General features: G+C 46.0%; 4 protein-coding genes across 5 annotated transcripts; 3 read left to right on the forward strand and 1 right to left on the reverse strand.

The window, feature by feature from the left end:
* The first annotated feature begins 20,797 nt into the window (after positions 1-20,797).
* snx9a (sorting nexin 9a) lies at positions 20,798-52,694 on the forward strand. The gene is made up of 18 exons (XM_055865524.1): positions 20,798-22,509; positions 23,098-23,184; positions 23,766-23,840; positions 31,694-31,780; positions 32,745-32,847; positions 32,941-33,079; positions 33,409-33,493; positions 35,066-35,191; positions 36,454-36,571; positions 45,112-45,242; positions 45,726-45,829; positions 46,059-46,162; positions 47,078-47,155; positions 47,419-47,495; positions 47,961-48,050; positions 48,328-48,442; positions 48,520-48,611; positions 49,972-52,694. The coding sequence occupies exons 1-18, from the start codon at positions 22,498-22,500 to the stop codon at positions 50,017-50,019; spliced, it is 1,671 nt and encodes a 556-aa protein (XP_055721499.1). The 5' UTR covers positions 20,798-22,497; the 3' UTR covers positions 50,020-52,694.
* A 20,974-nt stretch (positions 52,695-73,668) lies between these two features.
* Positions 73,669-117,648, reverse strand: LOC129813235 (angiopoietin-related protein 7). Its single transcript, XM_055865525.1, has 7 exons — positions 116,808-117,648; positions 92,525-92,759; positions 82,956-83,093; positions 82,554-82,647; positions 79,229-79,351; positions 78,950-79,145; positions 73,669-75,271 (listed from the first exon to the last, which is right to left on the reverse strand). The coding sequence occupies exons 1-7, from the start codon at positions 117,342-117,344 to the stop codon at positions 75,125-75,127; spliced, it is 1,470 nt and encodes a 489-aa protein (XP_055721500.1). The 5' UTR covers positions 117,345-117,648; the 3' UTR covers positions 73,669-75,124.
* A 13,827-nt stretch (positions 117,649-131,475) lies between these two features.
* pomca (proopiomelanocortin a) lies at positions 131,476-134,862 on the forward strand. The gene is made up of 3 exons (XM_055865526.1): positions 131,476-131,624; positions 132,895-133,018; positions 133,780-134,862. Exons 2-3 carry the CDS (start codon positions 132,902-132,904, stop codon positions 134,359-134,361), a joined length of 699 nt encoding a protein of 232 aa, XP_055721501.1. The 5' UTR covers positions 131,476-131,624; positions 132,895-132,901; the 3' UTR covers positions 134,362-134,862.
* A 3,294-nt stretch (positions 134,863-138,156) lies between these two features.
* On the forward strand, positions 138,157-191,946 carry dnajc27 (DnaJ (Hsp40) homolog, subfamily C, member 27). 2 transcript variants are annotated; one of them, XM_055865529.1, is made up of 7 exons: positions 138,158-138,607; positions 142,706-142,788; positions 147,774-147,843; positions 151,545-151,709; positions 151,949-152,071; positions 184,441-184,601; positions 188,525-191,946. In XM_055865529.1, exons 1-7 carry the CDS (start codon positions 138,521-138,523, stop codon positions 188,655-188,657), a joined length of 822 nt encoding a protein of 273 aa, XP_055721504.1. In that variant the 5' UTR covers positions 138,158-138,520; the 3' UTR covers positions 188,658-191,946. The 2 variants fall into 2 exon arrangements, with proteins under 2 accessions (XP_055721505.1, XP_055721504.1); XM_055865530.1 differs by lacking the exon at positions 142,706-142,788 and having other exon boundaries at positions 138,157-138,607.
* Positions 191,947-248,031: the final 56,085 nt, after the last annotated feature.

Below are 248,031 nucleotides of genomic sequence, written 5' to 3' on the forward strand. Positions count from 1 at the left end.
GAATGTAAAACCTCTTCTCTTTCTAGCTAAGTTCAGACAACAAAAAAAAAATGAATTTGATTTCCCGCCACTGTAACAGTATTATATTAGACAGAAATACACAATATGGGTTTAAGTGGCTTGCAGAAAAATGTAGCTAGGCACCGTATTTTCCTCTGCCCTCTTGGTGCCGTCATCGGCTGTAGCTGAGCTTCTAATGTTAGCTTAATCCAACTCTTTGTTTTGAATCCTCTTTGCTATATTCTGGTTGAAACATGTCATCATGTAGCTAATAGATGCTTCATCGTAAAATGTGTGTTGTTGAGAGGAATCACTTAAATTGCGTCAGGTCAGTTCTTTCAGTTTTACCCAAAGGATTGTTGTTATTGTCCTCCTCCTTGGGGGAGGGATGGGAGCCAGAGCTCGAACCACCGCCCAACACAAGTTTTAGTCTTCCAGAGACAGGAAACAAATGTGTCTGCTTGAATATTTACCAATGAATCTGACGACAGGTATCGCTGAAATGAATCCGATGACTCTAATCAAACAAAGACAACCATATCTAAACCCACAGAAACATCTAGTGCGATCAGTATAACGTAGAGTATTCACAAAATGCCACAAAGCAGGATTAAATGTATTTTTAGATCTCGCCCTGCCCCATTAATACACCAGAATGTATTTTTATTTAACTAGGCAAGTCAGTTAAGAACAAATTCTTAAATTCTGACGGCCTACCAGGGGAACAGTGGGTTAACTGCCTTGTTCAGGGGCAGAACGACAGATTTTTTACCTTGTCAGCTCAGGGATTCAATCTAGCAACTTTTCGGTTACTGGCCCAACGTTCTAACCACTAGGCAACCTGCCGCCCCACATATGTCAGGAAGCCGTCATAGGGTGTATCATCCAGCGAATCCCTGACCTGCCTTTCTCCTGGGCAATTATGTGTAAAATACAACTCGTTGTCCTAGAAATACCTCAGACATGATGAAAACAAGCCCAGAATCCCCCAGGTTTAAATTCCCCCTTTAAATGTTACATTATATGGCCAGAAAAAATCCAAGATGGCGTAGCAGTCAGATGTCCATTGTCCTCGTCTTGTCCCGTGTATATATATTTTTCTTCGCATATCTTTTTTATATATATTATTATTTTCTTCTTAAAAACTCAACTTCAAAACACTCTCCTGCAACCCACCTCACCAAATGTGGTGCGGATCTGTTTTTTTTCTTCCTCAAAAGTATTATTCACCTCGTATCCGAAATCTACAACAGAAGCTAACAAGCTAACCAGAAGTTAGCCAGCTCACAAGCTAACGTTAGTAGCTAACGTTAATAGTTCAGCTAACCACAGCTAGCGCTCATCAGCTATCCTTTAGCTCGGAAAATTATTGCCAGTTTTGTACAACGCGACTCAGACCAGAGCATACCAGACCTATTTTTCTCTCCATATCCCCGGATTTTTACCTCAAGCTCTGGACATTTACACCTGGATCTTGCAGCTAACTAGCTGCTATCCGAGTGACTATCGGCTAACACCAATTCCGGAGCAAACACCAATTATCCCGGAGCTAGCCAGCTGAAGAGTGCCATCAGCCACTCCTGGGCTACAATCACCTATCCGGACCCGTTTTACTGCCGATGCGGAGCCCCACCGGGCCTTCACGACTGGGATACCGACGTTATCTGCCCGAGGGAGTATTTCAACCGGCCCCTCCATCGCGACGTAACCTGAACGTCCATATACTAACTGCGGCCCGCTAATCGTTAGCTGTCTTGAGCATATCGGCTGCTATCTGAACAGGTCTATCGAACAATCTTCTTAGGCCACTATAACTATTTTGACAACTGGATTGGTCCCCTCTACCACACGGAACCCCACTAATCTACCGACGGAATTGCACGGCGTGGCTAAATACAGACTTCAGACATCAGACATCTTCTGCTAGCTTGCTACCCATGACTAGCTGTCTGAATCACGAAGCTAGCACCAGTTAGCAAACACAATTCTACAACTCACAACCTCTCTTTCGCCACCGCCATCCGGCTTGGATTCTCTGTCGACACGACCACGTCTGGTCTGCAGACAAATACCCCATCCGCTGTGCCCTCAACCGGCCTCCGTCTGAGCAGACCCCCTCCGTCTGAGCAGACCACCCCCCCGGGCTACTAACTTTAAACGCCGCGGGCTAGCTTAGTGGAGGCCTCACTACTTCATCTACGGCTGGCCCCTGGACACTATGATCACGTGGCTACATAGCTTATGCCTGCTTGACTGTCCATTAATTCACGGTACTCCATTCTGTTTATTTGTGTTTTATCTGTCAGCTCTGTGCCTTAACTCAGGATCTGTGTGTAGTTAATCCGACCCTCTCTGCCCAGTCGTCGCCATTTTTACCTTCTGTTGCTGTGTTAGCCGACTAGCTGCTGTTATCTGACCTGCTGTTTTAGCTAGCTCTCCCAATCATGACCTGCAATCACTTTATGCCTTATTGTATGTCTCTCTCAAATATCAATATGCCTTGCATACTGTTGTTCAGGCTAGTTATCATTGTTTTGGTTTGCAATGGACCCCGTAGTTCCACTCTCCGTACCTCTGATACCTCCTTTGTCCCACCCCCCACACATGCGGTGACCTCACCCATTGAGACCAGCATGTCCAGAAATACAACCTCTCTTATCATCACCCAGTGCCTGGGCTTGCCTCCGCTGTACCCGTGCCCCACCATACCCTGGTCTGCACATTATGCCCAGAATCTATTCTACCACGCCCATAAATCTGCTCCTTTTATTCCTTGTCCCCAACGCTCTAGGCGACCAGTTTTGATAGCCTTTAGCCGCACCCTCATCCTACTGCTCCTCTGTTCCTCGGGTGATGTGGAGGTAAACCCAGGCCCTGCATGTCCCCAGTCACCCTCATTTGTTGACTTCTGTGATCGAAAAAGCCTTGGCCTCATGCATGTCAACATCAGAAGCCTCCTGCCTAAGTTTGCCTTACTCACCGCTTTAGCACACTCTGCCAACCCTGATGTCCTTGCCGTGTCTGAATCCTGGCTTAGGAAGGCCACCAAAAACTCTGAGATTTCCATACCCAACTATAACACTTTCCGTCAAGATAGAACTGCCAAAGGGGGAGGAGTTGCAATCTACTGCAGAGATAGCCTGCAAAGTTCTGTCATACTTTCCAAGTCTATGCCCAAACAGTTTGAACTTCTAATTTTAAAAATTAATCTCTCCAGAAATAAGTCTCTCACTGTTGCCGCCTGCTACCGACCCCCCTCAGCTCCCAGCTGTGCCCTGGACACCATCTGTGAATTGATCGCTCCCCATCTAGCTTCATAGTTTGTTCTGTTAGGTGACCTAAACTGGGATATGCTTAACACCCCGGCAGTCCTACAATCTAAGCTTGATGCCCTCAATCTCACACAAATCATCAAGGAACCCACCAGGTACAACCCCAAATCCGTAAACATGGGCACCCTAATAGACATTATCCTGACCAACTTGCCCTCCAAATACACCTCTGCTGTCTTCAATCAAGATCTCAGCGATCACTGCCTCATTGCCTGTATCCGCCACGGGTCCACGGTCAAACGACCACCCCTCATCACTGTCAAACGCTCCCTGAAACACTTCTGCGAGCAGGCCTTTCTAATCGACCTGGCCCGGGTACCCTGGAAGGATATTGACCTCATCCCGTCAGTTGAGGATGCCTGATCATTCTTTAAAAGTTACTTCCTCACCATATTAGACAAGCATGCTCCGTTCAAAAAATGCAGAACCAAGAACAGATATAGCCCTTGGATCACTCCAGACCTGACTGCCCTCGACCAGCACAAAAACATCCTGTGGCGAACTGCGATAGCATCGAAGAGCCCCCGTGATATGCAACTGTTCAGGGAAGTCAGGAAACAATACACGCAGTCAGTCAGGAAAGCAAAGGTCAGCTTTTTCAAGCAGAAATTTGCATCCTGTAGCTCTAACTCCAAAAAGTTCTGGGATACTGTAAAGTCCATGGAAAACAAGAGCACCTCCTCCCAGCTGCCCACTGCACTGAGGCTAGATAACACGGTCACCACTGATAAGTCCGCGATAATCGAAAACTTCAACAAACATTTCTCAATGGCTGGCCATGCCTTCCACCTGGCGACTCCAACCTTGGCCAGCAGCCCCGCCCGGCCCGCTGCTACTCGCCCAAGCGTCCCCAGCTTCTCCTTTACCCATATCCAGATAGCAGATGTTCTGAAAGAGCTGGAAAACCTGGACCCATACAAATCAGCTGGGCTTGACAATCTGGACCCCCTATTTCTGAAACTGTCCGCCGCCACTGTCGCACCCCCTATTACCAGCCTGTTCAACCTCTCCTTCGTATCATCTGAGATCCCCAAGGATTGGAAAGCTGCCGCTGTCATTCCCCTCTTCAAAGGGGGAGACACCCTGGACCCAAACTGTTACAGACCTATATCCATCCTGCCCTGCCTAGCTAAGGTCTTCGAAAGCCAAGTCAACAAACAGATCACTGACCATCTCGAATCCCACCGTACCTTCTCCGCTGTGCAATCCGGTTTCCGAGCCGGTCACGGGTGCACCTCAGCCACGCTCAAGGTACTAAACGATATCATAACCGCCATCGATAAAAGACATTACTGTGCAGCCGTCTTCATCGACCTGGCCAAGGCTTTCGACTCTGTCAATCACCATATTCTTATCGGCAGACTCAATAGCCTCGGTTTTTCTAATGACTGCCTTGCCTGGTTCACCAACTACTTTGCAGACAGAGTTCAGTGTGTCAAATCGGAGGGCATGTTGTCCGGTCCTCTGGCAGTCTCTATGGGGGTACCACAGGGTTCAATTCTCGGGCCGACTCTTTTCTCTGTATACATCAATGATGTTGCTCTTGCTGCGGGCGATTCCCTGATCCACCTCTACGCAGACGACACCATTCTGTATACTTCCGGCCCTTCCCTGGACACTGTGCTATCTAACCTCCAAATGAGCTTCAATGCCATACAACACTCCTTCCGTGGCCTCCAACTGCTCTTAAATGCTAGTAAAACCAAATGCATGCTTTTCAACCGTTCGCTGCCTGCACCCGCACGCCCGACTAGCATCACCACCCTGGACGGTTCCGACCTAGAATATGTGGACATCTATAAGTACCTAGGTGTCTGGCTAGACTGCAAACTCTCCTTCCAGACTCATATCAAACATCTCCAATCCAAAATCAAATCTAGAGTCGGCTTTCTATTCCGGAACAAAGCCTCCTTCACTCACGCCGCCAAACTTACCCTTGTAAAACTGACTATCCTACCGATCCTCGACTACAAAATAGCTTCCAATACTCTACTTAGCAAACTGGATGCAGTTTATCACAGTGCCATCCGTTTTGTTACTAAAGCACCTTATACGACCCACCACTGCGACCTGTATGCCCTAGTCGGCTGGCCCTCGCTACATGTTCGTCGTCAGACCCACTGGCTCCAGGTCATCTACAAGGCTATGCTAGGTAAAGTGCCGCCTTATCTCAGTTCACTGGTCACGATGGCTACACCCACCCGTAGCACGCGCTCCAGCAGGTGTATCTCACTGATCATCCCTAAAGCCAAAACCTCATTTGGACGCCTTTCCTTCCAGTTCTCTGCTGCCTGCGACTGGAACGAATTGCAAAAATCTCTGAAGTTGGAGACTTTTATCTCCCTCAACAACTTTAAAAATCTGCTATCCGAGCAGCTAACCGATCGCTGCAGCTGTACATAGTCCATCTGTAAACTACCCACCCAATTTACCTACCTCACCCCCATACTGCTTTTATTTATTTACTTTTCTGCTCTTTTGCACACCAGTATCTCTTCTTGCACATGATCATCTGATGATTTATCACTCCAGTGTTAATCTGCTAAATTGTAATTATTCGATTTATTGCCTACCTCATGCCTTTTGCACATTGTATATAGATTCTCTTTTTTCTACCATGTTATTGACTTGTTTATTGTTTATTCGATGTGTAACTCTGTGTTGTTGTCTGTTCACACTGCTATGCTTTATCTTGGCCAGGTCGCAGTTGCAAATGAGAACTTGTTCTCAACTAGCCTACCTGGTTAAATAAAGGTGAAATAAAAAAAATAAAAAAAAGAGACAGCAGCAGCCCCATCTGCTGGCTGCTTCTGGTACTGACGCTACACCATTACAGTGTTGGAACTACTGAGAATAGACACATTTTCACAAATGTATTTGGCTGAGGTATGGATGCCTCAAAAGGACATTCTTACACTGGGTTAAAATTAGCACACACACCAAACGCACGCACGCACGAACACACACACACACACACACACACACACACACACACACACACACACACACACACACACACCCTATCCAATGTGTGTGGACAGCCAGTCTGCAGCGCAGACTTTTTCAACAGACTAACACACACAAAGCCCTTAATGCACACCCACAGGGAAGATATCCCTGTCATTCCCAGTACGTGTGCAACGCAGCTGTCTGAGGCACTGCATCTCAGTGCTAGAGGCGTCACTACAGACACCCTGGTTCGAATCCAGGCTGTATCACAACCGGCTGTGATTGGGAGTCCCATAGGCCAGGATAGGCCATCATTTTAAATAAGAATTAAAGGTGTGACATTTAAAAAGAAGAAAAAGACTTACGCCGGGGAGCAGCACAGACTCCCTAACTACTCCCTACATATACAGTTCCATACATATACAGTATGTAAGGAATCTCCCTCTATCATTACTGACACACACACACCAGCCTGGAAATAAACATGGAATGTGGTGGTCAGGCTGATTAAATCACTGACCGTTGGTCCTCTACAATCAGAGTCACCTGACTGATGATTGGTCACTAAGAGAGAAACAACATCACGGTACGCCTGGCCTTAGTCATTACCACACACACACACACACACACACACACACACACACACACACACACACACACACACACACACACACACACACACACACACACACACACACACACACACACACACACACACACACACACACACACACACACACACACACACACACACACACACTCCTGTCTGTATTCTGTCTCTAAATGTTGTCTATCACTAGCAGCACCATATCACCAAGTAACATTCTCCAAATGTACTTGGAGAAACAAGGTGTTTATGATACACACACATGTATTTAATCAAGGATCTCTGTAACATCCCTACGGCATGATGCTGCCACCACCATGCTTCATCGTAGGGATGGTATTGGCCTAGTGATGAGGGGTGCCTGGTTTCCTCCAGACGTGATGCTTGGCATTCAGGCCAAAGAGTTCAATCGTGAGTTTCATCAGACCAGAGAATCTTGTTTCTCGTGGTCTGAGAGTCCTTTAGGTGCCATTTAGCAAACTCCAAGCGGGCTGTCGTGTGCCTCTTACTGAGTGGCTTCCATCTGGCCACTCTACCATAAAGGCCTGATTGGTAGAGTGCTACAGAGATGGTTGTTCTGGAAGGTTCTCGCATCGCCACAAAGGAACTCTGGACCTCTGTCAGAGTAACCATCGGGTTCTTGGTCACCTCCCTGAGCAAGGCCCTTTTCCCCCGATTGCTAAGTTTGGCCGGGCGGTCGGCTCTAGGAAGAGTCTTGGTGGTTCCAAACTTCTTCCATTTAAGAACGATGGAGGCCACTGTGTTCTTGGGAACCTTCAATGTTGCAGAAATGTTTTGGTACCCTTCCTCAAATCTGTGCCTCGACACAATCCTGAACTCTACGGACAATTCCTTTGACCTCATGGCTTGGTTTTTGCTCTGACATGCACTGTCAACTGTGGGACCTTATATAGACAGGTGTGTGCCTTTCCATATCATGTCCAATCAATTGAATTTACCGCAGGTGGACTCCAATCAAGTTGTAGAAACATCTCAAGGATGATCAATGGAAACAGGAAGCACCTGAGTTCAATTTCTAGTGTCATAGCAACGGGTCTGAAAACGTTATGTAAATAAAAAGATACACAGAGTCAAAACAGGAGCAGTGACCTCACAGTCAAACACCTGGTTCATCTCCTAACTGGTTGGATTGTGTGTGTGTGTGTGTGTGTGTGTGTGTGTGTGTGTGTGTGTGTGTGTGTGTGTGTGTGTGTGTGTGTGTGTGTGTGTGTGTGTGTGTGTGTGTGTGTGTGTGTGTGTGTGTGTGTGTGTGTGTGTGTGTGTGTGTGTGTGTGTGTGTGTGTGTGGTTGGATAGTCGGATAGTGTGTGTGTGTGGTTGGATAGTGTGTGTGTGTTGGTTAAGGGTTTGTAAGTAAGCATTTCACTGTAAAGTCTACACCTGTTGTATTCAATGCACGTGACAAATAAACTTTGATTTGATTATTACTTTGATGGAAAAACGAGTTTTGCTTCTTAGCGCACGTCGTTAAAATTTACATAGATATTCCTTAATTCGCTCGATAACGTTATGGAAAAAGGGTTTCATGGAGAAACGTGGCAATCTTGCTATGAAAAAATGTTTGGGGGCTAGTTTTCAGGCCTTGTGTGGGCAGGTTTTCAGGCCTTGTGTGGGCAGGTTTTCAGGCCTTGTGTGGGCAGGTTTTCAGGCCTTGTGTGGGCAGGTTTTCAGGCCTTGTGTGCATGTTTTCAGAGGTAATTGGGCTAGAAATGTTAGCTGTACCTGGCAACACTGAGCATGACAGTAAACCCAGGGAGTTCTTTCAGAACAGAGCAGAATGCTTCAGGAAACAGTGCTTTGACAGTGGAAAAGTTAGTCAGCTAGCAAGGCATTGTTGTCATTTTATAACATGTGATGATCAGCAGAAATAAGCGATAACTATCCCTCATAGTAGTAGATGTGTTTCGCATTCAAACAATCCCCCTTGTACACAGCTAATAGCTAGCTAGCTAAAGTTAGCCAAAGCAAGCTAGCTAACTACTGATAGTGCAACCCTTAGTAACAGTACATGATCAGCTCTACTGTACATCTTACTGTAGAAATGATTGGAGAATACAAGTATATAGGTTGGAACTATTGCAGGTTAAAATACAATTTAAAAATGTTATTCTGAACTGGGATAAACTGATTGAAGCCAGATGCTTTTGAGGTAAACACACACACACACACACACACACACACACACACACACACACACACACACACACACACACACACACACACACACACACACACACACACACACACACACACAGTTCTGGGTTGTTCATCTACAACAGGAAGTGGTCTCCTGCCTGACTGAGAAAGCCAGTAGATGTTCTGGTCCAGTTTGACACCACATACCTATGAGTCAGGGTTCTCAACTCTGACATACTTTCTTCTTTTTTTAACAAGTACAGGGTTGCACTGTCAAAAACGGAGCCCAGAATAGACCTGCTTGTTGAAGCTTCAACCAGCCACACACCTCTCATATGAGCTTTGTGTTTCTTTTCTGCTCTACATCTGTGTGATGTGATCAATCCGTTTATTCCAGTTCCGAATGAAAAATTATTTATTATATTTTAACAGCAACAGTTCCAACCTAGACAGTGTTTTTAATAGGGGAAAAAATAAACATGAATGGCTATTTATATTTAATTGAATTGTTATTTGTCTTTATTGCATTTGTTTTAGGCTGGCATAAGGGCAATGAAATGTACCGATATGTACGTATAGTTGCATGTTTTCATAAGTTTGGGTCCCAGGAAAATACCGGTCTCAGGCTGAAAAAGTTCTGGCGATCTACTGGGAATGCAGGCAAGCTTGAGGCTTCACATTCAGCCCCGTTACACCTCTTTTACATTAACATCATAAGGGTCGGTAATGTTCTCAGAATTCCCTGTATTTCCGGAAATTCCAGTTAGAATATTCCCAGAATCAGGAGGGAATATGCAAGAAATCTTTGATTTCTAGAAAAAAACAGGGAATTTTGGAAAAGCTAATTTTGCAACCCTACAAACTCTCCATTTCTAAGCTGTCGACCGTCTCGATACTGTAGTGACTGACAGCTGAAAGTTTGTTTTGGAAGAGGAGCGATCGTAATGCTAATGCTAATGCTAATGCCTGCTACTATACAACACACACACACACACAACTCTAACACCCTTTCTCTCTTTCTCCTTTTCACTTCTTCTCTGTCACTCTCTTTCCGGGCTGCTACACCTTATACCTCACAAATGAAAGAACAGAGAGGAGATTAAAGAAAGACGAGGGGAAAACAGTAGAGTTTACCATGCAGCATCTCTCTCTCTTTCTCCCTATGACCCCCCCCCTCTCTCTCTCTCCTTTTGTGTCTGTCAAATCATCAAAGACGATTCTTACCTTTCAAGCAGAGCATGCTGGCATCCTTCTCAGCAGGAGAGAGTGTGAGTCTATCTTAACTATCCCCAACAAAGAACAAGTCTTCACTCACTGCACAGGTTTAAACACTGACACACCCACTCTCTCTCGAAACACTCCCACTCTCTCTCAAAACACTCCCACTCTCTCTCGAAACACTCCCACTCTCTCTCTCAAAACACTCCCACTCTCTCTCGAAACACTCCCTCCACTCTCTCAAAACACTCCCACTCTCTCTCTCAAAACACTCCCACTCTCTCTCAAAACACTCCCACTCTCTCAAAACACTCCCACTCTCTCTCAAAACACTCCCACTCTCTCTCAAAACACGCCCACTCTCTCTCTCAAAACACTCCCACTCTCTCGCTCTCAAAACACTCCCACTCTCTCTCTCAAAACACTCCCACTCTCTCTCTCTCAAAACACTCCCACTCTCTCTCTCAAAACACTCCCACTCTCTCTCTCTCAAAACACTCCCACTCTCTCTCTCAAAACACTCCCACTCTCTCTCTCAAAACACTCCCACTCTCTCTCTCTCAAAACACTCCCACTCTCTCTCTCTCAAAACACTCCCACTCTCTCTCTCTCAAAACACTCCCACTCTCTCTCTCAAAACACTCCCACTCTCTCTCTCAAAACACTCCCACTCTCTCTCTAAAAACACTCCCACTCTCTCTCTCGAAACACTCCCTCCACTCTCTCGAAACACTCCCTACACTCTCTCGAAACACTCCCAATCTCTCTCTCTCGAAACACTCCCACTCTCTCTCTCAAAACACTCCCACTCTCTCTCTCAAAACACTCCCAATCTCTCTCTCAAAACACTCCCACTCTCTCTCAAAACACTCCAACTCTCTCAAAACACACTCCCACACTCCAACCTTTTCTCTCTCTTCCTCACTCTCTCCCACTCCCACTCATACACCCTCTCTCTCTCCCTGTTGTCCTTTAATCCTAACTCCTCTCTAAAGCTCTAGGGGCTAGATTCTATCAGATGCTCTCTAGCCTACACTCACGTAGTGGTTGTTTTAGTGGATGTGGAAATGCCTTAGAGCTGTCAAATCCGTAAGCGGCTCCCGGCATTACGCCTAAAGCGGATATTGGCTGCACGGAGTCCCATTAGACGCCTAAGGTTGATGTCCGCGTCCCCCACTGAAATCGAAATGGCGTAATACAAAAATCCCCATAGAAAACCGTTCTGTTTAAAGCTAGAAATATCTGTGTTTTTTTGTTTGTTGTTGCATTGGATGCGTCTCAATCCACAGCATCTGCTGATGTCGCACTTCCTCATCTGTGGTGAAAGGTGACAGAGCCAGAGCGATGTTAGTCAGACCATGAGACGTCCCCGAAAATCGCTCTTCAAACCAAATCGTCTGTAGGGTCCGCAAGGTGATGGCCTACAAACTAGTATGACCCCCTCTATGGCCAACAAACTAGTATGACCCCCTCTATGGTTTACAAACTAATATGACCCCCTCTATGGCCAACAAACTAGTATGACCCCCTCTATGGTTTACAAACTAATATGACCCCCTCTATGGTTTATAAACTAGTATGACCCCCTCTATGGTTTACAAACTATTATGACCCCCTCTATGGCCAACAAACTAGTATGACCCCCTCTATGGCCAACAAACTAGTATGACCCCCTCTATGGTTTACAAACTATTATGACCCCCTCTATGGTTTACAAACTAGTATGACCCCCTCTATGGCCACAAACTAGTATGACCCCCTCTATGGTTTACAAACTATTATGACCCCCTCTATGGTTTACAAACTAATATGACCCCCTCTATGGCCACAAACTAGTATGACCCCCTCTATGGTTTACAAACTAGTATGACCCCCTCTATGGCCACAAACTAGTATGACCCCCTCTATGGTTTACAAACTAGTATGACCCCCTCTATGGCCACAAACTAGTATGACCCCCTCTATGGTTTACAAACTATTATGACCCCCTCTATGGCCACAAACTATTATAACCCCCTCTATGGTTTACAAACTAGTATGACCCCCTCTATGGCCACAAACTATTATAACCCCCTCTATGGTTTACAAACTAGTATGACCCCCTCTATGGCCACAAACTAGTATGACCCCCTCTATGGTTTACAAACTATTATGACCCCCTCTATGGCCACAAACTAGTATGACCCCCTCTATAGCCACAAACTATTATGACCCCCTCTATGGTTTACAAACTATTATGACCCCCTCTATGGTTTACAAACTAGTATGACCCCCTCTATGGCCACAAACTAGTATGACCCCCTCTATGGCCACAAACTATTATGACCCCCTCTATGGTTTACAAACTAGTATGACCCCCTCTATGGTTTACAAACTATTATGACCCCCTCTATGGTTTACAAACTAGTATGACCCCCTCTATGGATTATAAACTATTATGACCCCCTCTATGGTTTACAAACTAGTATGACCCCCTCTATGGCCACAAACTAGTATGACCCCCTCTATGGCCACAAACTATTATGACCCCCTCTATGGTTTACAAACTAATATGACCCCCTCTATGGCCACAAACTATTATGACCCCCTCTATGGTTTACAAACTATTATGACCCCCTCTATGGCCACAAACTATTATGACCCCCTCTATGGTTTATAAACTAATATGACCCCCTCTATGGTTTACAAACTATTATGACCCCCTCTATGGTTTACAAACTAGTATGACCCCCTCTATGGCCACAAACTATTATGACCCCCTCTATGGTTTACAAACTATTATAACCCCCTCTATGGTTTACAAACTAGTATGACCCCCTCTATGGTTTACAAACTATTATGACCCCCTTTATGGTTTACAAACTAGTATGACCCCCTCTATGGTTTACAAACTATTATGACCCCCTCTATGGTTTACAAACTAGTATGACCCCCTCTATGGTTTACAAACTAGTATGACCCCCTCTATGGCCACAAACTAGTATGACCCCCTCTATGGTTTACAAACTAGTATGACCCCCTCTATGGCCACAAACTAGTATGACCCCCTCTATGGTTTACAAACTAGTATGACCCCCTCTATGGCCACAAACTATTATGACCCCCTCTATGGTTTACAAACTAGTATGACCCCCTCTATGGTTTACAAACTATTATGACCCCCTCTATGGTTTATAAACTATTATGACCCCCTCTATGGCCACAAACTATTATGACCCCCTCTATGGTTTACAAACTAGTATGACCCCCTCTATGGTTTACAAACTAGTATTTCCCCCTCTATGGTTTACAAACTAGTATGACCCCCTCTATGGTTTACAAACTATTATGACCCCCTCTATGGTTTACAAACTATTATGACCCCCTCTATGGTTTACAAACTAATATGACCCCCTCTATGGTTTACAAACTATTATGAACCCCTCTATGATTTACAAACTAATATGACCCCCTCTATGGTTTACAAACTAGTATGACCCCCTTTATGGTTTACAAACTAGTATGACCCCCTCTATGGCCACAAACTAGTATGACCCCCTCTATGGTTTACAAACTAGTATGACCCCCTCTATGGCCACAAACTATTATGACCCCCTCTATGGTTTACAAACTAGTATGACCCCCTCTATGGCCACAAACTAGTATGACCCCCTCTATGGTTTACAAACTAGTATGACCCCCTCTATGGCCACAAACTAGTATGACCCCCTCTATGGTTTACAAACTAGTATGACCCCCTCTATGGTTTGCAAACTATTATGAACCCCTCTATGGTTTACAAACTAATATGACCCCCTCTATGGCCATAAACTATTATCACCCCCTCTATGGCCACAAACTAATATGACCCCCTCTATGGTTTACAAACTATTATGACCCCCCTCTATGGTTTACAAACTAATATGACCCCCTCTATGGCCACAAACTATTATTACCCCCTCTATGGTTTACAAACTAATATGACCCCCTCTTTGGCCACAAACTATTATCACCCCCTCTATGGCCACAAACTAATATGCCCCCCTCTATGGTTTACAAACTATTATGACCCCCTCTATGGTTTACAAACTAATATGACCCCCTCTATGGCCACAAACTAGTATGACCCCCTCTATGGTTTACAAACTATTATGACCCCCTCTATGGCAACAAACTAGTATGACCCCCTCTATGGTTTACAAACTATTATGACCCCCTCTATGGTTTACAAACTAGTATGACCCCCTCTATGGTTTACAAACTAGTATGACCCCCTCTATGGTTTACAAACTAGTATGACCCCCTCTATGGTTTACAAACTAGTATGACCCCCTCTATGGTTTACAAACCAGTATGACCCCCTCTATGGTTTACAAACTATTATGACCCCCTATATGGTTTACAAACTATTATGACCCCCTGTATGAAGTGATGAGACTCTCCCTAACATGTCAGTAGGACACCAGCAGGCTTCAGAGACTGAAGAGTCTGAAGTGGTCAGTCTCTTATGGGTTAAGAGAAATCCCATGTAGCCTTTTCTACAAATTTGAAAACACTGAAATGTGAGATGTAATCTACACCTCGAATTAGGCTGATCCAAATCCTCATTATGTCCTTTAGTATTTTTCCATTTGAGTGTCTTTTCTATATAACCTAAACTTCCTCATTCTGAACTTGTAACGCGAGTGGGACTGGTGTGGCTTTGTGGCTTCGTGACAACGACCACATGAGCAGCCATACCTATTTGACAGCTCTAACGCAGTTAGACCTCCAACACCGCCAAAACACCAGCTATGTGGGTGTCAGTTATCGCAGGTTAACGCTTGATCTGATTGAATCTTAACCCTACACATATGTACACACACATATAAACTGTGAGTGTAGAAAATACGTTACCACTGGGAGAAAATCTAATATTTTTATTGTAACAAATAATAAGAAGCCATCATATCACAACCGAGAGTACAAACACACAGGTTGGCTACACCTCTGGGGGTGTATTCATTAGTACACACTGTAGCAAACCGTTTTGCAATGGAGTGAATATGTGTGTTTCCTATTGTACAAGTTCGGGTAGTCCTTCCCCGTTTCTTCCGTTTGCTTCTGTTTGGTTCCGTTTGATTCCATTTGGTTCTGTTTGGTTCCGTTTGGTTCCTTTTGGTTCTGTTTGATTCCGTTTGGTTCCATTTGGTTCCATTTGGTTCTGTTTGATTCCGTTTGGTTCCATTTGGTTCTGTTTGATTCCGTTTGGTTCTGTTTGATTCCAGTTGGTTCTGTTTGAATCCGTTTGGTTCCGTTTAATTCCATTTGGTTCTGTTTGATTCCGTTTGGTTCCATTTGGTTCTGTTTGATTCTGTTTGGTTCTGTTTGATTCCATTTGGTTCTGTTTGATTCCGTTTGGTTCCGTTTGATTCCATTTGGTTCTGTTTGATTCCGTTTGGTTCCGTTTGGTTCCATTTGGTTCTGTTTGATTCCGTTTGGTTCCGTTTGATTCCATTTGGTTCTGTTTGATTCCGTTTGGTTCCATTTGGTTCCATTTGATTCCGTTTGGCTCCTAGTGAATACTAGGGGGGCCTCATTTATCAATCATTTGTAGGCACAAATATGTGCGTAAACCACGCAGTGTGAGATTTATCAACATGAGCATATTTTTTTACGCACAGCCATGACCCTGCTTACGTACAGTGCCAAGTGGTTGAATAAGGGAACTGTTTGTCAAGTGTAGCGCTGTGAATAGGGAAAATATGTTGAAAATGTGTGAAATTGTGAGAGTAACGATTTAATTGTTTTTTAATTTCATTGTATTTCCATTGTGAATTAATGCCACATATCTTGACAGGCTAAATCATATAATTGGATCACACCAGAGCCTTTGTTACAATAATCATCCATGTCAAGTACAGGCATTTGATAAATGAGAGGTACGTGTGAAAGTGAAACCATTCTGTAAATAAAAGACTGAGATAATGGGAAATGGAATGAGAGATAGATAGATGCCATTGCTCTGTTTGAAGATTTGACGCACTGCATTTTGCAGAGAAGGGCGTTTTTTTTTTAGAAAGGTGGGAATGTTTTGGCAGAATGTACAGATTGACTCATCAGATATTTTTTCCCAAAAACCGATCTTATAGGATGTTTTTTGCAAGCATTTAATAAGACATACTTTAGATAGGAAAACATGCCATTCTTGTGTATCCACATCGCCATAAAAGCACCATCCCAAAAAACGAGTCCAACTATGTGAACTGCTGAATGTAGTAGCAAGGTGGCCAGGTGGAATGCGCCACTCCTTCATTCTGCACCTGTTTCTATAAAAAAACGTCCTCACAGCAGAAATGCAGCGTGTGCCAAATCTTCCAACAGAACAAGATCAGCCATCTCTCATTCATATGTCCCATTATCTCAGTCTGTTTCACACGTGTCTCTACTTTAATAAATGGTTGTACTCTATATGGATTATTGTCTTAACAAATGACTGATATAGCCTGTTAAAGATATGTGGTATTAATTCACAATGGAAACACAATAACATCAAAAACCCATATAATTTTGCTCACACAATTTCGCATTTTCAACATATATTCAGTGGTATGAAGTACTTAAGTAAAAAAAAGACTTAAAAGTACTTGAAAGTACAGTAAGTACAAATGACAGACACATCTTGTTGAATAGTTTTTACCCTAACTGTCACGCCCTGACCATAGTTTGCTTTGTATGTTTTATGTTTTGGTTGGTCAGGGTGTGATCTGAGTGGGCATTCTATGTTGTATGTCTGGTTTGTCTATTTCTATGTGTTTGGCCTGATATGGTTCTCAATCCAAGACAGGTGTTTTGCGTTGTCTCTGATTGGGAACCATATTTAGGTAGCCTGTTTTATGTATTGTGGGTTGTGGGTTATTGTCTATGTTATGTTGCATGTTTGCACAGTGTTTATATAGCGGTCACGTTCGTCTTATTCGTTTTTGTATAAGTGTTCTTCATTAAACTTAGAAGAATGTATTCAAACCACGCTGCGCTTTGGTCCGCTTCTTACGACGATCGTGACACTAACAGACCCACTCTGCTTAGAGAATATTTTACATTTGTCATTTAGCAGACTCTCTTATCCAGAGTGACTTACAGTTAGTGCATCTTAACCCTTATCTAGTCTTAACATTTTCTATACACCCATTGTCCTAAGGGTCAAAAAATGACCCGCCTTCACAAAACCCCTCAAATAAAGCAGCTTAATTTAATTTTAAGCACTAAATCTATTTTGCATGAAGAAACAACCTGTCATGTATCACAAACATAGCACTTGTATAGCCTAAAGTAGCAGAAATGTGCAGAAAGAAGATTTGAATGCATTTTATTGAAGGGAAACAATAACATAACTTTGTTGGCAACATAGTGATATATTCTTATATATACTGTACAATGAGGAATTCAACTACAAAATACTAGTCTTCTCCCATTTTGTTTTTTACCATTTCCCCCCACCAACAAGGTGTATAAACAACAACAATAAGATAATAGATACAAAACAAAAACGTGAAGAACATAAATCAATCAACCATAATTTGTCACACCCTGATCTGTTTCACATGTCCTTGTGCTTGTCTTCACCCCCCTCCAGGTGTCACCTATCTTCCCCATTATCCCCTGGGTATTTATACCTGTGTTTTCTATCTGTCTGTTGCCAGGTCGTCTTGTTTGCCAAGTAAACCAGCATTTTTCTCTCAGCTCCTGTTTTTTCCCAGTCTCTCCTTTTCTCATCCTCCTGGTTTTAACCCTTGCCTGTCCTGACTCTGAGCCTACCTGCCGCCCTGTACCGTTTTGGACTCTGCCCTGGCTATGAACTATTGCCTGTCCCCAACTTGCCTTTTCTCTATCGGGAGTACCAGGTAATAGTATCCACTGTGATTATTATTATTTGACCCTGCTGGTCATCTATGAACATTTGAACATCTTGGCCAGAGGAACTATGGCCCAGTGCCCATCGTGTATGGGGAACTCTCATACCCTGTGGGCCCTGGGCCTTCAGATAGCTGCTTTATGAGGAACTCTGACCCATGGCCCGTCAGGTATGAGGCACTCTGGGCCCAGGGCCCGTCAGATATGAGGAACTCTGGGCCCATGGCCCGTCAGGTATGAGGAACTCTGGGCCATGGCCCGTCAGGTGTGAGGAACTCTGGGCCCATGGCCCGTCAGGTGTGAGGAACTATGGCCCATGGCCCATCAGATGTGAGGAACTCTGGGCCCATGGCCCGTCAGGTATGAGGAACTCTGGCCCAGGGCCCGTCAGGTATGAGGAACTCTGGGCCCATGGCCCGTCAGGTATGAGGAACTCTGGGCCATGGCCCGTCAGGTGTGAGAAACTCTGGGCCCATGGCCCGTCAGGTGTGAGGAACTATGGCCCATGGCCCATCAGATGTGAGGAACTCTGGCCCAGTGCACATTGTATATGGGGTACTCTGGCCCAGTGCCTGTCGTGTATGGGGAACTCTAGCCCATGGCCCATCAGGTATAAGGAACTCTTGCCCATGGCCCATCAGGTATGGGGAACTCTGCCCCATCAGGCATGAGGAACTCTGGTCCATGGCCCGTCAAGTATGGGGAACTCTGGCCCAGGGCCCGTCAGGTATGAGGAACTCTGGCCCATGGCCCGTCAGGTATGAGGAACTCTGGCCCATGGCCCGTCAGGTATGAGGAACTCTGGCCCAGGGCCCGTCAGGTATGAGGAACTCTGGCCCAGGGCCCGTCAGGTATGAGGAACTCTGGCCCAGGGCCCGTCAGGTATGAGGAACTCTGGCCCAGGGCCCGTCAGGTATGGGGAACTCTGACTCAGGGTATGGGGAACTCTGATGCTTCAAAGCTAGAGCGGGAGGTGATCTGGGAACAAAGTGTCACAACAAACAGAATAGAATTTAAATAATGATAGTAAATAATAGTGCTTTGAAGGCAGCAATATTTTGTAACGTTCAGATAGTAGATTCAAATATGCCTCTGACAAAATAATAAGGAACCACATGCGTCTCTAGTCTATCTGTTACTGAACGTGGCCCTGTGACTTTGTGACCGGCTTTGTTTTGGAGGCTCAGCACTCTCCTACCACAGTTAGCAGTTACTGTATTATTAAACACGGACCCAGTGAGCATCGAGTACAACACCAGGTATTTCAAGTATTATTATGTGGATAATGCATTTTGAAACTTTTTAGAAGCATAGTTAAAAAAAAAAAAACGTTTTCCTGTTGTTTAGACTTGAGTAGAAATACATGTTATAGCAGTCAGGACATGAAGGTTCATAGCTACATGACATAGCCACACGACCCTCCCCAAAACAAAAGTTGTAATAACCCTCTCCCTCTTTTGAAACCCCACACCTTAGTACAGTAATTATTGACTTGACCCTTACAACAAATCTACTTGTTATAATGGAACTTTTACAATATGAATGTACAGTGCCTTTGGAAAAAATATTCAGACCCCTTGACTTTTTCCACATTTTGTTACGTTACAGCCTTATTCTAAAATGGATTTAAATAGATTTTTTTCTCTCAGCAACCTACACACAATACCCCAAAATGACATCACACTACACCATAATGACATCACAATACCCCATAATGACACCACAATACCCCATATTGACAAAGTGAAAACAGGTGTATATAAGGTTCCACAGTTGACAGTTCATGTCAGAGTAAAAACCAAGCCATGAGGTCGAAAGAATTGGCCGGCCGCAGTGCTCCGAGACAGGATTGTGTCGAGGCACAGATCTGGGGAATGATAACAAAAATGTATATATTCATATATTTTAATTTAAATTTAAATGGTTTTGTGCAGACAACAGAACCCATCATATCACAACCTGGAGTACAAACAAACAGTTTGGCTACAAACCAGACAAGTTCAGGTTAATCCCCTGTTTCTGCCATTTATTTCAGTTTGTTTTTCTAGAGGAAAGGAGGGAAAGGGAGAGGAGAAGAGGAGAGGGGAGGGGGAGAAAGGGAGAGGAGAGAGGGAGGAGAGGGGGGAGAAAGGGAGAGGAGAACATAGAAGAGGAGAGAGGGAGAGGAGAGGGGGGAGAAAGGGAGAGGAGAACATAGAAGAGGAGAGAGGGAGAGGAGAGGGGGGAGAAAGGGAGAGGAGAACAGAGAAGAGAAAGGGGAGGAGAGGTAAAGGGGGAGAAAGGGAGAGGAGAACAGAGAAGAGAAAGGGGAGGAGAGGTAAAGGGGGAGAAAGGGAGAGGAGAAGAGGGCAGTTAATTATCTTTCTCTGGTGTGGTTGAGTGCATGTTAGCATTACCTGGTTCAAGTAGTACAGAAGTGGCGTAGGAGAGGTGAGAATGAGAGGGGAGGAGATGGAGAGAGAGAAAAAGAGAAAGAATATTATTTAATCATCCACCACTTGAGGGCGCACTTCGCCCATTCAATCCTGCACAGACCGACAGGTTCAGCTGTTAACAACAGAGTCGCTTTGTTCGGAGGCGGTGCCCTTCACAGCCCTGTGGCATTGTAGCGCCGCCCATGACACCAGTTACAGTATCAAATACAGACCAGGACTGATTGGAACAGCCATCTCGGAAACACCCTTTAATTTGCGGTTCTTCTGTAAAACAGCATTTGACAGATTGATACATAGAAAAAATCGACATAACACAGCCTATTAATAAGACATGAAGATTCATACATGCTTATAACAAGTAGGCCTAATAGACCTACTAGGACTAGCCTACCTGTTAGCCTGGCATACCTCTTGGCCTAGCCTACCTGCTTGTTAGCCTACCTCTTGGCCTAGCCTACCTGCTTGTTAGCCTACCTGCTTGTTAGCCTACCTTTTGGCCTAACCTACCTGTTGGCCTAACCTACCTGCATGTTGGCCAAGTCTACCTGCTTGTTAGCCTAGCCTGCCTGTTAGCCTAGCCTACCTGCTTGTTAGCCTACTAGCTTGTTAGCCTAGCCTGCCTGTTAGCCTTGTCTACCTGCTTGTTAGCCTACCTGTTGGCCTAGTCTACCTGCTTGTTAGCCTAGCCAACAGCCTACCTGTTGGCCTAACATACCTGCTTGTTAGCCTAGCCAACAGCCTACCTGTTGGCCTAACATACCTGCTTGTTAGCCTAGCCAACAGCCTACCTGTTGGCCTAACATACCTGCTTGTTAGCCTAGCCAACAGCCTACCTGTTGGCCTAACATACCTGCTTGTTAGCCTAGCCAACAGCCTACCTGTTGGCCTAACCTACCTGCTTGTTAGCCTAGCCAACAGCCTACCTGTTACCCTAACCTACCTGCACGTTGGCCAAGTCTACCTGCTTGTTAGCCTACCTGTTGACCCTAACCTACCTGCACGTTGGCCAAGTCTACCTGCTTGTTAGCCTACCTGTTGACCCTAACCTACCTGCACGTTGGCCAAGTCTACCTGCTTGTTAGCCTAGCCTACCTGTTGGCTCAGACAGTGGCCGGATGGAGAATATCCACACATGGTCTTTAGTTTAAACCATTAACGTTAGTTTATTGCATTTTAGAGGTCTCATCAGATTCCATGATTATTGCCTATAATGGCCTTATAATATTGACTATCACTCAGGCAATATGGATTCTCTCTCTAAACAGTGTCACAAAGAATTTGCAGTTGACAATTGCATCAATTCATTTAGGCTCATATGTCCCCTTTTGCTTGTTGACATAGTTTCCATCTCTTACTAAGAAGTTGAGAGTTCCTGATCTGTGAATGCTTGTCTTTACTCGGTGTATTTACTCAGTCAAACCTATGACCGAGCAGCTGAAGGAAAATCAACAGAATTGTCTGTCACGTTCATGTGCTAGTCGAAAATAGAAAACTAGGAAATGTCCGACTTGTTAATAGGTTGAACGCGGCACGTGTATATGTACAACAGGTTAGCAGGTTGGACATTTCCGAGTTTCGTAGTTCCGACGAGGACGTGAACACGGCACGTATCCACACCCCTGTTACTTGATCTAATTTTCTGCTTGGAGGAAGTGGCCCCTTTCGCTCTTTACCGCGGGGATACAAAATAACTAACTAACTATTCTGTTGTGGGGAAATTTAGGCAACTGTCGTCCCAGAAGATTGAGAAATCGTTTCTGCGGAATAGCACGTTGTAACAACATAGTTGTAAGAAGATACGCCAGAGTGGCTCGTTTTGAGACGGAGTAGCCTAGCCTCGTCTGCTTTGTTTACACGGGGATTGTTTTGATGCGGGGTGTTTTCACGGGGACGTTTTTGCGTGGAAAACGACTATAAATCCTGCAACGATGGCAATGCAGGTAGGAGAGTTTCTTCAGCATGTCATGGTGCGCTTTATCGAATGGTAGACAACGCTAATATAGCTTTTTTTTTGTCATACAGAATATGCGCTATTGGGGGTTTTATTGAAGTGTAGTGTAGATTGCAGAGTAATACCTTTTATAACTAACAGAGAACATGTTTATAAACTGAACCAATGTCATACAAGAAATGGATTGATGCCATGTCCATAGACAGATTAAACAACACGTATGTATGTATGTATTTACGTGTTTATCTTTCAGTCTCTACTGTGAACTGCTTTTTGTAGGTTGTAGTCAACTGTTTTAGTGGGAGGCAGTGTGTGGGTGTTTGTGTTTGACACGACTCTCAGTGCCCTCAGGGATAACAACACTCAGACAGGATGTGTGTGTGTGTGTGTGTGTGTGTGTGTGTGTGTGTGTGTGTGTGTGGTGTGTGTGTGTGTGTGTGTGTGTGTGTGTGTGTGTGTGTGTGTGTACAGTACCATTCAGAGTGGTCCTGAGGTCATCACTGTGTCCTATGACTACGTCCTACAGTACCATTCAGAGTGGTCCTGAGGTCATCACTGTGTGTTTGCTCTGTTTCAGGCCCAGGTGATATATGACTTCAGTGCTGAACCAGGAAATAACGAGTTGACAGTCAGAGAAGGAGAGACCGTCACCGTCCTCAACCAGGTACACACAGGATCTGACTGGCTGGCCATAGTCACCTGAAGTACTACAGTGTTACATTTCAAGCTTTTCTGTCCAGGCTCTGATGAATAACTCTCATACCTCTTCACTCTCTTCCTCTCCCTCTCTCTCCCCCTTCTCTCTCTTTCTCTCCCTCTCTCTTCTCTCTCTTTCTCTCCCTCTCTCTCCCCCTTCTCTCTCCCCCTTCTCTCTCTACCTCTCCCTCTCTCCCTCTTCTCTCTCTCTCTCTTCCTCTCTCTCTCGCCCTTCCTCTCCCTCTCTCTTCTCTCTCTTCCTCTCTCTTCCTCTCCCTCTCTCCCCCTTCTCTCTCTCTCTTCCTCTCCCTCTCTCCCCCTTCTCTCTCTCTCTTCCTCTCCCTCTCTCCCCCTTCTCTCGCTCTCTTCCTCTCTCTCCCCCTTCTCTCTCTTCCTCTCTCCCTCTTCTCTCTCTCTCCTCCTCTTCTTTCTCTCTCTCCCTCTTCTCTCTCTCTCTCCCTCTTCTCTCTCTTCCTCTCCCTCTCTCTCCCCCTTCTCTTTTCTTCTCTCTCTTTCTCTCCCTCTCTCTGCCCTCCTCTCTCTTTGTAGAATGTTGGTGGAGGATGGATAGAGGCTCAGAACTCCAGAGGACAAAGTGGGCTGGTGCCGGAAGACTACTTACAGGTGAGTGTGTGTCTGTGTTCATTACGGATTACACACCATAACAGAATAATTCACTATGTATCTGTAAAGTAAATCAAATCAAATGTTATTTATCACATGCGCCGAAAACAACATGTGTAGAACTTACAGTGAAATGCTTACTTACAAGCCCTTAACCAACAATGCAGTTTAAAAAAAAAGCATAACAAAATAAAAATAAGAAATAAAAGTAACAAATAATTCAAGAGCAGCAGTTAAATAACAATAGCGAGGCTATATATAGGGGTCAGTGTGCAGGGGCTCCGGTTAGTCGAGGTAATTAAGGTAATATGTACATATAGGTAGAGTTATTAAAGTGAATATACAATAATGATAAACAGAGAGTAGCAGCAGTGTAAGAGGGGGGGGGGGGGGGGGGGGGGGGGTAATGAAAATAGTCTGGGTAGTCATTTGATTAGATGTTCAGGAGTCTTATGGCTTGGGGGTAGAATCTGTTTAGAAGATTCTTGGACCTAGACTTGGCGCCCCGGTACTGCTTGCAATGCGGTAACAGAGAGAACAGTCTATGACTAGGGTGACTGGGGTCTTTGACCATTTTTAGGGCCTTCCTCTGACACCGTCTGGTGTAGAGGTCCTGGATGGCAGGAAGCTTAGCCCCAGTGATGTAATGGGTCCTACGTACTACCCTCTGTAGTGCCTTGTGGTCGGAGGCCGAGCAGTTGCCACACCAGGCGGTGATGCAACCAGTCAGGATGCTCTCGATGGTGCAGCTGTAGAGGATCTTTTAGAGGATCTGAGGACCCATGCCAAATCTTTTCAGTCTCCTGAGGGGGAATAGGTTTTGTCGTGCCCTCTTCATGACTGTCTTGGTGTGTTTGGATCATGATAGTTTGTTGGTGATGTGGACACCAAGGAACTTGAAGCTCTCAACCTGCTCCACTACAGCCGCGTCGATGAGAATAGAGGCGTGCTCTGTCCTCTTTTTCCTGTAGTCCACAATCATCTCCTTTGTCTTGATCACGTTGAGGGAGAAGGTGTTGTCCTGGCACCACACGGCCAGGCCTCTGACCTCCTACCTATAGGCTGTCTCGTTGTTGTCTGTGATCAGGCCTACCACTGTTGTGTCATCGGCAAACTTAATGATGGTCTTGGAGTCGTGCCTGGCCGTGCAGTCATGAGTGAACAGGGAGTACAGCATTCTCACATAGGTTTTCCTTTTGTCCAGGTGGGAAAGGGCAGTGTGGAGTGCAATAGAGATTGAATCATCTGTGGATCTGTTAGGGCAGTATGCAAATTGGAGTGGGTCTAGGGTTTCTGGGATAATGGTGTTGATGTGAGCAATGACCAGCCTTTCAAAGCACTTCATGGCTACAGACGTGAGTGCTACAGGTTGGTAGTCATTTCTGCAGGTTACCTTAGTGTTCTTGGGCACAGGGACTATGGTGGTCTGCTTGAAACATGTTGGTATTACAGACTCAGACAGGGAGAGGTTGAAAATGTCAGTGAAGACACGTGCCAGTTGGTCAATGCATGCTCAGAGTACACGTCCTGGTTATCTGTCTAGCCCTGCGGACTTGTGAATGTTTACCTGTTTTAAGGTCTTACTCACATCGGCTACAGAGAGCGTGATCACACAGTCGTCCAGAACAGCTGATGCTCTCATGCATGTTTCAGTGTTACTTGCCTCGAAGCAAGCATAGAAGTAATTTAGCTCGTCTGGTAGGCTCGTGTCATTGGGCAGCTCTCGGCTGTGCTTCCTTTTGTAGTCTGTAATAGCTTGCAAGCCCTGCCACATCCGACAAGCGGAGCCGGTGTAGTACGATTCAATCTTAGTCCGGTATTGAGGCTTTTCGCAGTTTGATGGTTCGTCGGAGGGCATAGCAGGATTTCTTATAAGCTTCCAGGTTAGAGTCCCGCACCTTGAAAGCGGCAGCTCTACCTTTTAGCTCAGTGCTGATGTTGCCTGTAATCCATGGCTTCTGGTTGGGGTGTGTACGTACAGTCACTGTGGGGACGATGTCATTGATGCACTTATTGATAAAGCCAGTGAAAAGTGGCTGTTCCACTGGATGTCATTAGGTGAATGCACCAATTTGTAAGTCGCTCTGGATAAGAGCGTCTGCTAAATGACTTAAATGTAAATGTAAATGTGATGTGGTGTACTCCTCAATGCCAATGGAGGAATCTTGTAACATATTCCAGTCTGTGCAAGCAAACTAGTCCTGTAGCTTAGCATCTGCTTCATCTGACCACTTTTTATTGACTGGGTCACTGGTGCTTCCTGCTTTAATTTTTGCTTGTAAACAGGAAGGAGGATAGATAGAATTATGGTCAGATTTGCCAAATGGGGGCTGAGGGAGAGCTTTGTACGTGTCTCTGTGTGGAGTAAAGGTGGTCGAGAGTTTTTTTCTTTTTCTGTGGTTGCACATTTTAACATACTGGTGGAAATGTACTAAAACAGATTTAAGTTTCCCTGCATTAAGGTCCCCGGACAGGTTTGTGTTAAATTCCATATACTTTCCAGTCCATTAAAGAAGTGCACTGAAATTCCAATTCTCTTCAATGCTTTTTAATTAGGAACATTTGGATTTGGAATCTGCTTTTCTTTCTGAATTGACTGGACTGAATTTACCCGGGTCAGAAGTTTACATTCACTCAATTCGTATTTGGTAGCATTGCCTTTAAATTGTTTAACTTGGGTCAAATGTTTCGGGTAGCCTTCTACAAGCTTCCCACAATGAGTTGGATGACTTTTGGCCCATTCCTCCTGACAGAGCTGGTGTAACAGAGTCAGGTTTATAGGCCTTCTTGAGCGCACACGCTTTTTCAGTTCTGCCCACACATTTTCTATAGGCTTGAGGTCAGGGCTTTGTGATGGCCACTCCAATACCTTGACTTTGTTGTCCTTAAGCCATTTTGCCACATCTTTGGAAGTTTGCTTGGGGTCATTGTCCATTTGGAAGACGCATTTGTGACAAAGCTTTAACTTCCTGACTGATGTCTTGAGGTGTTGCTTCAATATATCCACATAATTTTCCTCCCTCATGATGCCATCTATTTTGTGAAGTGCACCAGACCCTCCTGCAGCAAAGCACCCCCACAACATGATGCTCCCACCCCCTCACATTTGGGATGATGTTCTTCGGCTTGCAAGCATCCCACTTTTTCCTCCAAACATAATGATGGTCATTATGGCCAACAGTTCTATTATTGTTTCATCAGACCAGAGGACATTTCCCCAAAAAGTCAGATCTTTGTCCCCATGTGCGGTTGCAAACCGTAGTCTGGCTTTTTTATGGCGGTTTTGGAGCAGTGGCTTCTTCCTTGCTGAGCGGCCTTTCAGGTTAGGTCACCATAGGACTCGTTTTACTATGGATATATATACTTTTGTACCTGTTTCCTCCAGCATCTTCACAAGGTCCTTTGCTGTTGTTCTGGGATTGATTTGCACTTTTCGCACCAAAGGACATTCATCTCTAGCAGACAGAACGCATCTCCTTCCTGAGAGGTATGACGGCTGCGTGGTCCCATGGTGTTTATACTTGTGTACTAATGTTTGTACAGATGAACGTGGAACCTTCAGGCATTTGGAAATTGCTTCCAAGCATGAACCAGACTTGTGGAGGTCTACAATTTTTTTTTTTGGTCTTGGCTGATTTCTTTTGATTTTCCCATGATGTCAAGGAGAGAGGCACTGAGTTTGAAGGTAGGCCTTGAAATAAATCCCCAGGTACACCTCCAATTGACTCGAATCATGTCAATTAGCCTATCAGAAGCTTCTAAAGCCAAGACATAATTTTCTGGAATTTTCCAAGCTGCTAAAGGCACAGTCAACTTAGTGTATGTAAACTTCTGACCCACTGGAATTGTGATACAGTGAATTCTAAGTGAATTAATCTGTCTATTAACAATGTTGGGAAAAATTATTTGTCATGCACAAAGTAGAAAAACGATAGTTTGTTAACAAGAAATTTGTGGAGTGGTAGAAAAATGAGTTTTTGTTACTCCAACCTAAGTGTATGTAAACTTCTGACTTCAACTGTAGGCTGTATGTGGTTCCAGGGCATGTATAGCTTTGCTTTAGCTAATGGATAAATGTTTACTGGTAGGCCTATTTGGTCACCATTTAAAACCATACTTCAGCCATTAAGAGGTGAAAAATAAATCATATACTCACAGAAAGCTGTGACACTTCTCTCTGTATCTACAACTACAGTATTTTGATAATTTAGCAACGGTCATATGCTTGTGCTTCTCAGAATGCATCACTCCCTCCTCTGTGCACACAGTGGGGAGTGGCTCGCTAACATAGCAACAGACAGCGAAACAGGGACAGACAAACACCTAGTTAAATGCTTATATTCCTGGCTCCAACAGTGCATTAGTACCTAGCTAAATGCTTATATTCCTGGCTCCAACAGTGCATTAGTACCTAGCTAAATGCTTATGTTCCTAGCTCCAACAGTGCATTAGTACCTAGCTAAATGATTATGTTCCTAGTTCCAACAGTCCATTAGTACCTAGCTAAATGATTATGTTCCTAGTTCCAACAGTCCATTAGTACCTAGCTAAATTATTGTCAGACCTACCAACATGCACACATTTTGCGTACCATCTACGCAATGCTCTGCTAATGTACGCAGGTACGAGATCCAAGTTAAAAGTACGCAAAAATGAAAGGGGCCTGATTTTATTTTATTTTATTAAAACGTTTTAATAAAAAATAAATCCACTGAGTAAATCTAACATCCCGATTCTCGAGCTGCAACTTATATTAAAACCAAATCATAATACAGATCCATAATTTATATTGTTACACCATACAAAACAGAACACAGGTATTAACAAGAAAATACTAAAACATACAAAAAACATCAATGAAATAATAAAATAAAATAAAATTATAGTGCAATTTTAATCACTCTGAAAAAATCGTGTTATAATGATTCAGGAAAATGTTATTCTTATTTTTCACTAGGGTTAATGTTTTAATAAGATAGTTCAATTTAATAAAAAAATATGTGTAATTTTGGTATAACATTTTGGAATTTTTGTTTGTGTATAAAGTATTTGGCAACAAGAATTAAAAAAAAAATCGCAATAATTTCAATGGTCTTGTTATCATTGCAATAGTAACATATTATATCCTTCATGTCAAAAACATGGGTAGTGTTCATAATGGTAAATAAGTATTTTGATAGTTGATAGTTTCTCAGATTCTCACCTTCTTTTTCACAGAAAACTCAGATATAATCAATAGCCTCAAATTTGGAAAACATAGAATTACATGGATATATCTTATGTAAAATTTTTAAAGAGCACTTCCTTAACTTTGTTTGGTATACAATATTTGTAAGGCCTTAACCATGCATTTTTCCAGATAATGTCAGGAATAAGAATGTTCCAGAAATGTTTTCCTCTCGGTGTCAGTTGGTTTCACATTTAGAATTATTCCGTTTTAATCCTGATGCAATAGAAAATGCAGTCATAGCATTAAGGGCGACCTGGTCTTTGTCTCTTAAGAAAAGAGTAGTATCATCAGCCAGTTGGGAAATTTTTATGTATTTGTTAAAAATGGTTAAGCCATAAACATTTGCATTATTCAGAATATCTAGAGATAGAATGAAAAAATTGAATAAAAATGGCGAAATTGGACATCCCTGTCATACACTTCTGTTGATACTGAATCTTTTGGAAGTATTACGGTTTAGTAACACAGAACTATTTCTATCTTTGTAAAACATGTGAATGAATTTGATGAAATTTTCACTGAATCCAAAAAGTTTAAGTGAGCTAAAGAGAAATTCATGTTCAATTGTGTCAAAGGCTTTACAGAAGTTCAAAAATAAGACAACTGCATCTGAGTCAATTGCATCTGAATAATCTAGAAGGTCCAAGACTAAACGAATGTTAGAGCTTATGTGACGGCCCTTTCATAAATCCTGTTTGAGTCTCTTTTATAAATGGCATCTATTCCTTTCTTTAATCTTTTGGCATAAACCACAGCAATCAATTTGTAATCTATATTTAATAAAGTAATTGGTCTCCAATAGACATGTACGGAGTTTGTGTCAACGGACATGGAGATGAATACATCATTATTGGAAGTAGCTACCCCCCCGTGTCTGCCCCTCCTCCTGTTTGTTGTGATGCTGAGTTGTCCGACTGTCAGCAGTACGTAAACACCTGGCCAAATCCCTTTTCCACTCCGTGTGTTGTGGAAAGGTAAACACTCATTGTTTCAAGCTAACGTTAGGGAACATAAGATGGACATTCAGTGGGCTCTAAAGTGCCAGCAGTTCACTAGCATTTGCTAGTGAAAGAAATTAAATGCAAATACGAAAAATAACTGGTTGCATTTGTGCGAGTGTGATATACATTTAGATCTGCGTCCCGTTAGTTGTATTTTCCACGTAACATTACGAGGATCACGCAACCTGATAGACTGTAATTGTAAGTATGATCCACGTCACAAAAAGCATTACAAAAGTATAATCAAAAATAAATATAAACATCTTGGCATTAAATGGAGTTGGGAGTTTAGAAGACTGTGTGATGAAGACTGTGTGATGAAGAATAAATTAGTGTCTGGTATTAGCTATAGAGGCAATGCTTCTAAAATGCCTTTACACTAGATTTGCGAATTGAATCTCCAATTTGTCGCACTCGTCTTGTACTCTAAAAAGTTGGACAGGGTTGGCAGGTCTGGATTATTTTCCTAGCTCCAACAGTACATTAATAACTAGCCAAATGCTTGTGTTTCTAGCTCCAACAGTACAGTAATACCTAACAATACAAAACAATACACGCAAATCCAAAACATTAAAAGAAAGTAATTAAGAAATATTGGAACAAGCAATGTCAGAGTCCGGGACAGTATATGGACAAGTATGTGACTAGAAAAGGTGTGTACAGCAGTAGTTATATAGGATGGGACTACAATACAGTATATACATATGAAGTGACTAAAACAGTATGTTAATATATTAAAGTGACCAGGTAGCCTGGCGGATAGGAGCGTTGGGCCAGTAACCGAAAGGTTGCTGGATTGAATCCCAGAGCTGACAAGGTGAAACGGTCGTTCTGCCCCTGAGCAAGACAGTTAACCCACTGTTCCCCGGGCGCCGATGACGTGGATGTCGATTGAGGCAGCCCCCCGCACCTCTCTGATTCAGAGGGGTTGGGTTTAAATGCGGAAGACACATTTCAGTTGAAAACATTCAGTTGTACAACTGACTAGGTTTCCCACTTTCCCTTTCTCAGTGTTCCATTACTATGTACATAGAGCAGCAGTCTCTAAGGTGCAGGGTAGAGTACCAGCTGGTAGCCGGCTAGTAACAGTAACTAAGTTCAGGGCAGGGTTCTGGGCGGAGGCCGGCTAGTGGTGACTATTTAACAGCCTGATAGCCTGGAGATAGAAACTGTTTATCAGTCTACTGGAACATTGTGTCGCAAAATCACTGAAAAATGAACAACTTACACAAAATGCTTCGGTAAGAGGAAGGCGGTTTATCGTTCCAGCTCGTGTGTGTGTGTGTGCGTGCGGCATTCCTCAGTCATACAGGGGAGGTGTAGAGGAGTCTTTGTGAGACCCCATCACACCGCCCATGTTTTTGACAAACGTGACATCACCGGGGAGCCGCACTGTAACGACACAGTTGAACTCTGGAAAATATTTGAAGACCCCAAAGTACCACGACAAAATAAACTAGACTAAATGTCGCTAACAGTGTGACGCTAAAGCAACGCTGTGTCTTTGCAAAGTATGTTCACTGTGATCCCTGTAGTACAAACAGTAATGCTTTCATCCTGCAGACATAGACAGATAAAGTGAAAATGTGGATGATTATTACAACCCCCCCCACTTCTCTCAGGTTGGTGCGGTGTCGTCCAGAACACCAGAGACAGCTACCTATCCGGATGCCTACAGCACAGAGACCAGCAACAGCACAAACACTCAGGTACACACTACTTCATTACTATTTGTTTGTTTACTTGTTTACTGTTTGTTTACTGTTTGTTATAGGGCTTGAGAGAGAAAGAGAGAGAAAGAGAGGGACTCTGTCTCTAAATTAAGGAAAGCTTTTACTATGTACAGACTCGGTGACCATAGCCTTGCTATTGAGAAAGGCTGCCATGTGCACACTGCCAACACAATGATTTGGAAACTGAGCTGCACTTCCTGCCAAATGTATGACCATATTCGAGACACATATTTTCATCAGATTACACAGATCCACAAAGAATTCAAAAACAAATACGATTTCAATTAACTCCCATATCTATTGGGTGAAATACCACAGTGTGCCTCACAGCAGCAAGATTTGTGACCTGTTGTCACAAGAAAAGGGCAACCAGTGAAGAACAAACACCATTGTAAATTCAACCCATATTTATGTTTATTTATTTTCCCTTTTGTACTTTAACTATTTGCACATCATTAAAACACATATTATGTAGACATAATATGACATTTGAAATGTATTTATTATTTTGGAACTTTTGTGAGTGTAATGTTTACTGTTAATTTTTTATTGTTATTTTCACTTTTGTTTTTGATCTATTTCACTTGCTTTGGCAATGTTTCCCATGCCAATAAAGCCTCTTAAATTGAAATAGAGAGAGAGAGATGTTTATAGTCCGGCAGGAAGGGGAAATGGTCATTACCATGGCGTTGGAGCTTCTCTTTGTAGGCCCAAGGCCAGTTCTGTCCCCGCTTGAACCATTAAAAGTGCTTAAAGCAGGATAGCATGCACCACACACACACTTTAGCCATTAAGACTGCCTTGGTTCGAGCCACGCCACTTCAAAACATCAAGCCACTTAGTTTTTAAAACAGAGCAGGCTGAAGCAGGCTTTTTTTTAATTTTAAAGGAGCTCTGTGAAACATTTCCCAGAGTTCACTGCTGCTGTTGTTGTTTGCAGGTTGCTAACGGTGACAACCCTTGGTCTGGGGGAGGAGCTGACACCAACGACACAGCCGGGGGATGGGACACCCAGGGATACGCACAGACTCGACAGAATGCAGGTGACACACACAGACACACAAGATGTTTGTAAATGTTGTTGTATTTTTAATGTTGCGTTTTTAAAAATAATGTCCTTGTTTGTGCGTGTGAAGGTGATGATGACGATGATGGTGAGTGGGATGAAGAGTGGGATGATGCCAGATCAACTGGGGGTTATGGAGAAACTACAGGGGAGGAAGGAGAGGCGACAGGCCGCAACACACACACACACATGAAGATATCCCTCAACAAGTAAGACACACAAACACACCGATTTATTTTTAAATGTTGTTGCATTTCACTAGGGTTGCAAAATTCTGGTAACTTTTCAAAAAATAGTGTGCAAAGCTGTCACCAAGGCAAAGGGTGGCTACTTTGTTAAACAAATCAAAATATATTTCATATTTGAGATTCTTCACTTTTTTTGGTTACTACATGATTCCATATGTGTTAGTTCATAGTTTTGATGTCTTCACTAATATCCTACAATGTAGAAAATAGTAAAAATAAAGAAAAACCCTTGAAAGAGTAGGTGTGTCCAAACTTTTGACTGGTACTGTAAGTCCGTATTCTTCCACTAGGTTTGCGTTCTCTAAGATCCCCAACCCAGAGGTGTACCTGCTGGCTAAACTACCACCCAAAGGCAAAGACAGACTGGCCATCTATGTGAGACATCATCCATCTGTTCTACACATTTACATTACATTACATTACATTAACTTCACAGTACAGTACATTACTTTACATTACATTACATTACAATACAGTAACATTACTTTACAGCCCATTAACATTACCTTACCTTACATCACAATAACATTACTTTACAGTACAGTAACATTACTTTACATTACAGTAACATTACTTTACATTACAGTAACATTACAGTACATTACATTAACTTTACTTTACAGTACAGTAACATTACATTACATTAACTTTACTTTACAGTACAGTAACATTACAGTACATTACATTACTTTACAGTACAGTAACTATACAGTACATTACTTTACAGTACATTACATTAACATTACTTTATAGCACATTACATTAACATTACTTTACATTACATTAACATTACTTTACATTACATTAACATTACTTTACATTACATTAACATTACTTTACAGTACATTGCATTAACATTGCTTTACAGTGCATTAACATTACTTTACATTACATTGACATTACTGTACAGTACATTAACATAACTTTACAGTACATTACAGTAACATTACTTTACAGTACATTACATTAACATTACTGTACATTACATTAACATTACTGTACATTACATTAACATTACTTTACAGTACATAACATTAACATTACTTTACAGTACATTAACATTACTTTACATTACAGTAACATTACAGTACATTAACATTGCTTTACAGTACATTAACATTACTTTACAGTACATTACATTAACATTGCTTTACAGTACATTACCATTGCTTTACAGTACATTACATTAACATTACTTTACAGTACATTAACATTACTTTACAGTACATTACATTAACATTACTTTACAGTACATTAACATTACTTTACAGTACATTACATTAACATTACTGTACATTACAGTAACATTACTTTACAGTACATTACCATTACTTTACAGTACATTAACATTACTTTACATTACAGTAACATTACAGTACATTAACATTACTTTACAGTACATTAACATTACTTTACATTACAGTAACATTACAGTACATTAACATTACTTTACAGTACATTAACATTACTTTACAGTACATTACCATTACAGTACATTAACATTACTTTACAGTACATTAACATTACTTTACAGTACATTACCATTGCTTTACAGTACATTACATTAACATTACTTTACATTACTTTTACATTACTTTTACAAGGCATTACATTTACATTACATTGTATTACATTCGCATTACATTTAGATAACATTGCTTTACATTACTCTACATTTACATAACAGTGCATTATAATAAATTACATTTAAATTACTTTTACATTGCATTACATTTACATTACATTTACAAGGCATTACATTTACATTACATTTACAAGGCATTACATTAACATTAACATTACATTTACGGGTGGGGGAAAAACTCTGCTACTGTAGATGGTAATAGCAATGTAGTAATTGTTTCTCTCTGTCGTGTGTGTGTGTGTGTGTGTGTGTGTGTGTGTGTGTGTGTGTGTGTGTGTGTGTGTGTCTGTGTGTGTGTGTAGATGGGAGATGTGGGGCCAGTGTGGTTGTATCCCCAGTCTCCTCTTGACTGTGTCGTGGCTGATCCTAAAAAAGGCTCTAAGATGTACGGGCTGAAGAGTTACATAGAGTACCAGGTCACACCCAATGTGAGTATCACACACACACACACACACTAGTGCTGAGCGATTAGTGCTCTTTGAGGTCGTTTCAGTTTGGTGAAAAATAAATAATTTTTCCATTTTTGATTTGTATTAAAAAAAATGTATGCTTAAGCTTTTTAATAGAAATTACATTTTAATAGAAATTCCAAATATTTAGAACATTCAATTGTCTTATTAAGTTTTTATTTGAGGACTTTTTATTATTTAATTATTTTTTTGTCATCATCTCTGCTCAGGCAGTAGCAGCCAACCATTTAACCTCATTAACAAGTCATCCTATTTAGCTAGGCTAGTAACTAGCTAGCTGGCTACCTAATATGTAATAGTAACTAGCTAGCTGGCTATCTAGTAGCTACCTAATATGTAATAGTAACTAGCTAGCTAGTAGCTACCTAATATGCTGCAGAGCTGTCTGACGATAAAACTAATTTAGTTGTTCTTCGAAGTTGATAGGGCATACTTTCAAGAGGCGGCTAATTACTTAATTACTTAAGACGGCTAGTACTTAATTACCAAGTACTACAAATATGAATCACAGCTACCTCACGAACTGTCTATATCACTATTTTCGTTGTGTACATTCCTCTCTCTCATGTGTCTTTCTGGGGCCGGAAGAGCAGGGCAGGCGCAATGGATTATAGGCATTGTAGTTAATTACCACGTTTTCTGCCCTGAACTAAGTTTAATATTTTCTGTTGAAAACTATAACTTCCAGCGGCCCACAGTTTGTTCTTGATCTGATTTCTCTACGGCGCGTAGAGCTCACAAAAAATACAAACTAAATGGAATTCAAGTAATTGAACTGACGTCGATCAATTTATGTGTTTAATAAGCAAAAACATAATAAGTTGATCGCCCAGCACACACACACACACACACACACACACACACACACACACACACACACACACACACACACACACACACACACACACACACATTTACATTTACATTTACATTTAAGTAATTTAGCAGACGCTCTTATCCAGAGCGACTTACAAATTGGTGCATTCACCTTATGACATCCAGTGGAACAGCCACTTTACAATAGTGCATCTAAATCTTTTAAGGGGGGGGGGGGGGGGCAGAAGGATTGCTTTATCCTATCCTAGGTATTCCTTGAAGAGGTGGGGCTCACTAGACAGTGGGGCTCACACACACATACACACACACACACACACACACACACACACACACACACACACACACACACACTTCTCTGACTCTTCTTTTGGTGTTTTCTACAGACGACCAACAGACCTGTTAATCACAGGTATAAGCATTTTGATTGGCTGTATGAGCGCCTGTTGGAGAAGTTTGGTTCCGCCATCCCCATCCCCTCGCTGCCTGACAAACAAGTCACAGGTCAGTGGCTTCCATGGCAACCGTCGCCTCAGTTTTTCCTGAATAGGTCTTGTGGTCTGAAAAAACGTGGCTTTAGAAAATATGTATTGAGCTGTATGTAAGGCATCCTTCAAGCATAAATAGTTATGTATTGGAGCCTGTTCACAATGGCCATCTAGTGAGGTCATAAATAGTTCTGTATTGGAGCCTGTTCACAATGGCCATCTAGTCATGTCATAAATAGTTCTGTATTGGAGCCTGTTCACAATGGCCATCTAGTGAGGTCATAAATAGTTCTGTATTGGAGCCTGTTCACAATGGCCATCTAGTCAGGTCATAAATAGTTCTCTATTGGAGCCTGTTCACAATGGCCATCTAGTCAGGTCATAAATAGTTCTGTATTGGAGCCTGTTCACAATGGCCATCTAGTCCGGACATAAATAGTTCTGTATTGGAGCCTGTTCACAATGGCCATCTAGTGAGGTCATAAATAGTTCTGTATTGGAGCCGGTTCACAATGGCCATCTAGTCAGGTCATAAATAGTTCTGTGTTGGAGCCTGTTCACAATGGCCATCTAGTCAGGTCATAAATAGTTCTGTATTGGAGCCTGTTCACAATGGCCATCTAGTCATGTCATAAATAGTTCTGTATTGGAGCCTGTTCACAATGGCCATCTAGTGAGGTCATAAATAGTTCTGTATTGGAGCCTGTTCACAATGGCCATCTAGTCAGGTCATAAATAGTTCTCTATTGGAGCCTGTTCACAATGGCCATCTAGTCAGGTCATAAATAGTTCTGTATTGGAGCCTGTTCACAATGGCCATCTAGTCAGGTCATAAATAGTTCTGTATTGGAGCCTGTTCACAATGGCCATCTAGTGAGGTCATAAATAGTTCTGTATTGGAGCCTGTTCACAATGGCCATCTAGTCATGTCATAAATAGTTCTGTATTGGAGCCTGTTCACAATGGCCATCTAGTGAGGTCATAAATAGTTCTGTATTGGAGCCTGTTCACAATGGCCATCTAGTCAGGTCATAAATAGTTCTCTATTGGAGCCTGTTCACAATGGCCATCTAGTCAGGTCATAAATAGTTCTGTATTGGAGCCTGTTCACAATGGCCATCTAGTCCGGACATAAATAGTTCTGTATTGGAGCCTGTTCACAATGGCCATCTAGTGAGGTCATAAATAGTTCTGTATTGGAGCCTGTTCACGATGTCCATCTAGTCAGGTCATAAATAGTTCTGTATTGGAGCCTGTTCACGATTGCCATCTAGTCAGGTCATAAATAGTTCTGTATTGGATTCTGTTCACAATGGCCATCTAGTCAGGTCATAAATAGTTCTGTATTGGAGCCTGTTCACAATGGCCATCTATTCAGGTCATAAATAGTTCTGTATTGGAGCCTGTTCACAATGGCCATCTAGTCAGGTCATAAATAGTTCTGTATTGGAGCCTGTTCACAATGGCCATCTAGTCAGGTCCTAAATAGTTCTGTATTGGATTCTGTTCACAATGGCCATCTAGTCAGGTCATAAATAGTTCTGTATTGGAGCCTGTTCACAATGGCCATCTAGTGAGGTCATTAATAGGTCTGTATTGAAGAATGTTCACAATGGCCATCTAGTGAGGTCATAAATAGTTCTGTATTGGAGCCTGTTCACAATGGCCATCTAGTGAGGTCGTAAATAGTTCTGTATTGAAGAATGTTCACAATGGCCATCTAGTCAGGTCATAAATAGTTCTGTATTGGAGCCTGTTCACAATGGCCATCTAGTCAGGTCATAAATAGGTCTGTATTGGAGCCTGTTCACAATGGCCATCTAGTCAGGTCATAAATAGTTCTGTATTGGAGCCTGTTCACAATGGCCATCTAGTCAGGTCTTAAATAGTTCTGTATTGGAGCCTGTTCACAATGGCCATCTAGTCAGGTCATAAATAGTTCTGTATTTGAGCCTGTTCACAATGGCCATCTAGTCAGGTCATAAATAGTTCTGTATTGGAGCCTGTTCACAATGGCCATCTAGTCAGGTCATAAATAGTTCTGTATTGGAGCCTGTTCACAATGGCCATCTAGTCAGGTCATAAATAGTTCTGTATTGGAGCCTGTTCACAATGGCCATCTAGTCAGGTCATAAATAGTTCTGTATTGGAGCCTGTTCACAATGGCCATCTAGTCAGGTCATAAATAGTTCTGTATTGGAGCCTGTTCACAATGGCCATCTAGTCAGGTCATAAATAGTTCTGTATTGGAGCCTGTTCACAATGGCCATCTAGTGAGGTCATAAATAGTTCTGTATTGGAGCCTGTTCACAATGGCCATCTAGTCAGGTCATAAATAGTTCTGTATTGGAGCCTGTTCACAATGTCCATCTAGTGAGGTCATTAATAGGTCTGTATTGAAGAATGTTCACAATGGCCATCTAGTGAGGTCATAAATAGTTCTGTATTGGAGCCTGTTCACAATGTCCATCTAGTGAGCTCTAACTGTGTTCTTGATTCCCCTGACAGCCCATACACACAAAATGTATTCAAGTCACGTTGGATAAAAGTGTCTGCTAAATGGCATTTATTATTAAAGGTTTAAGTATAAAAGTTTAGTATAAAAGAGGTTTTGTAATTTACTGGTTCAGAATGTCACTATGGTACGTCTATTGAAATGTGGATGAATTAGGAGATGAGATTAATCCAATTATCTGTTTTATTTTTTACACAAAGACCGAGGGGGAGGAGAATATGATGGTGGATGTTGTTGGCTTGTAAGGCCGGGAGGTAGGGTTGTAGTGATTTAGTAGGGACACAACACATTTCAGGGTGTATGAAGGATCAGGTAGTGCTGCCGGGTGGATAAAGTGGAAGGAAATGGGTTTAACAGGAACATGTAATTAACAGGAAGGAAATGGGTTTAACAGGAAGGAAATGGGTTTAACAGTAACATGTAATTAACGGGAAGGAAATGGGTTTAACGGGAAGGAAATGGGTTTAACAGTAACATGTAATTAACAGGAAGGAAATGGGTTTAACAGGAAGGAAATGGGTTTAACAGGAACATGTAATTAACAGGCAGGAAATGGGTTTAACAGGAAGGAAATGGGTTTAACAGTAACATGTAATTAACAGGAAGGAAATGGGTTTAACAGGAAGGAAATGGGTTTAACAGTAACATGTAATTAACGGGAAGGAAATGGGTTTAACGGGAAGGAAATGGGTTTAACAGTAACATGTAATTAACAGGAAGGAAATGGGTTTAACAGGAAGGAAATGGGTTTAACAGGAACATGTAATTAACAGGCAGGAAATGGGTTTAACAGGAAGGAAATGGGTTTAACAGTAACATGTAATTAACAGGAAGGAAATGGGTTTAACAGGAAGGAAATGGGTTTAACAGGAAGGAAATGGGTTTAACAGTAACATGTAATTAACGGGAAGGAAATGGGTTTAACGGGAAGGAAATGGGTTTAACAGTAACATGTAATTAACAGGAAGGAAATGGGTTTAACAGGAAGGAAATGGGTTTAACAGTAACATGTAATTAACGGGAAGGAAATGGGTTTAACGGGAAGGAAATGGGTTTAACAGTAACATGTAATTAACAGGAAGGAAATGGGTTTAACAGGAAGGAAATGGGTTTAACAGGAACATGTAATTAACAGGAAGGAAATGGGTTTAACGGGAAGGAAATGGGTTTAACAGTAACATGTAATTAACAGGAAGGAAATGGGTTTAACAGGAAGCAAATGGGTTTAACAGGAACATGTAATTAACAGGAAGGAAATGGGTTTAACAGGAAGGAAATGGGTTTAACAGTAACATGTAATTAACAGGAAGGAAATGGGTTTAACAGGAAGGAAATAGGTTTAACAGGAAGGAAATGGGTTTAACAGTAACATGTAATTAACAGGAAGGAAATGGGTTTAACAGGAAGGAAATGGGTTTAACAGGAACATGTAATTAACGGGAAGGAAATGGGTTTAACAGGAAGGACATGGGTTTAACAGGAAGGAAATGGGTTTAACAGGAAGGAAATGGGTTTAACAGGAAGGAAATGGGTTTAACGGGAAGGAAATGGGTTTAACGGGAAGGAAATGGGTTTAACAGTAACATGTAATTAACAGGAAGGAAATGGGTTTAACAGGAAGGAAATGGGTTTAACAGGAAGGAAATGGGTTTAACAGTAACATGTAATTAACAGGAAGGAAATGGGTTTTAACAGTAACATGTAATTAACAGGAAGGAAATTGGTTTAACAGGAACATGTTATTAACAGGAAGGAAATGGGTTTAACAGTAACATGTAATTAACAGGAAGGAAATGGGTTTAACAGGAAGGAAATGGGTTTAACAGGAAGGACATGGGTTTAACAGGAACATGTAATTAACAGGAAGGAAATGGGTTTAACAGGAACATGTAATTAACAGGAAGGAAATGGGTTTAACAGGAAGGAAATGGGTTTAACAGTAACATGTAATTAACAGGAAGGAAATGGGTTTAACAGGAAGGAAATGGGTTTAACAGGAACATGTAATTAACAGGAAGGAAATGGGTTTAACAGTAACATGTAATTAACAGGAAGGAAATGGGTTTAACAGGAAGGAAATGGGTTTAACAGGAAGGAAATGGGTTTAACAGTAACATGTAATTAACAGGAAGGAAATGGGTTTAACAGTAACATGTAATTAACAGGAAGGAAATGGGTTTAACAGGAAGGAAATGGGTTTAACAGGAACATGTAATTAACAGGAAGGAAATGGGTTTAACAGTAACATGTAATTAACAGGAAGGAAATGGGTTTAACAGGAAGGAAATGGGTTTAACAGGAAGGAAATGGGTTTAACAGTAACATGTAATTAACAGGAAGGAAATGGGTTTAACAGGAAGGAAATGGGTTTAACAGGAACATGTAATTAACAGGAAGGAAATGGGTTTAACAGGAACATGTAATTAACAGGAAGGAAATGGGTTTAACAGTAACATGTAATTAACAGGAAGGAAATGGGTTTAACAGGAAGGAAATGGGTTTAACAGTAACATGTAATTAACAGGAAGGAAATGGGTTTAACAGGAAGGAAATGGGTTTAACAGTAACATGTAATTAACAGGAAGGAAATGGGTTTAACAGTAACATGTAATTAACAGGAAGGAAATGGGTTTAACAGGAAGGAAATGGGTTTAACGGGAACATGTAATTAACAGGAAGGAAATGGGTTTAACAGGAAGGAAATGGGTTTAATAGTAACAAGTAATTAACAGGAAAGAAATGGGTTTAACAGGAAGGAAATGGGTTTAACAGTAACATGTAATTAACAGGAAGGAAATGGGTTTAACAGTAACATGTAATTAACAGGAAGGAAATGGGTTTAACAGGAAGGAAATGGGTTTAACAGGAAGGAAATGGGTTTAACAGTAACATGTAATTAACAGGAAGGAAATGGGTTTAACAGGAAGGAAATGGGTTTAACAGGAAGGAAATGGGTTTAACAGGAACATGTAATTAACAGGAAGGAAATGGGTTTAACAGGAAGGAAATGGGTTTAACAGTAACATGTAATTAACAGGAAGGAAATGGGTTTAACAGGAAGGAAATGGGTTAAACAGTAACATGTAATTAACAGGAAGGAAATGGGTTTAACAGTAACATGTAATTAACAGGAAGGAAATGGGTTTAACAGTAACATGTAATTAACAGGAAGGGAATGGGTTTAACAGGAACATGTAATTAACAGGAAGGAAATGGGTTTAACAGGAAGGAAATTGGTTTAACAGGAAGGAAATGGGTTTAACAGGAACATGTAATTAACAGGAAGAAAATGGGTTTAACAGGAAGGAAATGGGTTTAACAGTAACATGTAATTAACAGGAAGGAAATAGGTTTAACAGTAACATGTAATTAACAGGAAGGAAATGGGTTTAACAGGAAGGAAATGGGTTTAACAGGAAGGAAATGGGTTTAACGGGAACATGTAATTAACAGGAAGGAAATGGGTTTAACAGGAAGGAAATGGGTTTAACAGTAACATGTAACTAACAGGAAGGAAATGGGTTTAACAGGAAGGAAATGGGTTTAACAGGAAGGAAATGGGTTTAACAGGAAGGAAATGGGTTTAACAGTAACACGTAATAAGCAGGACACTGACAAACATGAGCTGAAACAGTAGAGCACATGGCATAACAAACTGAGGACATGAATATCATCAAAGGGGTGTCATAACTAAGACTAGAAATGTGGAAGCATAATACATGTTTAGCAAGAGCACTTACATTTAAACACTCCCGTAATATAACAGAAAAAGTTTCCCGGGTTTTATTAGTCCGTAGATACGGGATATGCTTGGTATAACATCGTCCAACCTGCTTACCTGCAGGTTCCTTCTGGACAATACGACAACAATAAGAAATATAAGAATATGAACTTAAAGTAAATGGATCAGTATAATATAAAAACATTTTTAGCATAAGTATAATAGAGGAAATCACAATTTTATAGTCCCGAAAGCTGAGGAACATACGCACATCCAGGCACGTTTAGAAGGTTCCGGAGTAAGAAGCAAACTCGTGGAAAACAGAAAGGAAAATGGCACGCTGTTTAGCAATGAACCATAATCCCAACTCATGGTATTCCTACCCTGCATCAATCTGCACGTAGCTAACACACCAGGTTCAATGTTAACTAGCTAACATTAGGCTATAACTAGCGAAGCAAATGGCTCTGAGATGCGAATAATATTACTACACAGATCATACATGTAATGTTAGCTAGCCAGCCAGCTAACGTTAGCTGACAGTACTCTTTAACATGAAATGAATACGACTTTCTGACAAAATTTTGAAACGTGTCATATCTGAAAATGTAACAAGCTAGACTCAATTCAATTCAATTCAAGGGGCTTTATTGGCACGGGAAACATGTGTTAACATTGCCAAAGCAAGTGAGGTAGACAATACACAAAAGTGAAACAAACAATACAAATTAACAGTAAACATTACACATACAGAAGTTTCAAAACAATAAAGACATTACAAATGTCATATTATATATATACAGTGTTGTAACAATGTACAAATGGTTAAAGCACACAAGTTAAAATAAGTAAGCATAAATATGGGTTGTATTTACAATGGTGTTTGTTCTTCACTGGTTGCCCTTTTCTTGTGGCAACAGGTCACAAATCTTGCTGCTGTGATGGAACACTGTGGAATTTCACCCAGTAGATATGGGAGTTTATCAAAATTGGATTTGTTTTCGAATTCTTTGTGGATCTGTGTGATCTGAGGGAAATATGTGTCTCTAATATGGTCATACATTGGGCAGGAGGTTAGGAAGTGCAGCTCGGTTTCCACCTCATTTTGTGGGCAGTGTGCACATAGCCTGTCTTCTCTTGAGAGCCATGTCTGCCTACAGCGGCCTTTCTCAATAGCAAGGCTATGCTCACTGAGTCTGTACATAGTCAAAGCTTTCCTTAAGTTTGGGTCAGTCACAGTGGTCAGGTATTCTGCCACTGTGTACTCTCTGTTTAGGGCCAAATAGCATTCTAGTTTGCTCTGTTTTTTTGTTAATTCTTTCCAATGTGTCAAGTAATTATCTTTTTGTTTTCTCATGATTTGGTTGGGTCTAATTGTGCTGTTGTCCTGGGGCTCTGTGGGGTGTGTTTGTGTTTGTGAACAGAGCCCTAGGACCAGCTTGCTTAGGGGACTCTTCTCCAGGTTCATCTCTCTGTAGGTGATGGCTTTGTTATGGAAGGTTTGGGAATCGCTTCCTTTTAGGTGGTTGTAGAATTTAAAGTCTTTTTTCTGGATTTTGATAATTAGTGGGTATCGGCCTAATTCTGCTCTGCATGCATTATTTGGTGTTCTACGTTGTACATGGAGGATATTTTAGCAGAATTCTGCATGCAGAGTCTCAATTTGGTGTTTGCCCCATTTTGTGAAATCTTGGTTGGTGAGCGGACCCCAGACCTCACAACCATAAAGGGCGATAGGCTCTATGACTGATACAAGTATTTTTAGCCAGATCCTAATACTCTCTTACCCGTATACATGGATGGACGCTTCTCCCTCTATCACGGATGCCTTGGATGCCCTTAGTTTGAAGATGTAATCCAGAGACAGGTGTTCTATCCATCTCCTTAGCTATCAGACTCTAATTCCACTGATTTCAAAACTCGGTCCTCCAGAAAGTGGAGAGCAACACTAACGCAGTTATACTACGAGATATATATATGTTTTAAATATGCGTTAGACAGGATTACCTAGACATACTGACCAGCTCAAATAGATAGAAGCGGGCTGTATGGCAGACCAATCGGAACTCATCTCTCTGCATGTCCAGCCCACTCATTATCTCAACCAATCATGGCTAGCGGAAAGGTTGCTAGCTTTTTCCGTGGCTAAACCAACTAGGCTCCTAACTTAACATTTTTATTTGTATTTACAGATGGCATACAAGTTATTAAGTGAGAACAGGTGGCGTGGCCAAGCACCAATTAGTTCAACCAGGTCATCTGCAGAAGAGTGGTCGTCAAATACAATGTTAATGTGATATCCATTCCTTCATCTTGTCAGGTCGTTTTGAGGAGGAGTTTATCAAGATGAGGATGGAGAGACTTCAGGGCTGGATGTGTCGTATGTGTCGACATCCTGTCGTCTCCAACAGTGACGTCTTTCAACTCTTCCTCACGTACAGAGACGAGAAGGTACACACACATACACACACACATACACACACACATACACACACACATATATACACACACATATATACACACACACACATATATACACACACACACATATATACACACACATATACACACACACACACACACACATATACACACACATATATATATATATATACACACACACACATATACACACACACATATACACACACACACATATATACACACACACACATATATAAACACACACAAATATATACACACACACACACACACACACACACATACACACACACACATACACACACACATACACACACACATATACACACACACATATATACACACACACACACATATATACATACACACACACACACACACACATATATACACACACACACATATATACACACACACACATATACACACACACACACATATATACACACACACTCGTGCAGTCCCTCACTCTCTCTGTCTGTGTGTGGTCAGGAGTGGAAGACCGGGAAGAGGAGAGCAGAGAAGGATGAGTGTGTTGGACCAATGGTCTTCTCCACCATCGACCCTGAAGCTCCTGAGTTAGACATCATAGAAGTGTACGTATGGTAGATAGATACACACACACACACACATACACACACACACAGATTTCAGATGCGTATTTGACATTGGTTCTTATCTGGCTGTGTGTGTGTGTGTATGTATGTATGTATGTATGTATGTGTGTATGTGTGTGTGTGTGTGTGTGTGTGTGTGTGTGTGTGTGTGTGTGTGTGTGTGTGTGTGTGTGTGTGTGTGTGTGTGTGTGTGTGTGTGTGTGTGTAGGGAGCAGAAGTGTGAGTTGTTCAGTAGGTTCACTAAGGAGATGGATGATGGAGTTAAAGACCTGCTGAACGTTGGGAACATACACTGGAAACGCTGCACAGGCCGTGAGGAGCGCACACACACACACACACACACATACACTGGAAACGCTGCACAGGTAGTGAGGAACACACACACACACAAGGGACTCCCTTCCACCTACGCTCCTCTCTGAAAACTCCCTAGCTACATGTCCACACCCAGTCTCAACTCTAACCCTACTTTGTTAAAACTACAACTCCCTACTAGCCATACTTTGTTAAAACTACAACTCCCTCCTAGCCATACTTTGTTAAAACTACAACTCCCTCCTAGCCATACTTTGTTAAAACTACAACTCCCTCCTACCCATACTTTGTTAAAACTACAACTCCCTACTAGCCATACTTTGTTAAAACTACAACTCCCTCCTAGTCATACTTTGTTAAAACTACAACTCCCGCCTAGCAATACTTTGTTAAAACTACAACTCCCGCCTAGCCATACTTTGTTAAAACTACAACTCCCGCCTAGCCATACTTTGTTAAAACTACAACTCCCTCCTAGTCATACTTTGTTAAAACTACAACTCCCGCCTAGCAATACTTTGGTAAAACTACAACTCCCGCCTAGCCATACTTTGTTAAAACTACAACTCCCGCCTAGCCATACTTTGTTAAAACTACAACTCCCGCCTAGCCATACTTTGTTAAAACTACAACTCCCGCCTAGCAATACTTTGTTAAAACTACAACTCCCGCCTAGCAATACTTTGTTAAAACTACAACTCCCTCCTAGCCATACTTTGTTAAAACTACAACTCCCTCCTAGCCATACTTTGTTAAAACTACAACTCCCGCCTAGCCATACTTTGTTAAAACTACAACTCCCTCCTAGCAATACTTTGTTAAAACTACAACTCCCTCCTAGCCATACTTTGTTAAAACTACAACTCCCTCCAAGTCGTACTGCATTGAACCAGGTGTGTGTGATGTGTTCAGCTCTGCGTAAGGAGTACCAGAAGATTGGAAAAGCCTTTCAGAACCTGTCATCGGTCTTCAACACCAGTGGCTATACAGGTACTGACTGACTCCTATGAAGACTTACGCTCTGTGGTGCTGGCTGCTGTCATGGTACTGTCACTAAACTGTACACCATGATCAATTGGGTCTCTGTCGCGTGTGTGTGTGTGTGTGTGTGTGTGTGTGTGTGTGTGTGTGTGTGTGTGTGTGTGTGTGTGTGTGTGTGTGTGTGTGTGTGTGTGTGTGTGTGTGTGTGTGTGTGTGTGTGTGTGTGTGTGTGTGTGTGTGTGTGTGTGTGTGTGTGTGTGTGTGTGGTGTAGGAGAGGCCACACTCACAGATGCTCTCACAGCTGCAGGGAAAACATACGAGGAGATCTCACAGATCGTAGCTGAGCAGGTAACACACACACACACACACACACATAGATAACCTATGTTCTTCCTGTCCTTGAGGCGTTTCCTGTTCGTCTCTCTCCCTCCTTCCTTCCTTTTCAATACATTCTCTCTCTCTCTCCATCCAGCCCCCTCTTTCTCTCTCTCCCACTCTCTCTCTCTCTCTCTCTCTCTACTATCCACCCCCCTTCTCTCTCTCTCTCCCTCTACCTCTATCTCTCTCATTCTCTCCCTGTCTCCCACTCTCTCTCTCTCTCTCTCTCTACTATCCACCCCCCTTCTCTCTCTCTCTCCCTCTACCTCTATCTCTCTCATTCTCTCCCTGTCTCCCACTCTCTCTCTCTCTCTCTCTCTACTATCCACCCCCCTTCTCTCTCTCTCTACGTCTGACTCTCTCTCTCATTGTCTCTGAAGGTCGAACTACAGACCCTGAGTGAAAATAAACTGTTGTGATGTATATTTTTTCCAGCCGAGAAAAGACCTTCATTTCCTGATGGAAACCAACAACGAATACAAAGGGCTGCTAGGCTGCTTGCCTGATACTATCGGAGTACACAAGGTACACGACAGATACTACTCTACTACTGTCAAGTATTATTAAGTATTGTAGCCTGATACACGTCAGATCACAACTAAGTCGAAGCTGGTCCGTAACAGTAAAACCAATGGAATAGTCCTAAAAGTACACACTCCGCTCTCCAGGAGAGCTGGTTAAGCTAAATCAAGTGTGTCTGTCTGTCGTCTGTCTGTCTGTCTGTCTGTCTGTCTGTCTGTCTGTCTCTGTCTGTCTCTGTCTGTCTCTGTCTGTCTCTGTCTGTCTCTGTCTATCTGTGTAGGCGGCTATAGAGAAGGTGAGGGAAGGGGATAAGATGGTGGCAGCAGGGAAGATCACCACACAGGATAAAGTGACCATGGCCAAACGCACCAGCATCATGTGCTACTCACTACAAGGTAACACACACAGACACACACACACATGTTCACCTGTGTAACACAATCTCTTACCTGCCATCTGTGTTTCCATACAGCTGAGATGAACCACTTCCATAGCAACCGTATCTATGACTACAACAGAGTCATGCAGCTCTACCTGGAAGAACAGATCAGGTTCTATGAAACGGTAAGGGGGGGTAAGAGAGAGAGGGTTCTATGAAACGGTAAGGGGGGCAAGAGAGAGAGGGTTCTATGAAACGGTAAGGGGGGTAAGAGAGAGAGAGAGAGTTCTGTGAAACGGTAAGGCGGGTAAGAGAGAGAGTTCTATGAAACGGTAAGGGGGGTAAGAGAGAGAGAGAGTTCTATGAAACGGTAAGGGGGTAAGAGAGAGAGAGTTCTATGAAACGGTAAGGGGGTAAGAGAGAGAGGGTTCTATGAAACGGTAAGGGGGGTAAGAGAGAGAGGGTTCTATGAAACGGTAAGGGGGGTAAGAGATAGAGGGTTCTATGAAACGGTAAGGGGGGTTAGAGAGAGAGTTCTATGAAACGGTAAGGGGGGTAAGAGAGAGAGAGAGTTCTATGAAACGGTAAGGGGGGTAAGAGAGAGAGTTCTATGAAACAGTAAGGCGGGTAAGAGAGAGAGTTCTATGAAACGGTAAGGGGGGTAAGAGATAGAGGGTTCTATGAAACGGTAAGGGGGGGGCAAGAGAGAGAGAGTTCTATGAAACGGTAAGGGGGGTAAGAGATAGAGGGTTCTATGAAACGGTAAGGGGGGGTAAGAGAGAGAGGGTTCTATGAAACGGTAAGGGGGGTAAGAGAGAGGGGGTTCTATGAAACGGTAAGGGGGGTAAGAGAGAGGGGGTTCTATGAAACGGTAAGGGGGGTAAGAGAGAGGGGGTTCTATGAAACGGTAAGGGGGGGTAAGAGAGAGAGGGTTCTATGAAACGGTAAGGGGGGGTAAGAGAGAGAGGGTTCTATGAAACGGTAAGGGGGTAAGAGAGAGGGGGTTCTATGAAACGGTAAGGGGGGGTAAGAGAGAGAGGGTTCTATGAAACGGCAAGGGGGGTAAGAGAGAGAGTTCTATGAAACGGTAAAGGGGGCAAGAGAGAGAGTTCTATGAAACGGTAAGGGGGGTTAAGAGAGAGAGAGAGTTCTATGAAACGGTAAGGGGGGGTAAGAGAGAGAGAGTTCTATGAAACGGTAAGGGGGGGTACGAGAGAGAGTTCTATGAAACTGTAAGGGGGGGTAAGAGAGAGAGAGTTCTATGAAACGGTAAAGGGGGCAAGAGAGAGAGAGAGTTCTATGAAACGGTAAAGGGGGTAAGAGAGATAGAGGGTTCTATGAAACGGTAAGAGAGAGGGGGGGGTTATTGTGTTTCATGATGTTTTGAAAGAATCATATGTTTAGATTAGACATCATAGTTTTGAAAGACAGCCATATGCTCTATATCACACAAGTCTAAAGAGTAATACTGTAGATACATGCTCTGGTTAATGTAGTTATCTCCTGTTGCATGATGGTTAATGTCGTTTTCTTCTCATTGGTCAGATTGCTGAGAAGCTGAAGCAAACCCTGGGCCAGTTTACCAACCTTTAAAAGGAAACACACCTTGTTCTTCTCCCTTCTGCTTCGTGGACCAACAACTTTAAACAGGATGGACTGGGGTTCTGGATGATGTAGTTGGAAGACAGTGTCACCCTGTGCCTTTAACTGGACTGGTGTCTGGATGATGTAGTTGGAAGACAGTGTCACCCTGTGCCTTTAACTGGACTGGTGTCTGGATGATGTAGTTGGAAGACAGTGTCACCCTGTGCCTTTAACTGGACTGGTGTCTGGATGATGTAGTTGGAAGACAGTGTCACCCTGTGCCTTTTAATTAACTACACGAGGAGTTAAACATAATGATGTTATATTTTAATATTACAGTGCAGAACAATATGTTAAATGTTGTTTCATAACCCTCTAATTATGCAATATCTCTTTTATTTATAATATAGATATATGAAATGTTTATATTTAATGTTTACTTTGGTTGGATGTTTTCGCTTTGTTTTATTATTCTTATTCTGGATAATGTGATTTAGAGAGGGGAGAAAGAGAGAGAGAGAGAGAGAGAGAGAGAATAGAGGAGACAAAGAGAGAGAGAATAGAGGAGACAAAGAGAGAGAGAGAGAGAGAATGGGGGAGACAAAGCGAGAGAGAAAGGAAGAGAGGAGACAAAGAGAGAGAGAGGGGAAGAGAGGAGACAGTGAGAGAGAGAGGAAGAGAGATGAAGAGAGGGGAGACGGAGAAAGACCGAGACAGAAAGATCATGTGATGTCACATACTCTGCCACCCCATTCTCCTCCCCCTCAAGCAAGCACACTGCTGGCAGTGTTTTCCCTTCCTCCCTTCACACATACTCACGAAGCAATTTGACCACTCTGTATGCCCTCATGTATAGAACAACTCACACACTCCCCATGCAACACGAAAGATTGCTCATCCATCTATCTGAATTCTCTCTCTCAATTCAATTCAAGATGCTTTGTTGTCATGGGAAGCATACCTTAATTTTATCAAAGCAAGTAAAGTAGATAATAAACAAAAGTGAAATAAACAATAAATGAACAGTAAACATTACACTCACAAAAGTTCCACAGAGGTTCCATTTCAAATGTCATATTATGTCTATATACAGTGTTTTAACAATGTGCAAATAGTTAAAGTACACAAGGGAAAATAAATAAACCTGAATATGGGTTGTATTTACAATGGTGTTTGTTCTTTACAAGTGCAGGTCAGTCTCCACCTCATTTTGTGGGCAGTGTGCACATAGCCTGTCTTCTCTTGAGAGCCAGGTCTGCCTAGGGTGGCCTCTCAATAGCAAGGCTATGCTCACTGAGTCTGTACATAGTCAAAGCTTTCCTTAAGTTTGGGTAAGTCACAGTGGTCAGGTATTCTGCCACTGTGTACTCTCTGTTTAGGGCTAATAGCATTTTAGTTTGCTCATTTTTTTGTTAATTCTTTCCAATGTGTCAAGTAATTATCTTTTTGTTTTCTCATGATTTGGTTGGGTCTAATTGTGTTGCTGTCCTGGGACTCTGTGGGGTGTGTTTGTGAACAGAGCCCCAGGACCAGCTTGCTTAGGGGACTCTTCTTCAGGTTCATCTCTCTGTAGGTGATGGCTTTGTTATGGAAGGTTTGGGAATTGCTTCCTTTGTAGAATTTAACTGCTCTTTTCTGGATTTTGATAATTAGCGGGTATCGGCCTAATTCTACTCTGCGTGCGTTATTTGGTGTTTTACGTTGTACAAATGCATGCAGAGTCTCATTTGGATGTTTGTCCCATTTTGTGAATTCTTGGTTGGTGAGCGGACTCAGACTTCACAACCATAAAGGGCAATGGGTTCTATAACTGATTCAAGTATTTTTGGCCAGATCCTAATTGGAATGTCAAATTTTATGTTCCTTTTGATGGCATAGAAGGCCCTTCTTGCCTTGTCTCTCAGATCGTTCACAGATTTGTGGAAGTTACCTGAGGCGCTGACGTTTAGGCCGAGGTATGTATAGTTTTCTGTGTGCTCTAGGGTGTCTAGATGGAATTTGTATTTGTGGTCCTGGCAGCTGGACCTTTTTTGATCATTTATTTTTGTCTTACTGAGAATGACTGTCAGGGCCCAGATCTGACAGAATCTGTGCAGTAGATCTAGGTGCTGCTGTAGGCCCTCCTTGATTGGTGACAGAAGCACCAGATCATCAGCAAACAGTAGACATTTGACTTCAGATTCTAGTAGGGTGAGACCGGGTGCTGCAGACTGTTCTAGTGACTTCGCCAATTCGTTAATATATATGTTGAAGAGGGTATTAAGTATATTAAGTTCTGCTTTTCTGATGTATCAAATACTTATGTCATGCAATAAAATGCAAATGAATTACTTAAAAATCATACAATGTGATTTTCTGGATTTTTGTTTTAGATTCCGTCTCTAACAGTTGAAGTGTACCTATGATACCTCAGATGTCTCTCTCTGTGCTTGGAGAGTGAGGCTGTGCTTTTGAATTAGGACCAAATATGAAATAAACATTGATGAAGGGAACACGTTATCTATATTTGTGACTCGTTTCAGGACACTTGGTTCATGTCACACGTCACTACTTCACAGGAGAGGCATTTGAGCATAAACATACATTTTTTGATAGAAATGCCTTCTGAAACATGTCACCGTTAATGTGCCTTAATTAAAAACTTGTATGCCATCTGTAAATACAAAATAAAATGTTTTAAATTACGAGCCTATTTGGTTTGGGCTGGACGTGCCGAGAGGCACATGTAGCACGCTTCTGTCTCTAACATGTGATCTTTCATGTGCCTTAATAAATTACACGCCCAGTTGGTTTAGCCATGGAAAAAGACCATGATTGGCTGAGATAATGGATGGGTGGGACATGCTGAGAGATGAGTTGGGATTGGTCTGCCATGTAGCAGGCTTCTGTCTCCAACATGAGCTGCTCAGTATGTGTAGCTAATCCTTTCGATCACAGATTTTTTTGAACGATATCACAAATAACTGAAAAAGTGTTGCTAATGCTCTCCTCTTTCTGGAGAACGATCGTGCCCTGCTGACTCTCTCTAGGACTAAATTAAATCAGACAATGAGGAAATCGCTTTTTTTAGGTAAAAACATTTTAATTGAACCAGACATTGTAGAGTCTTCTGAAGTTGTCACGGAAGAAGTTGACCAAGTTTTGAAGTCAGTGTAATGCCCGGTGGAAGCACAGTCTGATAGCTTAAGGAGTAGCAGAATACTCTGGCATTTGATTGCAAATATTTTTTATTTCACCTTTATTTAACCAGGTAGGCAAATTGAGAACACGTTCTCATTTACAATTGCGACCTGGCCAAGATAAAGCAAAGCAGTTCGACACATACAACAACACATAGTTACACATGGAGTAAAACAAACATACAGTCAATAATACAGTGAAAATGGTGGCGAAGTAAATACAATATAGTAAGTAAAAAAAACACTGGAATGGTTGGTTTGCAGTGGAAGAAGGTGCAAAGTAGAGATAGAAATAATGGGGTGCAAAGGAGCAAAATAAATAAATACAGTAGGTAAAGAGGTAGTTGTTTGGGCTAAATTATAGATGGGCTATGTACAGGTGCAGTAATCTATGAGCTGCTCTGAAAGCTGGTGCTTAAAGCTAGTGAGGGAGATAAGTGTTTCCAGTTTCAGAGATTTTTGTAGTTCGTTCCAATCATTGGCAGCAGAGAACTGGAAGGAGAGGCGGCCAAAGGAAGAATTGGTTTTGGGGGTGACCAGAGAGATATACCTGCTGGAGCGCGTGCTACGGGTGGGCGTTGCTATGGTGACCAGCGAGCTGAGATAAGGGGGGACTTTACCTAGCAGGGTCTTGTAGATGACCTGGAGCCAGTGGGTTTGGCGACGAGTGTGAAGCGAGGGCCAGCCAACGAGAGCGTACAGGTCGCAGTGGTGGGTAGTATATGGGGCTTTGGTGACAAAACGGATGGCACTGTGATAGACTGCATCCAATTTATTGAGTAGGGTTTTGGAGGCTATTTTGTAAATGACATCACCGAAGTCGAGGATTGGTAGGATGGTCAGTTTTACAAGGGTATGTTTGGCAGCATGAGTGAAGGATGCTTTGTTGCGGAATAGGAAGCCGATTCTAGATTTAACTTTGGATTGGAGATGCTTGATGTGAGTCTGGAAGGAGAGTTTACAGTCTAACCAGACACCTAGGTATTTGTAGTTGTCCACATATTCTAAGTCAGAGCCGTCCAGAGTAGTGATGTTGGACAGGCGGGCAGGTGCAGGCAGCGATCGGTTGAAGAGCATGCATTTAGTTTTACTTGTATTTAAGAGCAATTGGAGGCCACGGAAGGAGAGTTGTATGGCATTGAAGCTCGCCTGGAGGGTTGTTAACACAGTGTCAAAAGAAGGGCCAGAAGTATACAGAATAGTGTCGTCTGCGTAGAGGTGGATCAGAGACTCACCAGCAGCAAGAGCGACATCATTGATGTATACAGAGAAGAGAGTCGGTCCAAGAATTGAACCCTGTGGCACCCCCATAGAGACTGCCAGAGGTCCGGACAACAGACCCTCCGATTTGACACACTGAACTCGATCAGAGAAGTAGTTGGTGAACCAGGCGAGGCAATCATTAGAGAAACCAAGGCTGTCGAGTCTGCCGATGAGGATGTGGTGATTGACAGAGTCAAAAGCCTTGGCCAGGTCAATGAATATGGCTGCACAGTACTGTTTCCTATCGATAGCGGTTAAGATATCGTTTATGACCTTGAGCGTGGCTGAGGTGCACCCATGACCAGCTCTGAAACCAGATTGCATAGCGGAGAAGGTATGGTGGGATTCGAGATGGTCGGTAATCTGTTTGTTGACTTGGCTTTCGAAGACCTTAGAAAGGCAGGGTAGGATAGATATAGGTCTGTAGCAGTTTGGGTCTAGAGTGTCTCCCCCTTTGAAGAGGGGGATAACCGCAGCTGCTTTCCAATCTTTGGGAATCTCAGACGACACGAAAGAGAGGTTGAAAAGGCTGGTAATAGGGGTGGCAACAATTTCAGCAGATAGTTTTAGAAAGAAAGGGTCCAGATTATCTAGCCCGGCTGATTTGTAAGGGTCCAGATTTTGCAGCTCTTTCAGAACATCAGCTGACTGTATTTGGGAGAAAGAGAAGTGGGGAAGGCTTGGGCGAGTAGCAGAGGGGAGGGCAGTGCTGTTGACCGGGGTAGGGGTAGCCAGGTGGAAAGCATGGCCAGCCGTAGAAAAATGCTTATTGAAATTCTCAATTATAGTGGATTTGTCGGTGGTGACAGTATTTCCTATCTTCAGTGCAGTTGGAAGCTGGGAGGAGGTGTTCTTATTCTCCATGGACTTTACAGTGTCCCAGAACTTTTTTGAGTTTGTGTTGCAGGAAGCACATTTCTGCTTGAAAAAGCTAGCCTTGGCTTTTCTAACTGCCTGTGTATACTGGTTTCTAGCTTCCCTGAAAAGGTGCATATCACGGGGGCTGTTCGATGCTAATGCAGAACGCCATAGGATGTTTTTCTGTTGGTTAAGGGCAGTCAGTTCAGGAGAGAACGGCTAAGGGCTATATCTGTTTCTGGTTCTAAATTTCTTGAATGGGGCACGCTTATTCAAGATGGTGAGGAAGGCATTTAAAAAAAATATCCAGGCATCCTCTACTGACGGGATGAGATCAATATCCTTCCCGGATACCTCGGCCAGGTCGATTAGAAAGGCCTGCTCGCTGAAGTGTTTCAGGGAGCGTTTGACAGTGATGAGTGGAGGTCGTTTGATCGCTGACCCATTACGGATACAGGCAATGAGGCAGTGATCGCTGAGATCTTGGTTGAAAACAGCAGAGGTGTATTTGGAGGGCAAGTTGGTTAGGATGATATCTATGAGGGTACCCGTGTTTACGGAATTGGGGTGATATCTGGTAGGTTCATTGATAATTTGTGTGAGATTGAGGGCATCAAGCTTAGATTGTAGGATGGCTGGGGTGTTAAGCATGTTCCAATTTAGGTCGCCTAGCAGCACAAGCTCTGAAGATAGATGGGGGGCAATCAGTTCACATATGGTGTCCAGAGCACAGCTGGGGGCAGAGGGTGGTCTATAGCAGGCGGCAACAGTGAGAGACTTGTTTTTAGAGAGGTGGATTTTTAAAAGTAGGAGTTCAAATTGTTTCGGAACAGACCTGGATAGTAAAACAGAACTCTGCAGGCAATCCTTGCAGTAGATTGCAACACCGCCCCCTTTGGCCGTTCTATCTTGTCTGAAAATCTTGTAGTTAGGGATGAAAATGTCAGAATTTTTGGTGGTCTTCCTAAGCCAGGATTCAGACACGGCTAAAACATCTGGGTTGGCAGAGTGTGCTAAAGCAGTGAACAAAACAAACTTAGGGAGGAGGCTTCTAATGTTAACATGCATGAAACCAAGGCTATTACGGTTACAGAAGTCATCAAAAGAGATCGCCTGGGGAATAGGAGTGGAGCTAGGTACTGCAGGGCCTGGATTCACCTCTACATCACCAGAGGAACAGAGGAGGAGTAGGATAAGGGTACGGCTAAAAGCTATGAGAATTGGTCGTTTAGAACGTCTAGAACAGAGAGTAAAAGGAAGTTTCTGGGGGCGATAAAATAGCTTCAAGGAATAATGTACAGACAAAGGTATGGTAGGATGTGAATACAGTGGAGGTAAACCTAGGTAATGAGTGATGATGAGAGAGATATTGTCTCTAGAAACATCATTGAAACCAGGTGATGTCATCGCATATGTGGGTGGTGGAACTGAGAGGTTTGAGATATAGTGAGCAGGGCTAGAGGCTCTACAGTGAAATAAGCCAATAAACACTAACCAGAACAGCAATGGACAAGGCATATTTACATTAAGGAGAGGCATGCTTAATCGAGTGATCATAAGGGTCCAGTGAGTAGAGGTTGTTTGGGGTCACGGCGATCCAGGCAGCTGGCCGGGTAGCTGGGTATCGGTAGCAAGATAACATAGGATGGAGGTCTGTTTTTTTTGTTGTTTTTTTTAATTATTATTATTATTATTTATTTTTTCACCTCATTCGTTTCCGTCGGTAGATTAGTGGGGTTCCGTGTGGTAGAGGGGATCGATCCAATTGGCAAAATAGATATAGTGACCCAAGAAAAAAAAGAAAAAAATTGTCCGGTATATTTATTTAGATAGCAGCCGATAAGACAGCTAGTAATTAGCAGATGGGTATTCAGAAACGTCGCAATGGAAAAGCCTGTTGAAACCACCTCGGACAATTACGTCGGCAGACCAGTCGTGATGGATCGGCGGGGCTCCGTGTCGGCAATAAAGGGTCCAGTCCAATTGGCAAAAGAGGTATTGTAGCCCAAGAATTTGCAGGTAGACCTCTTCGGCTAGACGGCAGATGGGCCTAGCTCGAGGCTAGCTCAAGGCTAACTGGTGCTTGTTTCGGGACAGAGGTATTAGCCAGTAGTAGCCACTTGGTTGCAGCTAGCTAGCGACGATGATCCGGTGTAATTGTCCAGAGCTTGCGTCAGGAATCCGGTGATGTGGTAGAGAAAAAGCAGTCCTATATTCTCTGGGTTGATATCGCGCCTGTAGACTGGCATGTATTGGCCCGAGCTGAAGCTGGCTGGTGTCCGAGTTAAGGGTGAAGACCGCAGCAGTGGCTAACTGACTACTAGCTAGTTATCTGGCTAGCTTCTGATTCGGGTTACGGTTCTAAAGTATAAAAAAAATAGCAGATCCGTACCGCATTGGGTGAGGCGGGTTGCGGGAATGTATATTCAGTTCCAAGATGGAAAGTGAAATTAAAATATATACCCAATGTATACAAAAAATACGAGGACTATTTACGCGGGACAAGACGGGACAAGACAAACACACGTCCGACTGCTACGCCATCTTGGACTCTAGATGTGGAAGGAGTTGAAGGAGTCGAAAAGAGAACACACAGAAGGCTTTTGTTTACCCGTGTCTGCGGATTACATCTTCAAACTAAGGGCATCCAAGGCATTCGTGACGGAGAGGAAGAAGCGTCCATCCATGTATATGGGTAAGAGAGTCTAGCTAACTACATTTTCAGATAGTATACATTTCTAATTATGTAAGAAAGTAATTTTCATTGCAAGTTAAAGCGTACTATTAGCTAGCTAGCTAGCTTACGTCAGCTGGCTTGCTCGCTAGCTAATGTTAAGTTGATGATCTGTGTAGTAATATTATTAGTACAGTATCTCAGAAAACCATTTGCATTGCTAGTTATAGCCTAATGTTAGCTAGCTAGCTAACATTGAAACTAGTTGGTTTCGAGCGCTGCCAGTTTGTTGGAGCTCCTGGGTGGTGCAGTGGTCTAAGGCATTTCAGTGCTAGAGGCATCACTACAGACCCTAGTTCGATCCCGGGCTGTATCACAACCGGACGTGAATTGGGAGTCCCATAGGGTGGCGCACATAGGGCAGTGTCGTCCGGGTTAGTGGAGGGTATGACCGGGGTAGGGCGTCACTGTAAATAAGAATTTGCTCTTAACTGACTTAGCTAGCTACATGTCAAACCCTCCACTAACACGGACGACACTGCCCTTTGTGCGCCACCCTATGGGACTCCCAATTCACGGCCGGTTGTGATACAGCCCGGGATCGAACTAGGGTCTGTAGTGATGCATGGTAGTAGCGTTGGGATTATGGTTCATTGTTTAGCTAGCTAGCTACATGTCTAAACAAAAGACTCCATAATGCAAGTAACCATTTCACTGTACCAACTATACCTCATGTATCCTGTGCATTTGACAAATACACTTTGATTTATGTGTTTACCAGAGACGGTAATGTGAAGATAACATGACCTGCACCAAAGTAAAATTAGGATATAACGTTAAGCCTATAGTCATGTAGAATGCCCTGCTTTTATGTCATCACAACCGTGAGCTATTTTCTGTAATTTGCTCGACATTAACTTGTAAATAATGATCTTGTTGCGAGTTTTATTTTCCTGTAATAATGAATACAAATTTGCTAAAGTGAAGACATTGTCTGCTATAATATGGTGATTATATCAACTGAATAGCCAGCTAATTTAACGTTAGCTAGCTAGCTAACGAGCTAGAAACGAACAAAAACATGGTTTAGAAAGTTGCTTTTAGTGCCTTGCAAAAGAATTCATCCCCCTTGTTGTTTTTCCTATGTTGTTGCATTACAACCTGTAATTTAAATAGATTTTTATTTGAATTTCATGTAATGGACATACACAAAATAGTCAAAATCGATGAAGTGAGATAACACTGAAACTATTCTTTGTATAGCTGTGTATGCATGGGCTTGGTCTCATGAGTAGAAGGTAATGACGTAGGCAGTATAAAATAACTTGGACTCTTTACTATTTTGCGGAACTTACTAGGAAACATGCGTGCTATGTTCCCTTTGTCAACTTCTGTCTGTAATTGCATTCATAAATGAATGATTGATTTACTTAAAGATATTGTCTGAATGCTAATTTCACCAATAAGCAAATGATGAACAAGGAACGAACCCCAACACTATGAAACCCCTACATAAGATCTGGTGCAACCAATTACCTTCAGAAGTCACATAATTAGTTAAATAAAGTCCACATGTATGCAATCTAAATGTCACATGATCTCAGTATATATACACCTGTTCTGAAAGGCCCAGAGTCTGCAACACCACTAAGCAAGGGGCACCACCAAGCAAGCTGCACCTTGAAGACCACGGAGCTCTCCAAACTTGTCAGGGACAAAGTTGTGGAGAAATACAGATCAGGGTTTGGTTATAAAAAAATATCTGAAACTTTGAACATCCCACGGAGCACTATTAAATCCATTATTAAAAAATGTAAAGAATATGGCACCACAACAAACCTACCAAGAGAGGGCCGCCCATCAAAACTCATGGACCAGGCAAGGAGGGCATTAATCAGAGAGGCAACAAAGAGACCAAAGATAATCCTGAAGGAGCTGCAAAGCTCCACGGCGGAGATTGGAGCATCTGTCCATAGGACCATTTTAAGCCGTACAATCCACAGAGCTGGGCTTTATGCTAAATACAGGGAAATTCTTGAGGGAAACCTGTTTCAGTCTACCAGAGATTGAGACTGGGACGGAGGTTCACCTTCCAGCAGGACAATGACCCTAAGCATATTGCTAAAGCAACACTCGAGTGGTTTAACCTGTCTAGGATGAGTGTGCCGCTAGCGGCACTCCCCCCCCACCCCCACTGAAAAACCAGTGCCGCGAAATTCAAAAATTTTTTTTTTTTAAATATTTAACTTTCACACATTAAAGTCCAATACAGCTAATGAAAGACACAGATCTTGTGAATCCAGTCAACATGTCCGATTTTTAAAATGTTTTACAGGGAAGACACAATATGTAAAGATGTACATCTATTACCTAAAAACACATTAGCATAATCCACCATCTTTTATTTGTCCACCAACACCAGTAGCTATCACCAATTCGGCTAAACTAAGATATTTATAGCCCCTAACCAAGAAAAAAACTCATCAGATGACAGTCTGATAACATATTTATGGTATGGGATAGGTTTTGTTAGAAAAAAGTGCATATTTCAGGTAGATGGCATAGGTTACAATTGCACCCACCGTCACAAATGGACTAGAATAATTACTATGAGCAACGTGTTTACCTACTTACTAATCATCAAACATTTCGTAAAAATACACAGCATACACTAATCGAAAGACACAGATCCTGTGAATACAGACAATATTTCAGATTTTCTAAGTGTCTTACAGCGAAAACACAATAAATCGTTATATTAGCATAGCACATAGCACATAGCAGCCCAGCATTGATTCTAGCCAAAGTGGGCGATAACGTCAACATCGCCAAAAATATATTAATTTTTTCACTAACCTTCTCAGAATTCTTCAGATGACACTCCTGTAACATCATATTACACAATCCATATAGAGTTTGATCGAAAATGTTTATATTTAGCCACCAAAATCATGGTTAGACAATGTGAAATGTAGCTCAGCTGGTCAGAAAATGTCCTTGCGCCACTTAGACAGTGATCTACTCTTATACATAAATACTCATAAACGTGACTAAAAAATATAGGGTGGACAGGGATTGATAGACAATTTAATTCTTAATACAATTGCGGAATTACATTTTTTAATTTATCCTTACTTTTCAATACAGTTTGCGCCAAGCGAAGCTACGTCAAAAAACATGGCGTCCTAAGCCACTAAAATTTTTCGACAGAAACACGATTTATCATAATAAAAATGTCCTACTTTGAGCTGTTCTTCCATCAGTATCTTGGGCAAAGGATCCTTTCTTGGGAGTAATCGTCTTTTGGTGGAAAGCTGTCCTCTTGCCATGTGGAAATGCCAACTGCGTTCGGGATGAACTGAAAGCGTGCCCAGCTATTCACAGCGTTAAAGAAATAAATGTCCCAAAATCGCACTAAACGGATATAAATTGCTATAAAACGCTTTAAATTAACTACCTTATGATGTTTTTAACTCCTATAACGAGTAAAAACATGACCGGAAAAATATAACAGGCTAAACTAACGCTTGGAAAAATAGCAGGTCGATGTCCTCCACGCGCATTACGCAGCAAGAAAAGAGTTCCTACCTACAGGGTTTTTTTATTTATAGGGCCTGTGAACGCGCAATCGACCCCATTGAAATCGTCATCACGTAAAGGCATCCAGGGGAAGACGTAAGCAGTGTCCGTATAGTCATAGCAAAAACAGTGCCCTTTTAACTGACTCCAGAACAGTGGCCAAAATTTCTGAAATCTGACTCCATGTCAGGGAAATTGCTGTAGAATGGGCTCTGTTCCACTTAGAGACAAAATTTCAACTCCTATAGAAACTATAGACTGTTTTCTATCCAATAATAATAATAATATGCATATTGTACGATCAAGGATTTTGTGGGAAGCCGTTTCAAAAATTACACGATTAGCATAAATAGTCTCAACAGCGCCCCCATCCTCAACAGGTTAAGGGGAAACATTTAAATGTCTTGGAATGGCCTAGTCAAAGCCCAGACCTCAATCCAATTGAGAATCTGTGGTATGACTTAAAGATTGCTGTACACCAGCGGAAACCATCCAACTTGAAGGAGCTGGAGCAGTTTTTCCTTAAAGAATGGGCAAAAATCTCAGTGGCTAGATGTGCCAAAATTATAGAGACATACCCCAAGAGACTTGCAGCTGTAATTGCTGCAAAAGGTGTCTCGACAAAGTATTGACTTTGGGGGGGTGAATAGTTATGCACGCTCAACTAACGTTTTTTGGTCTTATTTCTTGTTTGTTTCACAATAAAAAATATTTTGCATCTTCAAAGTGGTAGGCATGTTGTGTAAATCAAATGATACAATCCCCCCCCAAAAAAATCTATTTTAATTCCAGGTTGTAAGGCAACAAAATAGGAAAAATTCCAATGGGGGTGAATGCTTTCATAAGCCACTGTATACTAAATCCATCGTTAAATGGATGGGTTTATTGCTGTTAAAATACACCAGTTATGCTATTTTGGACCACCAGTCGTTTTTGTGTTTTATACTTTTTTTTAACAACGACAAGTCTGTCGAATGACAATAGAATGTTTATGATGTCACAGTGACAACTGTCTACAGGCATATCGATAGACGTAATATAAACCAGCCTTTAGTCTTGAAATCTTTGGTTGTTTAGTACAGTACCGTGTACTCACTCGGTTTAATACACTACCGTACTCTCTGTTTAGCACATGGCCTCACATGTGAATCCTTAAAGAGATGGGTGGGGCTTAGGCTTAAGAGGGTTTGAACGATGCTGAATGGGTTTAGACAAAGAAGAGCCCTCCAGTAGGTGTACCAAAAACATTCAAGGGTCATTTTCTCAAAAGTAGAATTACAAGTTTATCAACTTTCAAAGCAGAATTACTTTCCCCATTGTTCCTCAACTGTAGTGTATGATATCCCATTTTCTAGCTCTGAGTCTCTACTTTTATCCAATGTAAAAAACACAATTTCAAATTTTGCTACATAAGATCGAGCCGGTCGGTCACATTTAGAATGTTCCCTGATGTTCTCCAGCACTCTGATTCATACGAAAGGGTTAGGGCGCCTTGGTGAACATTGCCTTTAAAAGTTAGATCGCTAAAAAAGCACTTTGGGAAATGAGTCCCAGTCTAAAAGTCTTTAGCAGTAAACAGCAGGGAAATTATTTGCATGCAATACAATCGCCAGTTGCAGTATTCCAAACCCCTTTCCATTTCAGATGTTATGGTCATTTAGCCAAAACTTTGTGTTGCGAGAGCTTGTCACCCATAATGTACTGTTCTTTTTGCCATAAAGTCATGAACAACATATAAATGAATATGTAATGTTCTCAACCTGTACATCTACATTTTTATTTATACTTCCTCTACTCTGCAGTTGTTACTTTGCTTCAACATGGGGCTGCTGTGTTGACTTTCCAGGAACATATCCGGAACATTCCTGTCATAGAATGAGGAATGAGAGGTTCTATCCTTATGGCAACCTCAGGGAAACGTCTGCCTCTGTTCCAGGAAGGAATGTTCAGTATGATGGGTTACTAGTGATTGGGGGATGCAGTGTCAGTGATTTAGTTTTCCTGCTTGGTTGGCTCAGAAATGGATGTTAAATAGATTTGTTTCTGTTTGTGTGTGTGTGTTAGTACTATTGTGTGTGTGTGTGTGTTTGTGCTACAGTGTGTTGGGAAGGTCAGCAGTGCAGCCCTGGTAGGAAACTGGCCGGTGAACTATGACCTTATAACAGGAAGTAGTGGAAGTGAAGAGAGCATCTCCTCCAAATCTGACTGAGCAGGGTTTTATAAAATACATAATTCAGCTTCACACACACACACACACACACACACACACACACACACACACACACACACACACACACACACACACACACACACACACACACACACACACACTCACACACACACACCTTCTTAGACAGTCATAAGCTTCTGAGTACATGTATAATGCTTTTAATTGTAATGTCAATTTTTATATTCCCTCTCTCGCTCTCATTCACTGCCTTCACACCTTGACTTTTTCCACATTGTTACGTTACAGCCTTAATCTAAAATTGATTAAATGTTGTAAATGACTATTGTAGCTGGAAACGACAGATATTTAATGGAATATCTGCAGCCCATTATCAGCGACCATCACTCCTGTGTTCCAATGGCACGTTGTGTTAGCTAATCCAAGTTTATCATTTTAAAAGGTCAAGTGATCATTAGAAACCCCTTTTGCAATTATGTTAGTACAGCTGAAAATTGTTGTTCTGATTTAAAGAAGCAATAAAACTGTCCTTTAGACTAGTTGAGTATCTGGAGCATCAGCATTTCTGGGTTCGATTACAGGCTCAAAATGGCCAGAAAAAAAGAACTTTCGTCAGTCTATTCTTGTTCTGAGAAATGAAGGCTATTCGAATGCGAGAAATTGCCAAGAAACTGAAGATCCCGTACAACGCTCCCTTCACAGAACAGCGCAAACTGGCTCTAACCAGAATAGAAAGAGGAGTGGGAGGCCCCGGTGCACAACTGAGCAAGAGGACAAGGACATTAGAGTGTCTAGTTTGAGAAACAGATACCTCAAAAGTCCTCAACTGGCAGCTTCATTAAATAGTACCCACAAAACACCAGTCTCAACATCAACAGAGAAGAGGCGATTCCAGGATTATGGCCTTCTAGGCAGAGTTGCAAAGAAAAAGCCATATCTCAGACTGGCCAATAAAAATAAAAGATTAAGATGGGCAAATGAACACAGACGCTGGACAGAGGAAAATTGGAAAAAAAGTGTTATGGACAGACGAATCTAACTGAGGTTTTCGGATCACAAAAAAGAACATTCGGGAGACACAGAAAAAATGAAAAGATGCTGGATGGGGTGCTTGACGCTATCTGTCAAGCATGGCGGAAGCAATGTGATGATCTGGTGGTGGTAAAGTGGGAGATTTGTACAGGGTTAAAGGGATCTTAATGAAGGAAGGATATCACTGTAATTGCTGCAAATGGAGGATTCTTTGATGAAAGTAAAGTTTGAAGAACACAATTATTATTTCAATTAAAAAGTATTATTTATAACCTTGTCAACGTCTTGACTATATTTCCTATTCATCTTGCAAAAAACAAGGACATTTCTAAGTGACCCCAAACTGTTGTAGTGTATATACACGTAACAAAATTATAAACGCAACATTGGAACTTTTGGTCCCATGTTTCATGAGCTGAAACGAAAGATACCAGAAATGTTCCACATGTACAAAAAAGCATATTTCAAATTTTGTGCACAAAATTGTTTACATCCCTGTTAGTGAGCATTTCTCCTTTGTCAAGATGGGCGAGCGGCTTGCTGATGATGTCAACATTGTGAACAGATTGCCCAATGAGGTTATGGTATGGGCAAGCATAAGCTATGGACAACGAATAAAATTGCATTTTATCAATGGCAATTTGAACGCAAAGAGATACCGTGACTAGATCCCATTGTCGTGTCATTCATCCGACGCCATCACCTCATGTTTCAGCATGATAATACACGGCCCCATGTCGCAAGGATCTATACCCAATTCATGGAAGCTGAAAATGTCCCAGTTCTTCCATGGCCAGGCATGTCACCCATTGAGCATGTTTGGGATGCTCTGGATCGACGTGTACGACAGCGTGTTCCAGTTCCCGCCCATATCCAGCATCTTCGCACAGCTATTAAAGAGGAGTGGGACAACATTCCACAGGCCACAATCAACAGCCTGATCCACTCTATGCGAAGGAGATGTGTAGCGCTGCATGAGGCAAATGGTGGTCACACCAGATACAGGGATGCTGGCCCATGTCGACTCCAATAGACTCCAATCATAAAATCTAACGGTGAAACAAGGCAATGGTTCCAATCGTTTTTCCACCATTAATTTTTCCCATAGGGGATTGAGGAAACACTTAAAAATAAGGGCTGCGTTTTGTGTAGGCTTACCCTGGTGTGACGTTTTGATAACCATGTAGATCTCTTTAGGACAAGGTGACTCTCTGATCAATATATTCGGCTCTATTTAATCTCAGATTCAAAAATGCTAATTAGCATCAAAGTAGACCATGAAAAACTACATATCCCTGCAAGCTCCTGCACGTCATCGCTAGCTGATACCTTTGCTAACAGGTGTCAATTTAACAATTGCACAAGACAGTTTACAGAATTTTGCAATTTAAAAGACATTTTGCCAATTTATTCATTACTACATTTAGCTAATATTAGATACAGTAGTTAATCCATAGATTCTTACCTTTGCCTCGATTTGGCAGTCTCGTCCAAATCATCATGGCATTTGTAGTTCTTTATGATAGCCACGTTAGCAGCTAATTAGTGTTACATTTTCTGGGGGATAAATTCAGGCGAATATATCAATAAAAGCCAACTTCTCCTAAAGAAATGTACGCGTTTATCAAAACGTCATGCCAGGGTAAGCCTACACGAAGCACAACCCTTGGTTTAGGTGTTTCTAAAATCCCCTATGATTGGTGAAAAAACAATTGGAACCATTTTTCTGTTTGACCGCTAGATTTTATGGGTATTTATGCTTCCCACAGTTTTATGCTTCCCACAGTTGTGTCAAGTTGGCTGGATGTCCTTTGGGCGGTGGACCATTGTTGATATACACAGGAAACAGTTGAGCGTGAAAAACTCAGCAGCATTGCAGTTCTTGACACAAACCGGTGTGCCTGGCCCATTCACCCCCTGAATGGCACACATACACAATTCATGTCTCAAGGCTTAAAAATCCTTCTTTAACCTGTCTCCTCCGCTTCATCTACACTGATTTGAAGTGGATTTAACAGGAGACATCAATAAGGGATCATTGCTTTCACCTGGATTCACCTGGTCAATCTGTCATGGAAAGAGCAGGTGTTCTTAATGTTTTGTATACTTAGTGTATACCCTCCCTCCCTCCTCCCCTCTCCCTCCCTCCCTCCCCCCCTCCCTCCCTCCTCCCCTCTCCCTCCCTCCCTCCCTCCTCCCCTCTCCCTCCCTCCTCTCTCCCTCCCTCCCTCCCCTCTCCCTCCCTCCTCCCCTCTCCCTCCCTCCTCCCCCCTCCCTCCTCTCTCTCTCCCTCCCTCCCTCCCTCCCTCCCTTCCTCCCCTCTCCCTCCCTCCCTCCCTCCTCCCCCCTCCCTCCCTCCCTCCCTCCTCCCCTCTCCCTCCCTCCCTCCCTCCTCCCCTCTCCCTCCCTCCCTCCCTCCTCCCCTCTCCCTCCCTCCCTCCCTCCTCCCCTCTCCCTCCCTCCCTCCCTCCCTCCTCCCCTCTCCCTCCCTCCTCTCTCCCTCCCTCCCTCCCTCCCTCCCTCCCTCCCTTCCTCCCCTCTCCCTCCCTCCCTCCCTCCCTCCCCCCTCCCCTCTCCCTCCCTCCTCCTCTCTCCCTCCTCTCTCCCTCCCTTGCCATGTCATTGACATAGAGGCTTATGATAAACCAGAGGAGATAAAGTTATCAGAGGAAGGGAGCTTAAGGACTGAACAACACAAACTGTATACACACGCATACACTCTCACATACACATATCTTTATCCCCATGTCTAAGCCTTCAAGTCAGGTAGGAACTGGGTCATCAGAGCTCCCACAATGCAGTAGCGTGTGTCTGTCCAACCAACATTGAAGTGAACCACCTCGTAATAGTTTAAAAGGTACATTTGAATAGAAATGTAAAAGCAACAGGCCAATACTGTACAATAGGCCTACCCTGACAAAATGGACATAAACATGACTGTTTATATATATACACATACAATGTTATTAGCCCTCATGCTTTAAGAAGGTAAACACTTCCCAGTATGTATTGTATTTCTTAAAGCTGTGGGCTTTAAGTTCGTCAGTTTCTGCTTTGTACTTATACATCGGACAAAATATTTACAAAGAGCATTTTTAGCATGAAGCATAAGATGGAAAATAGTACACCCCTAGCTTCATGAACTAGTGTTTCCCCCTTTGGCTGAAATTGCTTCATGTTGCTGATTCTTGTAACTCTCTATCAGTCTCTTACATCAACTGGGAGGAATTTCCCCCCACTTTTCTTTACAGTACTGCTTCAACTGTGTCATGTTTGAAGGGCTTTCTTGCAAGCATAGCCAGGATTCAAGTACCCCCCACAGCATAGCCAGGATTCAAGTACCCCCCACAGCATAGCCAGGATTCAAGTACCCCCCACAGCATAGCCAGGATTCAAGTACCCCCCACAGCATAGCCAGGATTCAAGTCCCCCCACAGCATAGCCAGGATTCAAGTCCCCCCCCCCCCCACAACATAGACAGGATTCAAGTCCCCCCCCACAGCATAGCCAGGATTCAAGTCCCCCTACAGCCAGGATTCAAGTCCCCCCACAGCATAGCCAGGATTCAAGTACCCCCCACAGCATAGCCAGGATTCAAGTCCCCCCACAGCATAGCCAGGATTCAAGTCCCCCCACAGCATAGCCAGGATTCAAGTCCCCCTACAGCCAGGATTCAAGTCCCCCCCACAGCAAAGCCAGGATTCAAGTCCCCCCATAGCCAGGATTCAAGTCCCCCCCACAGCATAGCCAGGATTCAAGTCCCCCCACAGCATAGCCAGGATTCAAGTCCCCCCACAGCACAGCCAGGATTCAAGTCCCTACATAGCCAGGATTCAAGTCCCCCCCACAGCATAGCCAGGATTCAAGTCCCCCCATAGCCAGGATTCAAGTCCCCCCCACAGCATAGCCAGGATTCAAGTCCCCCCACAGCATAGCCAGGATTCAAGTCCCCCCCCCCCACAACATAGCCAGGATTCACGCCCCCCCCACAGCACAGCCAGGATTCAAGTCCCCCCATAGCCAGGATTCAAGTCCCCCCCACAGCAGAGCCAGGATTCAAGTCCCCCCCACAGCACAGCCAGGATTCAAGTCCCCCCATAGCCAGGATTCAAGCCCCCCCACAGCATAGCCAGGATTCAAGTCCCCCCCACAGCATAGCCAGGATTCAAGTCCCCCTACAGCCAGGATACAAGTCCCCCCACAGCATAGCCAGGATTCAAGTCCCCCCACAGCATAGCCAGGATTCAAGTCCCCCCCACAGCATAGCCAGGATTCAAGTCCCCCTACAGCCAGGATACAAGTCCCCCCACAGCATTACATTTACATTTACATTTAAGTCATTTAGCAGACGCTCTTATCCAGAGCGACTTACAAATTGGTGCATTCACCTTATGACATCCAGTGGAACAGCCACTTTACAATAGTGCATCTAAATCTTTTAAGGGGGGGGGGGGGGGGGGCAGAAGGATTGCTTTATCCTATCCTAGGTATTCCTTGAAGAGGTGGGGTTTCAGGTGTCTCCGTCCCCCCACAGCATAGACAGGATTCAAGTCCCCCCACAGCATAGCCAGGATTCAAGTCCCCCCACAGCCAGGATTCAAGTCCCCCCACAGCATAGACAGGATTCAAGTCCCCCCACAGCATAGCCAGGATTCAAGTCCCCCCCACAGCACAGCCAGGATTCAAGTCCCCCCCACAGCATGGACAGGATTCAAGTCCCCCCACAGCATAGACAGGATTCAAGTCCCCCCCACAGCATAGCCAGGATTCAAGTCCCCCCCACAGCCAGGATTCAAGTCCCCCACAGCATAGCCAGGATTCAAGTCCCCCCACAGCCAGGATTCAAGTCCCCCCCACAGCCAGGATTCAAGTCCCCCCCACAGCCAGGATTCAAGTCCCCCCACAGCATAGCCAGTATTTAAGTCCCCCCACAGCATAGCCAGGATTCACGTCCCCCACACAGCATAGACAGGATTCAAGTCCCCCCACAGCATAGCCAGGATTCAAGTCCCCCCCACAGCATAGACAGGATTCAAGTCCCCCCACAGCATAGCCAGGATTCAAGTCCCCCCCACAGCATAGCCAGGATTCAAGTCCCCCCCACAGCATAGACAGGATTCAAGTCCCCCCCACAGCAGAGACAGGATTCAAGTCCCCCCACAGCATAGCCAGGATTCAAGCCCCCCCACAGCCAGGATTCAAGTCCCCCCACAGCATTGACAGCATAGAGATGTGGGCTTTGACTCTACCATTGCCTAACCCTCCATTTCTTCTTTTTGAGCCATTCTATTCTAGCTTTGCTTGTGTGTTTTTGGATCATTGTCCTGTTGCAAGATCGATGTTCGTTTCAGCTTCAGCTTTTTGACAAAAGGGCTCACATTCTCCTCAAGAATTCTCTAGTACAATATAGAATTCATGGTTGATTTAATGATGGCAAGTTGGCCAGGCCCTGAGGCAGCCAAGTAGCCCCAAACCATAATGCCACCGCCTCCATGCTTTACGGTTGGTATGAGGTTCTTCAGTTCAAATGCAGTGTTTTGTTTATACGCCAAACATGACGTCTGGTATTGCGGCCACACAACTCCACCATTGACTCATCTGTCCAGAGCACATTGTTCCAGTAGTTTTGGTCTTTAGCCAGGAGTTGTCTGGGAAACGTCACTCTGGTCTTGATATAAGTTTTTGAGAGCAGAGGCTTCTTCCTTCCTGACCTCCCAATGTAGGCCAAGTTTGTACTGTCTCTTTCTGACAGTTGACTCATGCACTTTGACATTGTGAAAAGAGAGGCCTGTAGATTCCTGGATGTTACCCAGGGGTTCTTAGAGAGCATTTTTCGGTCAGCTCTTAGGCTGAATTTAGTGGGACGACCTGTCCTATAGGTAGATTGTCAGTGGTCTGGAATTTTTCTCAATTTGTAGATGATCCGTCGGACAGTGGAACGATGTACTTCGAATTGCTTGGAAATGGATTTGTAACCCCATCCCAGAATCATGGGCATCAATAATATTTTCTTCTGAGAGCCTCAGATATATATTTTGATCTTGGCATGTTACCAAACACCCAGATGGTTAAGACCTAACTAAACAAAGTTTCTAATCTTTATGGAAGGCTGGACCCTCCCAAGGTTCTCTCTAATGATGTTCTAATCTTGATGGAAGGCTGAACCCTCCCAAGGTTCTCTCTAATGATGTTCTAATCTTGATGGAAGGCTGGACCCTCCCAAGGTTCTCTCTAATGATGTTCTAATCTTTATGGAAGGCTGGACCCTCCCAAGGTTCTCTCTAATGATGTTCTAATCTTTATGGAAGGCTGGACCCTCCCAAGGTTCTTTCTAATGATGTTCTCATCTTTATGGAAGGCTGGACCCTTCCAAGGTTCTCTCTAATGATGTTCTAATCTGTATGGAAGGCTGGACCCTCCCAAGATTCTCTCTAATGATGTTCTAATCTTTATGGAAGGCTGGACCCTCCCAAGGTTCTCTCTAATGATGTTCTAATCTTTATGGAAGGCTGGACCCTCCCAAGGTTCTCTCTAATGATGTTCTAATCTTTATGGAAGGCTGGACCCTCCCAAGGTTCTCTCTAATGATGTTCTCATCTTTATGGAAGGCTAGACCCTCCCAAGGTTATCTCTAATGATGTTCTCATCTTTATGGAAGGCTGGACCCTCCCAAGGTTCTCTCTAATGATGTTCTAATCTTTATGGAAGGCTGGACCCTCCCAAGGTTCTCTCTATTGATGTTCTCATCTTTATGGAAGGCCGGACCCTCCCAAGGTTCTCTCTAATGATGTTCTCATCTTTATGGAAGGCTGGACCCTCCCAAGGTTCTCTCTAATGATGTTCTAATCTGTATGCAAGGCTGGACCCTCCCAAGATTCTCTCTAATGATGTTCTAATCTTTATGGAAGGCTGGACCCTCCCAAGGTTCTCTCTAATGATGTTCTAATCTTTATGGAAGGCTGGACCCTCCCAAGGTTCTCTCTAATGATGTTCTAATCTTTATGGAAGGCTGGACCCTCCCAAGGTTCTCTCTAATGATGTTCTCATCTTTATGGAAGGCTGGACCCTCCCAAGGTTCTCTCTAATGATGTTCTAATCTTTATGGAAGGCTGGACCCTCCCAAGGTTCTCTCTATTGATGTTCTCATCTTTATGGAAGGCCGGACCCTCCCAAGGTTCTCTCTAATGATGTTCTCATCTTTATGGAAGGCTGGACCCTCCCAAGGTTCTCTCTAATGATGTTCTAATCTGTATGCAAGGCTGGACCCTCCCAAGATTCTCTCTAATGATGTTCTAATCTTTATGGAAGGCTGGACCCTCCCAAGGTTCTCTCTAATGATGTTCTAATCTTTATGGAAGGCTGGACCCTCCCAAGGTTCTCTCTAATGATGTTCTAATCTTTATGGAAGGCTGGACCCTCCCAAGGTTCTCTCTAATGATGTTCTCATCTTTATGGAAGGCTGGACCCTCCCAAGGTTCTCTCTAATGATGTTCTAATCTTTATGGAAGGCTGGACCCTCCCAAGGTTCTCTCTAATGATGTTCTAATTTTTATGGAAGACTAGACCCTCCCAAGGTTCTCTCTAATGATGTTCTAATCTTTATGGAAGGCTGGACCCTCCCAAGGTTCTCTCTAATGATGTTCTAATCTTGATGGAAGGCTGGACCCTCCCAAGGTTCTCTCTAATGATGTTCTAATCTTTATGGAAGGCTGGACCCTCCCAAGGTTCTCTCTAATGATGTTCTAATCTTTATGGAAGGCTGGACCCTCCCAAGGTTCTTTCTAATGATGTTCTCATCTTTATGGAAGGCTGGACCCTTCCAAGGTTCTCTCTAATGATGTTCTAATCTGTATGGAAGGCTGGACCCTCCCAAGATTCTCTCTAATGATGTTCTAATCTTTATGGAAGGCTGGACCCTCCCAAGGTTCTCTCTAATGATGTTCTAATCTTTATGGAAGGCTGGACCCTCCCAAGGTTCTCTCTAATGATGTTCTAATCTTTATGGAAGGCTGGACCCTCCCAAGGTTCTCTCTAATGATGTTCTCATCTTTATGGAAGGCTAGACCCTCCCAAGGTTATCTCTAATGATGTTCTCATCTTTATGGAAGGCTGGACCCTCCCAAGGTTCTCTCTAATGATGTTCTAATCTTTATGGAAGGCTGGACCCTCCCAAGGTTCTCTCTATTGATGTTCTCATCTTTATGGAAGGCCGGACCCTCCCAAGGTTCTCTCTAATGATGTTCTCATCTTTATGGAAGGCTGGACCCTCCCAAGGTTCTCTCTAATGATGTTCTAATCTGTATGCAAGGCTGGACCCTCCCAAGATTCTCTCTAATGATGTTCTAATCTTTATGGAAGGCTGGACCCTCCCAAGGTTCTCTCTAATGATGTTCTAATCTTTATGGAAGGCTGGACCCTCCCAAGGTTCTCTCTAATGATGTTCTAATCTTTATGGAAGGCTGGACCCTCCCAAGGTTCTCTCTAATGATGTTCTCATCTTTATGGAAGGCTGGACCCTCCCAAGGTTCTCTCTAATGATGTTCTAATCTTTATGGAAGGCTGGACCCTCCCAAGGTTCTCTCTAATGATGTTCTAATTTTTATGGAAGACTAGACCCTCCCAAGGTTCTCTCTAATGATGTTCTAATCTTTATGGAAGGCTGGACCCTCCCAAGGTTCTCTCTAATGATGTTCTAATCTTGATGGAAGGCTGGACCCTCCCAAGGTTCTCTCTAATGATGTTCTAATCTTTATGGAAGGCTGGACCATCCCAAGGTTCTCTCTAATGATGTTCTAATCTTTATGGAAGGCTGGACCCTCCCAAGGTTCTCTCTAATGATGTTCTAATCTTTATGGAAGGCTGGACCCTCCCAAGGTTCTCTCTAATGATGTTCTAATCTTTGTCACCTGTTTTGGTGTACCTGATTCCAATTTGAGCCACGTTATGTGATGGTAAAGGTCGGGGTGTACTAACTTTTTCCAGATAAGAAAATATTATTTATTTTAATTCCATAACATTTTTGTAGTACAATTTGTTGGGGGGTTATTTGTTCAATTGTGTTACCTTTATCAATGAATGTGGTTTGAATTTAGCTCAAATATACATGTGTCCAAATATGAGGGTGTACTTACTTTATCACATAACTTTAGATCTCATAGCGAATTAAGCAGTAACAAGTTCACAGAAACTGACATTCACAGATGTACGTTAGCATTCACAGTATAGACAGAGGAATAGCAGGGCAGAATGTACAGCATGTATGTATTTCCAGTGTTGTAAATCTCTCCAGTGGAAGAGCAGGACAGTTTGTATAAGTCCCTCCAGTGGAAGAGCAGGACAGTTTGTATAAGTCCCTCCAGTGGAAGAGCAGGACAGTTTGTATAAGTCTCTCCAGTGGAAGAGCAGGACAGTTTGTGTAAGGCCCTCCAGTGGAAGAGCAGGACAGTTTGTATAAGTCTCTCCAGTGGAAGAGCAGGACAGTTTGTGTAAGTCCCTCCAGTGGAAGAGCAGGACAGTTTGTATAAGTCCCTCCAGTGGAAGAGCAGGACAGTTTGTATAAGTCCCTCCAGTGGAAGAGCAGGACAGTTTGTATAAGTCTCTCCAGTGGAAGAGCAGGACAGTTTGTGTAAGTCCCTCCAGTGGAAGAGCAGGACAGTTTGTATAAGTCCCTCCAGTGGAAGAGCAGGACAGTTTGTATAAGTCTCTCCAGTGGAAGAGCAGGACAGTTTGTATAAGTCTCTCCAGTGGAAGAGCAGGACAGTTTGTATAAGTCCCTCCAGTGGAAGAGCAGGACAGTTTGTATAAGTCCCTCCAGTGGAAGAGCAGGACAGTTTGTGTAAGGCCCTCCAGTGGAAGAGCAGGACAGTTTGTGTAAGGCCCTCCAGTGGAAGAGCAGGACAGTTTGTGTAAGTCCCTCCAGTGGAAGAGCAGGACAGTTTGTGTAAGGCCCTCTAGTGGAAGAGCAGGACAGTTTGTGTAAGGCCCTCCAGTGGAAGAGCAGGACAGTTTGTGTATGTCCCTCCAGTGGAAGAGCAGGACAGTTTGTCTGAGGGCTCCTGGGAACAGTATTTCAAAGTAGAAAGAAAGCACATACACGCTCTCTTAGACTCCATGAACAGTTGGACACAATCCCATTCCAGCGTTCTCCTCGTGTTTTCTCCAGTCCTCTTGGCCCGCTGGTAGGGATGGGACTTCCCTCATGAGCCCTCAGCCAATGGCCTTAATCCTATTCGACCTCTTCCTGTAACGTCACGACAATCCCACGTCCCGTCCCACGGTGACGTCAGAAGCGACCTCAGCAGGTCTCCCACGGTGCCGCCGGTGTGTCGGTTCGGGCTGTCGTCACGGTGACAGGCGCGGTCGGAAGGTTCTAGGTCGTATCATCATAGAGGTCTTCCTGAGAGAGTAGTAGTCTGAATCTTTCCAGCTGTACCATACTACACCGTCAGGACCCAGCAGGGTCTTGGCTTTAGATGAGTACCGCCCACCCTGGAACACACACACACACACACACACACACACACACACACACACACACACACACACACACACACACACACACACACACACACACACACACACACACACACGCACACACACACACACACACACACACACACACACACACAGAGAAATAAATAGACTACCATATCTGATGCAAATAACCTTACTTTTGTTTTGGCTGCAATTTGTGTGTGTGTGTGCGGTGCATTCAGAAAGTATTCAGACGCTTTGACTTTTTCCCCACTTTGTTACGTTACAGCCCTATTCTAAAATTGATTAAATCGTTTTTCCCCCCCTCATCAATCTACACACAATACCCCTTAATGACATCACAATACCCCATAATGACATCACAATACCCCTTAATGACAAAGCAAAAACAGTTTTTTTTTAGAAATTATTGCAAATGTATATAAATAAAAACTATTACGGAAATATTACATTTATATACAGCTGAAGTCAGAAGTTTACATACATCTTAGCCAAATAAATTTAAACTCCTATTTTCCTGACATTTAATCCTCGTAAAAATTCCCTGTTTTAGGCCAGTTAGGATCACCACTTTATTTTAAGAATGTGAAATGTCAGAATAATAGTAGAGAGAATGATTTATTTCAGATTTTATTTCTTTCAGCACATTCCCAGTGGGTCAGAAGTTTACATACACTCAATTAGTATTTGGTAGCATTGCCTTTACATTGTTTAACATGGGTCAAACGTTTTGGGTAGCCTTCCACAACCTTCCCATAATAAATTGGGTGAATTTTGGCCCATTCCTCCTGACAGAGCTGGTGTAACTGAGTCAGGTTTGTAGGCATCCTTGCTCGCACAAGCTTTTTCAGTTCTGCCCACAAATGTTCTATGGGATTGAGGTCAGGGCTTTATGATGGCCACACCAATACTTTAACTTTGTTGTCCTTAAGCCATTTTGCCACAACTTTGGAAGTATGCTTGGGTTCATTGTCCATTTGGAAGACCCATATGCGACCAAGCTTTATCTTCCTGACTGATGTCTTGTTGCTTCAATATATCCACATAATATATTGCCTCATGCCTCATGATGCCATCTATTTTGTGAAGTGCCCCAGTCCCTCCTGCAGAAAAGTACCCCGACAACATGATGCTGCCGACCCCGTGCTTCACGGTTGGGATGGTGTTCTTCGGCTTGCAAGCTCCCCCTTTTTTCCTCCAAACATAACGATGGTCATTATGGCCAAACAGTTATGTTTTTGTTTCATAATTTCTCCAAAAAGTACGATCTTTGTCCCCATGTGCAGTTGCAAACCGTAGTCTGGCTTTTTTATGGCGGTTTTAGAGCAGTGGCTTCTTCCTTGCTGAGCGGCCTTTCAGGTTATGTCGATATAGGACTCGGTTTACTGTGGATATAGATACTTTTGTACCTGTTTCCTCCAGCATCTTCACAAGGTCCTTTGCTGTTGTTCTGGGATTGATTTGCACTTTTCGCACCAAAGGACATTCATCTCTAGGAGACAGAACGCGTCTCCTTCCTGAGCGGTATGACGGCTGCATGGTCCCATGGTGTTTATTCTCACGTACTATTGTTTGTACAGATGAACGTGGTACCTTCAGGCGTTTGGAAATTGCTCCCAAGGATGAACCAGACTTGTGGAGGTCTACAATTTTTTATTTCTGAGGTCTTGGCTGATTTCTTTTGATTTTCCCATGATGTCAAGCAAAGAGGCACTGAGTTTGAAGGTAGGCCTTGAAATACATCCACAGGAACACCTCCAATTGACTCAAATGATGTCAATTAGCCTATCAGAAGCTTCTAAATCCATGACATAATTTTCTGGAATTTTCCAAGCTGTTTAGAGGCACAGTCAACTTAGTGTGTGTAAACTTCTGACCCACTAGAATTGCGATACAGTGAAATATAAGTGAAATAATCTGTTTGTAAACAATTGTTGGAAAAAGTACTTGTGACATGTACAACGTAGATGTCCTAACCGACTTACCAAAACTGTTATTTGTTAACAAGAAATTTGTGGAGTGGTTGAAAACGAGTTAATGACTCCAACCTAAGTGTATGTAAACTTCTGACTTCAACTGTAAGTATTACATCAGTATTTAGTATGAGACTCAAAATTGAGCTCAGCTGCATCCCATTTCCTTTGATCATTCCTGAGATGTTTCTACAACTTGATTGGAGTCCACCTGTGGTAAATTCAATTGATTGGACATGATTTGGAAATGCACACCTGTAAGGTGAGGTCCCACAGTTGATAGGGCATGTCAGAGCAAAAACCAAGCCATGAGGACGAAGGAATTGCCCGTATAGCGCCGAGACAGGATTATGTCGCGGCACGTATCTGGGGAAGGGTAGCAAAACATTTATGCAGTATTGAAGGTCCCCAAGAATACAGTGGCCTCCATCATTCTTAAACGGAAGAAGTTTGGAAGAAGTTCTTCCTAAAGCTGGCCGCCCAGGCAAACTGAGCATTCGGGGGAGATGGGCCTTAGTCACTCTAACAGAGCTCCAGAGTTCCTCTGTGGACATGAGAGAACCTTCCAGAAGGACAACTATCTCTACAACACTCATTTTATTGAACCTTTATTTAACTAAACAAGTCGGTTGGGAACAAATTCTTATTTATTTTATTATTTATTTATTTATTATTATATTATTATAATTTTCTTATCCCTAACTACGCTGTGCCAATTGTGCACCGGTCTATGGGACTCCCAATCATGACCAGTTGTGATACAGCATGGAATCGAACCAGGGTCTGTAGTGACGCCTCTAGCACTGAGATGCAGTGTATTAGACCGCTGCGCCACTCGGGAGCCCATAAAGTGGCCAGACGGAATCCAATCCTCAGTAAAAAGGCACATTACGGCCCACTTGGAGTTTTGCCAAAATGCACCTAAAGGACTCTCAGACTATGAGAAACAAGATTCTCTGGTCTGATGAAACCAAGATTGAATTCTTTGGCCTGAATGCCAAGCGTCACATCTGGAGGAAACTGGGACCATCCCTACAGTGAAGCATGGTGGGGGCAGCTTCATGCTGTGGAGATGTTTTTCAGCGGCAGGAACTGGGAGATTTGTCAGGATCGAGGGAAATATGCATGGAGCAAAGTACAGAGAGATCCTTGATGAAAACCTGCTCCAGAGTACTCAGGACCTCAGATTGTGGTGAAGGTTCACCTTCCAGCAGGACAATGACCCTGAGCACACAGCCAAGACAACGCAGGAGTGGCTTCCCGACAAGTCTCTGAATGTCTTTGAGTAGCAGAGCTAGAGCCCGGACATGAACCCAATCGAACATCTCTGGAGAGACCTAAAAAATAACCTCACAGAGCTTGAGAGGATCTGCATAGAAGAATGGGAGAAACTCCCCAAATAAAGCTGTGTCAAGTTTGTAGCGTCATACTCAAGAAGAATCAAGGCTGTAATCGCTGCTAAAGGTGCTTCAACAAAGTACTGAGTAAAGGGTCTAAATAATTATGTAAATGTGATTTCAGTTTTTTAAACATTTGCAAAAATGTAAAAATAAAACACTTTTTTTGCTTTGTCATTATGGGGTACTGTGTGTAGATAGTTCTTTTCTCAATGTAAATCCATTTTAGAATAAGGCTGTAACGTAACAAAATGTGGAAAAAGTCAAGCGGCCTGAATTCCTTCTGTGTGTGTGTGTGCTACCTTGTAGTAGACTCCATTGAGGTTGGCATAGAAACACTGGTGGTACCACCAGCCAGCGTGTGAGATCTCAGCACAGATATCCCCCGTGTCTGGAGTACTGAAGTCCTGTTTATCATGGTACCAGCTGAACGAGTCCTCTACTGTCCCACTGTAGCCTGACACATGCAGCCGGTAGTGGTTCTCCTCATCTTCAATACTACACACACACACAGGAGAGTGTTATTAACACGCTCACACATGCAGGCAGGTAGGATAACATGTGTGTGTGTTTTACTATACCTGAAGCTCTGGTAGAAGGCATGTTTGTGGTGATGTGTCCAGTCCTCCAGGTCTATCCTGAGGCTGTAGTCTCCCTGGGTGGACAGGTGGTGAATGTGTTCGTTCCCCAACCAGTACTCAGACCTACAGGGGAGTCAGAGTTCTATTACAGGGGAGTCAGAGTTCTATTGCAGGGGAGTCGGAGTTCTATTGCAGGGGAGTCGGAGTTCTATTACAGGGGAGTCGGAGTTCTATTACAGGGGAGTCGGAGTTTTATTGCAGGGGAGTCTGGGTTCTATTACAGGGGAATCGGAGTTCTATTGCAGGGGAGTCGGAGTTCTATTGCAGGGGAGTCGGAGTTCTATTGCAGGGGAGTCGGAGTTCTATTGCCGGGGAGTCGGAGTTCTATTGCCGGGGAGTCGGAGTTCTATTGCCGGGGAGTCGGAGTTCTATTGCAGGGGAATCGGAGTTCTATTGCAGGGGAGTCGGAGTTCTATTGCAGGGGAGTCGGAGTTCTATTGCAGGGGAGTCGGAGTTCTATTGCCGGGGAGTCGGAGTTCTATTGCCGGGGAGTCGGAGTTCTATTGCCGGGGAGTCGGAGTTCTATTGCAGGGGAGTCGGAGTTCTATTGCAGGGGAGTCGGAGGTCTATTGCAGGGGAGTCGGAGTTCTATTGCAGGGGAGTCGGAGTTCTATTGCAGGGGAGTCGGAGTTCTATTGCAGGGGAGTCGGAGTTTTATTGCAGGGGAGTCTGGGTTCTATTACAGGGGAGTCGGAGTTCTATTGCAGGGGAGTCGGAGTTCTATTGCAGGGGAGTCGGAGTTCTATTGCAGGGGAGTCGGAGTTCTATTGCCGGGGAGTCGGAGTTCTATTGCCGGGGAGTCGGAGTTCTATTGCCGGGGAGTTGGAGTTCTATTGCAGGGGAGTCGGAGTTCTATTGCAGGGGAGTCGGAGGTCTATTGCAGGGGAGTCGGAGTTCTATTGCAGGGGAGTCGGAGTTCTATTGCAGGGGAGTCGGAGTTCTATTGCAGGGGAGTCGGAGTTCTATAGCAGGGGAGTCTGGGTTCTATTGCAGGGGAGTCGGAGTTCTATTGCAGGGGACTCGGAGTTCTATTGCAGGGGAGTCTGAGTTCTATTGCAGGGGAGTCTGAGTTCTATTGCAGGGGACTCGGAGTTCTATTGCAGGGGAGTCTGAGTTCTATTGCAGGGGAGTCTGAGTTCTATTGCAGGGGAGTCGGAGTTCTATTGCAGGGGAGTCGGAGTTCTATTGCAGGGGAGTCGGAGAACTAGAACTACAGGGAAGTCAGTCTCATACTCAGATCTCACAACTAAACCACAACAAACTTCATTCAAACTACATTTCACACAATTTTTGCAAAATACTTTACAAACAATATATGCTATTTAGCTTTTATCCAAAGTGACTTACACTCATGCTTCCATATACACTGCTCAAAAAAATAAAGGGAACACTTAAACAACACAATGTAACTCCAAGTCAATCACACTTCTGTGAAATCAAACTGTCCACTTAGGAAGCAACACTGATTGACAATACATTTAACATGCTGTTGTGAAAATGGAATAGACAACAGGTGGAAATTATAGGCAATTAGCAAGACACCCCCAATAAAGGAGTGGTTCTGCAGGTGGTGACCACAGACCACTTTTTAGTTCCTATGCTTCCTGGCTGATGTTTTGGTCACTTTTGAATGCTGGCGGTGCTTTCACTCTAGTGGTAGCATGAGACGGAGTCTACAACCCACACAAGTGGCTCAGGTAGTGCAGCTCATCCAGGATGGCACATCAATGCGAGCTGTGGCAAGAAGGTTTGCTGTGTCTGTCAGCGTAGTGTCCAGAGCATGGAGGCGCTACCAGGAGACAGGCCAGTACATCAGGAGACGTGGAGGAGGCCGTAGGAGGGCAACAACCCAGCAGCAGGACCGCTACCTCCGCCTTTGTGCAAGGAGGTGCACTGCCAGCGCCCTGCAAAATGACCTCCAGCAGGCCACAAATGTGCATGTGTCTGCTCAAACGGTCAGAAACAGACTCCATGAGGGTGGTATGAGGGCCCGACGTCCACATGTGGGGGTTGTGCTTATAGCCCAACACCGTGCAGGACGTTTGGCATTTGCCAGAGAACACCAAGATTGGCAAATTTGCCACTGGCGCCCTGTGCTCTTCACAGATGAAAGCAGGTTCACACGCACATGTGACAGACGTGACAGAGTCTGCAGACGCCGTGGAGACGCCGTGGAGAACGTTCTGCTGCCTGCAACATCCTCCAGCATGACCGGTTTGGCAGTGGGTCAGTCATGGTGTGGGGTGGCATTTCTTTGGGGGGCCGCACAGCCCTCCATGTGCTCGCCAGTGGTAGCCTGACTGCCATTAGGTACCGAGATGAGATCCTCAGACCCCTTGTGAAACCATATGCTGGTGTGGTTGGCCCTGGGTTCCTCCTAATGCAAGACAATGCTAGACCTCATGTGGCTGGAGTGTGTCAGCAGTTCTTGCAAGAGGAAGGCATTGATGCTATGGACTGGCCCGCCGGTTCCCCAGACCTGAATCCAATTGAGCACATCTGGGACATCATGTCTCGCTCCATCCACCAACGCCACGTTGCACCACAGACTGTCCAGGAGTTGGCGGATGCTTTAGTCCAGGTCTGGGAGGAGATCCCTCAGGAGACCATCCGCCACCTCATCAGGAGCATGCCCAGGCGTTGTAGGGAGGTCATACAGGCACGTGGAGGCCACACACACTACTGAGCCTCATTTTGACTTGTTTTAAGGACATTACATCAAAGTTGGATCAGCCTGTAGTGTGGTTTTCCACTTTAATTTTGAGCGTGACTCCAAATCCAGACCTCCATGGGTTGATAAATTTGATTTCCATTGATCATTTTTGTGTGATTTTGTTGTCAGCACATTCAACTATGTAAAGAAAAAAGTATTTAATAAGAATATTTAATTCATTCAGATCTAGGATGTGTTATTTTAGTGTTCCCTTTATTTTTTTGAGCAGTGTATTTTACATATGGGTAGACCCAGGAATCGAACCCACTATCCTGGCTTTGCAAGCGCCTTGCTCTACCAACTGAGGTACGGAGGACCTCAGTTACATAAAAAGAAATGACAAACTAACAGTAAAACGAACAAAAATATAATATCCGGTTTTCTTTCCCTCTAAAATCAGACACTGATTCAGACCTTGGAACACTGGTGAGTAGAATTCATATCTGGCTGGCCAATCAGTAACAGTCAATTACCAAACTAACTCGTTAACTGTGAATTAACTAATTAGATGAATATAATTAACTTGGCAATTAATCAATTAATATGACATACCTGAGCTCTCCAAATCCCTCCTTATAGTCTTGCCAGCCTCTATTGAAGTTCACCTTCCCATCCTGACGCCGCTGGAACACCGTCCAACCACCACCTGACACAGGAGAGAGGAGACACATACCTTGTTAGGCAGGCCAACGTTAGCCATTACACCAAGAGGCCCTTGAAAAGGTCACTGATGTTGTACTAACAATGCTTTACACATTTGATAATAGGGTTACAAAATTGTGAACTTTCCCAGAATTCCCTGGTTTTCAAAAAAAATCCAGGTTGGAGGATTTCCTGCTTATTCCCTCGTAATTCCAGGAATCGTCCAACCAGGTTTTTTGGAAAACCCAGGGAATTCTGGGAAAGTTCACAGGATTTTACAACCCTATTATCAGATGTGTGTGTGAGTCCTACCCTCTGTGTCCATGTCACAGTAGACTTCCACAGGATGGGAGCTCAGAGAGGGAACCACCGTGTAGACACCGGACCGATACACCCCGTTATAGTACAGTGATGCACAGTCTATTGGACAGTTTCTCACATGCTGCACCTCTGGAAGACACACACACACACACACACACACACACACACACACACACACACACACACACACACACACACACACACACACACACACACCCCAACAGACACAGGTGAGTTAATAAATACATTTTGAATTTAGAATATTAAACACTATTGCAATGATTATGTGTGTTTCCAGCAGCAGCATTGAGGAAAAATAGGTAGGAAAAAAGACCAGCTGTGAGTGGTTTTTAACAGGTTACAGATTAAACCAGGTTTGACTATTAACAGATTAAAGATTAAATCAGGTGGGGCTAGGCCCCTTTTTTCTCAATTTCCGCCTGAATGACGTGCCCAAAGTAAACTGCCTATAGCCCAGGCCCTGAAGCCAGGATATGCATATAATTGGTACCATTGGAAAGAAAACACTTTGAAGTTGTAGAAATGTTAAAATAATGTAGGAGAATATAACACAATTGATATGGTAGGAGAATATCCAAAGAAAAACCAAACAGAATTTTTTTGAGAGAGAGACCATGCTCTTACAATGGCAAGTATAAGGGCATACTGGAAACTAGCTCCCAGGATGCAGTTCCTATGGCTTCCACGGGGTGTCAGCAGTTATTGTTCAAGGTTTCAGGCTTGTAACTTCCAAAACGAATAAGAAATATCAGTTTTAGAACAAGGACACAGTCTTGGAATATGAAGACAGGACGCACCTGCTAAAATCGGTTTCCTATTGAACATACTTCTGTCCGTAAGAAATAGTATAGTTTGATTACATTTTAGGGTATCTGAGGAGTAAATAGAAACATATTTGACTTGTTGAAACAAAGTTTCGGGTAGATTTTTGGATTCCTTTCTCTGTAAGTTGAACGAGTGAATTACTCAAATCGGTGGCACCTACTAAACAGACTTTTTGGGATATAAAGAAGGATTTTATCCAACAAAACGACACTACATGTTATAGCTGGGACCCTTTGGATGACAAATTAGAAGAAGATTTTCAAAAAGTAAGTGAATATTTAATCGCCATTTGTGAATTTATGAAACCTGTGCTGGTGGGCCCGCTAGCGGGACGCCTGTCCCTAAGAATATTTATAACAGATTGTGATTTTCCTTTCATTGACAATTTTCAGATTTTGGGATATTTTGCAACTCTAACTTCTATACTTTCATAAAAATTACAAAATCGGCAATATGGTTGCGATGCCCCATAACTGTCTTCGTGGGCAAACGCCGCATTGACAGTGCAGCCAATATGGCAGTAGCCACGTTCAATGATGGAGCCCCAGGCTATATCAAATGTGATGAACAAATTGTGGCTTGACAGCACCTTGGTGACACTGGAAGCAATCAGAGAGAAGGATGTGAGAGCTGATGCTGCTTCATTGGAGTTTGCCAAGCGTAGCCGCAGGTCCCATGACACAGTCAACAAAGTAAAGCGTCACCAGCAACAACTCAGAGGGCCTTACATATGGGGCAGGCTTAGCTGATTCATGTTCTGCACATTTCAACAGCCATACAAAGTCCTTGTATGTGACAAATTGAGCAACGTGATATAAGAATTTGCCCAAAACTGCATATTTGCCCAACAGACCAGTATTCAAAGCACATAGCAGCAGCTATATTGCTTGAAGCAAATGTATTTAAACGTGCTAATGCATTGGTAAAGGGTATATTTGATGTTTATTTGTCAGTTCTGAAGTGATATATGAATACGAGTTTAATTAATGTGACATAAATGGTCATATTTATGGAAAATTACATTTTCTCAAAATGACATGTTCCCAGTGCGCCAATTCATTTTCTCAGTCTTCAAAGGACATACATTCCCATTATTCCACACACAGGTTCTTAGCTCTTATAGTCACACTTTACAGAGGCTTTTGTTTTATATATTGTGTCATTTTATGTGTAAATATATGCAAAATATGCATTTGTCATACATGTGAAGAGTGTTTTTTAAATAATTCCATGAAAATTACAAAATTTTGTTAAACTGATTTGTCACAATAATACAAATAAAAACATTCTGCCTTGAAGCAATGTGTCGAAAAACAGATTATCGTAATATGCAAATGAGGATAATTTTCTTTTTTTTATAGTAAAGAAGAACAAAAATCGCTATTTGTCACGATCGTCATCAGGGTGGAAATGACAGGACCAAGGTGCAGCGTGGTCAGGGTACATTACTTTTAATTATATAAATGTCGCCAACAAAAATAAGAAATACCAAAAACGAACGTGAAGCTGACTAGGGCTATACAGGCCACTAACAGACAACTTCCCACAATGACAAAAGGGAAAAAGGCTGCCTAAGTATGATTCCCAATCAGAGACAACGATAGACAGCTGTCCCTGATTGAGAACCATACCCGGCCAACACATAGAAATACAACAACATAGAAATCAGAACATAGAATGCCCACCCCAAATCACACCCTGACCAAACCAAATAGAGACATAAAAAGGCTCTAAGATCAGGGCGTGACACTATTAGCCTATGGTGCCTGGCTTTAACAGATGAAACCAGATGTGACTGTTTTTACCAGATTAAAGATTAAACCAGATGTGACTGTTTATACCAGATTAAAGATTAAACCAGGTGTGACTGGTTTTGAAGAGATTAGAGATTAAACCAGATGTGACTGGTTTTGAAGAGATTAAAGATTAAACCAGATGTGACTGGTTTTAACAGATTAAACCAGATGTGACTGGTTTTAACAGATTAAACCAGATGTGACTGGTTTTAACAGATTAAACCAGATGTGACTGGTTTTAACAGATTAAACCAGATGTGACTGGTTTTAATAGATTAAACCAGATGTGACTGGTTTTAACAGATTAAACCAGATGTGACTGGTTTTAACAGATTAAACCAGATGTGACTGGTTTTAACAGATTAAACCAGATGTGACTGGTTTTAACAGATTAAACCAGATGTGACTGGTTTTAATAGATTAAACCAGATGTGACTGGTTTTAACAGATTAAACCAGATGTGACTGGTTTTAACAGATTAAACCAGATGTGACTGGTTTTAATAGATTAAACCAGGTGTGACTGGTTTTAGCAGATTACAGATTAAACAAGATGTGACTGGTTTTAACAGATTACAGGTTAAACCAGATGTGACTGGTTTTAACAGATTACAGATTAAACAAGATGTGACTGGTTTTAACAGATTACAGGTTAAACCAGATGTGACTGGTTTTAACAGATTACAGGTTAAACCAGATGTGACTGGTTTTAACAGATTACAGATTAAACAAGATGTGACTGGTTTTAACAGATTACAGGTTAAACCAGATGTGACTGGTTTTAACAGATTACAGGTTAAACCAGATGTGACTGGTTTTAACAGATTAAACAAGATGTGACTGGTTTTAACAGATTGAACCAGATGTGACTGTTTTTAACAGATTAAAGCAGATGTGACTGGTTTTAATAAAAGATTACAGGTTAAACCAGATGTGACTGTTTTTAACAGATTACAGATTAAACCAGATGTGACTGGTTTAAACAGATTAAACCAGATATGACTGGTTTTAACAGGTTAAAGATTAAACCAGATGTGACTGGTTTTAACAAATGAAAGATTGAAGTTTAAGTGATTTGTATAAATGTTGTCTGCATTATCAACAAGTCGTTGGCCTTTTTTCCACACTCTCAATTTCAGTTAACAAGTGTTTGATACAGTATGTAAATTAACTACAGTACATGTCTGTATGAAGACGGGGACTGAGTCTTATAGACTACTGCAGTAGATGTCTGTATAAAGACGGGGACTGAGCCATATAGACTAGTGCAGTAGATGTCTGTATGAAGACGGGGACTGAGCCCTATAGACTACTGCAGTAGATGTCTGTATGAAGACGGGGACTGAGCCCTATAGACTACTGCAGTAGATGTCTGTATGAAGACGGGGACTGAGCCCTATAGACTAGTGCAGTACATGTCTGTATAAAGACGGGGACTGAGCCCTATAGACTAGTGCAGTACATGTCTGTATTTTATTTTATTTTATTTTACCGTTATTTTACCAGGTAAGTTGACTGAGAACACGTTCTCATTTGCAGCAACGACCTGGGGAATAGTTACAGGGGAGAGGAGGGGGATGAATGAGCCAATTGTAAACTGAGCCCTATAGACTAGTGCAGTAGATGTCTGTATAAAGACGGGGACTGAGCCCTATAGACTACTACTGTAGATGTCTGTATGAAGACGGGGACTGAGCCCTATAGACTACTGCTCTATATGTCTGTATAAAGACGGGGAATGAGACAGGGAATGAGCCCTGTAGACTACTGCTGTATAAAGACGGGGACTGAGCCCTATAGACTACTGCTGTATAAAGACGGGGACTGAGCCCAATAGACTACTGCAGTAGATGTCTGTATGAAGACGGGGACTGAGCCCTATAGACTACTGCAGTAGATGTCTGTATAAAGACGGGGACTGAGCCCTATAGACTACTGCAGTAGATGTCTGTATAAAGATGGGGACTGAGCCCTATAGACTACTGCAGTAGATGTCTGTATAAAGATGGGGACTGAGCCCTATAGACTACTGCAGTAGATGTCTGTATAAAGACGGGGTCTGAGCCCTATAGACTACTGCAGTAGATGTCTGTATAAAGACGGGGACTGAGCCCTGTAGACTACTGCAGTAGATGTCTGTATAAAGATGGGGACTGAGCCCTATAGACTACTGCAGTAGATGTCTGTATAAAGACGGGGACTGAGCCCTATAGACTACTGCAGTAGATGTCTGTATAAAGACGGGGACTGAGCCCTATAGACTAGTGCAGTAGATGTCTGTATAAAGACGGGGACTGAGCCCTATAGACTAGTGCAGTAGATGTCTGTATAAAGACGGGGACTGAGCCCTATAGACTACTGCAGTAGATGTCTGTATAAAGACGGGGACTGAGCCCTATAGACTACTGCTGTATAAAGACGGGGACTGAGCCCTATAGACTAGTGCAGTAGATGTCTGTATAAAGACGGGGACTGAGCCCTATAGACTACTGCAGTAGATGTCTGTATAAAGACGGGGACTGAGCCCTATAGACTACTGCTGTATAAAGACGGGGACTGAGCCCTATAGACTAGTGCTGTATAAAGACGGGGACTGAGCCCTAGAGACTACTGCAGTAGATGTCTGTATAAAGACGGGGACTGAGCCCTATAGACTACTGCAGTAGATGTCTGTATAAAGACGGGGACTGAGCCCTATGGACTACTGCTGTATAAAGACGGGGACTGAGCCCTATAGACTACTGCAGTAGATGTCTGTATAAAGACGGGGACTGAGCCCTATAGACTACTGCTGTATAAAGACGGGGACTGAGCCCTATAGACTACTGCAGTAGATGTCTGTATAAAGACGGGGACTGAGCCCTATAGACTACTGCAGTAGATGTCTGTAAAAAGACGGGGACTGAGCCCTATAGACTAGTGCAGTAGATGTCTGTATAAAGACGGGGACTGAGCCCTATAGACTAGTGCAGTAGATGTCTGTATAAAGACGGGGACTGAGCCCTATAGACTAGTGCAGTAGATGTCTGTATAAAGACGGGGACTGAGCCCTATAGACTAGTGCAGTAGATGTCTGTATAAAGACGGGGACTGAGCCCTATAGACTACTGCTGTATAAAGACGGGGACTGAGCCCTATAGACTAGTGCTGTATAAAGACGGGGACTGAGCCCTAGAGACTACTGCAGTAGATGTCTGTATAAAGACGGGGACTGAGCCCTATAGACTACTGCAGTAGATGTCTGTATAAAGACGGGGACTGAGCCCTATAGACTACTGCTGTATAAAGACGGGGACTGAGCCCTATAGACTACTGCAGTAGATGTCTGTATAAAGACGGGGACTGAGCCCTATAGACTACTGCTGTATAAAGACGGGGACTGAGCCCTATAGACTACTGCAGTAGATGTCTGTATAAAGACGGGGACTGAGCCCTATAGACTACTGCAGTAGATGTCTGTATAAAGACGGGGACTGAGCCCTATAGACTACTGCTGTATAAAGACGGGGACTGAGCCCTATAGACTACTGCTGTATAAAGACGGGGACTGAGCCCTATAGACTACTGCTGTATAAAGACGGGGACTGAGCCCTGTAGACTACTGCAGTAGATGTCTGTATAAAGACGGGGACTGAGCCCTATAGACTACTGCAGTAGATGTCTGTATAAAGACGGGGACTGAGCCCTATAGACTACTGCTGTATAAAGACGGGGACTGAGCCCTATAGACTACTGCAGTAGATGTCTGTATGAAGACGGGGACTGAGCCCTATAGACTACTGCAGTAGATGTCTGTATAAAGACGGAGACTGAGCCTTATAGACTACTGCAGTAGATGTCTGTATAAAGACGGGGACTGAGCCCTATAGACTACTGCAGTAGATGTCTGTATAAAGACGGGGACTGAGCCCTATAGACTACTGCAGTAGATGTCTGTATAAAGATGGGGACTGAGCCCTATAGACTACTGCAGTAGATGTCTGTATAAAGATGGGGACTGAGCCCTATAGACTACTGCAGTAGATGTCTGTATAAAGACGGGGACTGAGCCCTATAGACTACTGCAGTAGATGTCTGTATAAAGACGGGGACTGAGCCCTGTAGACTACTGCAGTAGATGTCTGTATAAAGATGGGGACTGAGCCCTATAGACTACTGCAGTAGATGTCTGTATAAAGACGGGGACTGAGCCCTATAGACTACTGCAGTAGATGTCTGTATAAAGACGGGGACTGAGCCCTATAGACTAGTGCAGTAGATGTCTGTATAAAGACGGGGACTGAGCCCTATAGACTAGTGCAGTAGATGTCTGTATAAAGACGGGGACTGAGCCCTATAGACTACTGCAGTAGATGTCTGTATAAAGACGGGGACTGAGCCCTATAGACTACTGCTGTATAAAGACGGGGACTGAGCCCTATAGACTAGTGCAGTAGATGTCTGTATAAAGACGGGGACTGAGCCCTATAGACTACTGCAGTAGATGTCTGTATAAAGACGGGGACTGAGCCCTATAGACTACTGCAGTAGATGTCTGTATAAAGACGGGGACTGAGCCCTAGAGACTACTGCAGTAGATGTCTGTATAAAGACGGGGACTGAGCCCTATAGACTACTGCTGTATAAAGACGGGGACTGAGCCCTATAGACTAGTGCAGTAGATGTCTGTATAAAGACGGGGACTGAGCCCTATAGACTAGTGCAGTAGATGTCTGTATAAAGACGGGGACTGAGCCCTATAGACTAGTGCAGTAGATGTCTGTATAAAGACGGGGACTGAGCCCTATAGACTAGTGCAGTAGATGTCTGTATAAAGACGGGGACTGAGCCCTATAGACTACTGCTGTATAAAGACGGGGACTGAGCCCTATAGACTAGTGCTGTATAAAGACGGGGACTGAGCCCTAGAGACTACTGCAGTAGATGTCTGTATAAAGACGGGGACTGAGCCCTATAGACTACTGCAGTAGATGTCTGTATAAAGACGGGGACTGAGCCCTATAGACTACTGCTGTATAAAGACGGGGACTGAGCCCTATAGACTACTGCAGTAGATGTCTGTATAAAGACGGGGACTGAGCCCTATAGACTACTGCTGTATAAAGACGGGGACTGAGCCCTATAGACTACTGCAGTAGATGTCTGTATAAAGACGGGGACTGAGCCCTATAGACTACTGCAGTAGATGTCTGTATAAAGACGGGGACTGAGCCCTATAGACTACTGCAGTAGATGTCTGTATAAAGACGGGGACTGAGCCCTATAGACTAGTGCAGTAGATGTCTGTATAAAGACGGGGACTGAGCCCTATAGACTAGTGCAGTAGATGTCTGTATAAAGACGGGGACTGAGCCCTATAGACTAGTGCAGTAGATGTCTGTATAAAGACGGGGACTGAGCCCTATAGACTACTGCTGTATAAAGACGGGGACTGAGCCCTATAGACTAGTGCTGTATAAAGACGGGGACTGAGCCCTAGAGACTACTGCAGTAGATGTCTGTATAAAGACGGGGACTGAGCCCTATAGACTACTGCAGTAGATGTCTGTATAAAGACGGGGACTGAGCCCTATAGACTACTGCAGTAGATGTCTGTATAAAGACGGGGACTGAGCCCTATAGACTACTGCTGTATAAAGACGGGGACTGAGCCCTATAGACTACTGCAGTAGATGTCTGTATAAAGACGGGGACTGAGCCCTATAGACTACTGCTGTATAAAGACGGGGACTGAGCCCTATAGACTACTGCAGTAGATGTCTGTATAAAGACGGGGACTGAGCCCTATAGACTACTGCAGTAGATGTCTGTATAAAGACGGGGACTGAGCCCTATAGACTAGTGCAGTAGATGTCTGTATAAAGACGGGGACTGAGCCCTATAGACTAGTGCAGTAGATGTCTGTATAAAGACGGGGACTGAGCCCTATAGACTAGTGCAGTAGATGTCTGTATAAAGACGGGGACTGAGCCCTATAGACTAGTGCAGTAGATGTCTGTATAAAGACGGGGACTGAGCCCTATAGACTACTGCTGTATAAAGACGGGGACTGAGCCCTATAGACTAGTGCTGTATAAAGACGGGGACTGAGCCCTAGAGACTACTGCAGTAGATGTCTGTATAAAGACGGGGACTGAGCCCTATAGACTACTGCAATAGATGTCTGTATAAAGACGGGGACTGAGCCCTATAGACTACTGCTGTATAAAGACGGGGACTGAGCCCTATAGACTACTGCAGTAGATGTCTGTATAAAGACGGGGACTGAGCCCTATAGACTACTGCTGTATAAAGACGGGGACTGAGCCCTATAGACTACTGCAGTAGATGTCTGTATAAAGACGGGGACTGAGCCCTATAGACTAGTGCAGTAGATGTCTGTATAAAGACGGGGACTGAGCCCTATAGACTACTGCTGTATAAAGACGGGGACTGAGCCCTATAGACTACTGCTGTATAAAGACGGGGACTGAGCCCTATAGACTACTGCTGTATAAAGACGGGGACTGAGCCCTATAGACTACTGCAGTAGATGTCTGTATAAAGACGGGGACTGAGCCCTATAGACTATTGCTGTATAAAGACGGGGACTGAGCCCTATAGACTACTGCTGTATAAAGACGGGGACTGAGCCCTATAGACTAGTGCAGTAGATGTCTGTATAAAGACGGGGACTGAGGCCTATAGACGTTGAATTGATGTCTGTGCCCAGCGGGATGCATCCCTGTTGTATCATTGTGTGTGTGTGTGTGTGTGTGTGTGTGTGTGTGTGTGTGTGTGTGTGTGTGTGTGTGTGTGTGTGTGTGTGTGTGTGTGTGTGTGTGTGTGTGTGTGTGTGTGTGTGTGTGTGTGTGTGTGTGTGTGTGTGTGTGTGTGTGTGTGTGTGTGTGTGTGTGTGTGTGTGTGTGTGTGTGCGCACCTGGGTGAAGGGCCTCCTGGGCGCTGAGCAGAGGACTGGTCCTGACAATGTTGATCATGCAGCCGGGGTTACGTTTAACTCGTTCCACCGTCATGGTTAGGTTCCGGACCTGAGTCTGCAGATCAAACAGGATGGAACTATGGGTGTGCAGCAGGTTGTCAGCCTCAGCGTACTGTAGCTCCAACACTCTGAAACGATCCTCTAAAGACTCGTTCACGTTGTTCCTCTCCTCACCCTAAGAGAGAGGGAGGGAGGGAGGGAGGGAGGTGGGTTAGAGAGAGAGGGGGAGAGAGGAGTGGAGGGAGGGAGGGAGGGTAGAGAGGGAGGGAGGTGGGTTAGAGAGAGAGGGGGAGAGAGAGGAGTGAAGGGAGGTTGGGACGAGAGGGAAAGAGGGTAGAGAGGGAGGGAGGGAGGGTAGAGAGGGAATGAGGTGGGTTAGAGAGAGAGGGGGAGAGAGGAGTGGAGGGAGGGAGGGTAGAGAGGGAGGGAGGTGGGTTAGAGAGAGAAGGGGAGAGAGGAGTGAAGGGAGGTTGGGATGAGAGGGAGGGAGGGTAGAGAGGGAGGGAGGGAGGGTAGAGAGGGAGGGAGGGAGGGTAGAGAGGGAGGGTAGAGAGGGAGGGAGGGAGGGTAGAGAGGGAGGGAGGGTAGAGAGGGAGGGAGGTGGGTTAGAGAGAGAGGGGGAGAGAGGGAGGGTAGAGAGGGAGGGTAGAGAGGGAGGGAGGGAGGGTAGAGAGGGAGGGAGGGAGGGAGGGAGGGTAGAGAGGGAGGGAGGTGGGTTAGAGAGAGAAGGGGAGAGAGGAGTGGAGGGAGGGAGGGTAGAGAGGGAGGGTAGAGAGGGAGGGAGGGAGGGTAGAGAGGGAGGGAGGGAGATAGGAAGAGAGGGTTGTGGAAGAGACAGAGATAGTTATCAGTAGGTTTTTAATAAATTGGATAACATGATTTGTTGCTTGGTAAATAAAATAACTATCTCACTGTTAATAACAACATTGTTTTACCTACAACACTCAGAGTTAAAGTAGCAGTTAAATAGATCGGGGAGAGAGAGGGAGGGGGGAGAGAGGGAGGGAGGGAGGTGGGGTAGAGAGGGAGAGAAGGAGGGAGGTGGGGGAGAGAGGGAGGTGGGGTAGAGAGGGAGGGGGGAGAGAGGAGTGGAGGGAGGGAGGGTAGAGAGGGAGGGGGGAGAGAGGGAGGGAGGGAGGTGGGGTAGAGAGGGAGGGAGGTGGGTGGATAGAGAGGGAGGGAGGTGGGTGGGTAGAGAGGGAGGGAGGTGGGTGGGTAGAGAGGGAGGGAGGTGGGAGGGTAGAAAGGGAGGGAGGTGGGAGGGTAGAGAGGGAGGGAGGTGGGAGGGTAGAGAGGGAGGGAGGTGGGAGGGTAGAGAGGGAGGGAGGTGGGTGGGTAGAGAGGGAGGGAGGTGGGTGGGTAGAGAGGGAGGGAGGTGGGAGGGTAGAGAGGGAGGGAGGTGGGTGGGTAGAGAGGGAGGGAGGTGGGAGGGTAGAGAGGGAGGGAGGTGGGAGGGTAGAGAGGGAGGGAGGTGGGTGGGTAGAGAGGGAGGGAGGTGGGAGGGTAGAGAGGGAGGGAGGTGGGAGGGTAGAGAGGGAGGGAGGTGGGTGGGTAGAGAGGGAGGGAAGTGGGTGGGTAGAGAGGGAGGGAAGTGGGTGGGTAGAGATGGAGGGAGGGAGGTGGGTGGGTAGAGAGGGAGGGAGGTGGGTGGGTGGGTAGAGAGGGAGGGAAGTGGGTGGGTAGAGAGGGAGGGAGGTGGGTGGATAGAGAGGGAGGTGGGTGGGTGGGTAGAGAGGGAGGGAGGTGGGTGGGTAGAGAGGGAGGGAGGTGGGTGGGTAGAGAGGGAGGGAGGTGGGTGGGTAGAGAGGGAGGGAGGTGGGAGGGTAGAGAGGGAGGGAGGTGGGTGGGTAGAGAGGGAGGGAGGTGGGAGGGTAGAGAGGGAGGGAGGTGGGTGGGTAGAGAGGGAGGGAGGTGGGAGGGTAGAGAGGGAGGGAAGTGGGTGGGTGGGTAGAGAGGGAGGGAGGTGGGTGGATAGAGAGGGAGGGAGGGAGGTGGGTGGGTAGAGAGGGAGGGAAGTGGGTGGGTGGGTAGAGAGGGAGGGAGGTGGGTGGATAGAGAGGGAGGGAGGGAGGTGGGTGGGTGGATAGAGAGGGAGGGAGGTGGGAGGGTAGAGAGGGAGGGAGGTGGGAGGGTAGAGAGGGAGGGAGGTGGGTGGGTAGAGAGGGAGGGAAGTGGGTGGGTAGAGAGGGAGGGAAGTGGGAGGGTAGAGAGGGAGGGAGGTGGGTGGGTAGAGAGGGAGGGAAGTGGGTGGGTAGAGAGGGAGGGAGGTGGGTGGGTGGGTAGAGAGGGAGGGAGGTGGGTGGGTAGAGAGAGAGGGAGGGAGGTGGGTGGGTAGAGAGGGAGGGAGGTGGGTGGATAGAGAGGGAGGTGGGTGGGTGGGTAGAGAGGGAGGTGGGTGGGTGGGTAGAGAGGGAGGGAGGTGGGGTAGAGAGGGAGGGAGGTGGGTGGATAGAGAGGGAGGGAGGTGGGTGGATAGAGAGGGAGGGAGGTGGGTGGGTAGAGAGGGAGGGAGGTGGGTGGGTAGAGAGGGAGGGAGGTGGGTGGGTAGAGAGGGAGGGAGGTGGGGTAGAGAGAGGGTGGTGGGTGGGTAGAGAGGGAGGGAGGTGGGGTAGAGAGAGGGTGGTGGGTGGGTAGAGAGGGAGGGAGGTGGGTGGGTAGAGAGGGAGGGAGGTGGGTGGGTAGAGAGGGAGGGAGGTGGGTGGGTAGAGAGGGAGGGAGGTGGGTGGGTGGGTAGAGAGGGAGGGAGGTGGGTGGGTAGAGAGGGAGGGAGGTGGGTGGGTAGAGAGGGAGGGAAGTGGGTGGGTAGAGAGGGAGGGAGGTGGGTGGGTGGGTAGAGAGGGAGGGAGGTGGGTGGGTAGAGAGGGAGGGAGGTGGGTGGGTGGGTAGAGAGGGAGGGAGGTGGGTGGGTAGAGAGGGAGGGAAGTGGGTGGGTAGAGAGGGAGGGAGGTGGGTGGGTAGAGAGGGAGGGAAGTGGGTGGGTAGAGAGGGAGGGAAGTGGGTGGGTAGAGAGGGAGGGAAGTGGGTGGGTAGAGAGGGAGGGAGGTGGGTGGGTAGAGAGGGAGGTGGGTGGGTGGGTAGAGAGGGAGGGAAGTGGGTGGGTAGAGAGGGAGGGAGGTGGGAGGGTAGAGAGGGAGGGAGGTGGGTGGATAGAGAGGGAGGGAGGTGGGTGGGTAGAGAGGGAGGTGGGTGGGTGGGTAGAGAGGGAGGTGGGTGGATAGAGAGGGAGGGAGGTGGGTGGGTAGAGAGGGAGGTGGGTGGGTGGATAGAGAGGGAGGGAGGTGGGTGGGTAGAGAGGGAGGGAGGTGGGAGGGTAGAGAGGGAGGGAGGTGGGTGGGTGGAGAGGGAGGGAAGTGGGTGGGTGGGTAGAGAGGGAGGGAAGTGGGTGGGTGGATAGAGAGGGAGGGAGGTGGGTGGGTAGAGAGGGAGGGAAGTGGGTGGGTAGAGAGGGAGGGAGGTGGGTGGGTGGGTAGAGAGGGAGGGAAGTGGGTGGGTAGAGAGGGAGGGAGGTGGGTGGGTAGAGAGGGAGGGAGGTGGGTGGATAGAGAGGGAGGGAGGTGGGTGGATAGAGAGGGAGGGAGGTGGGTGGGTGGGTAGAGAGGGAGGGAGGTGGGTGGGTAGAGAGGGAGGGAGGTGGGAGGGTAGAGAGGGAGGGAGGTGGGTGGATAGAGAGGGAGGGAGGTGGGTGGGTAGAGAGGGAGGTGGGTGGGTGGGTAGAGAGGGAGGGAGGTGGGTGGGTAGAGAGGGAGGGAGGTGGGTGGGTAGAGAGGGAGGGAGGTGGGTGGGTAGAGAGGGAGGTGGGTGGGTGGGTAGAGAGGGAGGGAGGTGGGTGGGTAGAGAGGGAGGGAGGTGGGTGGGTAGAGAGGGAGGTGGGTGGGTGGGTAGAGAGGGAGGGAGGTGGGTGGATAGAGAGGGAGGTGGGTGGGTGGGTAGAGAGGGAGGGAGGTGGGTGGGTAGAGAGGGAGGGAAGTGGGGTAGAGAGAGGGTGGTGGGTGGGTAGAGAGGGAGGGAGGTGGGTGGGTAGAGAGGGAGGGAGGTGGGAGGGTAGAGAGGGAGGGAGGTGGGGTAGAGAGGGAGGGAGGTGGGTGGGTAGAGAGGGAGGTGGGTGGGTGGGTAGAGAGGGAGGGAGGTGGGTGGGTAGAGAGGGAGGGAAGTGGGGTAGAGAGAGGGTGGTGGGTGGGTAGAGAGGGAGGGAGGTGGGTGGGTAGAGAGGGAGGGAGGTGGGAGGGTAGAGAGGGAGGGAGGTGGGTGGGTGGGTAGAGAGGGAGGGAGGTGGGGTAGAGAGAGGGTGGTGGGTGGGTAGAGAGGGAGGGAGGTGGGTGGGTAGAGAGGGAGGGAGGTGGGTGGGTAGAGAGGGAGGGAGGTGGGTGGGTAGAGAGGGAGGGAGGTGGGTGGATAGAGAGGGAGGGAGGTGGGTGGGTAGAGAGGGAGGGAAGTGGGTGGGTGGGTAGAGAGGGAGGGAGGTGGGTGGGTAGAGAGGGAGGGAGGTGGGTGGGTGGGTAGAGAGGGAGGGAGGTGGGTGGGTGGGTAGAGAGGGAGGGAGGTGGGTGGATAGAGAGGGAGGGAGGTGGGTGGGTAGAGAGGGAGGTGGGTGGGTGGGTAGAGAGGGAGGGAGGTGGGTGGGTGGGTAGAGAGGGAGGGAGGTGGGGTAGAGAGAGGGAGGTGGGAGGGTAGAGAGGGAGGGAAGTGGGAGGGTAGAGAGGGAGGGAGGTGGGTGGGTAGAGAGGGAGGGAGGTGGGAGGGTAGAGAGGGAGGGAAGTGGGTGGGTAGAGAGGGAGGGAAGTGGGTGGGTAGAGAGGGAGGTGGGTGGGTGGGTAGAGAGGGAGGGAGGTGGGTGGGTAGAGAGGGAGGGAGGTGGGTGGGTAGAGAGGGAGGGAGGTGGGTGGGTAGAGAGGGAGGGAGGTGGGAGGGTAGAGAGGGAGGGAGGTGGGTGGGTAGAGAGGGAGGGAGGTGGGAGGGTAGAGAGGGAGGGAGGTGGGTGGATAGAGAGGGAGGTGGGTGGGTGGGTAGAGAGGGAGGGAGGTGGGTGGGTAGAGAGGGAGGGAGGTGGGTGGGTAGAGAGGGAGGGAGGTGGGAGGGTAGAGAGGGAGGGAGGTGGGTGGGTAGAGAGGGAGGGAGGTGGGAGGGTAGAGAGGGAGGGAGGTGGGTGGATAGAGAGGGAGGTGGGTGGGTGGGTAGAGAGGGAGGGAGGTGGGTGGGTAGAGAGGGAGGGAGGTGGGTGGGTAGAGAGGGAGGGAAGTGGGAGGGTAGAGAGGGAGGGAAGTGGGTGGGTAGAGAGGGAGGTGGGTGGATAGAGAGGGAGGTGGGTGGGTGGGTAGAGAGGGAGGGAGGTGGGTGGGTAGAGAGGGAGGGAGGTGGGTGGGTAGAGAGGGAGGGAGGTGGGTGGATAGAGAGGGAGGTGGGTGGGTGGGTAGAGAGGGAGGGAGGTGGGTGGGTAGAGAGGGAGGGAGGTGGGTGGGTAGAGAGGGAGGGAAGTGGGAGGGTAGAGAGGGAGGGAAGTGGGTGGGTAGAGAGGGAGGGAGGTGGGAGGGTAGAGAGGGAGGGAGGTGGGTGGGTAGAGAGGGAGGGAGGTGGGTGGGTAGAGAGGGAGGGAAGTGGGTGGGTAGAGAGGGAGGTGGGTGGATAGAGAGGGAGGGAAGTGGGTGGGTAGAGAGGGAGGGAGGTGGGTGGGTAGAGAGGGAGGGAGGTGGGTGGGTAGAGAGGGAGGGAAGTGGGTGGGTAGAGAGGGAGGGAAGTGGGTGGGTAGAGAGGGAGGGAGGTGGGTGGGTGGGTAGAGAGGGAGGGAGGTGGGTGGGTAGAGAGGGAGGGAAGTGGGAGGGTAGAGAGGGAGGTGGGTGGGTGGGTAGAGAGGGAGGGAGGTGGGAGGGTAGAGAGGGAGGGAGGTGGGTGGGTAGAGAGGGAGGGAGGTGGGTGGGTAGAGAGGGAGGGAGGTGGGTGGGTAGAGAGGGAGGGAGGTGGGTGGGTAGAGAGGGAGGGAGGTGGGTGGGTAGAGAGGGAGGGAGGTGGGTGGGTAGAGAGGGAGGGAGGTGGGTGGGTAGAGAGGGAGGGAGGTGGGTGGGTAGAGAGGGAGGGAGGTGGGTGGGTAGAGAGGGAGGGAGGTGGGTGGGTAGAGAGGGAGGGAGGTGGGTGGGTAGAGAGGGAGGTGGGTGGGTAGAGATGGAGGGAGGTGGGTGGGTAGAGAGGGAGGGAGGTGGGTGGGTAGAGAGGGAGGGAGGTGGGTGGATAGAGAGGGAGGTGGGTGGGTGGGTAGAGAGGGAGGGAGGTGGGTGGGTAGAGAGGGAGGTGGGTGGGTAGAGAGGGAGGGAGGTGGGTGGGTAGAGAGGGAGGGAGGTGGGTGGGTAGAGAGGGAGGGAGGTGGGTGGGTAGAGAGGGAGGGAGGTGGGTGGGTAGAGAGGGAGGGAGGTGGGAGGGTAGAGAGGGAGGGAGGTGGGAGGGTGGGTAGAGAGGGAGGGAGGTGGGTGGGTAGAGAGGGAGGGAGGTGGGTGGGTGGGTAGAGAGGGAGGGAGGTGGGAGGGTGGGTAGAGAGGGAGGGAGGTGGGTGGGTAGAGAGGGAGGGAGGTGGGAGGGTGGGTAGAGAGGGAGGGAAGTGGGAGGGTGGGTAGAGAGGGAGGGTTGTGAACATTGTCATGTGTTGCTTAAAATGTTGTGCATGTCATGATTTTGGTCATGCTAGAACCCTGTCTCATATGACCACCTGCAGTGAGGAGGTCCTTCATACCTACCAGGATTTAAAGGTGTCTGCCTTGAATAAGATCACTCACAACACAGAGGAAGAGGGGGGAGGTTAGGGGAAGCTACCATTGGCATAAAGAGCTGAGTTAGATTCAAGACAGAGGGGACAGGGTGGAGGGTTGAGGAAGGGGGAGGGAGAGAGAGCGGGAGTAGGTGTAATTAATTAATTGGACTTAGTGATCTCCAAAAGTATTGGGATAGCGACACTTTGTTTGGTTGTTTTGTCTCTGTACTCAAGCACTTTGGATTGTAAATTATACAATGACTATGAGGTTAAAAGTGCAGACTGTCGTCTTTATTTGAGGGTATTTTCACTGTTTAGAAATACAGCATTTTTTGTGCATAGACCCCCATTTTTATGGGACCAAATGTATTGTGACAAATTTACTTCTATGTCTATTAAAGTGGTAAAAAGTTAAGCATTTCGACCCATATATATACAGTACCAGTCAAAGGTTTGGACACACCTACTCATTCCAGGGTTTTTCTTTATTTTTACTATTTTCTACATTGTAGAATCATTGTGAAGGCATCAAAACTATGGAATCAAGTAGTAACCAAAAAAGTGTTAAACAAATCAAAATATATTTTATATTTGAGATTCTGACGAAGGCCGTGAGGTCGATTTGTAAAGCTTATTAAAGAGCAGTGATACTATCCAGAGCAATGATACTAGATAGAGCAGTGATACTATCCAGAGCAGTGATACTAGACAGAGCAGTGATACTAGTCAGAGCAGTGATACTATCAGTGATACTATCCAGAGCAGTGGTACTAGTCAGAGTAGTGATACAATCAGTGATACTAGTCAGAGCAGTGATACTAGTCAGAGTAGTGATACTAGTCAGAGCAGTGATACTATCCAGAGCATTGATACTAGTCAGAGCAGTGATACTAGTCAGAGTAGTGATACTATCCAGAGCAGTGATACTAGTCAGAGTAGTGATACTATCCAGAGCAGTGATACTATCAGTGATACTATCCAGAGTAGTGATACTATCCAGAGTAGTGATACTATCCAGAGCAGTGATACTAGTCAGAGTAGTGATACTATCAGTGATACTAGTCAGAGTAGTGATACTAGTCAGAGCAGTGATACTAGTCAGAGCAGTGATACTATCCAGAGCAGTGATACTATCCAGAGCAGTGATACTAGTCAGAGCAGTGATACTAGTCAGAGTAGTGATACTATCAGTGATACTAGTCAGAGTAGTGATACTAGCCAGAGTAGTGATACTATCAGTGATACAAGTCAGAGTAGTGATACTATCAGTGATACTAGTCAGAGCAGTGATACTAGTCAGAGTAGTGATACTATCAGTGATACTAGTCAGAGCAGTGATACTAGTCAGAGTAGTGATACTATCAGTGATACTAGTCAGAGCAGTGATACTAGTCAGAGCAGTGATACTATCCAGAGCAGTGATACTATCCAGAGCAGTGATACTAGTCAGAGTAGTGATACTATCAGTGATACTAGTCAGAGTAGTGATACTAGTCAGAGTAGTGATACTATCAGTGATACTAGTCAGAGTAGTGATACTAGTCAGAGTAGTGATACTATCAGTGATACTAGTCAGAGTAGTGATACTAGTCAGAGTAGTGATACTATCAGTGATACTAGTCAGAGTAGTGATACTAGTCAGAGTAGTGATACTATCAGTGATACTAGTCAGAGTAGTGATACTAGCCAGAGCAGTGATACTAGTCAGAGCAGTGATACTATCAGTGATACTATCCAGAGCAGTGATACTAGTCAGAGCAGTGATACTATCAGTGATACTATCCAGAGTAGTGATACTATCAGTGATACTATCCAGAGCAGTGATACTAGTCAGAGTAGTGATACTAGTCAGAGCAGTGATACTAGTCAGAGCAGTGATACTATCCAGACCAGTGATACTAGTCAGAGCAGTGATACTAGTCAGAGCAGTGATACTATCCAGAGCAGTGATACTAGTCAGAGCAGTGATACTAGTCAGAGCAGTGATACTATCCAGAGCAGTGATACTAGTCAGAGTAGTGATACTAGTCAGAGCAGTGATACTAGTCAGAGCAGTGATACTATCCAGAGCAGTGATACTAGTCAGAGCAGTGATACTAGTCAGAGCAGTGATACTATCCAGAGCAGTGATACTAGTCAGAGCAGTGATAATATCCAGAGCAGTGATACTAGTCAGAGCAGTGATACTAGTCAGAGCAGTGATACTAGTCAGAGCAGTGATACTATCCAGAGCAGTGATACTAGTCAGAGCAGTGATACTAGTCAGAGCAGTGATACTAGTCAGAGCAGTGATACTAGTCAGAGCAGTGATACTATCCAGAGTAGTGATACTATCAGTGATACTATCCAGAGTAGTGATACTATCAGTGATACTAGTCAGAGCAGTGATACTAGTCAGAGCAGTGATACTATCCAGAGCAGTGATACTAGTCAGAGCAGTGATACTATCCAGAGTAGTGATACTATCAGTGATACTATCCAGAGTAGTGATACTATCAGTGATACTATCCAGAGTAGTGATACTATCAGTGATACTAGTCAGAGCAGTGATACTAGTCAGAGCAGTGATACTATCCAGAGCAGTGATACTAGCCAGAGTAGTGATACTAGTCAGAGCAGTGATACTATCCAGAGCAGTGATACTAGTCAGAGCAGTGATACTATCCAGAGCAGTGATACTATCCAGAGCAGTGATACTAGTCAGAGCAGTGATACTATCCAGAGTAGTGATACTATCAGTGATACTATCCAGAGCAGTGATACCATCAGTGATACTATCCAGAGCAGTGATACTAGTCAGAGCAGTGATACTATCCAGAGTAGTGATACTATCAGTGATACTATCAGTGATACTAGTCAGAGCAGTGATACTATCAGTGATACTATCCAGAGCAGTGATACTAGTCAGAGCAGTGATACTATCCAGAGCAGTGATACTAGTCAGAGCAGTGATACTAGTCAGAGTAGTGATACTATCCAGAGCAGTGATACTAGTCAGAGCAGTGATACTAGTCAGAGTAGTGATACTATCCAGAGCAGTGATACTAGCCAGAGCAGTGATACTAGCCAGAGCAGTGATACTAGTCAGAGTAGTGATACTATCCAGAGCAGTGATACTATCCAGAGTAGTGACTCTATCCAGAGCAGTGATACTATCAGTGATACTATCCAGAGCAGTGATACTAGCCAGAGCAGTGATACTAGCCAGAGCAGTGATACTAGCCAGAGTAGTGATACTATCCAGAGTAGTGACTCTATCCAGAGCAGTGATACTATCCAGAGTAGTGATACTATCCAGTGATACTATCCAGAGCAGTGATACTATCCAGAGCAGTGATACTAGCCAGAGCAGTGATACTAGCCAGAGCAGTGATACTATCCAGAGCAGTGATACTATCCAGAGCAGTGATACTATCCAGTGATACTATCCAGTGATACTATCCAGAGCAGTGATACTAGCCAGAGCAGTGATACTAGCCAGAGCAGTGAAACTATCAAGTGCAGTGTGTGGGTTCCTTCTTTTTTCTCATATCTGAGATTCTTCAAAGTAGCCACCCTTTTGCCTTGATGACAGCTTTGCACACTCTTGGCATTCTCTCAACCAGCTTCATGAATTAGTCACCTGGAATGCATTTCAATTGAAAGGTGTGCCTCTTAATGCGTTTGAGCCAATCAGTTGTGTTGTGACAAGGTAGGGGTGGTATACAGAATATAGCCCTATAAATCCATATTATAGAAAGAACAGCTCAAATAAGCAAAGAGAAACGACAGTCCATCATTACTTTAGGACATGAAGTTCAGTCAATCCTGAACATTTTAAGAACATTGAAAGTTTCTTCAAGTGCAGTCACAAAAACCATTAAGCGGTATGATGAAACTGGCTCTCATGAGGACCGCCACGGGAAAGGAAGACCCAGAGTTACCTCTGCTGCAGAGGATACGTTCATTAGAGTTACCAGCCTCAGAAATTGCATCCCAAATCAATGCTTCACAGAGTTCAAGTAACAGACACATCTCAACATCAACTGTTCAGAGGAGACTGCGTGAATCATCCCTTAATGGTTGAATTGCTGCAAAGAAACCACTACTAAAGGACACCAATAATAAGAAGAGACTTGCTTGGGCCAAGAAACACGAGCAATGGACATTAGACCGGTGGAAATCTGTCCTTTGGTCTGAGGAGTCCAAATTTGAGATTTTTGGTACCAACCGCCGTGTCTTTGTGAGACGCAGAGTAGGTGAACAGATGATCTCTGCATGTTTAGTTCCCACCGTGAAGCATGGAGGAGGTGGTGTGCGGGTACTTTGCTGGTGACACTGTCTGATTTATTTAGAATTCAAGGCCCACTTAACCAACATGGCTACCACAGCATTCTGCAGCCATTCGCCATTCCGTCTGGTTGCGCTTAGTGGGACTATCATTTGTTTTCAACAGGACAATGACCCAACACACCTCCAGGCTGTGTAAGGGCTATTTGACCGAGAAGCAGAGTGATAGAGTGCTGCATCAGATGACCTGTACTCCACAATCACTCGACCTCAACCAAATTGAGATTGTTTGGGATGAGTTGGACAGCAGAGTGAAGGAAAAGCAGCCACAAGTGCTCAGCATATGTGGGAACTCCTTAAAGACTTTTGGAAAAGCATTGCAGGTGAAGCTGGTTGAGAACATGCCAAGAGTGTGCAAAGCTGTCATCAAGGCAAAGGGTGGCTACTTTGAAGAATCAATTTTTTTTAAATATATTTTGATTTGTTTAACACTTGATTTGGTTACTACATGATTCCATATATGTTATTTCATAGTTTTGATGTCTTCACTATTATTATACAATGTAGAAAATAGTATAAAAAATAAAGAAAACCCCTTGAATGAGTAGGTGTGTTCAAACTGTTGACTGTTACTGTATATTGCCACCAGCATACCACCCTGCATACCACTGCTGGCTTGCTTCTGAAGCTAAGCAGGGTTGGTCCTGGTCAGTCCCTGGATGGGAGACCAGATGCTGCTGGAAGTGGTGTTGGAGGGCCAGTAGGAGGCACTCTTTCCTCTGGTCTAAAAAATATCCCAATGCCCCAGGGCAGTGATTGGGGACACTGCCCTGTGTAGGGTGCCGTCTTTCGGATGGGACGTTAAACGGGTGTCCTGACTCTCTGAGGTCATTAAAGATCCCATGGCACTTATTGTAAGAGTAGGGGTGTTAACCCCGGTGTCCTGGCTAAATTCCCAATCTGGCCCTCAAACCATCATGGTCACCTAATAATCCCCAGTTTACAATTGGCTCATTCATCCCCCTCCTCTCCCCTGTAACTATTCCCCAGGTCGTTGCTGCAAATGAGAACGTGTTCTCAGTCAACTTACCTGGTAAAATAACGGAAAAATAAATAAAAATATACAGCACGCAATGACTACATCATGGATGCATTTGCTGTTTATAATTAGGTTGTGTTTCAGATTATTTGGTGCCCAATAGAAATTAATGGTAAATAATGTATTGTGTCATTTTGGAGTCACTTTTATTGTAAATAAGAATATAATATGTTTCTAAACACGTGTACATGCATGTGGATGCTACCATGGTTACGGATAATCTTGAATAATGATGAGGGAGAAAGTTACAGACACAAATAACATACCCTCAAGATATGCTAAACCTCTCACCATTACAATAACAGGGAAGGTTAGCATATGACATAAAATGCTAACCTCCCCTGTTATTGTAATGGTGAGAGGTTAGCATGTCTTGGGGGTTATGATATAAAATGCTAACCTCCCCTGTTATTGTAATGGTGAGAGGTTAGCATGTCTTGTGGGTATGTTATAACATGCTAACCTCTCACCATTACAATAACAGGGGAGGTTAGCATTTTATATCATACCCCCAAGACATGCTAACCTCTCACCATTACAATAACAGGGGAGGTTAGCATGTTATATCATACCCTCAAAACATGCTAAACGTCTCACCATTACAATAACAGGGGAGGTTAGCATTTTATATCATAACCCCCAAGACATGCTAACCTCTCACCATTACAATAACAGGGGAGGTTAGCGTTTTATATCATAACCCCCAAGACATGCTAACCTCTCACCATTACCATAACAGGGGAGGTTAGCATTTTATATCATACCCCCAAGACATGCTAACCTCTCACCATTACAATAACAGGGGAGGTTAGCGTTTTATATCATAACCCCCAAGACATGCTAACCTCTCACCATTACCATAACAGGGGAGGTTAGCATTTTATATCATACCCCCAAGACATGCTAACCTCTCACCATTACAATAACAGGGGAGGTTAGCATTTTATGTCATACCCCCAAGACATGCTAACCTCTCACCATTACAATAACAGGGGAGGTTAGCATTTTATATCATACCCCCAAGACATGCTAACCTCTCACCATTACAATAACAGGGGAGGTTAGCATTTTATATCATACCCCCAAGACATGCTAACCTCTCACCATTACAATAACAGGGGAGGTTAGCATTTTATATCATAACCCCCAAGACATGCTAAACCTCTCACCATTACAATAACAGGGGAGGTTAGCATTTTTATAGGGGAGCATGATATTTGTGCGTCTTCTCACTCATCATTATGCATGATTCATACAGGACTATCCGTAATCATGGTAGCAGTGTTTAGACGCATATTCTATCCTTCCCTCTCAATACTTTTTCTCCCCGTAAAATGTACAAAAAAGTGCTGTAATTTCTAAACTGTTCACCTGATATGGATGAAAATACCCTCAAATTGGCAACCAATTTGTGCCAGAACGCTGACCACATATCAGCGATCGGGTGGACAGGTGAGGAGTGCCAATTAGGAATTAGGGGATGATTAGTTGGCTAGATTGGGAATTTAGCCAGAAAGGCAGGGTTAAAACCTCTTACGATAAGTGCCATGGGATTTTGAATGACCACAAGAGATTCAGGACACCCATTTTAATAACATCCCATCCAAAAGACAGCACCCTACGCAGGGCAATGTCCCCATTACTGACCTGGGACATTGAAATTTGATCTGAAAACCAGAGGAAGAGTGCCCTTACTGGCCCTCCAACAGACCAGAGGGTGGACTGAGGACAGGACAAAGGTCAGAGGTCAGGACCAACCCTGCTTAGCTTTAGAAGCAAGCCAGCAGTGGGAGAGATCAAATCAAATCCCATTTTATTGGTCACATGGTTAGCAGATGATAATGCAAGTGAAATACTTGTGCTTCTAGTTACCGACAGTGCAGTATCTAACGTCTAACAAGTTCCCCAACAACTACCTAATACACACAAATCTAAAAGGAGTGAATGAGAATATGTACATATAAATATATAGATGAGCGATGGCCGAGCGGCATAGGCAAGGTGCAATAGATGGTATAAAATACAGTATATACATATGATATGAGTAATGTAAGATATGTAAACATTATTAAAGTGGAATTATTTTAAGTGGCATTGTTTAAGGTGACTAGTGATCCATTTATTAAAGTGTCCAATAATTGGGTCTCCATGTAGGTAGTAGCCTCTCTGAGTTAGTGATTGCTGTTTAGCAGTCTGATGACCTTGAGATAGAAGCTGTTTTTCAGTCTCTCGGTCCCAGCTTTGGCGCACCTGTACTGACCTCGCCTTCTGGATGATAGCGGAGTGAACAGGCAGTGGCTCGGGTGGTTGTTGTCCTTGATGATCTTTATGGCCGTCCTGTGGCATCGGGTGGTGTAGGTGTCATGGAGGGCAGGTAGTGTGCTCCCGGTGATGCGTTGTGCAGATCGCACCACCCTCTGGAGAGCCTTGCGGTTGAGGGCGGAGCAGTTGCCGTATCAAGCTGTGATACAGCCCGACAGGATGCTCTCGATTGTGGCTCTATAAAAGTTAGTCAGGGTTTTGGGTGACAAGCCAAATTTCTTCAGCCTCCTGAGGTTGAAGATGCGCTGTTGCGCCTTCACAACGCTGTCTGTGTGGGTGGACCATTTCAGTTTGTCGTTGATGTGTACGCTGAGGAACTTAAAACTTTCCACTTTCTCCACTGCTGTCCCTTCGATGTGGATAGGGGGGTGCTCACGCTGCTGTTTCCTGAAGTCCACGATCATCTCCTTTGTTTTGTTGACGTTGAGTGTGAGGTTATTTTGCTGACACCACACTCCGAGTGCCCTCACCTCCTCCCTGTAGGCTGTCTCGTCATTGTTGGTAATCAAGCCCACTACTGTTGTGTCATCTGCAAACTTGATGATTGAGTTGGAAGCGGGCATGGCCACGCAGTCATGGGTGAACAGGGAGTACAGGAGGGGGCTGAGCACGTACCCTTGTGGGGCCCCAGTGTTGAGGGTCAGCGAGGTGGGGATGTTGTTTCCTACCTTCGCCACCTGGGGGCAACCCGCCAAAGTCCAGGACCCAATTACACAGGGCGGGGTTGAGACCCAGGGCCTCCAGCTTGATGATGAGCTTGGAGGGCACTATGGTGTTGAATGCTGAGCTGTAGTCAATGAACAGCATTCTTACATAGGTATTCCTCTTGTCCAGATAGGATAGTTTGCAGTGTGATGGCAATTGCATCGTCTGTGGACCTGTTAGGGCGGTATGCAAACTGAAGTGGGTCTAGGGTGGCCGGTAAGGTGGAGGTGATATGATCATTGACTAGTCTCTCACAACACTTCATGATGAGAGAAGTGAGTGCTACGGTGCGGTAGTCATTTTGACCAGTTGGCTTTGCCTTCTTGGATACAGGAACAATGGCTGGAAGCGTGACGTGGGTGTCCGTGATGTGGCTGTTTTTGTTTTTGTACTCCGTGATTTCCTGTAGACCCTGCCACATACGTCTCGTGTCTGGGTCGTTGAACTGCGACTCAACTTTGTCCCTGTACCAGAATTTCACTTGTTTGATTGCCTTGCGGAGAGAAAAACTACATTATTTAAATTCAGCCATATTTCCAGACCCCATTCCATGGTTAAATGCGGTGGTTCGCGCTTTCAGTTTTGTGCGAATTCTAGGTCGGGTGAGCAGAAGGATTTGAGTTCCTGTATGTTGTTATGATTACACCATGAGTTGTTAATCATGAAACCTTCCTCTTCCCAGAGAGGTGTTTATCTCTGTCGGGGCAATGCATGGAGAAGCCCGGTGGCTGAACCGATTCCGACAACATATCCCAAGAGAGCCATGTTTCCGTGAAAAAGAGAATGCTACAGTCTCTGATGTCTCTCTGGAAGGGAACCCTGTCTCGAATTTCTTCTACCTTGCTGTCAAGAGACTGGACATTGGCGAGTAGTATACTCGGGAGCGGTGGGCGATATGCACGTCTACGGAGCCTGACCAGGAGGCCGCTCCGTCTGCCCCTTCTGCGGCGCCGTTGTCTTGGGTCGGCTTCTGGGATTAGATCCATTGTCCTGGGTGGTGGTCCAAACAGAGGATCCGCTTCAAGAAAGTCATATTCCTGGTCGATATAAGTTGACGCCGCCCTTATATCCAATAGTTCCTCCCGACTGTATGTAATAAGACTTAAGATTTCCTGGGGTAACAATGTAAGAAATAATACATAAAAAACAAAATACTGGATAGTTTCCTAAGGACTCGAAGCGAGGCGACCATCTCTGTCGGCGCTATCTTGAGAAAGAGGAGAGAGGGTAGGGGGAGTGAGAGAGAAGGAAATACAGAGAGAGGAGAGAGAGGGAAGAGGGAGAGCGAGAGAGGGTAGAGAGAGAGACAGAGAGAGGGTAGAGGGAGAGAGAGGGAAGGAAGGAAGGAAGGAAGGAAGGAAGGAAGGAAGGAAGGAAGGAAGGAAGGAAGGAAGGAAGGAAGGAAGGAAGGAAGGAAGGAAGGAAGGAGAGACAGAGAGAGGAGGGAGAAAGAGGGAAGGAGAGCCCGAGAGAGGAGAGAGGGTAACGGGAGAGACTGAGAGAGGAGAGAGAGAGCGTAGATGGTAGAGGAAGAGAGAGGAAAGGAGAGACCGAGAGAGAGGGAAGGAGAGACCGAGAGAGGAGGGAGAGAGAAGGAAGGAGATACCGAGAGGAGGGAGAGTCAGAGAGAGGGAGAGGGTAAAGGGAGAGAGAGAAAGAGGGAAGGAAAGACAGAGAGAGGAGGGAGAGAGAAGGAAGGAGAGACCGAGAGGAGGGAGAGAGAGGGAAGGAGAGACCGAGAGGAGGGAGAGAGAGGGAAGGAGAGACCGAGAGGAGGGAGAGAGAGGGAAGGAGAGACAGAGAGAGAGGGTAAAGGGAGAGAGAGGAGAGAGAGTAAAGGGAGAAAGAGGAGACAGAGAGGGTAGAGAGAGAGTGAGGGAAGTAGAGAGAGAGAAAGAGATGATTGTCTTTGGCCCTAGTACCCACAGCCCTGTAAGAACTAAACTGTGGCTTGTCCTAGGGATAGATACAGTCCGTTCCACCTCGGGGAGGGTGGCTAAAAAATGTGGAGATCTTTCCAGTAGCTTTTATCTCCCACTGCTGATGTATGTAGCCTATACTTCCTGCTGTACTGTATGTAGCCTGTACTTCCTGCCATACTGTATGTAACCTGTACTTCCTGCCATACTGTATGTAGCCTGTACTTCCTGCTCTACTGTATGTAGCCTGTACTTCCTGCCATACCGTATGTAGCCTGTACTTCCTGCTGTACTGTATGTAACCTGTACTTCCTGCCATACCGTATGTGGCTTGTACTTCCTGCTGTACTGTATGTAGCCTGTACTTCCTGCTGTACTGTATGTAGCCTGTTATTCCTGCCATACTGCATGTAGCCTGTTATTCCTGTATGTAGCCTGTACTTCCTGCTGATGTAGCCTGTACTTCCTGATGTACTGTATGTGGCCTGTACTTCCTGATATACTGTATGTATCCTGTACTTCCTGCTGTAATGTATGTAGCATGTACTTCCTGCTGATGTAGCCTGTACTTCCTGCTCTACTGTATGTAGCCTGTACTTCCTGATGTACTGTATGTAGCCTGTACTTCCTGCTGTAATGTATGTAGCATGTACTTCCTGCTCTACTGTATGTAGCCTGTACTTCCTGCTGTACTGTATGTAGCCTGTACTTCCTGCTGTACTGTATGTAGCCTGTACTTCCTGCCGTACAGTGTGTAGCCTGTACTTCCTGCTGTACTGTATGTAGCCTGTTATTCCTGCCATACTGCATGTAGCCTGTTATTCCTGTATGTAGCCTGTACTTCCTGCTGATGTAGCCTGTACTTCCTGATGTACTGTATGTGTCCTGTACTTCCTGATATACTGTATGTATCCTGTACTTCCTGCTGTAATGTATGTAGCATGTACTTCCTGCTCTACTGTATGTAGCCTGTACTTCCTGATATACTGTATGTATCCTGTACTTCCTGCTGTAATGTATGTAGCATGTACTTCCTGCTCTACTGTATGTAGCCTGTACTTCCTGATTTACTGTATGTAGCCTGTACTTCCTGCTGTAATGTATGTAGCATGTACTTCCTGCTGTAATGTATGTAGCCTGTACTTCCTGCTGTACTGTATGCAGCCTGAACTTCCTGCTGTACTGTATGTAGTCTGTACTTCCTGCTGTACTGTATGTAGCCCATACTTCCTGCTTCTGTAACCTGTACTTCCTGCTGCTGTAGCCTGCACTTCCTGCTGTACTCCATATAGCCTGTACGTCCTGCTGTACTGTATGTAGCCTGTACTTCCTGCTGTACTTTAGGTAGCCTGTACTTCCTGCTGCTGTAGCCTACACTTCCTGATGTACTGTATGTAGCCTGTACTTTCTGCTGCTAATATATAGCCTGTACTTCCTGCTGTAATGTATGTAGCTTGTACTTCCTGCTGTACTGTAGGTAGCCTGTACTTGCAGCTCTAATGTGTGTAGCCTGTACTTCCTGCTTTACTGTATGTAGCCTGTACTTCCTGCTGCTGTTATAGCCTGTACTTCCTGCTGTACTGTATGTAGCCTGTATTTCCTGTAAGCACCAAACCCAGTTGCCAAAGACAGCCAGGGGGAGTAGGGAGGAGCGAAACCCCAGGGAGGGGCACTCTGGCAGGGGTAGAGGGGCACGTGGGACTGGGGCAGAATGTGGGACTGGGGCAGGATGCTGTCTAATCCTTTTAGCATGCAAGGTTAAGGAGGACTTATCACCTGGAGAAATAGGGAGAGAGAGAAAGATATCAGGATAGTTAGGAATGGGGGATGGGGAGAAAGAATGTAAGGGGGAATCGGGGAAAAGGGGTCAGGACAGGGGGAGAGATAGGGGTAGGGACATTGAGGTATGGACTGGGGTAGGGACCGTGGGGTAGGGACAGTGAGGTAGGGACAGTGGGGTAGGGACAGTGGGGTAGGGGAAGTGGGGTAGGGACAGTGGGGTAGGGACAGTGGGGTAGGGCCAGTGGGGAAGGGACAGGGGTAGGGCCAGTGGGGTAGGGACAGTGGGGTAGGGACAGGGGTAGGGCCAGTGGGGTAGGGACAGTGGGGTAGGGACAGGGTAGAGACAGTGGGGTAGGGCCAGTGGGGTAGGGCCAGTGGGGTAGGGACAGTGGGGTAGGGACAGGGGTAGGGCCAGTGGGGTAGGGACAATGGGGTAGGGACAGGGGTAGGGCCAGTGGGGTAGGGACAGTGGGGTAGGGACAGTGGCGTAGGGACAGTGGGGTAGGGACAGTGGGGTAGGGACAGTGGTGTAGGGACAGTGGGGTAGGGACTGTGGGGTAGGGACAGGCGTAGGGACAGGGGGGTAGGGTCAGTGGGGTAGGATAGGTAAGGCAGTGACAGGGGTAGGGACATGGGTAGGGACAGGGGTAGGGACAGTGGCGTAGGGACAGGGAGGTAGTGGACAGGGAGGTAGGGACAGTGGGGTAGGGACAGTGGGGTAGGTACAGGGGTAGGTACAGTGGGGTAGGGACAGTGGGGTAGGGACAGTGGCGTAGGGACAGTGGCGTAGGGACAGTGGGGTAGGGGCAGGGGTAGGGAGAGTGGGGTAGGGACAGTGGGGTAGGGACAGTGGCGTAGGGACAGTGGCGTAGGGACAGTGGGGTAGGGACAGGGGTAGGGACAGTGGGGTAGGGACAGTGAGGTAGAGACAGTGGGGTAGTGACAGGGGTAGGTACAGTGGGGTAGGGTCAGTGGGGTAGGGACAGTGGCGTAGGGACAGTGGCGTAGGGACAGTGGGGTAGGGACAGTGGCGTAGGGACAGGGGTAGGGACAGTGGGGTAGGACAGTGGGGTATGGACAGTGGGGTATGGAAAGGGGTAGGGATAGTGTGGTAGGGTAAGTAAGGCAGTGACAGGGGTAGGGACAGTGGGGTAGGGACAGTGGGGTAGGGACAGTGGGGTAGGGACAGGGGTAGGGACAGTGGGGTAGGGACAGGGGTAGGGACAGTGGGGTAGGGACAGTGGGGTAGTGACAGTGGGGTAGGGACAGGGGTAGGGAGAGTGGGGTAGAGACAGTGGGGTAGTGACAGGGGTAGGTACAGTGGGGTAGGGACAGTGGGGTAGGGACAGTGGCGTAGGGACAGTGGGGTAGGGACAGTGGCGTAGGGACAGTGAGGTAGGGACAGTGGGGTATGGAAAGGGGTAGGGATAGTGTGGTAGGGTAAGTAAGGCAGTGACAGGGGTAGGGACAGTGGGGTAGGGACAGTGGGGTAGGGACAGGGGTAGGGACAGTGGGGTAGGGATAGTGGGGTAGGGACAGGGGTAGGGACAGTGGGGTAGGGACAGTGGTGTAGGGACAGTGAGGTAGGGACAGGGGTAGGGACAGGGGTAGGGACAGGGGTAGGGAGAGTGAGGTATGGACTGGGGTAGGGACAGTAGGGTATGGACAGTGGGGTAGGGACAGTGGGGTAGGGACAGTGGTGTAGGGACAGTGGGGTAGGGACAGTGGGGTAGGGACAGTGGGGTAGGGACAGTGGTGTAGGGACAGTGAGGTAGGGACAGGGGTAGGGACAGGGGTAGGGACAGGGGTAGGGAGAGTGAGGTATGGACTGGGGTAGGGACAGTAGGGTATGGACAGTGGGGTAGGGACAGTGGGGTAGGGACAGTGGTGTAGGGACAGTGGGGTAGGGACAGTGGGGTAGGGACAGTGGGGTAGGGACAGTGGTGTAGGGACAGTGAGGTAGGGACAGGGGTAGGGACAGGGGTAGGGACAGGGGTAGGGAGAGTGAGGTATGGACTGGGGTAGGGACAGTAGGGTATGGACAGTGGGGTAGGGACAGTGGGGTAGGGACAGTGGTGTAGGGACAGTGGGGTAGGGACAGTGGGGTAGGGACAGTGGGGTAGGGACAGTGGTGTAGGGACAGTGAGGTAGGGACAGGGGTAGGGACAGGGGTAGGGACAGGGGTAGGGAGAGTGAGGTATGGACTGGGGTAGGGACAGTAGGGTATGGACAGTGGGGTAGGGACAGTAGGGTATGGACAGTGGGGTAGGGACAGTGGGGTAGGGACAGTGGGGTAGGGACAGTGGGGTAGGGACAGTGGGGAAGGGACAGTGGGGTAGGGACAGTGGGGTAGGGACAGTGGGGTAGGGACAGTGGGGAAGGGACAGTGGGGTAGGGACAGTGGGGTAGTGACAGGGGTAGGGACAGTGGGGTAGGGACAGTGGGGTAGGGACAGTGGGGTAGGGACAGTGGGGTAGGGACAGTGGGATCCAGAACTGCATGCACTCCAGACCTACAGTATGCAGTCCTAGAACTGACTCCCCTGTAGTTCTACAACTCTGACTCCCCTGTAGTTCTAGAACTCTGACTCCCCTGTAGTTCTAGAAATCTGACTCCACTGTAGTTCTAGAACTCTGACTCCCCTGTAGTTCTAGAATTCTGACTCCCCTGTAGTTCTAGAATTCTGACTCCCCTGTAGTTCTAGAACTCTGACTCCCCTGTAGTTTTAGAACTCTGAATTACAGTTCCAGTTCCAGTTATAGTTCTAACTGGGACTGACCTGTAGCTCCAGGACCTTGATGTGTTTAATGTGGCTGTGACTGACCTGTAGCTCCAGGACCTTGATGTGTTTCATGTGATGGTGACTGACCTGTAGCTCCAGGACCTTGATGTGTTTCATGTGGTGGTGACTGACCTGTAGCTCCAAGACCTTGATGTGTTTAATGTGGCTGTGACTGACCTGTAGCTCCAGGACCTTGATGTGTCTCATGTGGTGGTGACTGACCTGTAGCTCCAGGACCTTGATGTGTTTCATGTGGTGGTAACTGACCTGTTGCTCCAGGACCTTGATGTGTCTCATGTGGTGGTGACTGACCTGTAGCTCCAGGACCTTGATGTGTTTCATGTGGTGGTGACTGACCTGTAGCTCCAGGACCTTGATGTGTTTCATGTGGTGGTGACTGACCTGTAGCTCCAGGACCTTGATGTGTTTCATGTGGCTGTGACTGACCTGTAGCTCCAGGACCTTGATGTATTTCATGTGGTGGTGACTGACCTGTAGCTCCAGGACCTTGATGTGTTTAATGTGGCGGTGAATGACCTGTAGCTCCAGGACCTTGATGTGTTTAATGTGGTGTTAACTGACCTGTAGCTCCAGGACCTTGATGTGTTTAATGTGGCTGTGACTGACCTGTAGCTCCAGGACCTTGATGTGTTTCATGTGGTGGTGACTGACTTGTAGCTCCAGGACCTTGATGTGTTTCATGTGGCTGTGACTGACCTGTAGCTCCAGGACCTTGATGTGTTTCATGTGGTGGTAACTGACCTGTAGCTCCAGGACCTTGATGTGTTTCATGTGGTGGTAACTGACCTGTAGCTCCAGGACCTTGATGTGTTTCATGTGGTGGTAACTGACCTGTAGCTCCAGGACCTTGATGTGTTTCATGTGGTGGTAACTGACCTGTAGCTCCAGGACCATGATGTGTTTAATGTGGTGGTGACTGACCTGTAGCTCCAGGACCTTGATGTGTTTCATGTGGTGGTGACTGACCTGTAGCTCCAGGACCTTGATGTGTTTCATGTGGGGGTAACTGACCTGTAGCTCCAGGACCTTGATGTGTTTCATGTGGTGGTAACTGACCTGTAGCTCCAGGACCTTGATGTGTTTAATGTGGTGGTGACTGACCTATAGCTCCAGGACCTTGATGTGTTTCATGTGGTGGTGACTGACCTGTAGCTCCAGGACCTTGATGTGTTTAATGTGGCGGTGAATGACCTGTAGCTCCAGGACCTTGATGTGTTTAATGTGGTGTTAACTGACCTGTAGCTCCAGGACCTTGATGTGTTTAATGTGGCTGTGACTGACCTGTAGCTCCAGGACCTTGATGTGTTTCATGTGGTGGTGACTGACTTGTAGCTCCAGGACCTTGATGTGTTTCATGTGGCTGTGACTGACCTGTAGCTCCAGGACCTTGATGTGTTTCATGTGGTGGTAACTGACCTGTAGCTCCAGGACCTTGATGTGTTTCATGTGGTGGTAACTGACCTGTAGCTCCAGGACCTTGATGTGTTTCATGTGGTGGTAACTGACCTGTAGCTCCAGGACCTTGATGTGTTTCATGTGGTGGTAACTGACCTGTAGCTCCAGGACCTTGATGTGTTTAATGTGGTGGTGACTGACCTGTAGCTCCAGGACCTTGATGTGTTTCATGTGGTGGTGACTGACCTGTAGCTCCAGGACCTTGATGTGTTTCATGTGGGGGTAACTGACCTGTAGCTCCAGGACCTTGATGTGTTTCATGTGGTGTTAACTGACCTGTAGCTCCAGGACCTTGATGTGTTTAATGTGGTGGTGACTGACCTATAGCTCCAGGACCTTGATGTGTTTCATGTGGTGGTGACTGACCTGTAGCTCCAGGACCTTGATGTGTTTCATGTGGCTGTGACTGACCTGTAGCTCCAGGACCTTGATGTGTTTCATGTGGTGGTAACTGACCTGTAGCTCCAGGACCTTGATGTGTTTCATGTGGTGGTAACTGACCTGTAGCTCCAGGACCTTGATGTGTCTCATGTGGTGGTAACTGACCTGTAGCTCCAGGACCTTGATGTGTTTCATGTGGCTGTGACTGACCTGTAGCTCCAGGAACTTGATGTGTTTCATGTGGTGGTGACTGACCTGTAGCTCCAGGACCTTGATGTGTTTCATGTGGTGGTAACTGACCTGTAGCTCCAGGACCTTGATGTGTTTCATGTGGTGGTGACTGACCTGTAGCTCCAGGACCTTGATGTGTTTAATGTGGTGGTGACTAACCTGTAGCTCCAGGACCTTGATGTATTTAATGTGGTGGTGACTGACCTGTAGCTCCAGGACCTTGATGTGTTTAATGTGGTGGTAACTGACCTGTAGCTCCAGGACTCTTGATGAGTTTCATGTGGCTGTGACTGACCTGTAGCTCCAGGACTCTTGATCAGTTTCATGTGGCTGTGACTGACCTGTAGCTCCAGGACTCTTGATGCGTTTCATGTGGCTGTGACTGACCTGTAGCTCCACGACTCTTGATGAGTTTCATGTGGCTGTGACTGACCTGTAGCTCCAGGACTCTTGATGTGTTTCATGTGGTGGTGACTGACCTGTAGTTCCAGGACCTTGATGTGTTTCATGTGGCTGTGACTGACCTGTAGCTCCAGGACCTTGATTCGGTGCCTATGACTACGGAGTTCCTCCTGTAGCTCGGAGATGGTCTCCTGGAGGTCCTGCAACTGCTGCTTCCTCTCCTGGTTCTCCTGCAGCCAGTAGGACACTTCATCAGTGCAGCGGAACATGTCTGGGCAGCGCTGGTGTTGGAGCTGAGGCAGCGTGGCTGTGACTCGACACTGACCGTTAGGCAACACCTCGTTACTGTACTCCCCACACTGCATCAGACCACTGCTGATACGATGGCTGTCTGGGTGTTCGTGTACGTCCGGATGGGAGTTTGAGTCCGGATGTTGATCATATGTGTCTGTCTGTGTGTCCCCGTGGGAATCTGTCTGTGTTTCCGGAAGGAAGTCTTTTGGAGGCATGTCTATACCTGAGACTGATTGGGTGTCTCTGTGTCCATCTGTGTTGCTGTCATCAGCTCTGTCTTGGTGTGTATCTGTGTAGTCTCCAGTCACCAGGGCAACGGTCCATAGGGCCAGTAAGGCAGCAGTCAGCAGGAGATGTGGTCTCATCCTGACTCTCCAAACCAGATCCAGGAAGACCCTCTCAGTCCAGCTCCAGCATGGGGGCTACACCTAAACTCGGCTCCAAATTAGACCAACTTAGACTAGGTCTTCTCTCAGGCCAGGTCCAGTTGCACCCAGAGCCATCCAGGCTAGCTGTGGTCCCATGCAGTCCAGCTGTGCTTGGCTCTTATTCCCTGCAGACAGAGAGACCAGCAGGGAGACAGACCTCTTGGAGTGCAGTGGGACAGGGAAAGAAACTGCCTCCAATCACCGGACAACCTCCTCTCCTCATGACAGCATCCTCATTGGCCTCACTGAGGAAACACACACACACAAACACACAGTTAAACACACATTCTGACGGAGGATATACACACACAAACTGCAGAGAACAACAGACATTCATTTAAGTTGAGAAGAACATGAAACCAGCCTCTCCTGTCCACAGCCGATCCTCCTCCTCTCTCCTGTCCACAGCCCATCCTCCCCCCCTCCTGTCCACAGCCCATCCTCTCCCCCATCCTGTCCACAGCCGATCCTCCCCTTCTCTCCTGTACACAGCCCATCCTCCCCCCCTCCTGTCCACAGCCCATCCTCCCCCTCTCTCCTGTCCACAGCCCATCCTCCTCCTCTCTCCTGTCCACAGCCCATCCTCCCCTTCTCTCCTGTACACAGCCCATCCTCCCCCCCTCCTGTCCACAGCCCATCCTCCTCCTCTCTCCTGTCCACAGCCCATCCTCCTCCTCTCTCCTGTCCACAGCCCATCCTCCTCCTCTCTCCTGTCCACAGCCCATCCTCCCCTTCTCTCCTGTCCACAGCCCATCCTCCCCCTCTCTCCTGTCCACAGCCCATCCTCCTCCTCTCTCCTGTCCACAGCCCATCCTCTTCTTATCTCCTGTCCACAGCCCATCCTCCCCCTCTCTCCTGTCCACAGCCCATCCTCCCCTTATCTCCTGTCCACAGCCCATCCTCCTCCCCCTCTCTCCTGTCCACAGCCCATCCTCCCCCTCTCTCCTGTCCACAGCCCATCCTCCTCCCCCTCTCTCCTGTCCACAGCCCATCCTCCCCTTATCTCCTGTCCACAGCCCATCCTCCTCCCCCTCTCTCCTGTCCACAGCCCATCCTCCCCCTCTCTCCTGTCCACAGCCCATCCTCCTCCCCCTCTCTCCTGTCCACAGCCCATCCTCCCCCTCTCTCCTGTCCACAGCCCATCCTCCTCCTCTCTCCTGTCCACAGCCCATCCTCCCCCTCTCTCCTGTCCACAGCACATCCTCCCCCCTCTCTCCTGTCCACAGCCCATCCTCCCCCCCCCTCCTGTCCACAGCCCATCCTCCCCCCCTCCTGTCCACAGCCCATCCTCCCCTTATCTCCTGTCCACAGCCCATCCTCCCCCCCCCTCCTGTCCACAGCCCATCCTCCCCCCTCTCTCCTGTCCACAGCCCACCCCCCCCCCCCCCCCTCCTGTCCACAGCCCATCCTCCCCCCCTCTCCTGTCCACAGCCCATCCTCCCCCTCTCTCCTGTCCACAGCCCATCCTCCTCCCCCTCTCTCCTGTCCACAGCCCATCCTCCCCCTCTCTCCTGTCCACAGCCCAACCTCCCCCCCCCCTCCTGTCCACAGCCCATCCTCCCCCCTCCTGTCCACAGCCCATCCTCCTCCCCCTCTCTCCTGTCCACAGCCCATCCTCCTCCCCCTCTCTCCTGTCCACAGCCTATCCTCCTCCCCCTCTCTCCTGTCCACAGCCCATCCTCCCCCTCTCTCCTGTCCACAGCCCATCCTCCTCCCCCTCTCTCCTGTCCACAGCCCATCCTCCTCCTCTCTCCTGTCCACAGCCCATCCTCCTCCTCTCTCCTGTCCACAGCCCATCCTCCCCCTCTCTCCTGTCCACAGCCCATCCTCCTCCCCCTCTCTCCTGTCCACAGCCCATCCTCCCCCTCTCTCCTGTCCACAGCCCATCCTCCTCCCCCTCTCTCCTGTCCACAGCCCATCCTCCCCCTCTCTCCTGTCCACAGCCCATCCTCCTCCTCTCTCCTGTCCACAGCCCATCCTCCCCCTCTCTCCTGTCCACAGCCCATCCTCCCCCCTCTCTCCTGTCCACAGCCCATCCTCCCCCCCCTCCTGTCCACAGCCCATCCTCCCCCCCTCCTGTCCACAGCCCATCCTCCCCTTATCTCCTGTCCACAGCCCATCCTCCCCCCCCCTCCTGTCCACAGCCCATCCTCCCCCCTCTCTCCTGTCCACAGCCCACCCCCCCCCCCCCCCCTCCTGTCCACAGCCCATCCTCCCCCCCTCTCCTGTCCACAGCCCATCCTCCCCCTCTCTCCTGTCCACAGCCCATCCTCCCCCTCTCTCCTGTCCACAGCCCAACCTCCCCCCCCCCTCCTGTCCACAGCCCATCCTCCCCCCCTCCTGTCCACAGCCCATCCTCCTCCCCCTCTCTCCTGTCCACAGCCCATCCTCCTCCCCCTCTCTCCTGTCCACAGCCTATCCTCCTCCCCCTCTCTCCTGTCCACAGCCCATCCTCCCCCTCTCTCCTGTCCACAGCCCATCCTCCTCCCCCTCTCTCCTGTCCACAGCCCATCCTCCTCCTCTCTCCTGTCCACAGCCCATCCTCCTCCTCTCTCCTGTCCACAGCCCATCCTCCCCCTCTCTCCTGTCCACAGCCCATCCTCCTCCTCTCTCCTGTCCACAGCCCATCCTCCCTCTCTCTCCTGTCCACAGCCCATCCTCCCCCTCTCTCCTGTCCACAGCCCATCCTCCCCCCTCTCTCCTGTCCACAGCCCATCCTCCCCCTCTCTCCTGTCCACAGCCCATCCTCCCCCCCCTCCTGTCCACAGCCCATCCTCCCCCTCTCTCCTGTCCACAGCCCATCCTCCCCCTCTCTCCTGTCCACAGCCCATCCTCCCCTTATCTCCTGTCCACAGCCCATCCTCCACCCCCTCCTGTCCACAGCCCATCCTCCCCCCTCTCTCCTGTCCACAGCCCATCCCCCCCCCCTCCTGTCCACAGCCCATCCTCCCTCCCTCTCCTGTCCACAGCCCATCCTCCCTCTCTCTCCTGTCCACAGCCCATCCTCCCCTCTCTCCTGTCCACAGCCCATCCTCCCCTCTCTCCTGTCCACAGCCCATCCTCCCCTTCTCTCCTGTCCACAGCCCATCCTCCTCCTCTCCCCTGTCCACAGCCCATCCCCCCCCTCTCTCCTGTCCACAGCCCATCCTCCCCCTCTCTCCTGTCCACAGCCCATCCCCCCCCCCTCCTGTCCACAGCCCATCCTCCCCTTCACTCCTGTCCACAGCCCATCCTCCCCCTCTCTCCTGTCCACAGCCCATCCCCCCCCCCTCCTGTCCACAGCCCATCCTCCCCTTCTCTCCTGTCCACAGCCCATCCTCCCCTCTCTCCTGTCCACAGCCCATCCTCCCCTTCTCTCCTGTCCACAGCCCATCCTCCTCCTCTCCCCTGTCCACAGCCCATCCCCCCCCTCTCTCCTGTCCACAGCCCATCCTCCCCCTCTCTCCTGTCCACAGCCCATCCCCCCCCCCTCCTGTCCACAGCCCATCCTCCCCTTCACTCCTGTCCACAGCCCATCCTCCCCCTCTCTCCTGTCCACAGCCCATCCCCCCCCCCTCCTGTCCACAGCCCATCCTCCCCTTCTCTCCTGTCCACAGCCCATCCTCCCCCTCTCTCCTGTCCACAGCCCATCCCCCCCCCCTCCTGTCCACAGCCCATCCTCCCCTTCTCTCCTGTCCACAGCCCATCCTCCCCTTCACTCCTGTCCACAGCCCATCCCCCCCCCTCCTGTCCACAGCCCATCCTCCCCTTCCCTCCTGTCCACAGCCCATCCTCCCCCTCTCTCCTGTCCACAGCCCATCCTCCGCTTCTCTCCTGTCCACAGTGTGCTTAGGGTCGTTGTCCTGTTGGAAGGTTAACCTTCCCCCCAGTCTGAGGTCCTGAGTGCTCTGGAGCAGGTTTTCATCAAGGATCTCTCTGTACTTTGCTCCGTTCATCTTTCCCTCGATCCGGACTAGTCTCCCAGTCCCTGACGCTGTAAAACATGCTGCCACCAACGTGCTTCACTGTAGGGATGGTGCCAGGTTTCCTCCAGACGTGACGCTTGGCATTTAGACCAAGTTCAATCTCGGTTTCATTAGACCAGAGAATCTTGTTTCTCATGGTTGGAGAGTCCTTTAGGTGACTTTTGTCAAACTCCAAGCGGGCTGTCATGTGCCTTTTACTGAGGAGTGGCTTCCGTCTGGCCAATCTACCATAAAGGCCTGATTGGTGGAGTGCTGCAGAGATGGTTGTCCTTCTGGAAGGTTCTCCCATCTCCACAGAGGAACTCTAGAGCTCTGTCAGAGTGACCAGCTGTTGCCCAGCACTAGGAAGAGTCTTGGTGCTTCCAAACTTCTCCCATTTAAGAGTGATGGAGGCAACTGTGTTCTTGGGGCCTTCAATTTGCAGAAATGTTTTGGTACCCTTCCCCAGACCTGTCCTTCAACACAATCCTGTCTCTATGCTCTATGGACAATTCCTTCGACCTTATGGCTTGGTTTTTGCTCTGACATGCACTGTCAACTGTGGGACCTTATATAGACAGGTGTGTGTCTTTCCAAATCATGTCCAATCAATTTAATTTACCGCAGGTGGACTCCAATCAAGTTGTAGAAACATCTCAAGGATGACCAATGGAAACAGGTACACCTGAGCTCAAAACGATTTATTCCACGAAATGTGGAAAAAGTCAAGGGGTCTGAATACTTTCCGAATGCTCTGTATATGTGTGTCACCGGAAGCTTCCTCTCTGAGAAGGGAATCCCATTATGGACTCACCACTAGGCAGATCAGCAGGTTACGACCCCACAGACTATATACTACTACTTCCTGGAACGACCCTTTATTCAGCATTACTCTCCCCCCTCTCTCTCTCTCTCGCTCTGTATTCCCCCCCCCTCTCTCTCTATTTCTCTGTCTTCTCCTTCTTTAATTTCCTTCTATCTCTCTTTCCTCCTCCTCTTCTCTATCTTTCTTTCTCCTTCTCTTCATCTCAGCCCCTCTTTCCGTTTCCTCTCCTGTCATTCCTTCTCTCCATCTCACTTCCTCTCCCTCTGTATCCCATTGGTATTCCTTCACCGTTTCTACAGATCATGTGACCTCCTTAGACCTGCATCTCTATAGGTATAATGCGGTCGGACCACAGCGAACCTAATCGCTCCTGCGACCTATCTAGACCTTTCAGAGACCATAATTGGTGGTTAAGATGAGCTCCTGACTAAGGTTTAACCCTCTGCGTCCAGAAATGGCCTACACTACACTCGACCACTCAATGTACAGTATATATATATATATATATATAACCCCTATATAGGCTGTCATAAGATGCACTGTATATACAAAAGTATGTGGACACCCTTTCAAATTAGTGGATTTGGCTCTTTCAGCCACACCTGTTGCTGACAGGTGTAAAAAAAAAATCGAGCACCCAGCCATGCAATCTCCATAGTCAAACATTGTCAGTAGAATGGCCGATCCTGAAGAGCTCAGTGACTTTCAACGTGGCACCGTCATAGGATGCCACCTTTCCAACAAGTCAGTTTGTCATATTTCTGCCCTGCTAGAGCTGCCCCGGTCAAGTGTAAGTGCTGTTATTGTGAAGTGGAAACGTCTAGGAGCAACAACGGCTCAGCAGCGAAGTGGTAGGCCACACAAGCTCACAGAACAGGACCCCCGAGTGCTGAAACGCGGTTGCAACACTCACTACCGAGTTGCCAGCTGCCTCTGGAAGCAACGTCAGCACAATATACGTTATTCGGGAGCTTCATGAAATGGGTTTCCATGACCGAGCAGCCGCACACAAGTCTAAGATCACCATGCGCAATGCCAAGCGTCGGCTGGAGTGGTGTAAAGCTCGCCGCCATTGGACTCTGGAGCAGTTGAGATGCGTTCTCTGGGTTGATGAATCAAGCTTCACCATCTCTTCAGTCAGACGGACGAACCTGGGTTTTGGCGGATGCCAGGACAATACTACCTGCCCCAATGCAGAGTGCCAACTGTAAAGTTTGGTGGAGGAATAATGGAATGGGGCTGTTTTTCATGGTACAGGCTAGGCCTCTTAGTTCCAGTAAAGGGAACTCTTAACACTATGGCATAAGACATTCTAGACAATTCTGTAATTCCAACTTTGGGGAAAGCCCTTTCCTCCTTCAGCATGACAATAACCCCTTGCACAAAGCGAGGTCCATACAGAAATGGTTTGTTGAGATCGGTGCGGGAGAACTTGACTGGCCTGCACAGAGCCCTGACCTCAACCCCATCGAACACCTTTGGGACGAATTGGAATGCCGACTGTGAGCCAGGCCTAATCGCCCAACATCAGTGCCCGACCTCACTAATGCTCTTGTGGCTGAATGGAAGCAAGTCCCCACAGCAATGTTCCAACATGTAGTGAAAAGCCTTCCCAGAAGAGTGGAGGCTGTTGTAGCAGCAAAGGGGGGGACCAACTCCATATTAATGCCCATGAGTTTGGAATGAGATGTTCAACGAGCAGTCCTCATACTTTTGGTCATGTAGAGTAAATTGTCTGTGACTTAACACACTAGTATTCACCCTCCTGGCGTTTTTCCTATTTTGTTGCATTACAACCTATCATTTAAATAGATTTTTATTTGGATGTCATGTAATGGACATACACAAAATAGTCAAAAGTGGTGAAGTGAAATGAAAAAAATTACTTGTTACAGAAAATAAACTAAAAAATTAACGGAAAAGTGGTGTTTGCAAATGTATTCACCCCTTTGCTATGAAGCCCCTAAATAAGATCTGGTGCACCCAATTACATTCAGAAGTCACATCATTTGTTAATTAAAGTTCACCTGCGTGCAATCTATGTGTCACGTGATCTCAGTATATATACACCTGTTCTGAAAGGCCCCAGAGTCTGCAACACCATCAAGCAAACGGCACTACGAACACCAAGGAGCTCTCCAAACAGGTCAGGGACAAAGTTGTGGAGAAGTACAGATCAGGGTTGGGTTATAAAAAAATATCTGAAACTTTGAACATCCCACGGAGCACCATTAAATCCATTATTCAGAAATGGAAAGAATATGGCACCACAACAAACCTGCTAAGAGAGGGCCGCCCACCAAAACTCACGGACCAGTCAAGGTGGGCATTAATCAGAGAGGCAACAAACAGACCAAAGATAACCCTGAAGGAGCTGCAAAGCTCCACAGTGGAGATTGGAGTATCTGTCCATAGGACCACTTTAAGCCGTACACTCCACAGAGCTGGGCTTTACGGAAGAGTGTCCAGAAAAAAGCCATTGCTTAAAGAAAAAACAAGCAAACACATTTTGTGTTCGCCAAAAGGCATGTGGGAGACTCCCCAAACATATGGAAGAAGGTACTCTGGTCAGATGAGACTAAAATGTAGCTTTTTGGCCATCAAGGAAAATGCTATGTCTGGCGTAAACCCAGCACCTCTCATCACCCCATGAACACCATCCCCACAGTGAAGCATGGTGGTGGCAGCATCATGCTGTGGGGAGGTTTTTCATCTGCAGGGACTGGGAAACTGGTCAGAATTGGAGGAATGATGGATGGTGCTAAATACAGGGAAATTCTTGAGGGAAACCTGTTTCAGTTTCCCAGAGATTTGAGACTGGGACGGAGATTCACCTTCCAGCAGGACAATGACCCTAAGCATACTGCTAAAGCAACACTTGAGTGGTTTAAGGGGAAACATTTAAATGTCTTGGAATGGCCAAGTCAAAGCCCAGACCTCAATCCGATTGATAATCTGTGGTATGACTTAAAGATTGCTGTACACCTGCGGAACCCATCCAACTTGAAGGAGCTGGAGCAGTTTTGCCTTGAAGAATGGGCAAAAATCCCAGTGGCTAGATGTGCCAAGCTTATAGAGACATACCCCAAGAGACTTGCAGATGTAATTGCTGCAAAAGGTGGCTCTACAAAGTATTGACTTTGGGGGGGTGAATAGTTTTGCACGCTCAAGTTTTCTGTTTTTTGTCTTATTTCTTGTTTGTTTCACAAAAGAAAATATTTTGCATCTTCAAAGTGGTAGGCATGTTGTGTAAATCAAATAATACAAACTCCCCCAAAATCTATTTTAATTCCAGGTTATAAAGCAACAAAATAAGAAAATGCCAAGGAGGGTGAATACTTTCGCAAGCAACTGTATATCTTCCTCTCTCCCTTTCAATCTCTATCTCTCTCTCTCACTCTCCGTCTCTCACTCTCTGGATGTGGCCTGCTAGATTAATTTAGATTATAGAACTTGTTTAACTAGTGTCCTGTGTCCATAAACACTCTAATCATTCTTAACACTGACAGCTGCTTCAAGTGATTTACAGTATCTACAGTTCAGGTGTGGATTAGTTAGCATACCTGAGTCAGCACCATCATCGGACCTGAACAGCTTAGAAAAGAGACAAGTGCTGGCTATCGATATCCAAAGAACTAACCATTGTTTTGTGGGTGTGGCCATGGTCAGTAGTGTGCGTTTGTTACACAACACTCACACAGCAACCAGCAGAAAACAGCGATTATCATAAAGAGACCTTTTTTTGTTGTTGCCATTAGTCTTAAAGCCTCTCTCGCCGTCTCTCTCCCTCTCGCTCTATGATCACTCTCACACACACACACTCTCTCTCTCTCTCTCTCTCTCTCTTTCTCTCTCTCGATAGATAGATAGATAAAAAAAAATGCTTCCTACCTTTCTGTGGACGGTGACAACTCCTTATTGGAAAAGCAGCAGGCTGAGTGAGTGTTGGATTTTTTTTTTTTTTGTGTGAGTCTCTGTGTGTGTGAGCTTCTCTCTCTCTGTGTGTGTGTGAGGTTTGTGTGTGTGCTTCTCTCTCTGTCTTCTAGAGGAAAGCGATAGTGTGTCAGAGTCCTGAGCAGACATCTTATCCCCCACAATCCTCTGTAATAGGATTCAACACAGAGACATGAGACTACACAGCGTCACAGCTACCTTACTGTAATGTACTGTACACACACTCAATCACACACACACACACACATACATACTCATATCTTTCCTTATGCGTACAGGCAGTTTCTAAGTCAAAGCAGGGTGTTTCAGGTAGCCTCTGAAAGTTGTGCTCTGTTCTTGAACATTCACCTAAATGATCACTGAGCAACAGCATCACCTGCTGTTTCCTAAAACGTGGAACGATAGCGTTAGGACATCACACTACTATGCAACTACTGGGGAATCACCAAGAAGGTCACCACACAAGTCTGTGGGTAGTTGAATCAGGTTTGTTAGTGCTGGGATAGAACTAGAGTCATCCTGAGTCAGGTGTGTTAGTGGTGGTCTTTACTATGTCCAACCTGGTCCATATCAGGTCTTTACCATGTCCAACCTGGTCCATATCAGGTCTTTACCATGTCCAACCTGATCCATATCAGGTCTTTACTATGTCCAACCTGGTCCATATCAGGTCTTTACCATGTCCAACCTGATCCATATCAGGTCTTTACCATGTCCAACCTGGTCCATATCAGGTCTTTACTATGTCCAACCTGGTCCATATCAGGTCTTTACCATGTCCAACCTGATCCATATCTATCAGGTCTTTACCATGTCCAACCTGGCCCATATCTATCAGGTCTTTACCATGTCCAACCTGGTCCATATCTATCAGGTTTTTACCATGTCCAACCTGGTCCATATCAGGTCTTTACTATGTCCAACCTGGTCCATATCAGGTCTTTACCATGTCCAACCTGATCCATATCAGGTCTTTACCATGTCCAACCTGGTCCATATCAGGTCTTTACTATGTCCAACCTGATCCATATCTATCAGGTCTTTACCATGTCCAACCTGGTCCATATCAGGTCTTTACCATGTCCAACCTGATTCATATCTATCAGGTCTTTACCATGTCCAGCCTGGTCCATATCAGGTCTTTACCATGTCCAACCTGATTCATATCTATCAGGTCTTTACCATGTCCAACCTGGTCCATATCAGGTCTTTACCATGTCCAACCTGGTCCATATCAGGTCTTTACCATGTCCAACCTGATCCATATCAGGCCTTTACTATGTCCAACCTGGTCCATATCAGGTGTTTACTATGTCCAACCTGGTCCATATCAGGTCTTTACCATGTCCAACCTGATCCATATCAGGTCTTTACTATGTCCAACCTGGTCCATATCAGGTCTTTACTATGTCCAACCTGGTCCATATCAGGTCTTTACCATGTCCAACCTGATCCATATCAGGTCTTTACTATGTCCAACCTGGTCCATATCAGGTCTTTACTATGTCCAACCTGGTCCATATCAGGTCTTTACCATGTCCAACCTGGTCCATATCAGGTCTTTACCATGTCCAACCTGGTCCATATCAGGTCTTTACTATGTCCAACTTGATCCATATCAGGCCTTTACTATGTCCAACCTGGTCCATATCAGGTCTTTACTATGTCCAACCTGGTCCATATCAGGTCTTTACTATGTCCAACCTGATCCATATCAGGTCTTTACAATGTCCAACCTGGTCCATATCAGGTCTTTACCATGTCCAACCTGGTCCATATCAGGTCTTTACCATGTCCAACCTGATTCATATCTATCAGGTCTTTACCATATCCAACCTGATCCATATCAGGTCTTTACTATGTCCAACCTGGTCCATATCAGGTGTTTACTATGTCCAACCTGGTCCATATCAGGTCTTTACTATGTCCAACCTGGTCCATATCAGGTCTTTACTATGTCCAACCTGATCCATATCAGGTCTTTACTATGTCCAACCTGGTCCATATCAGGTCTTTACCATGTCCAACCTGGTCCATATCAGGTCTTTACCATGTCCAACCTGATTCATATCTATCAGGTCTTTACTATGTCCAACCTGATCCATATCAGGTCTTTACCATGTCCAACCTGGTCCATATCAGGTCTTTACCATGTCCAACCTGATTCATATCTATCAGGTCTTTACCATGTCCAACCTGGTCCATATCAGGTCTTTACCATGTCCAACCTGGTCCATATCAGGTCTTTACTATGTCCAACCTGGTCCATATCTATCAGGTCTTTACCATGTCCAAACTGGATTGGGTTTCAATCCGGTCACCGGTTATAGGCATTTTAAAGGCATTTTACGAATGCAGTGTTTAACTTGAATGGTATCTCTGAAGGCAGGAGCTGGGATTGGCCCGGGAACATTGCCCTTAAAGGCCTAACACAGCTGTTTTCATTTCAATATCAAATCCTTTCTGTGTAACGACTAAGTACTTTACTGTAATAGTTTTAAATAAAAATCTATTAGCAAAAACAATTTCTCAAGCAACGATATAGCTAGGACTGTGGGGTGGTCAAATCAAATATAAGTCTATTGGTCACATACACACATGTAGCTGATGTTATTACCAGTGTAGTGAAATGCTTGTATTTCTAGCTCCAACAGTGCAGTAATAGCTAACAATTTCACAGCAATACACACAAATCTAAGTACAGGAATGGAATTAGGAACATATAAATATTTGGACGAGCAATGTCAGAGCGGCATAGACTAAGATACAGTAGAATATAATATAATATAGTATATACATATGAGAGGAGTAATACATAGACTAAGATACAGTAGAATATAATATAATACAGTATATACATATGAGATGAGTAATACATTGACTAAGATACAGTAGAATAGAATACAGTATATACATATGAGAGGAGTAATACATAGACTAAGATACAGTAGAATATAATATAATACAGCATATACATATGAGAGGAGTAATACATTGACTAAGATACAGTTGAATAGAATACAGTAAATAAACTCAGCAAGAAAAGATACGTCCCTTTTTCAGGGCCCTGTCTTTCAGAGATAATTCAAAAAAATCCTTCACAGATCTTTATTGTAAAGGGTTTAAACACTGTTTCTCATGCTTGTTCAATGAACCATAAAGAATTAATAAACATGCACCTGTGGAACGGTCGTTAAGACACGAACAGCTTACAGACGGTAGGCAATCAAGGTCACAGTTATGAAAACGTAGGACACTAAAGAGGCCTTTCTACTGACTCTGAAAAACACCAAAAGAAAGATGCCCAGGGTCCCTGCTCATCTGCATGAACGTGCCTTAGGCATGCTGCAAGGAGGCATGAGGACTGTAGATGTGGCCAGGGCAATAAATATAAAAAGGGTCTCCAGCTTAATGATGAGCTTGGAGGGCACTATGGTATTGAATGCTGAGTTGTAGTCAATGAACAGCATTCTCACATAGGTATTCCTCTTGTCCAGGTGTGATAGGGCAGAATCCGTTTGCATCGTCTGTGGATCTATTGGTTGCGGTAAGCAAATTGAAGTGGGTCTAGGGTGTCAGGAAAGGTAGAGGTGATATGATCCTTGACTAGTCTCTCAAAGCACTTCATGATGACAAAAGTGAGTGTTACGGGGCGGTAGTCATTTAGTTCAGTTACCTTTGCTTTCTTGGGTACAGGAACAATCCCATCATCAACTCCCCGGGCACCGATGACGTTGAAAAAGGCAGCCAGCCCCCTGCACCACTCTGATTGAGAGGGGTTGGGTTAAATGCAGAAAACACATTTCATTTCAGTTGAATGCATTCAGTTGTACAACTGACTAGGTATCCCCCTATGAACTTAGACCCCCCCGGTGATGTCACCAGACAAGCCAGAACTCCACCCATGCCAAACCTGTTGATTAGAAAGTCCTGTGTAAAAGTGTTTTTTCAACCTGCAACTATCAGGAAATAACCACATTTATCACACTTTTACAGTGTTAGTTTCATCAGGTGTTGTACAAAATGATACAAAACACAGTGCCTTTAAAAGCTGCTATAACTATAAACTGCAATCGGGTTGAACCACAGTTTCCTCCTGTTAGAGCTGCTATCAATGGAAAAAGATGATTGCATTCAAGCAATTTTTTTCTTCACATTTTGTCTTAAATGATAAAACTCTGTCAATAAACCGTTCAGGAGACGTGCAGATGTACTTGTGTGTTTCCATCAATGAAATCATTCACTAAATGCTTCTTCCATGTACTCCACAACCACTCAGCTCTGTGTGTCTGCAGCGTGTGTGTGTCCGCAGCGTGTGTGTGTGTGAGTGTGTGTTTTTGTTCGTTTGTCAATCGCAGGACCGTACACACAGAGAGCCAAGGTCAGACGGTGCACTAATGGACATCCTCTTGTCTTGTCCATATCTACAATTAGAATGAAGTTACACACTGGTGACGAGGTCTCAAAGTACCTGTGTGTGTGTGTGTGTGTGTGTGCATGTTTGTGTGTGTGTGTATGTTTGTGTGTGTGTGTACGTGTGAATTTAATTTAACGTGAACGGCCATTGACAGAGAGCCGGTCCCTGTTGAACGGCTGAGTCACTGAGTAGAGGTCAACAGAGGTCATGACTCATGACCCTCCTGACACCCGGACTAGCCAGTAATCACCCTCCTCCTCCACCCATTTCTCCTCCTTTGCCAATCTCTCCATCTCATCTCCTCCTCCTTCCATCTCCAGTGACTGTCCATCCTGTCTGTCACCCGGCCTCTTCAAGTCGTTAATCCCCATAGAGACATCCACATCCACACTCAGCCAGCAGACAAAGAGCCATCAACAGCCAGATGTCAGTCAAAACCCTGGTCCATTCAGACCAGAGTAACTCCATACCCTCACCTTCAGCATGCAGAAAACACACATGACGTGTTGTCTGACGGCATGGCAGACACTTGTTAATACCCTTGATAATTCACCTGTGTGTGTGTGTGTGTGTGTGTGTGTGTGTGTGTGTGTGTGTGTGTGTGTGTGTGTGTGTGTGTGTGTGTGTGTGTGTGTGTGTGTGTGTGTGTGTGTGTGTGTGTGTGTGTGTGTATGTGTATTATCCCACCTGTCCACGCTGCTGACGTTCAAGTCCTAACTGGTGGACAAAATTTGGACATGGTTCTCTAAACGGTTGTTATGCTTTGGACACTCATTATAATGGTGTTTGTGTGTCTGTGTTTGTCAAATTGACCCGTAACATAAGGGAAGGGTTCAGGGCTGCGGAGGGGGAGGGGGGGGGCCCGTGGCCCCCGGTGGTCTCGGGAACCTCCGTCACTCAGGTTCAGGTATAAAAGAGAGGGCCGGAGACAGAGAGACACACACACACACTCTCTCAGACACACACACACATACAGACGGACAACAGTGCTGAAGTGGACAACTCCTCGGAAGAGAAAAGTGATAGACTGGTCGGAGGAGAGAGAGAGACAGAGAAGAAAATACTTTTCGAAACAGGTTAGTGACATCAGATGTATCATCTTTTGATTTGAGAATGATTATAAATTAAAACAGAACACTGAATTCTGAAGATAATAGTAATTATTCCTTTTTCTAAAAAGATATGTAATTATTTAGTCATTTAAAATGATTTCCATTAACTAACATTGTTTGACTAAATGCTCATTATTTGACTAAATCACATTTGGTCCTCTACAGCTATCTGTGGGCTTCTATCATTTATTGTATATAAGAAAAAATGTATATATTCTTTACTTCTTCACATAAACAGTGAGATAAGTGGTGTTAGCTCATACAGTCAATAAGTCAGTAAGCCAGTCAGTCTGTCAATCCGTCAGTCAACCAATCAGTCAGCAAGCCAGTCTGTCTGTCAATCCGTCAGTCAGCCAATCAGTCAGCCAGTCAGTCAATCCGTCAGTCAGCCAATCAGTCAGCAAGCCAGCCAGTCAGTCAATCCGTCAGTCAGCCAATCAGTCAATCCGTCAGTCCGCCAGTCAGTCCTTCAGTCAGTCCTTCAGTCAGTCAGTCAGTCAGGGTGGCTACTTTAAAGAATTTATAATATATTTTGATTTGTTTAACACTTTTTTTGGTTACTACATGATTCCATATGTGTTATTTCATAGTTTTGATGTCTTCACTAATATTCTATAATGTAGAAAATAGTAAAAATAAAGAAAAGCCCTGGAATGAGGAGGTGTGTCCAAACTTTGGACTGGTACTGTATGTTCTCTATGGACTTCATTAGATAAGAAAAAACAATTTTTTGTGTGTTTTTCATCATGAATGTTGTTCTGGAGGCAGCTGTTCAGAGTGGTCACTAGCTGGCACAGCCACAAAGTCATACAATCTGATTTTAAACCTAACCTTAACCACACTGCTAACCCTAATGCCTTGAACCCGAACATTAAATTAAGACCAAAAAGCAAATTTTTTGTTTTTTCATGAATCTTTACAATGCAGCCAGTTCTGACACATGATAATAAACGTCAACCTGCATGTTTGTCACACTCATCCGCCGTTCTTCAATTTATGATAACATTCATGAATGGGTCAGTGGCTGCATTCATGACATGTCGGAACTAGGACACTGGGACATTTCTGACTTGTAAACTCATTGTAGAAAGATTACATCAGAGTTTCCCACTATCAGAATCAAACAATGGGAAGCTCTACGCAAAAAAAAAAATACATTTTAATTTGAACTCAGAGGTTCCAGAGTTTCCGACTTGTCTTGAAAGCAGTATAACTGTGTTTTTCCTGTGTGCAGCGTGACGATGCTGTGTCCTGCGTGGTTATTGGCTGTGGCTGTGGTGGGTGTGGTCAGCGGGGTTAAAGGTCAGTGCTGGGAGAATCCTCGCTGTCAAGACCTCAACTCCGAGAACAGCATTCTGGTGAGTTAGAAACGTTGCAGAGAGCGCAATGTTTTTTTGAAAAGTTAAGCTCAAGGCCTGGATTTAATCCGATTGCAGGTTATAGGCATTGTGTGGCTTTTAAAAGCAATGTTCCAGTCAGAAATTGAGTTTTAAAAGCGGCAATGCCTATAACCCACGATTACATTGAATCCCAGCTCAAGTATGTAAGAGGCTCCCGAGTGCCGCAGCGGTTTAAGGCACTGTATCTCAGCGCTAGAGGCGTCACTACAGACCCTGTATCACAACCGGCCGTGATAGGGAGTCCCATAGGCCGGGGCACAATTGGCTCAGCGTCGTCCCGGGTCTGGTCGGGGTAGGCCGTCATTGTAAATAAGAAATTGTTCTTAACTGACTTGCCTAGTTAAATAAAAGGTAAAAAAAATATTTTTCTAAAACAGAGCGGTTACAGTATTTTACTGTTACCCACCTAACCTACCTCTCCTTTCCTCTCTGCTCTTCTCCCTCCTCTCTGTTATTCTACCTCCTTTCTGCTCTCTGCTCTTCTCTGCTTTTCTCCCTCTCCTCTCCTTTCCTCTCCTTTCCTCTCTGCTCTTCTCCCTCCTCTTTGTTATTCTACCTCCTTTCTGCTCTTCTCTGGTTTTCTCCCTCTCCTCTCGCTGTCCTCTCTGGTTCTCCCCCTCTACCCTTCTCCTCTCTCTTTCCGCTCTTCTCCCTCCCCTCTCTTCCCTCTCTCCGGTCTTGTCCTTCTCCTCTCCCTCCTCCTATCGGCCTCCTCACAGGAGTGCATCCAGCTCTGTCGTTCTGACCTCACCGCCGAATCTCCCATCTTCCCTGGCAAGGTGCATCTCCAACCCAACTCCCCCTCCGACTCTCCTCCCCCCTCCTTACCTCTGTCCCCCCCCTCTCCCCTGTCCCCCCTGGAGCAGGAGAACATCGTGTCCCCCCAGGCCAAGCGCTCCTATTCTATGGAACACTTCCGCTGGGGGAAGCCTGTGGGAAAGAAACGCCGCCCGGTGAAGGTTTACACCAACGGTGTGGAGGAGGAGTCCTCCGAGGGCTTTCCCAGCGAGATGAGACGAGAGCTGGGCACCAACGAGGCCATGTACCCCTCCCTGGAGGCTGGGGCTGTGGAAGGGGGAGAGGGCCTGGGGGGTGAGGCAGATGGCCTGGGTGGGGTGTTTAGTCTTCAGGAGAAGAAAGACGGCTCGTACAAGATGAACCACTTCCGCTGGAGCGGACCGCCCACCAGTAAGCGCTATGGAGGGTTCATGAAAAGCTGGGACGAACGTAGCCAGAAACCACTGCTCACTCTGTTCAAAAACGTCATCATCAAAGATGGACAGCAGAAGAGAGAGCAGTGAGGGAGGGAGAGGAAAGGAGGATAGGTGAGCTGAAGAGGGGGGGGGGAGAGAGGACAAGGGGGTTGAGGGAGGGAGGGAGAACATGGGGGGTTGAGGGAGGGAGGGAGGACATAGGAGGTTGAGAGAGGACAAGGGGGTTGCGGGAGGGAGAGAGAACATGGGGGGTTGAGGGAGGGAGGGAGAGAGAACATGGGGGGTTGAGGGAGGGAGGACATAGGACATTGAGGGAGGGAGGGAGAGAGGACATGGGGGTTGAGGGAGAGAGAGAGGACATGGGGTTGAGGGAGGGAGAGAGGACATGGGGTTGAGGGAGGGAGAGAGAAAGTCCCTTTACTCCCCATCCAGCGCTGTAGGACGTAGATCCAGTAAGCTCTCATTTGATTCGCAATTAGGAGACAGACAAGCTTTGTGATTGGCTAAAAACACTTTGTCCTCTGACCCAGCAGTGATGTTAGCTGCTAATGTAATAATGTCTCTAATAAATCTTAACTGTGTATAGAACCATGCTGTTGTCACTGAGGGATGGGTAAAGAAGAAAATGATTATGGAAATGATTCCAAACATAAAAACATTGTATTGCAAGCAACCACAGTCAAGCAGTTTTTATTTACCGGCATATACGTGTAACAGTACTCTTCCTGCGTTGTGTACAATCAATCCTCGACACGAATTCCAACGTGTAGCACCAGTCATGGAGATTTATTCTGGTAGGAACAGCACAAAATTGCACGTCATGCAATGCACGGCTCACCATCCAAACTCTGCACTCACGCACGCTGGTTTGGTGCTTGTTCACTGGGCCATGTAGTTACCAACATAATACAATTACAATATAATACCTTTAACAATGTACCTGATAGGAACAGCACAAAACTGCACGTCATGCAATGCACGGCTCACCATCCAACTCTGCACTCACGCACTGTACAAAATATATGAACCCCCCCCCCACCAGACACAGTAAGTTGCTAGCTAGTACTGGCGGGAATTCTTTACAACCAAAATGCACAACCAATATTCTCCAAAAAACACTGCATCTTATGTGTGATGTTCGAATAACATTTACAAACAAATGTATATAAATTGTACATTTAAATAATCACTTGGGAGTATAAAAATCACTTTTGATGTACAGTGCTTTGCAACCAACAACTTACCGCTGGTTTGGTGCTTGTTCACTGGGACGATTCTAACTGAAACATCCCCCCTCCTATAAGCAAGCTACGCAAACCAGCCAATAAGATGCCATGTTGAGTAGGTGAAGGCAAGACAAAACTAACACCAAAAACCCATTGGCTTAACAATAAAGTGGCAAGGGGAATCACCAATAAAACCCTGTTACATACGCAGACCTGATACATTTAAATCTTTCATTTGTTTAATCGTTATTCACGTAGTCTGTATATTACTATGTTCCTCAGCATGAAACCCAAAAATGTCGCTCAAACAGAAGAGGGAACTAACAAAGAGTCACTGACAAACATCCAAAATGAAACAGATGGGAGTTCTATGAAGGGGTACTGAAAGACACTCATGGAGGGGGGGGGGTTCCTCTGAAAGTTGACTAGCAACAACAACTGGGACCTAAAAGACACCCACCATGAGACCTACTAAATTTGCCCAAGAAGAGGCAAACTAAATAAAAACCTACACCGAACTTAAAGACAGGAAGCAAACCAAAAAGGAGGAGCAAAACAGAAAAATCAGATAAAGGAGTGTTTTTCTAGAAATCGAATTAGGAAAGTCCAACTAAAGGTGTTGACCCTCCACATGTAACAAGACAAACTGGAGCTCTGGGCCAGCCACTCTTAAACAGCATGTGGGCCAGCACAGGTGAAACACCTTCCCACTAATGAGATGCCAAGCCAGCACAGGTGAAACACATACTGACTAACGAGGTGACACCAATCGGTGCGCCCTACGTGCTAACGAGCTATGTCCAACCTCAAAATATAAATGTTAAAACCAAAGCCTGTGACACTATGTACAGGTACACCTGGGATGTACTGTGGAATGAAACAATATTATACATGTCGTTACAGGACAGAGTAAGACACATGGTACAGACACACACAGACACACACAGAACAAAACATTGGAGCATCAATATCGGAACCCAAACAATATATACAGCATCACTCATTTTGAGAGGATTCTGCATTCAGAATATCACTGACAGGCTGACAGGCTGACACGCTGAGCAGAGCTGAGTAGAGTATCGCCCTGCACGGGCATGCATTTTAAACCCAAGGATGATAGAGGAGTTTCCCACCAGTAGGGGTAAGGACTGTTTTTAAGCACGATACAAAGCAGAGTGCCTGGATACATCTCTTAGCCGTGGTATATTGGCCATATACCACAAGGTGACTTATTGCTATTATAAACTGGTTACCAACATAAATAGAGTAGTATACATGTATTTTTACTTCATACCCAAGGTCTGATATACACAAGGCTGAAACGCTGTTTCCCTGTTTCAGCCAATCAGCCTCCGGGACCCAAACTATCCTGTTAATAATAAAAATAAGTGATATTTTACATTATTCTAAACTAATATCCACATTAACCTAAACTAATATCCACATTAACCTAAACGAATACCCACGTTAACCTAAACGAATACCCACGTTAACCTAAACGAATACCCACGTTAACCTAAACGAATACCCACATTAACCTAAACGAATACCCACGTTAACCTAAACTAATACTCACGTTAACCTAAACTAATACTCACGTTAACCTAAACTAATACCCACGTTAACCTAAACTAATACTCACGTTAACCTAAACTAATACTCACGTTAACCTAAACTAATACTCACGTTAACCTAAACTAATACCCACGTTAACCTAAACTAATACCCACGTTAACCTAAACTAATACCCAAATTAACCTAAACTAATACCCACGTTAACCTAAACTAATACTCACGTTAACCTAAACTAATACCCACATTAACCTAAACTAATACCTACGTTAACCCAAACTAATACCCACGTTAACCTAAACTAATACCCACGTTAACCTAAACTAATACCCACGTTAACCTAAACTAATACCCAAATTAACCTAAACTAATACCCAAATTAACCTAAACTAATACTCACGTTAACCTAAACTAATACCCACATTAACCTAAACTAATACCTACGTTAACCCAAACTAATACCCACGTTAACCTAAACTAATACCCACATTAACCTAAACTAATACTCACGTTAACCTAAACTAATACTCACGTTAACCCAAACTAATACCCACGTTAACCTAAACTAATACCCACATTAACCCAAACTAATACCCACGTTAACTTAAACTAATATCCACTTTAACCTAAACTAATTTGGGTCATATAATTAGAAATTCGAATACTAGAGTGGTGGACCCTTCTGGTATAAAAGTCAACCATGGTTTGCCAGTGCTGTGATAAGATATTGTGTAAAATAATGAATTTTAAGATTTTTATCAGCAAAAAGTACTAATTTTGTATCATGTAATAACATCCAAAGCTTTCCAAGAAAGCACAAATATAGACATTTAAATATAAATACAGTATAAACTATATTTATAATTATATGACTGTATTTTAGGTTGACAATAATTATATTACACAATTCCTGATACAATCACATGCCTTACTTTCATTATCCTGCATAAATAAATCAGGATTATGCCTTTACTGCCATTTATTCCAATTAGACTGGGTTTTTATATTTGTCCCTGACCAACATGGCCCCCATTTTCACCCAAAGCTGGAATGTGGAGGGTTATGACATCATAGACAACGTGGATGTCTATGGTTTTGCTAACGCTGACTTCATAATGCAGCTGCTGCCGCCGCAAATAAGACATTGACAGAGAGGTTTATTGTGCAAAACAGCGGAGCTGGCTAGCACATGCAAGCTACCTATCCCATCCGATGCATATTTCACTTGTCCAGAATTTTACGAGTCTAGATAATATTTTAGATCCATAACGATGCAGTGGTGTATACTGTCGTAAACGATGGAGTAAATGTCTGCTAGCCAGATAACGTTAAGGGGCGTGCTAAGCTAGCTAGCTAACGTTAGCTACCATTGGAATTCCAGCTGTCTTGACAGCCATCATCGAAGACGTAAATAACATATTTTAACATACTTGGTCAATCTCATTAGTATGGACTCAAATGTGCAGAAGAGACGTGAGAACAAGAAATCGCTCCGCGTGAAAGTGATCAGTCTTGGCAATGCCGAGGTGGGCAAGGTGAGTCACCTAGCTAAATTACATTATTCATTTCATAACAACGTTAACGTTAGCATGCCAGCAACTGTACAGATCAATGTAAGAAGACAGGTAGCTAGCTAGACGACTAAACTCAACTCTGCAATTTACGATGAAGTTGAACGGTGACTAGTGTGTGTCTACTGGAGCTCCCACGTCACATATTTTTTTATAAAATAAAACCGATTTACAATAGATACACACGGCAAGGCGTGGCTTAACGTGACCACACCCCGGAGCAGGGTACTCTCAATACTCCCATGTAATGTCATTTCAATAAAATAAACTGTCGCATTATGCTTACCTCACCGGAAACCTGCTGTGCAGACAACCCTATCAAATGGCCCAAATCAGCTGATGCAAGAAGGGAGAATAAATACATTTGATTTGATGTAGCCTATGGCAATATCTACACCTACTTGGTCGAATCTCCAGGTTTACACAGTCAATACACATAGCAAGTTAGATACAAACAAGTGTTAGCTAGCGACTTTCCATAATTTGTTATTTATTTAACCTTTATCACAGCCGGTTGTGATACAGCCTGGAATCGAACCAGGGTGTCTCTACTGACGCCTCTAGCACTGAGATGCAGCGCCTTAGACCGCTGCGCCACTCGGGAGCCTAGAATTTTTACACTTAAAATCAAAGTGTTTTTAGGTATTATGTAGTTTGTTGATTAAAACAACATGGAAGTATGTTAAAAATGACCAACCAAGCATATCTCAAATGTTTATAGAATGATCAAAACAAATAAAATAGCCGTTGTCGGTAGTGATATGACATTTTTGGCCGATACCGATATCCGATATTTTCCTTGCCAACAAAACCAATACCGATAACCGATATAAAAAAAAAAGCTTTCTAGTACAGTTAAATAGTTAACACACACACACATGGAAGCAGTGGTCTAAGGCACTGCATCTCAGTGCAAGAGGCGTCACTACAGTCCCTGGTTCGAATCCAGGCTGTATCACATCCGGCCGTGACTGGGAGTCCCATAGTGCGGCGCAGAATTGGGTTTGGTCGGGGTACGCTGTCATTGTAAATAAGAATTTGTTCTTAACTGACTTGCCTAGTTAAATAAAAGTTACACACACACACACACACACACCACACTGACCATAAAGTTATTTTGTTGGCGTTTACGTATGTCCCCATTACCAGTAAAACATAATCAAAACCTGTCTTTCACTCGCTGTGCTGTTTCGTTGTTCAGTCGTTTCATTCTCAACCAGGATTTCTATGGAATGCCGTTCGGGTCTTTGCGTGTCAAAAAAGATAACACTATTCGACGTGTCAATTAACACTATTTAACGTGTCAAATAAGTTTGTTGACCAATCAGGACCTGAATATGACTGTATGTCACATAATAATTTAACGCGTTTATACATTTTTTTTTAATGTAGTTATTACACATTGATTACACTAACACACGTATTTCATATGTCACAACGATTCATCGATACGTATGCTATGATGCCTGTAAAGTTGTCTCGCGCACCTACAGGGCTGATCATAAAACAAGCTAGCTAGCTCATGGATGCAAACAATGTTCTTCCCCAAAAACAGCAAAACAACATCATCTGTTTCAGTAGCTATAGTTAGCTAGCTAACGAAGGATTGAAGTGTTCAATACACATAGGTGTATTGACAGTTCTTATAAGACAGCTCTTATTTGATTAATGGTGGTCGGACCCATCTATGTGAAGTTAGCCACAATAGTGGACTTTGCGGTTAGCCTTCAGAATAAAAGTATGTCGTTGACGGTGATGCAAATGAATACAAATAGTAGAATTATGCCATAATTGAATAGATTGTGCTAAACGAGGTCGGAATGTTGTTATATAAAATCAACAAAAGACAATCATTTGTTAATTTGACAAATCTGGATGTGTTATACTTTAGAGTTGCATTGTGGGCATCCTTATTTCACTGTACATCCTTACCTATGGATTGTGAATCAATGACATGGGGGTATCAGTCTACTCAGTGACACCCAGAGAACATTAGCATTGTAGCTAGCTGGCTGCTTATAACGTAAGCTATGGCTAGCTATTTATTTTCATGAACTGTAGTTCACTTTCAATAGGCGAACAACAAGTGGCAACCTAGCTAATACTTACTCACAACGATTCCTAAATCATTGCTAAGAATAATGACAGTGACTGCAGTTTCTACTGGTCATTGTTTTCAGGCTGGTTGTATTGGTGCTAGCTAGGTACCAAGCTAAAGCTAGCTACCCCAGAAGTGAATGACTCTTTATTACCAACGCGGTATTGTAAACACATCGTTCGTGGCCGGTGTTTGCTTGTTTGCAGACTTTTTTGTACAGCTTTGACAATGCTACTGTATCTTTTTTCACAAGCAAAGAACCAAACGACGTTCCATAGTATGTATGTCGTGAAGCTAATAGCAGTGATGCCATTACTGTGTAACTCCGGTAGGGAAACATCTGAAAAATAGCACACTTGGTGGTGTGTACCGGTACTCGACCAGTCGGCGAAATCCAGCATCACCCACGACAGAGAACGGTTGATTGTCAAGGGCAATAAATTCCATTATTTTGGTGTTAATGGATTTCGTCTTTGAGTTGTCTTGCTGAAATGTTCTTACTCTTTCAAAGGACGACTCGACTTGTTGACTGCTCGATCCACACAGCAGACATTGTGGGCTAGGTTAGGAATACTGGGTTGCGCAACATTTTACGCGGCGTCATTACGTCATGTACCTACGTTATATAGGGATGCACGTCAGCTATGACATCGGTTTTGCACATCGGTGTTAAACTAGACATCGGGCCGATACCGATATTGGCATTTTTAGCTAATATCGTCCGATTCCGATATGTTCACCGATATATCGTGCATCCCTAGTTGGCGGGTTATGAGTAAAGTAGGCAATTTAACATGGGGGGTAAAGACAGTACCTTACCTCTGTACCCTACTTGGGGGTGTGGTCACTTTAAGCCACACCTCAAGGTGTTGATCATAAGGGTGTGGCTCCTGGTAGATACCTTCTCAAGGCCGTAGGAGCTGTGAAACATACGAGAGGAGACCACTAAGGTATAATAAGAACGGTGAGACAGGTAGCCTACACACACACTGACCAAGACGTTCAGCAGGCAGACAGGCTGGCAGGTAGACAGACAGACAGGCAGGTAGACAGACAGACAGGCTGGCAGGCAAGCAGACAGGCTGGCAGGTAGACATACAGGCAGACATACAGACAGACAGGCTGGCAGGCAGGCAGGCAGACAGACATGCTGGCAGGTAGACAGACAGGCTGGCAGGTAGACAGACAGACAGGCTGGCAGGCAAGCAGACAGACAGGCTGGCAGGCAGGCAGGCAGACAGGCTGGCAGACAGACAGGCTGGCAGACAGACAGACAGACAGGCTGGCAGGCAGACAGACAGGCAGACAGGCTGGCAGGCAAGCAGACAAGTTTTTGATTGACAGAGGGAGGGGTGTTATTTTGTGTGATTGGGGGGAAATGTGGGGCATAAAATAACGTCATTAACCCGGTTCCCATGCTTTTAAAACAATGGTTCTGTTCTAGATCACTTTCGGTTTTCGGTTCTATTACCTGAACCAGTTCCAACCCTTGGTTATCAGGATCTTTGCTACTTTGTTAATACACTTTGTTACTACACAGATAGAACAATGAGCCAGATGTTTTACCAGATGTATACCTCTGAAGCATCCTGTTGGCATTTTCACTCACCACCAAATATGGTGATGACAGGAAGCCCAGTGGCCGGCAGTAGAAGAAGATGGAGTGAGATGAATTTGAACCACATTCTACACATTTTACAAATGGAGCAAAAGCCTCCACTGAACAGATGCATGTAAATCATTGAAGTCAATATTCAACAATGCGATGATGTCCCCCTCTAAAGCATGTCAGCCAGCTAGGGTAGCCTATCACAGAATGCATCAATACCATCACGACCACTGATCACCCATGCTTACACGGCAATCGCTGCATAGAATGAAATATAGTTTTCACGTGTAATGTGCTCTATATATACACTATATTTGTTACTTTATACATCTCTACTACTTTTCCTTAATTACAGAGCTGCATCATCAAGCGCTACTGTGAGAAGAGGTTTGTGCCCAAGTACCTGGCCACCATAGGGATCGACTATGGGGTCACCAAGTAAGTTGTCCCCTAATGATGACACATGTTGCAGCAGTAAGAGGCATATACTGAGGTTACAAAACATTAAGAACACCCGCTCTTTCCATGACACAGACTGACCAGGTGAATCCAGGTGAAAGCTATGATCCCTTATTGATGTCACTTGTTAAATCCACTTCAAAATCAGTGTAAATGAAGGGGAGGAGACAGGTGGTTAAAGAAGGATGTTTAAGCTTTGAGACAATTGAGACATGGATTGTGTCTGTGTGCCATTCAGAGGGTGAATGGGCAAGACAAAATATTGAAGTGTCTTTGAACGGGGTATGGTAGTAGGTGCCTTTGAACGGGGTATGGTAGTAGGTGCCTTTGAACGGGGTGTGATAGTAGGTGCCTTTGAACGGGGTGTGGTAGTAGGTGCCTTTGAACGGGGTGTGGTAGTAGGTGCCTTTTGAACGGGGTTTGGTAGTAGGTGCCTTTGAACGGGGTGTGGTAGTAGGTGCCTTTGAACGGGGTGTGGTAGTAGGTGCCTTTGAACGGGGTGTGATAGTGGGTGCCTTTGAACGGGGTATGGTAGTAGGTGCCTTTGAACGGGGTATGGTAGTAGGTGCCTTTGAACGGGGTGTGGTAGTAGGTGCCTTTGAACGGGGTGTGGTAGTAGGTGCCTTTGAACGGGGTGTGATAGTAGGTGCCTTTGAACGGGGTGTGGTAGTAGGTGCCTTTGAACGGGGTATGGTAGTAGGTGCCTTTGAACGGGGTGTGGTAGTAGGTGCCTTTGAACAGGGTGTGGTAGTAGGTGCCTTTGAACAGGGTGTGGTAGTAGGTGCCTTTGAACGGGGTGTGGTAGTAGGTGCCTTTGAACAGGGTGTGGTAGTAGGTGCCTTTGAACGGGGTGTGGTAGTAGGTGCCTTAGAACAGGGTGTGGTAGTAGGTGCCTTTGAACAGGGTGTGGTAGTAGGTGCCTTTGAACGGGGTGTGGTAGTAGGTGCCTTTGAACAGGGTGTGGTAGTAGGTGCCTTTGAACGGGGTGTGGTAGTAGGTGCCTTTGAACGGGGTGTGGTAGTAGGTGCCTTTGAACGGGGTATGGTAGTAGGTGCCTTTGAACGGGGTGTGGTAGTAGGTGCCTTTGAACGGGGTGTGGTAGTAGGTGCCTTTGAACGGGGTGTGGTAGTAGGTGCCTTTGAACGGGGTGTGGTAGTAGGTGCCTTTGAACGGGGTGTGGTAGTAGGTGCCTTTGAACGGGGTGTGGTAGTAGGTGCCTTTGAACGGGGTGTGGTAGTAGGTGCCTTTGAACGGGGTGTGGTAGTAGGTGCCTTTGAACGGGGTGTGGTAGTAGGTGCCTTTGAACGGGGTTTGGTAGTAGGTGCCTTTGAACGGGGTGTGGTAGTAGGTGCCTTTGAACGGGGTGTGGTAGTAGGTGCCTTTGAACGGGGTGTGATAGTGGGTGCCTTTGAACGGGGTATGGTAGTAGGTGCCTTTGAACGGGGTATGGTAGTAGGTGCCTTTGAACGGGGTGTGGTAGTAGGTGCCTTTGAACGGGGTGTGGTAGTAGGTGCCTTTGAACGGGGTGTGATAGTAGGTGCCTTTGAACGGGGTGTGGTAGTAGGTGCCTTTGAACGGGGTATGGTAGTAGGTGCCTTTGAACGGGGTGTGGTAGTAGGTGCCTTTGAACAGGGTGTGGTAGTAGGTGCCTTTGAACAGGGTGTGGTAGTAGGTGCCTTTGAACGGGGTGTGGTAGTAGGTGCCTTTGAACAGGGTGTGGTAGTAGGTGCCTTTGAACAGGGTGTGGTAGTAGGTGCCTTTGAACGGGGTGTGGTAGTAGGTGCCTTTGAACAGGGTGTGGTAGTAGGTGCCTTTGAACGGGGTGTGGTAGTAGGTGCCTTAGAACGGGGTGTGGTAGTAGGTGCCTTTGAACAGGGTGTGGTAGTAGGTGCCTTTGAACGGGGTGTGGTAGTAGGTGCCTTTGAACAGGGTGTGGTAGTAGGTGCCTTTGAACGGGGTATGGTAGTAGGTGCCTTTGAACGGGGTGTGGTAGTAGGTGCCTTTGAACGGGGTGTGGTAGTAGGTGCCTTTGAACGGGGTGTGGTAGTAGGTGCCTTTGAACGGGGTGTGGTAGTAGGTGCCTTTGAACGGGGTGTGGTAGTAGGTGCCTTTGAACGGGGTGTGGTAGTAGGTGCCTTTGAACGGGGTGTGGTAGTAGGTGCCTTTGAACGGGGTGTGGTAGTAGGTGCCTTTGAACGGGGTGTGGTAGTAGGTGCCTTTGAACGGGGTTTGGTAGTAGGTGCCTTTGAACGGGGTGTGGTAGTAGGTGCCTTTGAACGGGGTGTGGTAGTAGGTGCCTTTGAACGGGGTGTGGTAGTAGGTGCCTTTGAACGGGGTGTGGTAGTAGGTGCCTTTGAACGGGGTGTGGTAGTAGGTGCCTTTGAACGGGGTGTGGTAGTAGGTGCCTTTGAACGGGGTGTGGTAGTAGGTGCCTTTGAACAGGGTGTGGTAGTAGGTGCCTTTTAACGGGGTGTGGTAGTAGGTGCCTTTGAACGGGGTGTGGTAGTAGGTGCCTTTGAACGGGGTGTGGTAGTAGGTGCCTTTGAACGGGGTGTGGTAGTAGGTGCCTTTGAACGGGGTGTGGTAGTAGGTGCCTTTGAACGGGGTGTGGTAGTAGGTGCCTTTGAACGGGGTTTGGTAGTAGGTGCCTTTGAACGGGGTGTGGTAGTAGGTGCCTTTTAACAGGGTGTGGTAGTAGGTGCCTTTGAACGGGGTAGGGTAGTAGGTGCCTTTGAACAGGGTGTGGTAGTAGGTGCCTTTGAACAGGGTGTGGTAGTAGGTGCCTTTTAACAGGGTGTGGTAGTAGGTGCCTTTGAACGGGGTAGGGTAGTAGGTGCCTTTGAACAGGGTGTGGTAGTAGGTGCCTTTGAACGGGGTGTGGTAGTAGGTGCCTTTGAACGGGGTGTGGTAGTAGGTGCCTTTGAACGGGGTGTGGTAGTAGGTGCCTTTGAACGGGGTGTGGTAGTAGGTGCCTTTGAACGGGGTGTGGTAGTAGGTGCCTTTTAACAGGGTAGGGTAGTAGGTGCCTTTGAACGGGGTGTGGTAGTAGGTGCCTTTGAACGGGGTGTGGTAGTAGGTGCCTTTGAACGGGGTGTGGTAGTAGGTGCCTTTGAACGGGGTATGGTAGTAGGTGCCTTTGAACGGGGTATGGTAGTAGGTGCCTTTTAACAGGGTATGGTAGTAGGTGCCTTTGAACAGGGTAGGGTAGTAGGTGCCTTTGAACGGGGTAGGGTAGTAGGTGCCTTTGAACGGGGTGTGGTAGTAGGTGCCTTTGAACAGGGTGTGGTAGTAGGTGCCTTTGAACGGGGTGTGGTAGTAGGTGCCTTTGAACGGGGTGTGGTAGTAGGTGCCTTTGAACGGGGTGTGGTAGTAGGTGCCTTTGAACGGGGTGTGGTAGTAGGTGCCTTTGAACGGGGTGTGGTAGTAGGTGCCTTTGAACGGGGTGTGGTAGTAGGTGCCTTTGAACAGGGTATGGTAGTAGGTGCCTTTGAACAGGGTAGGGTAGTAGGTGCCTTTTAACGGGGTATGGTAGTAGGTGCCTTTTAACGGGGTAGGGTAGTAGGTGCCAGACACACCGGTTTGTGTCAAGAACTGCAACGTTGCTGTGTTTTTTCACGCTCAACAGTTTCCCGTGTAGATCAAGAACGGTCCACCCATTCAAAGGAAATCCAGACAACTTGACACAAACTGTGGGAAGCATTGGAGTCAACATGGGCCAGCATCCCTGTGGAACGCTTTCAACACCTTGTAGAGTCCACGCACCGAACCGAATAGAGGCAGTTTTGCAACTCAATATTAGGAAGGTGTTCTTAATGTTTTGTACACTCAAGTGTATTTTGATCATTTGTAGACCAGATGCTCAGTTCCATTGCTGTCAGATCATTTCAAATAAAGGAGACGAGTGTATCGTAGTAGGATGTCAATCTCTTTTGGTTACTGTTACTACCGTGTACATTTACAGCTCTGCGTCGGTGATGTAGTGGTAAACAAAACGAGTGGCGCAGTGGTCTAAGGCATCACTACAGACCCTGATTCGTTCCCAGGCTGTGTCACAACCGGCCGTGATCGGGAGTGTGATAGGGCGGCGCACATTTGGCCCAGCGTCGTCCTGGTTAGGGGAGGGGTTTGGCCAGTGGGGTAGGCGGCCGTCATTGTAAAATAAGAATTTGTTCTTAATTACTGACTTGCCTAGTTAAATTTAAAGGTTAAATAAAATAAATTCCTCCTGCATGCGTTTTGCAGCCTGCCTCAGCCTCACCACAGAGCACCACACCGCTGTCTGTGTCAGTAGCCTCTGGAAAGTTAGGATGAGATCTGCTGACGTCCATTTAATGTAAGCTTTCTGCTTCATCTTTCTAGCCAAAGTACTTTAACATTACTGCAGTAGAAGTCTCTACCGGCAGCTCGCCACCTGACTGACTGACATATATATCTATCTACAAGTGACTATTTACCAGTTGTGTGGTTTTATTCTCCAAGAGTCTGGTTGTCTTTGTTTTGGAGGAATGCCTGTAGACATGGCAGGAGTCGTGGACGATTAAACTAATCTTCAATATCCACTGTCAGTAGCATCTTTAGTTCACTACCGACTCTGAGCTGGAGTAGTCTGGCCATCGGCCTGTGACGCCAGAGAGGGGAGGGGGGGGGGGGGGTCAAATCAGGAGGAGGCAGGCAAACATAATAAACAAGCAACTGTTTATGATTCCACTTGTTCGCAAAGAGGCAGGCGTGTTTAGAACTCAGAACCAGAATATAAGCGTCCTGAGCTTTGATCAACACTGGGAATGCAATAATAATTGTGTAAATGCTAATTAACGAAATCCCTGCTCTGCATGAAGTACACATGAAGTACCCCTGATGTGTGCATTTTACCAGTAAGCCTACTAGTACCCCTTGTTGAGAACCACTGCTGTAGAGACGACTGAAGTCTGTTTGACTGATTGGGTGTTTCTTCTCTCCATCAGAGTCCAGGTGCGTGACAGAGAGATCAAAGTGAACATCTTTGACATGGCAGGACACCCCTTCTTCTATGAGGTCAGTGAGTACCTTACCACCTTATTGAGCTTCTATGAGTTCAGTGAGTATCTTATTACCTTGATGATCTTCTATGAGGTCAGTGAGTACCTTATTGATCTTCTATGATGTCAGGGAGTACCTTATTGGTCTTCTATGATGTCAGTGAGTACCTTATTGGTCTTCTATGAGGTCAGTAAGTACCTTATTGCCTTATTGGTCTTCTATGAGGTCAGTGAGTACCTTATTGGTCTTCTATGAGGTCAGTAAGTACCTTATTGGTCTTCTATGAGGTCAGTAAGTACCTTATTGCCTTATTGATTTTCTATGAGGTCAGTGAGTACCTTATTTGTCTTCTATGAGGTCAGTAAGTACCTTATTGCCTTATTGATTTTCTATGAGGTCAGTGAGTACCTTATTGGTCTTCTATGAGGTCAGTAAGTACCTTATTGCCTTATTGATTTTCTATGAGGTCAGTGAGTACCTTACTGCCTTTTGATTTTCTATGAGGTCAGTAAGTACCTTATTGCCTTATTGATCTTCTATGAGGTCAGTGAGTACCTTATTGGTCTTCTATGAGGTCAGTGAGTACCTTACTGCCTTTTGATCTTCTATGAGGTCAGTGAGTACCTTACTACCTTATTGAGCTTCTATGAGGTCAGTGAGTATCTTATTACCTTATTGATCTTCTATGAGGTCAGTAAGTACCTTACTGCCTTTTGATTTTCTATGAGGTCAGTGAGTACCTTATTTGTCTTCTATGAGGTCAGCAAGTACCTTATTGCCTTATTGATTTTCTATGAGGTCAGTGAGTACCTTACTGCCTTTTGATTTTCTATGAGGTCAGTAAGTACCTTATTGCCTTATTGATCTTCTATGAGGTCAGTGAGTACCTTATTGGTCTTCTATGAGGTCAGTGAGTACCTTACTGCCTTTTGATCTTCTATGAGGTCAGTGAGTACCTTACTACCTTATTGAGCTTCTATGAGGTCAGTGAGTATCTTATTACCTTATTGATCTTCTATGAGGTCAGTAAGTACCTTACTGCCTTTTGATTTTCTATGAGGTCAGTGAGTACCTTATTTGTCTTCTATGAGGTCAGTAAGTACCTTATTGCCTTATTGATTTTCTATGAGGTCAGTGAGTACCTTATTGGTCTTCTATGAGGTCAGTGAGTACCTTACTGCCTTTTGATCTTCTATGAGGTCAGTGAGTACCTTATTGGTCTTCTATGAGGTCAGTGAGTACCTTATTGATCTTCTATGATGTCAGTGAGTACCTTATTGATATTCTATGAGGTCAGTGAGTACCTTATTGATATTCTATGAGGTCAGTGAGTACCTTATTGATCTTCAATGAGGTCAGTAAGTACCTTATTGCCTTTTGATTTTCTATGAGGTCAGTGAGTACCTTATTGGTCTTCTATGAGGTCAGTAAGTACCTTATTGATCTTCAATGAGGTCAGTAAGTACCTTATTGCCTTTTGATTTTCTAAGAGGTCAGTGAGTACCTTATTGATCTTCAATGAGGTCAGTAAGTACCTTATTGCCTTTTGATTTTCTATGAGGTCAGTGAGTACCTTATTGGTCTTCTATGAGGTCAGTAAGGACCTTATTGGTCTTCTATGAGGTCAGTGAGTACCTTATTGGTCTTCTATTAGGTCAGTAAGTACCGTATTTGTCTTCTATGAGGTCAGTAAGTACCTTATTGGTCTTCTATGAGGTCAGTGAGTACCTTATTGCCTTATTGGTCTTCTATGAGGTCAGTGGGTACCTTTTTGGTCTTCTATGAGGTCAGTGAGTACCTTACTACCTTACTGCCTTATGGCTCCCGAGTAGCGCAGCGGTCTAAGGCACTGCATCTCGGCGTCACTACAGACCCTGGTTCGATTCCATGCTGTATTACCACAGGCAGTGATTGGGAGTCCCATAGGGTGGTGCACAATTGGGCTAGCTGTAACGGTTGTCGTCGGTGGAAGGAGAGGACCAAAGCGTTCGTCATTTCAATGGAAAACTGAACATTTCAAATACAAAACAACAAAGTGAAAACCGAAACAGTTCTGTCTGGTGCAGACACACAAAGACTGAAAATAACCACCCACAAAACCCAACAGAAAACAGGCTACCTAAATATGGTTCCCAACCAGGGACAACGATTGACAGCTGCCTCTGATTGAGAACCATATCAGGCCAAACACAGAAATAGAAAATCATAGAAAAACTAACATAGACAACCCACCCAACTCACGCCCTGACCATACTAAAACAAAAGACAAACCAAAGGAACTAAGGTCAGAACGTAAAACCAGCGTCGTCCGGGTTAGAGTTTGGCCGGGGTCGGCCATCGTTGTCGAATAACAATTTGTTCTTAGCTGACTTGCCTAGTTAAATAAATAATATATTAGATTTATCTGACCTTTATTTGTGTCAAGTTAGATTACAAATCTATTTTTCAAGAGAGACCTACCTGGCCAAAGTAGTGGCACATGAAGTTGAATTCAAAGACATATTTAAAACGTGAATCATGGTCCTGTTATATAACTACCTTCTAGCATACTGGTACATACTTGTACACGTCTGACCAGAAAAACATCTCCACGTCCATGTCCAGACACGCTGTCTGTGTGTTTACTGTGGATTTGCTGCTGTGTCGATACCGAATGAAAACACGAGATGCACTTCACTACTGCGTTTGACTCAATGGTGATTTGTGGAGCAACAGCACCCCTTACTGGTGTCATAAGGAATTGCTTCACAGGAACAACATGGGTGTATTCATTATGGAAACCGGTTATCGTTTAAGAACCAAACGGTAGCAAACAGAATGAAACGGGGAAGGATTCCCCCCTGCATCTGTCCAATAGAAAAGAATAAGCGGCAGGTAGCCTAGTAAACGAAAGGTCACTGGTTCAAACCCCCAAGCCGACTAGAAGAGAAATCTGTCGATGTGTCCTTGAGCAAAGCACTAAACCCTAATTGTTGCTGTAAGTCGCTCTGGATAAGAGCATCTGTTAAATGACTCAAATGTAGATAATCCCGTTTGGAGAAACTCTGTCGGTTTCTGTTGCGAAACGTTTTGCCACAGACCTAACGTTTTGCCACAGACCTAACGTTTTGCCACAGACCTAACGTTTTGCCACAGACCTAACGTTTTGCCACAGACCTAAATTTTGCCACAGACCTAACATTTTGCAACAGAATCTGCACTTAACCCTCATTACGCAGATTCTGTTGCAAAATGTTTAGTCTGTGGCACAAGGGGAAATAAATACATATAGGTTGTATTTACAATGGTGTTTATGCTCCACTGGTTACCCTTTTAACAGGCAACAGGTCACACATGTTGTCTCTCTCTCTCTCTCTCTCTCTCTCTCTCTCTCTCTCTCTCTGTCTGTCTCTCTCTGTCTGTCTGTCTGTCTGTCTGTCTCTCTCTCTCTCTCTCTGGCTCTCTCTCTCTCTCTCTCTGTCTCTCTCTCTCTCTCTCTCTCTCTCTCTCTCTCTCTCTCTCTCTCTGTCTCTCTCTCTCTCTCTCTCTCTCTCTGGCTCTCTCTGTCTCTCTGTCTCTCTCTCTCTCTCTGGCTCTCTCTCTCTCTCTCTCTCTCTCTCTCTCTCTCTCTCTGGCTCTCTATCTGTCTCTCTGTCTCTCTCTCTCTATCTCTCTCTCTCTCTCCTACTCTCTCTCTCTCTGTCTTTCTGTCTCTTTCTCTCTCTTTGTCTCTGCAGGTTCGTAATGAGTTCTATAAGGACAGCCAGGGGGTGGTGTTGGTGTATGATGTTGGTCTGAGGGAGAGTTTCGATGCGTTGGACAGCTGGCTGGGGGAGATGAAACAAGAGATGGGTTCCATGGTTAACATGGAGAGCATCGTCTTCGTTGTGTGTGCCAACAAGGTGTGTGTGTGTGTGTGTGTGTGTGTGTGTGTGTGTGTGTGTTTTTTCAAGTTTTAATGTCACATGCAGGAGTACAGTGAAATGCCTTTCTTGCAAACTCAAAACCCTACAATGCAATAATCAATAACAAGGTTCATTGGACTTAATTACGTGTGTGTACGTGTGTGTGTGTACGTGTGTGTGTACGTGTGTGTGTGTGTACGTACTTGTGTGTGTACGTGTGTGTGTGTGCCCGCCAGGTGGATCTGACTAAGCGTCGTGTAGTAGACGAGGGAGTGGGCAGGCTGTGGGCGGAGTCTAGAGGGTTCCACTACTTTGAGACGTCAGCACAGAGCGGTGAAGGCATCAGTGAGATGTTCCAGGTGTGTATACACACACGCACACACACACACGCACACACGCACGCACGCACGCACGCACACACACACACACACACACACACACACACAGCTGGCTACCTCATAGATGGATGGGTAACGAATCACCGATACGCATCGTTTCCCCTATTCAAATGTGCATCAAGTCTGCGGACCCATAACCGATCTAAATGTAGCATGCATCCAGCCTCTCTGTCAGCCCTCTCTCCTTTCTCCTTCAGTCCTCTCTCTGTCAGCCCTCTCTCTGTCAGCCCTCTCTCCTTTCTCCTTCAGCCCTCTCTCCGTCAGCCCTCTCTCCGTCAGCCCTCTCTCTCTGTCTACCCTCTCTCTCTGTCTACCCTCTCTCTGTCTACCCTCTCTCTGTCTACCCTCTCTCTGTCTACTCTCTCTCCGTCAGCCCTCTCTCCGTCAGCCCTCTCTCCGTCAGCCCTCTCTCCGTCAGCCCTCTCTCCGTCAGCCCTCTCTCCGTCAGCCCTCTCTCCGTCAGCTCTCTCTCCGTCAGCCCTCTCTCTCTGTCTCTGTCTACCCTCTCTCTGTCTACCCTCTCTCTGTCTACCCTCTCTCTGTCTACCCTCTCTCTGTCTATCCTCGCTCCGTCAGCCCTCTCTCCGTCAGCCCTCGCTCCGTCAGCCCTCTCTCCGTCAGCCTCTCTCCGTCAGCCCTCGCTCCGTCAGACCTCCCTCCGTCAGCCCTCTCTCCGTTAGCCCTCTCTCCGTCAGCCCTCGCTCCGTCAGCCCTCTCTCCGTCAGCCCTCTCTCCGTCAGCCCTCTCTCCGTCAGCCCTCTCTCCGTCAGCCCTCGCTCCGTCAGCCCTCGCTCCGTCAGCCCTCTCTCCGTCAGCCCTCGCTCCGTCAGCCCTCTCTCCGTCAGCCCTCTCTCCGTCAGCCCTCGCCTTGTCAGTGTCTAACTGCATGTAACTGTGTTGACAGTCATTGATCTACACGTCATGTTGAATACCGAACAACCTCAGGGTTCTGGCACCTTCAGCACATTCAAATGCTAAAATGGCTTCATTAGTTGAGTGACAACCTATGTCATGTTCTAGGTTATTGTTATCTATGCGCTGTTGAAAATGTGTGTTTCTTTTCAAATACAAACTGGCTGCTGAAAGGGCTTTCCAATATATTTTATTTTGATCGTTCAGATTCACCATCAGCAATAGTTTTGGTAGTTCTAGTTTAAACAATCATTATACATGGTCATTTTATTTAGATATACACGGTCAAGTTAATCATTTCATAACGAGGGACAACAAACCCTTTTTACGAGGCGCGCTGCATGTCAAACACTTCGTTGTTGCTATATTTTATATTTTGATTGGCTACGTCATAGCTCGTTTGTAAACGCTAAATATCAATACATTATTAGCTCAAACACTTCATCTGCAAAAATGATAAGTGAATAAGTGGGTGATTTCAGAACCAAAGTGGGGTGGGGGGGGGGGGAAACAGGCTACATTACCTCCTAATCTGATAATGGTAGATGTCTAGTCTCCTTTATGTCTCTAATCTGATAATGGTAGATGTCTAGTCTCCTTTATGTCTCTAATCTGATAATGGTAGATGTCTAGTCTCCTTTATGTCTCTAATCTGATAGTGGTAGTGGGGTGGTAGATGTCTAGTCTCCTTTATGGCTCTAATCTGATAGTGGTAGTGAGGTGGTAGATGTCTCCTTCATGGCTCTAATCTGATAGTGGTAGTGGGGTGGTAGATATCTCCTTTATGTCTCTAATCTGATAGTGGTAGTGGGGTGGTAGATGTCTAGTCTCCTTTATGGATCTAATCTGATAGTGGTAGTGGGGTGGTAGATGTCTAGTCTCCTTTATGGATCTAATCTGATAGTGGTAGTGGGGTGGTAGATGTCTCCTTTATGTCTCTAATCTGATAGTGGTAGTGAGGTGGTAGATGTCTCCTTTATGGCTCTAATCTGATAGTGGTAGTGAGGTGGTAGATGTCTCCTTCATGGCTCTAATCTGATAGTGGTAGTGGGGTGGTAGATATCTCCTTTATGTCTCTAATCTGATAGTGGTAGTGGGGTGGTAGATGTCTAGTGTCCTTTATGGCTCTAATCTGATAGTGGTAGTGGGGTGGTAGATGTCTAGTCTCCTTTATGGCTCTAATCTGATAGTGGTAGTGAGGTGGTAGATGTCTCCTTTATGGCTCTAATCTGATAGTGGTAGTGGGGTGGTAGATGTCTCCTTTATGTCTCTAATCTGATAGTGGTAGTGGGGTGGTAGATGTCTAGTCTCCTTTATGGCTCTAATCTGATAGTGGTAGTGAGGTGGTAGATGTCTCCTTTATGGCTCTAATCTGATAGTGGTAGTGGGTTGGTAGATGTCTCCTTTATGTCTCTAATCTGATAGTGGTAGATGTCTAGTCTCCTTTATGGCTCTAATCTGATAGTGGTAGTGGGGTGGTAGATGTCTCCTTTATGGCTCTAATCTGATAGTGGTAGTGGAGTGGTAGATGTCTAGTCTCCTTTATGGCTCTAATCTGATAGTGGTAGCGGGGTGGTAGATGTCTCCTTTATGTCTCTAATCTGATAGTGGTAGTGAGTAGTGAGGTGGTAGATGTCTCCTTTATGGCTCTAATCTGATAGTGGTAGTGGGGTGGTAGATGTCTCCTTTATGGCTCTAATCTGATAGTGGTAGTGAGGTGGTAGATGTCTCCTTTATGGCTTTAATCTGATAGTGGTAGATGTCTAGTCTCCTTTATGGCTCTAATCTGATAGTGGTAGTGGGGTGGTAGATGTCTCCTTTATGGCTCTAATCTGATAGTGGTAGTGGGGTGGTAGATGTCTCCTTTATGGCTCTAATCTGATAGTGGTAGTGGGTTGGTAGATGTCTCCTTTATGTCTCTAATCTGATAGTGGTAGTGGGGTGGTAGATGTCTAGTCTCCTTTATGGCTCTAATCTGATAGTGGTAGTGGGGTGGTAGATGTCTCCTTTATGTCTCTAATCTGATGGTGGTAGTGGGGTGGTAGATGTCTCCTTTATGTCTCTAATCTGATAGTGGTAGTGGGGTGGTAGATGTCTCCTTTATGTCTCTAATCTGATAGTGGTAGTGAGGTGGTAGATGTCTCCTTTATGGCTCTAATTTGATAGTGGTAGTAGGGTGGTAGATGTCTGCTTTATGGCTCTAATCTGATAGTGGTAGTGGGGTGGTAGATGTCTGCTTTATGGCTCTAATCTGATAGTGGTAGTGGGGTGGTAGATGTCTCCTTTATGGCTCTAATCTGATAGTGGTAGTGGGGTGGTAGATGTCTAGTCTCCTTTATGTCTCTAATCTGATAGTGGTAGTAGGGTGGTAGATGTCTCCTTTATGGCTCTAATCTGATAGTGGTAGTGAGGTGGTAGATGTCTCCTTTATGGCTCTAATCTGATAGTGGTAGTGGGGTGGTAGATGTCTCCTTTATGGCTCTAATCTGATAGTGGTAGTGGGGTGGTAGATGTCTAGTCTCCTTTATGGCTCTAATCTGATAGTGGTAGTGGGGTGGTAGATGTCTCCTTTATGGCTCTAATCTGATAGTATTAGTGGGGTGGTAGATGTCTAGTCTCCTTTATGTCTCTAATCTGATAGTGGTAGTGGGTTGGTAGATGTCTCCTTTATGTCTCTAATCTGATAGTGGTAGTGGGGTGGTAGATGTCTCCTTTATGTCTCTAATCTGATAGTGGTAGATGTCTTCTTTATGACTCTAATCTGATAGTGGTAGTGAGGTGGTAGATGTCTCCTTTATGGCTCTAATCTGATAGTGGTAGATGTCTTCTTTATGACTCTAATCTGATAGTGGTAGTGGGGTGGTAGATGTCTAGTCTCCATTATGTCTCTAATCTGATAGTGGTAGTGGGGTGGTAGATGTCTCCTTTATGGCTCTAATCTGATAGTGGTAGTGGGGTGGTAGATCTCTCCTTTATGGCTCTAATCTGATAGTGGTAGTGGGGTGGTAGATGTCTCCTTTATGGCTCTTATCTGACAGTGGTAATGGGGTGGTTTATGGCTCCTTTATGTCTCTAATCTGATAGTGGTAGTGGGGTGGTAGATGTCTCCTTTATGGCTCTAATCTGATAGTGGTAGTGGGGTGGTAGATTTCTAGTCTCCTTTATGTCTCTAATCTGATAGTGGTAGTGGGGTGTTAGATGTCTCCTTTATGTCTCTAATCTGATAGTGGTAGTGGGGTGGTAGAATGCTCCTTTATGTCTCTAATCTGATAGTGGTAGATGTCTTCTTTATGGCTCTAATCTGATAGTGGTAGTGAGGTGGTAGATGTCTCCTTTATGGCTCTAATCTGATAGTGGTAGATGTCTTCTTTATGACTCTAATCTGATAGTGGTAGTGGGGTGGTAGATGTCTGGTCTCCATTATGTCTCTAATCTGATAGTGGTAGTGGGGTGGTAGATGTCTCCTTTATGGCTCTAATCTGATAGTGGTAGTGGGGTGGTAGATGTCTCCTTTATGGCTCTAATCTGATAGGTGTAGTAGGGTGGGAGAAGTCTCCTTTATGGCTCTAATCTGATAGTGGTAGTGGGGTGGTAGATGTCTCCTTTATGTCTCTAATCTGATAGTGGTAGTGGGGTGGTAGATGTCTAGTCTCCTTTATGTCTCTAATCTGATAGTGGTAGTGGGGTGGTAGATGACTCATTTATTGCTCTAATCTGATAGTGGTAGTGGGGTGGTAGATGTCTAGTGTCCTTTATGGCTCTAATCTGATAGTGGTAGTGAGGTGGTAGATGTCTCCTTTATGTCTCTAATCTGATAGTGGTAGTGGGGTGGTAGATGTCTCCTTTATGGCTCTAATCTGATAGTGGTAGTGGGGTGGTAGATGTCTAGTCTCCTTTATGTCTCTAATCTGATAGTGGTAGTGGGGTGGTAGATGTCTAGTCTCCTTTATGTCTCTAATCTGATAGTGGTAGTGGGGTGGTAGATGTCTCCTTTATGGCTCTAATCTGATAGTATTAGTGGGGTGGTAGATGTCTCCTTTATGTCTCTAATCTGATAGTGGTAGTGGGGTGGTAGATGTCTCCTTTATGGCTCTAATCTGATAGTGGTAGATGTCTCCTTTATGTCTCTAATCTGATAGTGGTAGTGGGGTGTTAGATGTCTCCTTTATGTCTCTAATCTGATAGTGGTAGTGGGGTGGTAGATGTCTCCTTTATGGCTCTAATCTGATAGTGGTAGTGGGGTGGTAGATGTCTCCTTTATGGCTCTAATCTGATAGTGGTAGTGGGGTGGTAGATGTCTCCTTTATGGCTCTAATCTGATAGTATTAGTGGGGTGGTAGATGTCTAGTCTCCTTTATGTCTCTAATCTGATAGTGGTAGTGGGGTGGTAGATGTCTCCTTTATGTCTCTAATCTGATAGTGGTAGTGGGGTGTTAGATGTCTCCTTTATGTCTCTAATCTGATAGTGGTAGTGGGGTGGTAGATGTCTCCTTTATGTCTCTAATCTGATAGTGGTAGATGTCTTCTTTATGACTTTAATCTGATAGTGGTAGTGAGGTGGTAGATGTCTCCTTTATGGCTCTAATCTGATAGTGGTAGATGTCTTCTTTATGACTCTAATCTGATAGTGGTAGTGGGGTGGTAGATGTCTAGTCTCCATTATGTCTCTAATCTGATAGTGGTAGTGGGGTGGTAGATGTCTCCTTTATGGCTCTAATCTGATAGTGGTAGTGGGGTGGTAGATGTCTCCTTTATGGCTCTAATCTGATAGTGGTAGTGGGGTGGTAGATGTCTCCTTTATGGCTCTTATCTGACAGTGGTAATGGGGTGGTTTATGGCTCCTTTATGTCTCTAATCTGATAGTGGTAGTGGGGTGGTAGATGTCTCCTTTATGGCTCTAATCTGATAGTGGTAGTGGGGTGGTAGATTTCTAGTCTCCTTTATGTCTCTAATCTGATAGTGGTAGTGGGGTGTTAGATGTCTCCTTTATGTCTCTAATCTGATAGTGGTAGTGGGGTGGTAGAATGCTACTTTATGTCTCTAATCTGATAGTTGTTGATGTCTTCTTTATGGCTCTAATCTGATAGTGGTAGTGGGGTGGTAGATGTCTCCTTTATGGCTCTAATCTGATAGTGGTAGATGTCTTCTTTATGACTCTAATCTGATAGTGGTAGTGGGGTGGTAGATGTCTGGTCTCCATTATGTCTCTAATCTGATAGTGGTAGTGGGGTGTTAGATGTCTCCTTTATGTCTCTAATCTGATAGTGGTAGTGGGGTGGTAGATGTCTCCTTTATGGCTCTAATCTGATAGGTGTAGTAGGGTGGGAGAAGTCTCCTTTATGGCTCTAATCTGATAGTGGTAGTGGGGTGGTAGATGTCTCCTTTATGTCTCTAATCTGATAGTGGTAGTGGGGTGGTAGATGACTCCTTTATTGCTCTAATCTGATAGTGGTAGTGGGGTGGTAGATGTCTAGTGTCCTTTATGGCTCTAATCTGATAGTGGTAGTGGGGTGGTAGATGTCTCCTTTATGTCTCTAATCTGATAGTGGTAGTGGGGTGGTAGATGTCTAGTCTCCTTTATGGCTCTAATCTGATAGTGGTAGTGGGGTGGTAGATGTCTAGTGTCCTTTATGGCTCTAATCTGATAGTGGTAGTGGGGTGGTAGATGTCTCCTTTATGGCTCTAATCTGATAGTGGTAGTGGGGTGGTAGATGTCTAGTGTCCTTTATGTCTCTAATCTGATAGTGGTAGTGAGGTGGTAGATGTCTCCTTTATGGCTCTAATCTGATAGTGGTAGGGAGGTGCTAGATGTCTCCTTTATGGCTCTAATCTGATAGTGGTAGTGAGGTGGTAGATGTCTCCTTTATGTCTCTAATCTGATAGTGGTAGATGTCTAGTCTCCTTTATGTCTCTAATCTGATAGTGGTAGTGGGTTGGTAGATGTCTCCTTTATGTCTCTAATCTGATAGTGGTAGTGAGGTGGTAGATGTCTCCTTTATGGCTCTAATCTGATAGTGGTAGGGAGGTGCTAGATGTCTCCTTTATGGCTCTAATCTGATAGTGGTAGTGAGGTGGTAGATGTCTCCTTTATGTCTCTAATCTGATAGTGGTAGATGTCTAGTCTCCTTTATGTCTCTAATCTGATAGTGGTAGTGGGGTGTTAGATGTCTCCTTTATGTCTCTAATCTGATAGTGGTAGATGTCTTCTTTATGACTTTAATCTGATAGTGGTAGTGAGGTGGTAGATGTCTCCTTTATGGCTCTAATCTGATAGTGGTAGATGTCTTCTTTATGACTCTAATCTGATAGTGGTAGTGGGGTGGTAGATGTCTAGTCTCCATTATGTCTCTAATCTGATAGTGGTAGTGGGGTGGTAGATGTCTCCTTTATGGCTCTAATCTGATAGTGGTAGTGGGGTGGTAGATGTCTCCTTTATGGCTCTAATCTGATAGTGGTAGTGGGGTGGTAGATGTCTCCTTTATGGCTCTTATCTGACAGTGGTAATGGGGTGGTTTATGGCTCCTTTATGTCTCTAATCTGATAGTGGTAGTGGGGTGGTAGATGTCTCCTTTATGGCTCTAATCTGATAGTGGTAGTGGGGTGGTAGATTTCTAGTCTCCTTTATGTCTCTAATCTGATAGTGGTAGTGGGGTGTTAGATGTCTCCTTTATGTCTCTAATCTGATAGTGGTAGTGGGGTGGTAGAATGCTCCTTTATGTCTCTAATCTGATAGTGGTAGATGTCTTCTTTATGGCTCTAATCTGATAGTGGTAGTGAGGTGGTAGATGTCTCCTTTATGGCTCTAATCTGATAGTGGTAGATGTCTTCTTTATGACTCTAATCTGATAGTGGTAGTGGGGTGGTAGATGTCTGGTCTCCATTATGTCTCTAATCTGATAGTGGTAGTGGGGTGGTAGATGTCTCCTTTATGGCTCTAATCTGATAGTGGTAGTGGGGTGGTAGATGTCTCCTTTATGGCTCTAATCTGATAGTGGTAGTGGGGTGGTAGATGTCTAGTCTCCTTTATGTCTCTAATCTGATAGTGGTAGTGGGGTGGTAGATGACTCCTTTATTGCTCTAATCTGATAGTGGTAGTGGGGTGGTAGATGTCTAGTGTCCTTTATGGCTCTAATCTGATAGTGGTAGTGAGGTGGTAGATGTCTCCTTTATGTCTCTAATCTGATAGTGGTAGTGGGGTGGTAGATGTCTCCTTTATGGCTCTAATCTGATAGTGGTAGTGGGGTGGTAGATGTCTAGTCTCCTTTATGTCTCTAATCTGATAGTGGTAGTGGGGTGGTAGATGTCTAGTCTCCTTTATGTCTCTAATCTGATAGTGGTAGTGGGGTGGTAGATGTCTCCTTTATGGCTCTAATCTGATAGTATTAGTGGGGTGGTAGATGTCTCCTTTATGTCTCTAATCTGATAGTGGTAGTGGGGTGGTAGATGTCTCCTTTATGGCTCTAATCTGATAGTGGTAGATGTCTCCTTTATGTCTCTAATCTGATAGTGGTAGTGGGGTGTTAGATGTCTCCTTTATGTCTCTAATCTGATAGTGGTAGTGGGGTGGTAGATGTCTCCTTTATGGCTCTAATCTGATAGTGGTAGTGGGGTGGTAGATGTCTCCTTTATGGCTCTAATCTGATAGTGGTAGTGGGGTGGTAGATGTCTCCTTTATGGCTCTAATCTGATAGTATTAGTGGGGTGGTAGATGTCTAGTCTCCTTTATGTCTCTAATCTGATAGTGGTAGTGGGGTGGTAGATGTCTCCTTTATGTCTCTAATCTGATAGTGGTAGTGGGGTGTTAGATGTCTCCTTTATGTCTCTAATCTGATAGTGGTAGTGGGGTGGTAGATGTCTCCTTTATGTCTCTAATCTGATAGTGGTAGATGTCTTCTTTATGACTTTAATCTGATAGTGGTAGTGAGGTGGTAGATGTCTCCTTTATGGCTCTAATCTGATAGTGGTAGATGTCTTCTTTATGACTCTAATCTGATAGTGGTAGTGGGGTGGTAGATGTCTAGTCTCCATTATGTCTCTAATCTGATAGTGGTAGTGGGGTGGTAGATGTCTCCTTTATGGCTCTAATCTGATAGTGGTAGTGGGGTGGTAGATGTCTCCTTTATGGCTCTAATCTGATAGTGGTAGTGGGGTGGTAGATGTCTCCTTTATGGCTCTTATCTGACAGTGGTAATGGGGTGGTTTATGGCTCCTTTATGTCTCTAATCTGATAGTTGTAGTGGGGTGGTAGATGTCTCCTTTATGGCTCTAATCTGATAGTGGTAGTGGGGTGGTAGATGTCTCCTTTATGGCTCTAATCTGATAGTGGTAGTGGGGTGGTAGATTTCTAGTCTCCTTTATGTCTCTAATCTGATAGTGGTAGTGGGGTGTTAGATGTCTCCTTTATGTCTCTAATCTGATAGTGGTAGTGGGGTGGTAGAATGCTCCTTTATGTCTCTAATCTGATAGTGGTAGATGTCTTCTTTATGGCTCTAATCTGATAGTGGTAGTGGGGTGGTAGATGTCTCCTTTATGGCTCTAATCTGATAGTGGTAGATGTCTTCTTTATGACTCTAATCTGATAGTGGTAGTGGGGTGGTAGATGTCTGGTCTCCATTATGTCTCTAATCTGATAGTGGTAGTGGGGTGGTAGATGTCTCCTTTATGGCTCTAATCTGATAGTGGTAGTGGGGTGGTAGATGTCTCCTTTATGGCTCTAATCTGATAGGTGTAGTAGGGTGGGAGAAGTCTCCTTTATGGCTCTAATCTGATAGTGGTAGTGGGGTGGTAGATGTCTCCTTTATGTCTCTAATCTGATAGTGGTAGTGGGGTGGTAGATGACTCCTTTATTGCTCTAATCTGATAGTGGTAGTGGGGTGGTAGATGTCTAGTGTCCTTTATGGCTCTAATCTGATAGTGGTAGTGGGGTGGTAGATGTCTCCTTTATGTCTCTAATCTGATAGTGGTAGTGGGGTGGTAGATGTCTAGTCTCCTTTATGGCTCTAATCTGATAGTGGTAGTGGGGTGGTAGATGTCTAGTGTCCTTTATGGCTCTAATCTGATAGTGGTAGTGGGGTGGTAGATGTCTCCTTTATGGCTCTAATCTGATAGTGGTAGTGGGGTGGTAGATGTCTAGTGTCCTTTATGTCTCTAATCTGATAGTGGTAGTGAGGTGGTAGATGTCTCCTTTATGGCTCTAATCTGATAGTGGTAGGGAGGTGCTAGATGTCTCCTTTATGGCTCTAATCTGATAGTGGTAGATGTCTAGTCTCCTTTATGTCTCTAATCTGATAGTGGTAGTGGGGTGGTAGATGTCTAGTCTCCTTTATGGTTCTAATCTGATAGTGGTAGTGGGGTGGTAGATGTCTCCTTTATGTCTCTAATCTGATAGTGGTAGTGGGGTGGTAGATGTCTAGTCTCCTTTATGGCTCTAATCTGATAGTGGTAGTGGTGTGGTAGATGTCTCCTTTATGGCTCTAATCTGATAGTGGTAGTGGGGTGGTAGATGTCTAGTGTCCTTTATGGCTCTAATCTGATAGTGGTAGTGGGGTGGTAGATGTCTAGTGTCCTTTATGGCTCTAATCTGATAGTGGTAGTGGGGTGGTAGATGTCTAGTCTCCTTTATGGCTCTAATCTGATAGTGGTAGTGAGGTGGTAGATGTCTCCTTTATGGCTCTAATCTGATAGTGGTAGTGGGGTGGTAGATGTCTAGTCTCCTTTATGGCTCTAATCTGATAGTGGTAGTGGGGTGGTAGATGTCTCCTTTATGGCTCTAATCTGATAGTGGTAGTGAGGTGGTAGATGTCTCCTTTATGGCTCTAATCTGATAGTGGTAGTGAGGTGGTAGATGTCTCCTTTGTGTCTCTAATCTGATAGTATTAGGGGGGTGGTAGATGTCTCCTTTATGGCTCTAATCTGATAGTGGTAGTGGGGTGTTAGATGTCTCCTTTATGACTCTAATCTGATAGTGGTAGTGAGGTGGTAGATGTCTCCTTTGTGTCTCTAATCTGATAGTGGTAGTGGGTTGGTAGATATCTCCTTTATGTCTCTAATCTGATAGTGGTAGATGTCTCCTTTATGTCTCTAATCTGATAGTGGTAGTGAGGTGGTAGATGTCTCCTTTATGGCTCTAATCTGATAGTGGTAGTGAGGTGCTAGATGTCTCCTTTATGGCTCTAATCTGATAGTGGTAGTGGGGTGGTAGATGTCTCCTTTATGGCTCTAATCTGATAGTATTAGTGGGGTGGTAGATGTCTAGTCTCCTTTATGTCTCTAATCTGATAGTGGTAGTGGGGTGGTAGATGTCTCCTTTATGTCTCTAATCTGATAGTGGTAGTGGGGTGGTAGATGTCTCCTTTATGGCTCTAATCTGATAGTATTAGTGGGGTGGTAGATGTCTAGTCTCCTTTATGTCTCTAATCTGATAGTGGTAGTGGGGTGGTAGATGTCTTCTTTATGACTCTAATCTGATAGTGGTAGTGAGGTGGTAGATGTCTCCTTTATGGCTCTAATCTGATAGTGGTAGATGTCTTCTTTATGACTCTAATCTGATAGTGGTAGTGGGGTGGTAGATGTCTCCTTTATGACTCTAATCTGATAGTGGTAGTGGGGTGGTAGATGTCTAGTCTCCTTTATGTCTCTAATCTGATAGTGGTAGTGGGGTGGTAGTTGTCTCCTTTATGTCTCTAATCTGATAGTGGTAGTGGGGTGTTAGATGTCTCCTTTATGACTCTAATCTGATAGTGGTAGTGAGGTGGTTGATGTCTCCTTTATGTCTCTAATCTGATAGTGGTAGTGGGTTGGTAGATGTCTCCTTTATGTCTCTAATCTGATAGTGGTAGATGTCTCCTTTATGTCTCTAATCTGATAGTGGTAGTGAGGTGGTAGATGTCTCCTTTATGGCTCTAATCTGATAGGTGTAGTGGGGTGGTAGATGTCTCCTTTATGGCTCTAATCTGATGGTGGTAGTGGGTGGTAGATGTCTCCTTTATGGCTCTAATCTGATAGTGGTAGTGGGGTGGTAGATGTCTCCTTTATGGCTCTAATCTGATAGGTGTAGTGGGGTGGTAGATGTCTCCTTTATGGCTCTAATCTGATGGTGGTAGTGGGGTGGTAGATGTCTCCTTTATGTCTCTAATCTGATAGTGGTAGTGGGGTGGTAGATGTCTCCTTTATGGCTCTAATCTGATAGTGGTAGTGGGGTGGTAGATTTCTAGTCTCCTTTATGTCTCTAATCTGATAGTGGTAGTGGGGTGTTAGATGTCTCCTTTATGTCTCTAATCTGATAGTGGTAGTGGGGTGGTAGAATGCTCCTTTATGTCTCTAATCTGATAGTGGTAGATGACTTCTTTATGGCTCTAATCTGATAGTGGTAGTGAGGTGGTAGATGTCTCCTTTATGGCTCTAATCTGATAGTGGTAGATGTCTTCTTTATGACTCTAATCTGATAGTGGTAGTGGGGTGGTAGATGTCTGGTCTTCATTATGTCTCTAATCTGATAGTGGTAGTGGGGTGGTAGATGTCTCCTTTATGTCTCTAATCTGATAGTGGTAGTGGGGTGTTAGATGTCTCCTTTATGTCTCTAATCTGATAGTGGTAGTGGGGTGTTAGATGTCTCCTTTATGTCTCTAATCTGATAGTGGTAGTGGGGTGGTAGATGACTCCTTTATGGCTCTAATCTGATAGTGGTAGTGGGGTGGTAGATGACTCCTTTATGGCTCTAATCTGATAGTATTAGGGGGGTGGTAGATGTCTAGTCTCCTTTATGTCTCTAATCTGATAGTGGTAGTGGGGTGGTAGATGTCTCCTTTATGTCTCTAATCTGATAGTGGTAGTGGGGTGTTAGATGTCTCCTTTATGTCTCTAATCTGATAGTGGTAGTGGGGTGGTAGAATGCTCCTTTATGTCTCTAATCTGATAGTGGTAGATGTCTTCTTTATGGCTCTAATCTGATAGTGGTAGTGAGGTGGTAGATGTCTCCTTTATGGCTCTAATCTGATAGTGGTAGATGTCTTCTTTATTACTCTAATCTGATAGTGGTAGTGGGGTGGTAGATGTCTGGTCTTCATTATGTCTCTAATCTGATAGTGGTAGTGGGGTGGTAGATGTCTCCTTTATGTCTCTAATCTGATAGTGGTAGTGGGGTGTTAGATGTCTCCTTTATGTCTCTAATCTGATAGTGGTAGTGGGGTGGTAGATGTCTCCTTTATGGCTCTAATCTGATAGTGGTAGTGGGGTGGTAGATGTCTCCTTTATGGCTCTAATCTGATAGTATTAGGGGGGTGGTAGATGTCTAGTCTCCTTTATGTCTCTAATCTGATAGTGGTAGTGGGGTGGTAGATGTCTCCTTTATGGCTCTAATCTGATAGTGGTAGATGTCTTCTTTATGACTCTAATCTGATAGTGGTAGTGGGGTGGTAGATGTCTAGTCTCCATTATGTCTCTAATCTGATAGTGGTAGTGGGGTGGTAGATGTCTCCTTTATGGCTCTAATCTGATAGTGGTAGTGGGGTGGTAGATGTCTCCTTTATGGCTCTAATCTGATAGGTGTAGTGGGGTGGTAGATGTCTCCTTTATGTCTCTAATCTGATAGTGGTAGTGGGGTGGTAGATGTCTAGTCTCCATTATGTCTCTAATCTGATAGTGGTAGTGGGGTGGTAGATGTCTCCTTTATGTCTCTAATCTGATAGTGGTAGTGAGGTGGTAGATGTCTCCTTTATGTCTCTAATCTGATAGTGGTAGTGGTGTGGTAGATGTCTCCTTTATGTCTCTAATCTGATAGTGGTAGTGGGGTGTTAGATGTCTCCTTTATGACTCTAATCTGATAGTGGTAGTGGGTTGGTAGATGTCTCCTTTATGTCTCTAATCTGATAGTGGTAGATGTCTCCTTTATGTCTCTAATCTGATAGTGGTAGTGAGGTGGTAGATGTCTCCTTTATGGCTCTAATCTGATAGGTGTAGTGGGGTGGTAGATGTCTCCTTTATGGCTCTAATCTGATGGTGGTAGTGGGGTGGTAGATGTCTCCTTTATGTCTCTAATCTGATAGTGGTAGTGGGGTGGTAGATGTCTCCTTTATGGCTCTAATCTGATAGTGGTAGTGGGGTGGTAGATTTCTAGTCTCCTTTATGTCTCTAATCTGATAGTGGTAGTGGGGTGTTAGATGTCTCCTTTATGTCTCTAATCTGATAGTGGTAGTGGGGTGGTAGAATGCTCCTTTATGTCTCTAATCTGATAGTGGTAGATGTCTTCTTTATGGCTCTAATCTGATAGTGGTAGTGGGGTGGTAGATGTCTCCTTTATGGCTCTAATCTGATAGTGGTAGATGTCTTCTTTATGACTCTAATCTGATAGTGGTAGTGGGGTGGTAGATGTCTGGTCTTCATTATGTCTCTAATCTGATAGTGGTAGTGGGGTGGTAGATGTCTCCTTTATTTCTCTAATCTGATAGTGGTAGTGGGGTGGTAGATGTCTCCTTTATGTCTCTAATCTGATAGTGGTAGTGGGGTGGTAGATGAGTCCTTTATGGCTCTAATCTGATAGTGGTAGTGGGGTGTTAGATGTCTCCTTTATGGCTCTAATCTGATAGTGGTAGTGGGGTGGTAGATGTCTCCTTTATGGCTCTAATCTGATAGGTGTAGTGGGGTGGTAGATGTCTCCTTTATGGCTCTAATCTGATGGTGGTAGTGGGGTGGTAGATGTCTCCTTTATGTCTCTAATCTGATAGTGGTAGTGGGGTGGTAGATGTCTCCTTTATGGCTCTAATCTGATAGTGGTAGTGGGGTGGTAGATGTCTCCTTTATGGCTCTAATCTGATAGTATTAGGGGGGTGGTAGATGTCTAGTCTCCTTTATGTCTCTAATCTGATAGTGGTAGTGGGGTGGTAGATGTCTCCTTTATGTCTCTAATCTGATAGTGGTAGATGTCTTCTTTATGACTCTAATCTGATAGTGGTAGTGAGGTGGTAGATGTCTCCTTTATGGCTCTAATCTGATAGTGGTAGATGTCTTCTTTATGACTCTAATCTGATAGTGGTAGTGGGGTGGTAGATGTCTAGTCTCCATTATGTCTCTAATCTGATAGTGGTAGTGGGGTGGTAGATGTCTCCTTTATGGCTCTAATCTGATAGTGGTAGTGGGGTGGTAGATGTCTCCTTTATGGCTCTAATCTGATAGGTGTAGTGGGGTGGTAGATGTCTCCTTTATGTCTCTAATCTGATAGTGGTAGTGGGGTGGTAGATGTCTAGTCTCCATTATGTCTCTAATCTGATAGTGGTAGTGGGGTGGTAGATGTCTCCTTTATGACTCTAATCTGATAGTGGTAGTGAGGTGGTAGATGTCTCCTTTATGGCTCTAATCTGATAGTGGTAGTGGGGTGGTAGATTTCTAGTCTCCTTTATGTCTCTAATCTGATAGTGGTAGTGGGGTGTTAGATGTCTCCTTTATGTCTCTAATCTGATAGTGGTAGTGGGGTGGTAGAATGCTCCTTTATGTCTCTAATCTGATAGTGGTAGATGACTTCTTTATGGCTCTAATCTGATAGTGGTAGTGAGGTGGTAGATGTCTCCTTTATGGCTCTAATCTGATAGTGGTAGATGTCTTCTTTATGACTCTAATCTGATAGTGGTAGTGGGGTGGTAGATGTCTGGTCTTCATTATGTCTCTAATCTGATAGTGGTAGTGGGGTGGTAGATGTCTCCTTTATGTCTCTAATCTGATAGTGGTAGTGGGGTGTTAGATGTCTCCTTTATGTCTCTAATCTGATAGTGGTAGTGGGGTGTTAGATGTCTCCTTTATGTCTCTAATCTGATAGTGGTAGTGGGGTGGTAGATGACTCCTTTATGGCTCTAATCTGATAGTGGTAGTGGGGTGGTAGATGACTCCTTTATGGCTCTAATCTGATAGTATTAGGGGGGTGGTAGATGTCTAGTCTCCTTTATGTCTCTAATCTGATAGTGGTAGTGGGGTGGTAGATGTCTCCTTTATGTCTCTAATCTGATAGTGGTAGTGGGGTGTTAGATGTCTCCTTTATGTCTCTAATCTGATAGTGGTAGTGGGGTGGTAGAATGCTCCTTTATGTCTCTAATCTGATAGTGGTAGATGTCTTCTTTATGGCTCTAATCTGATAGTGGTAGTGAGGTGGTAGATGTCTCCTTTATGGCTCTAATCTGATAGTGGTAGATGTCTTCTTTATTACTCTAATCTGATAGTGGTAGTGGGGTGGTAGATGTCTGGTCTTCATTATGTCTCTAATCTGATAGTGGTAGTGGGGTGGTAGATGTCTCCTTTATGTCTCTAATCTGATAGTGGTAGTGGGGTGTTAGATGTCTCCTTTATGTCTCTAATCTGATAGTGGTAGTGGGGTGGTAGATGTCTCCTTTATGGCTCTAATCTGATAGTGGTAGTGGGGTGGTAGATGTCTCCTTTATGGCTCTAATCTGATAGTATTAGGGGGGTGGTAGATGTCTAGTCTCCTTTATGTCTCTAATCTGATAGTGGTAGTGGGGTGGTAGATGTCTCCTTTATGGCTCTAATCTGATAGTGGTAGATGTCTTCTTTATGACTCTAATCTGATAGTGGTAGTGGGGTGGTAGATGTCTAGTCTCCATTATGTCTCTAATCTGATAGTGGTAGTGGGGTGGTAGATGTCTCCTTTATGGCTCTAATCTGATAGTGGTAGTGGGGTGGTAGATGTCTCCTTTATGGCTCTAATCTGATAGGTGTAGTGGGGTGGTAGATGTCTCCTTTATGTCTCTAATCTGATAGTGGTAGTGGGGTGGTAGATGTCTAGTCTCCATTATGTCTCTAATCTGATAGTGGTAGTGGGGTGGTAGATGTCTCCTTTATGTCTCTAATCTGATAGTGGTAGTGAGGTGGTAGATGTCTCCTTTATGTCTCTAATCTGATAGTGGTAGTGGTGTGGTAGATGTCTCCTTTATGTCTCTAATCTGATAGTGGTAGTGGGGTGTTAGATGTCTCCTTTATGACTCTAATCTGATAGTGGTAGTGGGTTGGTAGATGTCTCCTTTATGTCTCTAATCTGATAGTGGTAGATGTCTCCTTTATGTCTCTAATCTGATAGTGGTAGTGAGGTGGTAGATGTCTCCTTTATGGCTCTAATCTGATAGGTGTAGTGGGGTGGTAGATGTCTCCTTTATGGCTCTAATCTGATGGTGGTAGTGGGGTGGTAGATGTCTCCTTTATGTCTCTAATCTGATAGTGGTAGTGGGGTGGTAGATGTCTCCTTTATGGCTCTAATCTGATAGTGGTAGTGGGGTGGTAGATTTCTAGTCTCCTTTATGTCTCTAATCTGATAGTGGTAGTGGGGTGTTAGATGTCTCCTTTATGTCTCTAATCTGATAGTGGTAGTGGGGTGGTAGAATGCTCCTTTATGTCTCTAATCTGATAGTGGTAGATGTCTTCTTTATGGCTCTAATCTGATAGTGGTAGTGGGGTGGTAGATGTCTCCTTTATGGCTCTAATCTGATAGTGGTAGATGTCTTCTTTATGACTCTAATCTGATAGTGGTAGTGGGGTGGTAGATGTCTGGTCTTCATTATGTCTCTAATCTGATAGTGGTAGTGGGGTGGTAGATGTCTCCTTTATTTCTCTAATCTGATAGTGGTAGTGGGGTGGTAGATGTCTCCTTTATGTCTCTAATCTGATAGTGGTAGTGGGGTGGTAGATGAGTCCTTTATGGCTCTAATCTGATAGTGGTAGTGGGGTGTTAGATGTCTCCTTTATGGCTCTAATCTGATAGTGGTAGTGGGGTGGTAGATGTCTCCTTTATGGCTCTAATCTGATAGGTGTAGTGGGGTGGTAGATGTCTCCTTTATGGCTCTAATCTGATGGTGGTAGTGGGGTGGTAGATGTCTCCTTTATGTCTCTAATCTGATAGTGGTAGTGGGGTGGTAGATGTCTCCTTTATGGCTCTAATCTGATAGTGGTAGTGGGGTGGTAGATGTCTCCTTTATGGCTCTAATCTGATAGTATTAGGGGGGTGGTAGATGTCTAGTCTCCTTTATGTCTCTAATCTGATAGTGGTAGTGGGGTGGTAGATGTCTCCTTTATGTCTCTAATCTGATAGTGGTAGATGTCTTCTTTATGACTCTAATCTGATAGTGGTAGTGAGGTGGTAGATGTCTCCTTTATGGCTCTAATCTGATAGTGGTAGATGTCTTCTTTATGACTCTAATCTGATAGTGGTAGTGGGGTGGTAGATGTCTAGTCTCCATTATGTCTCTAATCTGATAGTGGTAGTGGGGTGGTAGATGCCTCCTTTATGGCTCTAATCTGATAGTGGTAGTGGGGTGGTAGATGTCTCCTTTATGGCTCTAATCTGATAGGTGTAGTGGGGTGGTAGATGTCTCCTTTATGTCTCTAATCTGATAGTGGTAGTGGGGTGGTAGATGTCTAGTCTCCATTATGTCTCTAATCTGATAGTGGTAGTGGGGTGGTAGATGTCTCCTTTATGACTCTAATCTGATAGTGGTAGTGAGGTGGTAGATGTCTCCTTTATGTCTCTAATCTGATAGTGGTAGTGGGTTGGTAGATGTCTCCTTTATGTCTCTAATCTGATAGTGGTAGATGTCTCCTTTATGTCTCTAATCTGATAGTGGTAGTGAGGTGGTAGATGTCTCCTTTATGGCTCTAATCTGATAGGTGTAGTGGGGTGGTAGATGTCTCCTTTATGGCTCTAATCTGATGGTGGTAGTGGGGTGGTAGATGTCTCCTTTATGTCTCTAATCTGATAGTGGTAGTGGGGTGGTAGATGTCTCCTTTATGGCTCTAATCTGATAGTGGTAGTGGGGTGGTAGATTTCTAGTCTCCTTTATGTCTCTAATCTGATAGTGGTAGTGGGGTGTTAGATGTCTCCTTTATGTCTCTAATCTGATAGTGGTAGTGGGGTGGTAGAATGCTCCTTTATGTCTCTAATCTGATAGTGGTAGATGTCTTCTTTATGGCTCTAATCTGATAGTGGTAGTGGGGTGGTAGATGGCTCCTTTATGGCTCTAATCTGATAGTGGTAGATGTCTTCTTTATGACTCTAATCTGATAGTGGTAGTGGGGTGGTAGATGTCTGGTCTTCATTATGTCTCTAATCTGATAGTGGTAGTGGGGTGGTAGATGTCTCCTTTATTTCTCTAATCTGATAGTGGTAGTGGGGTGGTAGATGTCTCCTTTATGTCTCTAATCTGATAGTGGTAGTGGGGTGGTAGATGAGTCCTTTATGGCTCTAATCTGATAGTGGTAGTGGGGTGTTAGATGTCTCCTTTATGGCTCTAATCTGATAGTGGTAGTGGGGTGGTAGATGTCTCCTTTATGGCTCTAATCTGATAGGTGTAGTGGGGTGGTAGATGTCTCCTTTATGGCTCTAATCTGATGGTGGTAGTGGGGTGGTAGATGTCTCCTTTATGTCTCTAATCTGATAGTGGTAGTGGGGTGGTAGATGTCTCCTTTATGGCTCTAATCTGATAGTGGTAGTGGGGTGGTAGATGTCTCCTTTATGGCTCTAATCTGATAGTATTAGGGGGGTGGTAGATGTCTAGTCTCCTTTATGTCTCTAATCTGATAGTGGTAGTGGGGTGGTAGATGTCTCCTTTATGTCTCTAATCTGATAGTGGTAGATGTCTTCTTTATGACTCTAATCTGATAGTGGTAGTGAGGTGGTAGATGTCTCCTTTATGGCTCTAATCTGATAGTGGTAGATGTCTTCTTTATGACTCTAATCTGATAGTGGTAGTGGGGTGGTAGATGTCTAGTCTCCATTATGTCTCTAATCTGATAGTGGTAGTGGGGTGGTAGATGTCTCCTTTATGGCTCTAATCTGATAGTGGTAGTGGGGTGGTAGATGTCTCCTTTATGGCTCTAATCTGATAGGTGTAGTGGGGTGGTAGATGTCTCCTTTATGTCTCTAATCTGATAGTGGTAGTGGGGTGGTAGATGTCTAGTCTCCATTATGTCTCTAATCTGATAGTGGTAGTGGGGTGGTAGATGTCTCCTTTATGACTCTAATCTGATAGTGGTAGTGAGGTGGTAGATGTCTCCTTTATGTCTCTAATCTGATAGTGGTAGTGGGTTGGTAGATGTCTCCTTTATGTCTCTAATCTGATAGTGGTAGATGTCTCCTTTATGTCTCTAATCTGATAGTGGTAGTGAGGTGGTAGATGTCTCCTTTATGGCTCTAATCTGATAGGTGTAGTGGGGTGGTAGATGTCTCCTTTATGGCTCTAATCTGATGGTGGTAGTGGGGTGGTAGATGTCTCCTCCATGTCTCTAATCCGATAGTGGTAGTGGGGTGGTAGATGTCTCCTTTATGGCTCTAATCTGATAGTGGTAGTGGGGTGGTAGATTTCTAGTCTCCTTTATGTCTCTAATCTGATAGTGGTAGTGGGGTGTTAGATGTCTCCTTTATGTCTCTAATCTGATAGTGGTAGTGGGGTGGTAGAATGCTCCTTTATGTCTCTAATCTGATAGTGGTAGATGTCTTCTTTATGGCTCTAATCTGATAGTGGTAGTGAGGTGGTAGATGTCTCCTTTATGGCTCTAATCTGATAGTGGTAGATGTCTTCTTTATGACTCTAATCTGATAGTGGTAGTGGGGTGGTAGATGTCTGGTCTTCATTATGTCTCTAATCTGATAGTGGTAGTGGGGTGGTAGATGTCTCCTTTATGTCTCTAATCTGATAGTGGTAGTGGGGTGTTAGATGTCTCCTTTATGGCTCTAATCTGATAGTGGTAGTGGGGTGGTAGATTTCTCCTTTATGGCTCTAATCTGATAGTGGTAGTGGGGTGGTAGATGTCTCCTTTATGGCTCTAATCTGATAGGTGTGTTGGGGTGGTAGATGTCTCCTTTATGGCTCTAATCTGATGGTGGTAGTGGGGTGGTAGATGTCTCCTTTATGTCTCTAATCTGATAGTGGTAGTGGGGTGGTAGATGTCTCCTTTATGTCTCTAATCTGATAGTGGTAGTGGGTTGGTAGATGTCTCCTTTATGTCTCTAATCTGATAGTGGTAGATGTCTCCTTTATGTCTCTAATCTGATAGTGGTAGTGAGGTGGTAGATGTCTCCTTTATGGCTCTAATCTGATAGGTGTAGTGGGGTGGTAGATGTCTCCTTTATGGCTCTAATCTGATGGTGGTAGTGGGGTGGTAGATGTCTCCTCCATGTCTCTAATCTGATAGTGGTAGTGGGGTGGTAGATGTCTCCTTTATGGCTCTAATCTGATAGTGGTAGTGGGGTGGTAGATTTCTAGTCTCCTTTATGTCTCTAATCTGATAGTGGTAGTGGGGTGTTAGATGTCTCCTTTATGTCTCTAATCTGATAGTGGTAGTGGGGTGGTAGAATGCTCCTTTATGTCTCTAATCTGATAGTGGTAGATGTCTTCTTTATGGCTCTAATCTGATAGTGGTAGTGAGGTGGTAGATGTCTCCTTTATGGCTCTAATCTGATAGTGGTAGATGTCTTCTTTATGACTCTAATCTGATAGTGGTAGTGGGGTGGTAGATGTCTGGTCTTCATTATGTCTCTAATCTGATAGTGGTAGTGGGGTGGTAGATGTCTCCTTTATGTCTCTAATCTGATAGTGGTAGTGGGGTGTTAGATGTCTCCTTTATGGCTCTAATCTGATAGTGGTAGTGGGGTGGTAGATTTCTCCTTTATGGCTCTAATCTGATAGTGGTAGTGGGGTGGTAGATGTCTCCTTTATGGCTCTAATCTGATAGGTGTAGTGGGGTGGTAGATGTCTCCTTTATGGCTCTAATCTGATGGTGGTAGTGGGGTGGTAGATGTCTCCTTTATGTCTCTAATCTGATAGTGGTAGTGGGGTGGTAGATGTCTCCTTTATGGCTATAATCTGATAGTAGTAGTGGGGTGGTAGATTTCTAGTCTCCTTTATGTCTCTAATCTGATAGTGGTAGTGGGGTGTTAGATGTCTCCTTTATGTCTCTAATCTGATAGTGGTAGTGGGGTGGTAGATGTCTCCTTTATGTCTCTAATCTGATAGTGGTAGTGAGGTGGTATATGTCGCCTTTATGGCTCTAATCTGATAGTGGTAGTGGGGTGGTAGATGTCTCCTTTATGTCTCTAATCTGATAGTGGTAGATGTCTTCTTTATGGCTCTAATCTGATAGTGGTAGTGAGGTGGTAGATGTCTCCTTTATGGCTCTAATCTGATAGTGGTAGATGTCTTCTTTATGACTCTAATCTGATAGTGGTAGTGGGGTGGTAGATGTCTGGTCTTCATTATGTCTCTAATCTGATAGTGGTAGTGGGGTGGTAGATGTCTCCTTTATGTCTCTAATCTGATAGTGGTAGTGGGTTGTTAGATGTCTCCTTTATGTCTCTAATCTGATAGTGGTAGTGGGGTGGTAGATGACTCCTTTATGGCTCTAATCTGATAGTGGTAGTGGGGTGGTAGATGTCTCCTTTATGGCTCTAATCTGATAGTATTAGGGGGGTGGTAGATGTCTAGTCTCCTTTATGTCTCTAATCTGATAGTGGTAGTGGGGTGGTAGATGTCTCCTTTATGTCTCTAATCTGATAGTGGTAGTGGGGTGGTAGATGTCTCCTTTATGGCTCTAATCTGATAGTATTAGGGGGGTGGTAGATGTCTAGTCTCCTTTATGTCTCTAATCTGATAGTGGTAGTGGGGTGGTAGATGTCTCCTTTATGTCTCTAATCTGATAGTGGTAGTGGGGTGGTAGAATGCTCCTTTATGTCTCTAATCTGATAGTGGTAGATGTCTTCTTTATGACTCTAATCTGATAGTGGTAGTGAGGTGGTAGATGTCTAGTGTCCTTTATGGCTCTAATCTGATAGTGGTAGTGGGTTGGTAGATGTCTCCTTTATGTCTCTAATCTGATAGTGGTAGATGTCTCCTTTATGTCTCTAATCTGATAGTGGTAGTGAGGTGGTAGATGTCTCCTTTATGGCTCTAATCTGATAGGTGTAGTGGGGTGGTAGATGTCTCCTTTATGGCTCTAATCTGATAGTGGTAGTGGGGTGGTAGATTTCTCCTTTATGTCTCTAATCTGATAGTGGTAGTGGGGTGGTAGATGTCTCCTTTATGGCTCTAATCTGATAGTGGTAGTGGGGTGGTAGATTTCTAGTCTCCTTTATGTCTCTAATCTGATAGTGGTAGTGGGGTGGTAGATGTCTCCTTTATGTCTCTAATCTGATAGTGGTAGTGGGGTGTTAGATGTCTCCTTTATGTCTCTAATCTGATAGTGGTAGTGGGGTGGTAGAATGCTCCTTTATGTCTCTAATCTGATAGTGGTAGATGTCTTCCTTATGGCTCTAATCTGATAGTGGTAGTGAGGTGGTAGATGTCTCCTTTATGGCTCTAATCTGATAGTGGTAGATGTCTTCTTTATGACTCTAATCTGATAGTGGTAGTGGGGTGGTAGATGTCTGGTCTTCATTATGTCTCTAATCTGATAGTGGTAGTGGGGTGGTAGATGTCTCCTTTATGTCTCTAATCTGATAGTGGTAGTGGGGTGTTAGATGTCTCCTTTATGTCTCTAATCTGATAGTGGTAGTGGGGTGGTAGATGAGTCCTTTATGGCTCTAATCTGATAGTGGTAGTGGGGTGGTAGATGTCTCCTTTATGGCTCTAATCTGATAGTGGTAGTGGGGTGGTAGATGTCTCCTTTATGGCTCTAATCTGATGGTGGTAGTGGGGTGGTAGATGTCTCCTTTATGTCTCTAATCTGATAGTGGTAGTGGGGTGGTAGATGTCTCCTTTATGGCTCTAATCTGATAGTGGTAGTGGGGTGGTAGATTTCTAGTCTCCTTTATGGCTCTAATCTGATAGTGGTAGTGGGGTGGTAGATGTCTCCTTTATGGCTCTAATCTGATAGTGGTAGTGGGGTGGTAGATGTCTAGTCTCCTTTATGTCTCTAATCTGATAGTGGTAGTGGGGTGGTAGATGTCTCCTTTATGTCTCTAATCTGATAGTGGTAGATGTCTTCTTTATGGCTCTAATCTGATAGTGGTAGTGAGGTGGTATATGTCTCCTTTATGGCTCTAATCTGATAGTGGTAGTGGGGTGGTAGATGTCTCCTTTATGTCTCTAATCTGATAGTGGTAGATGTCTTCTTTATGGCTCTAATCTGATAGTGGTAGTGAGGTGGTAGATGCCTCCTTTATGGCTCTAATCTGATAGTGGTAGTGGGGTGGTAGATGTCTCCTTTATGTCTCTAATCTGATAGTGGTAGTGGGGTGGTAGATGTCTCCTTTATGGCTCTAATCTGATAGTGGTAGTGGGGTGGTAGATTTCTAGTCTCCTTTATGTCTCTAATCTGATAGTGGTAGTGGGGTGGTAGATGTCTCCTTTATGTCTCTAATCTGATAGTGGTAGTGGGGTGTTAGATGTCTCCTTTATGTCTCTAATCTGATAGTGGTAGTGGGGTGGTAGAATGCTCCTTTATGTCTCTAATCTGATAGTGGTAGATGTCTTCTTTATGGCTCTAATCTGATAGTGGTAGTGAGGTGGTAGATGTCTCCTTTATGGCTCTAATCTGATAGTGGTAGATGTCTTCTTTATGACTCTAATCTGATAGTGGTAGTGGGGTGGTAGATGTCTGGTCTTCATTATGTCTCTAATCTGATAGTGGTAGTGGGGTGGTAGATGTCTCCTTTATGTCTCTAATCTGATAGTGGTAGTGGGGTGTTAGATGTCTCCTTTATGTCTCTAATCTGATAGTGGTAGTGGGGTGGTAGATGAGTCCTTTATGGCTCTAATCTGATAGTGGTAGTGGGGTGATAGATGTTTCTCCTTTATGGCTCTAATCTGATAGTGGTAGTGGGGTGGTAGATGTCTCCTTTATGGCTCTAATCTGATAGTGGTAGATGTCTTCTTTATGACTCTAATCTGATAGTGGTAGTGGGGTGTTAGATGTCTCCTTTATGTCTCTAATCTGATAGTGGTAGTGGGGTGGTAGATGACTCCTTTATGGCTCTAATCTGATAGTGGTAGTGGGGTGGTAGAATGCTCCTTTATGGCTCTAATCTGATAGTATTAGGGGGGTGGTAGATGTCTAGTCTCCTTTATGTCTCTAATCTGATAGTGGTAGTGGGGTGGTAGATGTCTCCTTTATGTCTCTAATCTGATAGTGGTAGTGGGGTGGTAGATGTCTCCTTTATGGCTCTAATCTGATAGCTTTAGGGGGGTGGTAGATGTCTAGTCTCCTTTATGTCTCTAATCTGATAGTTGTAGTGGGGTGGTAGATGTCTCCTTTATGGCTCTAATCTGATAGTGGTAGATGTCTTCTTTATGACTCTAATCTGATAGTGGTAGTGGGGTGGTAGATGTCTAGTCTCCATTATGTCTCTAATCTGATAGTGGTAGTGGGGTGGTAGATGTCTCCTTTATGGCTCTAATCTGATAGTGGTAGTGGGGTGGTAGATGTCTCCTTTATGGCTCTAATCTGATAGGTGTAGTGGGGTGGTAGATGTCTCCTTTATGTCTCTAATCTGATAGTGGTAGTGGGGTGGTAGATGTCTAGTCTCCTTTATGGCTCTAATCTGATAGTGGTAGTGGTGTGGTAGATGTCTCCTTTATGGCTCTAATCTGATAGTGGTAGTGGGGTGGTAGATGTCTCCTTTATGTCTCTAATCTGATAGTGGTAGTGAGGCGGTAGATGTCTTCTTTATGACTCTAATCTGATAGTGGTAGTGGGGTGTAAGATGTCTCCTTTATGACTCTAATCTGATAGTGGTAGTGAGGTGGTAGATGTCTTCTTTATGACTCTAATCTGATAGTGGTAGTGGGGTGGTAGATGTCTCCTTTATTGCTCTAATCTGATAGTGGTAGTGAGGTGGTAGATGTCTCCTTTATTTCTCTAATCTGATAGTGGTAGTGGGGTGGTAGATGTCTAGTCTCCATTATGTCTCTAATCTGATAGTGGTAGTGGGGTGGTAGATGTCTCCTTTATGGCTCTAATCTGATAGTGGTAGTGGGGTGGTAGATGTCTAGTCTCCATTATGTCTCTAATCTGATAGGTGTAGTGGGGCGGTAGATGTCTCCTTTATGGCTCTAATCTGATGGTGGTAGTGGGGTGGTAGATGTCTCCTTTATGTCTCTAATCTGATAGTGGTAGTGGGGTGGTAGATGTCTCCTTTATGGCTCTAATCTGATAGTGGTAGTGGGGTGGTAGATGTCTAGTCTCATTTATGTCTCTAATCTGATAGTGGTAGTGGGGTGTTAGATGTCTCCTTTATGTCTCTAATCTGATAGTGGTAGTGGGGTGGTAGATGGCTCCTTTATGTCTCTAATCTGATAGTGGTAGATGTCTCCTTTATGGCTCTAATCTGATAGTGGTAGTGGGGTGGTAGATGTCTAGTCTCCTTTATGTCTCTAATCTGATAGTGGTAGTGGGGTGGTAGATGTCTCCTTTATGTCTCTAATCTGATAGTGGTAGATGTCTTCTTTATGACTCTAATCTGATAGTGGTAGTGAGGTGTTAGATGTCTCCTTTATGGCTCTAATCTGATAGTGGTAGATGTCTTCTTTATGACTCTAATCTGATAGTGGTAGTGGGGTGGTAGATGTCTGGTCTTCATTATGTCTCTAATCTGATAGTGGTAGTGGGGTGGTAGATGTCTCCTTTATGTCTCTAATCTGATAGTGGTAGTGGGGTGTTAGATGTCTCCTTTATGTCTCTAATCTGATAGTGGTAGTGGGGTGGTAGAATGCTCCTTTATGGCTCTAATCTGATAGTGGTAGTGGGGTGGTAGATGTCTCCTTTATGGCTCTAATCTGATAGTATTAGTGGGGTGGTAGATGTCTAGTCTCCTTTATGTCTCTAATCTGATAGTGGTAGTGGGGTGGTAGATGTCTGGTCTTCATTATGTCTCTAATCTGATAGTGGTAGTGGGGTGGTAGATGTCTCCTTTATGTCTCTAATCTGATAGTGGTAGTGGGGTGTTAGATGTCTCCTTTATGTCTCTAATCTGATAGTGGTAGTGGGGTGGTAGATGTCTCCTTTATGGCTCTAATCTGATAGTGGTAGTGGGGTGGTAGATGTCTCCTTTATGGCTCTAATCTGATAGTATTAGTGGGGTGGTAGATGTCTAGTCTCCTTTATGTCTCTAATCTGATAGTGGTAGATGTCTTCTTTATGACTCTAATCTGATAGTGGTAGTGAGGTGTTAGATGTCTCCTTTATGGCTCTAATCTGATAGTGGTAGATGTCTAGTCTCCTTTATGTCTCTAATCTGATAGTGGTAGTGAGGTGGTAGATGTCTCCTTTATGGCTCTAATCTGATAGTGGTAGATGTCTTCTTTATGACTCTAATCTGATAGTGGTAGTGGGGTGGTAGATGTCTGGTCTTCATTATGTCTCTAATCTGATAGTGGTAGTGGGGTGGTAGATGTCTCCTTTATGTCTCTAATCTGATAGTGGTAGTGGGGTGTTAGATGTCTCCTTTATGTCTCTAATCTGATAGTGGTAGTGGGGTGGTAGATGTCTCCTTTATGGCTCTAATCTGATAGTGGTAGTGGGGTGGTAGATGTCTCCTTTATGGCTCTAATTTGATAGTATTAGTGGGGTGGTAGATGTCTAGTCTCCTTTATGTCTCTAATCTGATAGTGGTAGTGGGGTGGTAGATGTCTCCTTTATGTCTCTAATCTGATAGTGGTAGTGGGGTGGTAGATGTCTCCTTTATGTCTCTAATCTGATAGTGGTAGATGTCTTCTTTATGACTCTAATCTGATAGTGGTAGTGAGGTGGTAGATGTCTCCTTTATGGCTCTAATCTGATAGTGGTAGATGTCTTCTTTATGACTCTAATCTGATAGTGGTAGTGGGGTGGTAGATGTCTAGTCTCCATTATGTCTCTAATCTGATAGTGGTAGTGGGGTGGTAGATGTCTCCTTTATGGCTCTAATCTGATAGTGGTAGTGGGGTGGTAGATGTCTCCTTTATGGCTCTAATCTGATAGTGGTAGTGGGGTGGTAGATGTCTCCTTTATGGCTCTAATCTGATAGTGGTAGTGAGGTGGTAGATGTCTCCTTTATGGCTCTAATCTGATAGTGGTAGTGAGGTGGTAGATGTCTCCTTTATGGCTCTAATCTGATAGTGGTAGTGGGGTGGTAGATGTCTCCTTTATGGCTCTAATCTGATAGTGGTAGTGGGGTGGTAGATGTCTCCTTTATGGCTCTAATCTGATAGTGGAAGTGGGGTGGTAGATGTCTAGTCTCCTTTATGTCTCTAATCTGATAGTGGTAGTGGGGTGGTAGATGTCTCCTTTATGGCTCTAATCTGATAGTGGTAGTGGGGTGGTAGATGTCTAGTCTCCTTTATGTCTCTAATCTGATAGTGGTAGTGGGGTGGTAGATGTCTAGTGTCCTTTATGGCTCTAATCTGATAGTGGTAGTGGGGTGGTAGATGTCTAGTCTCCTTTATGGCTCTAATCTGATAGTGGTAGTGGAGTGGTAGATGTCTAGTGTCCTTTATGGCTCTAATCTGATAGTGGTAGTGGGGTGGTAGATGTCTCCTTTATGTCTCTAATCTGATAGTGGTAGTGGGGTGGTAGATGTCTAGTCTCCTTTATGGCCCTAATCTGATAGTGGTAGTGGGGTGGTAGATGTCTCCTTTATGGCTCTAATCTGATAGTGGTAGTGGGGTGGTAGATGTCTCCTTTATGGCTCTAATTTGATAGTATTAGTGGGGTGGTAGATGTCTAGTCTCCTTTATGTCTCTAATCTGATAGTGGTAGTGGGGTGGTAGATGTCTCCTTTATGTCTCTAATCTGATAGTGGTAGTGGGGTGGTAGATGTCTCCTTTATGTCTCTAATCTGATAGTGGTAGATGTCTTCTTTATGACTCTAATCTGATAGTGGTAGTGAGGTGGTAGATGTCTCCTTTATGGCTCTAATCTGATAGTGGTAGATGTCTTCTTTATGACTCTAATCTGATAGTGGTAGTGGGGTGGTAGATGTCTAGTCTCCATTATGTCTCTAATCTGATAGTGGTAGTGGGGTGGTAGATGTCTCCTTTATGGCTCTAATCTGATAGTGGTAGTGGGGTGGTAGATGTCTCCTTTATGGCTCTAATCTGATAGTGGTAGTGGGGTGGTAGATGTCTCCTTTATGGCTCTAATCTGATAGTGGTAGTGAGGTGGTAGATGTCTCCTTTATGGCTCTAATCTGATAGTGGTAGTGAGGTGGTAGATGTCTCCTTTATGGCTCTAATCTGATAGTGGTAGTGGGGTGGTAGATGTCTCCTTTATGGCTCTAATCTGATAGTGGTAGTGGGGTGGTAGATGTCTCCTTTATGGCTCTAATCTGATAGTGGAAGTGGGGTGGTAGATGTCTAGTCTCCTTTATGTCTCTAATCTGATAGTGGTAGTGGGGTGGTAGATGTCTCCTTTATGGCTCTAATCTGATAGTGGTAGTGGGGTGGTAGATGTCTAGTCTCCTTTATGTCTCTAATCTGATAGTGGTAGTGGGGTGGTAGATGTCTAGTGTCCTTTATGGCTCTAATCTGATAGTGGTAGTGGGGTGGTAGATGTCTAGTCTCCTTTATGGCTCTAATCTGATAGTGGTAGTGGGGTGGTAGATGTCTAGTGTCCTTTATGGCTCTAATCTGATAGTGGTAGTGGGGTGGTAGATGTCTCCTTTATGTCTCTAATCTGATAGTGGTAGTGGGGTGGTAGATGTCTAGTCTCCTTTATGGCCCTAATCTGATAGTGGTAGTGGGGTGGTAGATGTCTAGTCTCCTTTATGGCTCTAATCTGATAGTGGTAGTGAGGTGGTAGATGTCTCCTTTATGTCTCTAATCTGATAGTGGTAGTGGGGTGGTAGATGTCTCCTTTATGGCTCTAATCTGATAGTGGTAGTGAGGTGGTAGATGTCTCCTTTATGGCTCTAATCTGATAGTGGTAGTGAGGTGGTAGATGTCTCCTTTATTGTCTCTAATCTGATAGTGGTAGTGGGGTGGTAGATGTCTCCTTTATGTCTCTAATCTGATAGTGGTAGTGGTGTGGTAGATGTCTCCTTTATGGCTCTAATCTGATAGTGGTAGTGAGGTGGTAGATTTGTAGTCTCCTTTATGGCTCTAATCTGATAGTGGTAGTGAGGTGGTAGATTTGTAGTCTCCTTTATGGCTCTAATCTGATAGTGGTAGTGAGGTGGTAGATTTGTAGTCTCCTTTATGTCTCTAATCTGATAGTGGTAGTGGGGTGGTAGATGTCTAGTCTCCTTAATGGCTCAGATCAGGGGGACTACATAGTATATACATAGACATCATTCACACATTCAGAGGGACCCAGCTCAGAGGGACCCAGCTCAGAGGGACCCAGCTCAGAGGGGCCCAGCTCAGAGGGGCCCAGCTCAGAGGGGCCCAGCTCAGAGGGGCCCAGCTCAGAGGGACCCAGCTCAGAGGTGCCCAGCTCAGAGGTGCCCAGCTCAGAGGTGCCCAGCTCAGAGGGGCCCAGCTCAGAGGGGCCCAGCTCAGAGGGGCCCAGCTCAGAGGGGCCCAGCTCAGAGGGACCCAGCTCAGAGGGGCCCAGCTCATAAGCTCCATCAACTTCAGATTTTGATTTCGAATTGAAAATGTTTATGCAACAAATGTTAGTGCATCGAATCGATTTGTTCTCTAATCAAACCGAATCGTTTCAAACTAAAACGTATCGTTCCCGTATCGTATCGGAGTCCATTTATTTAGATGCATATCGAATTATCTTGATAGGGAAAGATGCACAGCAATAATGATAGATAAATGTCAGATGCAGTTAAAGTCAGACGTTTACATACACCTTAGCCAAATACATTTAAACTCAGTTATTCACAATTCCTGACATTTAATCCTAGTAAAATATCTCTGTCTTAGGTCAGTTAGGATCACCACTTTATTTTAAGAATGTGAAATGTCAGAATAATATTAGAGAGAATGATTTATTTATTTCAGCTTTTATTTCTTTCATCACATTCCCAGTGGGTCAGAAGTTTACATATACTCAATTAGTATTTGGTAGCATTGCCTTTAAATTGTTTAACTTGGGTCACACGTTTCGGGTAGCCTTCCACAAGCTTCCCACAAGAAGTTGGGTGAATTTTGGCCCATTCCTCCTGACAGAGCTGGTGTAACTGAGTCAGTTTTGCAGGCCTCCTTGCTCGCACACGCTTTTTCAGTTCTGCCCACAAATTGTCTATAGGATTGAGGTCAGGGCTTTGTGATGGCCACTCCAATACCTTGACTTTGTTGTCCTTAAGCCATTTTGCCACAACTTTGGAAGTATGCTTGGGGTCATTGTCCATTTGGAAGACCCATTTGCCACCAAGCTTTAACTTCCTGACTGATGTCTTGAGATGTTGCTTCAATATATCCACATACTTTTTCTTCCTCATGATGCCATCTATTTTGTGAAGTGCACCAGTCCATCCTGCAGCAAAGCACCCCCACAACATGATGTTGTTTCATCAGACAAGAGGGCATTTCTCCAAAAAGTCAGATCTTTGTCCCCATGTGCAAACCGTAGTCTGGCTTTTTTATGGCGGTTTTGGAGCAGTGGCTTCTTCCTTGCTGAGCGGCCTTTCAGGTTATGTCGATATAGGACTCGTTTTACTGTGGATATAGATACTTTTGTACCTGTTTCTTCCAGCATCTTCACAAGGTCCTTTGCTGCTGTTCTGGGATTGATTTGCACTTTTCGTACCAAAGTACGCTCATCTCTAGGAGACAGAACGCGTCACCTTCCTGAGCGGTATGACGGCTGCGTGGTCTCATGGTGTTTATACTTGCGTACTATTGTTTGTACATATGAATGTGGTACCTTCAGGCGTTTGGAAATTGTTCCCAAGGATGAACCAGACTTGTGGAGGTCTACAATTTTTTTTCTGAGATCTTGGCTGATTTCTTTTTATTTTCCCATGATGTCAAGCAAAGAGGCACTGAGTTTGAAGGTAGGCCTTGAAATACATCCACAGGTACACCTCCAATTGACTCAAATTATGTCAATTAGCCTATCAGAAGCTTCTAAAGCAATGACATCATTTTCTGGATTTTTCCCAGCTGTTGAAAGGCACAGTCAACTTAGTGTATGTTAACTTCTGACCCACTGGAATTGTGATACAGTGAATTATAAGTGAAATAATCTGTCTGTAAACAATTGTTGGAAAAATTACTTGTGTCATGCACAAAGTAGATGTCCTAACCGACTTGCCAAAACTATAGTTTGTTGTGAAGAAATTTGTGGAGTGGTTGAAAAACGAGTTTTAATGACTCCAACCTAAGTGTATGTAAACTTCCGACTTCAACTGTAGGTAGATAGTGTAGATATATACTGTAGCTAGATGATATATTGTAGTGATCTGTGTGTGTGTGTGTGTGTGTGTGTGTGTGTGTGTGTGTGTGTGTGTGTGTGTGTGTGTGTGTGTGTGTGTGTGTGTGTGTGTGTGTGTGTGTGTGTGTGTTCTCCAGGCGTTTTTCTCCTCGATAACGGACATGTGTGAGAATGGCGGGAAGCGCCCGGTTGCGGAGGTCACTGTCGGCTTCACCAAGGAGCAGGCCGACACCATCCGACGCATACGCAACAGCAAGGACTCCTGGGATATGCTGGGGGTAAAACCTGGAGCCACACGGTAAGAGCAGGGGTCATGAGTCAAACATGGAGCCTCAGGCACAGTCCAGAAACCCCTGACCCCCTGACCCCCTGGCCAGGGGTGTCTGAAATCATTCCATGGAGGGCCAAGTCTCTGCTGGTTTTGATTATTTCCTTTACATTTGTGGCCAATTAAGACCTAGACAACCAGGTGAGGAGAATTCCTAACTAACCAATTGAGACCTAGACAACCAGGTGAGGAGAATTCCTAACTAACCAATTGAGACCTAGACAACCAGGTGAGGAGAATTCCTAACTAACCAATTGAGACCTAGCCAACCAGGTGAGGAGAATTCCTAACTAACCAATTAAGACCTAGACAACCAGGTGAGGAGAATTCCTAACTAACCAATTAAGACCTAGACAACCAGGTGAGGAGAATTCCTAACTAACCAATTGAGACCTAGCCAACCAGGTGAGGAGAATTCCTAACTAACCAATTGAGACCTAGACAACCAGGTGAGGAGAATTGCTAACTAACCAATTAAGACCTAGACAACCAGGTGAGGAGAATTGCGAACTAACCAATTGAGACCTAGACAACCAGGTGAGGAGAATTGCTAACTAACCAATTGAGACCTAGACAACCAGATGAGGAGAATTCCTAACTAACCAATTGAGACCTAGACAACCAGGTGAGGAGAATTCCTAACTAACCAATTAAGACCTAGACAACCAGGTGAGGAGAATTCCTAACTAACCAATTGAGACCTAGACAACCAGGTCAGGTGAATTCCTAACTAACCAATTAAGACCTAGACAAGCAGATGAGGAGAATTCCTAACTAACCAATTAAGACCTAGACAACCAGGTGAGGAGAATTCCTAACTAACCAATTAAGACCTAGACAAGCAGATGAGGAGAATTCCTAACTAACCAATTGAGACCTAGACAACCAGGTGAGGAGAATTCCTAACTAACCAATTAAGACCTAGACAACCAGGTGAGGAGAATTGCTAACTAACCAATTGAGACCTAGACAACCAGGTGAGGAGAATTCCTAACTAACCAATTGAGACCTAGACAACCAGGTGAGGAGAATTCCTAACTAACCAATTAAGACCTAGACAACCAGGTGAGGAGAATTCCTAACTAACCAATTGAGACCTAGACAACCAGGTGAGGTGAATTCCTAACTAACCAATTAAGACCTAGACAAGCAGATGAGGAGAATTCCTAACTAACCAATTAAGACCTAGACAACCAGGTGAGGAGAATTCCTAACTAACCAATTAAGACCTAGACAACCAGGTGAGGAGAATTCCTAACTAACCAATTAAGACCTAGACAACCAGGTGAGGAGAATTCCGAACTAACCAATTGAGACCTAGACAACCAGGTGAGGAGAATTCCTAACTAACCAATTAAGACCTAGACAACCAGGTGAGGAGAATTGCTAACTAACCAATTAAGACCTAGACAACCAGGTGAGGAGAATTCCTAACTAACCAATTAAGACCGAGACAACCAGGTGAGGAGAATTGCTAACTAACCAATTAAGACCTAGACAACCAGGTGAGGAGAATTCCTAACTAACCAATGACCTTAATTGATCGGTCTGATGCAGACACTCAGCCCTCCATGGAATGAATTTGACCCCTGTTCCCTAGACACTTGGAATGAGTTTGACCCCTGTTCCCTAGACACTTGGAATGAGTTTGACCCCTGTTCCCTAGACACTTGGAATGAGTTTGACCCCTGTTCCCTAGACACTTGGAATGAGTTTGACCCCTGTTCCCTAGACACTTGGAATGAGTTTGACCCCTGTTCCCTAGACACTTGCAATGAGCTTGACCCCTGTTCCCTAGACACTTGCAATGAGTTTGACCCCTGTTCCCTAGACACTTGGAATGACTTTGACCCCTGTTCCCTGGACACTTGGAATGAGTTTGACCCCTGTTCCCTAGACACTTGGAATGAATTTGACCCCTGTTCCCTGGACACTTGGAATGAATTTGACCCCTGTTCCCTGGACACTTGGAATGAATTTTACCCCTGTTCCCTAGACACTTGGAATGAATTTGACCCCTGTTCCCTGGACACTTGGAATGAGTTTGACCCCTGTTCCCTAGACACTTGGAATGAATTTGACCCCTGTTCCCTGGACACTTGGAATAGCTCCACATTAACTTCTGATCAACTGGGTTGTATTACCGCAATGATCTGTCCAATCTCTCAGAATGACACAATGATCTTTCCAATCACTCAGAATGACACAATGACTTGTCCAATCACTCAGAATGACACAATGACCTGTCCAATCGCTCAGAATGACACAATGACTTGTCCAATCACTCTTAGATAAGTGTCTAGGGGCTAGAGGTTGTTATGACAACAGGGCCTCTGTCAGGGGTTAAGAAGATCAGGAGGACAGATCATCTCTTCTTAACCCCTTCCTGTCTATTACTGCAATTAGACCCTGTTGCCATGTTACCATGCAGTCCCACTCCAACAGCCCACTCAGTCACGCTATCCTGTCCTCTACTCTGTCAATTCATCCTCCACAATCTGATCTGTACTCAATTAAATGAAATGTGTTTATTGATGTGACAGGTTCATGTTGGCAAAAGAAGAGAACACTTCATTTGGATCGTCTGTAGAGCATCTACAGATGGACTGACTATCAACAACATTTAACCTATCTACTAACCCTAGTTATACCCCTAACCCTTATCCTAACCTAACCCTTATCCTAACCTTACCCTAACCCTTATCCTAACCCTAACCTAACCTTAACCCTTATTCTAAACCTAACCTAACCCTAACTTAACCTTAACCCTTATCCTAACCCTAACCTAACCTTAACCCTTATTCTAAACCTAACCTAACCCTTATCCTAACCCTAACCCTTATCCTAACCCTAACCTAACCTTAACCCTTATCCTAACCTAACCTTAACCCTTATCCTAACCCTAATCTAAACTTAACCCTTATCCTAACCCTAACCTTACCCTAACCCTTATCCTAACCCTAACCTAACCTTAACCCTTATCCTAACCCTAACCTTAACCCTTATCCTAACCCTAACTTAACCTTAACCCTTATCCTAACCCTAACCTAACCTTAACCCTTATCCTAACCCTAACCTAACCTTAACCCTTATCTTAACCCTAACCTTAACCCTTATCCTAACCCTAACCTAACCCTTATCCTAACCCTAACCTTAAGCCTTATCCTAACCCTAACCTTACCCTAACCCTTATCCTAACCCTAACCCTTATCCTAACCCTAAACTTAACCCTTATCCTAACCCTAACCCTTATTCTAACCATAACCCTATTTTAACCCTAGCCCTAACCCTTATTCTAACCCTAACCCTTATTCTAACCCTAACCCTTATTCTAACCCTAACTATAAGTGGTTGCTTATCAACAGTTTGTTGATAGTATGATCGTCTGTAGAGCCTCTATATGGGACTATCTGGACCAGACCAGAGAGAGAGAGTAACAGCAGAACTAGAATGAGATTATATTTATATGGGATGAACTCTCTCTTTCTCTCTTTACCTCTTTACCTCTCTCTACCTCTCTCTTTCTCTCTCTCTCTCTGTCTCCCTCTCTCTTTCTCTCTCTCCCTCTCTCTTTCTCTCTCTACCTCTCTCTTTCTCGCTCTCTCTCTCTCTCTGTCTCGCTCTCTCTCTTTCTCGCCCTACTCTCTCTCTCACTCTCTCAAAAAAACAAACTTCTCTCAGTAATTTCTATCTTCCCTGATATGAGGCAGCTAGGTGTGTGTGTGGAGGGGATTGGGGGCTTGGATTTAGCGAGGGGATTAGAAGACAGTGGAGAATCTCATTACTCCGTCCACCTGACAATCAACTTCTTCCATACACACACACACACACGCGCGGCGGCTTCAACAGCGCCTTCCTCTTGGTCTAACTTTGGTTCCTGTTTGTGTTTCCAGGGAGGAGGTTAACAAGGCGTACAGGAAGCTGGCTGTGTTGCTCCATCCGGATAAGTGCGTTGCCCCGGGCAGCGAGGATGCTTTCAAGGCTGTGGTGAACGCTCGCACCTCCTTGCTCAAGAACATCAAGTAGGACGCTCCGCCAACCAATGCCAGCTAGGGACTCCGGTCAACGCTCTACACTCCACCCATGACCCCTCGCCCCAGAACGTCATTAGCCTTTTCTACCCTCTCCTAACCCCTTCTCCCCCCTCCCTGCTCTCCACCCCTCCCACCAGGTGCCATGACATTTTGCTACAACAGAGATTTATAAAGTCACTACTGATGATGTGCCACAGCTACTCTGTCTCTCTGTAAGGAGTCAATGCTTTAAACTGTCATCTTTCAAACACTGCAGAGAGAAGTCAATGGAAGACCTGGTAAGTCATTAACTTGGTCCTAACCAGTAAGGCTGGGAAATGCCAGGGACCTCACGATACGATATTGTCACAATACTTTAGGTGCCGATACGAAATGAAAACACGTTTTGATCAGTCATGGGGGGGGGGGAAAAGTGCTGAAAATGAATTTGTTCCCCTATTTAAAAAGGAGATGAAGAACAAGCTATGAAGGATAAATGTTGGTAACAAGAATTATATTGCAATATTGTCAAAACATAATTACCCCGATATGTGACTCCATCAATTACTTCTAACCAGATGTTGTTAGCTCTGGTCCAGAGCGTTCAAGCAGCTTGTTGAGTTAAAGGAAGGTTCAACATCAGCAAGCTGCACACACGTAACGCCCTGGACAAGAGCTATAGGTGCTGTAAACATGAATGGTTGTAATAAGGTGGGTAATGCAACAACAACAAAATTACACAACGTGATTTCGCCACGTTTTTTTGCTGTCCCAGACACATTTTCCTGAAATCCTATGAGGTTGGGCTAGGCTAGGATCAGTACGTGGGGACTCGTAGTTTGAGCGGGTCGAGGAGGCACCGATGATGGCGGTTCCATTTTCCAGACCCTCGTCGGATGAGACAATTTTAAAAATTTTCCGACGTCAGAAATGTTGGTCGTCCATCTTGCAGGGATGTGACTAATGGAGCATTTTTCTTCATGTTTCAACGGGTTTGAGAAGCACTGGTCTACAGTCCCTACTCTGCCCTCTGGACAAACCTCATCCTTTGAAATACTTACCCCAGCCAACCCCATACAGTATAACTCAGTGTTCACAGCGTATATGCTGTGTCCCCTTCCTCAAGACATTTTGTTTCTCCACAGCCACAGATTCACCGAGGGGTGTAGTAACTAACTGAGAGATGGGGAAACTGCAGCAAACCTCTTAAGCAAGTGCCCATCTTAGCTCTAGAGGATCACATGTATATCCACCATCACCCACTACAGAGCCCCAGCTCTCAGTACACCAAACCAAAACCCTGTTTGTCAAAACCCAGTTTGGTTTGAATAATCTGGATGATCAGTCACATCCTATTACTCATCCAAAAGATGTTAGATACCCCCCCGGTATATATTCCCCCCCCCCGGTATATATACCCAAATCAAATGTATTTATAAAGCCCTTCGTACATCAGCTGATATCTCAAAGTGCTGTACAGAAACCCAGCCTAAAACCCCAAACACCAAGCAATGCAGGTGTAGAAGCACGGTGGCTAGGAAAAACTCCCTAGAAAGGCCAAAACCTAGGAAGAAACCTAGAGGAACCAGGCTATGAGGGGTGGCCAGTCCTCTTCTGGCTGTGCCGGGTGGAGATTATAAATAAATTATAATACCTTCACTTAAACGTTTACTGAAATGTCTGCTGATGACTTCATAGCTGACAGAGCTCCTGATTGGTGGGTAGAGCTATGACATCGGCAGTGCCAAACCCTAACAGTGGTGTTTACATGATGATGATTAGAGGTTGTAATCATAGAATACAATCTCTAGAACGGGTTTTGGAGCCTCTGACCCTATTGACTTGAATGGGGAGGCCCGTTCTATAGATTCTATTTCTATGTCTGTGAGAACCTGGAACAGGGGAGGATGTTGCAAAGCACGATCGATTAGTTACCCTGCTCACCGGGCCAACGTTTCCTTCAATAACTTCATATGTTTATCGAGATAGATTTTGAAAATGGTATAATTAACTCAACGACCACAACAACCCATAATCCCAAATTAAAAAAAAAAAAATGAAAGAATAATAAGATAATTGAGCAGGTTGTAAAAGTGAGCAGGTTAACTTAGTGAATGTGTTTTCTGATACGGCCCACTGGGTATTTTATAAACGAACTAGACTGGCGTGTTTGTTTACGACTCCTATTGGTCCAAGTGACTGACATGTTAAAGGTCCAATGAAGACATGTTTATCTCCATATCAAATAATTTCTTGGGTAACAATTAAGTATCTGACTGTGATTTGTTTCTAATTCAAATGGTCAAAAAGGAACAAAAATAGCTTTTTAGCAAAGAGGCAATTTCTGAATTTCACTGTGGGAGTGGTCTGAGTGGGGAGGGGAAAATGGAAAACTATCTTTTATTGGCAGAGAAGTTTGGAACTCTCTTTCTTATTGGTCTATTACCTAATTCACCGCCCTGTGATGTCACCAGGCAGGCCAAAACTCCATCCCACCAAAACAGGCTGACATTTCAGGCGGTCTTTTCAAACAGCTCTTACACTTAAAGGGCATTATCATAATTTTCACAGTATTATTCCAACCTCCATAGTGTGGAAATATATATAAAACACAGCAAAAATCACGTTTTTGACTGCACTGGGCCTTTTTAAGGTACAACTAAGACATGAGAAGATAGATGATTTTAGCCTGAGTAGTGAGCATGGTATTTAAACACGCAGACAGATGTGTATATGAAATCCATGCTATTTATATTTTTATATCAACACCAGAAGAGTGAACATACTGTATGACTATAAAGATATGTGCTGGTACTTCCTGTATAATATATATTGAACTATGATTTGTTTCTTTCGTCATGTATAGTATGTTTATAAATGTGAATATTTATGGTGAGGATTTTATCTATTTGATAAGAGGATATTTATTGTACTGAATCGTTACTGTGAAGCATGTTTTGAACCAGGCAGAGCACAGTGAGTGAACAATGACAACAGAGTGAATGATCACTAGCTTCGATACCGTGTGGTAGATAGCGCTATTAGCTTCGATATGGTGTGTTTACCTTGATTAGCTCTGTGAGAGACTGTATTATTTCATGTTTTGTACCCCGGGAAGTGTAGTTGCTGCTTTTGTAATGGCTAATGTGAATCCTATTACTGTAAAGAAATAGTATGTTAGAGTCATTTTTACAGGAGGCTTCCGTATTACAGTTAATAACAGTATTTTTCAACATTTTGCCCATAATGCAGTGCAGTATGTTAACATTATTAAAGTGACCAGTGTTCCATTACTAAAGTGACTAGTGATTCCATGACTATTTTTTATTTAAAAAAAAATATTGAACCTTTATTTACCTAGGCAAGTCAGTTAAGAACAAATTCTTATTTACAATGACCGCCTACCCCGGCCAAACCAGGGGGACTCAATCATGGGACTCAATCATGGCCTGTGATTCAGGCTGGATTCGAACCAGGGACTCTAGTGTCACCTCTTGCACTGAGATACAGTGTCTTAGACCGCTGCACCACTCGGGAGCCCCAGCCTTGAGTCTTCTTGGGTATGACACTGTAAGCTTTTCACACCTGTATTTGGGGACTTTCTCCCATTCTTCTCTGCAGATCCTCTCAAGCTTTGTCAGGTTGGATGGGGAGCGTCGCTACACAGCTATTCTCAGGTCTCTCCAGAGATGTGCAAGTCCAGACTCTGGCTGGGCCACTTAAGGACATTCCGAGACTTGTCCTGAAACCACTCCTGCGATGTCTTGGCTGTGTGCTTAGGGTCGTTGTCCTGTTGCAGTATCTAAGGTGCAGGATAGGGTAACCAGGTGGTAGCCTGGCTAGTGACCGTGACTAAAGTTCAGGGCAGGATTCTGGGTGGAGACTATTGATGGCTATTTAACAGTCTGATGGCCTTGAGATAGAATCTGTTTTTCAGTCTCTCGGTCCCAGCTTTGATGCACCTGTACTGACCTCACCTTCTGGATGATAGTGGGGTAAACAGGTCATGGCTCAAGGTGGCTGAGGTCCTTGAGGATCTTTTTTGACATTCCTAGGCTGGCCTCTTGGTGGCAGGATGCGATTGGACGGTCCCTGACCTCACGGCATGCTGGGTATAATCTAGATAAAAGGCTGATTAAAGCACGTCAGGCACACTGCCATGTGATTATACACACACACACACACACACACACACACACACACACACACACACACACACACACACACACACACACACACACACACACACACACACACACACACACTGGTGACTTCACTTGGACTCAGTCCATGACTGGACAACTGACGCACGCTGCCACTGACCTTGTTACACCCTGCCCACTGAACTCGTTACACCCTGCCACTGACCTCGTTACACCCTGCCACTGACCTCGTTACACCCTGCCACTGACCTCAGCGCACCCTGCCACTGACCTCAGCGCACCGTGCCACTGACCTCGTTACACCCTGCCACTGACCTCGTTACACCCTGCCACTGACCTCGTTACACCCTGCCACTGACCTCGTTACACCCTGCCACTGACCTCGTTACACCCTGCCACTGACCTCGTTACACCCTGCCACTGACCTCAGCGCACCCTGCCCACTGACCTCGTTACACCCTGCCACTGACCTCGTTACACCCTGCCACTGACCTCGTTACACCCTGCCACTGACCTCGTTACACCCTGCCACTGACCTCAGCGCACCCTGCCACTGACCTCGTTACACCCTGCCCACTGACCTCGTTACACCCTGCCACTGACCTCAGCGCACCCTGCCACTGACCTCGTTACACCCTGCCACTGACCTCGTTACACCCTGCCACTGACCTCGTTACACCCTGCCACTGACCTCGTTACACCCTACCACTGACCTCGTTACACCCTGCCACTGACCTCAGCGCACCCTGCCACTGACCTCAGCGCACCCTGCCACTGACCTCAGCGCACCCTGCCACTGACCTCGTTACACCCTGCCACTGACCTCAGCGCACCCTGCCACTGACCTCAGCGCACCCTGCCACTGACCTCAGCGCACCCTGCCACTGACCTCGTTACACCCGAGGGACCGTGTCATCCAATACAGAGACGAGGCACCGTGTCGTCCAATACAGAGACGAGGGACCGTGTCGTCCAATACAGAGACGAGGGACCGTGTCATCCAATACAGAGACGAGGGACCGTGTCATCCAATACAGAGACGAGGGACCGTGTCATCCAATTCAGAGACGAGGGACCGTGTCATCCAATACAGAGACGAGGGACCGTGTCATCCAATACAGAGACGAGGGGCCGTGTCATCCAATACAGAGACGAGGGACCGTTTCATCCAATACAGAGACGAGGGACCGTTTCATCCAATACAGAGACGAGGGACCGTTTCATCCAATACAGAGACGAGGGACCGTGTCATCCAATACAGAGACGAGGGACCGTGTCATCCATTACAGAGACGAGGGACCGTGTCATCTAATACAGAGACGAGGGACCGTGTCATCCAATACAGAGACGAGGGACCGTGTCATCCAATACAGAGACGAGGGACCGTGTCATCCAATAGAGAGACGAGGGACCGTGTCATCCAATACAGAGACGAGGCACCGTGTCGTCCAATACAGAGACGAGGGACCGTGTCATCCAATACAGAGACGAGGGACCGTGTCATCAAATACAGAGACGAGGGACCGTTTCATCCAATACAGAGACGAGGGACCGTGTCATCCAATACAGAGACGAGGGACCGTGTCATCCAATACAAAGACGAGGCACCGTGTCGTCCAATACAGAGACGAGGGACCGTTTCATCCAATACAGAGACGAGGGACCGTGTCATCCAATACAGAGACGAGGGACCGTGTCATCCAATTCAGAGACGAGGGACCGTGTCATCCAATACAGAGACGAGGGACCGTGTCATCCAATACAGAGACGAGGGACCGTGTCATCCAATACAGAGACGAGGGACCGTGTCATCAAATACAGAGACGAGGGACCGTTTCATCCAATACAGAGACGAGGGACCGTGTCGTCCAATACAGAGACGAGGGACCGTGTCATCCAATACAGAGACGAGGGACCGTGTCATCCAATACAGAGATGAGGGACCGTGTCATCCAATAGAGAGACGAGGGACCGTGTCATCCAATAGAGAGACGAGGGACCGTGTCATCCAATACAGAGACGAGGGACCGTGTCATCCAATACAGAGACGAGGGACCGTGTCATCCAATACAGAGACGAGGGACCGTGTCATCCAATAGAGAGACGAGGGACCGTGTCATCCAATACAGAGACGAGGCACCGTGTCGTCCAATACAGAGACGAGGGACCGTGTCATCCAATACAGAGACGAGGGACCGTGTCATCAAATACAGAGACGAGGGACCGTTTCATCCAATACAGAGACGAGGGACCGTGTCATCCAATACAGAGACGAGGGACCGTGTCATCCAATACAGAGACGAGGCACCGTGTCGTCCAATACAGAGACGAGGGACCGTTTCATCCAATACAGAGACGAGGGACCGTGTCATCCAATACAGAGACGAGGGACCGTGTCATCCAATACAGAGACGAGGGACCGTGTCATCCAATTCAGAGACGAGGGACCGTGTCATCCAATACAGAGACGAGGGACCGTGTCATCCAATACAGAGACGAGGGACCGTGTCGTCCAATACAGAGACGAGGGACCGTGTCGTCCAATACAGAGACGAGGGACCGTGTCGTCCAATACAGAGACGAGGGACCGTGTCATCCAATATAGAGACGAGGGACCGTGTCATCCAATACAGAGACGAGGGACCGTGTCGTCCAATACAGAGACGAGGGACCGTTTCATCCAATACAGAGACGAGGGACCGTGTCATCCAATACAGAGACGAGGGACCGTGTCATCCAATACAGAGACGAGGGACCGTGTCATCCAATTCAGAGACGAGGGACCGTGTCATCCAATACAGAGACGAGGGACCGTGTCATCCAATACAGAGACGAGGGACCGTGTCGTCCAATACAGAGACGAGGGACCGTGTCGTCCAATACAGAGACGAGGGACCGTGTCGTCCAATACAGAGACGAGGGACCGTGTCATCCAATACAGAGACGAGGGACCGTGTCATCCAATACAGAGACGAGGGACCGTGTCGTCCAATACAGAGACGAGGGACCGTGTCGTCCAATACAGAGACGAGGGACCGTGTCATCCAATACAGAGACGAGGGACCGTGTCGTCCAATACAGAGACGAGGGACCGTGTCGTCCAATACAGAGACGAGGGACCGTGTCGTCCAATACAGAGACGAGGGACCGTGTCGTCCAATACAGAGACGAGGGACCGTGTCATCCAATACGTTTTGAGGAGGAGGCGGTGAGAACAGAGGACACATGAGGTTCTGTCTCCCTGTCTACTGCTGGCTCCTTCACTGTGTGTATAGTCAAGCTAACTGTTAAAAATGTGGCTTCTCCTCTCCATCTCTCCTTTCTCCTTTGTTCCTATGTTCTATATTGTCTCTCTGTGGATTATTGGAGCCGAATTCGTGGTGCAGTACACGCCCAGCCAGGCCCAGAGCAGGTCACCAAAGGCCAGGGAGCTTTGGGCCCATCTGTTTAGCTCATTACCTTGGCTCAGGGTTAAGAGCAGCATCACTAAACCCTTTCCACTCTGTGACGGGATGCCAGTGACAGCCTTTACCTAACTGTACTTTAATACATTACAGTTACTTATCTATCCACTGCACTGGACTGGCTATGTTTGGCTTTTTGCCCCCAAGCTGAATCTTTTAAGGAGGTTAGTATATTTTACATCCAGAACATATCTGACAGGATAGAAGATCGTGAGAAGGAGACGGTTAACTGGTCGCTAAGTGGGTTAGCAGAGAAACAGGAAGAGAAGAGGAGAGAGGAGAAAGAGGACTGCAGAAGAAGACTGGAAGACTTCTGAAGTGGTGTTTTTAACAATAACATGGAGACAAAGTGCCATGGTGTTCTGAGCAGGAACAGGTTTAACTGGTGTCTGATGGGAGTGCCATGGTGTTCTGAGCAGGAACAGGTTTAACTGGTGTCTGATGGGAGAGCCATGGTGTTCTGAGCAGGAACACGTTTAACTGGTGTCTGATGGGAGAGCCATGGTGTTCTGAGCAGGAACAGTTTAACTGGTGTCTGATGGGAAGCCATGGTGTTTTGAGGCAGGAACAGATTAACTGGTGTCTGATGGGAGAGCCATGGTGTTCTATAGAACTACCTCGCTGCATTCTAGATCTCGTGAGGAGACGACACGCTCAGTGGCTGGATGTACACGCCTCATCACAACCCCAACTCATCCACTATGGTAAGTTACACCCGCTTCTTCCACATGACACACACATCACATTTAACCTCACAGATTTATACTTTTTTAAGTATGATCGGTAGAGAAGAGGTTGTAATTCCACATGCTAACTGTCTGTGGTGCTGTATCTGTGTATCGGTAGTCTGTAGGAGAGTAGCCACACACTCTACCATGTAAAACACATCGAGGCATGTCCCCTCATCATCATCATCTTCATCATCATCTGTGGAGTAAATTGTCGACTTAGTTTTCCCTGCACTAAAAGCCAGTAAATTGTGTCATTGATCAGTGTGTAGGCTGCTGGGGGTGATCTATATTCTGAAGAGGCTATGGGCCTGAATTGGAGGGCCAGGGTTAATTTGGGCCTGAATGGGAGGGCCAGGGTTAATATGGGCCTGAATGAGATGGTCAGGGTTAACATGGGCCTGAATGGGAGGATCAGGGTTAATATGGGCTTGAATGAGATGGTCAGGGTTAATATGGGCCTGAATGAGATGGTCAGGGTTAATATGGGCCTGAATGGGAGGGTCAGGGTTAATATGGGCCTGAATGAGATGGTCAGGGTTAATATGGGCCTGAATGACATGGTCAGGGTTAATATGGGCCTGAATGGGAGGGTCAGGGTTAATATGGGCCTGAATGGGAGAGTCAGGGTTAACATGGGCCTGAATGGGAGGGTCAGGGTTAATATGGGCCTGAATGGGAGGGTCAGGGTTAATTTGGGCCTGAATGAGAGCGTCAGGGTTAATATGGGCCTGAATGGGAGGGTCAGGGTTAACATGGGCCTGAATGAGATGGTCAAGGTTAATATGGGCCTGAATGAGATGGTCAGGGTTAATATGGGCCGGAATGGTAGGGTCAGTGTTAATATGGGCCTGAATGAGAGGGTCAGGGTTAATATGGGCCTGAATTGGAGGGTCAGGGTTAATATGGGCCTGAATGGGTGGGTAGGGTCAGGGTTAATATGGGCCTGAATGGGAGGGTCAGGGTTAATATGGGCCTGAATGGGAGGGTAAGGGTTAATATGGGCCTCAATGAGAGTGTCAGGGTTAATATGGGCCTGAATGAGAGGGTTAGGGTTAATTTTGACCTGAATGAGAGGGTCAGGGTTAATATGGGCCTGAATGGGAGGGTCAGGGTTAATATGGGCCTGAATGAGAGGGTCAGGGTTAATATTGGCCTGAATGAGAGGGTTAGGGTTAATTTTGACCTGAATGAGAGGATCAGGGTTAATATGGGCCTGAATGGTAGGGTCAGGGTTAATATGGGCCTGAATGAGAGGGTCAGGGTTAATATGGGCCTGAATGGGAGGGTCAGGGTTAATATGGGCCTGAATGAGAGGGTCAGGGTTAATATGGGCCTGAATGGGAGGGTCAGGGTTAATATGGGCCTGAATGGGAGGGTCAGGGTTAATATGGGCCTGAATGAGAGCGTCAGTGTTAATATGGGCCTGAATGAGAGGGTTAGGTTTAATTTGTACCTGAATGAGAGGGCCAGGGTTAATATGGGCCTGAATGAGGGTGTCAGGGTTAATATGGGCCTGAATGGTAGGGTTAGGGTTAATATGGGCCTGAATGAGAGGGTCAGGGTTAACATGGGCCTGAAAGAGACTCAGGTTTAATATGGGCCGGAATGGTAGGGTCAGTGTTAATATGGGCCTGAATGAGGGTGTCATGGTTAATTTGGGTCTGAATGGGAGGGTCAGGGTTAATATGGGCCTGAATGGGAGGGTCAGGGTTAATATGGGCCTGAATGGGAGGGTCAGGGTTAATATGGGCCTGAATGGGAGGGTCAGGGTTAATATGGGCCTGAATGGGAGGGTCAGGGTTAATATGGGCCTGAATGAGAGCGTCAGGGTTAATATGGGCCTGAATGGGAGGGTCAGGGTTAATATGGGCCTGAATGATAGGGTCAGGGTTAATATGGGCCTGAATGGGAGGGTCAGGGTTAATATGGGCCTGAATGGGAGGGTCAGGGTTAATATGGGCCTGAATGGGAGGGTCAGGGTTAATATGGGCCTGAATGAGAGCGTCAGGGTTAATATGGGCCTGAATGGGAGGGTCAGGGTTAATATGGGCCTGAATGGGAGGGTCAGGGTTAATATGGGCCTGAATGAGATGGTCAGGGTTAATATGGGCCTGAATGGGAGGGTCAGGGTTAATATGGGCCTGAATGAGAGGGTCAGGGTTAATATGGGCCTGAATGGGAGGGTCAGGGTTAATATGGGCCTGAATGGGAGGGTCAGGGTTAATATGGGCCTGAATGGGAGGGTCAGGGTTAAAATGGGCCTGAATGGGAGGGTCAGGGTTAATATGGGCCTGAATGGGAGGGTCAGGGTTAACATGGGCCTGAATGGGAGGGTCAGGGTTAATATGGGCCTGAATGGGAGGGTCAGGGTTAATATGGGCCTGAATGGGAGGGTCAGGGTTAATATGGGCCTGAATGAGAGCGTCAGGGTTAATATGGGCCTGAATGGGAGGGTCAGGGTTAATTTGGGCCTGAATGAGAGCGCCAGGGTTAATTTGGGCCTGAATGAGAGCGCCAGGGTTAATATGGGCCTGAATGAGAGGGTTAGGGTTCATTTGGACCTGAATTTACATTTACATTTAAGTCATTTAGCAGACTCTCTTATCCAGAGCGACATACAAATTTTGCGTTTTTTTTTTTTTTTTTTTTTTATATATTTAACTAGGCAAGTCAGTTAAGAACAAATTCTTATTTTTCAATGACGGCCTAGGAACAGTGGGTTAACTGCCTGTTCAGGGGCAGAACGACAGATTTGTACCTTGTCAGCTCGGGGATTTGAACTTGCAACCTTTCGGGTACTAGTCCAACGCTCTAACCACTAGGCTACCCTGCCGCCTGAATGGGAGGGTCAGGGTTAATATGGGCCTGAATGGGAGGGTCAGGGTTAGCATGGGCCTGAATGAGAGAGTCAGGTTGAATATGGTCCGGAATGGTAGGGTCAGTGTTAATATGGGCCTGAATGAGGGTGTCATGGTTAATATGGGCCTGAATGGGAGGGTCAGGGTTAATATGGGCCTGAATGGGAGGGTCAGGGTTAATTTGGGCCTGAATGAGAGCGTCAGGGTTAATATGGGCCTGAATGGGAGGGTCAGGGTTAATATGGGCCTGAATGAGATGGTCAGGGTTAATATGGGCCTGAATGAGATTGTCAGGGTTAATATGGGCCTGAATGGGTGGGTAGGGTCAGGGTTAATATGGGCCTGAATGGGAGGGTCAGGTTTAATATGGGCCTGAATGGGAGGGTCAGGGTTAATATGGGCCTGAATGAGAGCGTCAGGGTTAATATGGGCCTGAATGAGAGGGCCAGGGTTAATATGGGCCTGAATGGTAGGGTCAGGGTTAATATGGGCCTGAATGAGAGCGTCAGGGTTAATATGGGCCTGAATGGGAGGGTCAGGGTTAATATGGGCCTGAATGGGAGGGTCAGGGTTAATATGAGCCTGAATGAGAGGGTCAGGGTTAATTTTGACCTGAATGAGAGGGTCAGGGTTAATATGGGCCTGAATGGGAGGGTCAGGGTTAATATGGGCCTGAATGAGAGCGTCAGGGTTAATATGGGCCTGAATGAGAGGGTCAGGGTTAACATGGGCCTGAATGGGAGGGTCAGGGTTAACATGGGCCTGAATGGGAGGGTCAGGGTTAATATTGGCCTGAATGGGAGGGTCAGGGTTATTATGGGCCTGAATGGGAGGGTCAGGGTTAACATGGGCCTGAATGAGAGGGTCAGGGTTAATTTGGGCCTGAATGGGAGGGTCAGGGTTAATATGGGCCTGAATGGGAGGGTCAGGGTTAATATGGGCCTGAATGGGAGGGTCAGGGTTAATTTGGGCCTGAATGAGAGCATCAGGGTTAATATGGGCCCGAATGGGAGGGTCAGGGTTAATATGGGCCTGAATGAGAGGGTCAGGGTTAACATGGGCCTGAATGGGAGGTTCAGGGTTAATATGGGCCTGAATGGGAGGGTCAGGGTTAACATGGGCCTGAATGGGAGGGTCAGGGTTAATATGGGCCTGAATGGGAGGGTCAGGGTTAACATGGGCCCGAATGAGATGGTCAGGGTTAATATGGGCCTGAATGAGATTGTCAGGGTTAATATGGGCCTGAATGGGTGGGTAGGGTCAGGGTTAATATGGGCCTGAATGGGAGGGTCAGGGTTAATATGGGCCTGAATGGGAGGGTCAGGGTTAATATGGGCCTGAATGAGAGCGTCAGGGTTAATATGGGCCTGAATGAGAGGGTCAGGGTTAATATGGGCCTGAATGGTAGGGTCAGGGTTAATATGGGCCTGAATGGGAGGGTCATGGTTAATATGGTCTGAATGGGAGGGTCAGGGTTAATATGAGCCTGAATGAGAGGGTCAGGGTTAATATGGGCCTGAATGGGAGGGTCAGGGTTAATATGGGCCTGAATGAGAGGGTTAGGGTTAATTTTGACCTGAATGAGAGGGTCAGGGTTAATATGGGCCTGAATGGGAGGGTTAGGGTTAATTTGGGCCTGATTGAGAGCGTCAGGGTTAATATGGGCCTGAATGGGAGGGTCAGGGTTAACATGGGCCTGAATGAGATGGTCAGGGTTAATATGGGCCTGAATGAGATTGTCAGGGTTAATATGGGCCTGAATGGGTGGGTAGGGTCAGGGTTAATATGGGCCTGAATGGGAGGGTCAGGGTTAATATGGGCCTGAATGGGAGGGTCGGGGTTAATATGGGCCTGAATGAGAGTGTCAGGGTTAATATGGGCCTGAATGAGAGGGTTAGGGTTAATTTTGACCTGAATGAGAGGGTCAGGGTTAATATGGGCCTGAATGGGAGGGTCAGGGTTAATATGGGCCTGAATGAGAGGGTCAGGGTTAATATGGGCCTGAATGAGAGGGTTAGGGTTAATTTTGACCTGAGTAGAGGATCAGGGTTAATATGGGCCTGAATGGTAGGGTCAGGGTTAATATGGGCCTGAATGAGAGGGTCAGGGTTAATATGGGCCGGAATTGGAGGGTCAGGGTTAATATGGGCCTGAATGGGAGGGTCAGGGTTAATATGGGCCTGAATGAGAGGGTCAGGGTTAATATGGGCCTGAATGGGAGGGTCAGGGTTAATATGGGCCTGAATGGGAGGGTCAGGGTTAATATGGGCCTGAATGAGAGCGTCAGGGTTAATATGGGCCTGAATGGGAGGGTCAGGGTTAATATGGGCCTGAATGGGAGGGTCAGGGTTAACATAGGCCTGAATGAGAGAGTCAGGGTTAATATGGGCCGGAATGGTAGGGTCAGTGTTAATATGGGCCTGAATGAGGGTGTCATGGTTAATATGGGTCTGAATCAATCAATATCAATCAATTTCAATCAATCAATCAATTTTATTTTATATAGCCCTTCGTACATCAGCTAATATCTCGAAGTGCTGTACAGAAACCCAGCCTAAAACCCCAAACAGCTAGTAATGCAGGTGTAGAAGCACGGTGGCTAGGAAAAACTCCCTAGAAAGGCCAAAACCTAGGAAGAAACCTAGAGAGGAACCAGGCTATGAGGGGTGGCCAGTCCTCTTCTGGCTGTGCCGGGTGGAGATTATAACAGAACTATGCCAAGATGTTCAAAAATGTTCATAAGTGACAAGCATGGTCAAATAATAATCATGAATAATTTTCAGTTGGCTTTTCATAGCTGATCATTAAGAGTTGAAAAACAACAGGTCTGGGACAGGTGGCGGTTCCATAACCGCAGGCAGAACAGCTGAAACTGGAATAGCAGCAAGGCCAGGCGGACTGGGGACAGCAAGGAGTCACCACGGGCGGCAGTCCCGACGCATGGTCCTAGGGCCCAGGTCCTCCGAGAGAAAGAAAGAGAGAAGGAGAAAATTAGAGAGAGCCAAGATTTTCAAAATGTTCATAAATGACAAGCATGGTCAAATAATAATCAGGAATAAATCTGTTGGCTTTTCATAGCCGATCATTAAGAGTTGAAAACAGCAGGTCTGGGACAGGTAGGGGTTCCATAACCGCAGGCAGAAGAGTTGAAACTGGAATAGCAGCAAGGCCAGGCGGACTGGGGGCAGCAAGGAGTCACCACGGCCGGTAGTCCCGACGTATGGTCCTAGGGCTCAGGTCCTCCGAGAGAAAGAGAGAAGGAGAAAATTAGAGAGAGCCAAGATTTTCAAAATGTTCATAAATGACAAACATGATCAAATAATAATCAGGAATAAATCTCAGTTGGCTTTTCATAGCCGATCATTAAGAGTTGAAAACAGCAGGTCTGGGACAGGTAGGGGTTTCGTAACCGCAGGCAGAACAGTTGAAACTGGAATAGCAGCAAGGCCGGGCGGACTGGGGACAGCAAGGTGTCAGCATGTCCGGTAGTCCTGACGTATGGTCCTAGGGCTCAGGTTCTCAGAGAGAACGAGAGAATGGGAGGGTCAGGGTTAATATGGGCCTGAATGGGAGGGTCGGGGTTAATATTGGCCTGAATGAGAGCGTCAGGATTAATATGGGCCTGAATGAGAGGGTTAGGGTTCATTTGGACCTGAATGAGAGGGTCAGGGTTAATATGGGCCTGAATGGTAGGGTCAGGGTTAATATGGGCCTGAATGAGAGGGTCAGGGTTAATATGGGCCTGAATGGGAGGGTCAGGGTTAATGTGGGCCTGAATGGGAGGGTCAGGGTTAATATGGGCCTGAATGGGAGGGTCAGGGTTAATATGGGCCTGAATGGGAGGGTCAGGGTTAATATGGGCCTGAATTGGAGGGTCAGGGTTAATATGGGCCTGAATGAGAGCGTCAGGGTTAATATGGGCCTGAATGGGAGGGTCAGGGTTAATATGGGCCTGAATGATAGGGTCAGGGTTAATATGGGCCTGAATGGGAGGGTCAGGGTTAATATGGGCCTGAATGGGAGGGTCAGGGTTAATATGGGCCTGAATGGGAGGGTCAGGGTTAATATGGGCCTGAATGAGATGGTCAGGTTTGATATGGGCCTGAATGGGAGGGTCAGGGTTAATATGGGCCTGAATGGGAGGGTCAGGGTTAATATGGGCCTGAATGGGAGGGTCAGGGTTAACATGGGCCTGAATGGGAGGGTCAGGGTTAATATGGGCCTGAATGGGAGGGTCAGGGTTAATTTGGATCTGAATGAGATGGTCAGGGTTAATATGGGTCTGAATGGGAGGGTCAGGGTTAATATGGGCCTGAATGGGAGGGTCAGGGTTAATATGGGCCTGAATGGGAGGGTCAGGGTTAATATGGGCCTGAATGGGAGGGTCAGGGTTAACATGGGCCTGAATGGGAGGGTCAGGGTTAATATGGGCCTGAATGAGATGGTCAGGGTTAATATGGGCCTGAATGGGTGGGTAGGGTCAGGGTTAATATGCGCCTGAATGGGAGGGCCAGGGTTAATAGGGGCCTGAATGAGAGCGTCAGTGTCAATATGGGCCTGAATGAGAGGGTTAGGGTTAATTTGGACCTGAATGAGAGGGTCAGGGTTAATATGGGCCTGAATGAGGGTGTCAGGGTTAATATGGGCCTGAATGGGAGGGTCAGGGTTAATATGGGCCTGAATGGGAGGGTCAGGGTTAATATGGGCCTGAATGATAGGGTCAGGGTTAATATGGGCCGGAATGGGAGGGTCAGGGTTAACATGGGCCTGAATGAGAGAGTCAGGTTTAATATGGGCCGGAATGGTAGGGTCAGTGTTAATATGGGCCTGAATGAGGTTGTCATGGTTAATATGGGTCTGAATGGGAGGGTCAGGGTTAACATGGGCCTGAATGGGAGGGTCAGGGTTAATATGGGCCTGAATGGGAGGGTCAGTGTTAATATGGGCCTGAATGGGAGGGTCAGGGTTAATTTTGACCTGAATGAGAGGGTCAGGGTTAATATGGGCCTGAATGGGAGGGTCAGGGTTAATTTGGGCCTGAATGAGAGCGTCAGGGTTAATATGGGCCTTAATGGGAGGGTCAGGGTTAACATGGGCCTGAATGAGATGGTCAGGGTTAATATGGGCCTGAATGAGATTGTCAGGGTTAATATGGGCCTGAATGGGTGGGTAGGGTCAGGGTTAATATGGGCCTGAATGGGAGGGTCAGGGTTAATATGGGCCTGAATGGGAGGGTCGGGGTTAATATGGGCCTGAATGAGAGTGTCAGGGTTAATATGGGCCTGAATGAGAGGGTTAGGGTTAATTTTGACCTGAATGAGAGGGTCAGGGTTAATATGGGCCTGAATGGGAGGGTCAGGGTTAATATGGGCCTGAATGAGAGGGTCAGGGTTAATATGGGCCTGAATGAGGGGGTTAGGGTTAATTTTGACCTGAGTAGAGGATCAGGGTTAATATGGGCCTGAATGGTAGGGTCAGGGTTAATATGGGCCTGAATGAGAGGGTCAGGGTTAATATGGGCCGGAATTGGAGGGTCAGGGTTAATATGGGCCTGAATGGGAGGGTCAGGGTTAATATGGGCCTGAATGAGAGGGTCAGGGTTAATATGGGCCTGAATGGGAGGGTCAGGGTTAATATGGGCCTGAATGGGAGGGTCAGGGTTAATATGGGCCTGAATGAGAGCGTCAGGGTTAATATGGGCCTGAATGGGAGGGTCAGGGTTAATATGGGCCTGAATGGGAGGGTCAGGGTTAACATAGGCCTGAATGAGAGAGTCAGGGTTAATATGGGCCGGAATGGTAGGGTCAGTGTTAATATGGGCCTGAATGAGGGTGTCATGGTTAATATGGGTCTGAATCAATCAATATCAATCAATTTCAATCAATCAATCAATTTTATTTTATATAGCCCTTCGTACATCAGCTAATATCTCGAAGTGCTGTACAGAAACCCAGCCTAAAACCCCAAACAGCTAGTAATGCAGGTGTAGAAGCACGGTGGCTAGGAAAAACTCCCTAGAAAGGCCAAAACCTAGGAAGAAACCTAGAGAGGAACCAGGCTATGAGGGGTGGCCAGTCCTCTTCTGGCTGTGCCGGGTGGAGATTATAACAGAACTATGCCAAGATGTTCAAAAATGTTCATAAGTGACAAGCATGGTCAAATAATAATCATGAATAATTTTCAGTTGGCTTTTCATAGCTGATCATTAAGAGTTGAAAAACAACAGGTCTGGGACAGGTGGCGGTTCCATAACCGCAGGCAGAACAGCTGAAACTGGAATAGCAGCAAGGCCAGGCGGACTGGGGACAGCAAGGAGTCACCACGGGCGGCAGTCCCGACGCATGGTCCTAGGGCCCAGGTCCTCCGAGAGAAAGAAAGAGAGAAGGAGAAAATTAGAGAGAGCCAAGATTTTCAAAATGTTCATAAATGACAAGCATGGTCAAATAATAATCAGGAATAAATCTGTTGGCTTTTCATAGCCGATCATTAAGAGTTGAAAACAGCAGGTCTGGGACAGGTAGGGGTTCCATAACCGCAGGCAGAAGAGTTGAAACTGGAATAGCAGCAAGGCCAGGCGGACTGGGGGCAGCAAGGAGTCACCACGGCCGGTAGTCCCGACGTATGGTCCTAGGGCTCAGGTCCTCCGAGAGAAAGAGAGAAGGAGAAAATTAGAGAGAGCCAAGATTTTCAAAATGTTCATAAATGACAAACATGATCAAATAATAATCAGGAATAAATCTCAGTTGGCTTTTCATAGCCGATCATTAAGAGTTGAAAACAGCAGGTCTGGGACAGGTAGGGGTTTCGTAACCGCAGGCAGAACAGTTGAAACTGGAATAGCAGCAAGGCCGGGCGGACTGGGGACAGCAAGGTGTCAGCATGTCCGGTAGTCCTGACGTATGGTCCTAGGGCTCAGGTTCTCAGAGAGAACGAGAGAATGGGAGGGTCAGGGTTAATATGGGCCTGAATGGGAGGGTCGGGGTTAATATTGGCCTGAATGAGAGCGTCAGGATTAATATGGGCCTGAATGAGAGGGTTAGGGTTCATTTGGACCTGAATGAGAGGGTCAGGGTTAATATGGGCCTGAATGGTAGGGTCAGGGTTAATATGGGCCTGAATGAGAGGGTCAGGGTTAATATGGGCCTGAATGGGAGGGTCAGGGTTAATGTGGGCCTGAATGGGAGGGTCAGGGTTAATATGGGCCTGAATGGGAGGGTCAGGGTTAATATGGGCCTGAATGGGAGGGTCAGGGTTAATATGGGCCTGAATTGGAGGGTCAGGGTTAATATGGGCCTGAATGAGAGCGTCAGGGTTAATATGGGCCTGAATGGGAGGGTCAGGGTTAATATGGGCCTGAATGATAGGGTCAGGGTTAATATGGGCCTGAATGGGAGGGTCAGGGTTAATATGGGCCTGAATGGGAGGGTCAGGGTTAATATGGGCCTGAATGGGAGGGTCAGGGTTAATATGGGCCTGAATGAGATGGTCAGGTTTGATATGGGCCTGAATGGGAGGGTCAGGGTTAATATGGGCCTGAATGGGAGGGTCAGGGTTAATATGGGCCTGAATGGGAGGGTCAGGGTTAACATGGGCCTGAATGGGAGGGTCAGGGTTAATATGGGCCTGAATGGGAGGGTCAGGGTTAATTTGGATCTGAATGAGATGGTCAGGGTTAATATGGGTCTGAATGGGAGGGTCAGGGTTAATATGGGCCTGAATGGGAGGGTCAGGGTTAATATGGGCCTGAATGGGAGGGTCAGGGTTAATATGGGCCTGAATGGGAGGGTCAGGGTTAACATGGGCCTGAATGGGAGGGTCAGGGTTAATATGGGCCTGAATGAGATGGTCAGGGTTAATATGGGCCTGAATGGGTGGGTAGGGTCAGGGTTAATATGCGCCTGAATGGGAGGGCCAGGGTTAATAGGGGCCTGAATGAGAGCGTCAGTGTCAATATGGGCCTGAATGAGAGGGTTAGGGTTAATTTGGACCTGAATGAGAGGGTCAGGGTTAATATGGGCCTGAATGAGGGTGTCAGGGTTAATATGGGCCTGAATGGGAGGGTCAGGGTTAATATGGGCCTGAATGGGAGGGTCAGGGTTAATATGGGCCTGAATGATAGGGTCAGGGTTAATATGGGCCTGAATGGGAGGGTCAGGGTTAACATGGGCCTGAATGAGAGAGTCAGGTTTAATATGGGCCGGAATGGTAGGGTCAGTGTTAATATGGGCCTGAATGAGGTTGTCATGGTTAATATGGGTCTGAATGGGAGGGTCAGGGTTAACATGGGCCTGAATGGGAGGGTCAGGGTTAATATGGGCCTGAATGGGAGGGTCAGTGTTAATATGGGCCTGAATGGGAGGGTCAGGGTTAATATGGGCCTGAATGAGAGCGTCAGGGTTAATATGGGCCTGAATGGGAGGGTCAGGGTTAATTTGGGCCTGAATGAGAGCGTCAGGGTTAACATGGGCCTGAATGGGAGGGTCAGGGTTAACATGGGCCTGAATGAGATGGTCAGGGTTAATATGGGCCTGAATGAGATGGTCAGGGTTAATATGGGCCTGAATGGGTGGGTAGGGTCAGGGTTAATATGGGCCTGAATGGGAGGGTCAGGGTTAATATGGGCCTGAATGGGAGGGCCAGGGTTAATATGGGCCTGAATGAGAGTGTCAGGGTTAATATGGGCCTGAATGAGAGGGTTAGGGTTAATTTTGACCTGAATGAGAGGGTCAGGGTTAATATGGGCCTGAATGGGAGGGTCAGGGTTAATATGGGCCTGAATGAGAGGGTCAGGGTTAATATGGGCCTGAATGAGAGGGTTAGGGTTAATTTTGACCTGAGTAGGGTCAGGGTTAATATGGGCCTGAATGGTAGGGTCAGGGTTAATATGGGCCTGAATGAGAGGGTCAGGGTTAATATGGGCCGGAATTGGAGGGTCAGGGTTAATATGGGCCTGAATGGGAGGGTCAGGGTTAATATGGGCCTGAATGAGAGGGTCAGGGTTAATATGGGCCTGAATGGGAGGGTCAGGGTTAATATGGGCCTGAATGGGAGGGTCAGGGTTAATATGGGCCTGAATGAGAGGGTCAGGGTTAATATGGGCCTGAATGGGAGGGTCAGGGTTAATATGGGCCTGAATGGGAGGGTCAGGGTTAACATAGGCCTGAATGAGAGAGTCAGGGTTAATATGGGCCGGAATGGTAGGGTCAGTGTTAATATGGGCCTGAATGAGGGTGTCATGGTTAATATGGGTCTGAATCAATCAATATCAATCAATTTCAATCAATCAATCAATTTTATTTTATATAGCCCTTCGTACATCAGCTAATATCTCGAAGTGCTGTACAGAAACCCAGCCTAAAACCCCAAACAGCTAGTAATGCAGGTGTAGAAGCACGGTGGCTAGGAAAAACTCCCTAGAAAGGCCAAAACCTAGGAAGAAACCTAGAGAGGAACCAGGCTATGAGGGGTGGCCAGTCCTCTTCTGGCTGTGCCGGGTGGAGATTATAACAGAACTATGCCAAGATGTTCAAAAATGTTCATAAGTGACAAGCATGGTCAAATAATAATCATGAATAATTTTCAGTTGGCTTTTCATAGCTGATCATTAAGAGTTGAAAAACAACAGGTCTGGGACAGGTGGCGGTTCCATAACCGCAGGCAGAACAGCTGAAACTGGAATAGCAGCAAGGCCAGGCGGACTGGGGACAGCATGGAGTCACCACGGGCGGCAGTCCCGACGCATGGTCCTAGGGCCCAGGTCCTCCGAGAGAAAGAAAGAGAGAAGGAGAAAATTAGAGAGAGCCAAGATTTTCAAAATGTTCATAAATGACAAGCATGGTCAAATAATAATCAGGAATAAATCTCAGTTGGCTTGTCATAGCCGATCATTAAGAGTTGAAAACAGCAGGTCTGGGACAGGTAGGGGTTCCATAACCGCAGGCAGAAGAGTTGAAACTGGAATAGCAGCAAGGCCAGGCGGACTGGGGGCAGCAAGGAGTCACCACGGCCGGTAGTCCCGACGTATGGTCCTAGGGCTCAGGTCCTCCGAGAGAAAGAGAGAAGGAGAAAATTAGAGAGAGCCAAGATTTTCAAAATGTTCATAAATGACAAACATGATCAAATAATAATCAGGAATAAATCTCAGTTGGCTTTTCATAGCCGATCATTAAGAGTTGAAAACAGCAGGTCTGGGACAGGTAGGGGTTTCGTAACCGCAGGCAGAACAGTTGAAACTGGAATAGCAGCAAGGCCGGGCGGACTGGGGACAGCAAGGTGTCAGCATGTCCGGTAGTCCTGACGTATGGTCCTAGGGCTCAGGTTCTCAGAGAGAACGAGAGAATGGGAGGGTCAGGGTTAATATGGGCCTGAATGGGAGGGTCGGGGTTAATATGGGCCTGAATGAGAGCGTCAGGATTAATATGGGCCTGAATGAGAGGGTTAGGGTTCATTTGGACCTGAATGAGAGGGTCAGGGTTAATATGGGCCTGAATGGTAGGGTCAGGGTTAATATGGGCCTGAATGAGAGGGTCAGGGTTAATATGGGCCTGAATGGGAGGGTCAGGGTTAATGTGGGCCTGAATGGGAGGGTCAGGGTTAATATGGGCCTGAATGGGAGGGTCAGGGTTAATATGGGCCTGAATGGGAGGGTCAGGGTTAATATGGGCCTGAATTGGAGGGTCAGGGTTAATATGGGCCTGAATGAGAGCGTCAGGGTTAATATGGGCCTGAATGGGAGGGTCAGGGTTAATATGGGCCTGAATGATAGGGTCAGGGTTAATATGGGCCTGAATGGGAGGGTCAGGGTTAATATGGGCCTGAATGGGAGGGTCAGGGTTAATATGGGCCTGAATGGGAGGGTCAGGGTTAATATGGGCCTGAATGAGATGGTCAGGTTTGATATGGGCCTGAATGGGAGGGTCAGGGTTAATATGGGCCTGAATGGGAGGGTCAGGGTTAATATGGGCCTGAATGGGAGGGTCAGGGTTAACATGGGCCTGAATGGGAGGGTCAGGGTTAATATGGGCCTGAATGGGAGGGTCAGGGTTAATTTGGATCTGAATGAGATGGTCAGGGTTAATATGGGTCTGAATGGGAGGGTCAGGGTTAATATGGGCCTGAATGGGAGGGTCAGGGTTAATATGGGCCTGAATGGGAGGGTCAGGGTTAATATGGGCCTGAATGGGAGGGTCAGGGTTAACATGGGCCTGAATGGGAGGGTCAGGGTTAATATGGGCCTGAATGAGATGGTCAGGGTTAATATGGGCCTGAATGGGTGGGTAGGGTCAGGGTTAATATGCGCCTGAATGGGAGGGCCAGGGTTAATAGGGGCCTGAATGAGAGCGTCAGTGTCAATATGGGCCTGAATGAGAGGGTTAGGGTTAATTTGGACCTGAATGAGAGGGTCAGGGTTAATATGGGCCTGAATGAGGGTGTCAGGGTTAATATGGGCCTGAATGGGAGGGTCAGGGTTAATATGGGCCTGAATGGGAGGGTCAGGGTTAATATGGGCCTGAATGATAGGGTCAGGGTTAATATGGGCCTGAATGGGAGGGTCAGGGTTAACATGGGCCTGAATGAGAGAGTCAGGTTTAATATGGGCCGGAATGGTAGGGTCAGTGTTAATATGGGCCTGAATGAGGTTGTCATGGTTAATATGGGTCTGAATGGGAGGGTCAGGGTTAACATGGGCCTGAATGGGAGGGTCAGGGTTAATATGGGCCTGAATGGGAGGGTCAGTGTTAATATGGGCCTGAATGGGAGGGTCAGGGTTAATATGGGCCTGAATGAGAGCGTCAGGGTTAATATGGGCCTGAATGGGAGGGTCAGGGTTAACATGGGCCTGAATGGGAGGGTCAGGGTTAACATGGGCCTGAATGGGAGGGTCAGGGTTAATATGGGCCTGAATGAGATGGTCAGGGTTAATATGGGCCTGAATGAGAGCGTCAGGGTTAGTATGGGCCTGAATGAGAGGGTTAGGTTTAATTTGGACCTGAATGAGAGGGCCAGGGTTAATATGGGCCTGAATGAGGGTGTCAGGGTTAATATGGGCCTGAATGGGAGGGTCAGGGTTAATATGGGCCTGAATGGGAGGGTCAGGGTTAACATGGGCCTGAATGAGAGAGTCAGGGTTAATATGGGCCGGAATGGTAGGTTCAGTGTTAATATGGGCCTGAATGAGGGTGTCATGGTTAATATGGGTCACAATGGGAGGGTCAGGGTTAATATGGGCCTGAATGGGAGGGTCGGGGTTAATATGGGCCTGAATGAGAGCGTCAGGGTTAATATGGGCCTGAATGAGAGGGTTAGGTTTCATTTGGACCTGAATGAGAGGGTCAGGGTTAATATGGGCCTGAATGGTAGGGTCAGGGTTAATATGGGCCTGAATGAGAGGGTCAGGGTTAATATGGGCCTGAATGGGAGGGTCAGGGTTAATATGGGCCTGAATGAGGGTGTCATGGTTAATATTGGTCTGAATCAATCAATTTCAATCAATCAATCAATTTTATTTTATATAGCCCTTCGTACATCAGCTAATATCTCGAAGTGCTGTACAGAAACCCAGCCTAAAACCCCAAACAGCTAGTAATGCAGGTGTAGAAGCACGGTGGCTAGGAAAAACTCCCTAGAAAGGCCAAAACCTAGGAAGAAACCTAGAGAGGAACCAGGCTATGAGGGGTGGCCAGTCCTCTTCTGGCTGTGCCGGGTGGAGATTATAACAGAACTATGCCAAGATGTTCAAAAATGTTCATAAGTGACAAGCATGGTCAAATAATAATCATGAATAATTTTCAGTTGGCTTTTCATAGCTGATCATTAAGAGTTGAAAAACAACAGGTCTGGGACAGGTGGCGGTTCCATAACCGCAGGCAGAACAGCTGAAACTGGAATAGCAGCAAGGCCAGGCGGACTGGGGACAGCATGGAGTCACCACGGGCGGCAGTCCCGACGCATGGTCCTAGGGCCCAGGTCCTCCGAGAGAAAGAAAGAGAGAAGGAGAAAATTAGAGAGAGCCAAGATTTTCAAAATGTTCATAAATGACAAGCATGGTCAAATAATAATCAGGAATAAATCTCAGTTGGCTTGTCATAGCCGATCATTAAGAGTTGAAAACAGCAGGTCTGGGACAGGTAGGGGTTCCATAACCGCAGGCAGAAGAGTTGAAACTGGAATAGCAGCAAGGCCAGGCGGACTGGGGGCAGCAAGGAGTCACCACGGCCGGTAGTCCCGACGTATGGTCCTAGGGCTCAGGTCCTCCGAGAGAAAGAGAGGAGAAAATTAGAGAGAGCCAAGATTTTCAAAATGTTCATAAATGACAAACATGATCAAATAATAATCAGGAATAAATCTCAGTTGGCTTTTCATAGCCGATCATTAAGAGTTGAAAACAGCAGGTCTGGGACAGGTAGGGGTTTCGTAACCGCAGGCAGAACAGTTGAAACTGGAATAGCAGCAAGGCCGGGCGGACTGGGGACAGCAAGGTGTCAGCATGTCCGGTAGTCCTGACGTATGGTCCTAGGGCTCAGGTTCTCAGAGAGAACGAGAGAATGGGAGGGTCAGGGTTAATATGGGCCTGAATGAGAGGGTCAGGGTTAATATGGGCCTGAATGGGAGGGTCAGGGTTAATGTGGGCCTGAATGGGAGGGTCAGGGTTAATATGGGCCTGAATGGGAGGGTCAGGGTTAATATGGGCCTGAATGGGAGGGTCAGGGTTAATATGGGCCTGAATTGGAGGGTCAGGGTTAATATGGGCCTGAATGAGAGCGTCAGGGTTAATATGGGCCTGAATGGGAGGGTCAGGGTTAATATGGGCCTGAATGATAGGGTCAGGGTTAATATGGGCCTGAATGGGAGGGTCAGGGTTAATATGGGCCTGAATGGGAGGGTCAGGGTTAATATGGGCCTGAATGGGAGGGTCAGGGTTAATATGGGCCTGAATGAGATGGTCAGGTTTGATATGGGCCTGAATGGGAGGGTCAGGGTTAATATGGGCCTGAATGGGAGGGTCAGGGTTAATATGGGCCTGAATGGGAGGGTCAGGGTTAACATGGGCCTGAATGGGAGGGTCAGGGTTAATATGGGCCTGAATGGGAGGGTCAGGGTTAATTTGGATCTGAATGAGATGGTCAGGGTTAATATGGGTCTGAATGGGAGGGTCAGGGTTAATATGGGCCTGAATGGGAGGGTCAGGGTTAATATGGGCCTGAATGGGAGGGTCAGGGTTAATATGGGCCTGAATGGGAGGGTCAGGGTTAACATGGGCCTGAATGGGAGGGTCAGGGTTAATATGGGCCTGAATGAGATGGTCAGGGTTAATATGGGCCTGAATGGGTGGGTAGGGTCAGGGTTAATATGCGCCTGAATGGGAGGGCCAGGGTTAATAGGGGCCTGAATGAGAGCGTCAGTGTCAATATGGGCCTGAATGAGAGGGTTAGGGTTAATTTGGACCTGAATGAGAGGGTCAGGGTTAATATGGGCCTGAATGAGGGTGTCAGGGTTAATATGGGCCTGAATGGGAGGGTCAGGGTTAATATGGGCCTGAATGGGAGGGTCAGGGTTAATATGGGCCTGAATGATAGGGTCAGGGTTAATATGGGCCTGAATGGGAGGGTCAGGGTTAACATGGGCCTGAATGAGAGAGTCAGGTTTAATATGGGCCGGAATGGTAGGGTCAGTGTTAATATGGGCCTGAATGAGGTTGTCATGGTTAATATGGGTCTGAATGGGAGGGTCAGGGTTAACATGGGCCTGAATGGGAGGGTCAGGGTTAATATGGGCCTGAATGGGAGGGTCAGTGTTAATATGGGCCTGAATGGGAGGGTCAGGGTTAATATGGGCCTGAATGAGAGCGTCAGGGTTAATATGGGCCTGAATGGGAGGGTCAGGGTTAACATGGGCCTGAATGGGAGGGTCAGGGTTAACATGGGCCTGAATGGGAGGGTCAGGGTTAATATGGGCCTGAATGAGATGGTCAGGGTTAATATGGGCCTGAATGAGAGCGTCAGGGTTAGTATGGGCCTGAATGAGAGGGTTAGGTTTAATTTGGACCTGAATGAGAGGGCCAGGGTTAATATGGGCCTGAATGAGGGTGTCAGGGTTAATATGGGCCTGAATGGGAGGGTCAGGGTTAATATGGGCCTGAATGGGTGGGTAGGGTCAGGGTTAATATGCGCCTGAATGGGAGGGCCAGGGTTAATAGGGGCCTGAATGAGAGCGTCAGTGTCAATATGGGCCTGAATGAGAGGGTTAGGGTTAATTTGGACCTGAATGAGAGGGTCAGGGTTAATATGGGCCTGAATGAGGGTGTCAGGGTTAATATGGGCCTGAATGGGAGGGTCAGGGTTAATATGGGCCTGAATGGGAGGGTCAGGGTTAATATGGGCCTGAATGATAGGGTCAGGGTTAATATGGGCCTGAATGGGAGGGTCAGGGTTAACATGGGCCTGAATGAGAGAGTCAGGTTTAATATGGGCCGGAATGGTAGGGTCAGTGTTAATATGGGCCTGAATGAGGTTGTCATGGTTAATATGGGTCTGAATGGGAGGGTCAGGGTTAACATGGGCCTGAATGGGAGGGTCAGGGTTAATATGGGCCTGAATGGGAGGGTCAGTGTTAATATGGGCCTGAATGGGAGGGTCAGGGTTAATATGGGCCTGAATGAGAGCGTCAGGGTTAATATGGGCCTGAATGGGAGGGTCAGGGTTAACATGGGCCTGAATGGGAGGGTCAGGGTTAACATGGGCCTGAATGGGAGGGTCAGGGTTAATATGGGCCTGAATGAGATGGTCAGGGTTAATATGGGCCTGAATGAGAGCGTCAGGGTTAGTATGGGCCTGAATGAGAGGGTTAGGTTTAATTTGGACCTGAATGAGAGGGCCAGGGTTAATATGGGCCTGAATGAGGGTGTCAGGGTTAATATGGGCCTGAATGGGAGGGTCAGGGTTAATATGGGCCTGAATGGGAGGGTCAGGGTTAACATGGGCCTGAATGAGAGAGTCAGGGTTAATATGGGCCGGAATGGTAGGTTCAGTGTTAATATGGGCCTGAATGAGGGTGTCATGGTTAATATGGGTCACAATGGGAGGGTCAGGGTTAATATGGGCCTGAATGGGAGGGTCGGGGTTAATATGGGCCTGAATGAGAGCGTCAGGGTTAATATGGGCCTGAATGAGAGGGTTAGGTTTCATTTGGACCTGAATGAGAGGGTCAGGGTTAATATGGGCCTGAATGGTAGGGTCAGGGTTAATATGGGCCTGAATGAGAGGGTCAGGGTTAATATGGGCCTGAATGGGAGGGTCAGGGTTAATATGGGCCTGAATGAGGGTGTCATGGTTAATATTGGTCTGAATCAATCAATTTCAATCAATCAATCAATTTTATTTTATATAGCCCTTCGTACATCAGCTAATATCTCGAAGTGCTGTACAGAAACCCAGCCTAAAACCCCAAACAGCTAGTAATGCAGGTGTAGAAGCACGGTGGCTAGGAAAAACTCCCTAGAAAGGCCAAAACCTAGGAAGAAACCTAGAGAGGAACCAGGCTATGAGGGGTGGCCAGTCCTCTTCTGGCTGTGCCGGGTGGAGATTATAACAGAACTATGCCAAGATGTTCAAAAATGTTCATAAGTGACAAGCATGGTCAAATAATAATCATGAATAATTTTCAGTTGGCTTTTCATAGCTGATCATTAAGAGTTGAAAAACAACAGGTCTGGGACAGGTGGCGGTTCCATAACCGCAGGCAGAACAGCTGAAACTGGAATAGCAGCAAGGCCAGGCGGACTGGGGACAGCATGGAGTCACCACGGGCGGCAGTCCCGACGCATGGTCCTAGGGCCCAGGTCCTCCGAGAGAAAGAAAGAGAGAAGGAGAAAATTAGAGAGAGCCAAGATTTTCAAAATGTTCATAAATGACAAGCATGGTCAAATAATAATCAGGAATAAATCTCAGTTGGCTTGTCATAGCCGATCATTAAGAGTTGAAAACAGCAGGTCTGGGACAGGTAGGGGTTCCATAACCGCAGGCAGAAGAGTTGAAACTGGAATAGCAGCAAGGCCAGGCGGACTGGGGGCAGCAAGGAGTCACCACGGCCGGTAGTCCCGACGTATGGTCCTAGGGCTCAGGTCCTCCGAGAGAAAGAGAGGAGAAAATTAGAGAGAGCCAAGATTTTCAAAATGTTCATAAATGACAAACATGATCAAATAATAATCAGGAATAAATCTCAGTTGGCTTTTCATAGCCGATCATTAAGAGTTGAAAACAGCAGGTCTGGGACAGGTAGGGGTTTCGTAACCGCAGGCAGAACAGTTGAAACTGGAATAGCAGCAAGGCCGGGCGGACTGGGGACAGCAAGGTGTCAGCATGTCCGGTAGTCCTGACGTATGGTCCTAGGGCTCAGGTTCTCAGAGAGAAAGAGAGGAGAAAATTAGAGAGAGCCAAGATTTTCAAAATGTTCATAAATGACAAACATGATCAAATAATAATCAGGAATAAATCTCAGTTGGCTTTTCATAGCCGATCATTAAGAGTTGAAAACAGCAGGTCTGGGACAGGTAGGGGTTTCGTAACCGCAGGCAGAACAGTTGAAACTGGAATAGCAGCAAGGCCGGGCGGACTGGGGACAGCAAGGTGTCAGCATGTCCGGTAGTCCTGACGTATGGTCCTAGGGCTCAGGTTCTCAGAGAGAACGAGAGAATGGGAGGGTCAGGGTTAATATGGGCCTGAATGAGAGGGTCAGGGTTAATATGGGCCTGAATGGGAGGGTCAGGGTTAATGTGGGCCTGAATGGGAGGGTCAGGGTTAATATGGGCCTGAATGGGAGGGTCAGGGTTAATATGGGCCTGAATGGGAGGGTCAGGGTTAATATGGGCCTGAATTGGAGGGTCAGGGTTAATATGGGCCTGAATGAGAGCGTCAGGGTTAATATGGGCCTGAATGGGAGGGTCAGGGTTAATATGGGCCTGAATGATAGGGTCAGGGTTAATATGGGCCTGAATGGGAGGGTCAGGGTTAATATGGGCCTGAATGGGAGGGTCAGGGTTAATATGGGCCTGAATGGGAGGGTCAGGGTTAATATGGGCCTGAATGAGATGGTCAGGTTTGATATGGGCCTGAATGGGAGGGTCAGGGTTAATATGGGCCTGAATGGGAGGGTCAGGGTTAATATGGGCCTGAATGGGAGGGTAGGGTCAGGGTTAATATGCGCCTGAATGGGAGGGCCAGGGTTAATAGGGGCCTGAATGAGAGCGTCAGTGTCAATATGGGCCTGAATGAGAGGGTTAGGGTTAATTTGGACCTGAATGAGAGGGTCAGGGTTAATATGGGCCTGAATGAGGGTGTCAGGGTTAATATGGGCCTGAATGGGAGGGTCAGGGTTAATATGGGCCTGAATGGGAGGGTCAGGGTTAATATGGGCCTGAATGATAGGGTCAGGGTTAATATGGGCCTGAATGGGAGGGTCAGGGTTAACATGGGCCTGAATGAGAGAGTCAGGTTTAATATGGGCCGGAATGGTAGGGTCAGTGTTAATATGGGCCTGAATGAGGTTGTCATGGTTAATATGGGTCTGAATGGGAGGGTCAGGGTTAACATGGGCCTGAATGGGAGGGTCAGGGTTAATATGGGCCTGAATGGGAGGGTCAGTGTTAATATGGGCCTGAATGGGAGGGTCAGGGTTAATATGGGCCTGAATGAGAGCGTCAGGGTTAATATGGGCCTGAATGGGAGGGTCAGGGTTAACATGGGCCTGAATGGGAGGGTCAGGGTTAACATGGGCCTGAATGGGAGGGTCAGGGTTAATATGGGCCTGAATGAGATGGTCAGGGTTAATATGGGCCTGAATGAGAGCGTCAGGGTTAGTATGGGCCTGAATGAGAGGGTTAGGTTTAATTTGGACCTGAATGAGAGGGCCAGGGTTAATATGGGCCTGAATGAGGGTGTCAGGGTTAATATGGGCCTGAATGGGAGGGTCAGGGTTAATATGGGCCTGAATGGGAGGGTCAGGGTTAACATGGGCCTGAATGAGAGAGTCAGGGTTAATATGGGCCGGAATGGTAGGTTCAGTGTTAATATGGGCCTGAATGAGGGTGTCATGGTTAATATGGGTCACAATGGGAGGGTCAGGGTTAATATGGGCCTGAATGGGAGGGTCGGGGTTAATATGGGCCTGAATGAGAGCGTCAGGGTTAATATGGGCCTGAATGAGAGGGTTAGGTTTCATTTGGACCTGAATGAGAGGGTCAGGGTTAATATGGGCCTGAATGGTAGGGTCAGGGTTAATATGGGCCTGAATGAGAGGGTCAGGGTTAATATGGGCCTGAATGGGAGGGTCAGGGTTAATATGGGCCTGAATGAGGGTGTCATGGTTAATATTGGTCTGAATCAATCAATTTCAATCAATCAATCAATTTTATTTTATATAGCCCTTCGTACATCAGCTAATATCTCGAAGTGCTGTACAGAAACCCAGCCTAAAACCCCAAACAGCTAGTAATGCAGGTGTAGAAGCACGGTGGCTAGGAAAAACTCCCTAGAAAGGCCAAAACCTAGGAAGAAACCTAGAGAGGAACCAGGCTATGAGGGGTGGCCAGTCCTCTTCTGGCTGTGCCGGGTGGAGATTATAACAGAACTATGCCAAGATGTTCAAAAATGTTCATAAGTGACAAGCATGGTCAAATAATAATCATGAATAATTTTCAGTTGGCTTTTCATAGCTGATCATTAAGAGTTGAAAAACAACAGGTCTGGGACAGGTGGCGGTTCCATAACCGCAGGCAGAACAGCTGAAACTGGAATAGCAGCAAGGCCAGGCGGACTGGGGACAGCATGGAGTCACCACGGGCGGCAGTCCCGACGCATGGTCCTAGGGCCCAGGTCCTCCGAGAGAAAGAAAGAGAGAAGGAGAAAATTAGAGAGAGCCAAGATTTTCAAAATGTTCATAAATGACAAGCATGGTCAAATAATAATCAGGAATAAATCTCAGTTGGCTTGTCATAGCCGATCATTAAGAGTTGAAAACAGCAGGTCTGGGACAGGTAGGGGTTCCATAACCGCAGGCAGAAGAGTTGAAACTGGAATAGCAGCAAGGCCAGGCGGACTGGGGGCAGCAAGGAGTCACCACGGCCGGTAGTCCCGACGTATGGTCCTAGGGCTCAGGTCCTCCGAGAGAAAGAGAGGAGAAAATTAGAGAGAGCCAAGATTTTCAAAATGTTCATAAATGACAAACATGATCAAATAATAATCAGGAATAAATCTCAGTTGGCTTTTCATAGCCGATCATTAAGAGTTGAAAACAGCAGGTCTGGGACAGGTAGGGGTTTCGTAACCGCAGGCAGAACAGTTGAAACTGGAATAGCAGCAAGGCCGGGCGGACTGGGGACAGCAAGGTGTCAGCATGTCCGGTAGTCCTGACGTATGGTCCTAGGGCTCAGGTTCTCAGAGAGAAAGAGAGGAGAAAATTAGAGAGAGCCAAGATTTTCAAAATGTTCATAAATGACAAACATGATCAAATAATAATCAGGAAAAAATCTCAGTTGGCTTTTCATAGCCGATCATTAAGAGTTGAAAACAGCAGGTCTGGGACAGGTAGGGGTTTCGTAACCGCAGGCAGAACAGTTGAAACTGGAATAGCAGCAAGGCCGGGCGGACTGGGGACAGCAAGGTGTCAGCATGTCCGGTAGTCCTGACGTATGGTCCTAGGGCTCAGGTTCTCAGAGAGAACGAGAGAATGGGAGGGTCAGGGTTAATATGGGGCCTGAATGGGAGGGTCGGGGTTAATATGGGCCTGAATGAGAGGGTTAGGGTTTATTTGGACCTGAATGAGAGGGTCAGGGTTAATATGGGCCTGAATGGTAGGGTCAGGGTTAATATGGGCCTGAATGAGAGGGTCAGGGTTAATATGGGCCTGAATGGGAGGGTCAGGGTTAATATGGGCCTGAATGGGAGGGTCAGGGTTAATATGGGCCTGAATGAGAGTGTCAGGATTAATATGGGCCTGAATGAGAGGGTTAGGGTTCATTTGGACCTGAATGGTAGGGTCAGGGTTAATATGGGCCCGAATGGTAGGGTCAGGGTTAATATGGGCCTGAATGAGAGGGTCAGGGTTAATATGGGCCTGAATGGGAGGGTCAGGGTTAATATGGGCCTGAATGGGAGGGTCAGGGTTAATATGGGCCTGAATGGGAGGGTCAGGGTTAATATGGGCCTGAATGGGGGGGTCAGGGTTAATATGGGCCTGAATGGGAGGGTCAGGGTTAATTTGGGCCTGAATGAGATGGTCAGGGTTAATATGGGCCTGAATGACATGGTCAGGGTTAATATGGGCCTGAATGACATGGTCAGGGTTAATATGGGCCTGAATGGGAGGGTCAGGGTTAATATGGGCCTGAATGGGAGGGTCAGGGTTAACATGGGCCTGAATGGGAGGGTCAGGGTTAATATGGGCCTGAATGAGATGGTCAGGGTTAATATGGGCCTGAATGGGTGGGTAGGGTCAGGGTTAATATGCGCCTGAATGGGAGGGCCAGGGTTAATAGGGGCCTGAATGAGAGCGTCAGTGTTAATATGGGCCTGAATGAGAGGGTTAGGGTTAATTTGGACCTGAATGAGAGGGTCAGGGTTAATATGGGCCTGAATGAGGGTGTCAGGGTTAATATGGGCCTGAATGGGAGGGTCAGGGTTAATATGGGCCTGAATGGGAGGGTCAGGGTTAATATGGGCCTGAATGATAGGGTCAGGGTTAATATGGGCCTGAATGGGAGGGTCAGGGTTAACATGGGCCTGAATGAGAGAGTCAGGTTTAATATGGGCCGGAATGGTAGGGTCAGTGTTAATATGGGCCTGAATGAGGGTGTCATGGTTAATATGGGTCTGAATGGGAGGGTCAGGGTTAACATGGGCCTGAATGGGAGGGTCAGGGTTAATATGGGCCTGAATTGGAGGGTCAGGGTTAATATGGGCCTGAATGGGAGGGTCAGGGTTAATATGGGCCTGAATGAGAGCGTCAGGGTTAATATGGGCCTGAATGGGAGGGTCAGGGTTAACATGGGCCTGAATGGGAGGGTCAGGGTTAACATGGGCCTGAATGGGAGGGTCAGGGTTAATATGGGCCTGAATGAGATGGTCAGGGTTAATATGGGCCTGAATGAGAGCGTCAGGGTTAATATGGGCCTGAATGGGAGGGTCAGGATTAACATGGGCCTGAATGAGATGGTCAGGGTTAATATGGGCCTGAATGAGATGGTCAGGGTTAATATGGGCCTGAATGGGTGGGTAGGGTCAGGGTTAATATGGGCCTGAATAAGAGCGTCAGTGTTAGTATGGGCCTGAATGAGAGGGTTTGGTTTAATTTGGACCTGAATGAGAGGGCCAGGGTTAATATGGGCCTGAATGAGGGTGTCAGGGTTAATATGGGCCTGAATGGGAGGGTCAGGGTTAATATGGGCCTGAATGGGAGGGTCAGGGTTAACATGGGCCTGAATGAGAGAGTCAGGGTTAATATGGGCCGGAATGAGAGGGTTAGGGTTCATTTGGACCTGAATGAGAGGGTCAGGGTTAATATGGGCCTGAATGGTAGGGTCAGGGTTAATATGGGCCTGAATGAGGGTGTCATGGTTAATATGGGTCTGAATGGGAGGGTCAGGGTTAATATGGGCCTGAATGGGAGGGTCGGGGTTAATATGGGCCTGAATGAGAGCGTCAGGGTTAATATGGGCCTGAATGAGAGGGTTAGGGTTCATTTGGACCTGAATGAGAGGGTCAGGGTTAATATGGGCCTGAATGGTAGGGTCAGGGTTAATATGGGCCTGAATGAGAGGGTCAGGGTTAATATGGGCCTGAATGGGAGGGTCAGGGTTAACATGGGCCTGAAAGAGAGCGTCAGGTTTAATATGGGCCGGAATGGTAGGGTCAGTGTTAATATGGGCCTGAATGAGGGTGTCATGGTTAATATGGGTCTGAATGGGAGGGTCAGGGTTAATATGGGCCTGAATGGGAGGGTCAGGGTTAATATGGGCCTGAATGGGAGGGTCAGGGTTAATATGGGCCTGAATGAGATGGTCAGGGTTAATATGGGCCTGAATGGGTGGGTAGGGTTAACATGGGCCTGAATGAGAGAGTCAGGTTTAATATGGGCCGGAATGGTAGGGTCAGTGTTAATATGGGCCTGAATGAGGGTGTCATGGTTAATATGGGTCTGAATGGGAGGGTCAGGGTTAACATGGGCCTGAATGGGAGGGTCAGGGTTAATATGGGCCTGAATTGGAGGGTCAGGGTTAATATGGGCCTGAATGGGAGGGTCAGGGTTAATATGGGCCTGAATGAGAGCGTCAGGGTTAATATGGGCCTGAATGGGAGGGTCAGGGTTAAAATGGTCCTGAATGGGAGGGTCAGGGTTAACATGGGCCTGAATGGGAGGGTCAGGGTTAATATGGGCCTGAATGAGATGGTCAGGGTTAATATGGGCCTGAATGAGAGCGTCAGGGTTAATATGGGCCTGAATGGGAGGGTCAGGGTTAACATGGGCCTGAATGAGATGGTCAGGGTTAATATGGGCCTGAATGAGATGGTCAGGGTTAATATGGGCCTGAATGGGTGGGTAGGGTCAGGGTTAATATGGGCCTGAATGAGAGCGTCAGTGTTAGTATGGGCCTGAATGAGAGGGTTAGGTTTAATTTGGACCTGAATGAGAGGGCCAGGGTTAATATGGGCCTGAATGAGGGTGTCAGGGTTAATATGGGCCTGAATGGGAGGGTCAGGGTTAATATGGGCCTGAATGGGAGGGTCAGGGTTAACATGGGCCTGAATGAGAGAGTCAGGGTTAATATGGGCCGGAATGAGAGGGTTAGGGTTCATTTGGACCTGAATGAGAGGGTCAGGGTTAATATGGGCCTGAATGGTAGGGTCAGGGTTAATATGGGCCTGAATGAGGGTGTCATGGTTAATATGGGTCTGAATGGGAGGGTCAGGGTTAATATGGGCCTGAATGGGAGGGTCGGGGTTAATATGGGCCTGAATGAGAGCGTCAGGGTTAATATGGGCCTGAATGAGAGGGTTAGGGTTCATTTGGACCTGAATGGTAGGGTCAGTGTTAATATGGGCCTGAATGAGGGTGTCATGGTTAATATGGGTCTGAATGGGAGGGTCAGGGTTAATATGGGCCTGAATGGGAGGGTCAGGGTTAATATGGGCCTGAATGGGAGGGTCAGGGTTAATATGGGCCTGAATGGGAGGGTCAGGGTTAATATGGGCCTGAAATGGAGGGTCAGGGTTAATATGTCCCTGAATGTGAGCGCCAGGGTTAATATGGGCCTGAATGGGAGGGTCAGGATTAATATGGGCCTGAATGATAGGGTCAGGGTTAATATGGGCCTGAATGGGAGGGTCAGGGTTAATATGGGCCTGAATGGGAGGGTCAGGGTTAATATGGGTCTGAATGAGAGCGTCAGGGTTGATATGGGCCTGAATGGGAGGGTCAGGGTTAATATGGGCCTGAATGGGAGGGTCAGGGTTAATATGGGCCTGAATGGGAGGGTCAGGGTTAACATGGGCCTGAATGGGAGGGTCAGGGTTAATATGGGCCTGAATGAGAGGGTCAGGGTTAATTTGGGCCTGAATGAGGGTGTCAGGGTTAATATGGGCCTGAATGGGAGGGTCAGGGTTAATATGGGCCTGAATGGGAGGGTCAGGGTTAATATGGGCCTGAATGATAGGGTCAGGGTTAATATGGGCCTGAATGGGAGGGTCAGGGTTAACATGGGCCTGAATGGGAGGGTCAGGGTTAATATGGGCCTGAATGGGAGGGTCAGGGTTAATATGGGCCTGAATGAGATGGTCAGGGTTAATATTGGCCTGAATGACATGGTCAGGGTTAATATGGGCCTGAATGGGAGGGTCAGGGTTAATATGGGCCTGAACAGGAGGGTCAGGGTTAATATGGGCCTGAATGGGAGGGTCAGGGTTAACATGGGCCTGAATGGGATGGTCAGGGTTAATATGGGCCTGAATGAGATGGTCGGGGTTAATATGGGCCTGAATGGGTGGGTAGTGTCAGGGTTAATATGCGCCTGAATGGGAGGGCCAGGGTTAATAGGGGCCTGAATGAGAGCGTCAGTGTTAATATGGGCCTGAATGAGAGGGTTAGGGTTAATTTGGACCTGAATGAGAGGGTCAGGGTTAATTTGGGCCTGAATGAGGGTGTCAGGGTTAATATGGGCCTGAATGGGAGGGTCAGGGTTAATATGGGCCTGAATGGGAGGGTCAGGGTTAATATGGGCCTGAATGATAGGGTCAGGGTTAATATGGGCCTGAATGGGAGGGTCAGGGTTAACATGGGCCTGAATGAGAGCGTCGGTGTTAATATGGGCCTAAATGAGAGGGTTAGTGTTAATTTGGACCTGAATGAGGGTGTCAGGGTTAATATGGGCCTGAATGGGAGGGTCAGGGTTAATATGGGCCTGAATGGGAGGGTCAGGGTTAACATGGGCCTGAATGAGAGAGTCAGGGTTAATATGGGCCGGAATGGTAGGGTCAGTGTTAATATGGGCCTGAATGAGGGTTTCATGGTTAATATGGGTCTGAATGGGAGGGTCAGGGTTAATATGGGCCTGAATGGGGGGGTCAGGGTTAATATGGGTCTGAATGGGAGGGTCAGGGTTAATATGGGCCTGAATGGGAGGGTCTGGGTTAATATGGGCCTGAATGGGAGGGTCAGGGTTAATTTGGGCCTGAATGGGAGGGTCAGGGTTAATATGGGCCCGAATGGGAGGGTCAGGGTTAACATGGGCCTGAATGGGAGGGTCAGGGTTAACATGGGCCTGAATGGGAGGGTCAGGGTTAATATGGGCCTGAATGACATGGTCAGGGTTAATATGGGCCTGAATGACATGGTCAGGGTTAATATGGGCCTGAATGGGAGGGTCAGGGTTAATATGGGCCTGAATGGGAGGGTCAGGGTTAATATGGGCCTGAATGGGAGGGTCAGGGTTAACATGGGCCTGAATGGGAGGGTCAGGGTTAATATGGGCCTAAATGCGATGGTCAGGGTTAATATGGGCCTGAATGGGTGGGTGGGGTCAGGGTTAATATGGGCCTGAATGGGAGGGCCAGGGTTAATAGGGGCCTGAATGAGAGCGTCAGTGTTCATATGGGCGTAAATGAGAGGGTTAGGGTTAATTTGGACCTGAATGAGAGGGTCAGGGTTAATATGGGCCTGAATGAGGGTGTCAGGGTTAATATGGGCCTGAATGGGAGGGTCAGGGTTAATATGGGCCTGAATGGGAGGGTCAGGGTTAACATGGGCCTGAATGAGAGAGTCAGGGTTAATATGGGCCGGAATGGTAGGGTCAGTGTTAATATGGGCCTGAATGAGGGTTTCATGGTTAATATGGGTCTGAATGGGAGGGTCAGGGTTAATATGGGCCTGAATGGGAGGGTCAGGGCTAATATGGGCCTGAATGGGAGGGTCAGGGTTAATTTGGGCCTGAATAAGAGCGTCAGGGTTAATATGGGCTTGAATGGGAGGGTCAGGGTTAATATGGGCCTGAATGGGAGGGTCAGGGTTAATGTGGGCCTGAATGAGAGCGTCAGGGTTAATATGGGCCTGAATGAGAGGGTTAGGGTTCATTTGGACCTGAATTAGAGGGTCAGGGTTAATAGGGGCCTGAATGGTAGGGTCAGGGTTAATATGGGCCTGAATGAGAGGGTCAGGGTTAATATGGGCCTGAATGGGAGGGTCAGGGTTAATATGGGCCTGAATGGGAGGGTCAGGGTTAACATGGGCCTGAATGGGAGGGTCAGGGTTAATATGGGCCTGAATGAGATGGTCGGGGTTAATATGGGCCTGAATGGGTGGGTAGTGTCAGGGTTAATATGCGCCTGAATGGGAGGGCCAGGGTTAATAGGGGCCTGAATGAGAGCGTCAGTGTTAATATGGGCCTGAATGAGAGGGTTAGGGTTAATTTGGACCTGAATGAGAGGGTCAGGGTTAATTTGGGCCTGAATGAGGGTGTCAGGGTTAATATGGGCCTGAATGGGAGGGTCAGGGTTAATATGGGCCTGAATGGGAGGGTCAGGGTTAATATGGGCCTGAATGATAGGGTCAGGGTTAATATGGGCCTGAATGGGAGGGTCAGGGTTAACATGGGCCTGAATGAGAGCGTCGGTGTTAATATGGGCCTAAATGAGAGGGTTAGTGTTAATTTGGACCTGAATGAGGGTGTCAGGGTTAATATGGGCCTGAATGGGAGGGTCAGGGTTAATATGGGCCTGAATGGGAGGGTCAGGGTTAACATGGGCCTGAATGAGAGAGTCAGGGTTAATATGGGCCGGAATGGTAGGGTCAGTGTTAATATGGGCCTGAATGAGGGTTTCATGGTTAATATGGGTCTGAATGGGAGGGTCAGGGTTAATATGGGCCTGAATGGGGGGGTCAGGGTTAATATGGGTCTGAATGGGAGGGTCAGGGTTAATATGGGCCTGAATGGGAGGGTCTGGGTTAATATGGGCCTGAATGGGAGGGTCAGGGTTAATTTGGGCCTGAATGGGAGGGTCAGGGTTAATATGGGCCCGAATGGGAGGGTCAGGGTTAACATGGGCCTGAATGGGAGGGTCAGGGTTAACATGGGCCTGAATGGGAGGGTCAGGGTTAATATGGGCCTGAATGACATGGTCAGGGTTAATATGGGCCTGAATGACATGGTCAGGGTTAATATGGGCCTGAATGGGAGGGTCAGGGTTAATATGGGCCTGAATGGGAGGGTCAGGGTTAATATGGGCCTGAATGGGAGGGTCAGGGTTAACATGGGCCTGAATGGGAGGGTCAGGGTTAATATGGGCCTAAATGCGATGGTCAGGGTTAATATGGGCCTGAATGGGTGGGTAGGGTCAGGGTTAATATGGGCCTGAATGGGAGGGCCAGGGTTAATAGGGGCCTGAATGAGAGCGTCAGTGTTCATATGGGCGTAAATGAGAGGGTTAGGGTTAATTTGGACCTGAATGAGAGGGTCAGGGTTAATATGGGCCTGAATGAGGGTGTCAGGGTTAATATGGGCCTGAATGGGAGGGTCAGGGTTAATATGGGCCTGAATGGGAGGGTCAGGGTTAACATGGGCCTGAATGAGAGAGTCAGGGTTAATATGGGCCGGAATGGTAGGGTCAGTGTTAATATGGGCCTGAATGAGGGTTTCATGGTTAATATGGGTCTGAATGGGAGGGTCAGGGTTAATATGGGCCTGAATGGGAGGGTCAGGGCTAATATGGGCCTGAATGGGAGGGTCAGGGTTAATTTGGGCCTGAATAAGAGCGTCAGGGTTAATATGGGCTTGAATGGGAGGGTCAGGGTTAATATGGGCCTGAATGGGAGGGTCAGGGTTAATGTGGGCCTGAATGAGAGCGTCAGGGTTAATATGGGCCTGAATGAGAGGGTTAGGGTTCATTTGGACCTGAATTAGAGGGTCAGGGTTAATAGGGGCCTGAATGGTAGGGTCAGGGTTAATATGGGCCTGAATGAGAGGGTCAGGGTTAATATGGGCCTGAATGGGAGGGTCAGGGTTAATATGGGCCTGAATGGGAGGGTCAGGGTTAACATGGGCCTGAATGGGAGGGTCAGGGTTAATATGGGCCTGAATGGGAGGGTCAGGGTTAACATGGGCCTGAATGAGAGGGTCAGGGTTAATATGGGCCTGAATGGGAGGGTCAGGGTTAATATGGGCCTGAATGGGAGGGTCAGGGTTAACATAGGCCTAAATTAGATGGTCAGGGTTAATATGGGCCTGAATGAGATTGTCAGGGTTAATATGGGCCTGAATGGGTGGGTAGGGTCAGTGTTAATATGGGCCTGAATGAGGGTGTCATGGTTAATATGGGTCTGAATGGGAGGGTCAGGGTTAATATGGGCCTGAATGGGAGGGTCAGGGTTAACATGGGCCTGAATGGGAGGGTCAGGGTTAATATGGGCCTGAATGGGAGGGTCAGGGTTAATATGGGCCTGAATGAGATGGTCAGGGTTAATATTGGCCTGAATGACATGGTCAGGGTTAATATGGGCCTGAATGGGAGGGTAGTGTCAGGGTTAATATGCGCCTGAATGGGAGGGCCAGGGTTAATAGGGGCCTGAATGAGAGCGTCAGTGTTAATATGGGCCTGAATGAGAGGGTTAGGGTTAATTTGGACCTGAATGAGAGGGTCAGGGTTAATTTGGGCCTGAATGAGGGTGTCAGGGTTAATATGGGCCTGAATGGGAGGGTCAGGGTTAATTTGGGCCTGAATGAGGGTGTCAGGGTTAATATGGGCCTGAATGCGAGGGTCAGGGTTAATATGGGCCTGAATGGGAGGGTCAGGGTTAATATGGGCCTGAATGATAGGGTCAGGGTTAATATGGTCCTGAATGGGAGGGTCAGGGTTAACATGGGCCTGAATGAGAGCGTCGGTGTTAATATGGGCCTAAATGAGAGGGTTAGTGTTAATTTGGACCTGAATGAGGGTGTCAGGGTTAATATGGGCCTGAATGGGAGGGTCAGGGTTAATATGGGCCTGAATGGGAGGGTCAGGGTTAACATGGGCCTGAATGAGAGAGTCAGGGTTAATATGGGCCGGAATGGTAGGGTCAGTGTTAATATGGGCCTGAATGAGGGTTTCATGGTTAATATGGGTCTGAATGGGAGGGTCAGGGTTAATATGGGCCTGAATGGGAGGGTCAGGGTTAATATGGGTCTGAATGGGAGGGTCAGGGTTAATATGGGCCTGAATGGGAGGGTCTGGGTTAATATGGGCTTGAATGGGAGGGTCAGGGTTAATTTGGGCCTGAATGGGAGGGTCAGGGTTAATATGGGCCCGAATGGGAGGGTCAGGGTTAACATGGGCCTGAATGAGAGGGTCAGGGTTAACATGGGCCTGAATGGGAGGGTCAGGGTTAATATGGGCCTGAATGACATGGTCAGGGTTAATATGGGCCTGAATGACATGGTCAGGGTTAATATGGGCCTGAATGGGAGGGTCAGGGTTAATATGGGCCTGAATGGGAGGGTCAGGGTTAATATGGGCCTGAATGGGAGGGTCAGGGTTAATATGGGCCTGAATGGGAGGGTCAGGGTTAACATGGGCCTGAATGGGAGGGTCAGGGTTAATATGGGCCTAAATGCGATGGTCAGGGTTAATATGGGCCTGAATGGGTGGGTAGGGTCAGGGTTAATATGGGCCTGAATGGGAGGGCCAGGGTTAATAGGGGCCTGAATGAGAGCGTCAGTGTTCATATGGGCGTAAATGAGAGGGTTAGGGTTAATTTGGACCTGAATGAGAGGGTCAGGGTTAATATGGGCCTGAATGAGGGTGTCAGGGTTAATATGGGCCTGAATGGGAGGGTCAGGGTTAACATGGGCCTGAATGAGAGGGTCAGGGTTAATATGGGCCTGAATGGGAGGGTCAGGGTTAATATGGGCCTGAATGGGAGGGTCAGGGTTAACATGGGCCTAAATGAGATGGTCAGGGTTAATATGGGCCTGAATGAGATTGTCAGGGTTAATATGGGCCTGAATGGGTGGGTAGGGTCAGTGTTAATATGGGCCTGAATGAGGGTGTCATGGTTAATATGGGTCTGAATGGGAGGGTCAGGGTTAATATGGGCCTGAATGGGAGGGTCGGGGTTAATATGGGCCTGAATGGGAGGGTCAGGGTTAATTTGGGCCTGAATAAGAACGTCAGGGTTAATATGGACCTCAATGGGAGGGTCGGGGTTAATATGGGCCTAAATGGGAGGGTCAGGGTTAATATGGGCCTGAATGAGAGCGTCAGGGTTAATATGGGCCTGAATGAGAGGGTTAGGGTTCATTTGGACCTGAATGGGAGGGTCTGGGTTAATATGGGCCTGAATGCGAGGGTCAGGGTTAATTTGGGACTGAATGGGAGGGTCAGGGTTAATATGGGCCCGAATGGGAGGGTCAGGGTTAACATGGGCCTGAATGGGAGGGTCAGGGTTAACATGGACCTGAATGGGAGGGTCAGGGTTAATATGGGCCTGAATGAGATGGTCAGGGTTAATATGGGCCTGAATGACATGGTCAGGGTTAATATGGGCCTGAATGGGAGGGTCAGGGTTAATATGGGCCTGAATGGGAGGGTCAGGGTTAATATGGGCCTGAATGGGAGGGTCAGGGTTAACATGGGCCTGAATGGGAGGGTCAGGGTTAATATGGGCCTGAATGAGATGGTCAGGGTTAATATGGGCCTGAATTGGTGGGTAGGGTCAGGGTTAATATGGGCCTGAATGGGAGGGCCAGGGTTAATAGGGGCCTGAATGAGAGCGTCAGTGTTCATATGGGCCTAAATGAGAGGGTTAGGGTTAATTTGGACCTGAATGAGAGGGTCAGGGTTAATATGGGCCTGAATGAGGGTGTCAGGGTTAATATGGGCCTGAATGGGAGGGTCAGGGTTAATATGGGCCTGAATGGGAGGGTCAGGGTTAACATGGGCCTGAATGAGAGAGTCAGGGTTAATATGGGCCGGAATGGTAGGGTCAGTGTTAATATGGGCCTGAATGAGGGTTTCAGGGTTAATATGGGTCTGAATGGGAGGGTCAGGGTTAATATGGGCCTGAATGGGAGGGTCAGGGCTAATATGGGCCTGAATGGGAGGGTCAGGGTTAATTTGGGCCTGAATAAGAGCGTCAGGGTTAATATGGGCTTGAATGGGAGGGTCAGGGTTAATATGGGCCTGAATGGGAGGGTCAGGGTTAATGTGGGCCTGAATGAGAGCGTCAGGGTTAATATGGGCCTGAATGAGAGGGTTAGGGTTCATTTGGACCTGAATTAGAGGGTCAGGGTTAATAGGGGCCTGAATGGTAGGGTCAGGGTTAATATGGGCCTGAATGAGAGGGTCAGGGTTAATATGGGCCTGAATGGGAGGGTCAGGGTTAATATGGGCCTGAATGGGAGGGTCAGGGTTAACATGGGCCTGAATGGGAGGGTCAGGGTTAATATGGGCCTGAATGGGAGGGTCAGGGTTAACATGGGCCTGAATGAGAGGGTCAGGGTTAATATGGGCCTGAATGGGAGGGTCAGGGTTAATATGGGCCTGAATGGGAGGGTCAGGGTTAACATGGGCCTAAATGAGATGGTCAGGGTTAATATGGGCCTGAATGAGATTGTCAGGGTTAATATGGGCCTGAATGGGTGGGTAGGGTCAGTGTTAATATGGGCCTGAATGAGGGTGTCATGGTTAATATGGGTCTGAATGGGAGGGTCAGGGTTAATATGGGCCTGAATGGGAGGTTCGGGGTTAATATGGGCCTGAATGGGAGGGTCAGGGTTAATTTGGGCCTGAATAAGAGCGTCAGGGTTAATATGGGCCTCAATGGGAGGGTCGGGGTTAATATGGGCCTAAATGGGAGGGTCAGGGTTAATATGGGCCTGAATGAGAGCGTCAGGGTTAATATGGGCCTGAATGAGAGGGTTAGGGTTCATTTGGACCTGAATGGGAGGGTCTGGGTTAATATGGGCCTGAATGCGATGGTCAGGGTTAATTTGGGCCTGAATGGGAGGGTCAGGGTTAATATGGGCCCGAATGGGAGGGTCAGGGTTAACATGGGCCTGAATGGGAGGGTCTGGGTTAACATGGGCCTGAATGGGAGGGTCAGGGTTAATATGGGCCTGAATGAGATGGTCAGGGTTAATATGGGCCTGAATTGGTGGGTAGGGTCAGGGTTAATATGGGCCTGAATGGGAGGGCCAGGGTTAATAGGGGCCTGAATGAGAGCGTCAGTGTTCATATGGGCCTAAATGAGAGGGCTAGGGTTAATTTGGACCTGAATGAGAGGGTCAGGGTTAATATGGGCCTGAATGAGGGTGTCAGGGTTAATATGGGCCTGAATGGGAGGGTCAGGGTTAATATGGGCCTGAATGGGAGGGTCAGGGTTAACATGGGCCTGAATGAGAGAGTCAGTGTTAATATGGGCCTGAATGATACCAAAACCAAGAAGGCGTAGCAGTCGGACGTGTGTTTGTCTTGTCTTGTCCCGCGTAAATAGTCCTCGTATTTTTTGTATACATTTCGTATATATTTTAATTTCACTTTCCATCTTGGAACTGAATATACATTCCCGCAACCCGCCTCACCCAATGTGGTACGGATCTGCTATTTTTTATACTTTAGAACCGTAACCCCAATCAGAAGCTAGCCAGATAACTAGCTACTAGCTAGTAGTCAGTTAGCCACTGCTGCGGTCTTCGCCCTTAACTCGGACACCAGCCAGCTTCAGCTCGGGCAAATACCTGCCAGTCTGCAGGCGCGATATCAACCCAGAGAATATAGGACTGCTTTTTCTCTACCACATCACCGGATTCCTGACGCAAGCTCTGGACAATTACACCGGATCATCGTCGCTAGCTAGCTGCAACCAGGTGGCTACTACTGGCTAATACCTCTGTCCCGAAACAAGCACCAGTTAGCCTTGAGCTAGCCTCGAGCTAGGCCCATCTGCCGACTAGCCGAAGAGGCCTACCAGCGAATTATTGGGCTACAATACCTCTTTTGCCAATTGGACTGGACCCTTTATTGCCGACACGGAGCCCCGCCGATCCATCACGACTGGTCTGCCGACGTAATTGTCCGAGGTGGTTTCAACAGGCTTTTCCATTGCGACGTTTCTGAATACCCATCTGCTAATTATTAGCTGTCTTATCGGCTGCTATCTAAATAAATATACCGGACAATTTTTTTTTTCTTTTTCCTGGGTCACTATATCTATTTTGCCAATTGGATCGATCCCCTCTACCACACGGAACCCCACTAATCTACCGACGGAAACGAACGAGGTGACAAAAAAATAAAAATAAAAAATAAATAAAAACAGACCTCCATCCTATGTTATCTTGCTACCGATAGCCAGCTACCCGGCCAGCTGTCTGAATCGCCGTGCCCCCAACCAACCTCTACTCACTGGACCCTTATGATCACTCGATTAAGCATGCCTCTCCTTAATGTAAATATGCCTTGTCCATTGCTGTTCTGGTTAGTGTTTATTGGCTTATTTCACTGTAGAGCCTCTAGCCCTGCTCACTATATATCCAACCTCTCAGTTCCACCACCCACATATGCGATGACATCACCTGGTTTCAATGATGTTTCTAGAGACTATATCTCTCTCATCATCACCCATTACCTAGGTTTACCTCCACTGTATTCACATCCTACCATACGTTTGTCTGTACATTATTCCTTGAAGCTATTTTATCGCCCCCAGAAACTTCCTTTTACTCTCTGTTCTAGACGTTCCAAACGACCAATTCTCATAGCTTTTAGCCGTACCCTTATCCTACTCCTCTTCTGTTCCTCTGGTGATGTAGAGGTGAATCCAGGCCCTGCAGTACCTAGCTCCACTCCTATTCCCCAGGCGCTCTCTTTTGATGACTTCTGTAACCGTAATAGCCTTGGTTTCATGCATGTTAACATTAGAAGCCTCCTCCCTAAGTTTGTTTTGTTCACTGCTTTAGCACACTCTGCCAACCCAGATGTTTTAGCCGTGTCTGAATCCTGGCTTAGGAAGACCACCAAAAATTCTGACATTTTCATCCCTAACTACAAGATTTTCAGACAAGATAGAACGGCCAAAGGGGGCGGTGTTGCAATCTACTGCAAGGATTGCCTGCAGAGTTCTGTTTTACTATCCAGGTCTGTTCCGAAACAATTTGAACTCCTACTTTTAAAAATCCACCTCTCTAAAAACAAGTCTCTCACTGTTGCCGCCTGCTATAGACCCCCCTCTGCCCCCAGCTGTGCTCTGGACACCATATGTGAACTGATTTCCCCCCATCTATCTTCAGAGCTTGTGCTGCTAGGCGACCTAAATTGGAACATGCTTAACACCCCAGCCATCCTACAATCTAAGCTTGATGCCCTCAATCTCACACAAATTATCAATGCACCTACCAGGTATCACCCCAATTCCGTAAACACGGGTACCCTCATAGACATCATCCTAACCAACTTGCCCTCCAAATATACCTCTGCTGTTTTCAACCAAGATCTCAGCGATCACTGCCTCATTGCCTGTATCCGTAATGGGTCAGCGATCAAACGACCTCCACTCATCACTGTCAAACGCTCCCTGAAACACTTCAGCGAGCAGGCCTTTCTAATCGACCTGGCCGAGGTATCCTGGAAGGATATTGATCTCATCCCGTCAGTAGAGGATGCCTGGATATTTTTTAAAAATGCCTTCCTCACCATCTTGAATAAGCATGCCCCATTCAAGAAATTTAGAACCAGGAACAGATATAGCCCTTGGTTCTCTCCTGACCTGACTGCCCTTAACCAACAGAAAAACATCCTATGGCGTTATGCATTAGCATCGAACAGCCCCTGTGATATGCAACTTTTCAGGGAAGCTAGAAACCAGTATACACAGGCAGTTAGAAAAGCCAAGGCTAGCTTTTTCAAGCAGAAATTTGCTTCCTGCAACACAAACTCAAAAAAGTTCTGGGACACTGTAAAGTCCATGGAGAATAAGAACACCTCCTCCCAGCTTCCAACTGCACTGAAGATAGGAAATACTGTCACCACCGACAAATCCATTCTAATTGAGAATTTCAATAAGCATTTTTCTACGGCTGGCCATGCTTTCCACCTGGCTACCCCTACCCCGGTCAACAGCACTGCCCTCCCCTCTGCTACTCGCCCAAGCCTTCCCCATTTCTCTTTCTCCCAAATACAGTCAGCTGATGTTCTGAAAGAGCTGCAAAATCTGGACCCTTACAAATCAGCCGGGCTAGATAATCTGGACCCTTTCTTTCTAAAACTATCTGCTGAAATTGTTGCCACCCCTATTACCAGCCTTTTCAACCTCTCTTTCGTGTCGTCTGAGATTCCCAAAGATTGGAAAGCAGCTGCGGTTATCCCCCTCTTCAAAGGGGGAGACACTCTAGACCCAAACTGCTACAGACCTATATCTATCCTACCCTGCCTTTCTAAGGTCTTCGAAAGCCAAGTCAACAAACAGATTACCGACCATCTCGAATCCCACCATACCTTCTCCGCTATGCAATCTGGTTTCAGAGCTGGTCATGGGTGCACCTCAGCCACGCTCAAGGTCATAAACGATATCTTAACCGCTATCGATAGGAAACAGTACGGTGCAGCCATATTCATTGACCTGGCCAAGGCTTTTGACTCTGTCAATCACCACATCCTCATCGGCAGACTCGACAGCCTTGGTTTCTCTAATGATTGCCTCGCCTGGTTCACCAACTACTTCTCTGATCGAGTTCAGTGTGTCAAATCGGAGGGTCTGTTGTCCGGACCTCTGGCAGTCTCTATGGGGGTGCCACAGGGTTCAATTCTTGGACCGACTCTCTTCTCTGTATACATCAATGATGTCGCTCTTGCTGCTGGTGAGTCTCTGATCCACCTCTACGCAGACGACACTATTCTGTATACTTCTGGCCCTTCTCTTGACACTGTGTTAACAACCCTCCAGGCGAGCTTCAATGCCATACAACTCTCCTTCCGTGGCCTCCAATTGCTCTTAAATACAAGTAAAACTAAATGCATGCTCTTCAACCGATCGCTGCCTGCACCTGCCCGCCTGTCCAGCATCACTACTCTGGACGGCTCTGACTTAGAATATGTGGACAACTACAAATACCTAGGTGTCTGGTTAGACTGTAAACTCTCCTTCCAGACTCACATCAAGCATCTCCAATCCAAAGTTAAATCTAGAATCGGCTTCCTATTCCGCAACAAAGCATCCTTCACTCATGCTGCCAAACATACCCTTGTAAAACTGACCATCCTACCAATCCTCGACTTCGGTGATGTCATTTACAAAATAGCCTCCAAAACCCTACTCAATAAATTGGATGCAGTCTATCACAGTGCCATCCGTTTTGTCACCAAAGCCCCATATACTACCCACCACTGCGACCTGTACGCTCTCGTTGGCTGGCCCTCGCTTCACACTCGTCGCCAAACCCACTGGCTCCAGGTCATCTACAAGACCCTGCTAGGTAAAGTTCCCCCTTATCTCAGCTCGCTGGTCACCATAGCAACGCCCACCCGTAGCACGCGCTCCAGCAGGTATATCTCTCTGGTCACCCCCAAAACCAATTCTTCCTTTGGCCGCCTCTCCTTCCAGTTCTCTGCTGCCAATGACTGGAACGAACTACAAAAATCTCTGAAACTGGAAACACTTATCTCCCTCACTAGCTTTAAGCACCAGCTGTCAGAGCAGCTCATAGATTACTGCACCTGTACATAGCCCATCTATAATTTAGCCCAAACAACTACCTCTTTACCTACTGTATTTATTTATTTTGCTCCTTTGCACCCCATTATTTCTATCTCTACTTTGCACCTTCTTCCACTGCAAACCAACCATTCCAGTGTTATTTTTTTTACTTGCTATATTGTATTTACTTCGCCACCATGGCCTTTTTATATATTTTTTTATTTATTTATATATATATTTTGTTTGCCATCACCTCCCTTATCTCAACTCACTTGCTCATATTGTATATAGACTTATTTTCACTGTATTATTGACTGTATGTTTGTTTTACTCCATGTGTAACTATGTGTTGTTGTATGTGTCGAACTGCTTTGCTTTATCTTGGCCAGGTCGCAATTGTAAATGAGAACGTGTTCTCAATTTGCCTACCTGGTTAAATAAAGGTGAAATAAATAAAATAAAATAAAATGAGGGTTTCATGGTTAATATGGGTCTGAATGGGAAGGTCAGGGTTAATATGGGCCTGAATGGGAGGGTCAGGGCTAATATGGGCCTGAATGGGAGGGTCAGGGTTAATTTGGGCCTGAATAAGAGCGTCAGGGTTAATATGGGCTTGAATGGGAGGGTCAGGGTTAATATGGGCCTGAATGGGAGGGTCAGGGTTAATGTGGGCCTGAATGAGAGTGTCAGGGTTAATATGGGCCTGAATGAGAGGGTTAGGGTTCATTTGGACCTGAATTAGAGGGTCAGGGTTAATATGGGACTGAATGGTAGGGTCAAGGTTAATATGGGCCTGAATGAGAGGGTCAGGGTTAATATGGGCCTGAATGGGAGGGTCAGGGTTAATATGGGCCTGAATGGGAAGGTCAGGGTTAATATGGGCCTGAATGGGAGGGTCAGGGTTAATATGGGCCTGAATGGGAGGGTCAGGGTTAACATGGGCCTGAATGAGAGGGTCAGGGTTAATATGGGCCTGAATGGGAGGGTCAGGGTTAATATGGGCCTGAATGGGAGGGTCAGGGTTAACATGGGCCTAAATGAGATGGTCAGGGTTAATATGGGCCTGAATGAGATTGTCAGGGTTAATATGGGCCTGAATGGGTGGGTAGGGTCAGTGTTAATATGGGCCTGAATGAGGGTGTCATGGTTAATATGGGTCTGAATGGGAGGGTCAGGGTTAATATGGGCCTGAATGGGAGGGTCGGGGTTAATATGGGCCTGAATGGGAGGGTCAGGGTTAATTTGGGCCTGAATAAGAGCGTCAGGGTTAATATGGGCCTCAATGGGAGGGTCGGGGTTAATATGGGCCTGAATGGGAGGGTCAGGGTTAATATGGGCCTGAATGAGAGCGTCAGGGTTAATATGGGCCTGAATGAGAGGGTTAGGGTTCATTTGGACCTGAATGAGATGGTCAGGGTTAATATTGGCCTGAATGGTATGGTCAGGGTTAATATGGGCCTGAATGAGAGGGTAAGGGTTAATATGGGCCTGAATGGGAGGGTCAGGGTTAACATGGGCCTGAATGAGAGAGTCAGGTTTAATATGGGCCGGAATGGTAGGGTCAGTGTTGTATGGGCCTTAATGAGGGTGTCATGGTTAATATGGGTCTGAATGGGAGGGTCAGGGTTAATATGGGCCTGAATGGGAGGGTCAGGGTTAATATGGGCCTGAATGGGAGGGTCAGGGTTAATATGGGCCTGAATGGGAGGGTCAGGGTTAATATGGGCCTGAATGAGAGCGTCAGGGTTAATATGGGCCTGAATTGGAGGGTCAGGGTTAGTATGGGCCTGAATGAGAGGGTCAGGGTTAATATGGGCCTGAATGGGAGGGTCAGGGTTAATATGGGCCTGAATGAGATGGTCAGGGTTAATATGGGCCTGAATGACATGGTCAGGGTTAATATGGGCCTGAATGGGAGGGTCAGGGTTAATATGGGCCTGAATGGGAGGGTCGGGGTTAACATGGGCCTGAATGGGAGGGTCAGAGTTAATATGGGCCTGAATGGGAGGGTCAGGGTTAACATGGGCCTGAATGAGAGGGTCAGGGTTAATATGGGCCTGAATGGGAGGGTCAGGTTAACATGGGCCTGAATGAGATGGTCAGGGTTAATATTGGCCTGAATGAGATTGTCAGGGTTAATATGGGCCTGAATGGGTGGGTAGGGTCAGGGTTAATATGGGCCTGAATGGGAGGGTCAGGGTTAATATGGGCCTGAATGGGAGGGTCAGGGTTAATATGGGCCTGAATGAGAGCGTCAGGGTTAATATGGGCCTGAATGAGAGCGTCAGGGTTAATATGGGCCTGAATGAGAGGGTTAGGGTTAATTTGGACCTGAATGAGAGGGTCAGGGTTAATATGGGCCTGAATGGTAGGGTCAGGGTTAATATGGGCCTGAATGAGAGGGTCAGGGTTAATATGGGCTTGAATTGGAGGGTCAGGGTTAATATGGGCCTGAATGAGAGGGTCAGGGTAAATATGGGCCTGATTGGGAGGGTCAGGGTTAATATGGGCCTGAATTAGAGCGTCAGGGTTAATATGGGCCTGAATGGGAGGGTCAGGGTTAATATGGGCCTGAATGAGAGGGTCAGGGTTAACATGGGCCTGAATGAGATGGTCTGGGTTAATATGGGCCTGAATGAGATGGTCAGGGTTAATATGGGCCTGAATGGGTGGGTAGGGTCAGGGTTAATATGGGCCTGAATGAGAGGGCCAGGGTTAATATGGGCCTGAATGGGAGAGTCAGGGTTAATAGGGGCCTGAATGAGGGTGTCAGGGTTAATATGGGCCTGAATGGGAGGGTCAGGGTTAATATGGGCCTGAATGGGAGGGTCAGGGTTAACATGGGCCTGAATGAGAGAGTCAGGGTTAATATGGGCCGGAATGGTACGGTCAGTGTTAATATGGGCCTGAATGAGGGTGTCAGGGTTAATATGGGTCTGAATTGGAGGGTCAGGGTTAATATGGGCCTGAATGGGAGGGTCAGGGTTAATATGGGCCTGAATGGGAGGGTCAGGGTTAACATGGGCCTGAATGAGAGAGTCAGGGTTAATATGGGCCGGAATGGTACGGTCAGTGTTAATATGGGCCTGAATGAGGGTGTCAGGGTTAATATGGGTCTGAATTGGAGGGTCAGGGTTAATATGGGCCTGAATGGGAGGGTCAGGGTTAATATGGGTCTGAATTGGAGGGTCAGGGTTAATATGGGCCTGAATGGGAGGGTCAGGGTTAATTTCGGCCTGAATGAGAGCGTCAGGGTTAATATGGGCCTGAATTGGAGGGTCAGGGTTAATATTGGCCTGAATGGGAGGGTCAGGGTTAATATGGGCCTGAATGAGAGCGTCAGGGTTAATATGGGCCTGAATGAGAGGGTTAGGGTTCATTTGGACCTGAATGAGAGGGTCAGGGTTAATATGGGCCTGAATGGTAGGGTCAGGGTTAATATGGGCCTGAATGAGAGGGTCAGGGTTAATATGGGCCTGAATGGGAGGGTCAGGGTTAATGTGGGCCTGAATGGGAGGGTCAGGGTTAATATGGGCCTGAATGGGAGGGTCAGGGTTAATATGGGCCTGAATGGGAGGGTCAGGGTTAATATGGGCCTGAATTGGAGGGTCAGGGTTAATATGGGCCTGAATGAGAGCGTCAGGGTTAATATGGGCCTGAATGGGAGGGTCAGGGTTAATATGGGCCTGAATGATAGGGTCAGGGTTAATATGGGCCTGAATGGGAGGGTCAGGGTTAATATGGGCCTGAATGGGAGGGTCAGGGTTAATATGGGCCTGAATGGGAGGGTCAGGGTTAATATGGGCCTGAATGAGATGGTCAGGTTTGATATGGGCCTGAATGGGAGGGTCAGGGTTAATATGGGCCTGAATGGGAGGGTCAGGGTTAATATGGGCCTGAATGGGAGGGTCAGGGTTAACATGGGCCTGAATGGGAGGGTCAGGGTTAATATGGGCCTGAATGGGAGGGTCAGGGTTAATTTGGATCTGAATGAGATGGTCAGGGTTAATATGGGTCTGAATGGGAGGGTCAGGGTTAATATGGGCCTGAATGGGAGGGTCAGGGTTAATATGGGCCTGAATGAGAGCGTCAGGGTTAATATGGGCCTGAATGAGAGGGTTAGGGTTAATTTGGACCTGAATGAGAGGGTCAGGGTTAATATGGGCCTGAATGGTAGAGTCAGGGTTAATATGGGCCTGAATGAGAGGGTCAGGGTTAATATGGGCTTGAATTGGAGGGTCAGGGTTAATATGGGCCTGAATGAGAGGGTCAGGGTAAATATGGGCCTGATTGGGAGGGTCAGGGTTAATATGGGCCTGAATTAGAGCGTCAGGGTTAATATGGGCCTGAATGGGAGGGTCAGGGTTAATATGGGCCTGAATGAGAGGGTCAGGGTTAACATGGGCCTGAATGAGATGGTCTGGGTTAATATGGGCCTGAATGAGATGGTCAGGGTTAATATGGGCCTGAATGGGTGGGTAGGGTCAGGGTTAATATGGGCCTGAATGAGAGGGCCAGGGTTAATATGGGCCTGAATGGGAGAGTCAGGGTTAATAGGGGCCTGAATGAGGGTGTCAGGGTTAATATGGGCCTGAATGGGAGGGTCAGGGTTAATATGGGCCTGAATGGGAGGGTCAGGGTTAACATGGGCCTGAATGAGAGAGTCAGGGTTAATATGGGCCGGAATGGTACGGTCAGTGTTAATATGGGCCTGAATGAGGGTGTCAGGGTTAATATGGGTCTGAATTGGAGGGTCAGGGTTAATATGGGCCTGAATGGGAGGGTCAGGGTTAATATGGGTCTGAATTGGAGGGTCAGGGTTAATATGGGCCTGAATGGGAGGGTCAGGGTTAATTTCGGCCTGAATGAGAGCGTCAGGGTTAATATGGGCCTGAATTGGAGGGTCAGGGTTAATATTGGCCTGAATGGGAGGGTCAGGGTTAATATGGGCCTGAATGAGAGCGTCAGGGTTAATATGGGCCTGAATGAGAGGGTTAGGGTTCATTTGGACCTGAATGAGAGGGTCAGGGTTAATATGGGCCTGAATGGTAGGGTCAGGGTTAATATGGGCCTGAATGAGAGGGTCAGGGTTAATATGGGCCTGAATGGGAGGGTCAGGGTTAATATGGGCCTGAATGAGAGGGTCATGTGTCAACATGGGCCTGAATGGGAGGGTCAGGGTTAACATGGGCCTGAATGAGAGGGTCAGGGTTAATATGGGCCTGAATGGGAGAGTCAGGGTTAATATGGGCCTGAATGATAAGGTCAGGGTTAATATGGGCCTGAATGAGAGGGTCAGGGTTAACGTGGGCCTGAATGGGAGGGTCAGGGTTAACATGGGCCTGAATGAGAGGGTCAGGGTTCATATGGGCCTGAATGATACTGCACAACGAGCAATGAGTAAGTGAATCTCTGCTGGGGTAAGTTTCTCAAAGAGGAGTCAAATCACAAAGTGTCTGGACCTTTCTGGAACACTCCATTTACATAACAAATAGAGATTTACTTCAGAAATGGGATAAATTCTCCTTTAATTCTTTCTTTACGCTCTTTCTTCGTACACCGATGTGTTTGCACTCTCAGTCTCTGACACGTCCTTGGACGTTGTGATCCCCTACACCTGTACCAAATCACCTCAACGTGGCGGTCCAGAACGGCGTAGCCATGGCGACCTGTGAGGTGGAGGACAGCGGGTGCGAGCCACGGCGCTCCAGTGACGTCATGCTGCAGCCGCCAGTCCTTTCTGTTCACATCAGTCCCGCCATTTCCCCGAGCCTGCGGAGGAAACGCCTGATGTGGCAGAGCGCCATGCGGCACGTCATCGAACGGCACGACCTCTACCCGCCAACCTCTGACCTTGAGAGAGGGACAGGGGGAGGGGGAGCAGGGACCCGCATAGTGCTCACAGACGCTTACATCAACGACATCAACAGGTGGGTAGCAAATGGCAGCCGTGCATCACCCAGTTGGAAGCTTTGCACCTAAACTATTAACCATATATACTGCATGTGTTTAGCGGTGTGTGACACTGTAAAAATATTCAGACCCCTTGACCTTTCCCACATTTTGTTACATTACAGCCTTATTCTAAAATTGATGAAATTAGTTTGTAATCATTGCCAAGTGCTTCAACAAAGTGCTGAATAAAGGGTCTGAATACTTATGTAAATGTGCTATTTTATTTTTTTATAAATATGCAATTTTTGTCATTGTGGGCTATTGTGTGTAGATTGATGAGTGGGGGAAAAAAACGATTTAATACATTTTAGAATAAGGCTGTAACTTAACAAAATGTGGAAAAAGGGAATATGTCTGAATACTCTCTGAATACACTGTGTGTATATATATATATATATATATATATGTACCCAATTGTAATACTTGAGTAAAAGTAAAGATACCATAATAGAAAATGACTCAAGTAAAAGTGAAAGTCACCCAGTAAAATACTACTTGAGTGAAAGTCTAAAAGTATTTGGTTTTAAATATACTTAAGTATCAAAAGTAAATGTTTAAATAATTTCAAACCAGTCGGCACCATTTTAATTGTTTTAATTTATTTACGTAAAGCCAGGGGCACACTCCAGCACTCAGACATAATTTACAAATGAAGCATGTGTGTTTAATTAGTCCGCCAGATCAAAGGCTGGGATGTTCTCTTGATAAGAACTGCAATTTGACCATTTTCCTGTCCTGGTAAACATGCAACATGTAACAAATACTTTTGAGTGTAGAAAGTACATTATTTTCTTTAGGAATGTTGTGGAGTAAAAGTTGTTCTAAAATATAAATAGTAAAGTACAGATACCCCCAAAGATACCACGTTCATCTGTACAAACAATAGTACGCAAGTATAAACACCATGGGACCATGCAGCCGCCATACCGTTCAGGAAGGAGACGCGCTCTGTCTCCTAGAGATGAACGTACTTTGTTGCGAAAAGTGAAAATGAATCGCAGAACAACAGCTAAGGACTTTGTGAAGATGCTGGAGGAAACAGGTACAAAAGTGTCTATATCCACAGTAAAACGAGCCCTATATCTACATAACCTGAAAGGCCGCTCAGCAAGGAAGAAGCCACTGCTTCTCAGCAAGGAAGAAGCCAGACTACGGTTTGCAACTGCACAAAACTCACAGACCAGGCAAGGAGGGCATTAATCAGAGAGGCAACAAAGTGACCAAAGATAACCCTGAAGGAGCTGCAAAGTGCCACAGCAGAGATTGGATTATCTGTCCATAGGACCACTTTAAGCCGTACACTCCACAGAGCTGGGCTTTACGGAAGAGTGCCAGGGGAAAAGCCATTAAAGAAAAAAATATACAAACACATTTGGTGTTCGCCAAAAGGCACCAAAACATATGGAAGAAGGTACTCTGGTCAGATGAGTCTAAAATTGAGCTTGTCTGGTGCAAACCCAACACCTCTCATCACCCCGAGAACACCATCCCCACAGTGAAGCATGGTGGTGGCAGCATCATGCTGTGGGGATGTTTTTCATCTGCAGGGACTGGGAAACTGGTCAGAATTGAAGGAATGATGGATGGCGCTAAATACAGGGAAATTCTTGAGGGAAACTTGTTTTAGTCTTCCAGAGATTTGAGACTGGGTTCACCTTCCAGCAGGACAATGACCCTAAGAATACTGCTAAAGCAACACTCTAATGGTTTAAGGGGAAACATTTAAATGTCTTGGAATGGGCTTGTCAAAGCCAATACCTAAATCCAATTGAGAATCTGTGGTATGACTTAAAGATTGCTGCACACCAGCGGAACCCATCCTACTTTAAGGAGATGGAGCAGTTTTGCCTTGAAGAATGGGGAAAAATCCCAGTGGCTGGATGTGCCAAGCTTATAGAGACATACCCCAAGAGACTTGTAGCTGTAATTGCTGCAAAAGGTGGCTCTACAAAGTATTGACTTTGGGGGGATGAATAGTTATGCACGCTCAAGTTTTCTCTTTTTTTGTCTTATTTCTTGTTTGTTTCACAAGAAAAAATATTTTGCATCTTCAAAGTGGTAGGTATGTTGTGTAAATCAAATTATACAAACCGCCCCAATAATCAATTTTAATTCCAGGTTGTAAGGCAACAAAATAGAAAAAATGCCAAAGGGGGTGAATACTTTCGCAAGGCACTGTATATGCCACTATGTAAACTCAGCAAAAAAAGAAATGTCCCTTTTTCAGGACCGTGTCTTTCAAAGATAATTCGTAAAAATCCAAATAACTCCGTACATCATTGTAATGGGTTTAAACACTGTTTCCCATGCTTGTTCAATGAACCATAAACAATGAATGAACATGCACCTATGGAATGGTCGTTAAGACACAAACAGCTTACAGACGGTAGGCAATTAAGGTCACAGTTATGAAAACTTGGGACACTAAGAGGCCTTTCTACTGACTCTGAAAAACACCAAAAGAAAGATGCCCAGGGTCCCTGCTCATCTGCATGAACGTGCCTTAGGCATGCTGCAAAGAGGCATGAGGACTGCAGATGTGGCCAGGGCCATAAATTGCTATGTCCGTACTGTAAGATACCTAAGACAGCTGTTCGTCCTCGCAGTGACAGACCACGTGTTACAACACCTGCACAGGATCGGTACATCCAAGCATCACACCTGCGGGACAGGTACAGGATGGCAACAACAACTACCCGAGTTACACCAGGAATGCACAATCCCTCCATCAGTGCTCAGACTGTTCGCAATAGGCTGAGAGAGGCTGGACTGAGGTCTTGTAGGCCTGTTGTAAGGCAGGTCCTCACCAGACATCACCGGCAACAATGTTGCCTATGGGCACAAACCCACCATCGTTGGACCAGACAGGACTGGCAAAAAGTGCTCTTCACTGACGAGTCGTGGTTTTGTCTCACCAGGGGTGATGGTCTGATTCGCGTTTATTGAAGGAATGAGCGTTACACTGAGGCCTGTACTCTGGAGCGGGATCGATTTGGAGGTGGAGGGTCCATCATGGTCTGGGGGCAGTGTGTCACAGCATCATCGGACTGAGCTTGTTGTCATTGCAGGAAATCTCAACTCTGTGCGTTAGAGAGAAGACATCCTCCTCCCTCATGTGGTACCCTTCCTTCAGGCTCATCCTGAAATGACCCTCCAGCATGACAATACCACCACGCACAGAACGAGCAGTATGGCTGATTTCCTGCAAGACAGGAATGTCAGTGTTCGGCCATGGCCAGCGAAGAGCCCGTATCTCTTATTTCTTACATTGGTACCCCAGGTAACCTTAGACTTTATTACATACAGTCGGGAGGAACTATTGGATATAAGAGCAACGTCAACTCATTACAACCAGGAATATGACTTTCCCTAAGCGGATCCTCTGTTTTGCCCACCACCCAGAACAATGGATCGGATCCCAGCCGGCGAACCAAAGCAACGATGCCGTAAAATGGGCAGACGAAGCGGTCTTCTGGTCAGGCTCTGGAGACGGACACATCGCGCACCTCTCCCGAGCATACTACTCGCCAATGTCCATTCACTTTACAACAAGGTAGATGAAATCCGAGCAAGGGTAGCATTCCAGAGAGACATCAGAGACTGTAACATTCTTTGCTTTACGGAAACATGGCTCACTCGAGACACGCTATCGGAGTCGGTATAGCCACCTGGTTTCTTCACGCATCGCGCCGACAGAAACAAGCATCTCTCTGGTAAGAAGAAGGGCGGGGGTGTATGCCTTATGATTATCGAGACGTGGTGTGATCATAACAACATACAGGAACTCAAGTCCTTCTGTTCACCTGACTTAGAATTCCTCACAATCAAATGTCGACCGCATTATCTTACAAGAGAATTCTCTTTGATTATAATCACGGCCGTGTATATTCCCCCCCAAGCAGACACATCGATGGCCCTGAACGAACTTCATTTGACTCTATGTAAACTGGCAACCACATATCCTGAGGCTGCATTCATTGTAGCTGGGGATTTTAACAAGGCTAATCTGAAAACAAGACTCAGCATAACGATTGTGCAACCAGGGCTGGTAAAACCCTGGATCATTGTTATTCTAACTTCCGCGGCGCATATAAGGCCCTCCCCCGCCCTCCTTTCGGAAAAGCTGACCACGACTCAATTTTGTTGCTTCCAGCCTATAGACAGAAACTTAAACAGGAAGCTCCCGCGCTCAGATTAGTTCAACACTGGTCCGTCCAAACTGATTCCACGCTTCAAGATTTTTTTGATCACGTGGACTGGCTTTATTAGCAAGTGCATCGGCGATGTCGTACCCACAGCAACTATTAAAACATTCCCAAACCGGAAACCATGGCTTGATGGCAGCATTCGCGCAAAACTGAAAGCGCGAACCACTGCTTTTAATCAGGTCAAGGTGACCAGAAACATGACCGAATACGAACAGTGTAGCTATTCCCTCCGCAAGGCAATCAAACAAGCTAAGCGTCAGTATAGAGACAAAGTAGAGTTGCAATTCAACGGCTCAGACACAAGAGGTATGTGGCAGGGTCTACAGTCAATTACGGATTACAAAAAGAAAACCAGCCCTGTCGTGAACCAGGATGTATTGCTCCCAGACAGACTAAACAGCTTCTTTGCTCGCTTTGAGAACAATACAGTGCCACTGACACGGCCCGCTACCAAAACCTACGGACTCTCCTTCACTGCAGCCGACGTGAGTAAAACATTTAAACGTGTAAACCCTCGCAAGGCTGCAGGCCCAGATGGCATTCCCAGCCGCGTCCTCAGAGCATGCGAAGACCAGCTGGCTGGTGTGTTTACGGACATATTCAATTAATCCTTATCCCAGTCTGCTGTTCCCACATGCTTCAAGAGGGCCACCATTGTTCCTGTTCCCAAGAAAGCTAAGGTAACTGAGCTAAACGACTATTGCCCCGTAGCACTCACTTCCGTCATCATGAAGTGCTTTGAGAGACTAGTCAAGGACCATATCAACTCCACCCTGCCTGACACCCTAGGCAGGGTGGAGCA

This window comes from Salvelinus fontinalis, chromosome 16 (genome assembly GCF_029448725.1).
Source record: "Salvelinus fontinalis isolate EN_2023a chromosome 16, ASM2944872v1, whole genome shotgun sequence".
NCBI classification, from domain to species: domain Eukaryota; kingdom Metazoa; phylum Chordata; class Actinopteri; order Salmoniformes; family Salmonidae; genus Salvelinus; species Salvelinus fontinalis.

Coding starts and splice junctions, on each gene's coding strand:
- snx9a (XM_055865524.1), top strand. Junction 46,163..47,077: donor CTGGAAACGCTGCACAGGCC/GTGAGGAGCGCA, acceptor TGATGTGTTCAG/CTCTGCGTAAGGAGTACCAG. Junction 48,612..49,971: donor AGATCAGGTTCTATGAAACG/GTAAGGGGGGGT, acceptor CTCATTGGTCAG/ATTGCTGAGAAGCTGAAGCA.
- LOC129813235 (XM_055865525.1), bottom strand. CDS start 117,344: ATGAGACCACATCTCCTGCTGACTGCTGCCTTACTGGCCCTATGGACC. Junction 92,760..116,807: donor TCAAGGTCCTGGAGCTACAG/GTCAGTCACAGC, acceptor CCTCTCTCTTAG/GGTGAGGAGAGGAACAACGT. Junction 75,272..78,949: donor TCAATGGAGTCTACTACAAG/GTAGCACACACA, acceptor TGTGTGTTCCAG/GGTGGGCGGTACTCATCTAA.
- pomca (XM_055865526.1), top strand. CDS start 132,902: ATGCTGTGTCCTGCGTGGTTATTGGCTGTGGCTGTGGTGGGTGTGGTC. Junction 133,019..133,779: donor ACTCCGAGAACAGCATTCTG/GTGAGTTAGAAA, acceptor GCCTCCTCACAG/GAGTGCATCCAGCTCTGTCG.
- dnajc27 (XM_055865529.1), top strand. CDS start 138,521: ATGGACTCAAATGTGCAGAAGAGACGTGAGAACAAGAAATCGCTCCGC. Junction 138,608..142,705: donor GCAATGCCGAGGTGGGCAAG/GTGAGTCACCTA, acceptor CCTTAATTACAG/AGCTGCATCATCAAGCGCTA. Junction 152,072..184,440: donor GCATCAGTGAGATGTTCCAG/GTGTGTATACAC, acceptor TGTGTTCTCCAG/GCGTTTTTCTCCTCGATAAC.